The 287,041-nt window shown below is 43.4% G+C and overlaps 3 protein-coding genes and 3 long non-coding RNA genes across 9 annotated transcripts; 2 read left to right on the top strand and 4 right to left on the bottom strand.

Annotated features, from left to right (window-relative positions):
* Positions 1-2,689: 2,689 nt before the first annotated feature.
* LOC120371336 lies at positions 2,690-23,209 on the bottom strand. Of its 2 annotated transcripts, XR_005584286.1 has the most exons (3): positions 22,126-23,209; positions 9,357-9,662; positions 2,690-2,870 (listed from the first exon to the last, which is right to left on the bottom strand). It is a non-coding gene; the product is annotated as an uncharacterized LOC120371336 (long non-coding RNA). The 2 variants fall into 2 exon arrangements; XR_005584287.1 differs by lacking the exon at positions 2,690-2,870 and having other exon boundaries at positions 9,353-9,662; positions 22,126-22,758.
* A 26,538-nt stretch (positions 23,210-49,747) lies between these two features.
* On the bottom strand, positions 49,748-168,062 carry LOC120371338. Of its 2 annotated transcripts, none has more exons than XR_005584290.1 (6): positions 167,826-168,062; positions 160,882-160,979; positions 81,615-81,735; positions 71,320-71,556; positions 68,309-68,470; positions 49,748-49,832 (listed from the first exon to the last, which is right to left on the bottom strand). It is a non-coding gene; the product is annotated as an uncharacterized LOC120371338 (long non-coding RNA). The 2 variants fall into 2 exon arrangements; XR_005584291.1 differs by lacking the exon at positions 167,826-168,062 and adding an exon at positions 161,785-162,053.
* A 26,799-nt stretch (positions 168,063-194,861) lies between these two features.
* Positions 194,862-233,578, top strand: TSC22D2 (TSC22 domain family member 2). The gene is made up of 3 exons (XM_039486957.1): positions 194,862-197,850; positions 230,613-230,664; positions 231,881-233,578. Exons 1-3 carry the CDS (start codon positions 195,893-195,895, stop codon positions 232,139-232,141), a joined length of 2,271 nt encoding a protein of 756 aa, XP_039342891.1. The 5' UTR covers positions 194,862-195,892; the 3' UTR covers positions 232,142-233,578.
* Positions 233,579-243,867: 10,289 nt separating this feature from the next.
* LOC120371585 lies at positions 243,868-244,666 on the bottom strand. Its single transcript, XR_005584452.1, has 3 exons — positions 244,378-244,666; positions 244,160-244,238; positions 243,868-243,950 (listed from the first exon to the last, which is right to left on the bottom strand). It is a non-coding gene; the product is annotated as an uncharacterized LOC120371585 (long non-coding RNA).
* A 13,276-nt stretch (positions 244,667-257,942) lies between these two features.
* SERP1 (stress associated endoplasmic reticulum protein 1) lies at positions 257,943-260,446 on the bottom strand. The gene is made up of 3 exons (XM_039488441.1): positions 260,088-260,446; positions 259,788-259,863; positions 257,943-258,485 (listed from the first exon to the last, which is right to left on the bottom strand). Exons 1-3 carry the CDS (start codon positions 260,169-260,171, stop codon positions 258,445-258,447), a joined length of 201 nt encoding a protein of 66 aa, XP_039344375.1. The 5' UTR covers positions 260,172-260,446; the 3' UTR covers positions 257,943-258,444.
* A 45-nt stretch (positions 260,447-260,491) lies between these two features.
* EIF2A (eukaryotic translation initiation factor 2A) lies at positions 260,492-286,405 on the top strand. 2 transcript variants are annotated; one of them, XM_039488439.1, is made up of 14 exons: positions 260,492-260,668; positions 266,664-266,733; positions 267,147-267,221; positions 268,715-268,833; positions 271,186-271,285; positions 271,667-271,749; positions 273,997-274,070; positions 274,203-274,347; positions 276,181-276,297; positions 279,048-279,619; positions 281,205-281,321; positions 281,915-282,043; positions 284,172-284,237; positions 285,892-286,405. In XM_039488439.1, exons 1-14 carry the CDS (start codon positions 260,641-260,643, stop codon positions 285,955-285,957), a joined length of 1,761 nt encoding a protein of 586 aa, XP_039344373.1. In that variant the 5' UTR covers positions 260,492-260,640; the 3' UTR covers positions 285,958-286,405. The 2 variants fall into 2 exon arrangements, with proteins under 2 accessions (XP_039344373.1, XP_039344374.1); XM_039488440.1 differs by lacking the exon at positions 260,492-260,668 and adding an exon at positions 260,672-260,692.
* Positions 286,406-287,041: the final 636 nt, after the last annotated feature.

Genomic DNA, 287,041 nt, shown 5'->3' with positions numbered 1-287,041 from the left:
GGAGCCACACCGACTCACTACACACACACTTAAATGTAAGTATAAAATTTATATTCCAATTGATTTTATAATTACCGTATATACTCGTTCATCAGACGAATTTCTTTAGTAAAAAAGGGAAGCACCAGAGAAAGGGGATTGGTTTATGAACGGGTATGGAGAGGGAGAGGTGGGACACAGCTCCCCCCCCCCCCAAACAGAGGGAGCAAGGAGAGGCAGCAGAGCCAGAAGGGAAGAGGTGGGGCCAGAGTCTCTCCACTTCTGGCCACGCTGCCCTCCCCGCAGCCTCCGAAGCAGCTGCAGCTCTGGGGCTGGCAGGCTGCAGCCATGCTGCCCGGCCCAGCCCGCTGGGACATGCTGTGACCGCGCCGCCTGGTCTTGCCTGCCGGAGCAGGCTGTGGCCACGCTGCCCAGCCTGCCCAAGCGGCTCCAGCCAGGCCAGAGACATTCTCCCCTGGCCCTCCCCAGATAAGGTGGGGAGGGATGGGATCATAGAATCATAGAATCTCAGGGTTGGAAGGGACCTCAGGAGGTCATCTAGTCCAACCCCCTGCTCAAAGCAGGATCAAACCCAACTAAATCATCCCAGCCAGGGCTTTGTCAAGCCTGACCTTAAAAACCTCTAAGGAAGGAGATTCCACCACCTCCCTAGGTAACCCATTCCAGTGCTTCACCACTCTCTGAGTGAAAAAGTTTTTCCTAATATCCAACCTAAACCTCCCCCACTGCAACTTGAGACCATTGCTCCTTGTTCTGTCATCTGCTACCACTGAAAACAGTCTAGATCCATCCTCTTTGGAACCCCCTTTCAGGTAGTTGAAAGCAGCTATCAAATCCCCCCTCATTCTTCAATTCTGCAGGCTAAACAATCTCAGTTCCCTCAGCCTCTCCTCGTAAGTCATGTGCTCCAGCCCCCTAATCAATTTTGTTGCCCTCTGCTGGACTCTCTCCAATTTATCCACATCCTTCTTGTAGTGTGAGGCCCAAAACTGGACACAGTACTCCAAATGAGGCCTCACCAGTGCTGAATAGAGGGGAATGATCACATCCCTCGATCTGCTGGAAATGCCCCTACTTATACAACCCAAAATGCCATTAGCCTTCTTGGCAACAAGGGCACACTGTTGACTCATATTCAGCTTTTCGTCCACTGTAACCCCTAGGTCCCTTTCTGCAGAACTGCTGCCCAGCCATTCGGTCCCTAGTCTATAGCAGTGCATGGGATTCTTCCATCCTAAATGCAGGACTCTGCACTTGTCCTTGTTGAACCTCATCATATTTCTTTTGGCCCAATCCTCTAATTTGTCTAGGTCCCTCTGTATCCTATCCCTACCCTCCAGCATATCAACCACTCCTCCCAGTTTAGTGTCATCTGCAAACTTGCTAAGGGTGCAGTCCACACCATCCTCCAGATCGTTAATGAAGATATTGAATAAAACCGGCCCCAGCACCGACCCTTGGGGCACTCCACTTGATACCGGCTGCCAACTAGACATGGAACCATTGATCACTACCCGTTGGGGAGAGTGTGGGAGTCCCAGGCTAGGGGTGCGGTCATGTCTGGGGGTGGTCACAGGGGTTACTCCCCTGACTCCTAGCTTCTCCCCCAACAAAAAAATTTCCCCACCAGTTGCTGTCCCGGCCCATCAGGGTAAGCAGCTGGCGCGCTGGGACACTTTGTTTACTTAGTTTATCTCCGTGCCTGCGGACACTCCAGGTAAACAAACCATCTCGGCCCCCCAGCAGCATATCCTCATGGCCTGGAAGCCAAAGTTTGCTGACCCCTGAATTGTAGGGTTGTAAAAATTTTCCATTTTTACTTATCCATCTTGTGGGGGTCAGCTTATAAACGAACCGGTTTATGATCTAGTATATACAGTATATGGTAAAAATGAGAAAGTAAGCAATTTTTCAGTAATAATGTGCAGTGACACTTTTTGGTATTTTTATGTCTGATTTTGTAAGCAAGTAGTTTTTAAGTGAGGTGAAACTTGAGGGTACACAAGACAAATCAGACCCCTGAAAGGGGCACAGTAGTCTGGAAAGATGTTGAGGGCCACTGATCTAGCCCAATATCCTGTCTTCCAACAGTCGCCAATGCCAGATGCTTCTGAGGGCATGAACAGAGCAGGACAATTTTGAGTGATCGTGTCACCCCATCCCAACTTCTGGCAGTTGGAGGCTTAGGGACATAGGGAGTATGAGTTTCATCTTTGGTATGTTTTAAAAAACCTATTAAATATTTATGTTGCTGGATGATATTAATCATAATACTCTTCACCAGAACATCTCTTTTCCTCTGTAGGTCTCAAATGCCAAGGTTTTCCAAAATCTCTAGCAATTTGGGGCCTGATTTTTGAAGGGTGGGTGCTTAGAACTTTTTGAAAATCAGGCCCCTTTAATGTATCTGAAATTGGACACCCAGAAATTGAGACACCCAAAATTACTAGTCACTCAGGTAAATCTTGACTAACATATTTTTAAAGAACAGGTGTCCATTACTACCCCCAGTTTACAGATGGAGTAAGTGAGGCACAGAGAGACCAAGTGACTTGCCCAAGTTCACACAGCAAGTTAGTGGCAGATTTGAGAACATAAACTAGTTCTCCTTACTCTGCACTTGGCCACTATATCTTATCTAAAGTGCTTTAAAGCAGACATTTGCATGCATAAGGTCCCATTCACCTGTGATACACTTTTAATCCTTTAAGCACTGAGGAGTCTTGGGTGTGGTTACTTGAGAGACCACCATTCACCCCGGTATCTTGTCGCAGCAGTTGGGAGTGGCTGGGACGCTCTCTGTTCTTAGGACTGAACATTCCATGACTGGCAACAGATCATTCTCATTTAAGGGTCTCCACCTTTGAGATCTGCAGGAGATGATGTCAGACCCATTAATTTTGTGTAGTATTTGAATGACTGTCATTGTTTTGTTTAAAATTTGACTGTTTGAGTGCTATATGTAATTTGTTTTAAATTTTTTAAATTTTTGCAATTGAGGTGCTATCCAAATTAATAAAAAATACACAAATTCCATACTGTAATTAAACAGATTCTGAGTCAATATTTTACTCTAATTAGCAAGTAGGATAAGAAGGATAATGGGTTACAAAATGTTCTCACTTCACTGATTTTGACACTTGCAGGTTAGTTTTAATTATTTATAATTAATAATGTTCTGGTTAATTTACTATAACATACTTCCGTAAAAATAATGAAGTTTTAATGACAAAAGATTTTACCATAGCATCTGCTATTAAATCTTTGCTGAGTAGTATGCATAATAGTGAATTGCAGATTAGGGAGGTTCTAATATATTTAAAGGGTCAGCTTGAGAGTTTGTTCTTTTAATGGCCCAGGTGTTTGGTTTATTTTAAATTTAATGTTATAACTGAGGCCTGATGCTGCAAACATTTATTCCCATGAAATCACTCATACGAGAAAAATTATGCCTGTGTATAAGTGTTTGCAGAATCAGGGCTTAAGCAGCAAATTTTAAAGAATATGTCCTGAATTTGTTTCATTGAAAAAATTTCTTTAAACATTTTCTGCTTGCCTGTTTGTTAAAGGGTCTTTTACGCAGGCCTGAGAATAACAATAGTACGTGCAACATTTCCAGATGTAAATGTGACAGATGCCGTCTTTTTATTCTGCTAGCAGCACTGAAGTTCCTCAGCTATGATATCACATCTGTCAACAATGCGTATCCTAGAGTGTAACTCATCTACACTTACCTAATGAGAAAACTGGTTGTAACTCTTTGTTTTACATCAGCTGAAGCAATGACCATGACACACCCAGGAATAAAAAACATACACATCTTTGAACATACCGAACCATATTTTCAAAGCAGAATTCTTTACATTCTCCAGGCTGCCACAGATTAGACTAGCTGGTGGCAATATCTTTTAAATATCAAATTAAACAAATGAGGCTATTCTTTCCGTCAAGGGCTCTACCTCCCAATTTTATTTCTTTTAGCTCCAGGCTAATGATATTGCTTCTGAATCAACTATGAGTCATGTCTCTTCAGCAGCCTGTATCCTAGGTTTGTTTTTTTTAAATAACCTATTCACCCTCTTTGTTACATTGGCTTGAGATTAGAAATAATCAATCCCTCTACTTCCATCTCTTTCACATTTTCAGGACTTCTCAAAGCTGTTACCCTTTGAATAATAAAGATCTGGAATTTTGTACTTTAAAATCTAGTATCAGTGAATAGCTCAACTGGAATATCAACCCACATTTTCTTTCGCCAAGAATCCTCTGAAATGTGGGCACTTTTTTTTTTCTTTTTGTTGCGCTGAGTCTTCTAGAAGTGGAGGAGTACAGATATATTTATGGACTAGTGGTTGTGTAAGCATTCCTAAGAACGCTGCACTGGAGGCAGCTGGGAGCACTGTCAGAAGCTGTGTGCATAAGCTTCCAGAGGGTGGGGAATACCTCACACATTATTTGAGTGACCACCAATCCTCCTGCTAATTCATGGAGCAGCAATGATGACCTTTAGAGGGAGCAGTGTCCAGGCTTCCTAGGATCAAGGGGAGAGTCATGCTGGCACAGAAATTAAGTAGAAATGGGAGAACTGTAGAGAACACTATCTCTTCCTGCCCTCTAAAGAGAGAGATTGAGACTGAAAACTCCTGCATAAAATCAGACCTGACATTTACATAAGTGGTTATTTGGAGGATGTCTTTGAGCACTCACTAGAGCAAGGATGGGGAACCTTTTTTCTATCAGGGGCCATTGACCCACAGAAAAAAATCAGGTGGGCCACACACAGCCCTGCGGATGGGCGAGCTGGCGCTCGGAGCTCTAACTCTGCAGGGGTGCAGAGGCTCTGGGCTTCTGCTAGGCTCCAGGGTGGGGCCAGAAATGAGGGGTTCAGGGAGTGGGAGGAGGCTCCAAGCTGGGGCAGGAGGTTGGAGTGTAGGAGGGGGTGAGGGCTCCAGTTGGGCGTGCAGGCTCTGGGGTGGGGTTGAGGGGTTTGAGATGCAGGAAGGGGCTCAGGGCTGGGTAGGGGGTTGGAGTACAAGATCTGGGAAGGAGTTAGGGTATAGGAGGGGGTTCCGACCTGGGGCGGGGGTTCAGGGTGCAGGCTCCAGGGCTAAGGCAGACTCCCTGTCTGCCCTGGCTCAGCACTGCTCCCAAAAACGGCCAGCATGTCCAGCTCCTAGGCAGAGGAGGCCAGGGGCTCACTGGCAGCCAGCTCCCCCACATCCCCCCAGAACCTCCCATCTGCTGGCGGCCCTGCCGATCAACTCCTCCCGCTCCCTCCCACCGCCTTCCATCCACCGCAATCAGCTATTCCGTGGTGTGCAGGAGGAGCTGGGGAGGGGGCAGAGCAGGGACAGGGCGTGCTCGGGGGAGGGGCAGAATTGGGCGAGAAGAGGTGGGGGAGGGCTTGGGAGATGGGGGTTGGGCAGAGTGGTGGGTTGAACACTCCAGGGCCCAGAGAAAGCTGGTGTCTGCCTGTGCCATCTTGCACTGCTCACAATCTTCTTTTAAATGCGAAATGGAAAAATGCAGGAGGGACCCTAAGGGATGAAGGGAAACTCTACAAATCCTAAGCCAGACAAACAGCGCATAAGCCTGTAAGTCCCTCAGTGGAGGGAGTGAGGGAGATATACCACATCCTACTGCCCGGAGGCCCCACACCTTACCCCTCTTTACCTATCCAGTGTAAAGAGAGTGTGAGATAACCCCAAAGATGCCAGAGAGGTGAACAAGCCTGCTATGACTCTCTGAAGAACTGGGTGAGAGGATGCCTGATTTGCAGGCCACTGGGCCTCCTTTTAATTTCCGGTGATGATGTATAATTTTTTTTTTTTGAGGAGAGATGGTGGCCTCCATGGACTCTGGCTGCTTAGCTGAACTTCCAATGTTATGAAACCTTGCAAAGGAATTGAGATATTCAGAGTAACAATCACCTAAAACTCCCTAATATGCACACATGACATCCCACTCCCTGGGGAGCCCCAAAACCATGGCTTCTTCTCTGAATTATCCCAATAACATTTTGGTATATGTTGGCAACCGTGAAATGAGTCACTTGAAATCACTCTACTGAGAGGACAGTCTGCCTTACTGGAGAAGTCACATGCCTTGACTGGAATGAGACTACAACTATCATTTCACCTCTCCTCCTTCACAGCATGTTCTTTTGTGAAAACAGAGGTTCAGTGCCTCAGGATGTAACACTTCATGTCAGAGCAGTTTAATCCTATGAGGTAGGGAAGGAAACTCTTCTGGGGCTATGGTTATTGTTTTCTTTTTCAACTCCCATTTAGTGTTACTGAAAACTGATGATCTATTTGATCTTGTGATAGGAACAACAAAGGCCCCTTTAAAAGAAGACCAGCCCTAAGGCAGCAGTGGTCGCCTCTTCAGTGAGAATTGCTGAGCCCCATATGCAAAGAATATGGAAAGCACAAGCAAGAACGGTCCACATTCCTCACCCCTTAGTTGCAGGGGATGAGAGACATGACAGGGGCTCTGACAACGAAATGACAGAAGGGGACACATTCTGAATTTGGCCCATGAAGTTCCCACTTACACTGGACACGTGCCAAGAGCTTCCTTCATTTTTATGCCTGATGCTGCTGGTGAAAACTTTGTTAAAAGTTATTTCTGAATATTTAATAAATATTTCAATATTGTGAATCATTAGAATGAATGGTTTGTGCTATGTGCTGTCACAATGTGTTCCTCCTTTATGCACATGTGCCAAGTCTGCAGATTAATAGATGTGGCTAGGTGAAGGAGGAGGAATGTGCTTCTCATTCTGCTGACAAAATGCTCCTTTGGATGAGAATTTAATTTGGATGAGACATAAAACTGGCTTCCTTTCTGCCCATCACTGACGACTGTCTGGGTGCCAGTTAAAGACCCCTTACTACTGTTCTAACAAAGCTACAAGCCTATTTATAGAGGCATATGCTTTACTCATATTACCAAATGCTTGAAAAATGAGGAAGTGGAGAGACTGTAAACCTGATTGCTGGTCAAGTGCTTTACATTTCAAAAATTTGCTTTGAAAGAAAAATAATCTTTATTGTTTATTAAAATCAAAGGTGGGCTAATGCACCCCTGAATTTAGGGGATAGCTCTGAATCCAAACTTAGGGATAGTTCTTCTCTATAATGGACCTGAATGAAAACTCTAGATCCAAAACCCCTAAACTTTGGGAGAGTTCAGATTTGGTTCCAAACTTTGAAGTCATCTGTCTTAAAATAAGAGGCATGTAGTGCATTTATTTGGCAGAAGGGAAATCAGGTTTGGAAAAAAGGACAATGGGCAATTCTCTCTGGGTCACCTGTTCTTTTCTTTTGATTTGTCCTTCAGCTACTGTATGAATTTGTCCTCCAAGCAGTATGTAAACTCTAATGGAGTCCGTGAGTATCATTTCCTCTTCCTCCCCCCCCACCAGAAACTGGAAGACACTGAAAATTTTTTCCACACTTCAGATCACAATCGTAGTAGTAATGGACAACTAGGGGGCATTTATAGGAATTTTAAGCCTGAAACTGGGGAAGGGGGAAACCGTGTCAGGCCCCCATGTTCTTTAGCATGAAGGGAACTAGTGACGGAAGAGGCTATTTAAAGTCAATTCCATGATCAAGGAGTTAAGGTTTTCACAACCAAATATGCAGTATTTAATGTCTTTTCCTACTGTGAAAGCCCTACCGCATGCTGGCTTCGTCTACTGCCCTTGTTTACAGTGCCCCAGTTTTTGCTCACATTTTGTGCATTCAAATATTCATATTTGCAGAAGCAATAGTTTGTGCAAGCAAAGCAGAATTTGGAGGCACACAAGAATTTGGGTGACCAAAGCCAAGAGGAAACTCAGAGTCCCATATGAAAAATGTGATCCATACTGTTAAATGCAGTTGAGCTGTGAATGGTCATTATTGTAGGTAGAGTAGCATGTTAGCACTCATGTGGCAGTCTAGTGCAGTGGTTCCCAAACTTGTTCCACCGCTTGTGCAGGGAAAGCTCCTGGCGGGCCGGGCCGGTTTGTGTACCTGCTGCGTCCGCAGGTTCGGCCGATCGCAGCTCCCAGTGGCCACAGTTTGCTGCGCCAGGCCAATGGGAGCTGCTGGAAGTGGCGTGGGCCAAGCCACCACGTGTGCCATAGGTTGCCTACCCCTGTTCTAACACACTCATTCTGTGATTTTTTTTTCCTCACAGTCATTTCTGCTATTAAGTATCAGGGGGTAGCCGGGTTAGTCTGTATCCACAAAAAGAACAAGGAGTCCAGTGGCACCTTAAAGACTAACAGATTTATTTGGGCCTAAGCTTTCGTGAGTAAAAAACCCATGAAAGCTTATGCCCAAATATTTCTGCTATTGTATCTTAGCAATTTCATTAAGTCATTGCTGTATATTTGTCCCCAAGAAGCCAGTACAGTAGAACCTCAGAGTTACAAACACCTTCAGAATGGAGGTTGTTCGTAACTCTGGGCTTGGCTACACTTGTGAGTTGCAGTGCATTAAAGGAGCCCCGGGCGCACTAGCTCACTACCCATCCACACTGGCAAGGCACGTAGCGCACTCTGACTCCACGGCTAGAGCGCTGCTGGTACTCCACCTCGGCGAGTAGAATAACGGAATAATGTTTGATGTGCCCCCACTGGAGCGCCCCAGCATCAGTGTGAACAAGGTGTTGCATTACTACGCTCTGATCAGCCTCCGGAAACGTCCCATAATCCCCTTAAGTCAAGTTGCCTCTCTTGTCATTATTCTGGATATGCCCTTTGAAAGCTCTGTTTGAGAGCCGGCATCCTTATCTGCTCCGAGACAAAACAACCATTACTGTGGAATGCTGTGTGTGTGTGAGAGAGAGAGAGACGGGGGAGGGGGGAAAGTCTACTGCTGTCTGAACTTACAAGACAGCATGCTGACATGCTCTCAGCCCCCCAAAAACCCACTCTCTCTCCCCCCACATACACACAACACACTCCCTGTCACACTCCACCCCACTCCCCCCCATTTGAAAAGCACGTTGCAGCCACTTGCATGCCGGCATAGCTACCACAATGCAGTGCTCTCTATGGCCGTTGCAAGAGCTGGTAATGTGGCCACGCCAGTGGTCTGTCAGCCGTCAGCGTGGCCAGACTACAGCGCTTTCCCTACTGCGCTCTACGAAGGCTGGTTTAACTCCAAGTGCTCTACATATGCAAGTGTAGCCATGCCCTCTGAAATGTTCGTAGCTCTGAATAAAACGTTACAATTCTTTCAAAAGTTTACAACTGAATCTTGACTTAATACAGCATTGAAACTTCACTATGCAGAAGAAAAATGCTGCTTTTAACCATCTTAATTTAAATGAAACAAGAACAGAAACAGTTTCCTTACCTTGTCCAATCTTTTTTTAAACTTTCCCTTTATTTTTTTAGTAGTTTATGTTGAACACAGTAACGTACTGTATTTTGCTTTTTTGGGGGGGGGTCTCTGTTGTTGCCTGCTTGCGTACTTCTGGTTCCAAATGTGAGGTGTGTAGTTGACTAGTCAGTTCATAATTCTGGTGTTTGTAACTCTGAGGTTCTACTGTATACGATATGCCTGTCATTTCAGCAGGTTTGATAATATTATTGTAAGGGCAGGAAAAACCATCAAAAGTAATGTCCTAAAACATTAACCAGGCTTCTCAAGGGTTTGAGCCTGAAACAAGAAAAAAAATTGGTTTTGTTTTAACAAATTACTGTCTTGCCTTAAAAAAAATAAAATAAAAAAGGTTAAAAAGGTTGTGTAGAGGTGACCATTAAAATGATAGTAAATGGCTGTGTCATGACACCAAAAGAAGCTGGCATGTGATGTGCCTTTTACTTCAGTATGGGGCACCTCACAGATACTAGAAAATAGCTACACTACCTGCTCTTTCCCCCCTAAACGCTGGATCTATTCCTAGTTTTTGTAGCATAAAGGAACTGTTATCTTTTTGCCAGGCAACTAATAACAAAAGTTCTGAAGTAGACGCAAAACACAAAGGGCTAATATTCCTAAAGGAGAAATACGTTAATGTCTTAGTCATCATTCATTATTATACTTTTTAATTACTCTGCTGGTTACAACAGTTGCTGCAGACACTGTATATAAAACCAGCTCAGGTGTTACTAGTTGCAGAGAAATTACCATATTCCCTATTTGTACCAGAAAAGATGCCAGTGACAATTTCAATTAGAATGGTAGGCTCAGTGGAAAATGTGTACACTAGAGCAGCAAATCTTTAAAAAATTTTCTGCAATATGGAATTTATGATTCTCATGTTTATTGTCAGTTCAACTTGGTATTAGAGAGGAATGAGAGCATCCTACTGTGTAATGGATAAAATTCACATAAATGTGACAAATATTCTTGTGCATACAGTATGTTCCTTTGTAGTTTATCAGTGTTTATAAAGGTACTTACTTATAAAAATTGTTTTAAAGAAATTTTAAAGACAAAAGTAAAAGAGGTAGGGAATCTTTCCAGGTTACTGAAAGATCAAATATGAAAATGGCCTACGTGGGGGGTAAGTGGAATTCAAAGATGATAGCTGAGATTCTGCACTCCGGTCTTTCATTCAAGCAAATAAAGGTGATGAAGAATTAGTTTTACAAAAATAAAGATACCACAGAACATACAACCAACTGCAAAAATCTTTACAAACTCGACCTAGGCAAGAGTTCTGAGGATCCCCATTGCACTGAGGCGGCAATTGAGACAAAAAGGTCAAGGTTGGGATTTTCAAGTGGGCCAAAGAGAATTATACACCCCGTTCCCACTGAGTTTCAATAGGATTAGGGTGCCTAACACCTTTTGAAAATTTCAGCCTCTGTGATTTATGCAAGCTCAGAGGGAGTCAGTGTCCAGGTTAGATAATATTAGCACTCAGGAGCTTGGTTCTCTGCTCTTTGCATCTTGGGTATGTATTTACACCTGTACAAAATGAATATAAAATGCTACTATTCTGATCTGGTAACATTTTACACCCATGTCACACTCACTGTGTGCACATTTGCATGACTGTGGAAGACAATGGAGCAACAAGTGTAAAGAGTACCTGGTTATTTGTCCTATGCTCAGGTCACTAGACTATACCTCTCCTCTCTTTTTCACTATCTCTTGCCTTGTCTACACACAATGTTACGTTGTTTAAAAGAGATATGTGGTTTTAAAATGATTTAATTAAACTGGTGCAACTGTGTGGGCACTCTTAAGTCTGTTTAAATCTGACTTGATTTAAAATTGACTTTGTGCAACTGCTATTTAAACCCCCTGTATGGGCACACTTTTATCAATAAGACTGATTGTATCAGTTTAGCTTGTGTGCTAAACCGATACAATCAGTCTTATTGATAAAAGTGTGCCCATACAGGGGGTTTAAATAGCAGTTGCACAAAGTCAAATTTAAATCATTTTGAGTTAAACTATGCTGCTTCTGAGTGTAAAGAAGTCCTTCAATATCTTTCCTAATTTTGAGTTAGTACTTATGGACTATCAGGAGGTCATCTAGTCCAACCCCCTGCTCAACACAGGACTGATCCCCAACTAAATCCCCAAATGGCCCCCTCAAGGGTTGAGCTCACAATCCTGGGTTTAGCAGGAGGCCAATGCTCAAACCACTGAGCTATCCCTCCCCCCTCTTTCTTTAGCAATAGCTAAAGAAAATAAGAACAGACCACAACCTGTTGGAAAATGTTTGCAAGAAAAACTTGAGAATTACTCCTGATTAAACTGATGTAAGTGAGATCAGTGAGAGGCAAATATAGGGCCAGATTCACGAGTACACTTCAGCTGCTTTGTGAATCTCTGACAATGGACCAAATTCTGCTACCAGATTTGTGTATGGGGCTATTGATGTCAGTGGGAGATGGACATATGTATCCTAGGGCAGAATTTGGCCCACTGACTTTAATGGGTCAATTCAGCAACAGAAACACAATCACAATTTGAAACTGGTTCTTATTTCTTATACCACGACACAGAGAAGGAAATTGCCAAATGAAAAAGGTACTAAAGGACAATTAATTCTTTTTACTTCTCATTTCCGAGCTAAGGCTCTGGTTGAAGGAAAACACAAGCATTGAAAAAGGTAAAGGAAATACCCTTAGGAGCAATACTTGTGTACATCTGCACCCAATAACTGTGCACACCTGTACCCAATCCTTGCGTACACATCTACACTCTCTACCTGCCTACAAAAGTACAAAATACACATACACCACAGCCTGAATTTGACAACTTTCCGGACACTATACAAGATGTCATGACACACCAGGCTATGAAAGGAGCAGAGGTGCCTAGAGTGTGCTAGGATGGGAAGCATTGTTGAGAGTTGGGGTGTGAAGCAGAACCCTTTCTGTACTTACAGTCAGTAGTGGGAGTGTTGTGGTGGGACAGGAATGTCCGTTTGTGGTCTTTTGACCTTCTGAGCGGTGCTGATATTCATTTTATTCATATAGCACCCAGAACTCTGGTTAGATGCTTTATAAATATTCATTTTTAAAGGTTCCACAAACCCAAGAATCCCTGGTCTCTAGGGCACAGTGCTGCTGAATTCTGTAGCAAATTGTAAGCTTTGCAGCAGTATGAGATACAGCAAGAAACACTGTGAAAATCAGGGTTATTTAAAACTAAATGATTGATTGACACAGCTTGATCAGCTGTGTCAATATTTAATTTAATAAAAGCCTCTGTGACTGATTGCTGTCATATTTCCAGGTTGCTGCAGAAACTAGTATTGATTTCCATCCCTCCTCCTCCTGGCTGCTGGGAGGATGTTGCGGGAATGGGCTTTAACTCCTGACTTCTGGGATTCTGGGAAGGAGGGAAGAAGACAGGACACTGATCTGGAATAACTAGGAAGACAGCAGTGGATGGGGTGGGATAGGAGATCTGACACAGGGCAGCTGTGGAGGGTTTTAGAGGGAGTGAACGCTGCTTGGAGATATTCACTCACGAGTTATGTGGTGTCCTGACCTGAGGGCAGTAGGCTGTGGAATGCAGCTGCTCTCCTTTCACTCCCTTCCATCCCTAGGCCCATCCTCAAATTTCTGCACAATCTACACAACTCATACAGAGGATTTTCCATCGGATCCTAGGGTCTGAGGAACAAACAGGGCTGTGAAGCCAGCACACCAACGTGTTCTATCAGCTTTAGCTGCCCTCCAGTAGTAGCACTAAGGGATGATACTCTTGTTGTTTCATAAAACACTCAATAGTCTTGACCTTTTTACTGATTTTAGGTGCTGTGGCTGCTTAAGTTCAAGGCATTTCCTTCATCAGGGTTTAGCTACAAAGCTTCTTGAAGTCAAGTTAAAATGCATTTAACTTAGTACAGTACTTATCTTGTGGTCTCACTCTAGCCATGCCTCTAATTATATCATAGGCTAAGTCATTTGCTTGCTACTGCCTTAAAATTAGGCTTTTCAATCTATGAAAAGGTCTTTTCTTGCATATTTGGGAAGCAGAACAATTTTCTCTGCATCTTAGTCATTCCTTTTCAATTCTGCCAAATATTTATCACCCTGAATGCCCTCAGATAAAAAAAGCAACAATGTCAAATAGCCAGTGAAGACTTTTGGTGTTTGTTTCATTATATAAATAAAACAGGACAAAGAAAAATTATTCAAGACACCAGGCTGGTCCATTTACAAAATAAGGTAAATGGCGATGACAAACCAAAGTTTCACTTTATCTTGATATTATTCTTAAGGAAGGAATTTGCACAGCACTGTTAGCAGACTTGTATACAGTAGCAGAGTTGGTATGAAAAGCTACTGCTATTATTAGATATATACATGCCTAACTCACACAAAGTTATGTTAAAAAAATGTTGAAGTCAAGCACTCAAAAGTGAAGAAATGTCAGAATGAAGGCTACCTTAATGTAGGCCCTTTGTGTATAAGCACTGTGACCACATACTATTTTTCCCCTGCCTCGTTCAGGATTGATAGTACTCAGTGAACGAACAGCTATTCAGTATTTTGTTTTAGCCTCATTGGTCAATGTGTGGCTCCAGGCCTTATTTACCTCACACTATTCAAACTCTGGTCTGAAGACAATCATTAAATTTTCTCCTGGGCATTTCTACGGCACTTATCACTATAGTATCTGAGTGCTTCACAAATATTAATTTATCTTCACAAAACCCCTATGAGGTGAGGGGATGGTATTATCTCCACTTTATAGATAGGTAGCTGAGAAGGCAGAGAAATTAAGGCCAAGAGTATCCACTAATTTTGGGTGCTTGATTTGAGACCCCGAGGACCTTATTTTTCAGAATATTGAGCTTTATACACTCTACCTCGATATACCGCTGTCCTCGGGAGCCAAAAAAATCTTACTGCGTTATAGGTGAAACCGCGTTATATCAAACTTGCTTTGATCCACCGGCGTGCACAGCCCTGCCCCACCCCGCGGAGCACTGCTTTACCACGTTATATCCCAATTCGTGTTATATCGGGTCGCATTATATCGGGGTAGAGGTGTACATTCAAGTACAGCTCTCATTGACTTCAGCTGGAGACGTGAGTACTCAGCACTTCTGCAAATCAGACCCCATAGTTGGGAATCCAGAAAATGAGGAACACACAATTAGTGGCCACCTCTGAAAAGTTTGGTTTAAGTGACCTTCCCAGTATCACATAGGAACTCTGTGGAAAAAGCAGACATAGAATCCAATTCTCCAGGACAGGATTCAACTGCCTTAACAATGAGACTATCCTTTCTCTTCCTGCAATCCTCTGCCTCATTTGCTACACATCATCCAACCTCTATGATACATGAGGCATATATTCTGGGAAAGGATCACATGAGATATGTAGTATTAATGGCACAGTGCTTAACCTGGATGTAAACACACCTAAAATATTGCAGTATTGGTTCCACAATTTAGGAAGAACATAATAAAAAATACAAATAGCAACAAGAAATAGTGGTTACAATGGGCCCAATCTGAGATCCCAAAAACTAAGCAACTCTGCCATTTGAGGTATTCAAAATATGACAGTGAATCTTGGATGATTTATGTTTTTACAAAATAATCATGACTAAGGCTGCGAGTTTGTCATGGAGGTCATGGAAGACATGGATTCCGCGACTTTCCATGGCTTCCATGACTTCTGCAGCAGCCGGTGCAGCTGGCCTGGGGACAGCTCAGGCAGCCCCTGCACCAGTCTTGGGCCACCGCGCCCCTCTCCCTCAGCAGCAGCAGGAGTTTGAGTGTGGGAGGGGGCAGGGGGTTGGAGCAGGGATGGGGTGAGGCGGGCTCTAGGCGGTGCTTACCTCTTGGGGCTCCCCGGACGAGGCAACATGCCCCTCGCTCAGCTCTGTGTGCTGCCTCTGCCTGCAGTTCCCATTGGCCACGGTTCCCGGGCAATGGGAGCTGCGAAGCCAGCACTTGGGGTGGGGGTAGCGCACAGAGCTGCCTGGCTACACCTTGGCCTAGGAGCTGAGTGAGAGGGATGTCCCTGCTTCCGGGGAGGCGCGGAGCCAGGTAGGGAGCCTGGTGGCCCTGCTGCCCTCTCCCCCCAAGCACCAGAGGGGGTTCTGGGCCACGTGACTGCCACCTGCGCCCCTCCCCGGCATCAGCAGAGGTCCTGGGCCACCCTCCCCCCAATACCCATGGCACCCCGGGGCCAGCTGCCCTTTCCTCCCACCCCAAGATTTAATCAGGGATATATAGAAGTCATGGACAGGTCACGGTTCCACAGACAGGTCTAAATACTAAAAATACCCATGACTAAAGTGTAGCCTTAATCATGACAAATTTGTTGTTTTGCATGAATCTGACATTAAACCAGATGAAACTCAGACCAAGTGTTGCTTTAAGCTTTGAGTTCATTTGAACCTGTGCCTTAAAGCACAAGTCAAGGATTGTGAAACCGCACAGATCAAAACTGAAGAAAACATTTGCACAAACCCATGCAAAGTGAAACCACTTTGTTTCACACCGCTATAATGGGTTACAGACCACCAGAACTTAATTTATTTAAAAGTGAATCCCACTCAGTTTCTTTGTTCATATACTGTAGGATGAACCTCGGTTGTGACACACAGACAGATGCAAAATAACAAAAATGTAGGACAATATTCAGACCCGGAGTAAGTAGATACAACTTTATGAACATCAGTGGGGTTCCACTGGCTTACTCCAAGTCTCAATTTTGGCCCATAATGCACAACTGAGCCAGATCACATTGCTCTTCATTTCTGCAACCAAGCAAGAGCACATCAAGGCTCCCAAACCACATTCTTGCAAGGTGTCATGCATGAACCATGTTGTACATCCCACCAATTTCTGATTCACTAAACTAAGCCTGAAAAGATTCTGGGGTGTAGGGCACTGATAAAGAGAAATTAGTGCTCTCGACCCAGATTAATGAAAACAGCCTACCTTTCATATGAGGAAAAACAAACAAAACCAATTAAATACGATTTCATTTTCCTCTACTAACTAGTTCTTAGTCTTGTTAGAATGGCAAAGCCATGTCTTGAAATCAGGATTTCTAACATCACTCAATCTGATGCAACATTCAATAGTTATTTTACTCTATTTCATTCATCACTGTCATTGGGGACAATATGTTAGTTGCCAATAGCTTTGTGTGAGAATCTATATATTAACATACCATGAGCCATTCTGCGGTCACTCCGTACATAAATGCATATCAACAACAAAAAAGTGACATACTATAAAATCTACTGCCATATTTTATATTACCCTCTAGGGCAAGTCACACTAGGATTAAGATTTGCAGACATAGGCTGGACAATTTTCTCCATATGTCACATTCCAGTCTCGTAGATAAAAGGACATATAGAATATTCTGACCCCACACTCGTAAGATGTATATGTAATGTAGCATGAATAAACATGACAGGAGGCTTCTTTTTCTACCCATTTAACTTACTAAGGATATTTTTGTATAGTTCTTATGTCCAAAATGACAGGACTTGCATTAATGACATTACAGCCAATCTTATTGCTCAATCTAGCCCTTATATGCATTCCCCCTCTCCCCTTTTTGTTTAAACAGGCAACAGGCCTGATTCTTATTTACACTGAGGCCCCTTAACACCACTCTGGTAGTGTAAAGGTAAGTGTCATTTATGCCCAGTTTGAAGCCCCTCTGCACTGCTGGGGACCTTAGTGTAAATGAAAATCAGGCTCAACATGAAACCAAGTTGTTCCTAAAAACAAAGTACAATATGTAACCCTACATTTTTATAAGTAACAAAGCTTCAGTTTCTCTCTAGCATTGCACTGGATATTACTCTGATGACCACTGATATTTTTCTGAGAAACCTTGTGCTCATAAAAGGGGCCCCACCTGACAGCCCTGGAGCATGAAGTTCTCTGTCCTACTACTGATTCATCAAAGTGCCTTAACCCCCATTCAGAGGGACAAACTCTAAAGGCCAGAAGACAGTTCAATCTCCTAGTCCATTTAGGAACTGATCCAAAGTCCACTGAAATGAACAGAAAGACTCCCATTGCTTTCAGTGGGCTTTGGATCAAGCATTTAATCCTTTGCCTCTACGCTGAGCCTGCCAATAAGATTGCCAGTTATTACTAATTACAATTATTATTATTAGCACCATAGCATCTAGGAGCCCTAGTCATGGACCCGGACCTCATTGTGCTAGGCGCATACAAACACAGAAGAAAAAATGGTCCCTGCCCCAGAGAACTTACAATCTAAGTATAAGACAAGACACAACAGATGGATACAGAGAGACCAATGGAGGAAAATGATTGTGTATATAATGTGGGTGCCTGTTGAGTGAGAATTGAACTGAGACCACCATCATCATCTCACATAGGCCACCAAGAAGCTTTCACATGGTCATCCCTTTCTGTCCTTTCCAACCTGGGCTGGAGTTTTCCAATAACCTAGAGTTGAAACAGGCTATATCCCATTTCCAGTCCCTAAGCAGGTTAGTCTCCCAGAATAGATATCAATAGAAGCCAGTTTCTGATTTATACCCATGGGTTTATTTGTTTTTAAAATCTTACACAAATGGATCTTTAATAAACTAGAGATGCACAGTCTCTTGATTTCAACTAAATTTCTCTTCTACAGCTGCTGCCTTATGGTACCCCAAAATGTATGCACAGAGGGGCCGGGTCATATCAATTTACTTAAAGAATAAGAAGTGACAGACCAGTTCCTAATCGATTTAAGGTAAACCAAAATAAGCCTGGTTTCATCTGAAATAAGGGCATCCACACAGCCTTTTGCACCAGTTTTAACTAAATCTGTTCTTAATTGGACCTTAAGTCAGGGGTTCTCAACCTTTTTCTTTCTGAGTCTCTCCCCTCCACCCCAACATGCTATAAAAACTCCACGGCCTGCCCAACTGTGCTACAACTGTTATTCTGCATATAAAAGCCAGCACTGGCACTAGCGGGTTGCAAGCAGGGCAGTTGCCCGGGGCCTCATGTCACGGGGGGCCCTGCGAAGCTCAGTTGCTCTGGCTTTGGCTTCAGCCCCAGGTGGTGGGGATTGGGGCAGCAGGGCTTTGGCTTTCTGCCCAGGCCTTAGTGAGTCCAGTGCTGGCCCTGCTTGCCACCCCCCAGAGGCCTCAGACCTAGAGTTGCCAACTTTCTAACAGCACAAAACCAAACACCCTTGCCCCGCCCCTACGCTCCTGGAAGCAACCGGGTTGTCCAGCTCCAAGGTGGAGGGGCCAGGGGGATCTGCGCATTGCCTGTGCCTGCAGGCACTGCCACCACAGCTCCCATTGGCTGCAGCTCCTGGCCAATGGGAGCTGTGGAGCCGGTGCTTGGGCAGCACATGGAGCCCCCATGGCTGGAAATGCTGGCTGCTTCCGGGAGCTGCACAGAGCCAGGGCAGTCAGGGAGCCTGCCTTAGCCCTGCTGACCCGACTGTTAGCAGCCTGGTCAGCAGTGCTAACCGGAGATACCAGGGTCCCTTTTTGACCGAACGTTCTGCTCAAAAAACGGACGCCTGGCAACCTTACTCAGACCTCTGGTTGAGAACTGCTGCCTTAAATTAAACCGATGCAACTCCTCTCTTTCCTTCTACCTGTGCATGCCCACTGCTCCATATCTGTACTCTAATAACAAATAGTCTTATTTTTCAATTGCTCTTCACTTGCAACACTGATCGCAGCTTTAAGTTTGATTAAATAAAGTCAAGGGAAGTTTGGCCTGTGTCAGGGCTGCAGGAGCAGGCCCTTAACTGAAAGCTCTGATACCCTCCTGAGTAAAGTCTACTCTTCGTTTTGAGCTCTGCTACTAAGGAGACTGATCAGAAACCCTCATGAAGTGATCTGCAGTACACCTACTCCAGCACCAAATCTGTGGGATGCTGAGTGTGACTGTTATGTACCCATAACCATAATGCTCAGTCAGTGGAGTGCCTGTAATAAACCTGCTAGTGTGTCTGTATATCACTGCCCTCTACTGGATAGAATGGCAGACCAGCTCAACTGTTTGATTATGGCTGAACTGCACAGAAAATAAAAGCCCTAATACCGTTCTGTCTACTACAGTACAGATTCCTCTCTAGCATAGAGCCCTGTGTTTGGCAGAAAAAGTTTGTGAGTTCTTTCCTTGATGCTGCATATGTGTGGTTATGGTGATGCCTGTAATATCTGTAGATAAGATGTCATGGAGTTGTGTCTGATGGCAGCATTTAACCACGTGAGAAACCCAAGCTTTCTTAGATTTTAGATTTTGCAAACCCTGAGGTTAGCCTGACTGTGGGGGAGTACCAGTATGTGTTGCCCTGGCTAGTGTGTACCACCACCCTCTCCTAGAGATAACATCTAGTCAGCTACAGTTCAGCTCAGTGTAGGAGAAGGATTGTACAGAGAGATTTGTGGGCAATATGGGGAGAACAGTCATTTGTAGCAGGTTAGCACTCTCCAATAGTTACAATGGCAAAGTGCACTATCTTCTGAAATAAGGAATGGGGCGGAAGGTTCAGATTAAGGGAGAACAAGCTGAAGACCTCAAAGGATATTACAATTTTAACTAAATTGTAGAGCAAATAGTTTGGAAATCTGGAAGAAGGATGGGTGTACTCAGGTCCCCTAGAACAGCTAGCCTGGGCATGACCACAACCTCCATACAGAGCATCTGCCCTCCAAACGTTAAACTAGCACAAAGACTGAGCAAGCTATTAGATTAATCCTTGCTTGAAACCAAGGCAACAATACTAGCAAGTACTGCCTTCCTCCACATCTGGTTTGCCAAGTGCGTACACTCAATCCTCTTAGATGAGGACCATGCTCCATACAGAACACTCATCACCTCACAGTTTGAGATCTGTGAATGATCAGCTCTGTTGCAATCCTAGGTATTGTTATCAAGTATCTGCAAGGTCATGATTCACACTCTAAATGTAGAAAGTTTCCAGGTGCAGTGACACATGCTGTACTAGATTTATGTGCACAACTGCCATTGATAGCTGTGAGAGATGCACATAGCCAAAATTGGTGTATGGCTCTTAGAGCTTTTAATTTCACTCATATACATCACTTTAAACTCTCTTGTATCTATGTGTTTTAGTATGTGTTTTCACTATATTAACAAGTTTCTATCTGATCACTATTGTCTCAGGAATTTAAAAATCAGTAAGACAAAATAATGGTGACAATATATTCAGGGCAATTGCTGTTTGATGTTAGTGTATAGCCCTGGCAAAAAGTATGCCCAAGAAGCACTGAGGAAAAAGGAGGAGATATAATTGATAAAGTGATATAACATTTGTGTAGATTAAGTTTAAATGTTCCTGGGAAAGCAATTTCATTAATAATGATGATCTAAAACATCTCAGAACTCTGAATTTTTAATCTACATAATTCACAGTAATTGATGTCTCAGTGAATGGCTATATAGTAGATCTTATCTTCTTCACATAAAGGGAAAATAAGTCGCAATGTCATTGTGACAAAAATATTTTAAATTGATGTACAACAGTAAAATGTAGTATTCAGAAACATTTTATCATTTGGTAAGACATGTTGCTTTGTATTTCCAATCTTGTTTCTTATAATACAGTGTTTTGAAACCATATCATATAACTTCCCATGTAATCCAGCTGGCTAGATTAGGATGTTCAAACATTTGCTCTTTTGAGAATTTGGCTTGTACATCTTCACTTATATGGCATCTGTGTCAGTAATCAACTCCCTTTCTGGATTTCCCACGTATTGGGACAACAGGCAATATTTAGGAACTTATTAGGAACTCTAAGAGTTGTTCTGTCATGGTGGGCCCAGAGGTTTGTTTTCTATTAATCAACTAGGAAGCTGATTCTAGCTGCCAGAGTACAAGTTCATGATCTTCAAACATGAATTGAAGATGTGGCAAAGGGAAGTTTCTATACACTCCTTTTGGGAGAGAAACAGATTTAATAGATTTTAAGCCCAGAAGGGACCATTGTGATCATATAGGCTAACCTCCTGCCATAGACTTTCACCCAGAAATTCCTGCATGTAGCCCAATAACTTTTTGGAACTAGAGCAACCCATTTAGAAAGACTTGATTTAAAGACTCCAAACGATGTAAAATTTACCAAACCCTGTAGTGATCTGTTCCGTTGGTTAATTTTCTTCATTGTTAAACTGCATCTGATTTAAAAATTTTGCTACATTCAACATGTGCTACTCTAAAAGTGCGTAATGAAAGGTATCAGACATCTCCTCCCTATGTAAGTACTTATAGGCTAAGACCAAGTCACCTCTTAACACTCTCTGATAAACTAAATAAATTGTGCTCAATTTCTTACTATAAGGTGTTTTCCAGATCACAAATCATTTTTGTAGCTCTTCTCTGCACTTTCTCCAGTTTTCCCAACACTTTAAAAAATGTGGATACTGGAATTGGAGTCAGTACTCCAATAGCAGGCTCATCAGTGCTGTATGCAGAGATAATACCTCCTCCCTGCTCCTTGATATTCCCCAGGTTAATAAGTCCAATTCGCTTGTTAGTCCTTTTTGCCTTAGCATCACACTGGGAACTCACGTTCAATTAGTTTACCTATGATCACTTGCAGAATCACTTCTCAGAATCACTGCAGAATACAGGCCCCCATCCTATAAATATAGCTGACATTCTTTGTTCTTAAATGACTGAATTTTCATTTAGTGGTATTAAAATACGTACTTTGCACCCAGCTCACCGAGTGATCCTTTAGGTCCATGATATCTTTATGGCCACCAAAATGTTCTACAGAATAAAGCTTTTCCAGGTGGTTAGCAGCAGAAAATGTGAAACATGACTTTCCACTGCTCAAAATCAACCTGCTTGGTCTTTACTGCAAGATGCAAAGCAGCTAGTTTGATGTCAGGAATGAGGTCACAGTGGGTAATAGTCAGTGGCTATTTCTCTCTTCTTTCGATCCCTTTTGGGTATCTGTCATCTTGGATTGTTGAATGTTGAAGGCAACTCAGAATGATTATATCCTCCGATTCAGACAAAACTCCACCTTCCCTCTTCAGGAACCTTTCACAAGATTCTTCTGTAAGTCCCCTCCATGGTGCTTTGCATTCACATCACTAGTGGAGGGCTGGACCACTGACTTCCATGGGACTTTGCTTGAGTAATCTGACCAAAGATTTCAGGTCTGAGCCCTGTGAGAATTCCAGTCAGAACTGGCACACCTCTTGCAGGTTGGAGTGGTGTTGCAGGAAAGCCCTTACTTGATTTTTGCCTCACCCACAGAATCAATGAGTCCGCTCAGACCGCTGGATGCTAAAGAGCACCCTCCTGTGGATGATCGCAATTATTAACAGAAAAGCTAACGCAGAACATAAACAAAACTGTTACCCCAACATTTCAGCTGGGTGACCAGGTCATTCTTAGTTCATCTGTCCCCTGAATCCAGTTCTTGCCTCTTCCCACACTCTTCCCCAGGGGGTATCTTGGTTCTAGTCTCTGCCCCTACTTTAGGCCTCTTGGTCCTACTAGAGTAATATCCTTCTCTGGAGTTAGGGTTCCAGGGAGATCCATCTATTGCAATTCTTCACCTGGGACAGTATGTGATCCTTATTGTCTGGGAGACCCCTGGATGAGATCAGGCCCTATTGGATGCCTGCCAACTGCAGCCTTCCATCTAGGGGGGCTCTCTTCTCTCGGAACACCTCTTACAGGCTTTCCATTCTGGTGGGTTCCCCAGAGAACTCATCCTGTCTGTTCCCTGCTCAGCCCACTGGCTGAGGCCTCTCCTAAGAGCTCATCTCTACAGGAGCTTCCTGTCTCCTTTGGGAGTTCTCCTCTAACTGAGCTTGGGTAACCTTTATTAGGTCCAGATGCTCATTTACTAATCAGCCACCTGGGGCAGTCAATGACCTCCAGGTGGGGCCTTCATAGGTCAGTCATGGGCAGATCATGCCCTAACTCCCATAAAGGGTAACTGCCCCATGAAAGGTCCACAGACTGAAATTTCTAATCAGTGAGGTTGCATATGGTGTAATTCAGAAGTCAGTGTGCCCAAACATGAGAATTGGCTAAGCTCTCCTGCATGCTACCATTGGCTGGGCAGCTCCAGAAAGCAGCAGCGTTCTGCCAATATCCATTACCCATGACCCAGCCCCTACTCTGCCAAGGGGCTGTGGGGTAGGGCTGGCTACGCCACCCAAGGATTCCCTACTACCAAATAAATCCTTAGTTGCCCAGTTAGAGAAGCTTTATCATCCTTTTGCAGAGCCAGAGTGGCATAAACGGGTTGTTAGGGGGTGGGATCCAGACCAACGTAATTGAAGGTAGTAACCTATGAACCACTGTACCATTATTCAACACTAGGTACAGGAACCTGAGATACCATCAACACTGTGACATCATCGTGCTGCATTCAGGGACATGTGTCAGGCATGTCAGTGAATTGTCCACTGGTACCCTTTATTGGACATGTATGCAACCAGAGCTTTGCTCTTCACGTAGTGTTTGACGATACTGCCTGGGAACATAGCACTACTTTGTTTACAAAACGTGTGATATGTTTTGCCCTTTTGCTGTGATTCTACAACTGTTTTAGCAGAGACTCGTTTCATTGTTAGTGCTGCCTAGTTTTGGACCTAAATTGCTGGTGTCAATGATCTAAACTTGACAAAGAGCCCTGTGCTCGTCTTGTACAACATTTGACTATACTGGAATATAATTAAATTGAGCTTCCCATTCAAGTAGGTGATCCATCATGAAAATATATATTGAACTTGCCCTTTTGATGCTGTTTTTCTTAACCACACTCGTACCTTGCCACAGAGTCTGTTTGTGCCAGGTGGGATGATAATATGTATATAATCAGGTGTCCAGTGATAGGGGGAGAGGCAAACTAAAGAAAAAGGTCTGTGTTGTCAGGTGGAACACACACATAATCTAACTCCAATATCTGAGACTTTGGTTGAACATTGACCAGCTGCAGTGGGAATGTCAATTTGGTAAACTTCCCCACAACCTGATCTGCAACAGCACATGGCAGGCAGAGGAAGATTCACCTCCCCCCTTTCCGCCCCTCCACTGCCCCAGTGGTGTTCACTTTTGAGAAATCACATAGGAAGATATAGGCCTAAATGTTTAAAAATAAACAAAACAGCCATCATCATAAAAACACATCAAATAACCCCATACACTTGAACACAATATAATAAAGCCACTTTTTGCACATGCTGGTTGTAACTGAATTAGCTGCTGATGGCTGTTGGTTGCATAACAGGACTTTCCGCTTTCCTTTTATTTCTCAGGACAGCTCTGAAACAAAATGAAATCTACCAGTGAAATTGGAGTATAGTTTCCAATGAGGCACATTACTCTTTTGACCCAGTTCCAGAGCATTTCAAAGCCTACAGTTACTATAAACAAGAACACAGAGAACTGGACTGGAAGGGGGTGAGGGTAACAAGGATTTAAAAGGGCATGTGATTCCAGATGCCTTTTCAATGGTGTAAAGCTAGAACAAATGAAATCTTCATGTCTGGCTGTGCTAGGTGTGGTGCAAGACCTGAGACGCATGGCACTAAGGAGCCAGGCCAGGGACTCTTCCCTAGTCTCTTCCATATTCTGAAGAAAGTTTAAACGGTTCTCTTCTTTCTCCTAAGTCAGCGGTTCTCAAGCTTTTGTACTGGTGCCCCTTTCACGCAGCAAGTCTCAGAGTGTGATCCCGTCCTTATAAATTAAAAAACACTTTTATATATTTACCACCATTACAAATGCTGGAGGCAAAGTGGAGTTTGGGGTGGAGGCTAACAGCTCGCAACCCCCCCATGTAATAACCTCAAGACCCCCTGAAGGGTCCCGACCCCCAGTTTGAGAACCCCTGTCCTAAGTCTTGTCTCCTCCTCCCCCACTGTAACTATCATACAAGAAGTCCAAGAGTTTCTCATCTGGACAATACTCTGAAGAGATCAAATATTGCAATCACAGCAATGTTTTTGCTAATGAAACAATGCTCTATTTATACAGAAACTGTTTTGGGCTTTCTCTGCCCTTCCACAGCATCTTTAATAATTTTCAAGCCTTACCATATTGAATAAGTCCATTTATCTTATTTTCTAAGCCTTTAATGGCACCATAAATAACATTTATGGAATCTAAAGAACACCATCAGAAAGTTACTTAAAGTGCAGTTCTACTTTGAGAAGTGGTTTACAAGCAACAAGATTTATTTTCTGTCAGCTCTACAAACTCAGCCAGGACTCAGATTCAAGCTAGGTTCATTCCAACTCTCATACATCAGCAGCAGCAGTAAGGGCTCTGCAGGCCAAATTAGTCTATTGGAGCAAACCCACTGCCTTCAAAGTAAGCCCTCAGTGTCACCTACAGAACGGACTGGGGCTTAGCAAACACTTCTGTTGATGAGCCACAAGATGGAATAGAATTTGCACCTCAGTCTCCCAAAGCTGTGCTGACTCTGCAGGGCTAATGGGAGTAAGAGGTAGTAAAGACATTTTTTTCACAAAGGTAACCATGTATGACTCTGAACGCACAAAAGGAGCACATCTGTTGAGTAAGAACATGCCATTTTACATACTCATTTTTCTGGGTTAAACTGCACCCTCGCTCATTTTTCTCATCTGTCAAATGGGGATAACATTTGCTTAGACATGTTGTCATAGTGATTAGTTAGTTAATGGTTGCCTTTGAAGATGGTAAAGAGCTAGTGATGGTTATCACAGAAGTTACTACAGCTGTCATAATCTGAAGTGAATTTGTGCCATTCCTTCCCTAGGATTGCAACATTTCCTTTTAGTGAAGAAATAGGCAATCTTGAAGGAAAGGAGTTAATTGGGACAATAACAGAGTGAGGCTGGTGGTTTGCGCAAAAAGGAAACAACTAGTCTTTCAATATGCCACATATCCAGTAAATCATGAGAATGGTATGTAAAGATGGGGTTCAGAAGTGATTTTGTGAGACAGAGTCTGGGATCTGGCAATGCTTTAAAAAGCAGATGCTGTGTCTATGTGGAAGATAACATTTTTTGCTGCCACAGCTGCCTGTATTTTTGATCTAGTTTTCAGCTCAGAGATCTCTGTTCTGTGGCAATCTGTTCCCCTATGTATATGAAAAGACCTTAGGAAATAGGCTTTGAGCTGATCTAAGTCACAGGAAGGCTCCCACTGACTGCAGTGGTCACCAGATCAGGCCCCTGCTTAGCCAGGGTTTAAAGTGGTCTGAAAAAGTGGGGAGGGTCTATCAACCCCCTTCCTCCCCAACACACAGCAACCCATCCCCCTGCCTAGCAATTAATTTTGCCCCCAAATCAATCTTCTGTCCCTCATCAGTTCTGCCTCCTCGAGCCTCTCCCCACCCTCAATTCTGTCCCCACATCAGTTCTCCCCTCACAGCCTCACCTCTGTTCTTCCTGGGGAGCTGACATTCTTCATCCTTCATTCCAGGTTGTGGGGGTGAGTGGGGGTGGGAGGGGCTGCAGCAGGATCTCCTTTCCCCCTTCCAGACCACCTACTGCAGAAAGGGAAGGGGAAGAGCAGAAGAGCCAGCACATTGCTCAGAAGAGGGGAGGCAGGAGAAGGGAAGGAATTGACCTGCTGAGCTCCTTTTGCTCCCTCCCCGCTTTCATGAGAATGGAGTCAGATCCTGAGAGGAGGGGGAGAGCTCGGCCTGCTTCCTGCAGCAGCCTTGGTTAGCTGCTCTTCCCTAGGAGGGAGACAAAGGGGGAAAGTAGCCAATCAGAAAGGGTTTCCCCATAGCCCCATCAGCAACCATCTGGCTTTTTGTATCTTTTCTTTGGGCCTGCAACCTAGTACACTTTGCACACTGTACGTAGCAGAAATTTAGTTTCCACGAGTGTCAGCCACAGGATTCCTCTGAGCCTAATACTGATTCAAGGATGGTGGAGAGGAATCTTTCCCTAGACTGTGGATCACTTAATTCTGCTCTCCCACTCCCCCCTGACACACACATACACACATTTACTTACTTTACCATGGAACTTTCTCTCACAGATTTGAACACCCCAACATTGGAGGCATTCAGGTTCCAAATTCTTTGGGTACGTCATCTCTCTCTGGACCTTCTCCTCCTCACACAAACCATACTATAGTCTTATCCCAGCTTCCCCATCTCTATGAAACCTCCAATAGGACATCCTGTGTCCCTCCTATTTCACACTCCACAGTTTCGTTTCCTTCCCTCCTGTTGTGCTAATAGTCTCATGAATCCCTGCCCCTCTTTCAAACCATCCAATAGTCCAGTGGTTCCCAAACCATGGTATGCGGGTGGCTAGTAGCCTGCAGAGCACTTACTGGTCTTCCATGGAAGGCTGGTTGGGTAAAGAACAAACATTTGTAACCTGAATCAAATAGGTGGGAAGTGACCACAAAAATAATATGCTTCTGAATCAGGTGTGAGGTGAGTTGTGCTGCTGGCAAGGGGACACTACAGATGTATATTTTAAAATAAGCTGTTCATCCACTAACATTTTGTTATGAACAAATGAAATTCCATCATAGGGCAATGACAAAACCAGCACTCCTATGAAACCACTTTAAAACCAGATTTCTGCTTTAAGTTTCAAGGGGGACCTCCAAGATCCACTGTAACTGGGCAGGAGTTGGGGCAGTGTGTCATGATTTGTATCTATGTAGTACTGCACTCGACTGGAATTGAAGGGACCTGATCATATATAACATTTCCTCTACTACTGTACTTGAAAGATGAAACTGCTGCTTTAGTTTCCCACTAAAGACTTGTACTTTGAAACCAAAGGTCATTAGTTCACACACCTAATGCCTCTTCTGAGGTTGGTGCATGTATCTGGCACAGATTATTACAACATGGTGTGAAATATCAAATGACATTCCAGTGAGGAGGGTATGAGATACAGTTTCACTGAAACTTATGTTCATGCGACATTTCAACTGACATATCCTGTAGGACTTTCAGATGTATATGTAGCTCAACTACTGTGACACTAAAAACAATACAGTATATGAAGCATTGTCAATAGACTCAATATAATGTTAGTAGGAGTGTTTGGATTTTTTAACTCCACCAGGTTTGTCTCCAATATCATTATCATGTTAATGGAGCACTTTTTAAAAACATTTTTTTTTTTGACAAATAGAACTGGCATCATTAGACTCTTTCCAGTGATCACAAAGGGCGATATGAATGTATTAATCGTGGTGAAAGCTAGGTGTTTGTCTATAGACTACATACATTATACATGGAGCTAATCTTGATTTTTTTAAATTGCATTTGATACATTGATTTGAGATGTTTTGATTACAGGTGACGTTCCCTTTCGGCTTTATTAACACTCAGCTCAGCACGTTTCTGAGTCATACTTAAGTTTGCCCTTTCATGAGCAAACATGTTAGAAGTGAAGTGAGACAGTTCCACTGGCAGCAGCTCAGGACTTTTAGTTGTTCAGCTTGTGTTACTTATCCTATTTTAAGGTATGACTGAATAAGGATGGATTCTGTAATCACAATGCTTAGGTATACTTGTTTGGCCTTGTAAACCATGACTTAAAATGGGATTTTTTTAAAAGGTAATCCTCATCCCCAAATTAACTTTTAAACAACAGATTTTAAAATGTTCATCAACCTTCATCTTTGTCAATTATGAGCAAGATCTTGCAATCTTTACTCAAGCAAATAATCCTTAACTCAGGGAAGTAGTTCCATTGATTCCAATGGGCCTACTTGTCTAAAGGAGCGTGTGATAGAAGGCAGATCTGTATTCAGCCCCTACACCAGGGGTCGGCAACCTTTCAGAAGTGGTGTGCCGAATCTTCATTTATTCACTCTAATTTAAGGTTTCGCGTGCCACTAATACATTTTAATGTTTTTAGAAGGTCTCTCTCTGTAAGTCTATAATATATAACTAAACTGTTGTTGTATGTAAAGTAAATAAGGTTTTTAAAATGTTTAAGAAGCATCATTTAAAATTAAATTAAAACGCAGAGCCCCCCGGACCAGTGACCAGGACCCAGGCAGTGTGAGTGCCACTGAAAATCAGCTCGCGTGCCGCCTTCGACACTGGTGCCAGAGGTTGCCTACCCCTGCCCTACACACTATTGTAATAAACTTTGTACGAATAGGTATCATTGAAAGCTAATCACTTGCTGGTCAATCATTAAACCCTAATCACTTGCTGGTCAATAACATCATGGTGAAATGTATGTAAAATTATATGTAAAGTTATGACCATAACATGAAATCATGACTGAAGTGTGTTTACCAGACAAGTATGGGAAGTGGGTAAAGCTGTTTCTCAGAGACAAAGAACAAGCTGATGCTTCTAGCCAGGTGTCAAAGCTGATGGGCCATCACTAAGGCTAAGTTTTTGTCACGAATATTTTAAGTAAAAGTCATGGACAGGTCACGGGCAACAAACAAAAATTCACAGAAGCCGTGACCTGTCCTTGACTTTCACCAAAAAGATCCCTGAAAAAAAGGATAGGTGGATTCAGCACCCACTGCTGCTGGGGCTCCCGGTCCTGCACCGCTGCAATGCATGGCAGCTCCGGGGTCCTCCTGCCAGTGGGGCTGGGCTGCTGCGGGGTCCCCTCACCCCCGGAGGCAGTTGGGGTCACAGAGGTCAATGGAAGTCATGGATTCCGTGACATAATCGTTGCCTTAGCCATCACCTGTCAAGTGGCCATTCTTTGGCATGGAAGGCAAGAGACTCAGATCGGTATCTTAGACCTGGTCTGCACTATGGGGTTAGGTTGAATTGAGCTGTGTTAGGTCAATTTTAATATGAATGCGTCCACCCAACCAACCCCATTCTGTTGACTTAAAGGGCTCCTAAAATCAACTTCTGTACTCCTCCCCGGCGAGGGGGGTAGCGCTAAAATCAACCTTGCTGGGTCGAATTTGGGGTAGTGTGGGTGCAAATCGATGGTATTGGCCTCCAGGAGCTATCCCAGAGTGCTTCATTGTTACCACTCTGGACAGCACTTTGAACTCCGATGCACTAACCAGGTACACAGGAAAAGCCCTGGGAACTTTTTAATTTCATTTCCTGTTTGGTCAGCATGACGAACTCAGCAGCACAGGTGACCATGCAGTCCCCCCAGAATTGTAGCGCGTAGAATGTTTCTACGCTCCCCCTATCATCTCTGTCCCTGAGGTTATCACAAATTAGAAGGTGAGAAAAACGCACTCGTGATGACATGTTTTCCAAGCTCATGCAGTCCTCCCGTACTGATAGGAAACGGCTTAATGCATAGAGGCATTTAGTGGCAGAGGCCAGGAAAGAATTGAGTGTGAAGAGCAGAGGCAGGACATGATGCTGAGGCTAATGGAGGAGCAAACGGACATAATGAAGCATCTGTTGGAGCTGCAGGAAATCCAACAAGAGCACAGACCCCCACTGCATCCACTGTATAACCGCCTTCCCTCCTCCCCAAGTTCAATAGCCTCCTCACCCAGATGCCCAAGAATGGGGGGCGGGGAACGCTCTGGGCACCCAGCCACTCCACTCCAGAGGATGGCCCAAGCAACAGAAGGCTGTCATTCAAACATTTGATTTTTAGTTTGGGTACAATAAGAAATGTGGCCTTGTCCTTCCTCCTCCCCCACCCCACCCAGGCTACCTTGTCCGTTATCTCATTTTTTTTAATTAATAAAGAAAGAATGCATGGTTTCAAAATAATAGTTACTTTATTTTGAAGGGGGGAGGGTGGTTGGCTTACAGGGAATTAAAATCAACAAAGGGGGTGGTTTTGCATCAAAGAGAAAACTGTCACACTGAAGCCAGGCCAGTCATGAAACTGGTTTTCAAAGCTTCTCTGATGTGCAGCGTGCCCTTCTGTGCTCCTCTAATCGCCCTGGTGTCTGGCTGCTCAAAATCGGATGCCAGGCAATTTGCCTCAACCTCCCACCACACCATAAATGTCTCCCTCTTATTCTCACAGATATTATGGAGCACACAGCAAGCAGCAATAACAATGGGAATGTTGGTTGCGCTAAGGTCTGACCTAGTCAATAAACAGCGCCAGTGAGCTTTTAAACGTCCAAAGGCACATTCTAACACCATTCTGCACTTGCTCAGCCTATAGTTGAATTGCTCCTTACTACTGTCCAGGCTTCATGAGCCATGGGAGCAAGCGGTAGGCTGGGGTAGGTGCAACTGTGCGGTGCTGCCGGCTGGGAGAGCAGCCTGAGGCAGAAGCCTCCAGCTCGAATGATATTCCAGGCAGGACTGAATCTCCATGAGACGAAACTTAAAGAAGAGAATGACCTGGAGTCTCTGGCTCCCATTCGGTGCTCTAGGAGGAGGATGGCCATGTCTGATTGACCTCACTAAGGTCTGCCAAGAGCACCCAGGAGACATACAAGGGCTATCAGTCCTACTGCACTGTCTGCCACGAAGGCAAGGAGCTGCTGCTGTGTAGCAATGCTGTATGGCATCTGCCAGCAGCACCCAGGAGATGTATGGTGACGGTGAGCTGAGCGGGCTCCATGCTTGCCGTGGTATGGCAACTGCATGGGTAACCCAGGAAAAAAGGCGCAAAACAATTGTATGCCTTTGCTTTCTCGGAGGGAGGGAGGGGGGCCTGATGACATGTACCCAAAACCACCTGTGACAATGTTTTTGTCCCATCAGGCATTGGGAGCTTAACCCAGAATTCCAATGGGCAGAGGAGACTGCAGGAACTGAGGGATAGCTACCCACAGTGCACTGCTCTGTAAGTCGATGCTAACCACGGTAGTGAGGACGCACTCCACCAACTTAATGCGCTTAGTGTGGACATACACAATCGACTGTATAAAATCGGTTTCTAAAAAATCGACTTCTATAAAATTGACCTAATTTCGTAGTGTAGACATACCCTTAGCAAGCAGAGGTGAAAAGCAACAGCATAACACTTCTTCCCCACCAGACTCTGTCTCCTTGCTCTCAGCTGGATATAACTTGATCTAGGAAAATGCAATTCAAAGTGACACTGAACTATAAAAGTGAGGGGCAAAAACACCCCCAAGTTCTCTCTGCCTGTACATCTCTCTTTCACCCAAGAGGTAAACCAGCCAGAAAACAGCCAGTGGACCTTGGGAGCAGATCCTGGTGTGAGAGTTCGGTCAGCAATGTTACTGGAACATGTGGTATGGGACTTCATCTTGAACCAAGTCTAGTTTGCCAAATTAGAAAGTGTTTTCTCTTTATTTTTCTTGTAACCATTTCTGACTTTAATGCCTCATTACTTGGGTTCACTTAAAATCTCTTTGTAGTTAAATAGACTTGTTTTATTCTTTAATCAAAACTAATCCAGCACTGTGAGGAGAGGGCTGGACAGTGCAGACAATGTATTTTGGGGGAAAATCTGGGACCAGGAGTGTGTTGGGGTCACCCTGCATATAGTGACCAAGGCTGCTGGGAGTCAGAGAATGACTGGTGTTTGTTGACAGGCTGCTGGGGTCAGAACTGCTGGACAGGGCTGCGGCTTTACACAGATACTCAGATTGTAACCTGCATGCTGCATGCTGCAGGCTGATTGTGAGCAACCAAAGTTGGAAGATACAACAGCGAAGCACTGTGAGGCACTCAAGGTTGCAGGGCCAGGGTGACAGCTGCTCACTGATCTGGACTACACCCTGGAATATCATAGAGGGCTACTGGATCAGACTCATAATGAGCTACCTGGCACCACATGAATCTCATAAGAGCTGTCAAATTTCTCCTGCATCATGCACCTCAGCTAAATAAAAGTCTCAAACTGCTCCAGGATCAAGTTCTGGTACAGTGCTTCCTAAACAGGGATATTTGCTTCCTGTTGTGGTATGGGGACATGGGGGTATTTACACTGAAGAGAACACTTATTTCCCTACATCCACAATTGAATTACCACTGATAGGAATGAGAAATTAATTCAGATTTCAAGACCATGATAAGCCATACCAACCAGGATGTTTTCAGTTGGATTTTCTCTGCCATTGTTACTCTTTTGTGCAACAGCTTTACCCAGATGGACTGGCTAGTGTAAGGGAGAGGTGGTAGACTACATAAAGCCTTTCAGGTGTAGGGTCCCCAGGATGACTCCATCCCACACTGGCAGTGACCAAGAGACCATTAGTATTGGATGGTTGCTCAGTAACCTATGTAAAATGTGTTACTGGTCTCAATTTAACATGTAAAATATTCCATCATTGTAGCTTTGAGTTTTACTCACAGAATGGGTACTTCTGAAAACTGCACATGCTGTTTGCACGGCTCCTTTCAATATTTTTAGTGATGTAGCTTATTTTCATGTCCTTTGTTTTATTATTGCACTGGGCACAGCAGGAGAAACAGTGCCTCCCTGTAAATGTATGGTAAGTGTTTGGCAGCTCAAAGGAAAAACTGCAAAAATCAGGATTGATAGCAGGTAGCCAGGAAAGGGAAGGGCTGAACCTAGAGAGGACAAAGTTTGAAGTGGAGAAAGGAAGGGGCAGAAGGCAAGAGTTCTACAGTAGTTGCCTTACAGTAAGTACCTCCCATCTTTTTAGATTAAATACTATAAAAACCTCAATGAAGTAAGTTACACTCATTCTTTGCAACCTAGTCATAATTTTGATTGTAAAGTGCCTCCTGAGACATCCCAGCTACTACTGAATACAGACCTGAATGACTATTGCCTTAGCAAGCATTATTCAGTTCCCACACATACCATTGTTAAAGAAATGAATGGATTAAATCATTCAAGAAACCATGAATCTAAGATACTCATTTAGCAGGAATAAAATAAATTCTGATTTTTTTTTCCTTTTCAGGGCCAGATTTTCTTGTAGCCCGAAATCAGACTTTTGATTGTATACCACAAAAACTACATATACATACACCTGTATTTGTGCATGGTACCACACTGAAAAATTAGAAGTACCACAAGGACTTTGTTACAATGCTGCCCTCACTGATATAGGAATACGAGAAAATGAAGCCAGTGATAATGTATAAATGTGGTATTTGCAAAACTTGCAGTCGCTAATTTAGCCTACTTGACTTGATGGTTCTAGCACAGTGGAAAACACTAGGAGAGATTTTTGACATTTCTCAGCACTGGTGTGTGGTAGGTGGAGACATTTTCTTGTAGTTTGGCATGAGACATGGCATTATATCACCTGATGGCCACATGCTGTTTCAAGATACAAAGTAAACTTTAAGATATATTTAAGCACACACATAGAAAGTTTATTATAATAAAGGGAGCTGATCTTGAAGAATGTATTTGGTTGACATGGACTGGTTGAAAGAATCTCCTTTGGAAGGGCTTAAACCACAAGTGACTGTTTAGCACAAATATGTTTCAAAGATGCCATATAGGTACTTTCAAACAAAGAATCTCTATAGACAACTCAGGGGATGAAGTCACCTCTTCCCCCATCCCACACTCTAGTGTAGAACTATCACTGGTTACGGTCTGTAAGTGGCAGGAAGAAGTCTAAAGTAAAACAAGTCTCCACGTTTCTAGTAATCTCCCACTAAAATTCTGCAATAGAAGATAGGGTGTTCTGTTGTAATAGTTTTTATGTGGGAGAGATTCAAAGGGGGTCCCCCTCCCCTACCAGCTGAAGCTGTGGTTTCTAAAAACCATCTGTCACAGGCCAAGAGATTAGGTCATTTATGATGTAGCAGTCAGTTTGATCAAATTTAGGGCCTGTGCTGGCAAACTCTTGCTCACATGATTCGTCCTCTTGACATCTCACCTGGGACTATAGGATTAGATCTGTATTTTAAAGGCAAAAATTTCCCCCTCCACCAGAGAAACTTTCACTCTGCAGAAGGATGCGATAATTTGGGGAGGCTGTATAGGGAATGGAAAACTAGATCTCCAAATGTTTCTTGCATGGCCATCCATGGAACTGGCTGAGGTAGGACACAGGGATCGGCTACTGGGTGGAAGATTGGATCCTTCCATCCTCAGGGAGAGGAGGGGGGACTACTAAGGGGTCAGAGGCCAAACCAAGCAAAGGCCACTCCAGTGCTGCTCCCTATGGTTTGGAGAGAACTTTCTCTTCTTCATCCCCATGGATCTGCTCTTGGTAGGAAGAATGTGCTTTATAGCAGGGATCAGCAACCTTTGGCACGCGGCCCATCAGGGAAATCCGCTGGGGGGCCGGGACGGCTTGTTTACCTGCAGCATCCACAGGTTCGGCCGATTGCAGCTCCCGCTGGCCATGGTTTGCCGTTCCAGACTAATGGGGGCTGCGGGAAGCAGCAGGGGACAAGGGATGTGCTGGCTGCCGCTTCCCGCAGCCCCCATTGTCCTGGAATGGCAAACCATTGCCAGTGGGAGCTGCAATTGGCCGAACCTGCGGACGCTGCAGGTAAACAAATGGTCCCGGCCACCAGCGGATTTCCCGCGGGCCAAAGGTTGCCAATCCCTGCTTTATAGCTTGAAACCTGACCTTCAGGCCTAAGGTATGTGAAGTCTGCAAAATCAGGACCTTACTTTCAATATTGCAAACTTTCAAGGTTCATATTTAAATCAAGCCAAGAGCTGACTGCTATTAAGGCACATTAGCTAAAATGACACATCAAAAACAGAGTTAAAAGAGAACCCTATAATGGCTCTGTAGGTATACAAAGTAATAGTTTGCTAGCACACACATTCCAGCACCATGTGCCTTTGAAATTAACTCAGCTGTATTTATGAAATCTGTCCTTGGGCCAGAAGCTTAGTTTTCAAAGAAGTCAGAAAGTAGCAGAAGAAAGATTTCCTGCTAATATGCCTGCACTCTAACTCTTGCACGTTAAAAAAAAACAAACCTCTCTCTGTAACAACTGTTTTGGAACTTGACCCAGCATTCTTTCCATTAGAGTCAACAGGAATTTTGGTTGCACAAGCAAAGTTGGGCCCTTAATTTTCATTCTTGCTTTTAAAATAAAAACACAAAGTGAAATGTAGTGCTAGCTAGCTATATATGTAGTGCTAGCGCTATATATATAGCTAGCTAGCACTACATAGAGAGAGAGAGAGAGAGTAAAACAGAGGGATCTTAAAGCACAAAAATATTTAAGACAAGGCTATTTGTTCTAATAGCATATAATCTAGATAAAGTTTTAACTTTGTGGGCTTTATCCTTTGTGGAGGAGGGATAGCTCAGTGGTTTGAGCATTAGCCTGCTAAACCCAACGTTGTAAGCTCAATCCTGGAGGGGACCATTTAAGGGTCTGGGGATTGGTCCTGTTTTGAGCAGGGGGTTAGACTAGATGACCTCCTTCCAATCCTGATATTCTATGATCCTGCTCCTACTGAATGGGATTTTTGCTATTGTCTTCAAAGAGAAGTAGTAGTACATGGCACTGTGTGAATATTGGGAGGATTCTAGATGATAGCTGTTAGAAGTCCATTTTGTTGTTGTTTTCAAAGTCCTGGTGTTTTTTATGGCAAGGGTGATTACTGGAAGCTACCGGATTTCAAGTAAGATATACCGTAAGTCCCTGAGCTGTCCTTGTGATTGCTAGGAGGCCTTCTCTAAGGAGAAAGCTATTGTGGAAGAAGATTTTCAAATCATAAGATAGTTTGGTAATATCTTAAACAGCACAAGAATTTCTATGTAAAGGTTCCCCTTCAAATGATGTTAAAACAATTACCTCAAATTTAGGTGTTTGTTTTTTTAAAATAACCTTTTACAAAAAACTTGCAAGTGGTAGTTTTAGATAAACATAAAACTATTCCCTTGCAGTATCTACAGCCTGGGCATTGCAGTATTGTGCCAGTGCATGAAACCCTGAAAATGAAACCGACAACACAAAAATGAGAGACAAGGTAAATAAGGCAATATCATTTACTGAACTAATTTCTGTTGGTGGAAAAGACAAGCTTTTGAGCTTCACAGACCTTCTTTGACCTGACAAAGGGATCTGTGAAGTGCGAAAGCTTGTCCCCTCCACCAACAAAAGTTGGTCCAATAAAAGACCTCATTTATCTTGTCTCATAAATGAGGATCAACCTGGCTACGCCACTGAAAACAAAATATGAAAGTGACTAGTCTCTTCTTGTTATCCAAACTGAGAGAGGTATAAAGTAAACAAACAGCCAAAATGGAACAAAGTAAATTCACTGTTTAGAATTATTTCCCTAACACTAATCTATTAGGATAAAAGGACTTTTTTTTTTTACTACATGCTTTAACCTGGCATTGCCCCTTTAAAAGCAAATATGCTTAGGTTTGAGTTTTCAGAAGTGCAGGTCTTTATGTTTTCTGTCTTGCTACTCATTTGACTCTCAAATTAATCAGCACAGGACAGTCTAATGTACTAAATTAGAGGCAAGATTCTTCTCAATATTTTACAAGCCAAACAAGTAACTCTAAAAATCAAGCATCTGTTTTCAAACAGGCTTATAATAATCCATCAGGAAATATTTTACACACTCTTCAAGGAGTTGCTTTCAGAGTAATCTCTTCTTGTGTGCAATTAACATTTCCTTTCATTCTTTCTCTCATGCAACAGTAGTTTAAGACAATGCTGTGTATTTATCATGGAAAGCCACTTATTCCCTCCATCTTCATGCCTCTTTGCTGCACTGTTAATGGATTCAGATTGAAAACCGAGGAGTATAACTAACAACTGCTCTTGGCTCTGTCACATGACAATAGCTTACACCGGCACATGAACTTCTGTATTCTTGACAGAATTCTCCACAACCTTGTAGTCATGTGTAACTGAGCAGCTGACTGTTGGGTGACTAGTTGTCTTTGTTTAGACAATTGGTGCATCATTTTCAGACAATCGCTTGGGTAATGGAGAAGCTGAAATCTTTGGAGAGTAAGACAATAGGGCAAAATTGGATTTTTCTTGCATTTATAAATGTCTCCATAGGAATCAAAGTCTGAAATAACAGTAGGTTCTATCTCCAGGCATGTGCATTATTTCCATTCCCAGTCTCTTGCATACCTTTGGGGAATTATTATTTTCTTTTGTTGTTGTTTTAATGGCTGAGTCCTGACCAACACTGAAGAAACTCATCCTGGATATATCTGTACTAGCCAACTACAGCCTAGTATCGAACCTTCCATTCCTGAGCAAGGTCAGATAAGCTATCCAAAGGCCACTTCAATCTCATCTGTTTGAAGCTAATATCCTAAACCACCTGGCACAGATTGCAAGGACATCGGACAGAAACCACTAAGTGCCACTAATGGATGATCTCCTGCAGTCAATGCAGAGGGCAGGCATCCATTCTTAACCTCCTCAACACCTCTGCAGCATTTGCAAGTGGCAACCATAACATATTGCTGTCTAGCCTGAGAAAGATGGTAGAGGTTCAGGGTAACGCACAAGTAGTGATGGGAAGCTGTACTTCCACTACTAGATCCCTCACTTGTGAAGTCCAACAAGGATAAATTCTCTCTCTGATCCTAGTCGACATCTACATGCAGTCGCTAGGTGAACTGGTAAATTGACATGGACTCAAGTGCCAGCAATATACAGATGACACACAAGGGTACCCATCCTTCACTAACTATGACCATACCACTACCGTCCACATGGCATGGTGCTTGGAAGAGATTCGATATGGATGAAGAATAGCTAGTTGAAAATTAACCTGAGCAAGACAGAGGTGATGCTGGTGAAGAGAGGAAAGAATTTTGATGAGTTTGTAGCCATGGTGCAATCTCCTCTGGTTGAAGCTACACACCCACACTTGGTCAATTCAGTATGTATCTTCAATTCATATCTTAGGTGTGCTTCTGGGTTATGCATGGATGGTAAACTCTCCCACAGCAGCCATCACTGACACTAGCAACTCCTCTGCCTGTCCACACACTAAGACTGCTGTGAGGGGAATCCAAGCCTCTCAGCTCTGGATTCCCAAGGGTGTCTCAAACTCCTGGAACCTGAATGGAGTCCATTCACTGCTCCAATCTTTTGGTCACTAGGCACACTCTGGGTGGATACTTACCACATGGCATCCCTGCCCCAGTGTTGGAACCACTGTCCAGCTGCCTAGCCCCTGGGTGCAGCACTGACCCTTCAGACTCCCCAGTACTCAAAATACTTCTCTCCCATAACACCACCCCAAAGGTGTGAAGCTTCTGATTTACAGTTTAACCCCTCCATGGACATTCAGTAGTTGTGAAGCAGAATCTCTCATGCACACACCTCTATGTTCTTTATATTTAATCATGTAAAGCTCAGGAGAGTTCAGATCATGCAAAACAGAGCATCTCAAAACACAGTGTCCTTCATTAGCTCACCTTCCCTTGGGAAATCTGTGTTCTGTCAGGCAGGCAGGATCCTCCACACCATTGCCAACACTGGCCCTGCAATAGCCTCCCTCATCTGGTGCAAGATGGCCATCTCCCTCAGTTCCTCCTGCTGGAGTCACCTGCTTCTTTTATCTGCCTTTTGCTAGTTTTCCATTACTCCCAACCCCCCAGACAAGAGAAGGAAGTGTCTTCTCTCAGATTGGGGAAATCTACTGTCCCAAGGTGTTTTAGTGCCGCTCATTCACCATCTCTGGCCCAGCAGAGACATGACAACCCTGTTAACTCGTGGGGGATTCACACATATTCCTATATTATATATACACATATGCATCATACACACCTTCCACAACAGTAATTTCATTATACGATTTCATGAAATCATTCAAAATTCAGAATGTTACAGACTGAACACCTAATTTGCCACAGCAGCATCCATGAGTTACACTTTACACCAACTCTGGTTGGTTAGGAGACTCTGTCCCACCCTAGAGAATGATGACCTGCCCCCAGTTATTCATGCATTTGTCACATCTGAGCTATACTGCAGCCATGAAATACAACTGACCATGAAGCCTTCAGCTTTTAGTCAACTCCACCTGGTACAGAACACTGCACTGTATCTCCTCAGCAACCCAGGCTACCATGGAAACACGGGTTTCTTGCTCCCTACAGATTATCAAATCAAGTTCAGAGTTTCAGTCTTTGACGTGCTCAATAACCTGGGCACAACATGTCTAAGAGATCAACTGAAGCTCCAGGATGAAGACTGATTAACAACTTGGCTCCTCTGGCACAGTGGAACTTTCTACAATAAGAATAAAACTCATCTGTGCAGGAGCTCTCTTGGGACCGGCCCAAGACTGTGGAATGAACTCCCTCAGGGACTAATGACCATCACAGACCTCACCATCTTCCACTCTAAGTGTGAGGTGCATTTTCTTGACCTTGTCTTCTCTAACATTATACATATATTTGTAAAAAATTCCAAAACCAAAACATTCCACTGCACATACACATGACTCTCTGGGGAGAGGATGAGAAAACAAACACGTGACACATGTTAGTCATGTCATTTAATGCACTAGTGAAAGGTGCTCAGGTGGTCCAGTGATAAATGTGGTAAAAGAACCTATATAGAAGAGGGTGCTCTAGTAGTTAGGGCACTTGCTTGGAACGTGGGAGATCTGGCTTCAATTTTCTGCTCCTCCAGAGACTTCCTGTGTGTCCTCAGAGAAGTCACTGTGTGCCTCAGTAAACCTTCTGTAAAATGGGACAGTAGTACTTCCCCACTTCTCAGGGAAGTTTGAGAAGATAAATACATTAAGGCACTCAGAGACCTGTAGCCCCTCACCCCAAGGGGTGAGTCAAGCCTCCTCCCTGGTGCTTGCTACTTGGGAGTGGCTTCTGCTATCTCCTCACAGAAGTTGGGTCATGGGTTCTTTTTCTAACACCTGATATCTCCATCAAAGGTAACTCTTCACTGTGACTGAGATACAAGGTATCCTGTCCCTTGGAAAATTATGTTACAAATGGGCAAGCACCATAAGACCCAGTAACAGTAAGTACATCAATATAAGTTTTTGGGTGCATCAAGGTACAACAATATAACAAAGAGGAGCTTTACTAGGAGCAAGAAAATAGGATCTGGTAGAGGAAAGGTTTAGGAGTAGCTAATAAGTCAACCAATTCCTCACATCACAACACTCACAAATCTTTCCACCTCCAGATTGCTCCCTGGCACCTTCCCCAGGCAGAGGGCACTGCTCAGAAGGAGTTTGGAGAGGAGTGTGGCTGTGCTGTGAATGTTGGCTGGCTGGTTTAAAAAAAAAAAAAAGGTCCTCTTGCTGTGTCTTTGCCTCTGGAACAAGACCTGTCTTTCCAAGACTGAGGATGAGGCCAAAGAACTGGGATGCTTCATAAAACTCTATCAACGATGACCTGAAGGTTGTCATGTCTATGGGCCATCAAGGTGCAGTCATCTCTCAAAAGTGCCTTGACAAGAAGTCTCTCCAGTGTCTTGGTCTTAGCATTGAGTCTTTGAAGACCAAAGAGGGAGCCAACAAGTCGGTAGCAGATGTATATCCCCTGATCCAAGTCCCTTGTGGTATGGCTGAGGCCACAGGGAAAGAACAAGTTGAACAGCACTGGAGCAAGTACGCTGCCTTGCTTCACTCCATTCAAGATTTTGAATACATCAGAAAAGTCACCGTTGGCGAGCACTTGCTCTGTCATGTGGTCATGACAGACGGATGATTTGTATGAACCTCCTTGAGCAGCCCAGTTTATGCAGAATAGCCCATAGACCCTCTCTGATGACCATATCAAAAGCTTTGGTCAGCCACTCCACTCCAGAGGATGGCCCAAGCAACAGAAGGCTGTCATTCAAACAGTTTGGTTTTTAGTGTGGCTACAATAAGCCATGTGACCTTGTCCTTCCCTCCTCCCCCACCTCACCTGGGCTACCTTGTCCGTTATCTCATTTTTTTTAATTAATAAAGAAAGAATGCATGGTTTCAAAATAATAGTTACTTTATTTCGAAGGGGGGAGGGTGGTTGGCTTACAGGGAATTAAAATCAACAAAAGGGGTGGGTTTGCATCAAGGAGAAACACACACAATTGTCACACCGAAGCCTGGCCAGTCATGAAACTGGTTTTCAAAGCCTATCTGATGCGCAGTGCACCTTGTTGTGCTCTTCTAATCACCCTGGTGTCTGGCACAAAACGATTGTCTGCCGTTGCTTTCATGGAGGGAGAGATGACTGATGAAATGTACCCCAAACCACCCGCGACAATGTTTTTTGTCCTATCAGACATTGGGAACTTAACCCAGAATTCCAATGGGCGGCAGAGACTGCGGGAACTGTGGGATAGCTACCGACAGTGCACCGCTCCGTAAGTCCATGCTAAGAGTGGGAGTGAGGACGCACTCCGCCGACTTAATGCTCTGAGTGTGGATATACACAATTGACTGTATAAAATCAATTTCTAAAAATCGACTTCTATAAAATCAACCTAATTTCATAGTGTAGACATACCCTAAGTTCAGACTCAGACTTGCTCTGTAGGTATGTCGCTCCTGCCTCTGCTAGGTCCACAAAGTCACTCTGAGACCCTGCAGTTAGTTACCACTGGTGCAGTTTATTCAGAGGCTTGTTCCCACCACCGTTTCACCATGTACAGTTGGTCCTTCACCATCTGCAGGAGGGAGGAGAGAGCAGCCTCCCTGCTTCCACTCCCTACCTTTTCCCTTTCTTTCTGCTCCACCTCCTCTTGGTTTCCTTCCCCTAAGGCTTTTATACAGCCCCAGGCTAATTAGGCAGCAGCTGTCTCTGCTTCCTCAATTAGGTCCAGGTTATCTCTAGCCAGCTCTCATTTATTCCCTTAAATGGGAGCTGGCATAACAGGCCTGAATCAGCAAGTCTTTGCCCAGCACCCTGTCACACACCTTCCCCACCTTCTCCAACCACTGGGTTTGCCCCTCCGCATCCTCTCCTTCCTCTACCGTGGGTGGGGGGGAAGGACTCTATGGGGGAGTCTTTTCCCCTCTTTCGGATCAGTCCCACTGTTTGCCGTGTGGGGTTCCTTAATTCCCCACCCACAGAAACAACATTGTGTGATGGGTGGACAGCCCCACCGCTCCATTGCAACCCACAGGTGCTCACATCATTCACAGCCCCCTGGGTGTTTCCCTGTTTTTCCTCCCTTACTTTCCTTCAGGGGTTCAGGGTTGGTTCCGGCCCTCTCCTGGACACTCAGGGCCTCCTGTCCCCAAGTTCTTCCAACAGGGCCTGGGTCTTTTCCTCTGGAGGTCCACTAATAAGGGAATCCACTGGGCCTTGCACTCCCATCAAGGACCCTGGGGTGGACATATCACCCATAACTTCCCTCTCCCTTCTTGGGCTCTGTTGTCTAGGGCTTCTCTGCTCAGGGTTCTGTACCCCCATCCTCAGGGAATGTCCCTTTTTCTTATCTTGGGCTTTCTCCCTCTGCCCACCTTCCCTCCTAGGAAGAGGTCCCAGTCCGTACCCACCACCACTGAATAAGGCAGGCCCTTTACTACCCCAACCCATTGCCACTTAAACCTGCCCTGAATCTTGAAGGGCATCTGGGCCATAGGGTATTGACTCCTATCCCCGTGGATGCATTCTATGTCCATCTTTGCACTGGGAATCCACCTGTGCAGCCGCACCAACTTCCTTTGTACTAGAGAGCAGGCGGAGGCAACCAGCCTTGCTGGTGTTTCCTCCCCACCATTACTGGAATGGTGGACAGCTTCCACCCCTTCCCCTGCCCTCCAGCATTTGCCCAACCACAAAACTCTGCCCACCCACAATCCATGTGTGGGCAGTGCCTCTTCTTGTGTCCCAGTTGTCCGCACTACTAGCACACAACCGGTCTGGACCCCATGGGAACCCTTTGGATGTCCTCCCATTTGTTCTCCGGGCCCTTCCTGGGTGGAGGTTCCCTCAGCCTTCTCCCAGTCTTCACTTCCTTTCTCGGCTGTCCCTCCTTCCTGGGGAAATCTGCCTCCATGTACTCCTCCGTAAGCATTACAGCCACCTCAACTGTATTCGGTTGGTGCCTCCTCACCCACACCTTTATGTTCTCAAGGACTGCTCTAGGAGAAGCACATCCATGATCTCTCCCACTGTTTGTGTGTCTGGCCTCAGCCAGCGGGTGGCCCAGTCTATTAGCTTTGGGGTGAATGCCCGGGGCTGCAACCCCCTCATCCACCTCACCTACCAGAACTTCTGACGGTACTTCTCCATGGACAGCCCCACCCGATCCAGCACGGCTGCCTTTACCACTTCATAATTCCTGGCCTGCTCTTCACTTAAGGCCATGTAGGCCGCTTGGGTTTCGCCAGCTAGGTAGGGAGCCAGCAGCAGGGCTCAGTTTGCCCTGTCCCATCCAGCCCCCTCGGCTAGCTGTTCAAACGTGCCTAGGAAAGTGTCAGAGTCATCTGTTGGGCCCATTTTACACAGTCCTAAGCCTGGCACCCGAATGCCATCCCCTCCTGTGGGACTCACCACTTTCTGAGGAGCTGCTGTTGGATGCCGGCCTGCTCCCAAATGAAATCCTGCAGGCTTTTGTGCTGTTCTGCCTGCCAGGTGAGTAAGGCCTGTCTCTCCAGCTCGTGGGCTTGCTGAAAACTCTGCATTGCCTTCTGCATCTCTTCCTGCTGCTTGACCAGCCATTGCAGGGTCTCCTCCATCTACAGGCTGCCAAACACTTGCTTTGGATCCTGGACAAGCCCCATGTGTAGCAAAGCATGGCAGGGCCCCCTCGGCTCCTACTTCTGCTAGGTCCACAAAGTCACTCTAAGACCCTGGGGTTAGTAACCACTGGTGCAGTTTATTCAAAGGCTTGTTCCCACCTCCATTTCAACTTGTGCAATTGGCCCTTCACTGTCTGCAGGCTAGGAGCTACCTCCCTGTTTCCCATCCCTACCTTTTCCCCTTCTTTCTGCCCCCTCCCTTGGTTTCTTTCCCCTGAGGCTTTTATACAGCCCCAGGCTAATTAGGCAGCAGCTGTCTCTGCTTCCCCAATTAGGTCCAGGTTATTCCCAGCCAGCTCTAATTTATTCCCCTAAATGGGAGCTGGCATGACAGAGGCCTGAATCAGCAACCCTTTGCCAAGCACCCTATCACAAGGTACTTAAACCTATCTTTCTTTGAGATGGAAGTGAATTCATTCTGCCATTTAGCAAATGCTTTCTGCTTGTCACTTAGGAGTTTGGAAATGTCCTTGTTGTTCTCATGGAACCAATCCTGGTGCGCCCTTTTCTTTGGCCCCAGCACTGATTTAGCTGTGTCAATAATCACGTTTGAACTGCTTCCATTTTTCTGTTGGGTTGCCAGTGACTGGCGGGCATGAAAAAAGCTTGTCATCAAGTGACTGCTGAAACTGCACCTGATAGTTGGTGTGCTTGAGCTTTGCTATGTTGAATGCTGTTCTACTGAGTTTGGGGCACTTGCGCTGTGAAGGGACTATATGTAGGTTGAGCACTGCTCTTACCAACCTGTGGGCTGTCCAGCACTCTGCACCACGCATGGCTCTGGTAATTCTGACATCACAGATGTCTCGTTGGCGGGTGATAATATAGTCGATCAGGTGCCATTGTCTGGACCATGGGTGCATCCATGTCATTTTATATTTATCATTTTGCCTAAAGATCAGGCTCTAGGTTTTTTGCCGTCCCAAGCAAAAACAAAAAAACAAAAAACCCTCAGAGAGCACAACTGCTGAGGGGGGGGAAAAAAAACCACAACCTCTGAGAGTGCCACTGCCGAAGCCAACCCCCCCCCCCCACCTCACTGGAATGCCGCCCCTAAAATTGTGCCGCCCCAAGCATGTGCTTGATTTGCTGGTGCCTAGAGCCGGTCCTGCTAAAGATGGTGTTAGTGATGAGCAGAGCATGTACCCAAGAAAAGGAGTCCACCGTTGTTCATCCTTCCCACTCCATGTCGTCCAATCACATCTCTCCAGCCACTGCTGTCATAGAATCATAGAATATCAGGGTTGGAAGGGACCTCAGGAGGTCATCTAGTCCAACCACCTGCTCAAAGCAGGACCAATTCCCATCTAAATCATCCCAGCCAGGGCTTTGTCAACCCTGACCTTAAAAACCTCTAAGGAAGGAGATTCCACCACCTCCCTAGGTAACCCATTCCAGTGCTTCACCAACCTCCTAGTGAAAAAGTTTTTCCTAATATCCAACCTAAACCTCCCCCACTGCAACTTGAGACCATTACTCCTTGTTCTGTCATCAGGTACCACTGAGAACAGTTTAGATCCATCCTCTTTGGAACCTCTTTTCAGGTAGTTGAAAGCAGCTATCAAATCCCCCCTCATTCTTCTCTTCTGCAGACCAAACAATCCCAGTTCCCTCAGCCTCTCCTCATAAGTCATGTGCTCCAGCCCCCTAATCATTTTTGTTGCCCTCCACTGGACTCGCTCCAATTTTTCCTTCTTGTAGTGTGAGGCCCAAAACTGGACACAGTACTCCAGATGAGGCCTCACCAATGTTGAATAGAGGGGAATTATCACATCCCTCAATCTGTCTCTACCAACCCTAGTATTAAAGTCTCCCAGCAGGATGAGCTTGTCATATGCAGGGATTGATCAACAATGGAGTGCATAACTGTGATAAGGCATATGCAATTGTGCACTGAAAGTTTAGCCCTGATTCTGTCCCATATACTCTTCTGCCATAGGTAGAAGGTGACATTGTTTAAGACTGTGAAATCTCCTGGATCACTAACTTAGGGCACCTTCTTTTAGGACTTTTGCCAGTCATGTAGGTTTTCTCCATTCAAAGATCTGTGTACATTTGTTTAGTTTTGTTACTGAGTCTGTTTCCAGGATACAATTAATTATGCTTAGGAGACAGAGGTGGTTACTCATGAAATACTTCCTTATTATGTCTCTGGAAGTTTCTTTTTTCATTCCCTAGAGAGCAATGTTGCTGCTTTCATAATCAAATTGTGGAAATGAATATGTATTGATGTGCACATTTGGAAAATCTGAAGATGTTGCTGTAGCAACATATTGACATGGCTATTGCTCACAGGACTAGTTTCTAAGAATAGATATTCATTGTGTTTTCACCTTAAAAGCGTTGTGGTGGCCTGGATGGTACAAGAGGATTTGAGAGGCTCCAGAAGCCCTTAAAGAGTCCAATCTAATGTCCACTAAAGTCAATGGCAAGATTCCTTTTGATTTCAGTGGGATTGGGCCAATGATTTTATGGGAGACAGCCAGGCCTGGCTTTGAACTTATCAGCACTGAGCAGTCCTGGGGGCCACATATACAAGTTACAGTTGACTCCTTGGCAATGAGTAGCAGGTTTGACGTAAGAGTGCATGTTTATTGTATGGTGAGGCTGTTCTTGGTAGGAACCCTGTGTGAATATTAGATTTGTACTGTGGAAATGCTCGCCATGCACCAAACACTGTCCATAGATGCACAGGAGTATGTACTGGCCTTACCCTGAAGAGCTGGTTGTTCTGTTACATGTTTTAATAGGCACAGTGGGCACAGAAATGGAAGAACATGTAGTCAAAGTTCTTTCACTGAATCTTACCTCTGAAGGGTGGGAGGTGAAAAACATCATGTCAAAGATTATATCAACAAATGGGTCATACTGTCCCTTCTGTGAGAGTTACCCAAATATTGGATTAGAACTCCAGGCCTGAACCTGCATCATTTAAGTCAATAGGAGCTTTACAACTGACCCCAATGGATACAGAATCAGACTCTCTGTGAGGTTTTGTATGCATTCTTCCCAAGCATAATTCCTTTAGGGGTAATGGAGGGAGGAAACAGGACTTGTCTTTCACCTGTCCCCAGAAATAACAGGATCATCTGTTCCCCCAAAAAGTCAGCAGGTCCCCAAGATCAGCAGAGGTGCTCTGCTTCCGCACAGGCTCCCTACCCCCTGTGACCCTCATCCAGACTCTTCAGAGATATGGAACCAAGGACTTCATGAGTTGGTGCCTTTGGAGGGCCCCCCTAAAGTATGTGGGTCAGACGTGTTGGAGAGAAAAATAATGAAGTTAATGCTGATTCAGCAGCATTAATTTGTCCATGCCTCTTTTAGAGTTTTCCTGGCTGTGTGCAACCACACACCTTTGCAGATCTGCCTCCTTCTCTTTAGCACTTTATCTCTTTTCTGCATGTTATCTCTAGTCAGTCAACTATCTATATTACAGAGTCAAGGACACTGCTAAGGAGGAGTGCTGTGAACTACCCTTAAAGTTTGTCATCTCCAAGTGGGGGTGGACAACTAGGGATCACATGAATATATGTTTTTCTCCCTGCAGTTGTGAGATAAGTATATGATCTCACTTCTGGATACTGTAGCTCTCTCTCGAAAATGTACTTGGTACAGTATATAATGATTTTATCATCTGTGATGTTGCCCTTGCTTTCCCTGGTTTGATTGCTTTTCATGGGCACCTGACGCTAAGCTGATCCAGATGACATCTCTCCCTCTGCCCACTGGCATGACTCACTTTTATCTATCTCCTCCCTCTCATTTGATAGAAAAGTGAATATCTTATTCCAGAGATATCAGGGTGATCAATAGCAACCTGTTAATCATTTTCTTCTTTGTTAATGGCTTTGGTTTGCTCATACTTACAGGATGGGCCTGATTCTCCACTCTGTCTCCATTAGTTTTACACAAGTGTGATTCCACTGAAAACAATGAAGTTACACTGTTGTATGACTGGAGTAAAGCTGTGGAGAATCAGGCCCCATATTTTCCAGTTACTTTTCCTACTCTTTGTTACGGCTAGACACCATTTGGGTAACTGAGGGAGGGCTAGGGAAAGAGAAATCAGGTATCTAGGAATGTGGATGCAAGGGAGACAAGAATCATTCATTCTTCTGGCTCTGGTACCATAATTCTTCATTTCTATGTGTGATGTGCCTGAGAATACTCTTTCCTCAGGGGCTGTATGGATCAGTCTGGCCCTAAGCTTTGATTTTTTTATCCCCATACTGCTGGTATATTTATGAGTTAGTTATGCCACATCTGAAAGGGTCTGACCATCTAGTAGTAGCTAGGTGATAGGACTCAGGTCCAAGTCATATATCATTTGTTACTATGATAGCATTTAAGGTACAGGTTCTCAACTTGGAGGTCAGGAGTATTAAAAAGATGAACAGCTGAGAAAAAGGTAGTAAAATACATACACACTTCACTAATATGAATGATCTTTCTCTAGGGTCTCTCAGCTGCTGGCAACCCTTATTTTATAAGCACCGAGGCAGCTTTCCATATAGGATTACATCTGTGACCAAAGAACTGTTAATTTTCACTTGTCAGACGTATTTAATTTCTTCAGTGTTTGCTCATCTTCATTACAGGTTGAATCCTGGAGTCCTTACTCAGCCCTTAATTCAACCTGAATCAAAGCTCTGATCCCACAACTGGACCCAAGTGGAGAAGACCCCTGTGCCTGCACAGAACCAGTTGCAGGATTGGGTCCCACATTCAGAATACTGAACACACTATAAAGCTAATACACAGAACACAATTAATACAACAATTGGAAAAAATAACATTTTGAAAGCATCCTCTTTCTTTACTGTTTTCTAGGAGTAGAGAGGTTATTTTACCTTTATATTTTGCACTGGTACAACCACTTCTGCTACACTGTGTCCAATTCTGGTACCCACAATTCAGGACGGATGTTGATAACTGGAAATAGAGAAGAGTCACAAGAATTATTAAAGAATTAGAAAACATGCCTTGAAGCGATTGAGCACTTTGAAACTATCTATTTGGATTAACAAAGAGAAGGGTAACTTGATTACAATCTGTGAGTAGCTACATGGGGCACAAATATTTAATAATGGGCTCTTCAACCTACTAGAGAAAAGCATAATATGATCCACTGGCTGGAAGCAGAAGTTAGACAAATTCAGATTGGGAATAGGGCATAAACGTTTAATGGTTAAAGTAATTAACCACTGGAACAATTTATCAAGGGGTCATGGTGGATTATCCATCACTGACAGTTTTTAAAATCAAGATTGGATGTTTTTCTAAAAGATCTGCCCTAGGAATTATTTGGGCAAAGTTCTATGGTCCGTGTTATACAGGAGGTCAGACTAGATGATCACAATGGCCCCTTCTGGCCTTGGAATCTATGCTGCTTTCAACATTTATTCTTGGGGAAAAGATCATTTCTACAAAATGTACCAAAATATTCTTGTTGCATTTCCATGTTTAACCCGTATAATGGTAATAAGGCAAAACAAGCACTTGTCAGTATATTCCTAGAGATTCTGCACTTCTTGGGTGGCTGAAGGCACCTCGTATTGTGAAATAATCGCTTAGCAATTCACTGCCTGTGGCCTCTGATTGTTTAATTATTGAACATTGGAAGAGAAATGGGTTGAGTTACCTTACTTGTTGGCAAATATAACCACCTGCCCAGTATTTCATGTAAAGTGTACAATACCGTTGACTTTCATGCTTGCATGCTACCAAGTTTTGTTTAAAAAAAAATGAAACTAATGTAAAGACGTTTTAATGATTATATAGCACCACATATAGCCCCAATTCAGCAAATTACTTAAATACATGCCTAATTTAAGCACAGGACCTCTCCCATTGAAGTCAATGGGACTAGGCTACATGTTTAAAGTCAGGGATGTGTTTAAGAGCCTTGCTGAACAGAGGCCTGTGTGCATGATGTCACTTTACAAAACAAGTAAAGATCAGGGGCAGGACGACGGATTCTTCCCTCCGTGGCCCTGCCCCTGCCCCTCCTCTTCCCTCCACGGCCCCACCCCTTGGCCAAGCCAGAAACTGGAGCCTGGCTGGGGGGTCCGGGCCCCTCCTTCTGCTGGGGGATAGAGGGGGCGAGAGAAGCCCCAGCCCATGTCCCCTCTAAGTCCTCCACCCCGGGCAGGTGGAGGGTCCGCGGCTCCCCTCAGCTACTCACATGGCTCTTACCCTGACCCAGCTCTGGCTTCCGGCTTGGCCTGGGGGTGAGGCCGGAGAGCCGCAGCTGGCCCATGGTAAGAGCCACCCAGGCAGCTGTGGGGAGCCATGGACCTGCCACCTGCCCTGGGTGGGGGATCCGGGGAAATGGGAGTGAAAGCTCACTGGAATTCCTTTTGGAGTCCTGCTAAGACAAAGTGTTTGCTATTCTCCACCTCCTAGTCCTACCTTTCAGCTGAGCAAAGCAAGCCCTATAATAGACCCACACCCTCATCACTGCTGTCAAGCCACATTGCTTCCCTGCATATGGAGCTGTCCTGGCTGCTTGGAGGAGAGAAGAGAGTTATCCACCCTCTCGCCTGTTCTCCAGGTGTGACTGCTAAGGGGATTTCCATTCACATCTTCCCACATCCCAAGTACTGGAAACGAGATATCCCACATGTGTGTGTAGGGGGGAGAGCTCTTCATCCTCAGCTATTGAGGGAGACTGTGTGTGTGTCTCTCTCTCACTCCCCACTGCACACCAAACCTAGGATCTCTAACAGACAAGGTCTCTTTTTCCTGCTGTGAGGAGGTGTCCCTCCTCTCTGCTTCCAGCTGTGGGGGCTCCTCAGTCTCCTGGCTTACACTACGCATTTATACCAAATTTAACAGCGTTAAACCGAATTAACCCTGCACCCATCCACATAACGAAGCCCTTTATTTTGATATAAAGGGCTCATAATATCGATATCTGTACTCCTCCCCAATGAGGGGAGTAGCGCTCAAATCAGTATAGCCATTTCGAATTAGGGTTAGTTTGGCCACAATTTGATGGTACTGGCCTCCGGGAGCTATCCCACAGTGCACCATTGTGACCGCTCTGAACAGCCATCTGAATTCGGATGCACTGGCCAGGTAGACAGGAAGAACCCCCTCGAACTTTTGAATTTTATTTCCTGTTTGCCCGGCGTGGAGCACTGATCAGCACGGGTGGCCATGCAGTCCCAAATCCAAAAAGAGCTCCAGCATGGACTGTACAGGAGATACTGGATCTGATCGCTGTATAGGGAGACAAATCTGTTCTATCAGAGCTCCGTTCCAGAAGACGAAATGCCAAAGCATTTGAAAAAATCTCCAGGCTATGATAGACAGAGGCCACAGCAGGGACTCAACACAGTGCTGCGTGACAAGCATAATGGAAAGCCAAAGAATCAAATGGACGCTCATGGAGGGACGGGGGACTGAGGACTCGAGCTATCCCACAGTTCCTGCAGTCTCCGAAAAGCATTTGCATTCTTGGCTGAGCTCCCAATGCCTGAAGGGTCAAAAACATTGTCGCCAGTGGTTCAGGGTATATGTCATCAATTTATCCCCTTCCCCCCGTCAAAGAAAAGGGAAAAAAATCATTTCTCGCCTCTTTTCAATGTCACCGTATGTCTACTGGATGTTGCTGGTAGACAGGGTGCTGCAGTGCTAAACAGCAGCATCCCCTCCTGGGGGGAGGGATAGCTCAGTGGTTTAAGCATTAGCCTGTTAAACCCAAGGTTGTGAGTTCAATCCTTGAGGGGGCCATTTAGGGAACAGGGTAAAAATCTGCCTAGGGATTGGCCCTGCTTTGAGCAGGGGGTTGGACTAGATGATCTCCTAAGGTCCCTTCCAATCCTGATAGTCTGGGAACTCCCCTCCCCAATGGCAGACAGTGCAATGTGACTGACAGCCATCATCATCCCATGAGTGCTCCTGGCTGGCCTTGGTGAGGTCAGCCTGGGGAAAAATGGGAATGACTCCTGGTCATTCCCTTTTTTAAGCTTTGTCTCCTGGAGATTCAGTCCTGGCAGACAGTACAATAGGGCTGGTAACCATCCTCATCATAGCTGCTGGAGGCTGAGCTCCTCTCCCCCCACTTTCATGTCTAATGGAGATTCTGGACTATCATAGCAGCGGGAAGCTGTGCTCCTCTCCTCCCGACCCTTTAATGAGTAATGGAGATTCTGTCCTGCCTGGAATATCATAGCAGTTGGAGGTTGCCTTCCCCTCATTTTATCTCATTAAAAAGTCAGTGTTTCTTATTCCTGCATTCTTTATTACTTCATCACACAAATCGGGGGATAACTGCCACAGTAGCCCAGGAGGGGTGTGTGAGGAGGGAAGCAATGGGCGGGGTTGTTGCAGGTGCACCCCCTAGAATGGCATGCAGCTCATCATTTCTGCGGGATATCTGGGGTTCTGACCCGCAGCGGCTGTGCTCTCTGGTTATCTAGTACACTTGCCCCATATTCTAGGCAGGACTGACTCTATTTTTAGACAAAACATAAAGAAGGGAATGACCTGGGAAGTCATTCCCATTTTTGTCCATGCACCCGCGGCCGACCTCAGCGAGGCCAGCCAGGAGCACCCATGACAGCAGCAGACAGTACAATAGGGCTGGTAACCGTCTCTGCTACCTTGCAAAGACAAATGAATGCTGCTGTGTAGCACTGCAGTACCGCGTCTGTCAGCAGCATCCAGTACACATACAGTGACAGTGAAAAAAGGCTAAACGGGCTCCATGGTTGCCAGGCTATGGCGTCTGCCAGGGCAATACAGGGAAAAAGAGCGCAAAATGATTATCTGCCGTTGCTTTCACAGAGGAAGGATTGAGTGACAACATTTACCCAGAATCACCCGCGACACTGTTTTTGCCCCATCATGCATTGGGATCTCAACCCAGAATTCCAATGGGAGGGGGAGACTGCGGGAACTATGGGATAGCTATGGGATAGCTACCCACAGTGCAATGCTCAGGAAATCGACGCTAACCTTGGTACATGGACGCACACCACCGAATTAATGTGCTTAGTGTGGCCGCGTGCACTCAACTTTATACAATCTGTTTTAAAAAACCGGTTTCTGTAAAATCGGAATAATCCCGTAGTGCAAACATGCCCTCTGAAGCAGAGGGAGGTTGAGGGTTTCTCCTGTGTTGGAATCTGACAGTTTCTTTCCCCAAAGGGATTCCTGGCTTTTGCTTCTCTCTCTGAGGCCACGTCTATACTTACCGTCGGAGTTAACTATCGCGTCTGATCTAGACGCGATAGTTCAGGAGGAGTTGCCGAGTCGACCTTGGAGCCGCGGAGTTCTCGTTATTTGAACCTGTGTGTAGACCAGGGCTCAGAGCGTAGAGCCTAGTGATGCCTACTCTTCCTGATTTAGCAGGAAATAGATATTATACCCATTTTGCAGATAGTTTTAGGTGCACTGACTTTAAGGGTAACATTTTCTAATGTAGGTGCCTAAAGTTACTTACCTAAACCCATAAGGAGACACCTACACAAGTAGCCTGATTTTCAGAGGAACTGAGATTCAGTTGGATTTCTAGGTACTCAGCATCTCTGAAAGATCAGGCCATGCTTAGGTGACTGGCTTTGGATAAACATTCTTACACATGGGTGCCTGAAGTGACCAGGGATTTAAAATGAGTTAGTAACATCCCCAGCAACAGAACCTAGGGGATGAAACTCTGAGTTGCCACAAACAGATGGAGTCATGGTCCTTGCTCTGCAGGGTGTCCAGTCTAAGGCTCTGATCCTGCCATTGATAGAACATGAGCTGACTATTATGACCACATAAAGGCCCCCTGAGGAGTTGCAGAATCAGAGCCCCAGTAACACATGAAGGGTGGAGGAGTGAGAGAAACAAACATTCAGTTACTTTATATTCCTCCTGTTTACATAGGGATGTAAATAAGTCTCAGGCTGAGAGGGAAGGAGGGAAAGCTCAGTATCATGCACAGACTGATTTTATGGCTGTGATCAACACTCAGCATTTCATATATGAAAGCATTTTCCAAATGTTAAACCTCAGAGCACCCTTATGATATAGTTACCTCATTTTACAGGTGGGGAAACTGAGGTACAGAAGAGTTAAGATGACTTTACCAAGGTCACACAGGAAGTCTGTGGCAGGGCCGACCAGGAGCTGGTTCTCAGCTGGTGTAAGATGACATCAGTGGAGCTATGCTGACTTACGCCAACTGAGATTTGGGGCCAGATCTCTTGACTTTCAATTCTGTGCCTTACCCACAAACCCGTCAAAATCTTCTTGATAATACCTGCTTCATGCTCCACTGAAAGTAGACAATTTCTTTTCAGATTTGGCAAGGGACTTTTGATCCTTGTGTTGCCACAAAAATAAAACCATGCTTAGAAAAAAACAAGAGAAATTGTCATTGGATTCCCTCTAACCCTTGTTGGAAGTTAAAAATACATCAAAAAGCAAGAAGATTGCACAATAGTTACTAGAAGGGAAGGGAAAGGTGAAGCGGTTCTGGATCAATTTCCACCCCCCCACACAAGTTTTAGTGCTGTGGAATGATATCAAACTGGCAAGATACAGTACATGGAGCAGCAGTAGCAGGTGCTGACAGAGTAATTACAACAGTAGAATTTATAAGAGTACTGCCGTTAAAGCCCACATGAATAGATGAAGAGAGAGCTCCATCTGCTGTCATATATTATGTAGGTAAAAATAAACAATATGACCATATTTATTGGCCTATAGCAAAATTACCAGTTATCACTTACTCCAGTGTAGGGTGATCAGATGTTAAGGAGAAAATATCGGGAGTGCCGCGGGGGGGAGGGGCTTTTTTTGGTTTTGTTTTGGTTTTTTACACTCACCCATCTAGGAGTTCGGTGGCAATTCGGCAGAGAGCCCTTCAGTCGCGGACAGCCTTCGGTGGTATTTCAGCGGGGGGATAATAAACCTTGCCACCAAAGACAGAAGCGCCTGCCGCTGAAATACCACCAAAGACCATCCGCGACTGAAGGACACTCCGCCGAATTGCCGCCGAAGACCAGGAAACAAAATATCGGGACAAATGGCGTCCCGACCGTACTCTGGTCAGGACACGGGACAAACTCCTCAAAATCGGGACAATCCCGATTTCATCGGGATGTCTGGTCACCCTACTCCAGTGAGGAGAAAAGAAACGATTAACTAAAGACTAAAACATGCACAGGAAGAGTCCGTCCCTGTCCAATAAGCCTACATTCTAAACAGACAAGACAGACAAAAGAGTGGGACAGGGAAGTATTGTACTATTATCCCCATTTTACAGATGTGAAATTGAAGCACCGAGATTAACTGACTTGCTCAAGACCACACAGGGAGTCAGTGGCAGAGCCAATAATTTAATCCAGAATCCCTTCCTCACAAGAGGATTCTTCCTCCACATACTCCTGATTCCAGAGATCTCATGTAGATTCTAGGTAGGAATTTGCTCAGAAACTATTGCAGCAGGAAAAAGCCCTGGACAGATACAGAGTTGAGTTCTTCTGTTTCACTGGTCACTCCCTGGATGAATTCACAAGTGATGTTTACAACCTATTCTTTAAAAGAGTTTTGTCTGAAAAATACTGATTTCTTCCACTTCGCAATCCTCTTCCCTTTTATTTATGTTTCTTGATGGTTCTAGATAAAGATCTGGTTGGTCATAAAAAGGGAAGTAAAAGTGTCATCTCTGCATAAAGAGATGGATTCAAACCTTAAACGATTAAGCATTTGCTATATCACTACAAGAAAAGTGCAGAATTACTATCCTCATACTAGCTTAGATAGCTAGAGAAATTTTTCTGAATAAGACTGCAGAAACATTTAAACTAAAGATGGGCCTTAAACAAAACTCAGATCCAAACTCACCTAATCTTTGGGATTGAATGGGGAGTAGATTTCTGAACCCAAATCCAGATCTGAATTTCTCTTTAACATAGAGAACTGAAACCCCAGACCTGAATGTTCCCCACCATACTTTTGGTGGTAGTAGGTGGTCAAAAAATCTAAATGGGACCCAGACTTTCAACTGGCACTTATCTCTATAATGAGGTGAACCAAAACCCAGGATCCAGTCATCCCTGAATTTTGACCTTTAATCCACTTCTACTTGAAACATCAGTTTTCATAAATACCTATATCTTACAAAAGATGAGATAAACTACCCATATACATATACCTATTGTACTACACAGGAGTGTCAGACATGTGCCGTCTGCAACACTGCTCCCCATATTCTTCATAGTGATATTATGATATGATTATGGTATAATTCAGATGTATTTTATGCAAGATAGGTCATGTGAGATATCAGTGAAAACTTTATGCTTTACTGAATATGATTATCCTATTTGTATGCATGTATCATTTTTTGTATCTGAAGTTAGGAATATTGACTATGTATCTATATTACAAATGTGTTTACACCTGGGGAACACCCACTAGACAAGATGCTTTCATTCTGAAAGGTTGGGTGGGGAATGGCTATTAGAGAAAACAATAGGCCTTAGAAAAAGCTTATTTCCCACCTGGGCAGCTGTCCTGAAGAAGCTGCAGACAACCTCTGAGTAATGGCTGCTGTGACACTACAGGGACATGTGACCAGGTCACCTGGTGCTGGACTCCATCATAGGATATCAGTATTTTTCCACTGGCTGGCGTGGGAATCAAGCTTTGAAACAAAGTGTTCCCACCATACACAAAAGCTGTATAAGGCAGGGGAATGATATCATCATGGTTCTTCACTGACTCCCCACCCAAAGAGACTCCTGGAAACACCTGAGGAACAAAGATGAACTGGGGGAAGTGCTGGACCCAGGCTAATGGTATTTTTAGCCTGTGAATGAAACACCTGGGGATTCCAAGCTGTAAGCAAGTGCAGCTTGCCCCTTAGGAATCTGCAGCCTGCTGGTACCATCACTTAGGGTGAGGATCTGCTATTCATATCCGATCCCTTTGGTATATTAAGCTTAGTTTGTGTTTTTGTTTATTTGCTAGGTAATCTGCTTTGATCTGTTTGCTATCCCTTATAATCACTTAAAATCTATCTTTTGTAGTTATAGACTCATAGACTTTAAGGTCAGAAGGGACCATTATGATCATCTAGTCTGACCTCCTGCACAATGCAGGCCACAGAATCTCACCCACCCACTTCTATAACAAACCCCTAACCTATGTCTGAGTTACTGAAGTCCTCAAATTGTGGTTTGAAGACCTCAAGCTGCAGAGAATCCTCCAGCAAGTGACCCGTGCCCCATGCTGCAGAGGAAGGCAAAAAACCTCCAGGGCCTCTGCCAATCCGCCCCAAATATGGCGATCAGTTAAACCCTGAGCATGTGGGCAAGACTCACCAGCCAGCACGCAGGAAAGAATTCTCTGTAGTAACTCAGATCTCAACCCATCTAACATCCCATCACAGACCACTGGGCATACTTACCTGTTGAGTTAATAAACTTGTTTTTGCTTTGTTTACAACCAGTGTGTGGGAGTCATAACTCAGGGCAGAAAGCTGTTGTGTATTTCTCCATATTGAGGGAGGGGGGAAATTTCATGAGCTTACGCTGTACAGTTCCCCATGCAGTGCAAGACGGTATATTTTTGGGTTTACATTCCAGCGGGGGTGCATGCCTGAGTAGCTGGGAAGTTCTCTAGTTGGAGCCTTCCCGTGTAGGGCTGGTTACAGCATCTGCGTGTAACTGCAGCTGGGTGTGTATGTGTGCTGGAGTGGGCTTGGCAGCTTGTCACAGCAATACAGGATAAAGGGAGCCTAGATTGGTAGTTCAGGGGGGTTCAGTGGTACCCCAGTTCCAGATGGCACCCCGGGGGGAATCCGTCACACCATCCACTCTATACTATACATCCTCAGTAGGAATTCAGCACAGAGCAGGCTTATCAGATCAGAGCTGTGTGCCTGGCAGATGTGAGAGAAGAGTTTTCTCCTTAGAGCTTTACCGAATGCAAGCTTTACTACACAGACCACTAGCAGAACCAGCTAGCCCCTGGCCCCTCCTCTTCTGCCTCAGGCTCCACCCCTTGCCCTCCCCTTCTGCCCTCCCTCTCCCGTAGGAGCCCAGAGCACCCCCCACAATTCCCTTGCCCCAGTCCCAGACCACCTGAGCGCCCCAGCTCTGGGTGGGCCACCAACCCCAGCCCCGGAATTCTGGGTGGCATGGCCACAGAGCCCCCAGCCCCAGAACTTAGGGCTGCTGGGCAGCGTGGCCACAGAGCCCCCAGTCCCAGCGCCCTGAGCTCGGCCCCAACCCCAGCCGCCCCGAGTTCCTGTGGCACCGGCCTGCTGGCCCATCCCAGCCCTAGCCAGCCTGGACTATGGAAGAGGGGGAACTGGGAAGGAACTGCAGGAAGGGGCCTAGGGGCGTAGCCTCCCCTGGTCTATGATACCCACCGCTACCTGGACACAGTGTTGGGCACTGGTCTTTTGTTCTACCTCTCTGGTATAAAGAATGTATTCAACATAGTGATTTTTGGTCACATAAAAAGTAGGAATGATTTTGGGTGGCTGAATTTTTTGTTACCACCTATGACAGAGATATTTTCTAAAAAAGCAAAGAAAAGAACGAACTGCTTCTGTTTAGCCAGGTATTTATGTGCCCGCCACTGAAGCATCAAGTAAAATGCTTGACTAGAGGGTGTGCTTGCAATGCTGAACAGCTCAAGAAACACAGAAGACAACAGCCTTTTGCCAACACTGCACTGTCTTGTGCTGTATGTATGCAGGGTGTCAGTCTCATTCGTATAGAGTGAGATTCACACACACACACACCGCCCTCCCCGCCCAAAGACAGCCCAAGTAATTGAATCATCTGACTGTGTGGGACAAGTAGGCAGAAACACCACCACTAACTATTGTCCTCTCTGGATCAGTTTATTACAATAAATACCTCTACATACACATTTGTATGGAATTATTGGACCAATAATCTGCATAATTTTTCTGCATTTACAGACCTTTATGTCTGCCTGTTTTAATGGCTATTTACCTATGAATAGCATAAAAACAACAATTTTTAAAAAACATTTAAACAATCAGAAAGCTCTACTTCCTTGTATGTGTGACACAGCCAAGTAGTTCTTAATGTAGCAATTCCACATACTCAGCAAGAGGAACAACAAAGGAATCATAAAATACTTTTCATGACAGCTGTCAACAATTAAATTGTATGGGGACTTTGCTACTAGAGACCATGACGAAACTCATGGAAATGTGAAACAGATTTGGAAAGTGAGCACTGAAAGTATGTGCCAGAAACTATAGAATCGATTGAAGACAGCAAGTGTGTCTCAAAAACTGTCAAGGAATGATTTAGTTTGACAAATGGTTGTGACCTACCATAAAGCTGTTTAAAAACAGTCCATAATGAAAGTCCCCAACCATTTCTCTCCCAAGTGAGAGCAGCCCTTAAGATCACTGTTGTTTCATCCTACAAGGCCCCACATATCACACACCAGTGCCTTCAACCACTCCTGAACTCCCAGTCCTTTTTAACAGGACCAGCCACCCCATCCCTTCCAAACGGAGTGCAACCCCACTCTTCCCAGCAGGAACCCCCACAACCACTCTATTGGGGAGCCTACTTGGCAGGTGAGCATCCCTCACTCCCCTGATCCTCTCATAGTTCCTCTAGGCCCAGCTCTCTGACCCTGGAGACATCAATGGTTAGGCTCCTCCCCTGCCTTCAGGGCTCTTCAGCCCTTGGCTCCAGCTCAGAGCCAGCAGGCATCTCCCTCCTCTGCTGCAGCCACTGCCCTGGCCCTCAGCCCTCTCCAGACCAGTCTCTCTGGCTTAGGAACATCATCCAGCAAACCTCTTATTAGTTTCTTTGTCTTCTCCCAGATCCCAAACATACAGTTTCTGATGGTTCTTACCTACCCCTGACTCCCGGTGAACATCTCCATCTCTCTCTCTCTCTCTCTCTCCTAGTTCTGATTCACAAGTCTAGCCCTCTTCCTGGGTCTCCCTCTCATCCTTTATAGCCCCCAAGTGCTGCCCCACCCTCTGTAAACTGTAAATCACAGTTCTCTAGATCTAGAGGGTTAATTGAACTTCCAGTCTTTGGAATTAGTACAATTGATAACTTCATACATGTGGAGACAGTCTGTACAAATAGCATTTACTAAGAGAAGATTAAAAATCACTTGAAGATGAAAGAAAAAGGTTTTGATTATGTTTAATGCTAGGGGCAGTGATTGTTTGCAACACAGCCCAAAAACAAGTGGAGCTACTTTTGGACTGCTTAACAAAATGGGAAATGATCCAGGAACAATGAGCTTAATCCAGCCAGAAGCCTGACATTTTTGATTAAATATTAACCAATGAGGTCTACTTTTTGCAACTTGATTTAAATGGGGCCACACTGGACCCTAAAATGTTTTGTGCTCTCATCCCCAAACCATGCTAGCAGATCAATTCAGAGAATGGATCTGACTGCCCAAATTTCAAATGCAAGACTGAGTGCTGTGAGAATTGCAGGGTCTGAAGCTGTTTTGTACTCTACGCCAACAGTGAAATGTCAGTCCTCTCAATGATATCAATATCGAGAAGACTTATTTGATTCATGGTTCTCAGACTGATAGAATTGCTTACATGAGGGAATTTATGTAAGCAATTCTCTTACATAAATTCCCTCAGATATTTAATAAACACAAATAACCCTCCATAATTTCTAATAATACACACATGGACATTTTCTAGGGACAATTCAGAAGACACTAATCATAGATTCAAACACTGGTAAGCATGGTAGAATAGGTTAGCAAATAGACTACTATATAATAAGACATTTCTATCCTCAGCAAACAAAGAATTCTAACACCAATGGAAGTGTAGACAGTTTTTCTTGAAAAGAGTTAATTATGTCATTCAACCAAAACCATAGATTTGACCTCTAAGCAGCTGATATTAAACCTTCTAAAATCTGACACCTACTTATCTTGATAGTTTAGCAGCAGCGTGTCTTACTACCATTCTGGATGGATTTCTTCATTCCTCTGAATAGCAATGGAAAGAAGAAGTACATATCCAATGGGATGCTCCATTGAGTGACTCTTGTTAGCTTTCCTTGGGTTAGATTCGGCCACCCTTACTCGTGTTATGGTAAGGTACTACTTACTCCAGAAACAGGTGCCACTGAAATCAATGGGACTAATTGCTGAATATGTGCCGCTCAACTTTTACATAAGGATGACAAATAGCACCCTTCATCCTAAGGGATCCCAAAAGCACATAGAACCACTGAAATGTATGGGAAAGAGGGCAGCAGACAGATGTACATACAGTCTGCAGGGCACAGCTAGAGGAGAAGGGGAACATTTTGTGAATGCACTGGGGTAAACCTTCTGTCAAAAAATGACATAGTGGGCTTGATTCTTATCTTGCACTAGTATCACAGAAGAATAACTCCAGAGGCTTCAGTAGTGTTCCTCCACACTGATGCACATAATAACAGAACCAGGCCCAGAATCAATGATGCCTATACACAGCAGACAGAACCAAGCTTGACTCAGTCACAGACAAGGTGAAAAATTACTCACATCATTCTCATTCCTTCCAAATGAGTCATAGCATTTAGAGAGACAAGGGGGGTGAGGTAATATCGTTTGTTGGACCAACTTCTGCTGGTGAGAGAGACAAGCTTTCGATCTTACACAGTGTCTTTTATCATTTTCCTGTGTGAGTTCATTGGAGAGCATAGTGATTGTCTGGTTTCACTAACATGGTTGTTATTGAGGCATTCAGTGCACTCAATGAGGTATACCACATGTTGTAATAGACACGTGTAGTAGCCATGAATCTTGAAAGGTGTGTTGTGGTGGGAGGTGTTGATCATTGTAGTAGTTGTGAGATGTCTGCAGGTTTTGTATCTGTTGTTCTGGCAGGGTTTGGTGCTGCTTTGAGTTGGTGTGTCCTGGTCTGTGGGGAGCTTGCTTCTGATGATGAGCTTGAAGAGGTTGGGAAGTTGTTTGAAGTTCAGAAGAGGGGGATCAGGAAAGGTTTATTTCAGGATGGAGTCCCCACGAGTGTGGGTTGTAGTTGTTTGATGATATTCACACAGGAAAATGATAAAAGACAAAAACACCACATCACCTGTGGGTGAACACTTTTCACAAAGTGATCACTCTATATCTGACCTATCAGTTCTCATGGATACCTGCACAAAACTTTCAAAAGATGAGCCTGGGCGCTTAAATTCTTAACTTTACTAGACACTAAAAATCATGGGCTGAATAGAGACACGGGTTTATGGCTTATTACAACAATCTGTAACCAACTAACCCCCACAGCTGCTTTCTTCCCCCTCCTCCTTTCCTTCCTATGAGTGGAGGGGTGTTAATGGGCCACTTCACCCTGAATGGTTCCTTGAAATATGTGTTAACTACTTATGCTAAACAATCTATTCCACCTTGTATTTAGCTGTGACACTCTGAGAAAGGTCTGGTCTACACTACAGACCAGGGATGGGCAAACTACAGCCTGCAGGCTGGATCCGGCCCATGGGATTGCCCCCTGTGGTGCCGCGGGCCCGGCGCCGCTCTCAGAAGCAGCCAGCACCGCAGCCCCCAGGTGGGAGGGCAGAGGACTCCATGCATTGCCCTTGCCTCCAGGCACCGCCCCCCACAGCTCCCATTGGCCGGGATCGGGGAATCGCGGCCAGTGGGAGCTTCAGGCGAGTTACCTGGAGGCGCGGCAAGGGCAGCGCATGTGGAGCCCTCTGTCCCCCCTTCCCCAGGGGCCACAGCACTTCCTGGAGTGACATGGCATGGGACCTGGCAAGGCTCCCTGCCCGCCTTCCCTGGCCCCAGTGCGCGCCACTGCCACCCCAGAGCCACTTTAGGTAAGTGGCGCCGGGCTGGTGCCCGAACCCCTCCTGCACCCCGCCCCCCAACTCCCTGCCCTAATCCCCCTGCCTGCACCTCGCACCCTCCTGCACCCCAACTCCCTGCCCTGAGCAGCAGCGGCTCCAGGCACCAGTGCACCAAGCGCGTGCTTGGGGCGGCAAGCCATGGAGGGTGCCCCGCCGGTCGCTGTGAGGGCGGTAGTCAGGCTGCCTTCGGCAGCTTGCCTGTGGGAGGACCGCCGGTCCCGCGGATTCGGTGGCAATTCAGCCGCGGGTACCTTCCTGCAGGTGCACCAACGAAGGCAGCCTGCCTGCCATGCCTGGGGCGGCAAAAAGCTATAGCTGCCCCTGGCTCTGAGCCCCCTCATACAACCTGCACTCCTCCTGCACCCCACACCCCAACTTCCTGCCCTAAGCCCCCTGCCTCCACCCCTCATGCAGCCCAACTCCCTTCCCTGAGCCCCCTCGTATACCCTGCACCCCTCCTCTGCCCCAATCCCTTGCCCTGAGCCCCTTCCTGCATACCACATCCCCTCCCACACCCCGCACTCCTTCCTGCACCCCAACCCCCTGCCCCGGCCCTGCATACAATTTCCTCACCCAGATGTGGCCCTGCCTCAGACCAAAAAGTTTGCCCACCCCTGCTACAGACCTATATCAGTATAACTACATTACTCCGGGGGGTGAAAAATCCACACTCCTGAGTGAGGTAGTTATACCAACCTAATCCCCATGTAGAAAGCTCTAAGACAGTGGGAGAGCTGCTTCCGCTGACGTAGCTTTTGCCTCTCGGAGAGGTGGATTAACTAAACAAGTGGGAGAGCTCTGTCCGGTGGCATAGAGCATTTTCATTAAAGCACTACAGCAGCGTTTTAAGTGTAAATATGTCCTTAGTTTCCCAGACCTGAAGAAAAGCTCTGTTCAAGATCGAAAACGTGTCTCTCATCTCACCGCAACAAAAGGTGATCCAATAAAAGATACGACCTCACCCACTTGTCTCTCTAATATCCTGGGGCTGACACAGCTACATTACATCATAGCATTTAGTCATATAAATATATAAGGGCCTGAAACCTTGGGAAGCTGCAGCAGCATTATGAAACCAAGATCAGGCAATACAAATCAAATTGCTGGTCAGATTGAAAACAAGAAGGATGTTTAAACAACAGCATGAGAGAAAAAGGCTAAGAAGCTACACATGAGCAATAGTTGACTGATTCCAAGGTGTAGAAGAGCTGAGGCCAGGGCCGGCTTTAGGAACTGTGGGGCCTGATTCCAATACCCGGCGGCGGTCTGAGTCTTTGGCGGCACTTTGGCGGCGGGGGGTCCTTCACTCGCTCCGGGTCTTCTGTGGCAATGAAGGACCCCCCCCGCCCCCACCGCCGAAAGACCCGGAGCAAGTGAAGGATCCCCCTGCTGCTGAAATTCTGCCAAAAACCCGGATCGCCGCCAGGTGAGTAAAAATTTAAAAAAGGCGCCTAAGGCGCAGGGCCCGATTCTGGGGAATCGGCCTAAAGCCGGCCCTGGCTGAGGCTTTACTGAATGTACCAACACAAAGAGACACATTTATGGATCAGAAACTGCTAATTCTATACAGTGCCATTTGCTAAAAATAAAACTGTAGCAATCTCACAGAAATTGCAGGCAATCACACCACAGGCAGAGCGGTCTTGTATACAGTACTTCTATTGAAAACCTGCAAGAACCTGCAGGTTGCCATAGACTTCACTGCAGGGCTTTAGCAAATTTTCTCTCTGAGATAGAACCAAAGTAATTGTTTACTTCTTCATTGTCACTACTTTGCAGCTGTAATGGCAAGAAGTTAAGAATTACCAGTGCCTCATTCTGCATCCCCAAGGCTTTGAAATAATGTATAGGATTGAATGGAATGTGTGTCCCTCTGTCTTAAAGAGTCTGAGCTAAAGCTTATTGAAGCCAGTGGAAAGACTCCCATTCATTCAATGGGCTTTAGATGAGGCTCTATAACAAGGCTTCCTGATTCATTTACAAGGCAGGCATTCATTCAGACCCTTGTCTACTTTATGCTGCAGTATCGTGGTCTTGTGGTTAGCAAGAAATGTTTTCATTTCCTTAACAGTTTATCTTGACATACCACCATTTTGTTAGAATTAGAAAAGCAACCTCTGCATCAGATCCAAACACATTTGCACATACGATCAATCGACAGTGCACAATTGTGCCACATAAACTGATTCATGCTGCACTCTAATCTCCAGCAGCTGTGGACACTGCTTGAGAAAGTGGTGACAAAGAGAAACAGGAAACTTGTCTATATACATGCAGCACCTGCTTCGTGGGAAGGAAAGAGACTTGACAATAGCATTAGTGTAAATCTATATTAAGCTGAATTATATAGCTCTGTAATCCCTGGGTCAGTGGACGGTTTGACAATTCATATCCACTATCTTTCCTGACTGAAAGTAGATTACATTATTTAGGAAAAGGTTGTCATATTCCACTCACTAGGTTCCTTGAGCCTTCCAAGAGTGACTCGGGTGTTATTTAAATCCTGGTGTAAATTCCTGCCACACATTCACAAGCTGCTCCCTGAAAAAGCAGCTGATATCTCATCAAACATATTGATGGACATTCTAGTTAGTTCTGCTTCTAGGTCACATTGTCTCTGGAGAGTTTCTTGTCTTTTTTATTTGTTTTTAATTTGATTATAAAGGGGTGAATGTTTGTTTTAAGAATTATAGTTATTTATTATTTGTGTTCATCTGTTTCTGCTGCTTGTTCATACTTGAATTTGTGACCCTCTGTTATGACATCAATATCATTTCTCAGCAGTGTTGCAAACCAAGGGTAATGGCTTTGAGTGGGTAATGCAAATCAACTCTTAATAATACAGATCCCATTTTATTTATGTAAATGTTTTTTAAAAGGGCATTTTGGCTCTGATGATAATTCAATAATTAATTATCACAAGCTGGGCCCAATAAACAGACCTCCTCACCATCTGCCAAAGCATTTCTATTCATCTATGAAGAAGGGTAGATGAAAACAGGGGAAGTTACATAAATAAACCTGACCTAAAACAGAAATAAACTAACACAAATAGGATGGATTAATGAGATTTTAAAACAGCCATGCACTGTGATATCCAATAGATGTCCCCTGGCTGTACCACTGAGAAGTCCAGTTCTAGCGAGCTCCTGATTGAACCTCAAGGAGGCAAGAAAGGACAACCTGGCTGATCAAAATTTATTTGGTGGGACACAGAACAAAAGATGACCCTACAAATGCCTTAATCTGAGAGTCCTAAGGATTTATCAGCACAGACAGGTCCCCACCTGGAAAAGCTTACAGTCTAACTTTAGGCACCCGCTCTTGCTAAATCTGTAGGCATCAGCTGAGCCCCTGCTCTGCCCCAGCCCCGCCCCCACTCCCCTGAGCTCTGCAGCATGGCCCGGTCTGCACTTACTGGCAGCAGGTAGTGCAGCCCCAGCCACGCCGCCGGTGAGTACTGGGGGGTGGTTCCCCCTCCTCCCCAAGCCAGCCTCCCTCCCATGGAGGCCTGGGGACAGCCCTCCCACTCTCCCCCATGAAGGTCTGGGGACCCCCCGCCCCCACAGGGGGGATGTGTAGGGCCCCAGAATAGCTAGGGACTGCCCTGCCTACAGTGATAGTGTTCACAGGCAACTGGGACGTCCATGGGGCAGAATGGAGAAGATGGAAGTGCTGGAAGGGAGATCGGCAGGGAGAGGGCAGAGGGAAGCCAGCCCTAATTCTTAACAATCCAGTAATGACTTTTCTGTCCTGAATTGGTTCTGTTTTTGGAAGAGGAACAAGACAAGAGTCTGTTCCTGCCCCTTCTGCCCCCTCTTCCTCTCCTTACTTAGCCTTCCCTTTCTCTTGTGGTCTCTCCTTATCCCCACTCCTCCACTCGCTTTGCTCCCTCATGGTTACTCCTGTCCTCCCACAGCTCAATAAAACAGGCACTCTCTGAAGTTGACTTTTATCACTGGAATTTGCAGTGTTCTTGTAGCCATATTGGTCCCAGGATATTAGAGAGACAAGGTGGATGAGGTAATATCTTTTATTGGGCCAACTTCTGTTGGTGAGAGAGACAAACTTTTGAGTTTACCCAGCTCTTCTTCAGGCCTGGGGCAGATACTCAGGGTGTCAGAGTGTCACAGCTAAATACAAGGAAAATACATTGGAGACAGTAACCTGCTGCTTCTTGGTTCATCAGTTCCCTCTTGTGGTTTTCATGATCTACTGCACTTAAACTATTTAACTATTCAAAGATAGCTACAGTTCCCTTTTCTCTTGCCCTCTGTATCTCCCACTCCCTCTATTTTCTGCCCTACCTTTTTTGATCCGTCTCCCTCTGTCCCTGTTCTTCTTTCTTCCCTTTAGCTCTCTCTCAATAGCACATTCTCTACTTTCCAGCCCTCTCTGTGTTCTCTGTGCCACAACTTTGTTTTATTTCCTCTCTCACCTACTGACTTCATATAGGAAGGCCTTTGTGCACCAGGTCCCAATCCTCTGATCCACCCAGAAGGAAAGGCTTTACATCCTCTCTCTAGTCTGGGGGATGAGATCCAAAGCACATACCTTCCGGAAGATCCTTACGGCTGGCAACAGGGGAAATGGCTGGCTGGACTTCTCTTCCTATTCCAGCTTGGGATGGGATGTTCAGAACAGCTGTACTAAGATATTTAATGGCAGACCAAATGGGAAGTGTTCAGATGTGTTTTCAGCAGCACCAGATGCCTCCTGAAATGAAAACACACTGATGAATTTTTATTGTCTTTCCAGACCATGTAGTAATAGTAATTAAATCTTTGTTTACCACATTAAGAGCTAATTGCTTGGAAGAACCCAGGTGGAATTATTCAAGACTACAAAAATCTGAGGTCAAGCACTTTCATTTTTCCAACTTTAATAAAATTCAAGAGTAGAGCCACATTTTTTTAAAAAAATTTCATGGGGATAAAAATCACTGCTGATATTGTGTGAGCCAACTTACAACTTACGAAAGAATTTGTAGCACTGAGTTGTACGCCCCTAAAAACAGGGGTTTACAGTGGGGAATGCTATCTCAACCTGAACATCAGAGGAACTAACAAGGTGCTGCTAATTTACACACATATATATATATATATATATATATATATATATATATATATATAGTGGATGTGTACAGTAACACAGTATGGCCTCACTAATTCACCTTAAAGAGCCAGAGACCCACAGTGCATTATTGAATTTCTTTGAAATGGCAAGTAAATGCACAAATATTTTATCCACCTATCAAGCTATGGGGCAAGTTTATCACTAAATTACACTCCTTTAAGCCCCACCCAATCAATGGGGTTCTATGTACAGTATAACTGAGAGCAGAACTTTTTTTCTCTTTCTCTTTACCATCCTCTGCGTCTCCTCACCCATCCTCCCCAGGAGCTATCTTCCTACTAATGTATTTTAATAAACTCAGGAATGCATGTAGTTTAGCTTTAATGACTATAGATAATGTTTCACAGTGGTCTAGTAAATATACTTAAACATTTTTGTGAAAACAACAAAATCTTGCTAACGTGAGACCTCATTACAGCACAGTGTCTGCTATTAAATCTGCTAACAAGTGGGGAGAGAGTTGCCAGCTTTTGCACACGAAGTGTGTTTGCATTCATGAGGTTCTGCTGTGCGTGCAATGCACAGCTTAAAACTCAGGGGCACATGAGTTGCTCTTGAAAGATGAGAAGAAAACAGTGAATGGAAACTGACAGGATTTTTTTTAAAAGTATTTCAGTCAAGAAAGATCTGGGATATGAATTGCTCAACTGTCTTCAGTTTCAGTGATCGCAGAGCTGTATTATGCAGCTAATTTTAGTTTCACACTAATGCTATTGTCAAATCTATTTCCTTTCTGTGAAGCAGGTGATGCCTGGGTTTAGATACAATTTGTAGATGATACTGCACAGCTGCTAGGGGTGGATGAGCTGTTTCTTATATTCTAACACCTGACATGAGTATCAACCCAAAGTTTTGGATTATTTCAGTTAAAGACAAGGCTTCAGCTCTGTGTACTCCACAGGAAGCTGGAGCTCCACTCTGCTGCAGCCGGTTGGAACGTCTGCTTCATTCATATTAAAAAATGGAGGGTTTAAGCAATGAAATATGAAGATAAGCAATACATTCTGTACAATTGCCCTTATGATTTTTTATAAGTTCAATGTATTTTATTCTGACCCCACATTTGCACAGATTTTTATGCTGACAATGCATAAGTGCGCTGTAGAAATTGACAGGAAGTTATGGCAGCTGAGTACGGGACAATTGGGGCTTGCAGCCTTTACAAAAGCATAAGAGGTGGTTTGGAATAGTGGGATAAATACACTAGCAGGATCTCTCTGCTAAAAATGAAACAGCAATGCTGGCATTCAAATGTTCATCTTTAGGTTTCTGAGCTAACAACCTCTGGAGCTGAATGGAGCAGCTCACATCTCTTCAACCTATTGTTTCAGACTGTTTGCAGACTCAGGAAAGTGTCACTACATCTGTTTATACTTGGCTCACATTTTCAAGGCTCTCCTTACTACTATAAGGGCAAGAAACATAATTTTTTTAAAATAAAAGCTTAGATTCTGGGACACAGTTCTGTGACAAGGGATGGAGTCCATGGCCAGAGAATACTTGGTTACAGAAACAAACTCCATAGTGCTCTTTGTCTTATTCTGGTATGGGTTTAGCGGCTAACTATTATTTTATTTTCTGTCATTTGTGTTAGGAGCACTTCTTTTTATATTTGTATAAATCTAAATAACTGACTAAATACCTCAATCTCTGACTATTCTACATCTCCTGGCAGGCTCCTCTACCTTTGAAAATTCAGTGCAGTCTACAGTTGTCTCTCTTCTGAGTCTCAGGCATTCTGACTTTGAAATCTGGTGTTCACAGTATAGGGTAAGGACGTATCTAACTGGGGAAGCATCAGAGCCTATGAGATTTGACAGCATTGGATTTGCAGAAGAAAGGCAGGTGAGGTGAGGACCAGATATTCAAAGGCAGTAGCAGCCTAAGAAAAAAGCTGTGAAGGTCTGATAGGGACTGTGATGTGCTCAGAATTAGGTTTTTGCATAATCTTATAACACACTTTTCCTTTGTTTAAAATTACTGTGAAACTCTGAAATGCCTAATGGTCTGACTTGTTTATTTCCATGAGGGAGAGTACTGCTGATATTCAACTAGAAATTTTAAAGACACTTTTAAACCTTCAGTAGTAGCCACCATTTGAATTTGTTCCTTCAAAGATAAAACTCCTGTCTTCATGCAGACATTTAAAGGGTCACTGTCAAGATTAAATCGTTTGTTTAAAAATATGTTGCCTGTGTTTCTATTAATGCCTGAGAGTAATAACTAAAAGAATTTTAGAGAGAGAAGGTGGATGAGGTAATATATTTTATTGGGCCAGTTTTATTGGTGAGAGAGACAAGCTTTTGAGCTACTCAATGTCACAGCTGTGACCCACCTTGTCTCTCTAATATACTAGGACCAACATGGTTAACACAACACTGCATAAAATAATTTTAACACTCTAAGGTCCCATTTCTACAAACACTTACTTCCAAGCTCAGTGCTACTCACTCTCAGTGGTTAGCAGCAAGGCCGACAGTAACTGTTTGTGGGACTGGACTTGTTCCATTTTACATGGTTCCACTTTACGTAGTTGTTCACTTTGTGCATGTCACCCAGTTCAGATAATGAAACTGGGCAGGTCATCTTCACTTTCTGTGTAAAGTCAGCTTTCTTTTCCAGTTCTGATGCATTAATCCAGATGTAACGTATTTGAGTTTCCAACACTATAAGAAAATGTTTAAATGATCAACAAAGCTAAACTGTTTTCACTGAAACTGACACCAATGTCTGTAGTCTCTGGAGATATAGAGATGGCACCAAATCAGAACCGATTATCTACATATGCCTGACTCCAAATTCTGACAGTCCAAACTGCTCCTTTGGCTTTGGAAAACCAAAATGAGACTGACAAGGTTTTGCACTTCAAAACAGAAACTACCCCAGAAGCTCTGAGCTCTCTGTAAAAACCCTTTTTCTCTCTCCCTGTTTTTATTAAGTTGCATGTCTAAACTAATTGACATTGTCCCTTTAAAAGTTTTCACTGATTGAAAAAACATTATATGCCTGATCCTGAACAACTGGCTTTGACTGGTGTGGGACTAGGCCAGTTGAAGCAATAGCTCTTGTCGCCAGCCCAGTAAAGTAGCCTGTCTAAATGCACACTTTGGACTAAATTCAGCCATGCCATGAAGAGGGTGTGCTTCAATTGAAGAAGTTTCTGGAGCTGCCTCCTCTCATGCCACACCTGAATCAGGCCCTTAACGAGTAACCAGCAGTTTCAAATATTCAGCCCATAAACTCTCTTCTGTGGACCTGGATGGGTTGTGGTTTTTATACACGCTGTATTTGTTTTTATGATCAGGCTTTACTTTGGATCACATGCTCTAAAATCTTTAACACGATTCTGGTTTCATATTTACAGCTTTGGAGTGCAATCTGAAGTGCCTCATGCAGGGAACTGAACACCCACATTGGAGATGATGGGAGATGAGGGGACACAGTCCTGCCCAGAAAGCACTCTGCTCCTCACAAGATCTTCCCCTTAGTGTGACAAATATATGCAAAACATCAAGGGTTGCTTAAACATAAATGCAATTACACAAGACAAAGTTAGCTTAACCCCAAATCTTAGGCATATATGCTTACAATTTCTAGGCATGAAAACTGTACTGCACTCAGTCCCAGTTTTTAATTCCTGACTAAGAACAAACAGGCCCCTCAGACACTGAACATCTGATGGATTTTTTTTCCCCCTGTGGCTGTGGAGCCACATAACCACAGTCCCCTTAGAAGTGTTTTAGTAGTGAGGGTTCTAAGACAAAGGACTGGAGCCATGTAAATTCTATCAAAACTGTGACCAATGGCTATTTCCAAACAGTTGTACTGACACAGTCTTCGTATAGTCTGGTGCTCCTTTGTGAGTAAAGATTTGTGTTTCAAAAACATCCATGTTGTAGACCAGTGGTTTTCAAAGTCAGTCCGCCGCTTGTTCAGGGAAAGCTCCTGGCAGGCCGTTCTGGTTTGTTTACCTGCCCCGTCCGAAGGTTCAGCTGATCGCGGCTCCCACTGGCCACGGTTCGCTGCTCCAGGCCAACGGGGGCTGCAGGAAGCAGCGCGGGCCAAGGGATGTGCTGGCCGCCCTTCCTGCAGCCCCCATTGGCCTAGAGCAGCGAACCGCGGCCAGTGGGAGCTGTGATCGGCTGAACCTGCGGACGCGGCAGGTAAACAAACCAGACTGGCCCACCAGCGGCTTTCTCTGAACAAGCGATGGACCAACTTTGAGAACCACTGTTGTAGACTACGGCCCACTCCTAACAGGATCCTAACATAGTCTGTTAATATGTTAATAAAGGTGCTATGTGTGGGTGCAAACTGAGCTTCTGTTGTAACTGCTGAAAATGTCGAACCCACTTACAAGTATTAAGGATGAATTCTCCATTATCTTCAACAATGTCTTTAATGGAGTTACATCAACCTAAAATAGGGGTAGCACTGTTGCATGAAAAGATCAGCCCTCAGAGAGGACAGGGTTGGAATGAAGATACTGAAACACAGGTAGTTCGGTGCCTTGTGCGGGGATCTTAACACCCATACTGGAGTTGGTGGGAGATGAGAACACAAAGTCCATTTGAGGAAGGCCTCAGCACCTCACAAGATCAGGCCCTTAGTGTAACAAATACTTGCAAAAAATAAAGGGTATGGAAACATAACTTTTAATGTCAATGGGCTGGATCCACAGCATAACTCTTTTGACTTCAATAATTGACTTAAATGGAATTGTGCTGATTTCCAGAAACTGAACTTTATTTATAGATAAATATCCTTTCCCATGAATATGCAGTTAGACAGCTAATAATTGCAGTATCCCTTTAAAGTTTAATCTCCATTTCTCCCTCCTCAGTATGTACCCAGCCACCTTGGAAGATGCCACACACAGGCTGGGATATGACAGCAATGCTCAAATAGGATTTCTCAAGAGAAAACAAAACTTTCTGAGCCTCGAAATGGCCCCAGGGTCTTACTGTGTTTGAGGAACAAATCCAAGATGGTGACAACATAAGAGTCCCCATAGCTTCTTCTGAAGGTTTCAAAGCTTGGTTTTCTATAAGAAAAGCCTATCTGAGCATTGTTTGTGCTGGACTGAACTTCAAAGAGAATTGCTGCTAGGAACTGACAGCAGACTGTGTATGACAGCCAGTGATATGTAGCATAGTCTTGTCAAGAGAACAGATAATCCCCAGTCCTTAAATATGCATTCTCTTTATGTTGGCAATGTCTGGTTTTGCAGGGATCTTACCAGCTATCATGGACACAAAACTTACAAAGCACGAGTGAGAAATGGCAACATGAATACATTTAGTTTCAAAACTTGTTAACTAACTAATAGGGGTGGGCAAAGATAGTAACACATATTGGGGTTTAAAGTGCAAAAATGTTCAAAAGGTGAAAGGAACTTTTCAGAAAACATATGTTATTTATTACCACTCAGATATAGGAGTTCCAACAACTGAGACGGTAAATTAATTCCTGCTGAAGTTTATTTCTATTTTTCACATAGAATTTCAAGGTACCAAACAAAAACTTTTCTTCAGACTCACTAAAATGGACTGGTTTGGTGGTTTAGTCCATCAACAATCACCCTTTTGGACACAGTCGGGAGTTGTGCCTTGATTCTCAAATGAATGTGAGCATTAAATGTAATATACGTTTGCTGTTGTTAATAATAACACAATTACTACTTATACAGCACCAAGCAGAAGGTGTGCATGGTGTTTTGCCAACATACTGGACAACAAAATTCCTGCCCCAATGAGCTTCCAGTCTTGCTTGTCTATTAGAGCAATTAGTCTGGCAAGCTGGCGTACAAATCTAGCACACTAGCCTGCTGTCGACAGTGGACTAACTGTTTGTGCGAACCCTGCTGTTTCAAGGAGGACTAGATAAAAGTGCATTAAAAAACTGTTGATCCATGTCAGCAGTGTCCACACAGTAAGTCCGCAGACAGATAGTCACAGCAGGCTTGTGTGAGATGGATGCATACCCCAATTTACTGCAGACTAAATGTCTGTATAGATAAGCTTTATTTACAAGGCCTTCATGTATGGAACACCCAAATATTTCAAAAGGAGTTTTTGTCCAAGGTGGGCTTGCAGTAGAGGACACTGAGTTTGATAAATAGACAGACATATAGTGTAACATGATGCACTTCACAAATAGTAACATTTTCCATCTGTTAGACAATGGTATGTCATGTACTGTAGCACTTTACTTGCTAAATATATAGCACTTTGACAATGACCTGATTGTATTACCATGTCATATTTTGGCCTTGTCTACATTAGTGCCACAGCTGTGTGGGCAAGGATCATGTTAACATGGCTCTTGTCAGCAGGGTGCTAATATGGTTTGGCTAATCACTGTAGGCAGGGGTATGAATTTTCTTTTATCATTAAGATAAATAGGATTGCTGCTCTGTCCTCCTGCATACAGAACAGCCTGCTTTTACAGGATCTCTTTTGTAGCATGAGGCATCCTCTATTCAAATTGCTATGGCTAGGAATGTTCAGCCAATGGAGTGATCTCACTGGCTGAATATCCCTAAAAGCTTTCAAATAAGGCTTACAAAGGTTCATAAAAGTTTGCATCAGTGTCACTTTATTTACACATTCCTTAGATTCGGCCTGAAGCTCTTTTAGTTCTAGAACTACTAACCAAATATGCTAAAGAGCTGCATCTGTATAAACACTAAGCAGTGAAGTGTCAGATTTCCTTCTCTTCTTCACAGTTGTTTGAAGCCAAAAGTTAATGGTATTAGTGGGATCAGATGTCTTGTGTGGTTGGGGAAGGCATGATTACATTAAATCTGTAACTTTGCCATATATTCTTTTAAATACATTTCTTCTCCCTTTGTGTTTTCTCAGAACCTCTCTGAAATAAAATTAGAGCTGAATGAAATTTGGAATTGCCATTCTATGGGAAAATCCAACATTTCAACTTTTATTTTCATCCCAAAGTGGAACAAAAAGTTGAATTTTTAAAAAAAGTTGCAAAACAGAAATTCTGAAAAACTTACATTCCGAAATGATGAAATAATAGAAATGTAGAGCTGAAAGGGACCTCGAGAGGCCAGTGTTTCTGAGCCTTTTTGATACCAGGGACCAGCTTACTGCAGTCCCTAAACTGTGTCAGGGAGATTTCAGGGATCACCGCCGGTCCACCGACTGCTTGTTGAGAACCACTGATTAGTCCATTCATCTGCGCTAAGGCAGAACATAGTATACCTAGACCACCCTGACAGGTCTTTGTCTAACTTATTCTTAAAAATCTCCAATGACAATGTGATAGATATGGCAATTTCCTGCAATATCTTTGGGAGATCTTACTATATTAAATGTATATATCACTGTGGGCCAGGGATTGTATGTAATTCCATGGGGTAGGGTCACCACAGCTCTGCCAGGAACTAGGAAGACTGTGGGGGAAGGGGGAGAGAGAAGGCAAATTCGCTCAGGTTGTAACACCTCCAGAGAGGTACCATCACTTGGAGACACTTGCATATACAGTCCAAACTGGATTCTCAAGAGGCCAATAGACAAACAAAGGACTTTTGGATAAAAAGCCTTAGTTAAAACACTCTGGGCTTTTTTTCTCATCCATCAAAGGGAGAGGTCTTCTGTCCGAAGGGAGGGCACTCTCTCTCCCCTGCAATCCTTAAGAACGTTTTGGAAGAACTATCACCAACCAGAGCCCTTGTGGAGTTTACTACCTTGTGCATAGGTTCTTTTATTGTTGTTAATGTTTTCTTTCTAATGCTTTTATCTTAAGAATAAATGTGCTTGCTTAGAAAAAGCTGAGTGGTAATTTAAACGTGGTCAGTTATGCTGTTGATAGCCTCTGAGGAGAAGGCAAAGTTGGCCTGCTGAGGCGGTCTGACTTGCGGGGGAATTCATAGTGTAGACAGGGAACTGTGCAGCCTGGTAATACCCTTGGGAGAGGGATGTATGTCTCTGTCCAAGAGAGGCAGTGTCTGGGGAGCCAGAAGCCTGAGAGTGGGTGGCTTTGTTGGACCAAGAGGAGAATGCAGGTGCAAACTTCCCTTGGAAGCCTATTCGAGTGCTTAACTATCTTTATAGTTAGAAACTTCTTCCTGATATCTAACCTAAATCTCTCTTTCTGCAGATTAAACCTATTACTTCTTGTTCTACCTTCAAAGGACCTGAAGAGCACTGTTTCATTTCAACATTTTTGATCAAAACAAAACATTTCAACATTCCCAAAACTGAAAAGCCTCATTTCAGTTTGTTGAAATACTTCAAAACACTTTGAGTCAGTTCTGCATTAAACTGCATTTTTCCATTATGGTGCATTGCCTCCTGGGACTTATAGTTTGGTAGCCCTATTTTCCTTTATGGGTCAGACTCCCTAGAGAGGCAACATCTCCCATTATGTACCATGCAGCTTCTCCAGAGAGAAATCCATATTGTATTATGGGAGATGTAGTCTTCTATGGAGCCCAGCCACAGGGAAGAATAGGGACCGAAACTACAACTCTCATAAGGCAACGCGCTGGTAGAGAAATACAGTTTAATCTTTTGTTGAACTGATTCAAAATAAAACATTTTGGGTTAGTTCCGTGAAATAAAACATTCTGATTCAGGTCAAACTGATCTAAAATGAAATATTTCATTCTGATTTCCTCCAATGGAAAATTGAACGTTATCAGCAAAATGACATTAAAAGAAAAATATCCAGTATTACTTCTAGGTATAAATCTAGTCCCAGTTAGTAGTGACCCATTATCATCACAATCAGATAGTGTCAAAATGGCCTGTGTGAAATGGTCAGTGGGTCACAGTCTTGGTCCCACACAGGTGGGATAGACACGAACACCCCAAGAAACCTTTTGCTGGCAGACAAGCAAAGTTCACAAAGAATGAATGGGCCTGGGAAGTATAGCACTATGTCACTTCCAGTGTTCAGCAGAGAGCTTCACCTGGACAGCAGTGTGGGGAAGCTTGCCTGGCTAATGTTTATGTTGTAACTGTTCTGTGGATGAACTTCCAGACTGTCATGCACCAACTTTCACGAGCAGCAAATTTAGTAACGGTGAACTGTGCCCCAGCTCTGAAGGCCAGCACAAGTCCTATGTGCTACTTATATCCAAACTTGCTCTTTTGAAGGGTTAAATGTGACTTAGAGGCTGCATGGCCTTGTACTGACCATCTGCACAGGGATGAATTTTACCCTAAAATGTTAAAACAGAAAGAAGGCCAGATCATGGGCAGTGGGTGAACCACCGGCTCGGGGAGGTTAGCCCCGGGCCTACCCTTCCGCCTAAGGCCTTGTCCCTCCTTCCTCTTGCCCCCCCAAGCCCAGATACCACCCCCCTCCCCTGCAGCCAGGAGCCCCCCCGACCCCAGAGCACCGAGTGGGCGGCGCACAGCCCCCTGCAGCCCTAGAGCACTGTGCATCCAGGTGGCATGTGGCCTCTGCCCTGGAGCATGCAGTGTGCGGTCCCTGCCCCAAAGCACCAGGCGGGTAGGCGGCGCTTCCCCCCAGCTCCAGAGCACCAGGCAGCGCATGGCCCAGCCCCGCAGAGCACTGGGTGGGAGGGTGGCATGCGGCCCCCTGGAGCACCAGGTGGGCAGGCTCCCCCCCAGCCCTGGAGCACCAGGTGGGCAGGCTCCCCCCCAGCCCTGGAGCACCAGGTGGGCAGGCTCCCCCCCCAGCCTCGGAGCACCAGACAGCACATGGCCCCCAACCCCAGATGGGTGGGGCGTGAACCCCCTCAGCCCTGGAGCATTGGGCAGCACGGCCCCAGTGCCAGGCCCCTCCCACCCCCAGCACTGGGCAGCCCCGGCTACCACAAGTCCCAGCCACCCTAGCCCCAACCCCAGCCCCAGCATGTTTCCCTTCCTGGAAGAGGAGCAGCCTTCCTGGGCTGGGGCCAACCAGCAGCAAGAGGGGAGGAGGTCCCTGCACAGAGTGTGGGTGGAGCCACGCAGGGCTGTTTGGGCAGGCTCAGCCTTCCCCTGCCTATCAGACATGCCCCCACGGGCCAGCTCCTGCACCCACTGAAGTCAGTATACATTTTGTCTTTGATGTCACTAGGAGCAGGATTGGGCCCAAAATAAACATTTTTTTTTTAAAACCTGTTTGAGATTCCGGATAATTTAAAAATAAATGTATAGACTTAAGAATTACACCTAACCACATCATAAAAGGGAAATGGAACACATCTTCCAACATCTAAATCCAGGCCTTTTGGCTTCTCCTACAAAAAATGAAGACCCCCCCCAAAGGACTGATCCACAGCCCATTTAAGTGATTGGGAGGCTTTCCATTGACTCCAGTTGGCATTGGTTCAGACTCTAACGGTATGTCTAACTGCAACTAAAAACCCACAGTTGGCCTGTGCAGGCTGACTCTGGCTCAGGCTAAGGAGCTGTTTAATTATGATGAAGACATGTGGGCTCAGGCTGCAGCTCGAGCTTTGGGACCCTCCCACCCAGGGCCGGCTTTAGGCCGATTCGCCCAATTGGCTGGAATCAGGCCACGCGTCTAAGAGGGCCCCACACCTTACGTGGCTTTTTATTTTTTTTACTCACCGGGTGGCGGTCTGCTCCGGGTCTTCGGCAGCATTTCGGTAGTGGGGGGTCCGCTCTGGGGATCTTCAGTGGCATTTTGGCGGTGGGGGGTCCTTCAGTGCCACGGAAGACCCAGAGCGGACCCCCCACTGCCGAAGTGCTGCCAAAGCCCTGGACCGCCGCTGGGTATTCGAATCGGGCCCCGCAGTTCATAAAGCCGGCCCTGCTCCCACCTGGCAGAGTCCTAGAGCCCAGGCTGCAGCCTGAGCCCACATGTCTAAGGCCTTGGCTACACTTGAGAGTTACAGCGCTGGTGGTGGCTTTATAGCGCTATAACTCACTCCCCGTCCACACTGGCAAGGCACATACAGCACTGTATCTCCATGGCTACAGCGCTGCTTGTACTCCACCTCCACGAGAGGCATAAAGAGTATAGCGCTGCTCCTGCAGCGCTGGGGCGCCAGTGTAAACAGGGAATAATCTTAGTACGCTGTGACTGACCTCCGGAAGCTTCCCATAATCCTTTTAAGTGCCGATTACTCTCTTTGTTTTGTTGTGATGCCTCTGTTTGTTCTGTTGTGAACTCCGGGCTCCCGGAGCTGCTTATCAAAAAAACAAACACAGCCACTGTTTGCTGTGAATGAGCAGAGGCGGGGGGCTCCCTTTGGAACGCCCATAGCTAGTGTTTGCTTGAAGAGAGGGGAAGGGAGGGGGCCTGAGGACAGAAGCAGCGCGGCGGGCGGGAGGAGATGGGGGGGTCCGTTTTGGGGAGGCTGCTTATCTGGTCTGTGAGGAAAAAAAAAACAGCTGCTGTTTGCTTTCAGTGAGTGAGAGAGGGTGGGGGAGGCGGTCGGAACTTGCAAGGCAGGGAGCTGACAGTGTCAGCTCCAAAAATCCATGCTCTCTCTCCCCCACTCTCCCTGTCACACTCCACCCCCCCCCCCCATTTTGAAAAGCACGTTGCAGCCACTTGAACGCTGGGATAGCTGCCTATAATGCACCGCTCTCAATGCCACTGCAGATGCTGCAAATGTGGCCATGACAGTGCGCTGGTAGCTGTCAGTGTGGACAGACTGCAGCACTTTCCCTACTCAGCTGTACGAAGATAGGTTTAACTCCCAGCACTGTACAGCTGCAAGTGTAGCCGTACCCTCAATCACAATTAAACAGCCTCTTAGCCTCAGCCCCATGAGCCCGAATCAGCTGCCATTGGCCAGCCATGGGTCTTTAACTGCAGTGTAGACATCCAATCTAATTGGAGACAGTCAGTTAAGGCACTTTGATCCCATATCAACAAGAACTAGATAAAAGAGCACTAAAAAACTGTTAATGCATGTCAGCAGGGTCCACACTGTTAGTCTGCAGACAGATATTCTGTAGCAGGCTTGTGTGGGGTACATTTACACTCCAGCTTGCTGCAGACTAACTGTCTGTACAGACGCTCCCCGACTTACACAAGTGTTCCATTCTAGAACGTCTTGCGTAACTTGAATTTTGCATAAGTCGGAAATGTATACCCGACCATTACACACACAAAAACAACCAAAAAACACCCCCACCTCCTATTTCTAGCTTACAGAACGTTTTCCTTAAGTGCGGATTTGCGTAAGTCGTGTTTGCGAAACCCAGGGGGCATCTGTATACATAAGCTTGATTTACAAGGACTTCAAGTATGGAATGCCCAGACATTTCAATGGGAGTTCTGCCCAAGGAGGGCTCTCAGTATAGGACACTGAGTTTGATGGACAGCCATAACGGAAAATAGGGCTCCCAAACTGTAACTCCCATGAGGCAACGCACCATAATGGAAAAATGCACTTTATTGCAGAACTGACTCAGAATGAAGCATTTTGAATGTGTATTAGGATATATAAATATACCCTAATATAAAATAATGTAAGGGCCTGCTGCTCTGTGCTTTTTTAGGTGTTAGTGATGACGACAGAAACATAGAAATTCAAATTCAGATCTTGCTAGGTACATAAATGTGGAGGGAATTCTTTTTTATATATATTTATTTATAATTTAAAATCTATTTGTTACTGATTGTGGATTTTAAATAGTATTTTTTAAAGTATTTCAGTTCATATTTAATTTTTACAAGGCAACAAACACTTACATATGCAGAAGCCTGTGCAATGATGTCAGGCAGATTTACTCATATTTTCAACTGATTGAATGTCTGACTAACCAACCTTTTCTAAGATGGCTTCACTTGGTCCTCTTAAAATGTTAAATGATTTGGACAGTTCAGTAATACAACTCCCAGGCTGAGTCACTAATCACAAGACGTGCCTTGTAGATGTTAACCGGAACCTGCAACAGGAGAAAAAATTGGGCTTATGCCTTTTTTGTCAGTTTCTTTCTTTGTGATGGATAGAGAAGGCCAGAAAGATATTTAGTTTTTCAAAACAAAAAAATTCTGCTTCTTATATTACATTAGAAATTCTGGTCCTCTCTAAACTGGAAAACTCTGCTGACAGAGGAAGTTTTGAAATAGTGACATCACAAGACAGTGGAAGTAGAGCAACTGAACAGGTATTTTTAGTTAAGTTGTTTAAAATGTTTTGTTCTTGTTAGCATATATTAATTCCAATGACTAATTAGCATCTTGGATAAAGTAAACTTTTGTTAAAGATTCAACACCTTTGCCCCCATCAATTTTGGGGTGAGAACTCACAATAAACATCCTTGAGACCTCCCAAAGATTCTTCAGCAAAATCAGGGTAGACTTAACATTGCTCATACTTCTAATAAGTTTAAAAAAACAAAAGGGAAACTTTTCAGACCTTCTATGCACTTCATAAACAAACAAAACAGGACATCAGCCCAATTTGTGATCCTTTTACAGTAATTTTAAAATATGTTTTCCAAAGGGCTGATTGTTACTGGCCATTGCACTTACGTAGAATGAAGGATGGGTGCAAGGAGCCCCTCTCCCACACACCCCATCCGTAACCCCAACCAGGTCGTGTGACCCACATAATGGCAATGCACAGCTGTAGTCCTGAGACCAGATTCTAAACTGTGACTCAGATTCACAGAGTAAGAGAGTGTGTGGGGAACTGCTTATGGCTCCCTGATTCTAAGGACTGGTCTGAGTCTGCACTAGTGCTGGCCCAAAGAAGTTTTAGAGCAGATGAGAGGCTGATCTAAGTTACATCCCTGCTGCAGGCTCCTTAATGGATCCATCCCTTTTAAAACATTTATTAAAATATGGTACTTTATGCAACAGACTTCAGGGAGATATACTGCACTTAAAATGATATGGAAAGGCAATTCACATTAGGGGGCTATGTTAACTCTTTTCTTCTGTCTTTAAATCTGTCCAAGCATTCAAACTGAATTAGTTTAATTGGAGACGGATCACTGCACTCAGCATGAAACAGAGAGCAAAAATAACAAATCCAATGGTGCTCTAGGCTTTGTCAGTAAACACTGACAGCATTTTTAATATATACAGTATTTTGGTGGTAAATGCTTAAAATTCTTCTTGTATTTGCTGTCCTCAGCTCTGGTGTGGTTAGCAGCTCTTGCCTTGGAATGGGGGACGTGCAGAGATCTAAGACATCATGATAAGCTGAGCCTGGGCTGGTCTAAAGCCTGCTTTGTGCAAAATTATAGAGATTTTCTGACAAATCTACAGAGAGTTTTCTATCTTCTTGCCCTTCCTTATGCAGCTCTGTTTACATGCTACAAACAGAAGTTGAGGAACACAATCAACAATGAACTAAGTGTAATAAAGTGCAACAGACCAAAAATGTCCACCTGAGTGTATCCTGAAGTGGCCCTGACTGTTTGTTGTAGCCTCTCAATGCAGATAGTTCATTTCATATAGAAAGAGGTGACATAGTGTTTTCATTCTGATTTATGAAGATTCAGAGAGACTGGACTTTCACCTAATTGGGATATTCCACTCCAGAATTACATACTGCCCTAGAGTCCATTTTTACCACTCATCAAATACATGTTCCCACTTAAAAGCCAGTTTTAATGTTACAAAACCACAGAAGAAAATTAAGATTAAAAATAAAATGTAAGGATTCATTTCTATATGAGAAAACAACTATGCCATTGTCTTGAGGTAAGAGTACTAATATGTGTATCTTTAAATGGCCAAGACATTGAAGCAGTTTCTTGAGAAAGTTTGAGTTCATCTCCTTGATGGAACTGAAGTGAACAGGTGATTATGCCACACTCTGGCTTTTCACTGCAGTTGGTGTGAAAAAAATAAGGGAAAAGCTGGTGCATCACTTACCGCCCACCCCTCATTCGGAGCATTGCTTACAATTGTTCACATTCAGTGAGGACACTGTGAAAAAGAAACTCACTACAGCATGTCAGAATGACCACAGTATAGTCAAAATTTATATGAGACCTATGCAAAAATAAAGGGTTTGATTCAGGGAAATGACTTCATTGGTGGTTGAGGGCATACAGCACTTCCCGAGAAATGCTAGCCATCTTTTCCATAGGGCTCAAAGTGACCCATTTAAGGCTTTGCAGCAGCTGTTAACTGCCAAATTCAATGCTCAAAATTGTGCTGACTTCATTTGTGATATGAAAAAATGTATCCTTTGTGCTGTGATCCCATTACCATTCCCAAGTTAAGCAGTGTAGGGCTGGTGGAATACTTGAAAAGGAAACTTAGATACTACAGAAAGTGGTATTTGTAATTCCATAAGTAACATCCTTTGCTTTGAGTCTGTATTCAGCCAGTTGTCTCAGTATGAAACTGGGTAACATAGTGATGCAGAAAGCCTTGGTTCTGGGGATACTGAGTAACACTGAAGCCTCAACTTCCTATCGTTATTAAAAATCCCATGGTACAACAGCTAATTGCTCATATGCTTTTGGAGATTATCTAGAAATAAAAATGTGCAGGATTCACACTCATAAATAAATACAAAACATATTTCACAGACAATTTTTGAAAACGTCACCTTATTTTGCTTTTGGGAAATATGCCTACTGAAATTGCTAATTCCAAAGAGAAGTATACTCAAAGTTGTAATTGCAATAACCAGAAAATAGAACTATGATTGGTTATTGAAAGAAAAACCTACCATAATGATACAATTGAAAAGGTAGAAGAGCTTAAAGAAATGGTGTTCATTATAGACAAAATGAGACAAATCTCAAACATATCATATCACATTGGTATTTCTGGAAGAGATGGGCTTAAATAATTACTGGTTTACAGAAATGAGCCAAAGAAAGTTTGTATCAATGAAACTGTAGCCTAAGTTATTTGTATAAGATGAGATAAGCATCTCTTTTTCGTATTTCACAGATATGAGATACGATAAATGTGGCATAGCAGTAATGATATCCTACACAACGTGTCCTTTGTCTCTTGGTCCTTCTCTAGAGAACATAATGTGCTGAGAGAGAGATTAAGACAACAGTTTCCTTTATTAAGAAAGAAAAAGATATGTTCAAATTACTGTACTAAATAAGGCCCTCAGATCATTGTAATATACCTAATGACCTGCACTTTTCAGTTAATATTGGAAAACTTCTATACTGAAATCCAAAGGTTTCTACTTTTTCATACTATATGAAGGAAATATTAAACAAATTATCCAGCCAAACCACCAATCCTATGGCACTCTTCCTAAAGAAAGAACATTCCCTCTGTGTCCTGGCCCAATTTCTACTCAATCAGCAACTGGAATTTTGCTTTTCTAAGTTCTCCAAATAGGCACAATATCCCTCATTTGTTCTAAAGTGTCAGGTAGCACTGCTACTGGGTACAGCTGAACAAATGCCATATTTCATCCCAGCAGTGGCAGCATTTCAGTGGTGGATGAAACTATTCCTGGTAAATTTGGCAATTGCTTTGGGTTCTCTGAAGATGAACAGTGCCATATAAAAACAAGATATTACAAAATGAAACAATACAACTATAGCAGTCTCATCCTACTCTACAAAACAGAGCCAAACCATTCTATCCTCCTCCTCAGGAGGATCCAGACAGAGGTAGTGGAAGGGGGAAATGATGCCTGTATGGCACTTTCATTCCTCCCATTCTTCAGAACCCCTTTATGGTGCTCTGTGGGGAACAATAGCCTCACGCATGGGACCTTATCCAAAACCCATTGAAGTCAGTGGAGTCTTTCCACTGACTTCAATGGGCTTTGGATCAAGCCCACAAGAATGGGCTGGGTGTGAGACTGCCACTTCACAGCACTATTTCATTATCTACCTCACAGAATATCAGAGATTAAATTACTACTGACTCTGTGAGCACTACTTTACCTAGATTCTCTATGATGAACATTTTGAACTTCAGCATTTGGCGGTAGCAGCCGCTGAGGAATCTATGGGGCTAGAGGGACTAGGGTAGGGAGACCAAGAGGCAGAATGGAGACACATAGCCATTATCCTACAAACTACCTTTGAGGCTTTCCCCAAGATCTGTGCATATCTTGAGAGATCCATAGATTCTCTAGGCCAGAGATTTGGGTGTTCTTTGTGTCTCTGGAGGAGACACACCCCATACTCTTTATGGAACAACAGAGAGGAAATCCACTAGTATGAGGTCCTGGGGCTCGATCCCCTTTGCTCTGGCCATTTTTACTGCTGAGGCAGTACCAAGAAGCCACAATGCTACCCTAAAAAGCAAGCCAAGGATTCCCCCATCCTCAGGTGGCACAAGGTCAGCATTGTTGCTTCTGTACCTCCAACTCCCTTTGTGTAAGCGTTGTGATGGGTGCAGAAAGCGGACGTGTCAGGAAGGAAGGGGGTGAGGCAGAACACATGACACTCTATGAGACCCCTGGCCATTTAGGCTGCTGGTTACACACAATGTAACTCAGAGAAGCCCTTAACATGCGCTAAGTTATAAAAAGGGCTGATACAGCTCCAGCTATTAGTATCAGGGGAACACAAAGATGCCAATTTCCCCTCACCCCCTGAGAAGTTATGGTCTTGATGCATAAATCACTGTTTTAAATTATCTGACCTGTGTATGTAGGAGGTCAGACAAAATGATCTGGCCCTTCTGGACTTCCAAATCTATGAATCACTGTAACCAGTCAAATGAGATAGGTGGTAAACAAATTATCTCAGAGCATATTAAACAGTGGAGAGCAAAGAAAATAAAAAGCTTTCTAAACTAGCATTACACTGATTTAAAAAATAGTTTCTTGACAGCCATAAACACCACTGAATAATCCTTCGCAAGCTAAATAATCAGTCTGTAAAATTCCAGTGAAAAGAAGGAAAGCAACTAAATGTTAAAACGCTCCAGGTGGACCATTTTTCATTTCCCTTACAGAACCAACCAGGAACATACAACCAGGAACATTTCCCTAGGAGACAACCCTAGGGGAAAAAACCTACTTGTCAAGTTGTCACACTATTTTAAATTCAGCCCCAGTTGTATCACTTTAACATAACTTCCCTGCCACACTGTTTTTCATTCTATCACATAGTGGTTAGTTCATATTCACAGTGTCTCCCTTCTTATCAGCTTGGCAGCCTTGATGCATGTTTTTCAGTCTTCATTGATGACAGAATTTATATGTGCACTCCAACATATCCAGAAAAATATAGCCAACAATGAGGCCCTGAACTGGGTAAAAGCCAACATTCGCATGGCATGAAAGATGAGAAAATTTTGAATGATGGAAATAATGTTAATCAAAAAGACCTCTATTGTCGGGATATAACATGAAAATAGTACAGAAATCTGTGTTGTTGTTTTTTTGTTTTGGTTTGGGTTTTTTTTATGATTTTGGTGGTCCGATAACGTCAATGGAAAAACAAACAAAAAAATTTCACAAAATTTGTTAATGAATTAATTGTATTTTAAATTTTCTTACAAAGCTCTTGGTAAAGTTGTACCAGTTTAATTTTTGTGTGATTTAAAATTGATTCAGTTAAACCAGTGCAAAAGCCTGTGTGGACCCTTGACCTTACATTGATAAAACCCTGGTTTATTCTAATTTAGCTTATGCTAATTAGGAACAAGTTTAAACTAAAATGAAATGAGACTTGTTTAAACTTGTCTAAACAGGGTTTTGCACCAGTTTAACTAAACTGGTTTAAAAGCTCTGATATAACTGATGTAACTTCTGTATGTCAATAAGGGGTATGATGTGCAGACACACAAAGGGAGAGAGTGCTAGAGAGCGAATGAGAGACATGATGGTCTGATCTGGTGAGGTGTGACTGTTTCATTGCATGAGTTTGGGATGACTACATTACTCAGGAGTGAGGAATCCCCCAGTGAGCTAGGCAGGACATTTCAAGTGAGTTCCAATAAAAACTTTATACCAAAGTATCTGTCTAGCTTTGTCTATCTAGGTTTTTATAATGTCTTGTGGTATGTGTCTGGTTTTTCATCAGCAGTTAAAATATCCTCTTTCTTTCAGAGAAGGGCCAAACTCAGAAACACAAATCTGGACTGTTTCCTGAACGGCACTGGAAGCCAGTTCCAGGAAGGTGACAGCCAATCCCCAACCCTGAGTCCTTTACCACGCTTCCACTTCCTCCTCCCAACTCCACTGCTGCTACTTTCGCCAGACCCTGGCCCCACAAAGGCTTCTCTGGCTGAGCTCCACCCTGGCACCCTGCACCTTTTCCATATTGGCTAAAGTCACCCTGACATGCATGGGTCTGATGTATAGCAGGGAGGTCAATTATCAACTGCCTCTGTTCTAGTCTCAGCAGGCACAATGACCTAATTTCTCATTACTGCTGCCATTAAGGGGTACCGCTGAACTTTCCTTTCTCCCTGATTCCATCCTGTCTAATCAGCTGATCTGTCCCACTGTGTGTGCACACCTCATCAGGCATTCAGTGGTGACAACAGATATAGGGAAAACAATGAATAAACAAAGAAAGAACCTCTCTTTGCCAACATTTGTATTATTTCCATACTGGGTCTCCTTTTCAAATGAACAGAGACCAACATTTTAAAGGCCTTGCAAAGGGATGAACGAACACCATGCTGATAAAGTGACAAGCCAAGGTTCAGAAGGAGGGCTTATTTTTTTTAGATTAATGACGATTGCTGTTATTATGACATAGTTTGAAGGTTATTCCTAGCAAAGGGCTCTCAAGTGACTGGCAAGGCTGATGCAAGAAGGACAGATGAGATCCAGTGAACATTGCTTTGAATGTTGAATCCTTCTTGATACTGTTTGATATAGAGCTGGAGGAACAAGGGAGCAGCTTCTGTCAAACTGATTAGATGTCCTGGTGTGCTGCTGCCCTTCATTTAGCTCTGTTCTGCCAGCATGTTCCCAGGATGATGTGGATATGAAGGAAGGGTCAGTTTTCAAGACAAGTACAAAGCATCCCAAAGCTTGTACCATCTGTCTTAGAGATTGGGGAAGGTTTTCTGTGCCTGGGGTGTTGGGACATACCAGAGGTGGGATGAAGTTGTGCCATTTAGATGTAGAACTGGATCCAAATCTGAACTTTCCCAAAGTTTGGGGGTGTTTGGAATTGGTATTTCATTTTGGCCCATTATAGCAATAGGCCTAGTTCAGACAGTTTGGCTCTAACGTCTCCAAAGGATTTTTTGGGTGCGGTAAACAGAGGTTAAGTTGTACCAGCTGTTTGGGTCTGGTACAACTCTAGCATATACAGTAATATGTTACCAACAGTGAAGTAACAGAAAAATGAAATATTCACCAGCTATCTCTTTTGCTATTAGAGGAAGGATGGTTTTATGGTTGAAATCACTGGATTGGGATCCAGGAAACCTGGGTTCAACTCCTAGCTCGGCCATAGATTTGTGTGTGTGTGACTTTGAACAAGTCACTGAATCTTTCTGTGACCCAGGTCTCCATCTGTATAATAAAATTCCTTTTGCCTACCCTTTGACTGTCTTGCCTACTTGGATTGAAAGGATTTTGGAACAAGGATTGTCTTCTACTGTGTGTGTACCATGCCTAGCACCAGGAGTCCCTGATCTCAGCTTAGTCCTGTAGGTGCTAATGTAACACAAACAATAATAATATTATCCAACTACAGCTACATGATCAGACTAGGTAAGACCAACAGAACTACAAGCTAAAGGCAGAAAATTATTGCCTTGCCTAACATTGCCTTGGTTTTGAGAGATTCTGATCAGCCCTACAGAGAACACTCTCGCAAGCCAAAGAGAACCCCCACAAAGTACCTATTAACAAAATTAAGCATCATCAGTTATTTTATTTTTGTTGTTGTTCTTTTTCCTTCATGCCGCTTCTCCTGGTGGGGTTTGTGGTGGCAGCATGGAGAGTAGGGAGGTCCAGACCTCCTTTTCCTCCGCAACAGGTTCCAGCTCCTCCTGGGGGATTCCCCAGCGTTCCCAGGCCAGCCAAGAGATATAACCCCTCTAGTGTGTACTGGGTCAGCCTCGGGCCTCCGCCCAGTGGGATGTGCCCAGTAGAGTTTCAACGGAAGCTTCTCAGGGTGCATCCTTATCAGGTGCCTGAACCACCTCAACTGGCTCCTCTTGATCCGGAGGAATAGTGGCTCTACTCCAATACCCTCCTGAGTAGCCGAGCTGCTCACCCTATCTCAGAGAGTAAGCCCAGCCACCCTGTGGAGAAACCTCATTTCCACCGCTTGTACCTGCGATCTTGTCCTTTCAGTCATTACCCACAGTTCATGACCATAGGTGAGGATCCCCTCCGAGGATTGTTACCTTCTTGCGGTGGAGGGGCTTGCATGTTCTGACGAACCCCAGGACTATGTCATCTGCATCCTAGAGCTCCTGGGAGGATGACCCTAGGCAAACAGAGCATGGCAGAGGTTCCAGACTAAAAACGATTCACATCAAGACCCTCATGAAAGCCCAAAAATGACCACATGATCCTTGCCTGGACTAGGGATCCCGGGACCTACCCCTGGGTGTGGTGTCACGTGAGAGTCTCGTGGCTGGGTGGTGGGCCAAGTCCGAAAAGGCAACGTGGACCTGTCTCATGGGCTCACCACCCGCAAGGTGAAGGGTGAGGGTTGGGTGCAATGCCAGAATGGGAACAGGAAGGACGGACCATAACAGACTGGCCCTCCACAGTGGAAAGTGGAAATTTTATATTTGTATTTTAAAAATATCAATATTAAAGATGCTTAACATAGAATTTAATAAAAAATAATAAAATGTCTCTTTCTGGACCATCCTATAGAATTTAATAGAAAATTATATCCCTGCTGTAGAATTCTATTAGATGGATAGAAAAATGATAGAAAGACTACATAATTTTCTATTAAGTTCAATAGATTTTTAGAAGACTTTCTGTAGAATCCTATTACATTTCTATAAATTCAGTCCCTATTAAATTCTATAGGACTTTTCCCTAAAGCGTACCTGTTTTTCATATTTAAAGTCTTTTGCCCACCAGCAGAAGGGGCTATTAGATGGTCCATCACATGGTGCTGGGGCATGAGAGCAAATTCTTTTGTAAAAAGAGGTATCAGATTGTTTAGCCAATTGAAGCAATCATTTGACAGAAGATAAACTTAATTCAATAAGCAGAATTTAAAATCTTCATGGTTCTTTGTTTAAAAAGCCAGATTCTGCAAAAATGAGCTCCAGTTCTGAAATAATCTCTGTCCTCACTCACCCTATGTTGTTATTCTCCTGTCTTTCTGCATGTCATTACCTCTTCTTACTGCATTATTCCAAAGACTATTTCTGATTTACACTGGAGCCATTCTATGGAGACTCACACTGTAGAATCTTAGAGCCTGGTTCTACACTGTCTTGTACTTTGTCTAGTCATTCACACCTCTGTGAGGTGAGTGCCAGGTGGCTGTACAATAATTGCAAATCAGAATGGTAGAGTTGGCCACTCGGCACAGAGGTGTAAAATCACAGCAGTTTAAGGCAAGGAAGAGTTGAGCCCTAATGCTGATGTAACTGAGAAAAGAATAAGGCCTCCTAAGGTTCTAACCCCAATGCATTTTGTGTTTTAACATCAAAGAAAAAGGGAAGTTAAAAAATTTCTCAGTTCTGATTTAATACATTTTTCATGAGAAATAGGATTTTATTATCATTTTGCTCCTGCAAGGTACTGAGCATTGCTCTCCACAGAATCCAGTGGGAGTCAAAGGCACTCTCCTAGGACCAGCCCTATGGGAAGGTTGATTTAACCTGCTGTTCCCTTCACAGGCTGTGTTATCCTTCCCTCCCTTTCTTATCAGCCTCTCTTTCATCTCAGTTCCCTCCCCCATTCTATTGTACTTCTCCATCTCCCTAGCCTTTCTTTTCCCTTCTCCAGTGTAAATTTTCTACTTATCTCAGTATTATCTTATCTTTCTTATATTCCAATACTTGCTGAATTGAGGAGAGATGAGGTGTGAACGTGAGGCATTTCCTCACTTCTGGTGGAATTGGACCCGCACCCATTCTGTGAATCACCCATCAGGAATGGTTCTCTCTGGTTCAGAGACACTTGAAGAGCAGCCCTATTTGTTTATGCAATAGACCAGCTTGCATGGCATGCATTTCCAAGTGCCAACACCCCTGGGCCTGGATCTTTTGCAAGGGCTTTCTTCCTTCCCCTCTAGCTTGGAAAAAAATACTCAGCCTGAACACTGATTATTTTATCTCTCCTTATTAAGAGTATATCACTGAAATATGTGTATTATTCTAAACTTCAAACATTTTCTATAATGCATCCTGTCCAGAGGCAGGAGCCTGGAGACAACAGATTACAGCTGTCAAGGCATGAGGATCTTGGAGATACACAGGGAAGACCCACTCCCCCAGGCCCAGATCGGTGCTGCATTGCTCTGCTGGTCTTCCTCTTCTGAGGTACATCTCCCAATAGAAACGATTTGATGGGTGGCCTAGGGGGAGTTAATGCTGCTTCACTTGAATCTCTCTGCAAGGTTACCAGGGGACAGTGCCAGGCCAGTCCCCAACTTCAGGCTTTCCCACCTAACCTCCTTCCAGAGACCTTTTCACACAAAGTGCTGGTGGGGACAGGCAGCTGAGCTGTTCAAGGGGATGGAGGAACAGTGCTCAGAAGGCAGCAACCCCCCATTTCTGTACTGGCTGGGGGAGGACCCCCTCTGAGTCTGTGTGCTGATACAGACAGACTTTTTCCTCCCATTAATTTACTTCTAATTTACTTTAATTTACTTCAAAATGAAAAAAGAAGAGAATCCAGGATAAATAAACAGGAATCTTTTAGTAAGGAGTTCCCAGTAGTCCCTGCCCACTCCAGGCAAGTAAGCAAAGAAACCTATATAGGAGTCTCATTCATGTTTAAACAGACAAGGCTCACAAGCCTAAAAGACAGAAGAAATAGAAAGATTTACTGCCTGTATCAGATTAAAGTGAACTGTTTAAGGAAAGATGAAGCAGGTGAGATGAACTGATCAAAAACAAATAATTGCTGTAACTAGTATAACAACGTGTATGTTACTGTAACACGCTGCTTACACTTCCTCCACTCTGCTGTATTCTTTTTCCTAGCACACTTGATAGCCTCTTACTTCTTATGCAAGGAAATGAGTTGGACCTGATCCTTCATGGTGCCTAACTTCCGTTGAAATCAATGGGAGTTAGGTGCTGAGGATCTTGGCCCAAGTACTTTGACAGAGGCGCTCAACACCTCACAGGATCAGGCCAGTGTACTGCCAATCATTCTGTTTAGCTTGATTGAAAAGAGGCATTAAAGGAAAATGTCACCCCAAGTAAGTGACCCATTTTGATCAAAATTGGAAGATGTGATCTGATATTTAGAAATAGTTCTTGCTTACAAATGAGAAACATACTACTGCCTTATTAATGTACAGGCAAATCCAGACATTCTTATTTATAGTGAGTACTGTAGTAACTTAGTTCATGAGTCGTCCCATTGATCTCAGGAGAAATCACTTAATGTGAGTAAGAGCAGCAGAATGTGGCTCACAGAAAATTTAAATATACAGGAAGCATTTCTAATGCCTCACTGCCCGGTGATTATGCTGTTGTGATATGGATCTGTTATCCACAAATCCTTTCCATTGTTTTTCAAATTTGCCTTCATAATTTTAAATAAGCCTGGCTCCTACTGACATTCAAAGTAAAGTTGCAGTTGCATGAGAAACCTGACCCTTTTGTTTTTTATTTGATATTTGATTTTAAATGTCTGTTTCTGCTCTTTTTGGTTGACGTATTTTTGTAGTCTGTATTTGAGAAAGCATCTATATCAAGAAAGAGTGGAAGGAAATAACTGGAAAACAACAAAATAAAACTGCAAGCTTATCCACCAAATCTCTTCCTGAGCCATGGATGGCTTCTATCATTCAACTGTTCAGAACTGCTACAGAATTAAAAACAAAAACCGCACAAAGAGTGGCAAAATGAGCATTAAAAGAAAGAGAGAGAAAGGATTAGTATGGGGAACTTGGTGACCTAAAAATAGCTGATCCCACCCCTCTCCAGTGACCTAAAAATAATAGGTCTCATCTCTTGGCAATTATCTAAAAATAATAGAGAATACCCTTCTCACAAAGTAGTTTGGCCGTCACCCAAGACATAACACAGAAATGGGACATGGGATTTCTACAACTACGAAATGTGGTATTCTATTTGGCATAACTGTCATATTATACTAAGCCAGTTACTTTCTTTTTTAATCCTAATTAATACTCGTATTCTCCACTTCCTCTTGGTGTTAGAAATGTAAAGCAGCACTATTTTCTACTGTAAACCAGTTTCTCTGGTCAATTATAACTTCAAAGGGTCTGGCTCTTCTCTGCTGATAGGAGCCATCTGTTTTCAGGCAATTGATTGATTACTTTATGACTGTCCTATGAATTATCAGATGATTTCATGAATGGAACATTAGAGATATTAAGGAAACTGCTGGCATCAACCCGAAGAGAAGGAATCAATTTACTGGTCATTAAAAATACCAATAGATTAAAGCCTTCTACTCACCCACAGACTATGCAGAGTCCAGGCAGTGGCAGTACAATTTTGCCAACAATGCCATGCCCAGTGCCTACCATTCAGAGTGAAAGGGATGTGTCCGTGCCTATGGTAACTTTACTTCTCTCCTGACAATGCCAAAAAGTTTCCCAATCAGTTTTTTGACGTGGACACTTCCCCATAGGGAATTGATCTTATTGTTCCAAACAAACAACCATCAGGTAGTAATATTTTAGTCCCAATAAGCCTGAGCTGGGTTTTGACTCTGGGCTATATAGTATGCATAAGGAATGAATCTTTTGATTAAAAAAATCCACGTTGAAATCTCATAAATCTTATATCCAGATAAAAGGACCCTTTTGTCAGATTTAATCCTCTCATAAATTATTGTATGCCTCATTTGCATTTTGTAACTGAGTTATTTGGTTTGAGAGCTATACAGAGTGAATGCAAACTATTACATGCTATCTACTGTAGGAGATACAGTTAGCATTTAGGATAGTTATTTTAAAGACAATTTCTATATGTTTTATAGACTTAGAAAGCTATTAACGGTGGCAAAACATGTTTATAATGTGAGACTACTGAAACAGTTTGGGCCCCCTGTGACTTTCTTTCTACTTATAGAATTTCATCTTTACTCAAAATAGATCTCAATGTGCATGCTTTAAGTATTATATTCCAAACACAAGTACAACATCAATGCAGTTGAAATGGATCTTTGTGTTACATCAAGAAGTAAAACATGGACAAGGGACTAGAGTACAGTAGGTCAAACAGCAATCTCTTAAAGATACAAATAGTATGAATAAAATAGGGTTCATTTGTACACAGAGAAAGAAAATGCAACATCTCAGGTTCATGATGTTGAACAGTATTAAACATGAAATCAAGAAATAATGCTGATTCTAATTAAGAAACAACAGGAATTATAACTTACCTTACACAGTGTTCTATAGTACAAGGCTGGGTGATTTTAACCACTCACAAAAGGGCAACAAAGAGTCCTGTGGCATCTTATAGACTAACAGATGTATTAGAGCATAAGCTTTCGTATTTGCCCACGAAAGCTTATGCTCCAATACATCTGTTAGTCTATAAGGTGCCACAGGACTCTTTGTTGCTGTTTACAGGTCCAGACTAACACGGCTACCCCTCTGATACTTCACAAAAGGGCAACATTCACCAGGCTAACAAGCCATGCTGAGCTATAGACAGGAGCTGTAGCTGCTCCTGCAGCCACTAGATGCTGCTGTGGAGCCTGGCTTCAGGAGGCATGTGTGGCCTGCCTGCCTCCTCGCTGGTTGTGCCCCCTGGCAGAGAAGGAAAGGAGCTGAGACAGCATCAGCAGCCAGAGGAGGGGAGTCAGAGGTGGAGCTGATGTGGCAGCAGCACATAACAAGTTGGATGGCAGGGAGAAAAGGTGCTCAAGAGTACCCTAAGCTACCCTCTAGCACTCACCAACTCAGACACCCCAGCATCTACCTACTGAGCCTAGCAGTCCCAGACAATCTCCAACCCATCGCAGCATCCCTAGACAACCTCCAATCTGTACATACATGCTCCAGGCTTCTTGTTGCCAAGTTTCGTGCAGCCTGGGCCATGTCTTACTAGGCACTATTTGGGGAAGGGTGGCCATAAGCTGAAATTTGTGGTGATGTGCAAATTATATGTAATTATGAAAGTTAGCTCTTTAAATACGTTCTTAATAACTTAGAAATCTCAGATTCATTAGGGCCCTTTATCAAACATACTTTGGATTTACATGGTGCAAGTAAGAGGAGCATCTTGCCTAGTACCTTTGATAAGGGGCCCTAATGAGTCTCAGTTTTCTAAGTTTTATTTATATAGTATTTGTGATAGGCCATAAGACTGATAACTGGGGACAATAAAACTCTGAACTCCATGAAAGAAGCAATATCTTGACAATAGATTCAAGGTGACAATGGACAATCTTTGGTCAAATGAGTGTATAGTAAATATGAGTCATCTAGCGCACACACAAATAGTGTGACGCGTCATGGGAATGCAACAAATATATCTTGTTGTTCAAAGTCCACTGAGGCATCAATAACATTCCATAATAAATAACCCAATTATAAAATCCATAATGTAATTGTCAGGAAGTGCTATGATCCAATCAAAGAATGGACTTTAGCAATTACCTAAACCTGTTGTTTCATTTCTTCTTTCTCACACTACAAGTGACATTTTCTAAAGCTTTCTGTTTTGGCCATGCCACATTTGACTAGGGATTCTCCCAAATAAGGTATTCACTAGCATTGTACTCAGAGGCATACACCTACAGGTATTTGATCATTCTGTGATCTCTATCAGTCCTCTGCTAGAAAACTGCATTCTTTTCAGACAAAGCTCAAGATTCTTCTTTTACAAGCTATCAACAAAAGTAAACACAGCCTGAGGGTGAAGAGCCCAGCATCATTTAGTTTAATCCAAAACACAGTTGGATTTGATGCAATGATTACTTTGCTTTTTTTTTTTCTTTCTAGGAACATCTTTAGGTTGATTAAAGTTTTCTTCCCATTTATTCTTTTGCAGGGCTCTATTTTTGTTTTGTTTTGTTTTTTAGTTTTGTTTGGTTTTTTGCTTACAGGATATCTTTTAAAACGTAGAGCAGTTGTTATTGCACCTTTGGTGGGGCACAAGAAAAGACCAGGGTGCTGTGCATTATGAATGTATTGCTAATATTGTCTGGCTAGAACCAGCCACAAGGCTTGGGATAAACAGGTCTGAAGAGTTAACTGTAAAATAAGGTATTTTCTGCAGGAAGGCTCAGGGCCTGCTATGGCAGCAACATGGCTGGAACAAGTATTCCCCTAGATCAGTGGTTTTCAACCTGTGGTTTGCGGACCCCTGGGATTTGCAGACTATGTCTAAGGGGTCTGTGAAAGAACAGTGGTTTTCAAGTGGGGTCCCCAGATTATGTCTAAGATCTCCAGAGTGGCCCACACATGACAAACGATTGAAAACCACTCCCCCTAGAGAGTGAGGTAACATCACATGGTTGCCTGCTCTACTCTTGTATTGGGACTGATGGGAGGAGGAGCCAAAGAGAAGGTTGCGCTTGTGTCACACCCAGAGTCTGTGCCTAATAAGGATGAGGTAAATGAAAAGAACAAGGTAGGTCAGTTACACTGATGCATGCCACTAGAGAGTGAAGCTCCAAGGTACTGTAGGCTAGAATCTGAGCTGGTGTGAATCCATGTAGCTCCATTTAAGTTCAGTTGAGCTCTCCTCATTTACATCTCTAGAGAACCTGTTCTATAGGACTTCCCACAGGATGGGAATAACTGTATCTATCATTTGTAAGGGTTTTTCAGGGTTCACATTTGTCATATTAATTTTTAAATGGGCCCATTTCAGCACAGATAAAAAAATCCATTTTTAGTCCATGACTTTAATGACAATTTAGCCTAAAAAAGGACAAAGGCACAGAGCCTGTGAACACTTATGCATGAGTAATTTTACATGAGAGTAGTCTCATGTAATGCATGCATATATATGTTTGCAGGCTCAGGGTCTACAGCAGGGGTCGGCAACCTCTGGCATACGCTCACTAGGGTAAGCACCCTGGCGGGCCGGGCCAGTTTGTTTACCTGCTGCCTCGGCAGGTTCGGCACACCATGGCTCCCACTGGCTGTGGTTCGCCATCCCAGGCCAATGGGGGTGGCAGGAAGCCGCGGCTGGTCCGTCCCTCAGCCCGCGGCGCTTCCCACCGCCCCCATTGGCCTGGGTCGGTGAACTGCGGCCAGTGGGAGCTGCGGTACGGCGAACCTGTCAACACGGCAGGTAAACAAACTGGCCCGGCCCACCAGGGTGCTTACCCTGGTGAGCCGCATGCCAGAGGTTGCCAACCCCTGGTCTACAGTAAAGATTTTGGGATTTGCTCTTCAGGATTAATGCACTGTTATTATTTATTAGTATTGCAGTAGCACCTAGGAGCCACATTCATGGACCCCCATTGTGCTAGGACCTGTACAAACTCAGAACAAAAAGATGGTCCCTGGCCCAAACAGCTTACAGTCTAAGCAGCATTGTTTGTGTGCTTTGAACTGCAAGTTGTTCTTTGGAAAAACCTGAACGAAACTAGGCTCAAGTTCCCTACAAGATAGTTTAAATATTCTCTAGCAAGGTCCCCTGTGCTTCTTGTCCATAGTAATGTATATTTCTTTGTTTCTGTAGTTTGATTAGCCCATTTAAAAGAGTAGCGCTTTAATCATGCAGATATTCGGTAGGATTTTGAAAACCACCTCAGTGACTTAGCGCTGACGCAGCAGCAGCGGAGTGTGCAGGGCTGTCTTGCAGCTCGGCTGCTTGTGTGTTAGTGTGTGCACACAGCGCCACCAGCAGCAGCGCTCAGCGCTGCTGTGTGAGCGGCCCACTGCACACAGCATTGTGGCGCACCGACCAGCTCAGCGCTTTGTGGCCGTGCCGCCGCTTCCTGTGCCGGTTGGCGCTGAAGTTGCCAGCATCCATTGTTCTCGGTGCCATCCCGCGTCCTGGGCGCCGCCATTCGCGGTGCATCGCCATTTCCCAGCATTCTTCAGGCCTCTTCTGGGCGCTACTCTGAGGATTCTGTCGTTTCATCTCTGACCTCTCTGATCTGCTGCAGCGGCGAGCTTCTCTGCTGACCAGACGCTGCTGATGAGTTCCTTCCAGTCAGGAGATTTGGCATGGTGCGATTCGGACGCTATTTGCTGATGAGATAGTCCGACGATGATATATGGATATGTCTGTCTGTCATTCAAACAGTGCGTGTGTGCTTCGTGCCGCATGTCGCGGAATCGGATCACTGCTTGGTGGAATGGCGGGCTGCAATGGAAATGGAATGCTGGTGATGGAAATTCAGATGACTCGTGCTGAGGAGCGAGCAGTTCATGCAGAACAAGAGCTGCCCTGAATGCTGTCTGGACTGAAGAAAAGCGGCTTGAGAGTGCGACTGACGGTGAAAAGCTGGAGCTAGGCTGCTGGGTGTGGAAAAGCGGGTGGGCTGGGAACTGGAAAATCCACAGCTTGCAGGAGGTGTCGGACCGTTGGCTGGGCTGGAAAGTTGGGAAAGAAATGATCCAGCTTTTGATTGATGTTTGCACAAATGATCGACTTGAAACTGTGGAGACCGCAGGAGGATGGATTGCAATAACTGTGGAAAATTATGCATGGGCTGCTAAGGGGGACTGTTGTGGACGGCTTATGGGCTATTCTGGCCTTGGTTTCGCATAAGAGCACTGGGCGCTCAGGAAGGGTATTTCTAAGGGGGGCTCTCTGGGTTCTGGCCCGCACCTGCTGGCCTTCTGTTTTCATTGACACAGGCCAGGCACTGGAACATGCAGTGCTGCATCATGACAGCAGGCAGTTCTTTCACAAGAGGCAGGACAGAAGCCCAAGATGATGGGATGAGGGAGAGGTGGAGACCCCAGGAAATGCAGACTGTGACCCCTTGAACCCAGCAGACCACTACTCATGAAATGATACAGAGAAGCTTCACAGGAGCAAGGACAGGAGCCGCCGAGGCTGAGGCCTACAGGGAATGACTGTGGAGTGCTTTGAGGGAGATGCCTGCTTTGTATGTAAAGTGAGGCTTGAATGGGGACTTGGGAAAGCATAAGCGGGAAGTTATTCTAAGCAATGGCCCAATGGAGATGAAGGTGACATTCAGTGTGGTAGATGGACCAGAGAGGCATTCAGTCCTGAGGCTGGAATATGACAGGGCTTCAAGCAGGAGGATAGAGAGACAGAGGCAAGAGGAGAGGCTTAGGGAGGATGGGGAGGAGGGCTTCAAGGATTAGGGAGCTGAAAGCCAACAGTAATGTTGCACAGGCTGTGAGGATGTTTGCTGCCTAACTGCCTCTATTATCCATAATATAATAATTCTATTATCTGCTCTCCACTTTCTGGGCTATTGCCTCTTTCTTTTCTTTATGCCAGAAAATTTAAAGAAATTTCTCAAAGAAAGACTGTTTTCAGAAAAACAAAAAAACAGAAACACAGAAGACAAAGATGACAGACACACAACAACACAACAAGGCAGGGGTACAAACAGGGGCTGTACAGTCACAAGGTTGCATGATGTGTGCATTGTTTGCATATGGGAATCCTGCATCAGCAGGTGCAGGGTGCTGTGTGGGGGGGGGGTTGAATGGGGGGGTAGGGTGGTGGTAGGTATCAGGGGTGGTGGTGCTGGGTGGCAGGGCTGGGAGGCAGGTGGGTGGTGGTGTGGTGCTGCTGGAAAGGTTGGGGGGGGCTGGCACAAGGTGAAGGCACAAAGGGGGGGGGGTGGGGGGAGGGGGGATAGCGGGTGCTGGGGCTGCGGTGCAGCTCTGCTTGGCTCGCGACTCCCTCCAGCGCTCCGCGCAGCTAGCCTCTCTGCTTAGCTTTCTTGGGCTTTGCATTCCTCTCTTTGCATCTCTTTCTCTCTCTCTTCTTGCTTTCCTTCTTTTTCTCTCTCTAGCTTTGCTCTGCTGACATTTTTTCTTTTCTCCTCTTTGCTCTTTTCGGATTTTTTTTTTTTTAATTTTTCTCTCTTCTGTTGAACATCTGCAGTGGCAGTTTGGTCAAGGTCACACACACATGACACACAACACAACACGGGCAGCAGCATCCACACATACACTTCATGAATTGTTCTTGCAATCACTCACACTCACTTGCAATCACTCACTTGCATTCCTTGCAAAAAAAAAAAAACAGAAAACGAAATGGTGGGAGAGGAGGAGGAGGAGGCTTGAAATGGAGAGAGCTGGTTGCTCTGAATCTGGAGGGAGGGAGGTTGAGATGCAGTGAAGATGATCTCTTCATCTCCCTCTCTTCTCTTCTATTCAGTCTCCCAACATCTTTTTTTTGTTTACCCAACAAGGATCTTTCACCTAGAGTCACTAGGGAACCGGGGGGGCTCTTTTGCTTTGTGGCTTCGTCCGTGACCCTATGCCTGTGGCGCCTGTGTTCAGAAATGGTCCAGAAATGCCGAAGTGGCGCGGTGGCGCGCCACTGGGACAGGACTGGGACACACAGTGGTTTATAAACCCGCGCAGGCAAGGCCTGCGCGCTATTGATGAACGCTCTGAGAGAGCTGATCTAGAGAGAGATAGAACACGATAACGCACATCAACGGGCTATTCCACATCTAGACATCCACATGCATCCCCTGCCATCTTCTCCTCCATTTCTTCCTCCCAAAAAAAAAAAAAACCCCGCAAAAACCGCCCTCTGCTCCCCTGTCCTTCTGCTGCTGCTCTGCTGCTGCTGCGCTGCTCCTGGCTTGGCTCTCTCCTCCTGCTGAGAAGAGCTCCTGGCTGCATGCCTCCGCCCCTCCCCCTCCCTTCCCCCCCATCTCTCTCCCCCTCGCCCTCCTCTCCTCCTCTCTCCTCCTCCTCCTCCCCAGAAGTGTCCATCCAGCCTGTGATTGGTTGCAGTGGGCCCCCCCCAAGTAATGTGTCCATCCCCACCAAAAGGTCGCGGTCGTGGGGCGGGCGGATCCGATCGGATCCGGATCTCGGGGCTTTGTCTCCTGCATTCAGCTCTTTTTCTCTTTGCCCTAACTTGCGAGTGCGTCCCCCTGATGGCCCCTATCCCAGCATGTCCCTGATATCTGCCTCAAAGATATCAATTCCGCTAGAGCGCAGCGCCTGCTGTGACCGAACACTGACACCCCCCACACACTGATGAGTCCACACCATGCTGGTGCTGCTGGCTGGGCTGGAGGCATGACAGATGGTAACCTGTAACCTGTAACTAACTGACTGACTGACTGCACTCCACACCACACTGGAGCAAATTTTAAATTTTTTTTTTTTAAAATTTCCGGTCAGGGGAGGTAGAACACCTGAGAGCAGAGAGCAGAAGTGCAGAGTGATGTAGAATTCCTGGGGAGCTCCTTATTCCTCCCTTATCCTGGGGAGGACAGGAGGTGAGCTGGTGAGTGTCCTGCTGAGCAGCGCTGCTGTCAGCAGCAGCGCACTACTACCCAACCCAACGGATGGATGCAGCCAGCCAGCAACCAGGGAGTTGCGCTGGCGCTGTGCCCTGCAAGTGTGGACGGGGTGTTAATTGCAGCGCTGGAAAGCCTCCACCAGCGCTGCAACTTGTAAGTGTAGCCAAGCCCCTAAGAGCACAAGTCCCATTTAAAGGTGCTTTTGAAAATCCGATCCAGTATTATTGTAAGATCAACCACACACAGATTTATATAAAAATTCTATTTGGATAAAGAAATTGAATTACAAGGTGAATTTTGAACCTGGAAGTCTCTTCACCACTCAGCAAATGCACTGCCAAGAAGTCACACATGATCACCACACAAACAAGTGACAATGTATGAGGAGTGTGAGGCCATCTCTATGCCCACAATGCTGGCATCTATCTCAAGGTGCACTTGTCCACCTGTTCACACACAGAGATATTTGACTTTAGCAGTTTAGAGCTATTTAGCCATGGGCATGTGCATATAAAAGACTATGACTAAGGAAAATTTACCAACAAGACTATCAGAGGGGGCAAGGAGAAAATAAAGCAGTGAGCATTCTGATCTGGCAATCTCGTGGCCCTTTATTGTGCGCAGTCACTCACACAGGTGATCTGAGTTTATTCCCTCCCACCCAAGGCCAGCAAGGACTGGATTCATTGAGTAAGCATAGCACGTTGTCCCTGAAGACAAAGGAGTGTTTGCACTGTTTGCAAGAAACACTCTGCAACTGCCCTAAGATTGGTGGAATCAGGCTCCAGAGGAGTGAAAGGGAAATTCAGCCCAATAAAATAACTTTTGGGAAGGGAGAGAATGAAAGGGGAAAATCTCCCAAGAATGTGGGAAGTATACTGGGCAATATATAAATGGAGCAGGGCTCCTCTCAAATTGGTCTCTCTCTTTGCCCATTTCAATGGGTTTTAGTTAAGATCTACAGAGTGGAAAAGCGGCTGGAAAGATTACCCACAAATATATAACCTACCAACAAGCCTTCCAGGCATAATTACCTGATGTTTGCTGAGCGGGTTGAGCCTATTTCCATTCTAAATGATTTTCCAAGTTCACCCATGTGTGAAAAGGGTACTGATTTAGAGGGCAAATGAGAGGAGAAACATCAGTAAGGAGAGAGAAATAGTGCAGAGACTTCTTTGAATTATGTTTGTTTCAAGGGAAACCAAGGACAAACATATGCACTCACGCTGAAGTAGAACTTTTGAATGTGAAAAGAAGGCAATAGAAAGGTCCCGAAGGATCAATGTCAAAAGAAGTTGATATAAGCTATTTCACAGAGTTAAGGAGGAATTGTAAAATAAAAGTTATTGACCTGAGATGGATTCGAAATTCATTTTTCTGAGTGAATCCAAAGTTTATTTCATTTTTTTAAAAGATCTTCAAACTGCACCTAATTGTTCAGACATCTAGGGTCAAATTACATTATTTGGATTAGATTCTGAACTCAAAGAAGAGGAGTACTTGTGGCACCTTAGAGACTAACAAATTTATTTGAGCATAAGCTTTCATGCTCAAATACATTTGTTAGTCTCTAAGGTGCCACAAGTACTCCTCTTCTTTTTGCTGATACAGACTAACATGGCTGCTACTCTGAAACCTGTCATTCTGAACTCAGTTACACATTGGTGTAAAGCTGGAATAACTGTCCACTGACTTCAACTGGGTTTGATTTCAGAGAGTTATTCTAGATTTACTCTGGAGTGACTGAGATTGGACTATAGTCATTGGTAACAGGATGTAGGCTCACTCAGCCAGTTTATGCCCTGGACCAATCAACATGTTTGGTGAATCCCTCAAGAAATTCTAATAGATTGGTGACATACGATTTCTCTTTACAAAAGCCGTGTTCACTCTTTCTCAAGATATCATGTTCATCTATGTGCTTGATAATTCTGTTCTTTATTATACTTTCCGCCAATTTGCCTGGTATTGAAGTTAGGCTTACTGGCCTGTATTTCCCAAGATTGCCTCTGTAGCTTTTTAAAAAAATAGGTGTTACATTAACTACACTCCTGCCCCTACAGAGGCGGATTTAAGCAATAGGTTTGTCACGAAGTGTGGGGGAGTCGGGGCCCTGCACCCCCCACTTCCTGCAATTCACCGTGACTCTCAGCCAGCCAGTAAAACAGAGGGTTTATTAGACGACAGGACTACAGTCCAAAACAGAGCTTATAGGTACAGGAAACAGGACCCCTCAGTCAGGTCCATCTTGGGGGGCAAGGAGCCCAGACCCCAGTTCTGGGCCTCTCTCCGTTTCCCTAGCCAGCTCCAAACTGAAACCCCCTCCAGCAGTCTCACCCAGCCACACCCCCATGCCCCCGGCTCCTCCTCCAGCCTTTGTCCAGTTTCCCGGGAAGAACGTGTCACCTGGCTCCAACCCCCTCCTGGGCTCAGGTTACATGCTCATGTATCATCCCTCAAGTGAAGTCATACCCGGATATCCCACCACCATCCAGCACAAATGCAGACAGTACCAGTAAAACTCCCATGCAACATTCCCAGGTCAAAACGCCTCACACCCTACTCCGTCACAAGGTTATATACCATAGTTAGTAGTTCTGCAATTTCATATTTCAGTTCCTTCAGAACTCTTGGGTGAATACCATCCAAGTCCTGGTGACGTATGACTATTTAATTTATACATTTGTTCCAAAACCTCCTCTACTGACAAAGAATGGCTCGGGTATGGGGATCTCCCACATAGCCTCTGCAGTGAAGACCAATGCAAAGAATTCATTTAGTTTCTATGCATTTTTGCGAAGTTCTCCTTTTTGAAGTTAAATACTACTGTGCTGGGCTTTTTGGCAATTTTTCTCCCTACAAGGAAGTTAAATTTAATTACATTATGGTCGCTATTACTGAGTGGTTCAGCTACATTCACCTCTTGGACCAGATCCTGTGCTTCACTAAGGACTAAATTTCCTCTGCTCTTCTGGGTTCCAAGACAAGCTGCTCCAAGAAGCTGTCATGTATGGTGTCTAGTAATTTTATCTCCATCCCTTCCTGAGATTGCCTTTTCTGCCATTGTAGCCTCTGTAATCTCCCTGAGCATTTCACAGTCACTGTCCCTATCCTGGTGAGGTGGTCAGAAGTATATTCATACTCCTATACTCCTATTGTTCAAGCATGGAATTTCTATCCATGAATGGGCGACTTCACACCACTCTGAGCCTCCTCTGCTTTCAGGATTATCTTGTACTGAGGATCTGCACATAGCAAAGCACTTGCTAACGATTAATTTAATAAATATTATAGTAGAGCAGCAGATTTTTCTGTTTATAGGACGATTCTTCAAAATTGTTCGCAGAGTTGTTGTAGCCATGTTGGTCCCAGGATACGAGAGAAACAAGTAAGTGAGATAATATTTTTTATTGGACCAACAAGCTTTCGAGCTTCACAGAGCTCTTGTTCAGGTCTACAGAACGCTACCAGAGTGTCTAAGCTAAATATAAATCGGGACAGATTGTTAAGCACTTTTCACAGAGTGATTGCTCCATATCTGACCTCTCAGTCCTCACCCTCAAAGGAAAAGGTGAGCCTGAGAACTTAAATTCATAACTCTTTTAGGCACTACAAATCATGGACTTAATAGAGACACTGGTTTTATGGCTCATTACAACAATTTGTCACCGTACTAATTACTAACTGTAACGGGGTGGTTACCCGCTTTTGCCCTGCGGGGTTTAAAAACAGCCCAGGAGAGGGCTGTGGCTGGGGCAAGAAGCCTGGGCTGATTGGGGAAAGTAGGCTCAGCTGTGGCCAAGCCCCAAGCAGGCCCAGCTGGCCCCTATAAGAGGCAATGAGTCAGGACCCACTCACTCTCCCTCTGCCTGTAGAGGGAGAAGGACCTGGCTGCAGGGAGCTAGAGTCAGGGTACCTGAGTGGAGCAGGGCTGGGGAAAGGCTGGGGAGCTCCAGCCTGGAAAGCCCCAGGCTGTGGCCTAGATAAGGCCAACAGGTACTGGGGGTTGCAGAGGGCAGCCCAGGGGTAGGCAAAGGCAGCAGGTCCAAACCCCTTTGCCTGTGATGAGTGGCTTATACTGCAGTCTGCCCCAGTGAACAGGGGCTAGATGGAGACTGGGCAGTAGCCAAGACTGAGGTGAAGTGGGGATAGTGGGTGGGGGTTCCCTGGAGAGGGGAGACCCTGAGAGAAAGGGGCTACTGCCAGGGGGCAGCATCCCAAATAAAGGGGCACCGGGTCCAGGGAGGGACACGGGGCCAAGCGGTAAGGTGGATCACCAGCCTGCAGAGGGTGCTCCGGGCTGGAAAATGGGCTAATTCCCAAGAATGACCAACAGGAGGTGCTGCAGGGGTGAGTCCGCACCCTTACACTAACCCATAATTGCCCACTTCATTTTAAGTGCTCTCTTATAGCATATGTGAACCCCTTACGCTTAAAAATCTGTCCCAATGTGTATTTAGCTTAGATATTCTGGTTACCTTTCCCAGCCCTGAGGAAGAGCTCTGTGAAGCTCGAAAACTTACTCCTCCGACCAACAAAAGTCGGTCCAATAAAAGATATTACCTCACCTACCTTGATTCTTAGGTTCCCTGAAAAAACAGCTTCTCTTAAAGTTCACAGATTCTACCAATTTTTTTGTGCCCACCTGGCTTCTTAGATGCTTAATGGCTTAATGGGCCAGGAAGCAGGGGGTGAGCTGGACATGGTTGCAGGGGTGCTATATGTCATAGGGAATAGTGAGGGAAGCAGGCATGAGGAAGACACTAGTCTTCTTTCACATACGTAAAGTTACTGTTATCACTATATAATAAAACTGTCAAGTTATTGTGACATAGATCATGTCTAAGATTTCTCTCAGCAGCTCTTTTAGCAACTACACACTCCAGACATTTCAAAGCACAGCCAGTACCTCTATTCTATTATCACAAAGTATATTGGGTGCAGGGGCACTTAGGAATCACCTATCAACCTTGTGACCTAGGGGAGAGAACAGTGGACTGGAACTCAGAAAACCTGGATGACTTTGACCTGCTGGGTGACTTTGGTCATGTCACTTCATCTCTCTATCCCTCAGTTTCCCCATCTGTACATGGGATCAATGATGTTTTCCTCCTTGAGATCTACAGATGAAAAGTGCTATGTAAGAACTAGGTATCATCATTACCTGCCCACAGAAGTGTCTGAACTGCAACCTACATGATAATTACAGGTCCTAATTGACCACTAAGGCCTATCAACATTTCTCTTTCTGTTAAAAAAAACAACAACAAGAAAGTTAAATAACAAAAAGCTTTGTTAACCCAGAGTTAAGGTTGATCAGTAATAGCTCAGGCCATTCCAGAACATGGAGTTCAGCAAAACAAGAAATACAGAGTTGAAATGCATGCCCACTCAACCTTAACTCTGCCCTCTTTGACCGATGTCCTCATATGCCCATAAAACTTACACATACTCTGCCTTTGCCCTGTACTGAATGGGGACAACCTCCACCTGCCCTGCACTCATACACTTAAGCCTACTCTACAAAAAGAACATCACGTCTGCTAAATATTACAACTCCTCCTTCAACCCCTTTTACAACCCCCTCACCCTTATGTAATTGATGCCATCTAACACTATACTTTCACTTACCCTTCATTAAGCTCTCAGACCACACTCATTTTCCGACTAACTACTGATAACCCCTATGGCAAGAAGACCCCTCACTATTAACTGAGTTTATACAACACAGCGCTGAAATGAAGCACACTGGATCTCTCAAAGTACACATGCACCTCTTTCCTTTTATCACACATACAGAGGTCACCTCATACCACAGTCACAGCTCTTCTAAGCTGTTTCAACTAATTCCTCCATCATTCAGTACAGTTACCTCTAACACAGGAAATGCAGCTGGAGTGCATACAGATAATTCCCAGTGGCTATTGCCAGCTCTAGCAGGGCGGAGTTAAGATTACGTGGGCACACACCTTAATTCTATATTTCCTGGTTTTCACAGGTTTGAGTACTTGACATTCTGGAGGGGCCTAAGATATCACCAGGCTAACTTAACTGTGGGTTCATAATTTTTTTTGCCATTTAATAGGTTATGTTTTCCATCATACAGGAGATACTCAGCACCTTACAAGATAGTGAACTGTTGTGCCTGGAGAGTTTAGTCCACATAAAAAGCTAGTGCAGTGGAGATCAGATAGCTCTGAGAACTGATAACTGAATTCATAACCTTCTACCTCAAACTCATTTCACATGTTCAAATTGAGTCCTGGATGGGATTCATGGAAGGTAACTACAGCCTGATGGCACTTTGATGGCCTATGTGAAGTATGCTGGTCTGGCTCTAACTTTTACTACAAAGATGTCATATCACAAAAGCCAGCATCATGGTGATCAAAAGCCACCATCAGCATGATGCCAGTTAACAGCAAAGAAGCCAAGAAATGAATCGGCATGGAAAATGAATTACCCTTTCAACACTAGAGGTGGAACACTTTGGGGGAAGCGTGTCCTGCTACTGCCCACCTGGATTCCAGAACAGTCAATTGGGCATATTTTACCAATACTAAAATATATTTAAAAGCAGTGCAAGTCTTATGTTTTTGACAGGCAGAGTTACAGATAGCAGGGACTGTGTTAAAGGAAAAGGAGGTCATCATAGTACACCTGTCTTTAAACAATGAAACTACTGCATCTTCCTTTGTTAATGTGTTACAAAGAATTTCCACCTAATTCTGGAGATGTGTCAAGTTGCAAAGTTCAGATTTGGGTCTGGACCTGTGGATTCAAGTTTCCCCAAGTCATAGGACCTTTGGATTTGTTATTCCAGTTCAGGCTTACAGTCAATCTATAATTTTCTTTCAGAAAAAAAAGGTAAAAGATAATCACTGCTCATATGTGTTATGAAGACTGTGGCTCTCTACAAACTATAGTCTCCCAGCACCATTTACATTAAGCTCACACTGACTTCAGCTGGAGTTCTATGCACCAATCAGTGGCACAATTGAGCTCAATGTAGGAATGCAAAAAGTGCATCACAATGTATAAAAAAAATAAAATCCAGAATGGCAAGACCTAGTTCTAATGAGTTGTATCCTTTATTTTCCCAAGCTCTGTGCTTCAGACATTCAGATCAGAAATAAACAATAACAATAAAGGCACCACTTCAGCAAAGCACTTAAGCAGCTGGTTAACTTTAAACTTTAACTTTAAGCTTATAGTTAAGCAGGTGCTTAAGTGTTTTGTTGAACTGGGATCTGAGTGAGCAGTTTGCAAATGTAACTTTTACACCTGCAGGAGTTCACATTGGTGCTTGTCTGTACAAAATTCACCAAGCTCTGCCAATCTCACAGCAGTTAGTTATGTGGTACAGACAGATACTTCAACTTTCTGGATAAAATGCTTTCATGCAGGCTATCTTCTTTTAATGCATGCTGTCTTTTTAACAGGTATCCTGAAAAGTAGCTGACATAAGGACATAAAAAAATCTAACTCTACAGTAATGTGCTCTTTGCATTTCTGACTAAAAAGAGCATGTGCTGACTAGTTAAATTATAAAAGCGAGATTGAAATTATTGGAAGGTTTATACCAGAGTTTGTTCTTATTTTGGTCCTGCTTGAAAAAGGAACACAGTCAATATATGTTTTAACTTTGAATTTGTACTTCTTCAATCCGGAATGAAGAATGGCAGATATGTTATGACAGCAAATTCCACGTATGTTTTATGCCATCTGCTAATAGCATGTGTTGGCAACTATGTTACCAGAAACGATGAAGAACAAAGAGAGTGTCATTCTGCAGAAAATGACACAGCTCTGAGAATGAGAGTCTCTTGTTACAGAGAATATGATAACTCAGCTATCATTGTATGGGTCAAATTCTGCGTAAATCCAGGGTATCATCATTCACATCAGTGTGTATGAGAACAGAATTTGGCTCTGGTCTTAGCTTACAAGTTCCATGGCTGTCACTGCTGAACATAAAGTAGTACAAGCATAGCTGAGTTAATGCCAGTTTCTTTAGTAAGATGGCCTTGTCAGAATTCCAAAAATGAAATTCATTCAAGAAAAAAGGACACAAACAGAATAGCTTCTCCATTTGAAAATCACTTCAGATCATACATGCAATGTGCAATAAAATAAGTATGGAACACTGTAGGGGAAACAGATAAAAGTTAACTTCATTATTTGTTCTTAAAAACCTCTACTACAGTAATTGCCTTGTGGCCTTTACAAGCACACTCATGGTCTAGGAATTCACAATCATCACTAAAGCAGAAGCCCCTACTATTAGAAATAAAGGAGAATCTCCATTAGCAATACTTGGCCTATGGCCTACAGCTGAGCAGTTCTGATTTCATGCAGTAGGAGTGGCCAAACTTACTGACCCTCTGAGCCACATATGACAATTTTCAGAAGTTCGAGAGCCAGGGCACAGATGCTGGGGCTCAGGACTTCAGCCCTGCAGGAGGCACCTGCTAGGGCTCAGGGCTTCCGCACCGCTCCTGCGGAAGCCCTGAGCCCTGGCAGGCGTGCATCACAGGGCTGAAGCCCTGAGACCTCCCCCCGGGGCAGAAGTCCCTACCCCACCACCCCACTGCAAGGCAGAGGTCCCAAGCTCCCCCCTGCCCAGTTGAGTACATGGATAATGGGGGCGGGGGGGGGGCTCTGCGAGCCACCCTTTAACTGTAAAAGAGCTACATATGGCTCATGGGCCATGGTTTGGCCACCGCTGGCATCATTGTACAATTACACTCTAACTATTTACCATTGTGGGCTTAATATGCAGCTCTCTATGTGTTATGTGGGCTACATCCACACAATATATATACTACCTGTATGGCCCTGAGAATGTCACATGGGCCACAGCTGTGTGCTGATTGGGCAGCAAGTGGCTTACAGGCCGTGGGTTGAGAACCACTGCTCTCTAATTAGTACACTTTAATGCCAAAAACATCAAGAGAAATTCCATGAGAAACTCTGATCTGTAAATGTCTGTGTTATATGTTTAGTTACAATGATTTGATAATGTATGGAACTGGTTATCAGTAAAGGAGAAAAGTGAAATGCAGTTGTGCTATTCTCCTGGGGAAATAAACAATAAGGAACAGACTATGTTGGACAGAGAACACCTGAAATCTACTATGGAAGTTTGATCTTCTAGATTTTAAAATGGTGTATCTCAGTGACTACACTGAGCCATATTCAATTCTTCTATAAATGGAAGCAATTCCATTTAAGTCAATCAAGTCACATCTCCTTACAACAAGGCTGGATTTGGCCCGTTACATTTAATAAAAATATCATTTGTATGTCAGAGAATTATAATTTCATAGGGGGCTGGTACAAGAAAACCTGACAGTTCTCACAGGAAACAGAACAAAGAACCTTATAATCATGCTAATACACATACACACAAAAAGAAAAGAAAAAAAAAAGCTAGATTTTGCCTGAGCAGGCTGGAGTTCATATTCACACTGTTATTCTTGGAGAAGGAGGAGAAGGGGAAAAACTTGAGACACAGGGAGGAATTCCGTGTAACTCACACTTTTTCATGGCCCTTTATTTTAGCTTAGAAATGTTCCTTTATTTCTCCTCAGGACTTGTGAACTGAGCACCAATATCTAGAATGCTGGAAACTAGCACATATCATCCTGGTTATACTATTACATAATTCATGATATTTTTAGGAGGAAGGAGGCGGTAAATAAAATGGTTTTCTGAATCTTTCAGGTCTCTCACTTGGTCATAACTTCTGCAGTAATTTCATTTATTGCAACAGTTGATGAAGAAAAGGAAACAAAACAATCCAGGATAATATAGTCAATGCAGGTATTGAAAATGACATACCACAATGTAATACAATACATTTGCCCAGATCCTGCATTCCATGCATGCCCAGATCTCCCACTGACTTCACTGGAAATTATGGGTGTGCAAGGAATGCAAGATCAGGCCAAACGTTCAACTCTTACATCACGCTCACTTAAGATCAGTTACATTTCAACTAAAACCTCAGCAGCACTTGCAGCCAAATTCCAATGCCCTTATTTATACTGAGTAACACTTCACAAGTGGTCCCATTGATTCAGTGTAAATAAGGATATCAGAATCTGATCTTTAAGTACGAAAGTGATATAAATAATTTAATAGATAAACAGCATTACGAGTTAATGAAAAATAATGCAAATAAATGCATATGAAATTAAATGGATCCTATTAAATTAAACTACACTAAAACAAACTATGACTTCCAGGATTCTCTCTGCTCCATGGCATTTGTATGTGTAATGTACTACATTTCATCCCAAATCAATGTGTTGATGTCTATTCCCTGTATTCTGTCAAAATATATAACGTTCTTGTTTTAGGAATAGCAGGGTAATGGTCTCTCCTATGTAGTTCATACAATCCATATTAAAAAGTGATATAATAACTGTAGTAGAGAGAAACAATCAGACCTGAAAGAGGGACAACCTAAGAAAGTTATAATTCAAAACTAAAGATACAGGATTCAAGCAATTCCTTCTTGTTTTTCTTTCTCTTTTTCTCTGTGTACTGCTGGAGCGCCCATCACTGCAGCACCTAGGAACTGATTTATTTTAAAGTATGTCTAGTGTATTCTCACAGCTGTCAAAAAGCAAAAGTCAGAGATGAAAGGATTGGAATAAATCTCTTCTAGGATTGCCTCCTATAACACTCCTTTGTGTGTTTTATCTGCTCTACTCATAAACATCTCTAGTGATGATGCCTCAGTGGCCTCCATCAGCCAATTATTCTATTGTTTAGCCAACCTTACTCTAAGAATTTTTCCTCATATCTAACCTAATTTTTCTGAGTTTCAAGCCCTTACTTTTTGTTAAGTCTGCCCTTAACTACTTCAAATGATTCCCTCCCCTCTTTTATGCATACTTCCACCTTTTCATGTTCTCTGTATGTATAAATATCTCCTGTCTGTGTGTTCCATTCTATGCATCCGAAGAAGTGAGCTGTAGCTCACGAAAGCTCATGCTAAAATAAATTTGTTAGTCTTTAAGGTGCCACAAGTACTCCTGTTCTTTTTGCGGATACAGACTAACACGGCTGCTACTCTGAAACCTACCTCAAGTGTTGGCATTTTCTCCTTTAAGTGACACGAATTCCCTAACCTCTTTTCATATATTATGCCCCCTCAGTCCTCTGTCATTTTAGTCACCCACTTTAATTTATCCAGGATTTTTTTAAATCCAGAAAATGCATAATACTCTGAAAAGTGATCTTACAAAGCTGGAAGGGAGGAGTTAGCTCTCCGGTCCTACATGGGGAGAGGGGTAAGGCACTCTGACCCTGTGCAGTCACTTTGCATCACTGGAGTACAACCTTAAACCAGCCCTAATTTGGTTGTTGGGAATACTCAACAGGTGTACCTGGCTTTCTGCTCCCCATTCCCTCCTCCTCTGTCATAAGAGGCATGTTGGAGATGGGAATGGGTAAGAAGGGGCATTCCTGAGGCAGGAGGCTGAAGGGATGGAACACTTAGGCTGTTCTAAATCATGAGGGCTGTTTCAAACCCTGGCAGCCCAAAGTTTGGAGAAATAGAAAGTTCACCTTCCCTTGCTTTCTCAGAATATGCAGGTGAGGATCTGGCCTGAGTATACATCCCACTGTTACGTATCTACCTACATCCAGAAACATCCAGCCAATATGCTCATGCAGTTTGGTTAGACATCAAAGAGAATGGAAGGACATACAGGTCATTTTGTCCATCCCTAGGACCACTTCAGGATTGTTTCCTATACGTCCTTTTCTAGCGTTGGGTCCAATCCAGCTTTATATATCCCTGCAAGTGGGACTGCCATCATGTCCACTGAAAGACAATTTCAATCTCCACCCCAGACCCTCTCACCAACAGGAAGTTTATCTTGAACTTCGCCAACCTAAATAGCCTAGTTATCCCTCAGGACTCTAAGTGAGCCAGCAGCAGATGGGGCAAGTGAGAGTGCAGTTATCAAGGGGGTGAGAAAGAGGGTGTAGCAGGAACTGATAGAGGGAGCAGCAGCCACCAACAGTAAGAGCAGGGAGGATAGTGTGAACTTCCAGAGGAGAGAAAGGAAAATAGGCAGCAGTAGCCACCAAAGGAGAGGGGAGAGGCGGGGAGCAAAGGTGTGGGACCTCTAGGAAGAAGGGGAAAGGGAGCAGCAGACTCCACGGGAAGGTCGAAAAGAGCACTGCAGCCAGTGGAGGGGGCAGAGCTGTCAGAGGAGGGGACATGATGAATTACCCCACCTTCTCCTCCATTCATGGAGTGCAGTATTTCAAGCTACTACACTCAACTTTGTGCCAACACTTTCCCATTCCTCCCCCTGAGCAGTTATTCCAAATCCTCCTTCTATGCATGTTTAATGGGACTAAGAGGATCTGCTATGTCACCGATAAAAAATGAATATACTGATGATTCTGGTGTTTTGCCTGCCCATTTAGCCTGCCCCCTCCTCTGTTCAATGGAGGCAGCAATGTAAGGGATATTAACAAGTGCCAAAGTGCTGAGTGCATCTGATAGTTCCAAAACTAATCTGAAGGTAAATTATATTAGGCTTGCAGCTCCTCAAAAGTAAATATATCTTTAGAGCAATGATCATAAATGTCTTTAAGGAATTCAATACCCAGCTGCCTCTAGTTCTTCAACCTCAGTATCTCCAGGAGTTTATTGCTCAGTAACGGAATGTATGGTGTTTTGTACAAATCTACAGAGGCAATTATGAGCAGCTACTCAAATAGCCCTGATTATGTTTAGAGAAGGCTGTTCCCTCAAAGTGGCTAGGATCCCAGAATAAACATATTGCCACAGATGACCAGCTGATATATGCTTATGGACCTAGGACTGTTTGTCCTCCAGCCAACCAGGATCTAAAAAAAGGCAGTTTGCTAAGTTTAAATACCCCCAAAATAAAGCTGAGCATGCAGGAGACCCAAATAGCCACCAGTACTCCAGCACACTACTCAGCAGAAGCTATAAAAAGAAGCATTTAAAGGGGCTTTACTGCAAAACAGGGTACAGCTAAGTTTCCTGTGGTATCACAGATCAGCCACATAACAGTTAGTTGGTCCAAAGTGCACACCTGGGGAGACAGAGAGGGCTTAAATATAGGCATTTAAATACCACATTGAAAAAGAAAGAAAAGCCAAGGTTTGGGCCCTATGAAGGGAGGAATAGAACTCATAGGAGACACCCAGCAGGTTTTCTTTATCATCTTTGCACTGCTAAAATAAAGGAGGAATTCATTTACATTTGATGTAGAACTTTATCTAGAATTGTAAAGCCCTGCTTAGCTTATCAGGGTACACTGTTGACTGACACATGGGAAACCAGCTGCCTATTCCCCTTCCCCTCAGCTTCACAGTGTTGATTTTACGCCCTTCTGGTCCCCTGAAGTAATCCCCTAATAACTGCATTCACTATTAGGAATGTTTAAATAATTTGGGGAGAGGTTATAAGCACTTACTGGATCAAATTCTCCTCTATGATCAGCAGGATCTAATGGACTCTATCTGTCCACCTCACATAGCATACCCAGGACTCAAGAACATAGTTCTGGTGACTGTGACGTTCCCCGGGTGTTATCCGGACCCGTGATCTGCTAGGTCACTCCAATACTTGACTCTGGAAGCCAGCCTTACCCTGCACTGCTGTGAGAACCCCCACTCCTGGGCTATTCATGCACAGCCACTGGCATATAAGCTGCTCCTTGGATTGTGCTACCAAATGACACTAGCCAATATCTCTGGTCCCAGCACAATCCCAGGAACCTCCATCTTGCAGTGTCCAATTATGCCCGCTGGACACTGCTAGCTTATATGAGTTCATCAATTTAACAAATAAATTGATATGTACCGGGTTTGTTATCTCAAGGGAAGTCTCTGACACGCTTCAAACCAAACGCACTGCTTCAGTAGAATAAACAAACAGATTTATTAACTATAAAGATAGATTTTATGTGATTATAAATCAAAGCAGAACAAGTCAGATTTGGTCAAATGAAATAAAAGCAAAATGCATTCTAAGCTGATCTTAACATTTTCAATGTCCTTACAAACTTAGATGCTTCTCACCACAGGCTGGCTGGTTGCCCTGGTTGCCAGGCTCTCCCCTTTGAGTCGCTTGGTGTGGTGTCTGTAAATGTAGGTGGAAGAGAGCAGAAGAGCATGGCAAATGTCTCTCCCTTTTATCATGTTCTTTCTTCCCTCTTGGCTTTGTCCCCATCCCCACTTCAGAGTCAGGTGAGCATTACCTCATCACTGTTCCAAACTGACCAAAGGAATGAGGGTGACTCCCTCGAGAGACTGACTACGATTCTTTTGTTGCTGCCGAGGCCAGCGTCCTTTGTTCCTGTGAGGCTGGGCTGGGTTTGTCCCATACCTGCCCTGATGAGGTGTGAACTGCCTCTCTGTTCTTGGAGAGTTTTTGCCTGGACTTGCTTTAAGCCATGAGGATATGTTTTCAGCCTCATAATTATATACATGAAATTATAACCTACAACATTACTGTAACAATTACTATAACATCACTATAACAACCATGCTGAGTGCATCATGAGCCTTCCGAAGATACCCAACATGACAAACTTTGCATTGGATACCACACAATCATTTTACAAGAATGAACATGGGGGTGCTGGGTGTTCCCCTGAGGTACACAGCATCAAAGTGACCCTAAGCTATTTGTATTTGTTGTTATTCTACTTATTTTGCATATGAACACTGAGAAGTTACAGAACAAGATTGAGATGGTCACTAGTGACTGAAACAGCACGTGTCATGAATAGGACCCTACCAAATTCACAACCATAAAAATGCATCACAGACCAGGAAATCTGGTCTCCCCCCAGATTTCACAGGGGAGACCAGCGTTTCTCAAACTGGGGGTCCCAACCCAAAAGAGGGATGTGTGGGGTCACAAGGCTATTGTAGAGGGTTTGCAGTATTGCCACATTTACTTCTATGCTGCCTGCAGAGCTGGGAAGCGGTGGATGCTGATGGACACCCAGCTCTGAAAGCAGTGCCGCAGCAAGCAGCAGCAGCACAGGTGTAAAGGTGGAATATCATATCATGACACCCTTATTTCTGCACTGCTGCTTGTAGCAGTGCTGCCTTGAGAGCTGGACTCCCAGCCAGCAGCGAAAGAGCTTCCTGTAGTTGAGGGAGGTTCCTGGAGGTGGGTCTGACCCAGCCCCTGTGAGTCCTTTGCAGGGTAAGAGGAAGTCCCTCACCAGCCCAACCAGGATCAGCAGCTGGAGCCCAACGTATGGTAAGAGCCCTCAGCCAGGATTCCCCCAGCCTTCCCCCTCCCTGGCTCTGGATCAAGTCCCCTTGCGCTCAGGAGTTAAAGTGGCCTTGCGCTATCTGGGGCGTGTGTGTGTGTGGAGGGGGTGACCACGGAAAACCACCCTGCCACCCAGGGCGCCCTAGGCAGTTGCCCATGTCACCCACTCATAAGGCCATTATGACCCCCGCAAGTGAGGACCGCTCCATACCATGCCACTCTTAGCTCTGTGCTGCTGTTGGCAGCAATGCTACCTTCAGAGCTGGGCACCCAGCCAGCATCCCCTACTCTCCCACTGCCCAGCTCTGAAGGCAGTGCCACTGCCAGCAATGGCACAGAAGTGATGGTGACAATACTGCAATCCCCCTACAATAGCCTTGCAACCCCTCCTCATAACCCCTTTTTGGGTTGGGACCCCCACAGTTACAACACCATTGTGATGTTGCACTCCATATGTTTTTAAAGACACCATAATAGAGGCCCAACTTAAATGTATACCCCAAATTAAGAAACATAGTAAAAGAATTAAAAAAGAGACACCATGGCTTAACAACCATGTAAAAGAAGCAGTGAGAGATAAAAAGGCATCTTTTAAAAAGTGGAAGTCAAATCCTAGTAAGGTAAATAGAAAGGAGCATAAACACTGCCAAATTAAGTGTAAAAATTTAATAAGAAAAGCCAAAGAGGAGTTTGAAGAATGGCTAACTCAAAAGGTAATAAACTCAAAAGGTAATAACAAAATGTTTTTTAAGTAAATAAGAAGCAGAAAGTCTCCTAAACAACCAGTGGGGCCCCTTGGTGATCGAGATACAGAAGGAGTACTTAAAGACAATAAAGTCATTGCGGAGAAACTAAGGGCTACTTAACACTGGGACTATTGTTCGACTACTTAAGTTTCAATTTGTTATTCAACCTTAATAACACAATAATTGACTTATCCCACAAATTCACACCCATTTACTCGACTTTGGGGCGTTCACTCCTCCCCCCGACTCCCTGTTCTTCTATGGAACCCCTTCCCCCAATTGTGGGATTTCCCCTTTTCCCGGAAAATTTCCCCATGTCCTGCTCAACTCGGGAAAATCCTCCCCGAAAATTCAACGCGCCTCCGAAATCCATTCCTGGCCTCCTCGAAATCTGTTCGCTTATGGCGTGGTCCCTTCACAGCTCGAGCATGCGCCACATCGCTGCGAGCAGCAGCGCACAGCTGGCATCGCTCAGGGCCTCCACTGTTCGCACACCTCTTCCACAGTCAGATGAGGTCGCAGGGAGGGAGAGTGGGCAAGGGGTGTGGAGAGGGGTGAGGCACGGCGAGAGCAGAGATGAGCCCGGCAGTGGAGTGGGTGGTGGCAAGCAGTGCGTGGGCTGGTGTGGGCGTGGATTCTGGGCCGGTGGAAGGGGAGGCTGGAGCGCTGGGTGTGACATGCTGCGTGATGACACAGTCCTGCTGCTGAGTCAGGATGACACTTGAACTGGAGTCCCTGCTCCTTGAACTGCGTGAGTCTGGAGCCCCTGCCGCCACCTGCAGAGTGCACTGGGCCTGCCTGACTGAGCGACAGGGCCTGGAAGTAGCTAGCAGCTGTTGCCAAGTGCTCAGCTCAGCCGCGCAGCAGAACAGCTTGGCGACAACAGCTCACCACAGGGGCTGCAATTCACTTTGGCGCTGAGATGGCTTCGCAGACGGGTCTCTCAAAGGTAGTGCGGTGATGGAATGAAACTGCCGGATCTCATAGCCTATAGCGCGCCTATTCTGGCCAGGCCCTGGGGCTATGCTGGGGGCTTCCCTCCTTTTCCCAGGCACCCAGCCACCAGGCCAGGACTACGGCATCTCAAGGGTTACAGGCTACTGCAAGCTTTGGTGGACCAACAACCAAGGGGCGTTTTACCAACAGAACTGGTGGGGGGGAGGGCCTTGGGGTGGCTCTACCAACATCAACCAGCGGTGGGCGGTTAGGCGACTCCCAGGCAGCATGCCTCTCCCGAACCACCCCTACGGTGGGCACCCACCTACAGCCTCGGACAACAGCCCGGCTGGCTTCACAGGCCCTCATGAGGAGTGCTGCCGGCTGAGCCTGTGGCACCCAGAATGTGCTGAAGACTCTTCAACTACGTGTGCTGAGACTGGAAAGGAGCTGCTTCGGAAGTGTTTGGGGCGCCTGGGAGATGCCCGGGGGTACTGCCTTAGTTATTGCTGCTTGCTGAGACCTCCACAATCTGCTGGGAGATTGCTTTGTGCTCCTTGCTGCTGGCTTGCTTGCTGCTTGCCCTCTGGCGCCTGGCTCAGGAGGAGGTTGAGGCAAAGGAGCTGGCTGCTGGAGGTTGGCAGCCAGAAGGAGGCGCTGAAAGCGTATTCATCAGGGAGAGCAGAGTAGAGAGTGGGGTAACCTGTGATAACCCCCACTTCTGCACTGAATTCAGACAGAGCCTGATTATAGGGATTGTAAAACTATGTTTTTTTTTGACTAGTTTATTTTTAAAAAACTAAATGTTTGTTTTAGTAATTTTTAATTTTTGCTTTTTAATTTTCATTTTGTGTTGGTTAAGGTGGTTTGCAGGTTCTTCTGTTTTGTTGAAGGGGTGGGGAGGTGGTGGGGGTTTGGAGGGGGGGGTGGGTGTGCTGGGGATAGGGGGGTGGGGTGAGGGGTGGGGGAGAGGGCATGGGGGCTGTGGAGGGGGGGGTTTGGGGATGGTGAGTAGGGTGGGGGGGGGTGAGTTGAGGGGGGCCGGGGAGGTCTAGGGGTCCATCGGAGGTATTGGGAAGGAAGGACCCACCCGGTGCATGGGCACCAGGCACCACCTGCTGCGACTGGTCAGCCCTGAGGAAAGTGACTGCAGCTGACATGTGCCACCCTGGTGACCCTGCCCCTGCCACCTGTGTGCTGGCAGCATGCAGTGACTGCAGCTGGTGCCCTGTTACTGCAGACTGCAGTCTGCAGACACCAGAAACGCACTGAACAACACAACAGAGTCTTCTGACACCCAGAAAGTAACACAAAACAGTCAGTAACACCACAACAGCTTTTAATAATGTGCTACAGTGGGATGACTTAATGTAGAAATTACTAGTGTAAAGTTTTTAATCTAACATTACTGCTTTGTACAATCGTGCAGGGACAGTTCACACGTGCTGCCCGCCCCTCTCGGGCTTGTCCGCGGGAGTCACTTTGTTCTGTCTCTTCTGGACTAGGTGGTGAGGTGGGTGAGGGGACAGGGTTCAGGACCTCCTGACTGCACTGCATCTCTCTCCTCCTGCTCTCTGCTCTGCCTCTCCTCCGCTGCTCGGGCGGAGACGCCGCGCTTGTTTGTGCGGGCTGGTTCCCTGCCGCCTGCCGTCCTCCCGTTCCAGGTGTGTGAGCTGCTGCTCCTCCAGCACCTCTCCTCCTGTTCTCTGCTGCTGCCTGCTGCTCTCCTGCTGGCTCTGCTCTCCCGTGCCTTGTCGTCTCTTTCTTTTCTTTGTCCGAGCTAGCCTTTTTCTGCTCTCTCTCTTTCGTCCGGGGGGGAGAGGGCAAGAGCTGCAATGGATGGCGGTGTGAAAAGGTGTGACATTGATTTGAACACACACATGAAAACACACAGTCAGTTGTTACACACAGTAAACATACAGACCAGTAACAGTAAAAGAGAACTAGTTCTCAGACCGAGAGAACCAAGTCTCAAGATCTCAGAAGACGTCTCAGACTGCGGCGAGATTTGAGGAAAGCTGCATTGATGCTGCAAGCTGCTTCCGAAAAAAAGCTGCATCTGCTTTACAGCACAGAGTGTACAGCTTGCAGTGCTTAGCTGTGCTCTGCTGTGCTGCTGTGCAAATGTGAAAGTGCTGGCTCCGCTGAGCATGAGAAAGATGCAAAGCGGAGCGCTGGCGGCTGACGGTTCCTCTGATGCCTGCCACCTTTGGCCCTGTTTCCTTCAACAAGTTGCTGGTGGTAAGTTAGCGAGTGCGAGTCTTAACTGCTGCAAATGCAAAGTAAATCTTATGCAAAGTAATCAAAAGTAAAAAAAGGTCATTCGAAAAATAAGTAAAAAAGTAACTCAAGCACAATTAAAGTAGTACATGCAGTCCACTAAAACAGTAACAATACTATAACACCACTATAATTCCACAATTAGATGCAGCACTTCCACACGACATCCACAGCAGCGTCAACAGAAGCCACAGAGACCAGGACAGAAGCTGCACCCTGACAGACCAGGACATGATGGTGAGTATGCCGTGATGGATGGGCGCGGATGCCTGTGGGGGGCATGGCGCGGCAGAGTGCCACCCAGCCACACCTCTGCCAAGACCTCTCCAGCTCTTCTCTGAGAGCTTGCTCTTCAGCTGCTCTCTGAGCTTTCCATTCCTATAGATGTAGACCTGCTGTTACTCCTATTTGTATGTATTTATTTTTATATTTTTTTATTATTTATTATTTTATTTTTATTTTTTATATATTTATATAAAAAAAATGTTTAAAAAAATTTCTGTTTCCTGTTTTATCACTGATCCTTCCTGATTCCTTCTCCGGCAGGGGCGGGGGTTTGGGGGGGATCGTTGTGAGGGGTGTGAGAGGGAGAGATCCTGTCAGTGGGGGGAGAGGGGAGAGAAGTCGCCTGTCGCCGCGCAAAGACTCCTCCTCATCTTCCAACCCTTCCCATGGAGGAGGAGGAGGGAGGAACTGTCGAACTGTCCTATTCCGTCACCTCCAGTGTCAGTCCACTGGCCACTGCACACTGTCCAGCGGCATGCATGGGCTGCCCATGTCAGTGCCTCGTAGAGGGGGAGGGCGGGCCATGTCTGGCCGCTCGCTCTTTTTTTTGATACCTTTGTCTTTCTTCCTTTCGGCACTGCTCACTTCCCCGCGCGGCATCTTCTCTCTTTCTCTTTCATCTCTTCTCCTTCTTCTTCTCCGCTTGTTCCGCTCAGCTTGCTCGAGCGCAGCTACGCACCCACACTCACACACACACAGCGATCACTCCTCGGACTCCCGTCCAGTCATTCTGGGTTTCTGCTGGGGGGGGATGGATCTCCTCCTCTGCTGGACTCTCCTGCTCAGGTGCTGCTTGCAGGTGCTGCACAGGCAAACCAGAACGTGCAACCAGCAGACCAGCAAGAAAAAAAATTCAAAAAAATTTCGTTCATTTCCTGTGTGTGGCTGGCAGAGAATCCAAGCTCAGACTGCTCCAGAGCGTCAACAGCGTGGTGCACTGTGTGATAGCTCCCCCGCTGCTGCTAAGTTTAAGCAGCCACACCACCAAGCACCGAGCAGCAAGTGCGCATGCGTTACACACTCCCACCTGGTGGAGGGACCAAATTCGAACTAAGAGCCCTCCTAGTTTTAATTAAATGGCTCTTCCTGTGGACGGTTGCGGTGTTAGGTTCGATTAACGCTGATAAATTCGAATTAAAGTCCTAGTGTAGACCAGGCCTAAATGGATTCTTCGCTTCAGTCTTCACGGCTGAGGATGTTAGGGAGATTCCCAAACCTGAGCCAGTTTTTGTAGGTGACAAATCTGAGGAACTGTCACAGATTGAAGTGTCACTAGAGGAGGTTTTGGAATTAATTGATAGACTTAACATTAACAAGTCACCAGGACCAGATGGCATTCACCCAAGAGTTCTGAAAGAACTCAAATGTGAAGTTGAGGAACTATTAACCTGTCCTTTAAATTGGCTTCTGTACCCAATGACTGGAAGATAGTTAATGTAACACCGATATTTAAAAAGGGCTCTAGAGGTGATCCTGGCAATTATAGATCGGTAAGTCTAACGTCGGTACCGGGCAAATTAGTTGAAACAATAGTAAAGAATAAAATTGTCAGACACACAGAAAAACATAAACTGTTGAGCAATAGTCAGCATGGTTTCTGTAAAGGGAAATTGTGTTTTACTAATCTATTAGAGTTCTTTGAAGGGGTCAACAAACATGTGGACAAGGGGGATCCAGTGGACATAGTATAGTTAGATTTCCAGAAAGCCTTTGACAAGGTCCCTCACCAAAGGCTCTTACATAAATTAAGTTGTCATGGGATAAAAGGGAAGGTCCTTTCATGGACTGAAAACTGGTTAAAAGACAGGGAACAAAGGGTAGAAATAAATGGTAAATTCTCAGAATGGAGAGGGGTAACTAGTGGTGTTCCCCAAGGGTCAGTCCTAGGACCAATCCTATTCAACTTATTCATAAATGATCTGGAGAAAGGGGTAAAAAGTGAGGTGGCAAAGTTTGCAGACGATACTAAACTGGCTCAAGATAGTTAAGACCAAAGCAGACTGCGAAGAACTTCAAAAAGATCTCACAAAACTAAGTGATTGGGCAACAAAATGGCAAATGAAATTTAAGGTGGATAAATGTAAAGTAATGCGCATTGGAAAAAATAACCCCAACGATACATACAATATGATGGGGGCTAATTTAGCTACATCAAATCAGGAAAAAAATCTTGGAATCATCGTGGATAATTCTCTGAAGATGTCCATGCAGTGTGCAGAGGCAGTCAAAAAAGCAAAAAGAATGTTAGAAATCATTAAAGAGGGGACAGAGAATAAGACGGAGAATATATTATTGCCCTTATATAAATCGATGGTACCCCCATATCTTGAATAATGCCTACAGATGTGGTCTCCTCATCTCAAAAAAGATATACTGGCACTAGAAAAGGTTCAGAGAAGGGCAACTAAAATGATTAGGGGTTTGGAACGGGTCCCATATGAGGAGAGATTAAATAAGCTAGGACTTTTCAGCTTGGAAAAGAGGAGACTAAGGGGGGATATGATAGAGGTATATAAAATCATGAGTGATGTGGAGAAAGTAGATAAGGAAAAGTTATTTACTTATTCCCATAATACAAGAACTAGGGGACATCAAATGAAATTAATGGACAGTAGGTTTAAAACAAATAAAAGGAAGTTCTTCTTCACACAGCGCACAGTCAACTTGTGGAACTCCTTGCCTCTGGGGCACCTGGCATTGGCCACTGTCGGTAGACAGGATATTGGGCTAGATAGACCTTTGGTCTGACCCAATACAGACGTTCTTATGGGAATATGCTTATGAGTGTAAATATAATGTAACTGGAATATGCTTTATGCAAAAGGTCTCTTGTAACGTCTCATTACAAAGCTTATAATCTACTGAATGTGTTCATCCTATTTGTATGAATGTAGCATTCTTGTATCTGAAGCTAGAAATATGAAGTATTACTCTGAAGTTCTATTGTAACTATGCAAAGTGTGGGCCATTACTGGTGGTTTGGAATCTTGATGGCTCCCATTAACCAGGACAATTGGTTGTGAATGGCTCTGTTTACTCACAAACCTTCCTGGGTATGTGCAGGCCAGCCCTGAAAGAATGGAGAATGAGGTCTTACAGTGATATGTGGTTTTGTCACCTGGTACTGGAATCCATCTTAAACCTGGTGCTTTTTCATTGAGAAGGAGGGGTGGAACAGAACAAAGGGGGCTGCCAGTCATGAGAAATCCCTTACTTACCACCTGAGCTGGAACTAACAAGAACTGTATTGGGGGGAAAGGGTTGGGCCCAGACTAAGAAGGAGTCTAGTCTGTGAAAGAAGCTTATTGGAACATCTCCGAGGGTGAGATTTACCTGTATTTAGTTTCTTAAATGTATTAGGCTTAGACTTGCGTGTTTTGTTTTATTTTGCTTGGTAACTTACTTTGTTTTGTCTGTTATTACTTGAAACCACTTAAATTCTACCTTTTATACTTAATAAAATCACTTTTGTTTATTAATTAACCCAGGGTAAGTGATTAATACCTGGGGGAGCAAACAGCTGGGCATCTCTCTCTATCAGTGTTATAGAGGGTGGACAATTTATGAGTTTACCCTGTATAAGCTTTATACAGAATAAAACGGATTTATTTAGGGTTTGGATCCCATTGGGAACTGGGTGTCTGTTTGCTGGAGATAAGTGACTTGATGAGCAGTTTTTGGTTAAAATCTGAAGCTCTGGGGGCATGGACCAGACCTGGGTCTGTGTTGCAGAAGACTAGCGTGTCTGGCTCAACAAGGCAGGGTTCTGGAGTCCCAAGCTGACAGGGAAAATCAGGTAACAGTCCCAAGGGGATCTCTGTGACCGAACCCATCACAACCATGACATTTCAGATTTAAGTATTTGAAACTGTGAAATAAACTATTTAAAAAATCCTATGACCAAGAAATTGATTAAAGCCCACCGTGAATTTGGTAAGGCCCTAGTCATGAAGTAGACTGTATAGCCATTCAGCAGCGCAGCAAACTATTGTTATCTGTTGGTTATATCCATAAGTAGAGACTGACTAAAACCAAAGACTTGTATTCATCTGCCTCCCAAAACTTTGATGAGTTAGATAAAATGGAACCCCAAACTCAAATGAGGTGGGAGAGAATCCCAGACTGAACTTACTCCTGGAAATCATCTGAATATCTGAAAATCCTAACCACATTCAGAGAAAAATGTAGACCATGCTTCTTCTTCCTAGCTCTCCTGTAATAACCACGTTCAACAAACAAAAAAATCCCTCTACCTGGTGGACAAAAAGAGCGGGGGAAATGAGTTCCCTTGTGTTTATTTTAAATTGTATAGGGTGATGAGATACTACATTGCTGAGCACAGTGTAGACAGACAAATAGATTGATCCAACTGACTATCCATCTTGTCACCTTGTTGACAAGATTTTGAAAAAACAAAACTAAAACTCTTCCGGTTTTCCCATTACAGAGATGGGACAAACCCAAAACAATTTATCTGACCCCTTCAACTTCCACAAACAATGGTAGATCAGATAAAATGGGACCTGGATCCAAACCATTCCCAAATTTTTGGTTTTGCAAAACAAAAACCAAGCTTCCTCGACCTACCTCTAATTCTAAGCAGCATATCAAAGTAAAGTAACGTGGATGTATGTGTTCATTATTTGTTGCTTTATTATGATTTTAATACTATGAAAGCTATGGCAGATTGGCAGCTCAGCCTGCTTAATTTATTTATATGCAGTGTTGTTGTTGTAAATGTGTTGGTCCCAGGATATTGGAGAGACAAGGTGAGTGAAATAATATCTTTTACTGAACCAATCTGTTGGTAAGGGAGACAAGCTTTCGAGCTTACCCTGTGTAAACTCAAAAACTTGTCTCTCTCACCAACTGAAGTTGGTCCTATAAAAGATACTACCTCACCCACCTTGTCGCTCTAATTTATTTATAGTCACTAAGCTATGGCACTCATCATTAATTTAATCTCACAAGCCTTGTCACCCGTTCCCCCCATCCAATGTGGTTCTTTTAGCATCATTATCCCTACTTTACAGATGAAGACATAAAAGAGTTAAATGACTTGCCTATAGCCACACAAGAAGTCTGTGGTAGGCCAGGATTAGAACCCAGACCTTCTGATTCTAGTCCCACACTTTCTAACTACAAAACTGGCCTGTCTTTCTACTAGCCACATGAGAAAATCAGGTCCTAGTTTCTCAGTTCCTGTGCTAACCTGGGTTCTGAAGAGTGTACAGAGGCAGTGTGAGGGCAGAGATTGTAGCACAACAGTAACTTTTCTGGACACTTAAGAAGCAACACTGATAGGCTTTCAAGAAGTTATTTGAATTCCCCTAGTAAACCTGAGGCTAACAGAATGCTGCAGTACTGCCTCCTCAGTCAGTGCTGATATCATCACCATCCTCCCTTGTTACCCAGGCTTGTAACTAGGGGAGTCGTATTTGAATCTTCACTCATCTCCCTCCTCTAGGCTGGGTCCAAATCTTGCCCCTTCTTCCTTCATAACATTTCTAAGTTCTGTTCTGTCTCTCTGTCAGCACAATTAATGCTCTTGGCCAGACCCTCAGCGCTTACTGTCAAGATTAAAACAACCACAGCCTCTCTGACATACACCACCAGCTTTTCTCTTTTCCACTACATCTTGTTTGCACCTTCAAGACCCTTCACAACTCTGTTTTTCCCTGCTTATGTGCTCTTGGTCTCTAAATGTATCATGCCTCATCACTCTGCTCCAACATCATCATAATGAAGTGTTAATTCTCAAGCCTAACAACAATTTAAATTTCAATATTATTAACTATTTTAATGCTGATCATTTTGTGCAGAAGTAGTCAGTTAATGATTTTAATAGGGTGAAAGTTGCTGGATGCTGCACAGAAATGCATGCAGAACTAGGAGTTTGCTACAGGGGAGATCCTTCAGGGAAACCGGACAAACTGCCAAGGTTGGGGAGGAAAGCTCAGTGTGAGGTTGATATTTTGTCACTGTTATCTGAGCTACAAATGAAGCCAACCTAAAGGAGGGAGACAACTGGACTACAATACAATCTTAGAGTTACGAACACAGCAGGAATGGAGTTGGTTTGTATTTCTGAAATGTTCATAACTCTGAACAAAACATTATGGCTGTTCTTTCAAAAGTTTACAACTGAACATTGACTTAAAACAGCTTTGAAACTTTACTATGCAGAAGAAAAATGCTGCTTTCCCTTTATTTTTAGTAGTTAACGTTTAACACAGTACTGTAATGTATTTGCTGGGGTTTTTTTGGGGGGGGAGGGGGGGGTTTGGTCTCCTCTGCTGCCTGATTGTACTTCCGGTTCCAAATAAGGTGTGTGGTTGACTGGTCAGTTCATAACTCTGCTGTTCGTGACTGAGGTTCTACTGTATATACAGTGTGAGTGTATGCACAGGAGCTCCACCTGCTTTACAATGCGTTTGTCCAGTACTGTTGGACTCAAGTTAGAAATTGCCACAGAAAGGTGCTAAGAGGTCTGTGATATACAATCTGCAGCCACCAATTTTCCCCTCCCAGATCTCCTAATTTCAAGTCCCATATTCTAATCCCAGAGTCAAACAATTGTGTGTGGGCAAATATGGGCGTATTTAGACTGTAGAGGCACATGGATAAGTAATGGAGTTTTCATTTACTTATCCAGTCTCTGATAGAGTGACCAGATGTTAAGGGGAAAATATTGGGACCGCCGCGGGTGGGGATTGTTTTTTTTTACACTCACCCGTCCGGGAGTTCAGTGGCAATTTGGCGGAGAGTCCTTCAGTCGCAGATGGTCTTCGGCGGTATTTTAGCAGCGGGTAATAACCTTGCCGCCAAAGACAGAAGCACCCGCCGCTGAAATACCGCCGAAGACCATCCGTGACTGAAGGATTCTCTGCCGAATTGCCGCCGAAGACCAGGAAACAAAATATTGGGACAAATGGTTTCCCGACCATACTCTGGTTGGGACGTGGGACAAACTCCTTAAAATCAGGACAGTCCTGATTTTATCGGGACGTCTGGTCACTCTAGTCTCTGAGCCTGTGAGCCTTACCACTTAATTCATGGTATGGTGCAATTCCCTGCCAAATCACTAGGTGTCATGTGACTGTGAGGGTACGACTACACTACGGGATTATTCCAATTTTACATAAACCGTTTTTGTAAAACAGATTGTATAAAGTCGAGTGCAAGCGGCCACACTAAGCACATTAATTCGGCGGTGTGCGTCCATGGTCCGAGGCTAGCATCGATTTCTGGAGCATTGCACTGTGGGTAGCTATTCCGTAGCTATCCCATAGTTCCCGCAGTCCCCCCCCCTTGGAATTCTGGGTTGAGATCCCAGTGCCTGATGGGGCAAAAATCATTGTCGCGGGTGGTTCTGGGTAAATGTCGTCAGTCATTCCTTCCTCCAGGAAAGCAACGGCAGACAATCATTTCACGCCCTTTTTCCCTGGATTGCCCTGGCAGACGCCATAGCATGGCAACCATGGAGTCTGTTTTGCCTTTTGTCACTGTCACCGTATGTGTACTGGATGCCGCTGACAGAGGCGATACAGCAGCGCTACACAGCAGCATTCATTTGCTTTTGCATGATAGCAGAGACGGTTATCAGTCGTTCTGTACCGTCTGCTGCCATTGTAAATTGGCAATGAGATGACGGTTATCTGTCGTTCTGTACTGTCTGCTGCTGTCATGGGTGCCCCTGAATGAGGTTGGCCGGGGGCACAAAGACAAAAACGGGAATGACTCCCCGAGTCAATCCCTCCTTTATGGTATCTAAAAATAGAATCAGTCCTGCCTAGAATATGGGGCTAGTGTACTAGAGAACCAGAGAGCACAGCTGCTCCGTGTCAGACCCCTCAGAAATGATGAGCTGCATGCCATTCACGGGGGGTGCCCCTGCAACAACCCCACACGTTGCTTCCCTCCTTCCCCAACCTACCGTGGCAGTGTCCCCCCCATTTGTGTCATGAAGTAATAAAGAATGCAGAAATAAGAAACAGTGACTTGTTAGTGAGATAAAATGAGGGGAAGGCAGCCTCCAGCTGCTATGATAGTCCAGGCAGGACATTAAGCAGTGTGGGGGAGAGGAGCCCAGCATCCCGCTGCTATGATAGTCCAGGCAGTACAGAAGCTTTTTTTTACACATGAAAGGGAGGGGGCTGATGAAGCTCAGCCCCCAGTTGCTATGATGAGGACGGTTATCAGCCGTTCTGTACCATCTACTGGGAATGACGCCCCCCCAGGCGCCCCCAGCCAGCCTCACCTGAGGTCAGCCAGGAGCATTCACGTGCTGATGACGAGAACGGATACCAGTCCTACTGTACTGTACCGTCTGCCACCGGGGAGAGGGGAGAGGATGCTGCTGTTTAGCTCTCCAGCACCCCGTCTACCAGCAGCATGCAGTAGACATAGGGTGACATTGAAAAAAGGCGAGAAACAATTTTTTTCCCTTTTCTTTCGGGGGACGGGGGGTGAAGGGTGTAAATTGACGACATACACCCTGAAACACCCGGGAAAATGTTTTTGACCCTTCAGGCACTTGGAGCACAGCCAAGAATGCAAATGCTTTTCGGAGACTGCGGGGACTGTGGGATAGCTGGAGTCCTCAGTACCCCCTCCCTCCCTCCATGAGCATCCATTTGATTCTTTGGCTTTCCGTTACGTTTGTCATACAGCACTGTGCTGAGTCCCTGCTGTGGCCTCTGGAGATTTTTTCAAGTGCTCTGTCATTTCCTCTTCTGTAACGGAGCTGTGATAGAACAGATTTGCCTCCCCATACAGTGATCAGGATCCAGTATCTCCCGTACGGTCCATGCTGGAGCTCTTTTTGGATTTGGGACTGCATCGCCACCTGCGCTGATCAGAGCTCCACGCTGGGCAAACAGGAAATGAAATTCAAAAGTTTGCGGGGCTTTTCCTGTCTACCTGGCCAGTGCATCCAAGTTCAGATTGCTGTCCAGAGCGGTCACAATGGTGCACTGTGGGATACCGCCCGGAGGCCAATACCGTCGATTTGCTTAATCCGATATGGTAATACCGATTTCAGCGCTACTCCTCTCGTCAGGGAGGAGTACAGAAACCGGTTTAAAGAGTCCTTTATATCGATATAAAGGGCCTCGTTGTGTGGACGGGTGCAGCGTTAAATCGGTTTAACGCTGCTAAAATCGGTTTAAACGCGTAGTGTAGACCAGGCCTGATTTGTAGGAAAATTAAGTTGGGGAAGTTCTAGTTAAAGTAAAGCCAATATTGCTGCATTGCATTAAAGAGTTAAATATTAGTTTCTTAGGGTCCACTTAGCTGAAAAAATGGCCCAAGAGACTTCTCAACCCCATCCATGCCTCTTCACACATACCCTGTTTCATTTCTCCATAGGGCCCCTCCTCGTGTCTCTTACCTTCCCCCCACACTCAACTACTTCACCTCTCCTTGACCCCCTACCACTCCTCCTGTGTCTCTGCATAGCTGGCATAAACCAATCGAATTCTCTCCCAACTACTCTAGTGAATGCAGTCTCTTTGCAGTGCATCCTATTTCTATGGGTAACCCAGGGTAGGAGGGGTGGCATATCACTACAGAAGCTGCTGCAAAAGTCTTATTGGTATGTATGAGCCATTTGGGGATAGAAAGCCTCATTCCAACCATCATAAAAATGGCCAAAACTTTTGCTGTTTTCAATGATACACTAGAACCCCAAATGTAAATACAAAATAATTCAAAGCAGAGCCAATTCAAACATAGTAAACAAACCAAACCAAGCTGGTGATGACCCTACTATCCCATTGACAGCTATATTTATTTTGCTAACCTACTTGCAAAATAAACCACAGCCTATTCGCAAAATATCATAGCTACTTTCCTCAATATCCTCTGAACAGAATACATTTAGCAGTGGAACACAGTGAGCTGGGATTCAAACAAGAGAATTTGGGAAATATGTTTTATAGAGTTTGGCAATATATTTCAAATAATTGATCTGAGGAATTTAGGGTGGTTTTTTTTCTGTTCGTAAATTATCTGGAAGAGACTGATTTTGATGTGTATGTTTATTTGACATTAATTGATGAACTCTTAATGGGCCTGTTTTTCAGAGGTGTTGAGTATCAGCAGCTCCATTTGTCTTATGAGTGCTTAGCACCTCTGAAAATCAGATCCTAGAACTTTCAGCCTATGGCTTGATTGTGAACAGTTGTCTTTCGAGTATTTGCATTACATTACTTGTTATTTGCAGTACATGACTGGTCACCTAAGTCATGTGATAGTGTTTCTGGTCCCTGACTGGTTGCTTGAAGGAGGGAAATGAAAGCGGTTTCAAGAGGTACATGCCCTTCCATCATGAATCTTTACAAAAATGTATATTCACCATGACTTTTGCTTTACATGTACATTCTTACAAACAAGAAAATTACTAGTATATTCATGAAACATTGAATAAAAAAAGGCAGTGAATGCTCTCAAAACAACTTTATGGTTTTACTCAGAAGAATGCTTAGAAATAGGATTCTGCATCATTTACTGAGCTCAAACTGAAAATTAGAGATGGTTCTAAGCCACAAAGTTCTGATCTGGATCCAAACTACTCCAAATTTTGGGTGGGGTAAGGGGAGGAATTCTGGTTAGAGATTTGGTTTAGCTCTTTATAGAAATAAGGGCTAGCTGTGTTGTGCAGAGCTAGACCTGAACTTCCCCAAAATTCAGCCTATACAAGTTTATTATAGTCCTGTACATAGAAAAGTGGGGAACCTGTCAACCCTCAGACATTTTTCTTTGGCAAAAGGAGTCTTTGGTTAACATCACAGCTTTAAATAAGTTATAGACAAAAGTATTTTGTAGGAAAGTTTTCAAGGAATTTTCAAAGGTGTCTGTTGAGCAAATAAGGGGCCACAATAGAAATAACTCAAGGCAGAAAATATAGATTGAAGACAGAAAACGTAGTGTTGAGGTCAAATAAGAGGAAGATAAAATTATGCAAAATAAAGGTATGAAAACAAAAGGGAGTTTAAAAGAGGTGAAGAGTGGGAAGCAATGCAATTCAAAGAGGCGAAGAAAGGGGCAAAGAGACAGGACTGTAAAAGAATGAAAAAGATGTCAGAAGAAGTAACAGAAGAGCTTAAAAGACAGGGCAGAAGCGCAGGTATGCTATATGGGAAGACACAGAAATAAATCTTTAATTTAAGATTATGTCATGTGATGAAACCTCCAGGAATACATCCAACCAAAATTGGCAACCTACTAACAAGCCTTCTCATATCTGGCTGCTTGTGGCCTGCTGAGAAGCCACGGTGTATGTTTACACTGCAGCGGGGCAGACAGACTTGTGCTAGCAGCTGCAGGGCTCGAGCTAGCATGCTAAAAATAGCAGTGTGGATGCTGCAGCTTGGACAACAGATGCCCTCGGTCTGAGCTCAGGTGACTACTCCAAGTCTCCACTGGAACCACAACATCCACACTGCTATTTCCAGCATGCTTGCGTGAGCCCCACAAATCTGTCTATTCTGGCTGGGAGACTCACTCCAGCTTCAGTGAGGCCATACTTCAGTGTGACCTCATGTCAGTGGACAAAGCATAAAGTGGAAAGGATGACTCATATCTAGAAAGCAAGGATTTATCAAATAACTTTTAAAGCAAACAATTATGTGTCTTAATAGCAATTAGTGGATTTACATTAATGAATATGAAAGCTGAGGAAATTGTTTGCACCTAATTTAATCAGCACACATTATTTCCTCAATGCTTGTTTCCTCCATGTACTACTGAATTCACCAGAACTTTGTGTAGAGCTGCACAGTATGAAACAACAATTATGGACTTTTAACAGGTGCTAAAATCTGTAACATTAGAGAATAATTTCTACTCTAATTATAACGCCATGAAACTAACATCACACGTATACAGAACACAAAGACAAGATAGCCAATAAACAAATATATACTGACCAAACTCAGGGGCCAGGGTGAAACACAGTCACTTACTGCTTAACACGAGAATGTTGTTCAGCAAAACATTTTCAAAAGGGCTTCCTTCTGATATTACCAGGTTGCTGGAGCTTGTATAGAAATGTAAAAGAGAAGACCAAGTGAATATATGCCCTCGGGAAGATTTAGGAATTTGTGCTGAAAACCAAAAAAACATTCTATACTCACGTACACACTTCTGAAGTTGGATGCAGAAATTGGACTCAGGCCTTTTGCTGTTAAGTCACAGGGCCACTAACACAATGTAACATCTCTGGGGCAGTTTCTTGAGCAAGGTTCAGAGATTGTGGAAGCAGATTTTCAATACCTCCTTTGCTGCTGCTTCGAAGCAGTAAAACAGGTCTGAATTTACAGTAAACATTTTCAAAGCTGGATGCCTAAAGTTAGGTGCCTGAGTCATTACTTAGCACCTAAATATAAGTATCCTGATTTGCAGAGTTCCCATTAAAGTCTATGTTAGCTGTGGGTGTTTATCTAAAGACCACACTACTTCTATGTATAGTTTCCTAAATCTAGTCATTCTTTATGAATATCACAGGATTGAAGTATATATTTGGAGGTGATATATATGTTAGTTATGCTAATATATGTAAGCAAAGTAAATATAGATAGTAAAAAATAACATACTGAGGAGAATGGCAGGCAAGTGGAGGGTAGACAGAGAGTGCAAGGAAGAAATTAGGGGGAAGATGAACTGGAGATTCTCAGTGATAGATAGACTGGAAAACATGTCTGAGGTGGACGTGTGATAAGAATGGGAGAAGACTGAACATCAAAGAAAACATGGGAGAAAGAGGACAGCAAGAAAGGACATAGAAGACCAAGGATACAATTATAAGACTCCGTCAAGAGAAGTGTGAAGAGAAAAAGACTGGAACTCCAAGACCTAAGAACCCATGCAGGGGCGGCTCTAGGCATTTTGCCGCCCCAAGCATGATAGGTAGGCTGTCTTCGGCAGCTTGCTTGCGGAAGGTCCGCCAAAGCCGCGGGACCAGTGGACCCTCCGCAGGCAAGCTGCCGAAGGCAGCCTGCCTGCCGCCCTCACGGCGCCAGCAGAGCGCCCCCCCCTCCCCCCCCCGCGGCTTGCCGCCCCAACCATGCGCTTGGCGTGCTGGGGCCTGGAGCCGCCCCTGGTCACTGTGCAATCGGTGAGCTATATGGCTGCATAAAGATATATTTCTTTCACCTACAAGTGTCTTTGACCAAGAGTGTCAAGTAGTTGTGCTCTTTTTAAATTCAGCCTTCCCATCACCTCCTTGTTTGTAGTTTTGGTTTTCCATCTAATTTTTAACATTTTTCTAATGCTAAATAATACCAAAACACAAATCCTCTAAGTAATCTCCTTTTTAAGTGTCCAGCTTTCACATCCATATAGAAGGGCTGACCATATGTAGCACTTCAGCAATCTAGTGTAGAGGTGTAGTTTCACCTCTAATATTTCAGTATTATGGTGAAAAGGCTTTTGGTGGGCAGATGGGTGGGGATTGGGTGGTTTCCACTTTACAAGTATTCACTCAGAAAGTGTCAGGCCTCAATCCTTGCTGTCTCACTATCAGCTGAAATATACATAGAATCACAACCTTTCTTAAATAGAAGGCAACTATGAATCAATACAATTACACTCCAGCCACTCTCCCCCCACCCCACAGAGTTTTCTACACAGCTTGAATGCCAGCTTTGTCTCCTTTGTTTACCAGTAACCCCTGACTGTCTGGAACTTTATATCACAGATAGACATCTACTGGCTAAATTACATACTGCAAGTAATAATATCATTACATAAACCTTGTACATCTACAGACATCCCAGTGACATGGTCCCCAAATTATCATGTCACAAATTCCCATGTAGCCCATTCTGTAATGGACAAGTATAAAGGGTGCCTCTTATTCATATACAGCAGCATGGCCTACCCATGAGGTGTGGCTTTTTTGGGCTCCTCAGTTTCTAAACCTGATCTCAAATTTTGGTACAATATGTGAGGTAAGCACTGTGTTCGATTGTGCAATTGTTCATCCCTCAGCGACAGCTTGAGATGACTTATCCCTCAGGCATGCTGTGGCAGCCAATCCATGAGTAAGGAATTGGTCAGATGACCCTCAGACAGCTATTAAATCCCACAGGAAGAGCTGCAAGCCAATCTGTTCAGTGTCCCCACTCGGCTGGGAATTCTCCCTCTGCTTTGCTATATTACAGACTGCCTAGTCTTCCAGCATGCCTCTACTCTTGCCTCAGGAACCATGCCTGTCCTGGTTCCTGCCACAGGTACACAGTCTGCTCTCACCAGCTGGCCCTACACCATTATCTACCTGCATGCACTGAATCCACTCTTGCCTTGTGGAGTCATCCACTGACATCCTGATAGTTTGCACAGATTGCTACGCCAAGTGCTGAGTCCCTGGTGGAGCTTCTGGGCACTTCAGCTCAAGAGACAGCTCCCTTGCTCCAGAGACACCAGACTCAAGTTGCCCAGCTGAGCAGGAAAATGCATCTCTCTCCTTGCAGGTCCTGACCATTCTGTACTCTCTGGGACTGGCTGCAGTGGCAACCCCAGAGCATGGTCTGAAATTCCTTCTGCTAGAGCAGTTTGATCATGACTGTCAGAGGTTTTGAGGATTCATTAAACAGTGCTACTTGCTTTTCATAATGCAGCCATCCATGCAGGGCTGGCTCCAGGGGTTTTGCCGCCCCAAGCAGCCAAAAAAAAAAGCAAAAAAAAAAGCTGTGATTGTGATCTGCAGCAATTCAGCGGGAGGTCCTTTGCTCCGAGCGGGAGTGAGGGACCCTCTGCCAAATTGCCGCCGAATATCTGAAAGTGCTGCCCCGCTCCGGAGTTGCCACCCCAAGCACCTGCTTGATAAGCTGGTGCCTGGAGTCGGCCCTGAACCCATGCCAGGGACTGGAAAGAGTAGTGAAGAATCATGGGCACCTCTGACCCTAGTGTCAACAGAAAAGGAGTCAAGAAGTGAAGTGATATACATTAGTTATACATTTAGCTATGCAGAAACGAAATAAACCTTTACAAAAGAAATAGCAAATAATAAAGACTATATTTTTGTCATGAGAGGTTGAAAAGGTCAAAAAGACTCAAAAAAACTGGAGAGATGTGTTGACTTTACAAAGGTGAGCTCTGGTATGGCAACTCCTATGCTGAAAATTGTTACTGTTATCACAGCATATGCACTATTCTTTTATGTTTGCACTATATATTAAAATAAAGGTAGTCTGAGGTGCAAGACAAAGACTGACATGTTGGAGGGCTTTTTTAAAACTTAGGCAGTGTGATCAAATGGTTAGGAAAAGGGATATGGAGTCAGGACACTTGGGTTCTATTCTGACTCTACCATTGAATCACTGTATGATGTTGGCTGTTTCCCCTTACTCATCCATGCCCCAGGGCTTGTCTACACAGGAGGTTAAATCTGCAGCTTTTTGCAGCACATCAGGTAACATTCAGTACACATGCCACAATATTAGTGTGCACATCGGACAGAGTGCCTTCTGTCAGTGTGCAGCACTGTGTACACACAGTGGCAATTTGCTGCGAATTGAGGGCATGACATTCTCTGAGGGTATCCTGTGCTCCTTTCCTTCGTTGCTTGGCAGCATGCATTCTGGGATTTTTCTTGCTTTGCATTTTGGGATGCATAGCAGAAGCTAGGCTAGTTCAAAAAAAAATTTAAAACCCCATTATTCAGCTGTCTCTCCCCATACTTCCTTTATGGACAGGCTAGCACCATTTTTGAATGGCTGTTGGTCAGCATGGATCTCTTTAAAACAGTTGCTTCATAATAGCTTCATCCCACCTGGATCGGACAATTACACACATACAGGTATGTGCTTCAGTTGACAATTCTGCTTTTCATATTGACTACTGTAGAGTCTGAGACATTGTTCTATGGTTCAGTGACTTGATATACTTGACATGTTGCACACTGTTGGGTTGATAAGTGTGCAACACATGTGCAGTAATTCCACAAACTATACTAAAAATCCATATATTTGCAATGGATAAAGGTCACTGTTCATACCTAGTAACCAGTTTTAAACTATTCTACTTAATCAATATTTTTTCCAAAGAAGCAAGAATGATTGTAACATGTCTACGAATCATAGATATTTCCATACTCACATTCTTCTGAAAACTTAGCTACATCAGTAAACTTAACTTTGAATTGGTGAAAATTAGATTGTTAGATTGCTTCATTCTCACAACATAAACTGCTTCAATGCATATCATGCAGCGCTGCGTTTTTGCTACAGTAAGAGCCTTTCACCACTTCTGAAGAAAAAGGACTAGAAGTGGCATCTTGGAAAAAACATGGTGAGTTAGAGTCCTAAGCTACATGAAGGTACTTGACAGAGTGGTTAGACAGAGAGTGAGGAGCTAGAAGACTTGGGTTCTCTTTCTGGATCTGCCCCAGAATTCTTGTGTGACCCCGGGCAAGTCACTCGTGCTCCCTGTGCCTCAGTGTCCCCATTGAGAGGAGGCTGTGATGTTCCAGTGATTCATATTTAATGGATTTTTTTCTCTTTCTTCTGTAATCAATTTAGCTGACTATTTTTGTTCTTCTCTTCCAGTAATTAGATTTTAATATAGTGAGCCAACCTCGAAGAAATTACTTCAGTGCAGGATGCACTAGGTTGCACCCGGAAAAATACTGAAACTTGCATAATGTTTAATCATTAGAATTTAATTATAGTACTGCATAATTTTACATACATGAGAAGGACAGCTGCACTCTTTCAAATAGACACAAATCATACCAGTTCAGAAATGTTGGGAAGACAATGAATAGCCTCTGAAACTACTACCAGTGTCACTCTTTAGACTAAATATTAAGGACTTCTGTAGAGCAGTGACTGGCACACCATCCCTCCACTGCTTCAACTTTGCCCAGTTTCAACCAATACAAACAGTTGAAATCATGAAGCAATTCAGCAAGTATCTCTAGACCACTCACTTAGTCCCAAGTGACTTTATTACTAACATGTACGGTAGGGATAAGAAAAACATAGTTACTGGGTTGCTTCTTTGTACATCATTTACTGGTCTTGTATTAATTGCTGATGGTTGTTTTGAAAGCTTGTTTGTTCCGACGAAGTGGGCATTCACCCACGAAAGCTCATGCTGCAAAACGTCTGTTAGTCTATAAGGTGCCACAGGATTCTTTGCTGCTTTTACAGAACCAGACTAACACGGCTACCTCTCTGATACTTGAAAGCTAGGCAACACCATGCTGTCCACTATAAGAGGACATCTCTGAATCATATCTATCAGTTTACTGAAGCTGTCATGTTTTAGAATGATAGTTATAATGCTATAGTGCTTTTCATCTGAGGAGCATGGAGCCCTTCTGTTGCAGTAGCCCAACACAGACTGAGTGCAGTGCATTCTGGATACACCTCCTCCCTTTCCTGACATGCCCCTTCCCCAGCCATGCCTCTGGTATGCTCCTACGCTGGGGGCTGTGAGGGAGGTGGCATAGAGCCATTCTGCTGATCCTGTGCTGCTCAGGGAATTCCCAGGTGGCCATTTTCACTGGTTTTATGGCCCCTGTAGGCCAGCAGAGTTGGCATTATGGCATAGAGGGCCACACAAACCCAAGAGTCAGAACCCAGGTTCACAGACTGTCTCCCAGCCCCCTGTTCTAACCATGAGGCGATGCTGCCTTCTGTACTTGTATTTGACTGCAAATTTTCTGTTCTTCAAGGACTAAGAATCCTGTTATGAAATAAACAGCTGAAGTTTTTGTACACATTGTTAACCTCTTCTGATGTCTTTAAGAAAATACATTACTATAACAAGATCACCTAGTCAGTCCTTTGGGATGGGGATCATGAAAACGTACATGAGACTGACTTATGTCTCCGATCTGGAATACTTCAGAGTATTTGTCAGTAGCATGTGTAATCATGTACTACTTGTTAGGCAACCAAGACAAATCAATAAACACTTGCCAGCTGCATGATTCCCATCCCGCCCTCCTTGCCAAGGGAATAGCAGGTGACAGCTTGACTAGCTCAGTGTCAGACATTAGCAAACAAACATACACTCATATTTTGCTGATTTCTTAGCTAAAGCATGCTTTCTTGTCCAGGTAGAGAGTATTGATTATGGCCACGATGTTCATCATAGCTTTATGAATTAATTCTTCAAAAATGTAGTGTTTTTTCTGACGACAATTCAGTACAACAGAGAGAAATAACAAGACAATGGAACTAAACCAGGACTACCAGTACATGAAGCAGGATATTAAATTTTCTTTAAGGAAGCTACTTTGTTCTCATATTCACTGATGATACCTCAGTATTGTTCTTTGAAACTAGGCAGTATGAGCAAGTAAAGCAATCTTTTATACAGATGGTAAACAATTTTTTCATATCCCAATATAAGTGTAAGTGAAATAAGTAAGGAAGGGAAGTCTTGTGGCTAAGTCACAGGACTGGAAACCCAGAAAGCTAGATTCAATTCCTGAGTCTGTCACAGACTTTCCATGTGACCTGCAACAAGCCACTTATAACTTAATTTTCCGATGTGCAAAGCATACCCACTAGAGCTGGTTCTGAAATTATTCAGTGAAAAAGAGACAAATTTATGACATTTTTCACCAAAATTTTTCATATTTCTCAAGGAGAAAAAATTCCCATTAAAATCAACTGTATCTCTGAAAATCGAGTCTCTCTTTGCTGTTCCCCACTAGTAAAATGAGGACAATGATATGTCTTCTCAGAGGAGCAGTAGAGGTTATATCATTCATATTTGTAAAGTGTTCTGAGATCCTCAAGTGAAAGACACTATGGGAGTGCAATGTAGGACGAAATATATGGAAATTAGGATCACAAAAAGGCAGGCTCATATTTCAGCATATAACAGAAAATATTCTTTACATTAACACATGGGATTCAATATCTGTACTAAAAATACAACTACACACACAGAGCTTATGGAGTGTCCAGCCCCTACTTGGACTGCACCTCCATGATGTCTAGCTGCTATGAGTAGCAGATAAGTAATATTGATGCTGCAATTTGTTTGGAAGCAAGGATCTTGCACCAGTTCTTTGGCTCTGTTCCCTTCATATTACAGATGTTTCTCCAACATAGTCATTAAACAGCCCACATATATCTCTATCCTTGCCAAACCTTCCAGCATGCTAATCTGCATTCCTCATGCCTCTCAGTAATATGCTTTTTCTCGTGTATTTATGTTGTCAGAGCTTACACTCACTTTCTTGTTTATGCACATAGGACCAAATTGACTTTATGGAGTTCAATGGAGTTACAGCAGAGATATATAACAGCCAAGTAATCCTGTCTCCACCATAGCAGATCCACAGCAGTTTAGCACAACATAAATCATGTAGCCTAATCATTAAACAGTACAAACATTTTATACCTTGCTCAAAAGAGTCTGTCCGCATCAGTAGCTACAAACCTTTGATCTCTCTGAAGTGTCATGGAGATCTCATCCACTTCCTTAAGTAAAGATCTCCATGAGTCTCTTTTCTCTGTGGTCTCCTTTCCACTCCAGAACTTCTCCAGGGCCACTTCAGCCTATCAGGCCTCTCTCTGCTATTTCCTTCATTCCTTAGTAAACTTTATTTCCTCCGAAAATGCTCATGATCTTTCAACCCCCCTTCCCCTCAGCCTTTCCCAACCAACCACAACACCAAGAATCTCCTTCTAACCAACAGAGTATTTACTAGCACTGAGCCAAACCAAAACCCCACATCAGAACATCTCAGAAGTTCAAGGATGTTTGGAATCTGTATCTGGATATGGACCAAATTTGGCAGCTAACCTCTTTTTCTAGGGCGGATCAAATAAAAATTCTGATCTGAACACCCCTTATCTTTGGTTCATTTGAGATCTGAATTTTTTTCAACCCCGCTTTGCATGGAGAAGACTGGAGGTAGGGTGGTCAGCAACATTCTGAGACTTGGCCCTAGTCTATCCTACAAACTTATGTCAGTATAACGACATTGCTCAGGGGTGTGGGAAGTCCTGACCAAACTCCCAGTGTTAACAGCACTACGTCAAATGGAGAGCTTCTCCTATCAACATAACTACCACCTCTCTTCACTAAGCACTACAGCAGCGCAGCTGCAGTGGTGCAGCCTTGCTGCTGCAGCGCTGTAAGGACAAAGGAAGTTGTTAATCCATCACTACTTCAAAACACAAATCTCACTGTTTGCTACCATATCCCACAATAAAAAGATTTTCTAAAATCTTGACTGTTACTCAAACACTAGGTCTCGTCTGCACACATTTCTCCTTTCACCCTCTGCTGTTTCTGTTTTACTCATAATTTTTGTATCTATTTTTATATGCTTGATTCTAACTTGTCTGTTGCTAAATTAAGCTTGTTATTTATTTATATGGTTTAGCTGGCAACTCCTCTCAGACCCAGTTTGTTTTTCATATTAATTATACTAATTAATAGCAAGCTTAATACATTACTTACTGTACTTACTTAAGAGTGCAAAAGCAAACAAGCCTCAAAACCTCTGTAAAATATTTCATCCAAGAAAGGAAACACTGAGAAGAGAAGGGAGAAATTCCAGTGGTGGAGGAGAAAGTGCACCCATCAATGCTCTTGGTGGGAAAAATATTCCACTGAATTTTCTTCCAGTCACCTTCCTATATGTGCACCTCACTAGTTACAATCTAATCCTGCAGAGTTCTTTCAATGGGAGGTGTGGGCATTCAGTACCATACAAGATGAGGGTCTATACTTTGAAGACAAAGTGAGAAATGTCCTGCTGTTAGGGAAAAAATCATAATGAACAACAAAACTTGCCAGGGCAGTTTAAAGCGTTGTCATGCATTGAAACGGAATGACCAGTTGGAATGTTTTGACAGCTCTGCGATGGAGTGCAAATCCTACACTGGACCAGGGCAGGAAGCTATTTATGGTCTGACCTATAGACAGTGACTGCAATCAGCTCCACCCTGCAACACCTACCAGAAATATTCCATCTAGAAGAAATGATCAGGAAGGGGACTGGAAATAAAAAGGAGAAAGCAGGAATCAATGGCTGGTTGGGCTGGTAGAGTGAGAATCTCATGCTGTCATGCCTAGAAAGAACTGGGTCCCAAGGGTCTAAGAATTAAAGCCTGCCTGGAAGATAGGGTAGGAGCAATGGGGTTTATATGACATAAGGGAAAGCCTGGAGATTTGCTCACTGGATTTTTCCCTTTGGTTTCGTATATACAAACAGTTTGCAACTCTGATGAATGGGAGACACTCTCCAGACCTTCCTGAGGTAAAGGGAAGGACTAAGGAATGGACTAGAGAAGTGGAAGTAATTTTTGTCTCTTTGGAACTGAACCTAGCCTATGCCTGCTTTAGGGTGTGAAGCTTGTGTTGATCTTTTACAGTATTATTTTGATTAAGAAGGGCTTTTTCACTATGAGATATGTTTTCTTTCTGCTTCCTGCTGTGGCCAGAGGGACCTCTACATCATGACTGGCACCTGCCTAAGCCTTTCTACTCATCTATTTTCACTGTAAAGTTTATTTCACACAGCACCAGTCAGAGCTGTTTTATTATATTAAGCTCTGCAAATCTGTGCCTGTGTTGTATTGGAAGTGACCTATCTATTTTCATATAAAAGGACTCGTTTCTGATATTTTTGCTACTATCGATACCCAGAATGCAATTCCTACCATTGTGAACGTGTCCCCAGAAATATGCCAGATGCTAAAATGTTGCTTGCTTTTCCTTTGTCTTCCTGAAAACAAAGTCTAGGTTATTCACTCAGTTCCCTATGAGTCATTCCACACCCTTGACTCGTTTCTCACAGATGTGAAATCATTTTGCTGAGTTACTACTCTGGAGAGCTCTTTTGCATGACCGGTTTATCAGTGAATGCTAGCAGGCTCAAGAGTTACAATGCTTCATTATTAAGGCATGTGAAATATTAAACATGGTGACTAGACCAACCAGACCCACGCACCCATTATACTTCTGTGGGCCCCCATCCTAAGGGCCTTGTGAAGCAAGCAATACCAGGCTCATGTACAATGGAAATATGCTTGTACTGAGTATGGGAGTGGGGCATGCAGTGGCACTCTATACTGCTCTGTGGACCTTGGTACTGCCATGAGGAGGGAGGAACTGGTAGTTCTGTTGGAGATATGGCCAGTGAGTTTGCACACAGTGAAACAGTGGGATCCAGATGCCATGCAGGAGGAACGCAGTGGCCCATTTTTGCTAATCTCCGGCTTTGTCTTCACTGCAAAAAACCAACAACATGGGTTAGCTATCCCGCTATAAAAACATAGTGCAGACAAGGCACATTCATTTCAACACAAGATAGACCAGGCAAGGTCACCATTATTCCTTCTGCCCATGGTTGACATTGCCTAATTTATCTCACGGTAATACTAAAGTGTGTTGTCTCCACTATGATTTTACAGCAGGATAGATAAGGTGCACTAGTTACCCTAGGGTAAGAACATGCCTTTTCTTAGCAATGAAGGCAAATATCCCACAGTTGCCAAATATGGGCCATTTCCCTCGGTTTGAATGCTCTGCAGCATTTTTTGTTGTAGAGGATTCCTTGCTCAGCCCTGGTGGGCTTCAGAGTACCTCCCTCAGAGCATCCCCCTTTGAGGGTTTGATCTTCCAAGGTGCTGAAAACTCCTGCAAGGTGCTGAAAGCCCTAAGCACCTCTGCTGAATTCAGTGGGTGCCAACGGCTCACAGCATCTCACAGGATTGGGCTATTATGCTCCATTATGCACAACTTGGCCCATAGTATGAAAATATGTATACTAATTCAACTGTTAGCATTGAATCAATTCTAATATTAATACCAAGCAGTTTAATGTTGACATGGTTAGATGTTATAATTATCCTGTATGCTCTGTGATATATGTCTCATAATAAGTGTTGTGCTTTCTTATTAAAGGACAGCTCTGTTGAATAGCCATACCTTAAATAGCTGCATGAATATTCACTTTAAAAAAATAACTTTTAAAAATATCTGAGAGTGTTTCATTAACTGTAGTCAGTGAATGGGACTGATGTGCCTCAGTGGGAGACAGGTATCATTTTAATGATGCTACCCAGCAGTAGCCAGATCTGGTGTAATGTGGGATTGAATGAATCCGCACTACCATTTGAAAACTTGAGGAATCAGCATTTAAAATCTGTTCTAGGAAAGGCTCTATGATTTAAAAACAAGAAAAACACCCCAAACTCTGGTTATTTTAAGAGTAAATTTAATTTTGGTTAATTCATCTATTTTTAAAAAAACGTAATAGAATATAAAACTGTGAATCTTTGACTTCTAATGATCAAGCTGATTTTTTCCTTCTCTTCATCTACAGACAGTCAAGGTATGGAGATATACCTATCTCATAGAACTGGAAGGGACCTTGAAAGGTCATCAAGTCCAGCCCCCTGATTTCACAAGCAGGACCAAGTACCATCCCTGGTGGATTTTTGCCCCAGATCCCTAAATGGCCTGCTCAAGGATTGAACTCACAACCCTGATGACACCTTACTGTCTGATTGATAATCATTCCTTTATATTATATTTAATTTAGGGATGTATTATGTACTGTTTTAGAGATTTACTCTTCTTTGTAATTAGATGTAGTGAATGGACTAGTTCTTATATTGTATTTATGACGTATCTCTTAAAGGAGGTTGTAACTCAGACATGTCACGTGCTTAGATGCAGAGAACTAAAAATAGGAGTACTTCTGGCACCTCAGAGACTTTCATGCGGACATCTAAATATGTATATTTTTTATATTTCTAACCTGTGGGAATCTACATGAGACAACAGCAGGAATTGATCTGTCCCTCTCTACACTTATTAGCTCCACTGGATTCAGAGAGCTGAATAGAGTATATTAATTAAAGTGTTAATTTTTGTCATATTTCCTAGTTAATTCTGTTTTATACATTTCAAGTTACTTCAGTGTAAACAGGGCCAGAACTCTTATTTTTCCTTCTAGGTCTCCCTTTTTAAGAGAGAGGCGCTTACACATATTTCCAGGGGTACTAACCCTTCAAATTTTGGGGGTTCAGAATAATTACAGTATTAAATCTGGAAACTTCTTGGTTTGCTCTCACTCCTTGGGATAGCAGCACAGGGCAGCATGAGCCAGCTAACAGCTGTGCAAGCACTCCTGTAGGAATAGTCAGGTATTGGAATCACCAACTAGCAAAGTTACAGAGGGTAAAGCCACATGTTCTGAAGAAATAAAGAGCCTTTATGCTTGCCCCACCCAGAAGGAGCTTTGCTATAAGAAGCAAACAAAACTTGGACCTGATTCCACAACTCCTGATTCCCGTAGGTATCATCACAGAAAACAATAAATTACTGATGTGAATGTGGGAAATGAGATCATGCACTGTGCTCTTCATTCTTAAGGCAGAACTACTATTTTTGCATGTAACTATCATTTTATTTATGCATTGTACTATATATATATGCATTTTGGTGCATACAGTAGAAATGTATGTTACTAATTATCAGACCTAGCTAAAACACTTAGAAAATGCAGAGTTTATTTATTTCAAATGTTTAGAATTTTCTCAAGCTGTGTTATCTTTAGTGATTTTTCCACAGTAGCTTGCAAGCTAACTTTATTTGTCTCAATATTGGACATCAGCCGACAGGCACTTAAAAATGTCAAATACAAAAGCTACAAATATTTTTTTCTCACATTACAGCTGCTGATGATTACAGATTTGGACCGTGAATCCCATTAAAACTTCTGACATCAAATTAAAGCTAATTATATCCTGTAAATACATGAAAGCACCTTTCAAGACATTGGGGTGTGCAATAGGGCAGACCCAATAATGCTTTCTTACAATATTCTCAGTATATTTTGCAATTGCCTTAAAGATACCTGGAAAATAAAATGGCTTAGATTTAGGATGAGATAATATACTGTATTCCTGATGGAGCAAACTTTTACCAAGATACCTACTGCACTGTCCTTCTTGGTGTTTTTTCTTATACATGGAAATTTCATGTTTCAAATAGGGCCTGGTCCCTATGTTACTGAAGTCAATGGGATACATATGAAGCTCATAGATTGGTCCTTATGGAAATATGGTAGCTTTATTACAATAACAGAAAGAACTCCTCCCTTCCTCCCAGTGCAGCTGCATCCTACATACTGTATAAAATAATTATTTTCATTACAGCTGGAATAACACTAATAAATTATTACAATTTAGCAATGATTGTACATGCACTGTACTTTCAGTTATTTATTTGCCAGCAAAGGTTTGCATTCAAACCCACCAGAGGAAGGAAGTTATTATTTAAAGAAAATTTAAATTAAGATATTGTTTCAACTGGAAAAAAATGTTCAATGGGATCATATCATCAAGCTTGGACAAGACCCATTAGGGCAGATTCTCCATTCCAACCAAGCTCTGGTCCAGCACAATGGAGAATAGGGGCTGCCAGGAATCCAGTTGCAGCTTCTTGGTCCTAAGCTATCCAGCCTTGGCACAAGTTAGAGCTGCAAGGGAGAAGCTCTGACTTACGACACTGGTGTTACACCAATGGAGGAAAGGGTGTAGAGGAATTCTGTTACTACCGAACCCCGTCCCTTCCTCCATCCTGTCACTGGAGAACCCCAATATACTCCTCCATCCCTATACTCCTATGCTGGGCATGAGGGTGAGGCTGGGCAGGAGACAGCAGAGCCACCTCTGGCAAATTTCTGCAGGCAGAGAATTCCCTACTTAGGAAGAATTCATCATCAGGTATCTCAAAACACTTCAAGTCTATATTTGTGAGTAAGAACAAGGCTATGAGACTGCAGATTAGTACCAAGATCTCAGTGCTGTTGTGTGTTGCTGTAACTAAACAGTGTGGATAGATTATCCCCTTCATGTATTGGACATACAGATCCTCTGCAGGTGGATATTCCTCAGCCCATATAGAAAGAGGGGATGGTGCTCTTAAGACACTATCCTTATTTCCCTTGAGATGCCACAAATGTCTCTTTGGGACTGGGAGTATACAGAATCAGAGTTTGGGGGGTGGAGCTGTGGTGGGAGAAGACAGAGCATGCAATTACAAACACACGGCACTATTCCCTGCAGACCTGCCAGATTACTATGTGGAAATAACATCAGGGATTAATGCTGTTTAGAGCAGAGTAAACTCATTCTGTGGCTGATACAGAACAGTCAACTCAGCAATAGCTGTATGGCTCCTACGGGAATGGTGGTGCAACAGGAGAAGGGGCATCCATTAGAGCCATATAGAGAACAACCATCCATGCAGGTTTCAGAGTAGCAGCCGTGTTAGTCTGTATCCGCAAAAAAAAAACAGGAGTACTTGTGGCACCTTAAAGACTAACAAATTTATTTAAGCATGAGCTTTCGTGAGCTAAAGCTCACTTCTTCGGATGCATAGAATGGAACACACAGACAGGAGATATTTATACATACAGAGAACATGAAAAGGTGGAAGTATGCATACCAACAGGCAGAGTCTAATCAATTGAGATGAGCTATCGTTAGCAGGAGGAAAAAAACTTTTAGAAGTGATAATTAAGATGGCCCATAGAAGGTGTGAGGAGAACTTAACATAGGGAAATAGATTCAATTGGTGTAATGACCCAACCATTCCCAGTCTTTGTTTAAACCACAGTTAATTGTATCTAGTTTGCATATTAATTCAAGTTCAGCAGTCTCTCTTTGGAGTCTGTTTTTGAAGTTTTTTTGTTGCAAAATTGCCACCTTCAAGTCTGTCACTGAGTGGTTAGAAAGGTTGAAGTGTTCTCCCACTGGTTTTTGAATGTTATGATTCCTGATGTCAGATTTGTGTCCATTTATTCTTTTGCGTAGAGACTGTCCGGTTTGGCCAATGTACATGGCAGAGGGGCATTGCTGGCACATGATGGCATATATCACGTTGGTAGATGTGCAGGTGTACGAGCCCCTGATGGTGTGTCTGATGTGATTAGGTCCTGTGATGGTGTCACTTGAATGGATATGTGGACAGAGCTGGCATCGGGCTTTATTGCAAGGATAGGTTCCTGGGTTAGTGTTTATGTTGTATGGTGTGCGGTTGCTGGTGAGTATTTGCTTCAGGTTGGGAGGCTGTCTATAAGCAAGGACTGGCCTGTCTCCCAAGATCTGTGAGAGTGAGGGATCATCTTTAAGGATAGGTTGTAAATCTTTGATGATGCGCTGGAGAGGTTTTAGTTGGGGGCTGTAGGTAATGGCTAGTGGTGTTCTGTTATTTTCTTTTTTAGGCCTGTCCTGTAGTAGGTGGCTTCTGGGTACTCTTCTGGCTCTGTCAATCTGTTTTTTCACTTCAGCAGGTGGGTATTGTAGGTTTAAGAATGCTTGATAGAGATCTTGTAGGTGTTTATCTCTGTCCAAGGGATTGGAGCAAATACGGTTGTATCTTAGAGCTTGGCTGTAGACAATGGATCGTGTGGTGTGTCCAGGATGGAAGCTGGAGGCATGTAAGTAAGTATAGCGGTCAGTGGGTTTCCGGTATAGGGTGGTATTTATGTGACCATCGTTTATTAGCACAGTAGTGTCTAGGAAATGGACCGCTTGTGTGGATTGGTCTAGGCTGAGGTTGATGGTGGGATGGAAATTGTTAAAATCTCGGTGGAATTCCTCGAGGGCTTCTTTTCCATGAGTCCAGATGATGAAGATGTCATCAATGTAGCGCAAGTAGAGTAGGGGTGTTAGGGAACGAGAGTTAAGGAAGCGTTGTTCTAAGTCAGCCATAAAGATGTTGGCATACTGAGGGGCCATGCGGGTACCCATAGCAGTGCCACTGACTTGAAGATATATATTGTCCCCAAATGTGAAATAGTTGTGGGTGAGGACAAAGTCACAAAGTTCAGCCACCAGGTTAGCCGTGATATTATCGGGATACTGTTCCTGATGGCTTGTAGTCCATCTTCGTGTGGAATGTTAGTGTAGAGGGCTTCCACATCCATAGTGGCCAGAATGGTGTTTTCTGGAAGATCACTGATGGATTGTAGTTTCCTCAGGAAGTCAGTGGTGTCTCGAAGATAGCTGGGAGTGCTGGTGGCATAGGGCCTGAGGAGAGAGTCCACATAGCCAGACAATCCTGCTGTTAAAGTACCAATGCTTGAGATGATGGGCGTCCAGGATTTCCAGGTTTATGGATCTTGGGTAGCAAATAGAATACACCTGGTCGGGGTTCCAGGCATGTGTCTGTATAGATCTGTTCCTGTGCTTTCTCAGGGAGTTTTTTGAGCAGATGGTGTAGTTTCTTTTGGTAATCATCAGTGGGATCAGAGGGTAATGGCTTGTAGAATGTGGAGTTAGAGAGTTGCCTGGCAGCCTCTTGTTCATATTCCGACCTATTCATGATGACGACAGCACCTCCTTTGTCAGCCTGTTTGATTATGATGTCAGAGTTGTTCTTGAGGCTGTTGATGGCATTGTGTTCAGCACGGCTTAGGTTATGGGGCAAGTGATGTTGTTTTTCCACAATTTCAGCCCGTGCACGGTGACGGAAGCAATCTATGTAGAAGTCTAGTCTGTTGTTTCGACCCTCTGGAGGAGTCCATGCAGAATCCTTTTTATTATAGCGGTGGTAGGAAGGATTCTGTGGGTTAGTATGTAGTTCAGAGGTGTGTTGGAAGTATTCTTTGAGTCGGAGACGGCGAAAGTATGATTCTAGGTCACCGCAAAACTGTATCATATTCGTGGATCTGGAAGGACAAAAGGAGAGTCCCCGAGATAGGATAGATTCTTCTGCTGGGCTAAGAGAATAGCTGGAAAGATTAACAATATTGTTGGGTGGGTTAAGGGAGCTATTGTTGTGGCTCCTTGTGCCATGTAGCAGTAGCTATTCTTTCAGGGACCTAAGAGAATGTTCCCTGTAAATCCCCTGGGGATCCATGAGTTTGTAAGGCATCACTCCCTCCATGACCCACAATGCCTTTCCATCCAGGGGATCCTTTGAAGAAAACTCTATGAGGTTCCTAAATTTCTGGCCCCCTCCAGTTGGTTTGTCTATGAGAGGGGGTGATCTGGTCCACTGTTGGGAGACTTCTTTAGTGTCAGGATTACTCTAATCCAAGATCTTCTCTTCTTTTATTTTTAATGCTGCAGTAGCATTTTGCAGCAACACTTGCTGCTAATTCCTGTACAGGAAAATTTCGGTGGCTGCATTTAGCCAAATAATCTAAAGATTTCATTTTGTACAAAATAAAAATTCATTCAGTTTCCCACTTGTAATTATTATCCCTATTTTACTCACTTTGCTAAACTACACTGAGCTCTCCAAATGAAAAGCATAATATACTGTAAATGCTAAATAGAATGTATTATTCCAAAATCATCTGAATAACAGATTATCTGCCAATTTACCCATATGTACGGGGTCAGTGAGTTCACATTCCTTCAGATCAGAAGACAGAATGTGGAGACAGCGTCTCCACATTTCAAAGCCACCACATAATGTGGCAAAATTATTAGTCTCTTCTTAAGTGAGGACTGAATAGCAGAGTTTAGTGGACCAAATTTCAACGTTGTCTGTCTGCATGGGAACACAGGATTGCTATTATGGATCAGAACAGTAGTCCATCAAACTCAGTATCCTGTGGCCAGTACTAGCTACATCAAATGAAGGTGCAAGAAATCCTGCAGAAGGCAGCTACGCAATAACCTGCACACAAGAAATGCTTCTTCCTGACCCCTGTTAGCTTTCGTCCTGAAACATTTGACCCTCTTCCAAAATTCTGAGTTATTTTTATAAATCCTTACTGTTGTAACTGAATATTCTTATCTATGTAAATGTCCAGTCCATGTAAATATCCATCTTCAAATCCTGGACATCTATATTAATAATAAGAATACGCGCTGTGGCTGTATCAAATCAGTGCAATAAATTCACCAGCAAAATTGAAAACAAAATAAAGATTTGAATGAAGATTATAAAGTGCAAAATCTGTCCTGGTACAGGGAATATGTACATCAGGTACTTTACAAAATGGGACATGTCTAAGAAACTAGAACTATTTTGAAGGGACAATTACACTTTCATAAGCAAAACTAGGCAATTTTTGGAAGTGTTTATTTCTACCCAGTACACTGTAACAATTGTAAAAGAACAATCCTGGTCTGTTAAACAAATACTGTATGTATTTTAAGTCTGTGTTTACACAAAGAATATGAATTACTCCTAAAAAGTTGTCATGGACAAATTATATTGTTTCCTCTCAGATGCAGAGCTTGTCAGGCTGTGGCTACACTTAGCACTTCAAAGCGCTGCCGCGGTAGCGCTGCTGCGGCAGCACTTTGAAGCGCTAAGTGTAGTCAAAGCACCAGCGCTGGGAGAGTTCTCTCCCAGCGCTGTCCGGACTCCACCTCCCTGTGGGGAATAACGGACAGCGCTGGGAGCCGCGCTCCCAGCGCTGGGGCTTTGACCACACTGGCGCTTTGCAGCACCGCAATTTGCAGCGCTGGAGAGGGTGTGTTTTCACACCCTGCTGCAGCGCTGCAAATTTGTAAGTGTAGCCAAGCCCTCAGGGTCATCCAGTAAGCTAGCTTGCTGCAACACACTTCACTTCGGGCTAAACATTGAGGTCCATACAGAAACTTTGGCTAGGGGATGGCCCACTTTCTGAGTGGGGGCAGATCACTGAGAGCCTACTAGCACAGAATCTGTTCCCCACTGCAGCCCTTATGCTCCACTCTGGAAGCATATACAGCTGTCAATCAGGTCCGCCGGGGGAGGGAGGGAAGTGGGGCAATTTGCTCCAGGTCCCAGGCTCCGCAGAGGCCCCCATAAGAATGTCCGAGGCTCCCTCTCCGGCCCCAGCCGGACCCGACCCCACCTCTGCCCCTCTCCCGGAGCCTCAGCGCATCCAGGAGCATCCCTGGACAGCACTGCACCGTGGCTCCAGTGGGGCCCCTGAACTCCACCCCGCTCAGAGCCGCGTGGTGAGGGGGCAGGGCTGCGAGCTCCAGCAGGGCCTGAGCTCAGCTCCCTCCGCTCGGCGTGGAGCTCGCAGCCCCGCCCCCTCACCACGCAGCTCTGAGCGGGGAGGGGCTCCGGCCCCGCCGGAGACACGCTGCAGCTGTCGAAGGATGCTTCTGTATGTGCTGAGGCTCCAGGTGAGAGGGAAACTGGGGGTAAGGGGCCAGGGCCGGGGGGGAGGGGGTTGGCTAAGGGGCAGGAAGTCCCAGGGACAGTCAGGGCACAGGGAGGGGCCAAAGGTTGGGGGGGTGGTCAGGGAATCAGGGGGTTGGATCGTGGGCATTCCAGGGGTCTGTCAGGACTCGGGGGGGGGGTAGATAGGGGACAGGGAGCAGGGATGGGGTCCCGGGGTGGTGGTCGTGGGGTCTCTGGGGACGGTGAGGGGACAAGGAGCAGGATGGGTCGGGGATTCTGAGGGGGGCAGGCAGCCGGGGGGCAGGAAGTGGGTGGGGGTCGGATAGGGGGCAGGGCCAGGCCGTTTGGGAGGCACAGCCTTCCCTACCCTAAAGCTCATTCAGCAGTTTGAGGCTTGCAGAAGAGCCAAGCTGTTAGCTTTTCCATTAGGGCTACCATCCCTTTCACTTCTCAAATGCCAAATTATAGTCTACATTTAATTTCAGTGCCATAGGGAGATTCATGTCAGGGGAGGGTAGCTTCATTTAAAATTAGCCACTGGGGGAGGGATCACATGAGAAGAGCAATGTCCTTCCCAACCCTAGCAAGGGAGACCCCCCTCCCCTACATTCCCTGAGGCTCCAGAGGGGTTAATTCAGTGGTTCTCAAACTTTTATACTGGTGACCCCTTTCACATAGCAAACCTCTGAGTGCGACACTCCCCCCCCTTATAAATTAAAAACACGTTTTTATATATTTAACACTATTATAAATGCTGGAGGCAAAGCGGGGTTTGAGGTGGAGACTGACAGCTCACGACCCCCAGTAATAACCTTGTGACCCCCTGAGGGGTCCCAACCCCCAGTTTGAGAACCCCTGGATGAATTTAATTTTAGCACCCTGTGTCCATTCACATGCATGTGCTATTTCAAGCATTTCAGTTTTCACAACATAGGCTCATCCCAGATTCTGGAACAAGCTCAAATGCTCAGTTTGTGGAGTATGTACATAGTCTATACTAAAGTGGGGCAATTTGCGCCGGGCCCTGCAGTGGCCCCCACAAGAATATAGTATTCTATAGTATTGCAATTTTTTTTATGGAAGAGGCCTCTGAAATTGCTTTGCCCCAGGCCCCCTGAATCCTCTGGGCAGCCCTGCTGTCAATATGCTGCAGTGGGCTGAGGGAGAATTCCTCTGACGCAAACACAGTTTAGAGCTACCATAACTAACCCCATGCCTCCCTCTTCACAAGTCCCAGTGGAGGGGTTTGCTGGGGAGAGGACTTGCAACAGGTAGGGGCATAGCTGTAGTACTGAGCACTACAGAGATTTTGGGTGCACTGCAACCCTTAGGCAGCCTAGGATAGGCTGCTGCAAGTCAGAGCAGACAGGAGCTGCTCTAGCTTATGACTAGGGCTATTTTTGCCCTTAGCAGCTCAGAATCCAAAGGGTGATGTAAAGTCACCTTTGCCCCCACCACTTGGGCTGTGCCTTCTGTGCTTCGCCTCCCAGAGGTGCATCACAGAATCTGACTCATTACACCTTTTGATTCATACCCTCTACTGGCTGCTCCTCCATTTCCAAGTGAAATTCAAAGCACTGGTCAATGTTTACAAAGCTTTGAATGGCCTTGACCCGAGTTTATGTAAAAGACAGGAAATGTATATAATGTACCTCTCTCGCTCTGAGCTACTAAATCAACTGCTAAGTATCAGAGGGGTAGCCATGTTAGTCTGGATTTGTAAAAAGCGACAAAGAGTCCTGTGGCACCTTATAGACTAACAGAAGTATTGGAGCATAATATTCCCCCAGCAATACTTCCAAGTATTATGCTCCGGATTAGAACTCATCTCCTGATTCTCAGCCCCATGCTTCACCCACTAGACCCCTTTGCCAAAGAAATAGTCTCAGGAATTTTTCAGAGATTATTTGTATAATAATAAAGTTATAATGCTTCATGGTATAGTTATAATGCCACCATAACCAGAGATTCAGTAGCCATTCAGTTGCAAAACTTCTGTTTAGAAAAAGTGATGTCTTATATCTGTCTTTTATTTTGAACATCACGTAAAACAAATAATAAATAAGTCAGCCTGGTACTGGCTGCTGTCAAGCCGTACCACCATTTGAACTCCAAGTGGTTGGGGGAAATCTTTTAAAGAGAGCATATTTCACTGTTGTGCCTTTAGCTAGAAATGCCAATTTGGTTGTTTCTCTTTCCAAGACTCATTTTCACATAAAGAGTCAGTGATTGCCAGAAAACCTCCTTGTCTGAGGAACAAGCACCAGCAGAAAATGTGCTCCAACCACATTCCCGTAAGGTCTGCAAATGTCAGGTACTTCAGACACGTGAGTGTGTGTCACATTTATATCCTTGCTGCAACAGCTTCTGCTGCTTTACCTTAGCGTTGATCACCCAGATTTTGTACTGATCTAACTATATCACTTCAGAAACCAATGTTGTTAAATCAGTGTAATCCCTTATTGTGTATGCAGATACACTGGAAGAAGGGTGCTTATACTGGTATAGATTATTTCAATAAATTTACAGAAATAAGCTACACTGATACAAGCACCCACTTTACACTGGTATATATTCTGTATAACTGGGATATAGTTATACTGGTACAACAATTGTGCGTAGACCAGTTCTTAGATTTGTCTGAATAACAAATTTTTTCTTTCACTTCTTGCTAACCGTCTTTCTAACATAAGAGTTCTAAATGCCTAGTAACTTTTATTTTTTGTCAGGAGTGGGGTGTGAACACAGGAAATGCAATACTGGATCAGACCATCATTCCATCCAGTTCAATATCTAGTCTCTGACATTAGTCAGCTCTGGATGTTTGACTGAAAGGCATTAGAAAACCCTTTAACGCATCTAACTGTGTAAGAGAAATTCCTTCTGACCCTAGCTCAGAGGTGGGCAAACTATGGCCCGTGGGATCCTCCTGCCCTGAGCTCCTGCCCCAGGAGGCTAGCCTCTGCCCCCGCCCCTGCTGTTCCCCCTCTCCTGCAGCCTCAGCTCGCCCTGCCATTGGCGCAGCACTCTGGCTGGTGGGGCTGCGAGCTCCTGGGGCAGCGCAGCTGCAGAGACCGTCCTGTCCTGCTGCTCTTGGCAATGTGGCTGTAGCACCGCCAGCCACCTGTGCTTCAGGCAGTGGGTGGGGATTGGGGGTGTGGATAGAAGGCAAGGGAGTTATGGTCAGGTGGTGGTCAGGTGGTGAGGGTGTGGATAGGGGTTGGGGCAGTCAGAGGGCGGGGAATAGGGGGGTTGAATGGGGGAAAGGGTCCCGGGGGGTAGTCAGGAAGGAGGGGGGGTTGGATGGGGCAGTGGGGGGCAGTCAAGGGTTCCAGGGGTGGTCAGGGGACAATGAGAAGGGGTGGTTGGATGAGGCAGGAGTCCGGAGGGTGGCAGTCGGGAATGAGAAGAGGGGTTGGATGGGGTGATGGGGGACAGTCAGGGTCGCAGGTTCCGGGGGTGGTCAGGGGACAGGGAGAAGGGGAGGTGGAGGGGGAAGGGTTCCAGAGGGAGAGGGGGCTGTCAGGGAACAGGAGAGTTGGATGGGGCAGGAGTCCCGGGGTGGGTGTCAAGGGGCGAGAAACAGGGAGAGATAGGGGATAGGGGCCGGGCCACGCCTGGCTGTTTGGGGAGGCACAGCCTTCCCTAACCGGCCCTCCATACACTTTCCAAAACCCGATGTGGCCCTCAGGCCAAAAAGTTTGCCGGCCCCTCCCCTAGCTGATGATCAGTTGATGCGCTGAAGTAAGTGGATTGATAGCTTTATAATGTTATCCTTCCTGATGTAAATACTGCAGACCTTATTCATAATGGGGGCAAATTCTGACGTCTTTATTCAGAGAAATTCCCAGTGGCTTCAATGGAAGTTTTGTCTAAGTAAGGCCTTCAGGATTTGGGTCACTGAGTCTAACCAATTTTTAATTTTTTCTAATTTTAATAATCTCAGTCTCTGCTTTGAAAGGCAATGTGGTGTAGTGGCTAATGTGCTATACTGATTAAGCATTTATTTACAAGTAGTCCCACTGAAGTCAATGGGGATAGCATGAATGAGAACCCAGGATTGGGTAAAGTATCAGAGGGGTAGCCGTGTTAGTCTGGATCTGTAAAAGCAGCAAAGAATCCTGTGGCACCTTATAGACTAACAGAGGTTTTGCAGCATGAGCTTTCGTGGGTAAATACCCACTTCTTCGGATTCGCCCACGAAAGCTCATGCTGCAAAACGTCTGTTAGTCTATAAGGTTTTATTTTAAAAAATTTACAAGTCTCTTTTTTAAACCTCAAACATCCATAGCTGAATTATTCACATCTTCCATTAGATGTGGCTTATTGCTTCAGCCCCTCTCAGCAAAGTGCCACATGACTAAAGAGTTCCCTCTCCACAAAAATGTATCCACCACTTTACAAAGCTCTTGTGCAGACTTGCCACAGGATTCTTTGCTGCTTTTACAGGATTGGGTACTAAGTCCTCCTTATCCTTACCTATCTTTTGATTGTAAGCTGATGAAGTTAACATCCCAAAGAAGGGAGAATTCAGCAACTGTAGATAAATGACTATGATGTGGAGCCTCTTCTTAACATCCCAGAAAGTTGCATGGGAGTGAAGTTCTCTGAGTATATGTAAATATGCATTTAATTAAAGCTGTTCTTTTATTTCCCTACAGGTGCATGCACAGTGGGAGCAAGGAGTGGCTAGGATTATTTAGCCCTTTTTCTGATTCATACCACAAGGGCACAGAAAATTAAAAACTTCTGTTTGATTCCAGTGGTACAAAACATGAGTATCATCTGAGATGTACAAACAAGAAGGCTGACATTATTTGCAGCAAATGAGAGGATAATTAGACACCTACCAATGCGACAGTCACATTTCCTGTCACATGGAGAGGATGACACACCAAGAACGGATTTGGAAAAACTGTGCTGACAGTGAAAGTGGAAAAAATGTAGAACGAACCTTCCTTAATAAAAACATACTACAGCATTCAGCAAAATGGTCCAAAACATTATTGCTTACAATAGCATTACAGCAGGTACAAATCCTGGGTCTTTTTTCAATGGAAGCTTTGCCTAAATAAGGACTATCAGACTTGGCCTACACTCCCTTACAGTGTTTTCAGACTTTATTAGGGCTGTGAATTCAGATTCAGAAGCATGACTAAAGCCAAAAATAGCAGTATAGTACTTGGGTAAAGCTAAGTATGTCGGTATATGGTTTATTTTTTGGCAGTCCTTTTTAAAAGTGTCAGGCAGCCACTGATAAGGACAAAACATGAGTTTTGGTAGTACTGAGGGTATTTTCATAATATTTTCTTTGATGTTGAAAAGATCAGTGACTAGATTTTCAGCTGATGTAAGTCAGTGTAGCTTCATTGGCTTCAATGGAGCTATGCTGATCTGCATTTGATGAGGATATGGCTTCAAATCTCATTACATTTACTGGGATGTAGTAAAAAAAACAAGTGGAAAAATGTAAATACAAAAAAAACCCCAAACAGTAGGTATGCAAATCAAATAGTCCTCAATGGTGTATATGAGGGCTTCTAGTAATTTCCTAAAGTCTACTCTTGTAGCAATTAATTATATTTTGTTACACAGATGTAAATCAGCATAAACTCTCTGAAGACAGTATAGCTGCTCCAGATTATGCCCGTGTAACTAAGAACAGAATTTGAGCTGTATTATATTTATGAACTTGGAACCAAACTCTTGTTTCTGGAAAAAACTATAGCTGGTTTTTTTTAAAAGAGGGCTGTACAATCTACCGATACTAATCATTTAAAACAAAACAGAGAACAATCACAAAGTAGATGGAGAGAAAAATATTATTTGGTTCCTTTTTTCCAGTTTAACATCAGTGAAAATTAGTATCTGAAAAACTGTTTTACCTGCCTTTAAACTCAGTGGCCTCAAGGGTGTTACTGAAGCTCTTTCCCTCAAGGATAAAAGGGAGGGGGACAAAGACAAGTTATTTCAAGATTACTCATTTGTCAGAGCTGTGATACCTGAGCTTGTAAAACAGGATCTCTCTCACCTGTGGAGAAATGACACAAGATTTTTCAAGCTATTATCACTGTCCCCTATACCTGCCCATATGTGGAGTCAAATCCTGCTCTCCTTAATCATGGGAGTATTCCTAATGATGCTCATAGGATTAACTGCAGGAGTAAAGCAAGCACAATTTGGCCTGCAATCAGGATCCCACCATCAAATGCTTTGTCACAGGGTTTTTTTAGTTTATAAATCAATGGACTAGTGCCAGTAACTATTGCAGAGTGGAACTAATCCAATTGGGGCTACGGTCAATATTAATTATGGGTTGTGCTGGTGTGATTTTCATTTCAATATTTCCTTTAACAAAGACAAATCTGAAAGGTATTAAGTCTGACATTTTAAAAAAGCAAAAACAGTTATAGGGTTCTCATCTATTTGTAACTCCATATAAATTATGGAAGGAACTACTTCAAACAGGGCTGTGCATTCTATGAGGTAAAGGATCATATATACCCATCCCTTTGAATTTTTCAGAAGACATTATAAGCCACATTCCTACAGGTTCCTATGTTGCTTAGCTAATTTTCATTGCACTCAGCTTGGCTTTGTGAATATTAGCAAAAGTAAAACCCCAGATCCAAATAATGCTTTCAGTAACACCAATACAACCCCACTGACTTCTTTGGAGTTGCAGCAGTGTAAGTGAGAGCAGAGTTTGGCCTAACCTTTGAAGTCCTCTGCACAAGAGGCTAAGTCCAGCTCTTCAGCTGGTGTAAAATGGTGTAGCTCCACTGAAGTCAATGGTGAAACATTGATCATAGAGTTGCCAACTTTCTGACTGCAGAAAACCGAACACCCTTGCCCTGCCCTGAGGCCCCACCCCTTCTCTGAGGCCCCCTCCCTCCATCGCTCACTCTTCCACACCCTTGGCTCACTCACTTATTTTCACAGGGCTGGAGCAGTGGGTTGGAGTGTGGGAGGGGGTGAGGGCTTATGCTGGGGGTGTGGGCTCTAGGGTGGGGCCAGGGATGAGAGGTTTGGGGTGCAGGAGGGGGCTCTAGGCTGTGGCCAAGGGGTTCAGAATGTGGGAGGGGGGCTCTGAGCTGGGGCAGGGGGTTGTGGTGTGGGAAGGGGTGAGGGCTCTGCTGCAAAGCAAAGGTGAAGTGGAAAGGTATGATACAAGGAGAGGTCCAGGAGGAAATTAGAACAAGGAGGGAAGCATCTCCCCTTTCTTTGTGGGAGGTCATTACTCCTCCCCCACCTTCTGTTCCTTCCATGATCTCTCTGACAAACTCTCAAGACCCTTTTAGTAACTCTGTGCCAAAAGTCTCCTTTTACCCATATCCTGTACTGTATGGAAGTGCCTGCACACTTTATATATGCCTTTTGACAGACGCATTAAATTTGGCCAGCATGCATTATATAACCCACATATACTGTACATGCTATATGTACTTATGTCATATACATTACAAAATGCATTATCTAGTGGTTAGAGTACCAGACAGGGGACCAGGAATTCCGATGTTCTAACTCTGGGTATGTTTACACTTAAAACACTGCAGTGGTGTAACACTGCACTGCTGTAATGCTTCAGTGTAGATTCTACCTAAGCCAACGGGTGGGGTTCTCCTGTTGGCATAGATAACCCACCTCCCCCAGAGGTGGTAGCAAGGTTGATGGGAGAATTTTTCCATCCACCTAGCGCTAGGGTTGCCAGCTTTGGTTGGACGAATTCCTGGAGATTTCATCACATGACATAATCCTTAATTAAAGATTAATCTTTAATTCCTAGAGACTCCAGGTTGTCCTGGCAACCCTACCTAGCGCTGGCGTACACCGAGGGTTAGGTTGGTATAGGTACGTCTCTCAGGGGTGTGGATTTTTCACACCCATGGGAGACACAGCTATACCAAAATAAATTCCTAGTGTAGACCAGGCCTTTGTTTTAGCCAGTGATTTGCTGTGTGACTTTGAGCAAATAATTTGAAATTTGTGTGTCTGTTTTCACATTTGTAAAATTTAAATATTCACTTACCAGCATTGCAGCCCAGCAGATATTCCAGTAGGCTCCATTAGAATCCTTCAGCTAGATACGGAGGCTAGCTATTCCACAGCTTGATGGTTCCAAATCATCTGAAAAGTTTTATTAAACAAATCAGGTATTCCGGATTCTTATAAAACTTAGTCACCATTGGCAGACTGACTTCCTGTAGATGTCACAGCAGAAACGTCTCAAATGTCATTCACACTTTCACTCATGAAGGCCCTTATGATTGTAACAACTTCCCACTTAGGACCAGATTTTGGCACTTAATTATTGTCTCATCCTAGGAACAGTGCAGAGTTGTACCAGCAGGATCTCTGGAAAGCAGGATGATTTGGTAAGGCATGATATCACCTTCAGCTCTCTAGTATGGATGGGGAGTATGTCCAATATGCCACCCCTTAGAGGAAAATTCATGCTGTATCTTCTGCAGCTAGTGAGGTTAGCAAGACCATGGCCCCCTCATCTTCTTGGCTAGCACCCTAGGATGAAGGCAGAACAGGGATTGCAAATGTATCCCCTATACATTGCAGCTGCAAAAGGGCCATCCACATTCTGACTACTGATGTCCTCTAAAGAACCTTCACCCATTCCTTCAGAAAAAAACAGCTATGACCACACTTCATTCTGAATTTGTTTTGTAATGTTTTGCACTACATTGTATCCACATGTATCTTTAGACTGTAAGATCTGTGGGCTAGAGGATGCTATCTCTTGTTGGACAAAGTCTCAAAGTTCAGAACAGGATCCAAACTTTACCAGAGTTTAATGGTGTTCAGGCCTGGGGATTTGTTCAGGCCCACATTCAGTTACTTTGTTTGATCCATTTTACAGGGCTGTACAAATTTACAATGCTGCATAAATAATGGATAACAATATCATTCAACTAATCACCTCTGTCTTTAACTACTGCCACGATGTCATAAGAAAAAATTCAGCCATGAACGAATTAGATGGCTAAACATCCTAAATAATTAAAGTGGTCAGAGCACCTTTGATCTAGACAGTGTCTGACTCATACTCAGATGTCTTGAGATCCTCATTGCCAGACCAAGAGAAAAAAATCAACAGAAATTGTATTGCTTTTCTACAGTCGTAATAATTCAAGTAGTAAGTTCCAATGCTGAAAGAACAGGCAGTTCAGGAAATACTTCTTTTTCTTATTTCAGCCAATCTCCTCTTAGTATGATTATGTCATCTAAAAGTTATGCAATATGACAATGTTGAAAACAAGCCAAAATTCCTGTCCCAGTGAGATCACAATGAAACTGCTTATGAACTAAATTAGTCATAATGTACATTACAGATAAGTCACTTTAACAGTGTATATTAGTGTATGAGTAACTGCCAATAAAGATAAATACCATTGTCTGAGTAGGGAACTCCACAACACTCAGACTTTTAAATAATTAAACCCAGTCTACTCACTACCTGAATAATGTAGAAGATATGGTTTTTTCAATTTGCAAATATTATATAAAAAGTGAAAAAGAAAACCAATAAAAAAATAGAGACCACATCTGTGCTGACCAATAATAGGTTCATACAAGGCATACATCTGCACAAAAAGTACTTTGTATGCATTTTCAGGAGAATTTATTCTGAAACTTTCTTTTTCTTTACAATGTTTTAACTTATGTGATTTAAATTTTGTACCGAATATTAAAAAGGTGAAAAGAGGGAAGACAAAAAATGGAGAGGAATAAACAGCTGTGAGATACAATCATCCAGAGAGAAATAATCCACATATACAGACAGCAAGTTTTCCTCATGTTTAGCGCGACATGTCAAGAAAGTGAAGATGGTTTTAAAATCCCTAACTTTATCGATAATACAGTAACTGACCCACTCAAAATTTGCAGGACCTTCCAAACTAGTGTACCCTAGCTTTAAGGATCTGACACATTCACTACAACTGGAATATGGACCTAAATTTTTCCTGGCATTTCCCCAACAGTTAGCCTTCAATCATGTAGCAATCCTTACTAGATTTTAATATGAACATTTCCTGTGCTTTGTCTAATATCAGGAAGACTATTCAAATCACAACTATTTTGAGTCCACAACCTAAGTCAGTGTTCAGAATGATATTTAATCTCTGTATCATCTCCTTCCAAAAAGAAAACACAACAGGACAATGCCATAGTATGCAGTATGCAACAAGTATCCATTGTCTTAATTGAAATTCCAACATCTGTTACTACACATTATGTTTAAGTATTTTGGCAGGGGTCCAGTTTGTTCTAAACAGGATTTTCATTGATGTATTTGTCTCAATTTGAGAGTAAATGAAAAATCTCTTAATATTTCCACACGTTCTAATCAAGACTTGTCAGAGAATCACATTTAAATCAAATCCTCAACAGATCCTACACTTGAACCTATACTTTATGGACACAAGACACTGTAAAACAATTGTAGAGGGATATGAATGTATGTTATTTGGGGGAAGGGCGGCAGGAAGGGCCAAAAACTGCTTGCAATCTCTCATTTTCAGAACAGATTTATGTGGGAGTTTTGCCTGAGTAAGGACTTCAGGATTGGGTCTTCTAATTGCACTGACACCTTTTAGTAGCTATTTAAATGGTTCCCAACTGTTCTATACAGTTTTAGTGAGGCTAATACAGGGTTGAGGCTTAAATTTATAAGGTTTTTAAGATTATTCAGTATCTTTATTAACATGTGTTGCTTCTGATTCCCTGACTGACCATGTAAAGATTGCACTTTCTTATTCAGCAGATCTGCACCGTGTGTGTATTCAGAATTATACCTGTTTTTCTAACTAAGTTGGGCTTTATTTAAAAATTGCCTTTTATGTCTTTTGTCATTCTAATTCAATACAGAACTGTTAAAGTGCACAGGATTATTTTCTGACTCATTCATCACAAACAGAATTGTTAATAATAATGTGATGTATAAACTTTTATTATTGGTTATTAGAGTGGCACAAACAGTGAAAAAATATATTCACAAAGATTTGACAAATTAAAAGATAAATCTTGAATTGCTGTGTTCCCAACACATTTCTACATGCTTTTCGCAAACATTCATGAAAGATATGTTCATGTAACTGTTAGTGGAAAATGAATTTCACACTGTACCTGAAATTATTTCATGAGGAAACAAAACTCCTTTCAAGCAGAAGGGGAAGCGGTAGATTTCTTGCTTTTCCTACTCAATTTGTCCAAGAAAGACTGCTGTTTCTTTGCAATAGCATAATGTGGTCTGCCACTGCAGAGGGGTAGGTTCTGAAGATGAAGCCATGCTATGTCGATTGTATCTATGTTATGACTATTCTCATGTATGGGACCCAAATGTGTATTTTTGGCAGATCATTTCTCCCTCCAGTGCTACCACTCTTGTTCAGTGTGTGTGTGTTGATGACCAGTAAAGACAATTTCAAACTGAATAATTCTTCATAGTGAAATTGAGGTACAGACTTGCTGAAATACTCCTCAGAGCCCTGTTTAATTAATGTGACTGATGGCTTTGGTGTGAATTAATTGGCTTTGGTGTGAATTAATTGGCAATGTCTGCTGGTGATGATGCACAAGTGCCCTTTTTACTTGTGAACTGATCAGATTGGGTCTGAAATCATTGAGAAACAATAAACCTGGACCCCCACAATGCCATTCTTGATCGAAAGCCCACTGAAGTGAATAGAAAGGCTCCCATTGACTTCAGAGGGCTTTGGATCAAACCCGTCAAGAGTCACCTTGTAATGTACAGAATTTCACCTTAAGAATTCTGTTGTGGTATCAAAGGCATTTCTCACAAGATGAAGAGGGTTAGGATCACTAGCAGTGGCAGCAGCAGGGGTGTACTATCATGAAAGAAGAGAAAAGACATTTGTCCCCAAAAGTGCAAATTATCTGGCCCTATAAGTGCAAGAAGCCTTGCCCACTGGCCATAGCATCATATCCTCAGAGTTGGCACCAACCCAAACTTGTGCTTCTGATGCAGCTGTTGCTCTTTGCTTTCTGCTGTCTTCACTGACAGTATGATGCCATTTGGTCCAGTTGTAGCATGGGGAGATGAGACATGCCCATCTACCGTCCTGTAACTGTGCATTGCACAGATCAGATTCGCTAAGGACATTACAGTGGCGTCCTCCTTCAGGACGAAGCTGAGGGTCTAACTATGATGCTTTTGTATCTGCAGCTGTGTATATTTTCACATCTACACTACACTCACTTTCTTGATTCTGCTCCTGCTGGTGTTTGGTGCAAAGTGATACTGTTATTCTGTATCCTATCTGCTAGTCTGGTGCAGATTTAATCAGATTCATACCGAACACCAGGAGAGGAAGACTGAGGTACTTCTGTCTGAAATAAAATTGGTATCTCTTTGTAGGAGAGGGAGTGTTATGACCTCTCTTTACGATTGTCTTCTGCCTAATGGGGCCCCAGCTCCTCTTCTGGATGACAGCTCTGTGTATGTGACCTCCGATTATTTTCAAAAGCTTAGGGACTGAAAAAGAATATCTTTATGCTATAAACTCACAAAACTCATGGAGCTAGTACTTAACCATAAAGGACTTGTTTATAATTGAGAAAATCATTAGCCACTTACACATTAAAATGTTGCTTGATATGCCATCACCTTTGTAAAGTATACCTACTGGCTTTTCAACATCATTTAAGAACTTTAAGACAATCTCATTAACTAAACATCCAGTTTCTCTGCTGAGTGTTAGAAGTTTGGAGGCCCATGGGTATGCTTGCCTTGAGATAGGTATTCTGGAAATATCAGTAGTGGTCTTAAAAATGTTGTGATATTCTTCATTTCATCCAGAACTAAATTTCCAACAGTTTCATCAGTTTGCTCTGAGAAGCAAGATCATTTCCACTGTTTATCTCTGCATTCTTACAAGTATTAAATACCTCAAACTGCTACACCCTAGCTTAGATAAAGGTAACCTTGACCAGATAGCCCTCTGAAATCACTGGTCCAGCTCACAATTTGCTCTGGCACAGAAACCTGAACTATGCATCCACAGATTTATAGCTTGATTGGCTTAGAATATATCTATACTGAAATTAGATTTTAAAATGTTTTTGTAAATCCTATCTTAATAGTGCTGGTGGCCTGCAAATCTTACCCATCCTTTGAAAAATGTCTTTTTGAAAAATGACCATTATTTTTACTTACAAACTCTGAGGAATGAAAGTAATCAAATCAACTTGTGGAAAATATGAATAATAACTGATAACAATTCATAGAACAGAATGAAGTTAATACTTATGGTGCAAAGAAATTAAAAGAATAATTAGCATCAGGGAGTAACACACAGAATCAGAAATTATCCTGCAGTGAATCGGTGAGATCGTCCATCATAACACATTGCTCCCAAACTGAGGAATTCGTAAAATCTATAAAATCTACCAGAAAGAATTGATTTTCTTAGCTCGTAAGTATAGCTTCAATATACTTTAAATCAATATTAACTTGGAATATTTACATGTGAAAATGAACATGTTACTGATCTCTATGAAAAATATCTGAAACTGTTCGTATTGTTCTTTTAACACCAGTTAAACGAAATCTGATCTGGATTCCATTTGATCACAAGACTGGAATGCCAAATATGCTGTAAGCTGAGATATTTATTCATCAAAATGAAAAAACCCTTATAATTCATTAATCTTTAGCTGTGTCCTTAAAATTTTACTGCTTTCCAATTTTTTAAATAAATATTCTGATCTTAAAAGCTGTTAGATGTTCTGACAAACAGACCCAACAGAAAAGACAGGTAACACTGTTTTATTTGCTGATGTTTAAATACTTTAGACTGAAACGAACTCTATTCCACGAATAACATTCAAAATTAAATTTGAAGACTCAAGTAGGAACTCCACTGTGGGCATCAGTACACACAGTAGCAGAAATGTGAGATTTTGATGCAATGTGACCAAGAGACCCCATGTTGGTATAACTTAATCTGGTTAATCAGAACAGATTCCCAAATTCCAAGACAGATTTTGAAGTTTACAACCCCTGCACCCACAGAATGCTGTGCTAGAATGGCTGCGCTAGTGGAGCCATTCACCTCAGGGATAGGTATAGTACCACTGTCCCCCTTCCCAGGAGGATCTAGTAGGGAAGCACAGTTCTAGTTCACTTCCAGACTTTAAATCTGAAGCAGAGGCTTCTTAGAGATGTGCTGAGACAATAAATCTCCTGGTCACCTGATATAGTATATACAGGTAGCTAATTAACAAAGGATCTTATCCTGCTCCCGCTGGAATCAACTGGAATTTTGCCACTGACCTCAATTGGAGCCAGGGTACAGTATTATGGGAATTATTAGATGATGTATTCCCAAAACTTGTTGCTCCTGCAACAATGGTTCATTTTGTAATTCTAAATATAGTAGCTGCCTTATAATCTCCTCCTAAGTAAAAATCTGCCCAGCATCAATAACATAAGGCAAAATCATACTGGACTTACTGCTCAGATTTGACTTTTCTTCTGTACTAATTTAGGTTCTTCTGCCTCTAAAATTGCATATGGTTCAAGATGAAGTGGAAAACAAAACATTTATTCACATTGTCTGAATTCTGGCAGACTCTGAAGTGTACGCCCTAATGAGACAATTATGTAAATGAGAGCAGCCAAACCAAACATAAAAAACAGACGGGCTCGTACAGCCCCAAAATAATTAAAAATTACTAGGCTATTACAAAACATACTGCTGAAACATCAGTATTTATGAAATTGGTACACATCTTGCTACTATTTGTCTTAATAATTTATATAGTGCCTTAGATGCGTACAATGCTTTCCAACAGAGTGTGCTGAACAGAGAAAAAAATCCTGCCCCAGAGAGCTTACAGTCAAACAGCTGGAACAGAAGCAGCACAAAATAATATGGGATAAGTACAAATAAACAAGCACACAGAAGAGCATATTAAACTAAAGACTTGTTCACTTACCTGTACAAATGTTCCATGATAGAGGTTGACATGCCTTGTTTGAGAAAAACACTGCTCCCATTGAAATTTAATGAGTTTTGCTACTGACTTTAGTTGAGTCAGAATCAGAACAGTAGATGAGACTTCATAACATTTACTCTTTCCCATTTGCACTTTAAGTATACGTTTCCGTATGCATGAATGTTTCCATCTGTTGTTTTCAGTTGTTGAGCATAATTCTTTTCACACTGTTTGGGAGTTTCTTTATGTAATGCCTATTTCTACAAAGAAAACAAGAACATCACAAAGACAATTAGAACAAATTTTCAGGGTCATGAAAAGGGAAAGCGTCATGCTTAAGTCCCACGAGACTTTCAGCAAAACCTGAAAATCAACACACCAGTTGCTATTGGCTGGTTCTCTTTATACTAGTGTGGTCTTTATAAATGCAAAAATCCAAACTAGCCATTCAAGTAACTAATTCCATTTTTTTAAATTGCTTTGTTCTGCTTTGCCCCCACCTCTAAGCAATCTTTAGCCTGCAATTCATTTTCTTCTCCTACATATTCTAGTCCATTATTTTGCTGTTTAAAATTCAAGCTGACTCGTATAATATGATATTTAGACCACCACAGCATCTCATCCTTGTGTGAACTTTTACTCAAACTCTAAATTACAGGCTCTACAATAAATACCTGTTGCATTGTCAATCATGGAAAATACAACAGGTATTTGGCAAGAATTTTCACATTTCTTGCACCCTTAATTTAATAAATTGGAAGATGCATATTTGTCCATTGGAAGGAGAGACATTCTGCTATAGCTGTTTGATTTTAATTTTCAGCTCTTTGCTTAAGATCTTGATACAGAACTCATCTGCAAGAAAGGACACCATCAAAATATCACAGTGATATAGCTAAATTCATATATATGGAAGCTGTCTTTTAGTAACTCCCAACAGTATGCTCAAATGTAATAAAAATAAGTTGCTTATCAATTTTCTGTTATTTTGCCCAACTGAAATTGCAGGTCCATTGTTCTAGCCTGTTCAAACAAGTAGTAAAAGATAGTCCTTGCCCTGAAGAGTTACTGTCTGAAGAGACCAGACAAATGGTGGGAAGAGTAAGAGAGACATATAGGGGGAAGTGATTTGTCCAAGGTCACACTGCCAATTAATAGCACAGCTGGGCCTAGAAACCAAAGGTGAAATCCTACTCCCACTGATTCTCAGTCCAGTAGCCTACAGACCATGCTGCCTTCCCACACTATTGATCTTCCTTAATTATCATCCTAAAGCAGTGATGAGCTGCCAAAATCTTAACAACCGGTTCCCTATAAAAAGTTCTGATTTAAGGGGGGAGGGAGCGGGGGAGGGGCTGGGGCAGGGGGAGACATACTCGTGGGGCTGGGGGCCCCTGCAGCTGGGGGGAAGCAGGGGAGGGGCCCGGGGAGCCTCAGCCTCCCCAGCTGGGAATCCTGGGAACAACAGGATGATTCAGCCTACGGACTGGAGTTCTTTGCCCACCTCCTGGCCCTTTAACAACCGGTTCTCCACAGAGGTCTAATTTTAGTAACCGGTTCTTGAGAACCTGTGGGAACCGGCTCCAGCTCACCACTGTCCTAAAGCCTCAAAAATGAACCCTGCAGTCCTATGTATCATTGCATTTTGGGGAAAAAATGTGACAGCCTGATTCCCTTTGATATGTTGTAAAACACTGTCTTGAAAACCACTAGCTAGTCATAAATGTTACTATTAGGCATCTTAGTATTAATTAGTATTAACATATTAGTAAACAAACAATATTTTAGCACTATAAATTAACTGAAACAACGTTTACTAGTCCTCAACAGAGGGAAGCAGGCTGTCTTTATGGTATATTACTGGTGAATTGCTTCACTGTAGTCTTGCTACACAGATGGTGGCACTTTTGCTATCTCAGCCTCCTCAGTTGTTAGATATACTTGTCTGCATGAGAGCTATGAATGAGATCTGCATATGTTAAAATACAGAAAAGTACTTTCAGTACTCAAGAGGAAGAAGTACTGGTGCCGAAAGTCACTAATAATTCACTGATACTGAAGCCTTGTAGAGGGATTCCACAAAAACATACCTGAGCATATGCAGCATAGGCAGAGGGTTCTGTACTACATCGATATGTTGGGTACACATAAGAACTCAAACATGAGTTATGTGGGATGTTCTTTTCACTGACCCTGGCAGATATTTTTGTTCAAAACAAAAAAGGAATACATATTTGCTTGACATTGAATAAAAGTACCAGTATGCTTGTGCCCAATATACTAGAACATTGTTCAGTAATAGTTCAACCTTGCAAAAATATTATCCCTGTAACACTGCCAAGGCCATTGTATGGGTTATTTGTGTATGTTTCAGCCAACCTACCCTGGGGCTGAAGCAATTTTTATACTTGACTTTTTAGAAACCTTTCTGTTTTGTTAATGAATCAGTGTGTCTTGTTCATTCTGGTTCCTCATCCTTCCCCTATTTTTCCATCCCTTATCAAGTTCCCCTCCCCCTCCCTTGGGCCACACAAAATTTCAGTCAAATAACCCATGCTGATGAACACTTATTAACTATAGCTTGCTTGAAAGTGGCTCATTACAGGGTAGTTTCAAGTTACATCAAAATCCCTGTGTAAACACTGTTCATGAATGGAGTGGTTAGTGATTAACTCTTTCAATCCAGGATTTGGGATTTCCTAACACTAAATGCCAATATATTTTACGCAGTGCCAGTGGGAAATGAGTTGGATGTTCTGGTGTGTATTATTGGGTACAAAAGCAGGAATACATCTTTGATACTTTAAATTTCAAGCCTATATAAACCAAAAGCCAGCTCTACTCTGCAAACAAGTACTCACATATGTTAAACTATGCTCTATATCAGTGTTATAATAATGACATCAAAATTACAAGAAAGAAAAAAAGAATTTTCTATTCTGAAATAATGTATTGAGGGAAAAAAATCTGTTCTCCCAATCTGGAAGCCTACTGTGCAATAGTTAATGTTGAACAATGCTGTCCCATATGTTAACAGTGAACTCCAACTAACTTATAAATGTATGGATTCCTTTTCTCCTTCCAATCATTTCTAAGAGCCTGCCTATTCATTAGACTCATCAGCATTAATTTCCACACCACACTTTCCTAGCTATAACTGTATCCATTTGTGCCTTTAGATTGTTAGCTTTTGGGGGCAGGACTTTGGTTTTTTGTTTAGCATGTTATTATCTGTGAAGTAACAGGTACAAATACCATATTATGTAAATAATGATAATAATGAACAAATGTAGTTAACTGAGAAATTTTATACTGTTTTAGAATAGAGACAACTTCAAAGATACCAATTTTGATAGATTTAAATAACTTATTTAAAACCAGGTTATGCCATCCTGACCCATGATGAATATAGAACCTTACTCTGCAAGTAGGTGGCATGGATCAGAGTTCACTTTGCACTCCTGATTAGTACTGGTCCAAGCCAGGGAAGCTAATGATCCAACCAGCAGACCAAATTTGGTGATGCATCCTGGTCACCTGCCACCTGCATACGCTAAGGAAAAGACACTGCAAGCAGTCTAACTGATTTCAGAGCATCTGTTATATTATCTCATTCTTGTGTTCTGGTATCCATTTGTAAATGTAATACTTATCTGTCTTGTGGATGAGGACGTAGTTCTTATGAGCACTATTACCCCATAAGATTTATTGCTAACCAGAAACATTTTACCATAACTGGCCAGGGTTATATATGAGAAAAATGCTCAAATGCCTGCAATCTGAATATTTTTTAAATGTGCCGCAGTGTACCAAAGTGATTTCAGATCTGTACAACTACCTATCCTTGATCACTGACATACTGGCCACTACATGCCCCCTACCTGAAACTTCCTTCAAAGGTCGCCATCGTTCAAAGATATCCTGTGCCAGATAAAGTAGAGGGACAGGAAAACAGACCAGTTGGCACAAGCCACACTCAAAGCCCAACTAACAGTGACATAAGAAGCTCTGTGAGCCTATTTCACTTCTATGACTAAAAGGCTTTTACTCTGCCTTAGGATCTGCTAAATAAAGATGTGAAGAACTATTCCAAACTGTAAACTATTCCAAACAGCTCATTACCCTGACTGCCTATAAACAACCTCAAACCCTAATACCTTTCATTGAGGAGAGCTCTCAAGCTACCTGAAAAAAAATCAACAGATTTCCTGCTGACCTCCCTGGTATCCATGTTATAAACTGCAGAGCCATATGATAAATAACATTATCAAACATGTTTAGCCACGTGACTTTCCCTCTGCTTTCTAATCCACCACTGTTGTGACTACGTCTAATATTCAAAACATCCAAGTAGTTTCAAATAGCTGCCATTAAAAAAAAACCACCACCTAACTTGTCAAATAAATGTTCCCTTCTTCACCCATTCCCCATCAAATAAGGAATTTCATCCTCCTCCTCACAATTTGGACCCACAATCAACTGGCTTTACAGGTAAAGCAATACGAAAAAGTAGCATCAATTAATTTTTTAACACTCAAATATTTTTATGCATAATATTTGGCATATACAAAATCCATGATGGAGTGCTGCAGTATAAATGGTTTTTTTATAATTTATTCTACCTAATTTACTCATCACTTTGCTACTTCTAAAGCGAACTTCAAACATATGCCAATAAAACCTTGTAGCACACTACCGTGTATTCCATCTATGTAAATTTACCTCACTGCCATGAAAAGCAGTACATCCCATTCCTACAGCTTTTCTACTCATTAAGGGCTTGGCTACACTTACAAATTTGCAGCGCTGCAGCAGGGTGTGAAAACACACCCTCTGCAGCGCTGCAAATTGCGGCGCTACAAAGCGCCAGTGTAGTCAAAGCCCCAGCGCTGGGAGCCGCGCTCCCAGCGCTGTCCGTTATTCCCCACAGGGATGTGGAGTACGGACAGCGCTGGGAGAGTTTTCTCCCAGCGCTGGCGCTTTGACTACACTTAGCGCTTCAAAGCGCTGCCGCGGTGCTGCAGCGCTTTGAAATGCAAGTGTAGCCACAGCCTAAGATATTCAGGAATAGTTATTCTGCTTTAAATTCACACTCTACCCTACCAGAATAACATTCATATGTAGTCAGGCCTAGTATTTAGGTTGCAAAGTTTCGAGTAATTAACGCCTTGTCTACATTGCCACTTCACAGCGCTGCAACTTTCTCGCTCAGGGGTGTGAAAAAACACCTCATGGTGCTGCACCTACACAGCCATGTCCTTGGCAGTGCTTTAATGTTGCTAGTGAAGACCCTAAATCTTTACCTTCAGAGGGATTCCTTGAGAACAGTTCTTTTAATCAATTAGGAGTGCTGGCCACACCCAAACTCTCTTTTCCAAATGTTATGGAACATTTTGATTCTACCAGTTCAAACCTTGTCCTGCTAATGGAGCATCACCTAAACTATTCTGCTCACTTTCTGAATGGTAGTAGAGAGAAGAAGAATATCACCCCATCATGTTGCTTTTGACTTATGAAGCCCCAAATGACCTGTAACCTGCCTAGGAAACTGCCTCTCTTCACATGCCACTGTACTGCAATTGAGATCTGCAATGTGATCAAGCTGGTTCTCCCTCAGATGAAAATGGAAACTTTTTTTGGATTGATGACCCCTTTTCCTTGGATTACTCTCCCCAGCTCAAATTTGTTGATGGGCATGTTGCAAAGCCCATTTATTCGAAGGGCCGAGACATCGTAAGTTCTGACTGACCAGAAAATGTGGTACACATGATCATTAGTCATTCTGGTCTGCTGGACAGTGATTAGGTGAAATTTGACTGGGTGGGGGAAAGCAGAAGTGCTGATGCCTTAATCTGTCTAGATATTGTAAAATCCTATTATATATGAGGCTTTTAAACAGATGTCAAGGGCCCCCAGAGCCATGGATGGGAGCCCTTTGGTGTGTTTCTGACAGGGGGGATTTGATTTAAATCAAATTGATTTAAATCACTAGTCAGGAAGACTCAATTTAATCAGGGATTTCTACATAAAAGTGCATTCTTGTTGGTTGTTATAACCTTAATACATATTCTTAACAAGTCAGAGAAAGATGTAGGCTTCATTTTTAGAAGGTACACACTATACATTTTAAAAGTGATTTATTTTGAAAACTTTTCAGATTAGCTTTACAGCTATATCAGAAAATGAATGATTGTTTGGTTATTTCATTTACCAAAGGTAACTGAAGCAGATATTTATTGAAGTCATTGGGAGGTGAACTATCTCCAATTCAACAGGTTAATCAATACTATTTGGAGGATTTTCTTACCATGCTGTATTAGGAGGAGAACATCACCAGACAGACATTTAAATTGTTTTATTTAACTAAAACAACAATGTATTCTGGATTTTTTTCTTTAACAGCAAATATAGAATATTTTAAGAAATCAAGCATATGAATTTTTTAATTTAGTTAAACATTCAAGTTTTTAAAATCAGGTTTGTTTTTGTTAAAAATTTTAAACTAAAATAGTTAAATGAAATATTTAAAAAAAACAACAAAAATTAAATCGACTACGTCAGACAAGTCAACATGAGAAACTTAAAATATTGGCTTCTGCAGCTAACTCAGTCATCTTAAACTTCATTTTCCAGTTTGTTCATAATCTGGAAAAGAAAAACAAGCTTTCCTACTTTTTCAGGTCCCAAACGATTTCTCAATTTGGAATGAATTAGTCCAAAGGAAGAAAATATTATTTCTACACTGGGAGAAGAAGCTACTGCTGTTAAAAGTGAGACTATCACTTCAACAGTCTCTGAATCCAAGTGCCTAAGTGACTTCCACCAGTTCACTGGTGTGACTTTCTTTAAAACATCATCAGCAAACATATATTTCTTGAATGGTTCACCTATAGCTCTGAAAGTTTATTATAGTTGGCATTATGGAAGGATGATTGATGGATGTTCATGTCATAGCCAACTCCTCTTTTTCAGCAGTTAAGGTTTGAGCCTGGTACCGAGTATTGAGAATATTTGCAAGAAAATGAGCTGGAGATAGTGCTTGTACCATTTGTTTTTTTTAATGCTTGTAATTTAACTCTTTCATTGCATACTTCTCTTTTTAAGATCTCACTCAGGGTATGTCTACACTACGAGACTATTTCGAATCAACTTAAGTTGAATTTGTGGAATCGACCTTATGAAGTCGAATTTGTGTATCCACACTAAATACACTAATTCGACTGTGTGAGTCCACAGTAACGGGGCCAGCGTTGAATTTGGAAGCGGTGCACTGTGGGAAGCTATCCCACAGTTCCCGCACTCCCCGCTGCCCATTGGAATTCTGGGATTTCCCCCCAATGCATGCTGGGGGAAAAAATGTGTCGAGGGTGGTTTTGGGTAACTGTCATCATAGAACCGTCAATCACGCCCTCCCTCCCTCCCTCCCCGAAAGCGCCTGCGGGCAATCTGTTCGTGCACTTTTCTGCTCAGTGACAGCGCGGGCGCCACAGCACTGCGAGCATGGAGCCCGCTGCCGTTATGGCCGTTGTCAACTCCTCGCACCTTATCGTCCACCTCTTCCACAGTCAGCTGCTGAGAAATCGGGCTACTTTTCAATGGTGCTGCGAGCACTGGTGGACCATGGGGGACATTTTACCAACATCAACGTCGGGTGGCCGGGCAAGGTTCATGACGCGCGTGTTTTCAGGAACTCTGGTCTGTTTAGACGCCTGCAGGAAGGTAGTTTCTTCCCGGACCACAAAATAACTCTTGGGGATGTGCAGATGCCTATAGTGATCCTCGGGGACCCAGCCTACCCGCTAATGCCCTGGCTCGTGAAGCTCTGTGCAGGTGCCTTGCACAGCGACAAGGAACTCTTCAAGTACCAGCGAGCAGTGAGCAGCGTGACCTGTGACTGTTCAGTTTCTTTACAGAGAAGCTGAACCTGCCCCTGTTTCTTTACCAAGTTACTGTTGACTAGCATCTGCAGTTACATACCCCGTCCACCCCGCTTCCCCCACTTCCAACACCCGTTTAAAAATAAAACACATGTTCCACTGTGACTTTACAAAGGTTTCTTTATTGATGACTTTGCGTTAAAGGGTTGAAACTGGAACGCAGACTGTGCTGGGTAGGGTGTGCGGTGATGTAAAGACCGCCTTTAAACTCGAGGAATGACAGGCTCCTGCTCCCAGAGCGGTCCGCAGTGCCGGACTGGTTGTTTCAACAGAGCCTGCCATCCCTCCTTTTTGGGACTCTGTGTGCGGGGGCTATGTGGCCTTGCGGCGGGGGAGGACGGATACAGATTCCTCTGCTGCGTGGCTCTGTGGTCCAGGACAGGGACCGTTGCATGAGATCTGTAACCCCCCTCCCCCGCTACAAAGTCACGTACCCCCCCCACCCACACAGAACCTGCAAACCACCTCCCATACCGACCAGGGTGCCTACTGACTGCACTGTGTGTGTGACCTGCTGCTGATCCTGCCCCCGTCTCTGTACCCTGCTAAAGGTGACTGTCCTATGCAATACCCTACCCCCTTCCCCACCCACCCACCCACCCCTTCAAACACAGCGTTGTGTAAAAAGGCATGACAGAAACAGTAATTAACAGCAAAGTATTTTTAATAATTAACCAGTCAGGGGATGAAACTGGGATTGGGGCCTGGGTGAGTCAGGAAGGGAAGGAATTCTCAAAAATTAGGGTATGAGAGCTTTTGGGTACTTGAGCACTCTGCTGGGGTGCAGTGACAGTTTTCACGGCCCCTGGCCCCACTCCTTCTGGTTACTTTGGGTGACAGGAGGTATGGGACTTTGTGGCGGGGGAGGGCGGTTGCAGATACACTGCGGGGGGGGGGGGGGGGCTCTGTCCGCCTGCCTGCGGTCCTGCAGAACATCCACAAGGCGCCGGAGCGTGTCTGTTTGCTCCCTCATTAGTCCAAGCAGCGTTTGAGTCGCCTGCTTGTCTTCCTCACGCCACCTCTCCTCCCGTTCGTTGTGTGAGGGCTGGTACAGAGAGAGGGTCTCCCTCCACTGGCTCTGCTGGTCCGCCTCGGCTCGGGAGCACCCCATAACTTCAGCGATCATCTCGTCCCATGTCTTTTTCTTTCGCCGCCTAATCTTTGCCAGCCTCTGTGAGGGGGATGCTGTGGCATGTCTGGAGACAGTCGAAGTTGTGTGATGGGAGAAAGGGAGTGAATTCCTTGCAAAGATACATTTTTGCGAACAATGAACACAGTCTAGTCTGTGTCTGTGAACAACACCATGCACAGCACCTATCTCGTCCGCACTCCTGCAGCAGGCAATCCTGAAAGCATAAACTCTGCCCCTGTTCCACCCCATCGCAGTGTCCCCCGACCCTTGCACTTCTGGGTTGAGATCCCAGTGCCTGATGGTGCAAATTTCATTGTCACGGGTGGTTCTGGGTAAATGTAGTCAGTCATTCCTTCCTCCGGGAAAGCAACGCCAGACAATCATTTCGAGCCCGTTTTCCCTGGATTGCCCTGGCATACGCCATAGCGTGGCAACCATGGAGCATGTTTTGCCTTTTGTCACTGTCACCGTATGTGTACTAGATGCTGGGACCAGGCGTAACATTACAGTAATTCCCCTAATTAGATGCAGGAGTCTCCGAGCGAGATCACCCTGAGGACGGTCACTGAAGGAGATAGAGAGCGCATGCTGTGTGAAAGCCAGCACAAACCAGGGCCCTATGCAGCCGTGCTCGGGGAGGCAATGCTCCCTGAGTACCTCATGAAAGCCTGGCGCGGAAAAGTGTGCTACCACGGAGCACCCAATAAGGCAGCTCTCCCCAGGAACCTCCTGTGGAGGCTTTTTGATTACCTCCAGGAGAGCTTTGTGAAGATCTCCCAGGAGGATTTCTGTTCTATCCCCATATATATAGAGACCTCCTTTTCACATACTTCAGATTCCTGTTATATTAAGAATAAAAGTTTACATGTTTAAAGCACTTACCGACTGCTCCTTCCCCTGATTCAGGGTCCGGGTTAACGGCCGGGGAGAGTTGGTAGGGGATCTCTGTGACGGTGATGAAGAGATCCTGGCTGTCGGGGAAACCAGCGTTGTAAGCGCTGTCGCCTGCCTCGTCCTCCACAAACCCTTCCTCATCTTCCCCATCCGTGAACATCGCCGAGGAACTGTCCGTCGACACTGTCCCATCGTCAGAGTCCATGGTCACTGATGGGGCAGTGGTGGCAGGCTCCGTAGCGTCCGTTTGCCGCTTTGATTTTTTGGTAGCCTTGTCTGGGGTCCTTGATTTTCACGCGGCGCTGCGTTGCATCCCGCCTGTATCCTCTGTCTCTCATGGCTTTGGAGACCTTCTCGCAGGTCTTTGCATTCCGTTTTTTGGAGCGCAGCTCCGAAAGCACAGACTCATCGCCCCACACACCGATCAGATCCAAGACTTCCCGGTCAATCTATGCTGGGTCCCTCTTTCTATTCAGAGATTACATGAACTCCTCTGCTGGAGAGCTCTGCATTGCTGCCAGTGCTGCTGAGCTCGCCCTGATGTCCAACCACGAAATGAGATTCAAACTGTCCAGACAGGAAAAGGAATTCAAATTTTCCCGGGGCTTTTCCTGTGGGCCTGGTCAGAACATCGAAGCTCGGACTGCTGTCCAGAGCGTCAACAGAGTGGTGCACTGTGGGATAGCTCCCAGAGCTACTAAGTTCAATTTGCATCCACACCTAGCCTAATTCGACATAGCCATGTCAAATTTAGCGCTACTCCCCTCGTCAGGGAGGAGTACAGAATTCGAACTAAAGAGCCCTCTATGTCGAATTAAATGGCTTCCTGGTGTGGACGGGTGCACGGTTAATTCGAATTAACGCTGCTAAATTCGAATTAAAGTCCTAGTGTAGACCAGGCCTCAGTTCCTTCCAAATTTCAACAGCATCAGCAATAAAACAGCTATTTCCCTGCATTTTGTTCAAGGCTACAGAAATAGGCTTCAGGGTACTCAGCATGAGTTCAACATTTCTCTTAAGAGCAATGTTGAGAACTTTGGCTGTGACAGTGCCATCTATTTTTTCATGATTTTGTTCACAAACTGTCATCAGATTAGGCCAGTTCTTGAAATAGTACTCAAAACAATCCACTACTGAGTTCCATTGTCTTGTGGGAGAGTTAGCTTGGTTCCTCCCAATTTTTTCACAGCAGCTGCTGCAAAGTGGTTATTACAGAAGTATTTTGCAATTTCAACATTAGCCTATTTTTTGGAACACTGAAGTCTTTGGCTAGGAGGTGCATCAAATGAGCACTGCAACCATATGTTATTAGCTTGGGACTCTCTTCACTCTCATCTAAATAATTTCTTCTCATCTTGGATACATTTGCAGCATTGTGTGTGACCAAGCTGCATACCAGACATTTGAATATTTTTTCCACAGTCTGTTGTAGCTTTTACTGCTACTTCTTGTAAGTATTCTGCTGTGTGCACATTTCCTGATGTATCAATTGTTTCTGTAAGGAAGACATTCCCTTCTTCTGTTGTCACACAAGCACATACAACAGGATCATTGTGGACACTACTGCACCCATCAAGACTCAGGTTAAAAATTTCACCCTCTAGACCTTTTGCACACTGCTCAATTTCTCTTTCATACACTTTATCCAGCAATTTGCCTGTGACGTCTGCTCTCTTGGGTGGACTGTATCATGGTCTTAATGACTGAACCATGTTAATGAAGTGTGGGTTCTCAATCATACAGAAATGACAGTTTGTTGCATAAACAAACCGGGCAATTTTTTCATCAATTACCTCTTTTTGAGGGTTCAGCAATAGGTCAACAGCGGTTAGAGGAAAGAATGGGAGAATATTGATAGAAGAGAAAGAACAAATCAATCGATGGGCAGAGCATTTTAGAGAGACTTTAAATAGATCAAATCCTGAAGAGGTAGTTGAAATAGAGGAAATGAGTTTTCAGATGGAGGTAGAATGTGGGCCTATCATAGAGCGAGAGATAGAAGAGGCTATTAGACAGACAAAAGCAAACAGGGCACCAGGTAAAGATAGAATAACCGCAGAAATGCTAAAAGCCGACCTGAATATGAGTGCCGGGATTCTAAAGGAGCTATTCAACAAGGTGTGGGAAGAAGAGAAGGTACCTGAAGCATGGAAGAAAGGTATCATCGTGAAATTACCAAAGAAGGGTGATTTGTCTTTGTGTGGTAATTGGAGAGGTATAAACTTGTTATCAGTGCTCGGGAAGGTTTTCTACAGAGTTCTGTTACAGAGAATAAGACAAGCAGTAGAAGAGATCCTGAGGGAAGAACAAACAGGATTTAGGAGTGGGAGAGGATGCGTTGATCAGATATTTGTACTACGTACAATAATGGAACAATCTCTTGAATGGAACTCGCCACTGTTCATTAATTATCTTGATTTCGAGAAGGCATTTGATAGTGTCCACCATCCATCTCTCTGGAATATCTTAAAAATATATGGATTCCCTTCGAAAGTGATTAACATCTTCAAAGATATGTATGCCGGCAATAAGTGTTGTGTTCGCCATGAAGGACAGCAGAGCGAGTGGTTCCATGTGAGAACGGGAGTTAGACAAGGGTGTGTTATTTCGCCCATTCTATTTCTTGTGGTCACAGATTGGGTGATGCGGAAAGCCACTGAAGATAGGCCAAGAGGGATCACATGGGGACCCTCTGGTCATATTGAAGACTGTGACTCTGCGGATGACATCACCCTGATTTCAAGCTCTCAGACGGACCTCCAAGAGAAGACTGATAGAGTAGGTAGAGTAGCAAGGTGCGTAGGACTTAATATCCATGCCGGTAAGAGCAAAATAATGAAAGTAAAAACAGCCAGCTCGACGAAGACAGTGTTATGTGACATAGAATTGGAGGTGAATGACTTCAAATATCTTGGTAGTTACATATCGGCTGATGGCAATATTCAGAAGGAGATATCTACCACAATCGATCTTGCAGCAAATGCATTCTATAGACTTCAGAATATTTGGAGGTCAACCATCTTGCAAATGAAAACCAAGGTAGAGATCTACAGGTCGAACGTCCGCTCTGTGTTGCTCTATGCAGCGGAAACATGGAGGACTGTAAACGGGTCGACTCACCCCTGCGGCGCCTCCTGCTGGTTACTCTGGGAATTAGCTTTGTTCAGCACCGGAGCGCCCTCTGCAGGCTGGTGATCCACCTGTTCTCAGGCCCCCGTGTCCCTCCCTGGACCCGGTGCCCCTTTTCTCCGGGGTGCTGCCCCCTGCCAGTAACCCCTTTTCGCTCTGGGCTTCCCCTTTTGTCTCAGGGAACCCCCACTCTCTATCCCTACCTTGCCTCAGTATGTGGCTACTGTCAGTCATTGTCTAGCCCCACACCCTGGGACAGACTGCAGTATTAGCCTATTCATCATTGGCAGGGTTGGGTTTGGACTGCTGCCTTGGCCTATCCCTGGGCTGCCCTCTGCAACCCCCAGTACCCGTTGGCCTTGTGCTAGGCCGCAGCCTGGGGCTTTCCAGGCTGGAGCTCCCCAGCTCCTCAGCCTTTCCCTAGCCCTGCTTCACCCTAGGTACTTATCTCAGCTCCTAAGCAGCCAGGCCCATCTCCCTCTGTAGGCAGAGAGAGACTGTTTGCCTTTGGCTCCCTGGCCTTTTATAGGGGCCAGCTGTGGTTCAGTTTGGGGCGTGGCCTCACCTGCAGCCACTTCCTCCATTAGCCCAGTCTTGAGAACCGCCGCTCTCAAGCCCTGACAGGCCACTTTTAAACCCCTCTGGGCTGAAGCAGGGGGTCACCCTGGTACAAGGACCAACAAGAAGATAGAAAGTCAGCTTCGGGGCTTTGAAGGAAGGTGTCTTAGGCGAATTCTTAACATACATTGGCCGCAGCGTATCACCAATGTTGAAGTGAGCCGATTAACAGGCATCAACAATATAGTGGATGAAGCCAAACAACGAAGATGGAGGTGGCTGGGGCATGTGTTGAGAATGGATGCTGACAGACACCCTCGTATTGCCCTACGATGGACACCACAAGGAAGAAGGAGGAGAGGTAGACCATTGGGGATGTGGCGAAGGACCATTGAAGAGGAAATGAAAGGTATGGGAATGAAGTGGGATGAAATCTGCTGTCTTGCTCAAGAACAAAATGAATGGAGGAGAGTGGTTGGCGCCTTATGCTCCACAGGGAGTGAATAATAATAATAAGAAGACCTCTTTTTGTAATCTGCTGGTTCTTATCACAATTTATCTCTGGTTGTTTCTGGATGATGAAGATTTTTTTTTCTTTTTGCTACAGGTGATATACTGTGGTTATGTGAAATACATGATGTGACTGAAACACTATCATTGGTGGATAACTATGAAACTATAGAAAATGATGGTGATCTTGAAGGTGCATAGTCTTCAGAATCCTGTATGTTGAGGATGGATTCTCCTAAACAAAATAAGTCAATGCAGTTATTTAATTATTATTACTATACTGCTCATTTAGTATTATTCATTGCATTCACTGACACTCAGTACTACTTTAAAGGTGAAATTATAAAAGGAAGATCTGCCTATTTCAGCTATTTATTTTTATCACAACTGTATCTCAAATTATAGTACCATAGAATAACAACTATATTTTTTGCTCAAACATGAGAATTCAATAATAGTCCAGAAGGAAGACAGGCAGTCCTTAAGACAGAAGTATGAAATAAAAAAGTTTACCAACCTGCATGCTCAAACATGTTCCTTTCATATCACTTCTCATGATGTAGTTTCATTCGGCCAACCAGACCTTGAATTTCTTTGTTGCACTGTTTGCATTTTGCACGCATGCCTGTCTTATCCACAGGTAGAGGAACGTCATTAAAATATTCCCAAACTGGGTCTCTTTTACGACCTGCTGCCATTATAGATTTTCCCATCTAGTAAGAGAATAGTATGGTAGATCTCAAATCAATGTAGGCTACACGCAGAAAGACCTCAAGACTTCTGAAATATGCTGCTCAAACAGTTTCACTTTTGTTTCTGCTGCCTGTCCCTCCCTTCTCACATTTATCTCCAGACTTCTTCTCCTTGTCCAGCTCTATGCCACCCCCAACAATCTTCTATTTATTGAACTTTTTGAAACTTTGCACTTTTAGAGAGAGGTAAGGGAATGACTCTGTGTACACAAATTTGTAGCGGGACAATAGGGTTGAGGTCTGTTATTTCTCCCCTCTATATATTATATTATTTATTTATTTAAAAACATTTTTGCTGTTAATAAGCATATTATCTCTGGTGACACAAATTCACAGTCTGAGAACTGCAAAACTAAGCATCTCTGATGGTATCTTCTAGACTGAATCCCCTGGGGTTGATGTTGGGTAGAAAGATTAACCTAAATCAGTGGATCTCAAAGCCAGTCCACCGCTTGTTCAGGGAAAGCCCCTGCCAGGCCGGGCCTGGCTGGTTTGTTTACCTGCTGCATCCGCAGGTCGGCCGATCGCAGCTCCCACTGGCCGCAGTTTGCCGCTCCAGGCACATAGGGGCTGCAGGAAGCGGCACAGGCCAAGGAACATGCTGGCCACCCTTCCCGCAGCCCCCACTGGCCTGGTGTGGCGAACCGTGGCCAGTAGGAGCCATGATCAGCTGAACCTGTGGACGCAGCAGGTAAACAAACCGGCCCGGCCCGGCAGGAGCTTTCCCTGAACAAGCGGTGGACCGGCTTTGAGAACCACTGACCTGAATAATCTATAAAGAAGCTGATAGAACCCCATAAAATTGGGTCCCCTAATCCATGAACTATTGGAATTTATTTACAAAACTTTTCTTAAACATTACATGAATATATTGTCTCATACTATAGAATTAGAATTTATAATTCCTATTCCATGATGAGATATCTTTGAGCTATAATGTATCTTAATTTAAAATGTATCTTAATTAAAAAGAAAAAGAAAAGGTTCAGAGAAGGGCAACTAAAATGATTAGAGGTTTGGAACGGGTCCCATATGAGGAGAGATTAAAGAGGCTAGGACTTTTCAGCTTGGAAAAGAGGAGACTAAGGGGGGACATGATAGAGGTATATAAAATCATGAGTGATGTGGAGAAAGTAGATAAGGAAAAGTTATTTACTTGTTCCCATAATATAAAAATTAGGGGCCACCAAATGAAATTAATGGGCAGCAGGTTTAAATAAAAACAAATAAAAGGAAGTTCTTCTTCACACAGCGCACAGTCAACCTGTGGAATTCCTTGCCTGAGGAGGTTGTGAAGGCTAGGACTATAACAGGGTTTAAAAGAGAACTGGATAAATTCATGGAGGTTAAGTCCATTAATGGCTATTAGCCAGGATGGGTAAGGAATGGTGTCCCTTGCCTCTGTTTGTCAGAGGGTGGTGATGGACAGCAAGAGAGAGATCACTTGATCATTACCTGTTAGGTTCACTCCCTCTGGGGCACCTGGCATTGGCCACTGTCGGTAGACAGGATACTGGGCTGGATGGACCTTTGCTCTGACCCAGTATGGCCATTCTTAAGTTCTTATTAAAAAAAATCCAATTTTTTTTATTTTATTTTTTTAAATCATTGATTTTTATCCACCCTGGTTTCTGACACCAAAATATAAGTAAATATATAAATAAATCTGTACTACCTTTTCTACTCCAAGGCCCCAGTACCGCCATGGCATGAGATCGCACTTTTGGCAGCATCTCACTCCTGATTCTACAAATGTAGTGAAAACACTGGTGGTCAGTCACTGGACGAGGCCAGCCACTGTGAGCTGGAATTCTGTCCCAATTGGCGGCCCTCTGAAGCAATGCCATGCCTACAGAAGGAGGAAAGCCCTGGCTGCGTCCAATAGTGGAGCATTTCAGTAAGTTATGCAGACCAATATTAAGCCAATTTGAGAGTGACAGACATCAGTTCAGATAACATAAGTGACTACTTAAGCAGGGTAGATAAAAATAAATAATTTTAGATAAAAATAATTAGATTGTAATTAAATATTTAATTAAATATTAAGCAATAATTTAATTTAATTAGCATATTTTTACATTAAATTAATTAAATGTATTTTTTAGAGATAAACGTACTTAAAATTGTCAATCTATGTTTAGGCCTAAATTTATTATAATCTATTAAATCTTTTAAATTAAATACAACAAAACTAATATTAAAGAAGTTCATGTTTGCTACCAAGTTTTAAAGAAAGGCAAACTACAGAACTGGTAGAAATGACTGGCTAAGCGCCTAGAACCAGGGTTTGGGAAAGTGCTAAACCTGCTTCTGATGCCAGTAACCTTTCTTCTGCAGGTGTAGAAAGAATATTCTCTTAATTTCAGTTTATTCAACTAGTTTAATTCAATGCCTAGTTCATTCAAAGCTAAGAAACCAATTGGGAGTTGAAAAAACAGGAGAGCTTGTTTTCCTCTTCCAATCTAAGAATAAAATATAGACATAAGAGGGTGAAATCTGATAGTTCTAAAATCTTGAAGGATACGGTGAATAGAAAGAATCAATTCAATTTATTAACTACAGATACTAATTCCTTTAATAAATCAGTTAACTTTAAATGCAAAACATGTTTTGATAAACTTTTTTTATTTATCCATCACATTTAAGGCAGTTTTATTTAATAAAAAAATAGCATGCTGTTTTGTACATTTTGCATTGAATTCGAATTGCATCAAAATAGAGTTCACAAGTAAATCACAAGTAAAAAAAAAGTCATCATCTAGAAATACGTTATTCATAGTTTTCTAACATAATAAAAAATGTAAAAACATAAGAATTAAGAAACATAACTTACGCTACAGTAGAACCTCAGAGTTACTAACACCAGAGTTATGAACTGACCAGTGAACCACACACCTCATTTGGAGCTGGAAGAACGCAATCATGCAGCAGCAGAGAGACACAAAAAAAGGCAAATACGGTACAGTACCGTGTTAAATGTAAACTACTAAAAAAATAAATGGAAAGCAGCATTTTTCTTCTGCATAGTAAAGTTTCAAAGCTACATTAAGTCAATGTTCAGCTGCCCACTTTTGAAAGAACAACCATAATGGTTTGTTCAGAGTTGCGAACAACCTCCATTCCCAAGGTATTCGTAACTCTGAGGTTCTACTGTATATAATTTCTCAAATAACTGTTTTTGATTTACTGTATCCTAGTTATCAAAAAGAAGTACCAGACAGTGCAGAATTGCAAATCCAAACATTGTAATTGTTACTAAATACCAAAATCAAAGCTTTTTTTAGAAAAAGAACTAAAAACTCCAAATGCAAAACATGATTAAAATTGATTATTTAAATCAAGGTTTCTTGCTTGCTTTTTTAAATCATGATTAAAATTGATTATGTAAATCACTTTCATTTAAATCAGTCTACCCTATACTTAAACCTTTGTAAAAAAAATTCAAACTTTTAACATTTTCAGAAAAGTTCAGCTAAATATTTTGTTTTCTGTGGTTTCCTTTGTACTTCTTGATTTAATCTTGAAGCAAGAGGACCGAAATAGCACAAATGCTCCAGCTGTAGGAATTATGACACCTATGCACAGATTTCACAATGCATGACAGAAAGGCGCCAGGACCAGGACACACTGCAGGGTCAAAGTGAAGGAGTTGCAGAATGCCTACCACAAGGCGCAGGAGGCAAACCACCACTCCGGTGCTGCGCCCTAGAGCTGCCGGTTTTACAAAGAGCTGGACTTGATACTTGGTGGCAACCCCACCTCCACTGCGAAGACCACTGTGGATACTTCGGTGGCTCGCGTGCTAGTCGAAAGTGGACCGAGCCAGGAGGAGGAAATCTTGGACGAGGATGTGGAGTGGGAGGGGAACCCAGAGGCAGAGGATGACTTGGAGGCCAGAGATGCATGCAGCCAGGAGCTCTTTTCTACCCCGGAGGAGGCTTGCCAGTCACAACTGTCAGATCTTGGTGAAGCACAAACAGGAGAGGAGGCACTGGTAAGTGGCTTTGATTCTGGGAATTGCTGAAGTGAGTTGCTGGGGGCAGGAGGGTTGCAGATTTGTCTCGCAGCACATGCCTAGTCTGAGCGGCGGAACAGGCTGTTGATTGACTCCCTCTCCAGGAAACTCTTGTGGAATCACTGGGCAATCCACTGCTGCAGTTTCTTCAGTAGAGCTGCTTTGTTTCTTGCCCCATTAATGGTAACTTTCCCACGCCACTGTGCTGTCATGCTGGAGGGACGACCATTGCTGCACACAGGCGAGCCACATAGGGGCCAGGGCGGAAGACACAGGCTTGGAGAAGAACTTCCCTTGATTCCCTGCTCACCCTCAGCAGCGAGATAGCTTCCATAATGATCACATCCTGTGGAAAGTGTGGGGACAGGAATGATTATCAGGCCCACCCTACCGTGCTGGCTCTCTCCAAAAGCCACGTGCCCAATGTATAGCAGAGTCCAGTAAGAGTGATTTACCCTGCCCCTGTGGCTACTCACCATTTTGGGGGTCTTGCAGCTCATGTGTGCTTGCTTGGGGTCAGCCAGTTAGTGTCAGGTGTGTGAGTACTGGCTGTGTTTTAATTCACTGAATCAGTGTTCACTGTGTTGCAAACAATCCTGCTTCTGTAAAATGTTGCATTTAAACTTCACAGAGATGACCTTGGGAGCCCAGCCTCCCTCTTTGTTATCAGCACCTGAATGGCTGTGCAGAATTAGAAAGCGGCGAAGAACTAAAGAGGACTTCCTGTGTGATGTTATGATGCACTCCGCCGCTGAGAAACAGAAATTGAAGGAGTGGCAGGACAGCAAGAAGAGGGAGCGAAAGGAGAACGAGGTACGCCAGAATGAATCCACAGAGTGGCTCTTAAAGGTTATGGAGTGCCAAGCAGATACGCCCCAAGCGATACTAGCTCTTCAAACCGAGCAGCTCCAAGCCCATCCTTTCCTGCAGCCGCTGTCGCAAAACTCTTTCCCATGCACCCCAACACACTCTTATGAACCTCCTGGCTCCAGTCTATATCCGTGGCATTCCACTCCTCCCCTCTCACGGTCCAGCACTGTAGACTCCCACTACATTCAACACCCATCCCTCTGCAGTTTGGCCCTGCTGAAATACCACACCTGCTGCATTGTACTCCAAAGGAGAAGGTTGGATATGATCCCTGGACATACACAAATCTTTAGCCATCCTGGGACCCCTCCTCCTCCTGGGACCTTCCCTTCCCCCACCCCCTCACAGCTGATGTGTTATTGTTTTTTTGACTCTCTCCTTTGGCTGTTGTCTTTTAATAAAATAATTGTGTTTGAAAGCAATCTTTATTCTATTAATTGAAAGCAAAAAGAGCACTGCAAAGCAACATAGAATTATGTTAAACCCACATATTGCATCATCGGCACCCATCACCTCCTAGCATTACAAGCACTGCACTCCCGAGCATATCTACAAATATTAGTGGCTTTCAGCTTCAAATTGCTGCCTCAAGGCATCCCTGATCCTTATGGCCCCACGCTGTGCCCCGCTGAGAGCCCTGGTCTCTGACTGTTCGAACTCAGCCTCCAGGCGCTGAGCCTCTGTGGTCCAGCCCTGAGTGAAGCTTTCACCCTTCCCTTCACAAATATTATGGAGTGTATATCATGCCGCTATAAGCATAGGAATATTGTCATTGGCCAGGTCCAGCTTCCCATAGAGGCAGCATCAGCAGGCTTTTAAATGGCCAAAAACACACTCAACAGTCATTCTGCACTTGCTCAGCCTATTGTTGAAGCGCTCCTTGCTGCTGTCAAGTTGCCCCATGTATGGCTTCAGAAGTCACAGCATTAAGGGGTAGGCAGGGTCTCCCAGGATCACAATGGGCATTTCAACTTCCCCTACGATAATCTTCTAGTCCGGAAAGAAAGTCCCTGCTTGCAGCTTCCTGAATGGTCCAGTGTTCCGAAAGATGCGTATGTCATACACCTTTCCAGACCAGCCTGCGTTAATGTCTGTAAAATGCCCACGGTGATCCACAAGCGCCTGGAGAACCATTGAGAAATATTTCTTGCGATTAATGTACTCAGTGGCTAGGTGATCTGGTGCCAGAACTGGAATATGCATGCCATCTATCACCCCTCCGCAGTTAGGGAAGCCCATTTCTGCAGAGCCATCTACAATGTCATGCACGTTACCCCGAGTCATGGTCTTTCGGAGCAGGATACCATTAATGGCCCTGCACACTTCCGTCAACACAAGTCCAACAGTAGACTTTCCCACTCCGAACTGTTTAGCAACCCATCGGTAGCAGTATGGAGTAGTCAGCTTCCACAGTGCAATGGCCACGTGCGTCTCCACATGCAGGTCAGTTCTCATTCTCATGTCCTTGCATCACAAGGCTGAGGCAAGCTCAGTCCCATGAATGTAGCTTTCCTCAACAGAAAGCTCTGCAGCCAGGGCTTGTTTCCCAAGCCCAAAAGCAGCATTCCACTGTGGTCAGCACTTCCATGAATGCCACAAGCAATCTCGTGTCACAGTTACTATGCGTCGTGAGATCAATGTCAGACTCCTCTTGCCTTTGTAGTTTAAGGAATAATGCCACTGCCACTCGTGACTTGTTGGTCAGAGTGAGCAGCATACTGGTCAACAGTTCGGGATTCATTCCTGCAGCCCAAAGAGGCTGGGGCCACAAACTGTGGCGCCAAATGCGGACAGAAGCACAGGGATTTCTGGGATGCGAAACAATGCATCATGGGTCATTGGAACAAGACCCAGGATGCCCTGCAACCCTCTATGCCTTCCCACATGTCTTCGCAGCAGAAGAGAAAGAGGTGTTCTATGAGATAGCTGCCCAGAGTGCACCGCTCCGAATACCACTGCAAGTGCCACAAGTGTGAACACGCTATTGTGCAGGCAGCTGACAGTGTGAACACACAACAGAGGTTTCCCTTCAGCACTCTCTGAGCGGCGCTGTAACTGCTGGCATTGTAACTCTGCCAGTGCACCACTTAGCGTCTCAGAAGGACTGCAGATTTCTAGCATTCAACTCCAGCCGAGCTGCTAGTCAGTATGAAGCACTGCATGTTGTGACTTGTAGTTTCTTCAGGCTGCATTTCTGTATTAAGGATCCAGCCCCAGAAATTTACTTAATTAATTAATCTCATGAAAGACCCCCCCAACTGTCAAAACTTATACACAATTTTGAAACCATAAAAACAGAGTTCGGAGTTCTAAATCTAAGTGGCTGAGGTTCAGCCCTTACATCCATATTTACGCACCCAAACATAAGTGACCTGATTTGTAAAAGTGCTGAGAACATGGAGCTTCCATGGACTTCTACAGAATTTGTGGGTACTCTGAAGTCAACACTTCAAAAAATAATTCTGCTTATCTTCAGGTGCCTAAATATGGTGCCTATGAAGGGGGGCATATCCCTGTATTGATCATGAAGGAGTAGATGGGGGGGGGGCACATCTGCTTATTGAACTGGGGGTTGCTATGGGGGCACACATCCCAATATTCAACACAAGGACCTGCCAGGAGTAGTGGATGTCTCCCTAGATTGTACACAGGGCCCTGTGGGAGGCAGACCATATCCCTCACCTTTACATGGGGTAATGGGGGGACAGAGTCCCACATTGAACGGGAGGTCTTGCAGAATGGGGGTATCCCCGTACTGAACATGGGGCCCTGCGGAGAAAGGGAGCATACCCCCATGCTAAATGCAGCAGGGCCGCCCAGAGGGGGGGCTTGGCTTGTGGGCGTTCCGCTAGGGGTTGGGGCAGACAGGGAGCAGGGGTGGGGTCCCAGGGTGGTGGGGGTCTCTGGGGGATGGTGAGGGGACAAGGAGCAGGATGGGTCGGGAATTCTGAGGGGGGCAGTTGGGGGGCAGGAAGTGGGTGGGGGTCGGATAGGGGGCAGGGCCAGGCTGTTTGGGAGGCACAGCCCTCCCTACCCTAAAGCTCATTCAGCAGTTTGAGGCTTGCAGAAGAGCCAAGCTGTTAGCTTTTCCATTAGGGCTCCCATCCCTTTCACTTCTCAAATGCCAAATTATAGTCTACATTGAATTCAGTGCCATAGGGAGATTCATGTCAGGGGAGGGTAGCTTCATTTAAAATTAGCCACTGGGGGGAAGGATCACATAAGAAGAGCAATGTCCTTCCCAACCCTACCAAGGGAGACGCCCCTCCCTCCCCCACATTCCCTGAGGCTTCAGAGGGGTTAATTCAGTGGTTCTCAAACTTTTGTCCTGGTGACCCTTTCACATAGCAAACCTCTGACGCGCCCCCCCCCTTTATAAATTGAAAACACTTTTTTATATATTTAACACTATTATAAAATGCTGGAGGCAAAGCGGGGTTTGAGGTGGAGGCTGACAGCTCACGAACCCCAGTAATAACCTCGTGACCCCCTGAAGGGTCCTGACCTCCAGTTTGAGAACTCCTGGATGAATTTAATTTTAGCACCCTGTGTCCATTCACATGCATGTGCTATTTTGAGCATTTCAGTTTTGACAACATAGGCTCATCCCAGATTCTGGAACAAGCTCAAATGCTCAGTTTGTGGAGTATGTACATAAGCTATACTAAAGACAAACCCATAGTAACCGTCTCCAGTTTGTGAGGGACCACATGGAGCCAGTCTCTAGGAAACAGATAAATGCATGGGGATTAAGTCCATTAATGGCTATTAGCCAGGATGGGTAAGGAATGGTGTCCCTAGCCTGTTTCTCAGAGAGTGGAGATAGATGGCAGGAGCGAGATCACTTGATCATTACCTGATAGGTTCACTCCCTCTGGGGCATGTGGCATTGGCCATTGTCAGTAGACAGGATACTGGGCAGGATGGCCTTTGGTTTGACCCAGGATGGCTGTTCTTATGTTCTAACCTAAATGAACCCAAAGTTATGGAGACAGATATGAGGCAAGGAAGCCAGCAGAGTATCAGAAACCTGGAAAAATCTCTGCCTGGATGGGCTCAGGTGTTTGGTTACAAGCTTAGGTGGTTCAAAAGTTTTGGATTTTTTTTTAAGCAGAATTTTTTTATTGTTTCTTTAAACAATCAAATACAGCAAGCAGCAAATATTTGGCCACACACTTCTGAAACCCCAAACCATATTCAGGTTTTGGCAAACTAATTTCAGCTTTTCAATTAAAAAAACCACAACAAATTTTGAAGGAAAGCAGACATTGTCCGTGATTTTTTTCTGCTGTTTAAAAACCCCTAGTTTTCAATCCAGAAAAAGTTTTGATGGAAAATATTTGTCCAACCCTTTTAATGAGCTTTAGTGCCTTTTAGCACTAGCTGATGCTGAGAACCAGTGATACCTTGTAAAGAAGTTTTCTCCAAACTGGGTTTGTGCCAGAATGCGGAAGGTTTATTTTTCCCAGGGCCGCCCGTGGGTGCGGAGCAAGTGGAGCAATTTGCCATGAGCCCCGCAAGGGCCCCCAGGAGAATATAGTATTGCAATTTTTTTTATAGAAGGGGCCCCCAAAATTTCTTTGCCCCAGGCCCCCTGAATTCTCTGGGCGGCCCTGAAATGCAGGGTTCCTAGCACCATAATGAAATGGGGGGGGGAGGGCTGTGAGCAGGAGGAGAGGGCAGTGTCTCCGCCTACTGCCCCGTGGTGGGAAGTGGCGTATCTCCATACTCAACCCAGCGTAGCGGGGGGCGCGTATCCCCGTACCGCTCCAGAGGCCCTGTATGGGGAGAGGGAAGGCGGCGGCGTAACTCCATACCGCTCCCTGCCGAGGCCCGGGGTGGGGGTGGGGAGAAAGGGAGAAAAGGGGCGTGTCGCCGAACTGCACCCGGGACCTCGTGGGGGAAGGGGGCGTATCCCCATACGTCTGCCCAGGTCTCGTAGGGGGAGGGGGAGTATCCGCTGTACCGCTCCTGAGGCCCGTATCTCCCTACTGAACACAGGGACCGGGGGGGGGGCGCGTAGCCCCGTACTGAACACTGGTTCCCGTGGGGGCTAGCCCGTACTGAACACTGGGACCCGTGGGGAAGGGGCGCAGCCTGCACTGAACACTGGGCCCGGTGGGCCGAGGAAGCGTAGCCCCGGAGTGAACCCCGAGCCCCGGAGTGAACACAGGGCCCCGTGGGGGAGCCCGTACTGAACACTGGGCCCCGGGGAAGGGGGCGAGCCCCGCACTGAACACTGGGCCGGGGGACGTAGCCCCGTACTGAACACTGGGCCCCCTGGGGGGGGCAGCCCTGTACTGAACACAGGGCCCCGTGGAGGGGACGTAGCCCCATACTGAACACTGGGCCCCGAGGGGGAGGGGCGAGCCCCGTACTGAACACTGGGCCCCAGGGGAGGAAGGGGCGTAGCCCCATACTGAACACTGGGCCCTGGGGGCAAAGGGGCGAGCCCGTACTGAACACTGGGCCCCGGGAGGAAGGGGCGCAGCCCCGTACTGAACACTGGGCCCGGTGGGACGAGGAAGCGTAGCCCCGTAGTGAACACAGAGCCCCGTAGTGAACACAGGGCCCCGTGGGGGGGGGGAGCCCCGTAGTGAACACAGGGCCCCGTGGGGGCAGCACCGTACTGAACACTGGGCCCCGGGGGGGGGGGGGACGGGGCCCCGTACTGAACACTGGGCCCCCTGGGGGGGGGCAGACCTGTGCTGAACACTGGGCCCCGGGGGGGGGGGGGGGCGTAGCCCCATACTGAACACTGGGCCCCGAGGGGGGGGGAAGGGGGCGTAGCCCCGTACTGAACACTGGGCCCCGGGGGGGGGGGAGGAAGGGGGCGTAGCCCCGTACTGAACACTGGGCCCTTGGGGGGCAAAGGGGGCGTAGCCCTGTACTGAACACTGGGCCCCGGGGGGGGGGGGGAGGAAGGGGGCGCAGCCCCGTACTGAACACTGGGCCCCGTGGGACGAGGAAGCGTAGCCCCGTAGTGAACACAGGGCCCCGTGGGGGAGCCCCGTAGTGAACACAGGGCCCCGTGGGGGGGCAGCACCGTACTGAACACTGGGCCCCGGGGGGGGGAAGGGGGCGTAGCCCCGTACTGAACACTGGGCCCCCTGGGGGGGGGCAGACCTGTACTGAACACTGGGCCCCGGGGAGGGGCGTAGCCCCATACTGAACACTGGGCCCCGAGGGGGAGGGGCGTAGCCCGTACTGAACACTGGGCCCCGAGGGGGAAGGGCGTAGCCCCGTACTGAACACTGGGCCTGGGAGGAAGGGGCGTAGCCCCGTACTGAACACTGGGCCCTTGGGGGGCAAAGGGGGCGTAGCCCCGTACTGAACACTGGGCCCCGTGGGAGGGGCGTGGCCCCGTAGTGAACACTGGGCCCCGGGGAGGGGCGTGGCCCCGTAGTGAACACTGGGCCCCGGGGAAGGGGCGTAGCCCCGTACTGAACACTGGGCCCCGGGAGGGGCGTAGCCCCGTACTGAACACTGGGCGGGGGAAGGGGCGTAGCCCCGGACTGAACACTGGGCCCTGGGGGAGGGGCGTAGCCCTGTACTGAACACTGGGCCCCGGGAGGAAGGGCGTAGCCCCGTACTGAACACTGGGCCCCGTGGGGAGGGGGCGTGGCCCCGTACTGAGCACTGGGCCCCGTGGGGAGGGGGGCGTGGCCCCGTAGTGAGCACTGGGACCCGGGGGGGGGCAGCCCCGTACTGAACACTGGGCCCCGTGGGGGGGGGCAGCCCCGTACTGAGCACTAGGCCCTGTGGGGGGAGGGGGCGTGGCCCCGTACTGAACACTGGGTCCCGTGGGGGGGTGGGGGGCGGGACCCCGTAGTGAACACTGGGACCCGGGGGGAGGGGGCGTGGCCCCGTACTGAACACTGGGACCCGTGGGGGGGAGGGGGCGGGACCCCGTAGTGAACACTGGGACCCGGGGGGGGCAGCCCCGTACTGAACACTGGGCCCCGTGGGGGGGGGGCGTGGCCCCGTAGTGAACACTGGGACCCGGGGGGGAGGGGGCGTGGCCCCGTAGTGAACACTGGGACCCGGGCGGGGGCAGATCCCCTGTACTGAACCCGGGCCCGTTTGGGGATGGGGAAGGGACGTCACCCCCCCGAACACACAACCCTGAACATGCAGGCGGGCGCTCACCCCTTTCACCTCAGGGCGATACCACACCCGGGCGGGCGGGGGACGCCAGCCGATGGAACATTCCAAACGGTTAATACGAAGCTCTGGGAGGAGTTTTCACCCCTACGTGGTGCGGTAGCCCAACCCAGCCCAGGCTCCACCCAGCGCTCAGCCTGGGAACGAATGTCCGTCAGTGCGTGGGCAGGGGGCGGGTCTAACGTGTCGATGTCAGCGCGGTGCTGGACTGGGAAAGGGGAGTGAGTGTCGTCGCTCTTCCCACAATGCATTGCGTACAATTTGAGCCCCATCTTGAGAGAGGGGAGTGAGCAGTTTGAATTTGAGCTCCCTCGGTGCCTGAGTGCGGAGCGCACCGAGCGGGGGCTGGGCCCAACGCTGCTCGATACCCCGCCCCGCCTGTGGGCCGGGGGTTGCTCCCTTGCCGCTTTGCGGAGCCTCGGAGGGGGTGTCTCGGCTGTCGCCTCTGGGACTATCGGGGGTCGCTGCGAGCGGGCTCGTTCCCACCAAGATGCGCCTGGTGCTGATCTCCAGGTAGAGACTACAAGAGACGGGGCGGGCGGGAGAGCCAGGGGGCCTGGCCTCACCCGGCCGCCACTGCCGTGGTTCCTCTTTGCTCGGGGACTGACTGGCTCTCACACGAGCGGCCTGCTCGCCCGCCCAGGAGCCCCGGGGCTGCCGGACGCCGCCCCCCCCCGGCCGCGCTGCGAGGAGCAGGAAGCCTGCTGAAGAGCTTCACCTGGTACTGCCGCTGCGGCCGCAGTGCGAGGCCCAGGAGGCCGCTTGGCTTCAGGAGGGAAAGAGAAGGCCCGGAGCCCGGCAACCACAATCCTCTGTCCGGCGAGAGGGAGGAGGCTTGCTGAGGGGCCCGGAGCTCTGCTGAAGGGGGAGGAAGAGGAGGAGCCCAGCCGACCACCAGCCCGGTGTGGTGCCCGACGAGCTTGGGGCTCCGTGGCTGATCCAGACGCTTGAGGAGGAAGCCAGAGGATGTATAATAGCGTCCGGGTCTCGGCTAATTGATCGTGACAACCTTCGCCTCTCCCTCGGACGGGCTCGGACTCTGCCTTCTCCCCGGGGTGCAGACAGCTTCACCCTTGCTGGCAGAACTCCCTCCCCAAGGAGGCACCATGTCCAAGATGCCGGCCAAGAAGAAGAGCTGCTTCCAGATCACCAGCGTGACCACGGCCCAGGTGGCCAGCAGCATCACCGAGGACACTGAGAGCCTAGACGACCCAGACGAGTCCCGCACCGAGGATGTCTCCTCCGAGATCTTCGATGTGTCACGGGCCACGGACTACGGCCCGGAGGATGTCTGCGAAAGGAGTTCCTCCGAGGAGACTCTCAACAACGTTGGTGACGCCGAAACTCCCGGTGCTGTCTCCCCTAACCTTCTCCTGGATGGGCAGCTGGCGGCTGCGGCAGCGGGGGCCGCTGCTGCGTCTCCGCCGGCTGCAGCTAACGGGGGGGCCATGCCCAAAAGCACCGCGGTGCCCCAAGTAACTGCTGCCCAAATCCCCTCCGCGGCGGCAGGAGGCAGCAGTGCGCAGGCTTCCGCTCCCGGGACCATGTCTCAGACGACTGCGGCCGCATGCAGTTCACGCTTCAGGGTGATCAAGCTGGACCACGGTACGGGGGAGCCCTATAGGCGGGGACGATGGACGTGTATGGAATTTTACGACCGGGACTCGGACAGTAGTGGCGTCCTGGCCAGGACTGGGGATTGCATTAGACATACCAGCACCTTTGAGCAGGCTGCTCAGGAAAGAGACAGTGGCTTGGGTGCCACGGGGGGCTCCATGGTAATGTCGGCGGTGCCAGCATCGGCACAGGGCCCAGAGTCCCTAGCTGACAGCTCCCTTACTGCTGTGTCACAGCTGCTCCAGACGGAGAAAATGAACCAGCCCTCTTTACAGCAACCTAATTTTGTCATTGGGCAGCAGCTGCAGCAGCCCATAGGCGGGGCCATTCCTCAAAGTACTGCTCAGCCAATGTATTCTGGGGCTACAGTAACGAGTCAGCAGACTGTGGTGCTGCCGCAGCAAACCCAGTCACAGGTAAATGCACAAGGTGTTGTACAGGGGGCACCTAATGGGAAGGGTATGCCACCTCCGAATGTAACAGTAGCCCAACCGAGCATGCCCATGTCACAGCAGCAGGTACAGCAAGCAAATGTACCAGTGACTCAACCTCAGCAATTTGCTTATTCTCAGCCCCAAATTCCACCAGTGCATCTACTGCCAACACAAGCTTCTAGCCAGACAGAATACATGCAACACATGACAGTTATGCAGAGTCAAGGAACTATTCAACAACCTACTACAAGCTCTGTTCCAAGTACTGGGGCTTCCAGCCTTTCTGTGGGCCAGGTGGCTGGCCAGAATCCTTCACCTGTTGGAGCACCAATGATGGGAGTTTCACCACAGCCTAGTGAAGCAGTGGGACAGGGATCAGGATTGATGCAGAGTGGCCAGACTCCACCTAGTCAGTCTGTCATACCGCAACCGGGAGGTGTGGTGCAGCAAAGCATTGGACATACAGGGGTTGTGCAACAGAAATCCATTACTCAGCATCAAATGGGTGGAAGTAGTCAAGTGTCTGGAATGCCTAGTGCTCCTCATGCTATAGTCTCTGGAGTTCAGAATGTGCCTGCAGTTGTGCCCGGTACAAGTGTGCCTAGTGTGTCTACCACTTCTGTTACTATGCCAAATGTCCCTGTTACTTTAGTTCAGTCACAGATGACCAGCCATACATCTGTCAGTAGGAGTACCAGTGTTGTACAACAACATGTTGGACTTTCTCTAATGCAAGGCACAACTAATGTAGTTACAAGTCTGCCACAATCCAACCTTGGACAGTTTCAGAGTCAGACTCAAACTTTAGTAGGCCAGATTGATGATACTAGAAGAAAATCAGAACCCCTACCTCAGCCACCACTTTCTCTCATTGCTGAAAGTAAGCCTCTTGTGAAGCCTCCCATTCCAGACACTCTAACAAATCCTCTTCATTTACCTGCAACTACTCCTATGAACAGTCTTGCCAGCTCTGTATTTGGCATATCTATTCCTGTTGATGGTGATGAAGACAGGTATGAACCATTCTATTATAACTGTTTAAAAATTCATGTAATTACTTGCTCTCCTACATGTAGTTAGCAGGTAACAAATACATATAATATGAGAAAATAGTCTTCCCTTCTGCCCCCTGCCCATCTCTTTCTGAATGCATTTCAAAGCTGTCAACTGCTAATAGGTTGCTATATTGTAGTAGTTTAAAAAAAAAAAAAGTGCTCCAGAGACCAACCAATGTGTGTTGTCTTGGTTAATTTGAAGAGAACTAGCATTAACCAAATTCCTTGATTGCAAAGATCATAAAAATCAAGTTCAATAGCAGTATAAATTAGGAAAATACTTGCATGTATTCGCATAATTTAAGCTTTTTGAATTTATTTTATATAGTGGTCCAGTGAGTTGAACCAAAGTGACCCTCCCTCTACTTTTAGCATAGCCATTCTTAGGGAATATCTGATCCTCTCAATACACATATAAGTTCATTATTAATGGAGAATCATTTTGTTAGGCAATATTGACTGGAACTGTCAGATTTTATCAACTTTAGTAAAGGGTACAGTCAGTGCATACTATCAATTGATTTGTATGAGTTGCTGCAAAGTGGCTTTTTTGCCTTATTTTTCCTCTGATGTAGATGGATTCCTTAAAGTATACATATTTTAAAAAAACAAACATGTATCCTGTAGGTTTTGCTGGATGGGTAAAGTTCTGTGGCCTAAGTTAATCAAATATGCCTTAATTTGAAGGAGGCTTTCAGGGAAAGGAGTGTGTTAAGGGTTGAAAATGATCTTGGTGGGGCAACCTTGTGTTGTAAGGGGAGCTAAATACATTGTTACAGTTCAGATTATTATGAACAAGATGACAAAAATGTGTGGTGAAATGTGCCTATCATTCTTCAGGGAACCAGAATAACCTTTTCAAAATGAAAAATATTCTCATTCAAAGACATATCATGTAACAGTTCACACATCTAGAAAGAAGTACCAAGCTTTGAAATGTAAAAATTTGGCTTGTGCATAGTAGTAGTAAAAACTTGCTCTCGTATGGGGGAAGGTAAAGCATAATTTCAGTAGCTCTCTTACAAGGTGTAACTTTAAAACCCAGAAGAGCTTAATCCAAAACAATGATTTCCAGTTGTTTTTTTTAAAGGGGAGGCGATTCAGTGAAATATTCTGGTACAAAATAGTTATTAAATCTCCATGTGCACAATCTGATATACTGTGTAAATCACAGTATAATGAGATTGGAGGTTTGGTGGCAAGTAAACAAATTCTTATAGTCATTATCAAAACTATAAACTGCTGTTTGTTTATAAGCACTAAAATGTATCAGATCTTTGGGAGTCTGTTACCTTAAAAGATTAACTTTATTATAGGTCACTGCAGTGACTGTCATAAAACTCAAAATAGTTTCCAGACTTCCAAAAGACATCACATTTGTTGTGGATATTCCCTTAGCACTCTTGCTATAGTGAAATCTTAGAGGATGCCTTTTCTGCTTCATCAGCCTTCTTGCCCTCATGTCCTAACTTCTTTGGGAATGTCAGTAGGAATGCTTGACTGTCTTCATTGCAATAGTACCATCTTGTTATCAGTACCTTTTTCAAAAGGTTTTGTTTTTAAGGGAGAAATGTGTTGTTAGTTTCTATGCTGAGTACCCCAATTTGTATGTTTCTCTTAAGGTACCTATACTTCTCAGTCATGTATTTCTGCTTGGTGTGACATGAAAGTGTAGTCAGTGTCCATGACATTGCACTAACCAAAGAAACCTATAGAACATGAGGCTAGCTTTTAGTGAGGGTAAAGTACTGGATGTACTTCATTGCGTGGGTGTTTAAAGCTCTAAGCCTTTTTGAACCTTATAAACAAAGACCCCATTCCTTCAAGCTGTTATACACAGGTGGAGATTTCAGTGGGGCTCTGTTCAGGAGTCAATCCATATGGGACAGTTTGCATGATTTGAGGCTTAAGAAATTAAATAACTTGCAGAATCTTGTACAGTTCACTGCAGAAAGCACCTAAAGATACATAGTCAACTTAGATCACATTTGTCTTTGTGTGCAAAGAACATAACTGAAAATGACTTGTTTGCTCTTTGTTTCACAGCAGTCTTTGTACAGATAATGTTACTGTTTCTCCTGTGTATATGCTTTCCCTGTTTGTTTGGGTCTTTCATGCAGCAACACAGAAGAGAGATTTTTTTTTAAACTAGGAAAATATTAATGGGAGGAGGGAAGGAAGAAGTTGCTGAGGGAGTTGGGGGTGGAAGTTGCATATAATACCTGGAATTACTTCCATTTTTGTAGTTGAGAAGATTTGAAGTTGACAGGGTGCCTTTAACTGAATACAGTTCACTCTTGTCCCAAGTAGGCCAGTTCCATGCTTCAGTGGGCTTCCATGAATGTACATTCACAAGCATTGTGTATGTTGGGGGAATATTAACAGGAGAAGACTGAATTCAGGGGACCTAAAAGAGGTAAACTATATCTTGAATGCCTTTATCCTTGCCATTGAAGCATTCCTTGTGACTTTTAACCCTATTTGCAGGTCACCTAGAACAGTCAGCAATCTAGATACAGATGGACCCCCTTTTTTTTTTCCTAGCAGCCTTTTTGTAACAACTCAGATTTTTTTGAATGTAAAGTTTAAATCTTGGAGGGCCAAAATCTGCCTTCAGTTAGCGATGTATAGTACAATGGACTACAGCGGAGACTGCATAGCAGAGAGAATTAGGCTTGGGGTGATATAGTCTAACGCTGGTGTCATTCAGTGGAGGGGGCCAAATTTCCATTTAAATCATGGTACATGGGCTAGACTATAAATTTAGGATAGCCTGCTTCCCTCACACTACAGAAAAAGTCCAGGGGAAAATATGAATGGCCCTTGTGTATAAACCAATGCTTAGCTATTTGTTCAGTATCTTATTGTTGCATTCATTATCACTTGGTAGGAAAACCATGTTCACTTTCAGGACCACTACTATTTTTCTTCTTCCTTTCTGTTTCCTTCCAGTTTTACTGTTTTCCTCCATGTTCGTGGTTCAGTTTTTCCTTTTCAACAACTTAAATTCCAACCTCCTGTGGGCTCACTTGCACCCATTTTACTGCTAAAACAATCAGCAGTGAAATAGTTTGACCTTGAAATGTCATCACTGGGCTTAGAGTTGACTGTGTGATTGAAATTAATAGAGATTTTAGAATTTACACCCTGAATCATTCTTTTAGGCTGCCTGCGGACTCAGGAAGCTAACACTGTTAGTTTACATTTGGCACTTATTTGAAGGATTTTTCTTTGCAACCATAAGGGCTAGAAGGGTCTAAAAATGAACATTTAATTTTCATATCTGATTATTATGGTTCATGTAAATACATCAAATGGTTGGATGTTTGATACCTCTGATTAAATTACAGCACTTATAGTTTGACAAAAGAATGAACTCATTATATAGGTAACTTTTTAAAAAGAATCTCAAATGTTGGTCTTTCAATGGTTCATACGTAGCTCTGCATATACAAGGTTTCTATTTATTTTGTAAGCTGTTACATATTTAAATGTAGTAACTGTTTTTAAAGTTAAAGTAGGAAGGCTAGGATTCATACAAACTTCAATTTGCATAAGATGTATGCAGAGTTAGGTAGCATCTGTGCAGACAGTATGAAACTTTTGTGTTAAGGTGTATTGTGTATATAGTTCATCAATACCAGGTCTAAAATGTTTCTTGTAAGGTGGCAAGCAGACTGTAGTTTGGATTTGATTTTTAGTAACCCTTACTTAAATTCTCTTCTTTACAAGATTTTGAATAAAACTATTGTATCTAGTCCTATTGTTGACCCAGTGAATAATGAGGAAATGATTAGTCAGTAAATCTCAAATGTCAGGAGCGAGGGATAGAGAAATGTTGGTATGCAACAGAGATTTAAAAAAAAAGAACTTACTGTACTGATTATAGCAGATGCTTTTACAAAGAGGGGAAAATGCTTTAGACTGCAGATACTTCTTATAACTTGCATAACAAACAGTTTTGGTTCCCTTCTCCAAATTAAGTCAGTGAACTGAATAAAATGCAACAATATTTGAGGATCAAGGATATAGTACATTTAATCAGTAGGATAGATCTAAGTGTTGAAATTACCACATTTTGGGGAAATGAAGAAAAATGGTAAATGTCAAACTAAGAAAATTCTATCTGGTCTTTCCTGCTTAATTTTTTAAAATAATACAAATTAAAGTTCTTGGTGAAATGGAGTTGCAGATCTTAATAAAATCTAATTAAATTGGAGTATTTCACTACACTTCTGAAATATACGGTCTTGTTTTTGTAGAGGTGTGCAAAGGTGGATACTCAAATAGTGAAACTATCTGTTGGGTCCAAACATACATGCTAGCTTAGGACTGTGTTTTGGCACTTGAAAAAATATGTTGCCACTCTTAAAAGAATACATTACTGAGAAAGCTTGTTCAAACCACCTACATGTTTGGCAGACTTCTGGGGCAAAATATTACCAGGCATGTTGGAAAAGGAGCAGAGTACAGATCATTTTCCAGAGATAGCTGACCAATGTGAACTGCACAGGCTATATTCCAGGAACTCTAATGAATGGCTGCAATTGTGAACTGTCAGCTACAGCAGCTAGACTGTTGAAAACCTGACTGTAAGGACCTCTTCATGGAGTATCTCTCTCTATTTAGTTAAATGGCTTATTTGTATAGTGTGCTAATTGTTGCTAATAAAGTATTATAATTAGTAAAACTGAGCTCTTAAAGCCTCATTCATAATTAAAAAACAAAACCTTGCATGGGCATTAACATAACTTTGATACGGGTCTCTTTATGTATTACTCAGGGTGCATATTATTTTTCTTTTGGAATAGAGCATATAAAGGATTATGCAAATAGATATGAATGACAGTGCTTGAATTGTGCTGTTGTTGAATACTATCCCTCTTTTCATTTTGTTCTTAAGTCTACTAGGTCTTTAACTCCTCCACAGCTGCAGAGCTTAATGTTTTCAGTCTCTCAAATCAGAAGATCTCACCTAAGTAGAGCTGAAGGAATATCTGTAGGTGTACGCAAAAACCAAATATGGGCAAATCCTGTTTCAAGCCATGAGTGTCTTCAAGTAGATCAGTGTTCCTTCTTCTGTCTCCATGATGAAAACATATTTTGAAAAGCACAGTTAAAATAGAACTAAAACTTGGTGAACAAAAATCAGCCATACCAAATGGCATACAGATGCTAACACAGCTTTATTTTAAATTGTATGAGGTCAGCAGCAATGAATAAATTGATTTTTTTTAAAAATAAAATAAGATTATACAACCAATTAAAAGTAACTTTCATTAACATTTCCTTCAAAGATGAGATGCAGTCATAATTTACAAATATTTTTAAAAGGAAATTGTGGACCTGAATACTTTCTAAAATTGGCTAATGTTAAGTCTGTTTTCCAGGGCATAGTGTTTGAAGTGTCCTGAAAACTCTTTAAAATTCATGTACACTTTATAATGAGTCTCTTTGCTCCCTTGTTTTATGAGGGTCTCTTGAGCAGTGGGGAAAGTGGACAAAGGTGCTGTCAAATTAATAAACAATTAAATCCTATTTTAAACTTCTTTTGCTGAAGTGTTTTAGCTATAACAGACAGAAAAATAAAAAGTTGTTATTGGTGTCCCTAAAAGATGCTCTTTTTGTTTCTGGCTTTCCCTTCTAGATTCTTCTGATCAAATATGGTAGGTTTATCAAGCCTCTTTCATCCCAATAGGTTCTACACTACTCCATAGATAGCTACATTAGCTATTTCTTTCCTTAGTCTCTCTAATGTGGCAACTGTTCCACATAATCTGTTTGCAGAAGTAATGCTAAAGTGTTTTTAGAAGAGGAAGTGAAGATATATAATTAAAAAAATGACTGACTGGAGAATGTAGGCAGGCAGAATCCAACTACCAGAATTGGAATTTAGCCCAGACGCTGAGTTTCATTTTTATGAAAAGTACTGTAGAATCTTTTGTGACCACAGGTGCCATTGTACTGAAGAGAAACAATTTGATGTTCCCTACTAAATTTGTGGGGTTTTTTTTTTTTTCAATCTTTCATTTATGTTCTGAATATATGTAAACTTTCAGATGGTGATTCAGATAGCAATTTCCAATCTTGGCATTCACAGAACTGAATAACTAGTTTTTGCTATTTGTCAGCATATCAGAATTGTCTGTGCTTATTGTATACGTCAGCAAGCATTAGCTGTAAGAAATTTTATGGATCTCTTCCAAATAAATAGAAAACAGTTGCGCTCACACACAAATTGCAGTAGGCATCATGCAAGCGCTATAAAGTGTGACCAGTTTGTAGTTGTGTTGGATAAATCGTGATGACAAACTTCTGCAGTTGGCACCCTAGCTGACAGTTATGAGGTAAGGTAACTTCTTTCAGTTAAGAGTGAACTGTTCTTATCCCCAGAGATGGTTCTCCCAAGTTTAGCGTGATAACTGTTGAGGTGCTGTGCAAGGCTACATTTTTCACTCCCTGTTCTATAAAAGTTCTTTGGTGTAACGAGAACTTCCACTTCTATCAAATCTGTATGCTTTATGAGCTCAGAAATAGGATAGTTTATTGAAGGAATGGTACGCTTTGCTGTGTATGTCAACTATGCCAACCTAACAGTAGGCCAATAAGCCTGGCTGTTTGCTCATCTTTCTGTTGCTGTATGAAAGACAATGTTGAGAACAGCCACCAATCTAATTGTTGTTTGTCAAGGGAATTCCATATTTTCCCCTAGTAGATGTTGGGAAGGAATTCACCACTCAAGTCTCTGAAGTTATTGTAAACTAATTGCATCCGTTCTGTCCTTGCTCCTTGGTGTGAGAACATTTTCATATTGCAAGTATACCTGAGGGGGAAATAAGAGAAATGTTAAACTGATCAATGATAGAGGATTGTAGCTCTTAGTTACTGTATATGGTGGCAGCTATCAGAGAGAAGCTCACATGCTTCACAGTAATGGCTGTGCATTGAAGCACAGCTGCAGTCCAGCAGAAACACACAAGTCCTGTCTCTCCAGCCTCAGGAAGAAGTGAGGGGAGAGGGGTGGAATGCAAAAACCGTAATCCACGATCTGATCTTTATTTGCATAAGGTACTGTGTTTTTAAGCTCTGGTTGCCTCTTAAGAGATGTGGACAACTTGACAGTAGGTGGAGCACAGTGCTACTCTTGTTACACTAGCTATGCTGATATAAGTTGAAATTTGATTTTCTCCAAATAGTCTGTTAACCCTATGAATGCCTCTGCAGGTAAATTAATTTGCTATAACTCTTGCAAAAAAAAAAAAAAAGCGAAGCTTACATTTTTTATTCATGTGCAAAACATTTGAATAAATATTCATAAATTGTTTTCACATAGCTTTGTACAAAAGCAGTTTATACAGCATTTAACTACTGCATGAGCTGTTGCATGCTTCTGCACAAGCAAGATGGTAAACAAAATGGAAGCTCCAGAAGTCCTGATGTTGTTGTTCTTCCCACTTTTAATGTTAACTGAGGACTGAATTAGTAGAGCAAAAAGAGGAATAACAAATTAAATCTGAGTATTTTCCTGTTGCCTTAATATGAACTTCAGCAGAAAACTAACAGCTCAACTTCTTTCAGTGAGAATTAAAAAGAATAAGGCCAAATCTGGATTTATAGGCTATTTGGATTGTCCAGCAAATTTCCCTCACTCCTGTAATTGAAAAATGATTCCCTTTCAATAGATTAGTTAATTTAAATTGCTTTCCATAACTTGCACAATGCACTTATAAATACCTTTTAATGCCAGCTCTTCATACCTTGTGTTAATATAAGGTTTTGACTGCAGCAGCCATAATGGTAGAGTATCCTTTTAGTATAGGTCAGTGGGTTTGAAGTCCTAAATCCCACATTACTGAAACAAAAATTAAATATTCTAAGAATTGTAGTAACCAATTTTCAAGTTTTTTTTGTACCTCCTGTTACTGATGTAACCTTGGGCTATACTTACTACCCTCTGTTTACAAATGAGTGCTCCTTTTTCATATATTGACATGAGACGACATTGAACCACCAGATGTAGATATTTACAGCAAAATGATGTTTAAACTCTTACCCTTTCAAATTGGCAAACGGAGGTAGCTAGCCAACTGTTGGCTTAAGTAAACCATTTCAAAATGCCTGTCCCTTGTGTTTGATTCTTGGTTGGTTTTAAGGTGCCACAGGATTCTTTGTTGCTTTTACAGATCCAGACTAACACGGCTACCCCTCTGATACTTGGTTGGTTTTTGTTTTCCTTCGGATATAAAATCAAATACTTTGCACTACTTACTATCTGCACAATGTTTGACAGGATTCTAAGAGGCAGAAGTGAGAACTCCAGTTAAGGATGGTTACAAATGGCACTTTGTGAAGTGACAAGACTTCTTGTTCAGGGTTTTCAGACACTTAATAGAATTCAACTAATAACAAATTTGCCTGGTTTTAAAAAATATTCTTTCTACAGCCAATTGATAGTCTGAAACCTACATCTATACATTGTAGCCATAGGAATAAAAGGCAATGAATTTTAACTTTGCTCTTAGTAGATACTATTTCAATCCAGCTCTATCAATCTAGTGATGGCAGGAATTAGCAGAGGTATGTACTGGGACAGTTTATCTGGTCTTGTTGACTTCCTGCATCCATTCTGTAACCAAAACAAAGCTTCAGGCTTAGATACAATTAAAACGCACATGCAAGCCAGAATATTTGTCCTACTTATCATCATTGTGTGCAGAGTTTTTGGGGGGGTGGAGGTGAAAGCAAAAGGGATAGTTGTCTCCTTTGGCATGTAATGCACATAAGCAGGATCGTTTCCCCTCCTGAAGGAGAACTTCTGAGATTCTGGTAAACACAACTCTGCTGCAGTATTTGCCACAAGTGATTTTTAACTTAATATGAGACAGATGGACTTTCCCAGCTTATTCTTCTGTAATTATATCCTTGAATGTCCTCCATCTGGAAAAGTGAGTATCTATGAAATAATAGACAAAGGCTATTATTTTTAATGGCGATTTAGCCTGTCTTGGTCTCAAAGGGTCCCTTCCCCATTTTTAGAAGCTTCTCCTTTACTCCCTCCCACATTTCTGCCATTGGAAGTTGATAAATGTTGGGAGTTGAAATAAGTGATCAACCCCAAAATAGATAAGGGAAATGGAAGAGCTGATGCCAGCATCTCAGGGCCAAACTGGAAGGCAATGAAGCTGGCTTTGACTGAACTTCCTCATACTGCATACATGAGCCAGATTGTTTGTTTGATTTTAATCCCCTCTTAGTGGCTATGTGATTCCCTTCTCAGGATGGAAACTTGCTTCTTCTCCAGCACCTTGCTTTGAGATCCAGGAGAAAGGTACAGGCTGCTGGTAGGGCTGTACAATTTCCATCAAGAACAGAATTAAATGCTACTAGGAGGTGATTAGAATTGTCTAGGTAGCTCAATTCTGATTGTGGGGTGCAATGGGAAGCAACAGGGCCAGCTTCCTACTACATTAAACACCTAGAGCGCCTAGCATCAGAGTTCATCCTGCCCCTTGCCTATTTCCTTCTCCAGTTCTCTGAATGAAGCCCATTTTATCCAGTCAAGGTGCTTCCATTTCACCTCTCTAAGACAGTTGAGAGGAGCATGCAGGCAGCCACTACTGCCCCTGATAATGGGGGAGACACTTTGTCCCTAGAAAAATTGGGGTCCTAGGAGGGGTAAGTTAACTCCTTTTTTTAAATATCAAGCTTTATTGAATTATTTTGGGGAGGGGGCGGGTTATGGTTTGATCGGTATCAGAACTATCTGAGTTTTTGTCACTAAATAAGACTTATTAAAGCAAAATATTTTTTTCCAGTTGAAACATCTACAAAAACAGTACGATCCTCTTGTATGGAGAACTTTAAGAGCTCCATTCTGCTCCCAGTAAACTCAGTTGCAAAACTCCTGCTGATCGTGGCCTAGTTTGACCAATGGTCATACTAAAATGGAACACTCATATAAGAATATGAGGTTTGCAAGACTCTCTGAACTCATGTTGGGTGTTCCAAGGCAAGTACTCTGAGCAGGATGGGATTAAGGTCCTGGTTTAATAGGATATATAACTGTGTTTTGGAACTTTATTAAATCTGTATTTGTTCCTTCAGTCCTGTTCAGCTTTCTCCTCTAGCCCCTCCCATTTACCCTCTTTGCAGTTTGTTCTACTGTTTAATAAGTTTGGCACTTTCTAAAAAGAAAGGAGGTTTCACTTTGCAGTCAGTGAACCAAATGAATAAAGAATGAAATATTGACTTGGAAAAAGAGGAATGGAAAAAACTCAGATATTAGGCTAGTAAACTTACTTCTGTCATCCCAAATTTCATTGTAATCTTAGCTGACCCATGAACAAGTGTTCGTATAATGTAATTGGTGTAGGAACTAATCCGGGGGGCCCAGTGTGCCACCTGAACACCTTATGTAACAAGGGTGGTCTTCTCAGCCCATAGCTACTCACCTGAATAATTGCAAGCTATTCTTGCTGGTGAATTCAGCTTATTGTTTAAATAATTGTCATTCCTTTAAGAAGAGGGAGATGTTGGGTGAGGTAATATCTTTTATTGAACAATCTTCTGCTGGTGAGACATGCTTTTAAGCTACACAGAGCTCTTCAACTGACCTGGGCTCTGAGACTCAGTGTTGCAGTTTTGATTGCTGTATAGATGTACCCTAAGACTCTCTCGTCTTCCAAACTTATTCCCTCCCTCATTTCAGCCTCACAAGTCCCTCCTAAATCAGCTGCAGTTCTTTTAAATAAGATCAGGATGCATACCTACCAGAGTAATGTGATCTGGGGGCTCGGTATTTCTGTTTGCAGTACATCAACCTCTGGGACTTTATATTTGCTCTTTTTGTTTGTTTTTGTTTTTACTTGGGCTGTGGTCTCTGGGATGTACTTCACACTGGACACCATCCCAGTATTGCATTTGGCCTCTAATAGGGGAAAGGTGGATTTTTAAAAGGGGGACTTGGTATTCTCCAAGTCAGATGTCTTCCTCTTTTCCACTGCCGCACCCCATAACCTCTCTCTCCTTCTCTCCCCCCCCTTCTTTTTTTATATTACACGGCTCAACAGTCTAATACACTTAGTGATAGTAGTTCAGACCTGTTCATTAAGCACACATCTTGTTACATCAGTTTGTGGGTTAGTTTTTTCCTGTGGGGTAGCTCTTCCTGTCAAGTTAGTTCTTTTCTCTTGAACAGATCAAAACTAACCTACCTCAAATATAGCAGAAAAAGACTGGAAAGTGCTTTCCAGTATTTTTGTGCAATTTGTCTAAAATGCCTTTAAAAAGCCCTGTTCTTTTATAGGTTATCAGTTTGAAAATAGATGAAGCTTGTGAAATACATGTGTTGTGGTTATAAACCATAAGTTTCATATTTAATAATAGCCGGTTTTGATATCTGCAAATATATGCATTCAGGATTGGAAGTAGGTGACTCTGTTTAAAATCACTTCCTGAGGAAGAGGGTTTTTAGCACCTTTTTAATGCACTTGAAGCTCTTTTCTATCTCCCCTATACAAACAAGACTATCTCAAAACTTAAGTTATAATAGCTCATGCTATACAAATAGTATCTAAAATTGAGAATTTTAAAATTGCATTGTTTGTATCTTTGAAGCAGCTATTTAAAACATTAAGCTACTATATCTTCCCAGTTTAGGGTGGTTTTGTCATCTCACTTGTGTGAGAAGCTTTTTAGGATGCATATGTTTGAATATGAGAACATACTTGTTGGATGAACAACTTTTCATATAGCAGCTTTCAGGCAAAATTCCACAATCCTAAGGGTAATAAATGACACATGCGGGCCAATAATGACCAGGAACTGTAGTATGTATGGGGCTTTTTTTTTTTTTAAAAAGTAAATACTCGAAGTAAATCTTCTAGGTTGCTGTAGGAATCAAATGACAGTTTTACCTTGTGTGCACAAAAGTTGATTTATTTTGCATACAATTGTGATTTGATGTCTTCCCCACTTAAGTTAAAGAAAGGTGTTGAATAAATACTTAATCTGTTCTCACGTGGAATCCTGTAGAGACTTTTAGTATGGTAGGTTCAGGAGGAAAGGCTATATACCAGGGTAGATTAATTTTTTACAATGTCCTCTGAATTACTTTAGAAGAGCTTTCGTGCAATATACGTTTAGGGAAAGGCTAAGTAAAATTCCCCATCTCCATGGCAAGTGCATTGTAGCATCAGTAGAACGTTTTCAATGCAGTTGCCTGTAACAACTGGTTTACAGAAGGGGTTATGTTTCAGTGGTGTTCTGCAGCCTAATATTGACTTCTTATTGGTGAACCTGTTTGTATAGGTTCCTGGTACCTAAAGAATCTAGACCAGGGGTCGGCAACCTTCAGAAGTGGTGTGCTGAGTCTTCATTTATTCACTCTAATTTAAGGTTATACATTCCAGTAATATATTTTAATGTTTTTAGAAGGTCCTTCTACAAGTCCATAATATATAACTAAACTATTGTTGTATGTAAAGTAAATAAGGTTTTTAAAATGTTTAAGAAGCTTCATTTAAAATTAAATTAAAATGCAGAGGCCCCCGGATTGGTGGCCAGGATCCGCGCAGTGTGAGTGCCACTGAAAATCAGCTCGTGTGCTGCCTTCGGCACACGTGCCATAGGTTGCCTACCGTTTATCTGTTTGTTTAGATCTAATTAAATTAATGAACTCCTTATGGAGGTTGTAGTTGTACCACAATCAGGGAGTGCTTCTATTGAATAGCTTATTTCAAGAAATCCATGGAAATTAGCTATACCAACACACAAACCTTTTATGCTGGGGATTAATAGGGATTCATATATCTGTGTAAAAAAAAAAAAATTTGGTGATTAAATGGGTAGACAAGTCTTTGGCTAGAACCCTTAAAGGGAACCTACACTGATGTTCCACCAACCCCTGCTTCCATCAGGAAGATTGTTAGAATTCCTTGGAACAGTACTCTACACCTGTAGTACAAGTTTCTACTCTATGAAGTGATACCTCTCAGTACTTTACACCTGCAAATTTGATCAGCTGGCCTGTCTCCTCCATTGACAAGATTAACTCTGGTGCTGTTTTTGAGTCCAGTGCTGTTTCTACCTCACTTGGTCATTGCAGCCTGATTCATGTCATGCTTTCCTTTTCACCTTTTGTTTCCCTCCCTCCTTGTTTTTTATGCAAGTTATGGCCCTCTTTCTTCTTTCCTTCCAGCCACCTTTTTTTCACAGGTGTTGAACCTCTCTCTGCTCTGGTTGAGCAGAGGTTCATTGATAAATGGCACCCTTCCCCGAAGATTCTAAGAGAAGCATGTTGCTGATACTTTTCAACTCTATGCAAAGCTGTCAGTGAATTGAGAGGAAGGTGGAGAGAACAGCTTCTAGGTATCATCCTCAGTGCTCCATGGTCTTGACCAGGGGTCTCAAACATGCGGCCCGCGGAGCTCTTCCCTGCGGCCCGCGGAGCTCCCCAGGGCCGCCCAGAGGGGGGGGCAAAGGGGGCAATTTGCCCCGGGCTCCGCAGGGGCCCCCAAGAGAAAAGCGGAGGCTCCCGCCTCCGCCCCTCTCCTGGAGCCTCGGCGCATAGAGCGCCGAGTCTCCGTCCAAGCGCCTGAGCCCCGCCCCGATCCGAGCCGCATGGGGAGGGGGCGGGGCTGGGAGCTCTGGGCTGAGCGCTGCGCTCCGCGTGGAGCTCACAGCCCCGCCCCCTCACCACGCGGCTCTGAGCGGGACGAAGCTCAGGCCTCGCCGGAGACGCGCTCGGGTAAGGGGGAGCGGGAGCCGCCGGCCGGGGAAGGGAAGCGGAGCCGCCGGGCCGGGGAAGGGAAGCGGAGCGCCGGGCCGGGGAAGGGAAGCGGAGCCGCCGGGCCGGGCCGGGAAGGGAAGCGGAGCCGCCGGGCCGGGCCGGGGAAGGGAAGCGGAGCCGCCGGGTGGGGAAAGAGGGACCCGCCGCCGCTGCCGAGCGCAGCCTGGTCGGCGGTGGGGCCCTTCCGTTCCGGGACCTGCCACCTAAGTGCCCCAAAGACCCGCGGGCGGGACCCCGCCGCAGGTCTTCGGGCACTTTGGCGGCGGGTCCCGAACGGAAGGGGCCCCACCGCCAAGACCCCGGGCCCCGAATCCTCTGGGCGGCCCTGGAGCTCCCCAGTTACTTCCTGTCACCGCCAAACTCCTCACCCCGCCTCCCGAGTTATTTTCTGTGCCTAAGCTCCCGCGCTGCTCCCCAATGTTTGGGGCCGGGTCTCTCCTGGCCCCACCTGCCACCCCACGCACCTCCCCAGTGTCTCCCGGCCCCACTTGCTGCCCCCTCACCGCCCGGGAGCTCACGCTGACTCCACTCCTCTGCTATGCCAGCTTCCGGCATCACCTGCTGCCGCAGGGTCCTAGAGCCCCCCTTCACTAGGGCCAGGGCAGGCTGCCCTTCCCCTGCCTTTCTGCCCTAGTCCTGAGACAGAGACAGGGCAGGGGCGGGGCCTCATGGAAGGGGTGGATTGGGGTGGGGCCAGGGGCAGCAAGGGGGCGTGTCAGTGATGCGGCCCTCGAGCCAATGCACTAGTCCTCATGCGGCCCTCGGGGTCATTTGAGTTTGAGACCCCTGGTCTTGACCATAGCTATCAGGTGTTGACTAGAAGCAGCTTCCCTGTAGCGTAGGCTTTGTCTACACTTTGCAACTTACAGTGGCACAGTTGTGCCACTACAGAAGAGCCACTGTAAGGTACGCAGTGTAGCCACTTGCTTTGTGACCAATGAACGCTGTTCATACCAGTGGTGTGTGTGGTTTTTTTTTTTTAGTAAAACTTGTCGCTCGGGCCGGGGGAGGGAAGGTGTTTGACACATCTCTAACTGACAAAAGTGCAGTATAGGCTTTCAGACACAGCGACCTTAGCCAGTGCCTTAATAAATTTTGCTGCTGAACTGCAACAGAGCATGCTACTAAATCCTCTCTGCCTCTGGTTCCCCACTACCATAGGAGAAACTCCCTGACTTGGTTTTATGTTTGGCATGTGATTTTTTTAAAAACCTCTGATTCAGTCAGACTCCTCAGGAGCTGTAGAAATTTACTTAGGTACTCTTCTTTTCTCCAGTCACTGACACTTGGATCTCTGACTAGATATTCACTGATAATGAATGGAGAAGCCAGGATGTCGTGTTTAATTAAAAACCTGTTTTAGTCGCTAGATAGTTTGTCTTGTCCCTTCACTTTCTTAGCTTAATTGTTTGCCCCACCCCGGTTCCAATGCCCAGTTTTCCCCACCAATCTCATCTGACGTTCTGTACAATGCTCTTAATGTCTGGCCTGCTACAGTAGTCCCCTTCTTGCTTCTTGGTGGCTTCTGCAAAACCATGCAGCCCAAAATGTCTCCATATCTAAGGTGACTTTTTTTAAGACACTTTTATGTCAACATTTTTAGGGTCTCAAAATATTCTGTATCTCTGATTCCTGTTTTCATCTGCTCTACTTAGCTTAGAAAAGCTCCTTATGGAAGATATCTGAGAGGCTGAAGTCTTTCTCTCTTCTGCCTGTGCCTCAGAAGAGGGACTAGCTGGCTGCCAGGAGCTATTGTGATGCTGGGCACTAAAACTTGAAAGCAGGGGTACTCTGTATCCCTAGTGCTAGTGCCAAGGCAGCATGGAGGAGGAAATGGCATGACATGCTTAAATGTGCAGAAGGACTAGGGCAGGGGGTGAGGGGATAGGAGCAGGGCAACAGGGACAGTCTCTGGAATATGCAGTTGGGGGAGGATATGAAGCAACAGCTGGTAGGGATGTGCTAGAGGAAGGGGCAGGCTAAGGAAGATGAAGTGGCAGGGTCTAACTGCTAGAGCAGGGGTCTCAAACATGCATGCGGCCCATGAGGTCCACACAGCCCCCCCCCCCCCCGGCCCTCCCCCAGCGTTTACCTAGAGCAGCTCCAGTATGACACGCACCGGGCCAGGCAGGCTCCTTGCCTGCCCTGCCCTGCCCCTGCACTGCTCCGGGAAGTGGAAAGAACATGGGAGAGGAGAGGCGCAGGGGTGTGTGTTGATGTTGCCTCAGGCACCGCCCCCAGCAGCTCCCATTGGCCGCGGTTCCCTGTTCCCGGCCAATGGGAGATGCTGGGCGCGGTGCCTGAAGCAACAGCAAGACACACCCCTGTGTCCTTGCTCCCCCACATTCCAGCCGCTTCCCAGAGCGAAGTGGCACGGGGGCAAGGCAGGCAGATGGGGAGCCTGCCCTGCCCCCGGTGTGCACCGGGCCGGAGCCTGCCCTGCCCCCGGTGTGCACCGGGCCAGAGCCTGCCCCCCAAACCCCTCCTGCACCCCAACCCGCTGCCCTGAGACCCCTGCCGCACCCTGCACCCCAACCCGCTGCCCTGAGCCCCCGCCGCACCCTGTTCCCCTCCTGCACCCCAACCCACTGAGCTCCCTGCTTCACCCCTCCTGCATCCTGACTCCCTTCCCTGACACTCTGCCACACATCTCCTGCACCCCCAACTCTGAAATCCACTGGCAAAGGATGTCTCATTCCCCTTTAGAGGTTGTCTGCACAGGATAGCACCTTACTATTGTTGTTAACTGGCAGAGCTCTGTGCTGTGGGTCTTAAGGTTTTCGTGGGGGGGTGTCAATCTGGTTCCACGTAGTGGAGCTTCTTGGTTTTTAGTTGTTTAAAAGCTTAGGAAATGGCATCCAAAAATCTACATTAAAAGGGTATTAAGGCTGCCAAATCAAGCACTCAAAAGTTAGGAAATGCCAGAATTAAGGGTTCCAGTACTCCTTCCTCTCATTTTGCATATGAATTATGATCTTCAGTTACGTGACCACATACTATTTTTATATTTTTTTCACAGGCCCCCTGCCTCATTCAGTGCACAGGACAGGCAGTGCTCAGGGAATGAATCAGGGTTGTGTTCTGAATGATGCTGTTCCCTGTAAGACTCCTTCCTCACTTGCTGCAGAATATGGAAAGTGTGTAGTCAGTGAGGCAGGGGACAGCAGGAGGAGAGAGGCTGTTTCTCATGGTCCGTTGAATGCCACTCTGGAACATTGGATTCTAGCCCTGCCTCTCCCACAGTGCTGCTATATGATGTTGGGCAAGTCACTTAAACCAGGCTTTTCCCAAGTAGCCACTAACTTTCTTTTTTCTTCATATTCTGGGTGCTCAGTTGAAAATCTTGGAGTCCAATTTGTAGTAGAGCTAAGCACTCAGAAATGCAGCTGAAGTCGATCGGACCTGTGCACTGAACATATACAATTCAAAATACTCTGAAAAAAATCATGCCCTGGACATCTTCAACTGAGCATTCAGAATGAATAGACACTCCCAACTTTGGCCTTAATATTTGTGCCTCTTCCCATCTGTTCAAAAACCCCACAATTTTACCTGATAGAGGCTTTGTAAAGATGCATTGATTAACGTTAGTGAAGTACTTGGATACTATGGTGATGAGCATGAGAGAAGCCCATAAGAATGCTAATTATATATTCAGTGCAGGTTTTTAAATGGTGTGCTGTAAAGTGAGGTTTGGAGTCATTAAGGATTAAAAATATATATATATTAGTTACCCATTCAGTGATCACCATCCATTCTGCTCACTGAGTCATGAGTCTTGTGAGGGGAAGGGAGAATATATGATTTTAAAGACTATGTTGTACATATTCACAAGAGGGCTAAATTAAGGTTGCACAGGCAACCTGAATTTTTGAGTGCTTGTTATGTGACTTCAAAATTCTTAACATAGTTCTTTGGTATCTGATACTAATGTTAGATTTATATACTGATACAGCCCTTGCTAACTGAGGCAATTTTTCCCTTTCTGACTGTTTAGATGTGGAATCTAATTCCTTCTGTCACCCTGAAATCTGCAATTAGAATGGTGTGGCATGCGAAGATGTGGAGATACTGTGTTTTTTTTGTTTGCTTTTTTAATAAAGACTGAATGTGAGAGGGTTTGTTGGATTTGCTGATGATAAAATTTAAGGAACCAGATGTGAAGTCTTTACTCTTCAACTTACCCTTTTCAGCCTATATATTGCGGCATACTTTAGCCTACAGTTCAGAGGTCGATGTAAAATCCTTGAGTTTAAGGTGAAGTAGCACTTCTATGGAGGGGATTGGGGAGTAGGGATTTTGAATGTTTTAGTGTACTTCAGCTTTTGTAAATATGCACATCTTTGGCTATAGGTATTCAAAATTATACATATACAAAACCACCATATTGTTGTGCTATTATCACCATAACATGGGATCTATTTCATGAATGGATTTTTATTGCACCATATATGCTCTGGCAGCAGCAATTCAGAATAGTCTCGATTATATGTTGAGAAACGAAGATTAGTTCTGAATCTGCATATCCTTCATGGTGTATTGCACTTGACCACTGGGACAAGATAGTGTTTCTTAATGATTGAACTATGATCGTGAGGTTTAGCGAATGAAACTCAAACGTCACACCTTGGACACTTAATAAGCTATGCCCAGAGGGATGTATTTTAAACTTTGCTCTGTTTAGCATCCAGAACAAGAAAATAAGATGCAAGAGTATGAAAAGCTGAAAATTCTTCATATCTGTCTGAGTTGCTATGTATCTGTTCTCTGTCCTTTCCATTTGATTCTTGAGTATCATAGGAATCCTTCAACTGCTTTCTACCAAGCATTCCGTTTGAACAAGTTATGTGAATCGAACTGAAGTATTGAATGTATACATGCATGAACAGCTTTGCACCATGCAGTATCTCATCATTTACATAATGTGTTCATTTTCTTCATTTAGTGCCTTTGAAATCAAGATACTTTCTGGATAGACTAGTACATCAAAGAAATCCAAAGGCAGTTCAGTCTCTCAGATGTTAATCTTAAACTTTACAGAATTGAAAACATACGAGGTTTTTTTTCCTCTTCTCCTGTGCATATCTGAAATAAACTACCTAAATTGAAAGGTTTTAAATGCAGAGCAATTGCTAGTAGCTCATCCATATTAAAAGAACAATATGGATGTTTAAATCTAGTGCAAATACCTAAAATTCCTTTTGTTTTTTAAAGGATGAGATTTTGGCAATGACATTTTAAAGGCCCTAATTTTTTGGTAAGATTATAAAAATGTCCTATTTAAACATATGCACTTACACTGAGGGGAAAATGTAAAGATTTTATTTATGGGCAGTTAAAAACAAATGAATCAAGCCAAGTATTTGTTTCACTTGTTCAATTCAAGTTAAGTCACCCTGATGGGGAAACAAACTTCATTCCTATAAATGAAGAGAGATGTTGTACTTGGTCCTCTTTTGTATCCAGTCACTGTTGAACCCATGGTGAGAAATTGCAGTAAACTCAAATTTGTTTTATGGATATGGCTTGTCAAAGATGTATTACCCCAGTTCATTAACAGCAGCAAACAGATTTGTTTTCTCACATTAAGGTTTTGTAGACATTAGATTGAAGTCCTGGTAGGAGAGATTGGTAGATGTTAGTTATATATATAATTTAAGACTTGTGGTGCATTAGCCTGTGCCGGGATCTCTGCTTCACCAGGTCTGTGGAGTATAAATTGTGTTCACTTGTTGAATGTTAATGAGCAGTTCATCATTCTGTCTTGTTTGCAGTTGACTTATTGAAACAATCTCTTCAAAACTTGCACAAAGCTTCATTGGATTCTTTAAAGTTTGCTTGGCAACACATTTGTACACTATAGAACATAGCACTGAATAACACCAATGCACTCATTGCTCTGTTTTCACACAGAGAAACAGTGAAGGTACTACTGCATGCTGTAAAAAGAGAGCAGAAAATATACTACTGTGATATCGCTTAGTAAATATGAAATGGCACTTAACTCGTGTCATATTGATGAGGGCTTTGAAGTTAGGACTGACTAGTGTGCAGTCTGGCCACACTAAGTGTGTGTGTGTGGCTTCTAGAGCTAAAATCACATTGGCCAAAATGCTTGTTACTATTATGTCATTACATAATTTTATGAACATTAATAGTCTTATTTCAAACTTCAGTAATTCTTCTGTATCTTTGTATTTTTATTTGATGTGACACTTTTAGGTACAAATCCCTTTTTTTGCATTTGTGAGAAAGTGGCAGTGTTTAGGTCCAAAATACTTCCTTTATTTAAACATATGGAAAAAAAAGGTTTTGGGGCCTGAAAAGGTTATCCTCTCACATACATATTGTGTACAGACCATTAGTCCAGTTGAAATATTTTTTTCTAGCTTTCAGTTACTTTATTTGTAATACTTATGAGGAGATATATATTTAAAAAATAAATATTGGTAGATTTATAAATTTATAATCTTCTAGTTTTGGATTTCATATTTAGTCATTAAGCTAAGTAGTAGGGGTATTGCAAATGTCAATGAGCAGAGTCTTCCATGGATGTTCAAAACCTGCATCCTGGAAACATAAATGGACTATACCAAGAAAAGGTAAAACTATACTGTTACTACTACTTTAATGCTGAGAAAAATGTAAATGGTTTCCTTTATAAATTCCTGTTTTCAGTCCTGAAGAGACAGCCGTGCAAAATTTTTTTTTGCAAGGATGTCTTCACTGATTTTGTGTTTTGCTATTTTCTAGTACAAGCTAACAATTTTTAAAATGAAATGTAGCAGGCATTTTATTTTGATTTGTTACTTTGGTGTGTAGGTTTTATGTAGGTTAGATTTTAATACCACTGCTGAAAGTAATGGCAAGATCACATGCACAGTAGCAGTTTGCCAACCCTGAATGCAAAAAGTCACTAACCTGTCAGAAGTTCAACTTCCAAACTTATTGGCTTGAATCTCCACTGATTTCCTTTCCTTTCCTCCCCTCCCCTTCCCTACCCTTTAAGGGTCATGTTCTTAGATTTGCTTAACGTGCAATGTGGTTGGATTCTGACCTTAGGTTGGCACCAAAGAATTCCCTTAGTGGATGGAGAACTTAGTGCTTGTGTGAAGCCAGTGGTGACAACTCTTGTGCCCTGTGTTCTCACTGGTGTAATGTCCCTTAAGCATGTTGTGTTGGAGAGATAAGTTATTACTCCTGGGGGACTTCGGCACCACTGCGCACAAGCAGAATTCATGTCTGGTGCAGAATATTCCGTCTCTTTGCGCCTTCCCCCGCAGAGAATACTTTCTGCCCAAGAAGTGCTGCAGTTCTACCTTTCGCCCACCAGAGGCTACTGTGACACCAGAACAGCCGGCTGACAGGCAATAACAGCTAGTAGCCTGCTGTTCATCAGGAGCCAGGTTTGGAGGCAGAGTGGGGCACACGAGGCAGCTGGGGCTGTGTGTCAGACTGGGTTTAGAAGGGTTAGTGGAGGCAGGGGACAGACAGGCACATACTCAGGAGCTAGTGGGGTGACAGCATTGAGCCAGGGCCATATGGGGGGAGGGAAGCTCCAGGGCCATATGTGGGAGGGGGCAGATATGCCTGATTGAATGGGAGAGGCTTGGGATCAGCCATGGTCTGCATGGGGGAGGCTCACCAACTCTCTAACAGTTCCCCCCCAACCCCGGAGAAACTATTCCATACTTCTCCCACTCACACCCAGCAAACATCCAGCTTCACTCCCAGGCTCTTTCCTGCTCCCTCAGCTCTTCCATTATCCCTGACTCCCCCAAGCCTTTGCACTGCTTCTTTGGGGTACAGGAAATACATTTCTGTATTGTAGTTGAAATGAATTACTCAAAAGTTCTGTATTAATATGCCTAGTAAAGAATCTGTTTGTCCCCTCCCCAAAAAAATCCTGAACTTTTTTTTTGAGGGTGGGGGAAGCAAGCGGTGTCTGTATTGTTACAGACATACTTGCTGGCAATAGCAGGTGTTTTGAAATGAATTACCAAAATGAAACTTATGTGATTATGTGTTTTTGAAAATATGTAGAATTTTGCAGATTTTTAAAATATTGTTCACAGAATTTTTAATTGTTTTGGTCCAAAATTCTCCCAGGAGTAAATTATGCTGGGTCTGGCGGGCATAGAATCAGGGAGCCCTAATCAGCTCCCTGATGGCCCATCTCCCTTATATAAAGTGGAGCTCTGATGTGGGGGAAATTCAAGTCCTAAATATTTAACTTTATCAGACTTCAATGATCTGATCACTGTACAAAAAAATTAAACGTTTCTTGTCCTTTTAAGAAACTTAATTTGTGGAAGAAGAAATCAATTTTTCTACCTTGGTCTAGTCATGATAGGGAACCACCTGTGGCTTTCTTAACTCTATCTTTAATGTGAGAATTTCTTCAGTGTTGTCAGAACACTGTTTAATCTTGCCTTACAACTCTCTCTACCCCCCCTCCCACACACTAATTAATAGGATTAATATTCTCCTGTAGCTAACCATCTTTTGGGAATATTTTGAGTCAACAAAGCTGAACATAAATTGCTGCAAGAGCTAACAAAATACAGTGAGGTGATATTCAAATGTAAAGACACTAAAATAAAAGATTAGAAGAAACCTAGACTTTCATCACAACCTAACCTTGCATGGCAGGAGGCTATCAGTGACTTTTTTTGTACTTGGTTGCTTGAAAGCTATGAGTCATTATTGAGGCTTCCCTGGGGAAGTCTGCAAATGTTGTTTTTCCTGCTTACCATTCAAACAGGTGTTGCTAGGTGCACTGCTGGCCCCATGAGTTTTTCCTCTTTAACACAAGATTTCTTTAAAAGACGTTGAGAAGGGGAACAAATGCCTCTGACTTGGATGGTGGCTTTTCTTTAAGTATTAATGGTGATAGTGTCATAAGATCCTAGTTGGATTTATTGCTCTGAAACAGTTACTGTTTACATTGTTGCTACCCTGGCTGAAAACTAGCCAGGTTCCCATGTGCATCCTCACCTCCCTTTGTGCCCCACACATGTAGTGCACAGTAGGGCGATATGATGTGACTTCTTCAAATTAAATGCTTCACTAAAACAGAGAGTTGTGTATATGTCCAAAGCGTCCTGTTAGCTCCTAGAGAGTGCAAAAAATAAAAATTCAGTAAGCCTTAAAATAAACTGTAGGCCACAAATAACCCACACTTTTCTTTTGCGTACAACCCTAGCGCAACATAAAACCACGCTTTGGAGGTCCTTCTAAAATAGCTTATAAGCCTTTAAAGAATGTGTAGACTATTACTCTTGTGGCTGAATATCTTGTTCTCCTCCTTCAGGTCCTTTCTTAAATTCTCTTTTGCCATGATATCAATTTTAAAAAACAAACTTGGCAACTGGTAGGCAGCTGGTGTGCTGAGACCACTGTGTCTCATGCTGATCAATATCATGTCACTGTTACCTTGTGCTCTCCCTTTTCTGCCTGTATTCCCTTGTTGTCCTGTCCTATACTTTGATTGTCCCTCCCACAAAGAGCTTACAATCTTTGTTCACGGTTGTACAGCATCTAGCACAAGTGGCTCTTAGGCAATACCATAAAACAGATAAATAATTGGATGCAAATATTCCATACTTTCACTTGATGTTGTTAATGTAGTGATTGGAGCAGCAAATACCCATTTTGTCCAAATTCACTTTGATTCTAACTGGGTCTTATTCTTAGAAACAATATACTGGTCTGGTAATTTGAGCATTACAATGGGAGTCAGGAACTTGGTGTTAAATCTGAGCTCCGCTGTTGATTTACAGTGTGGCCTCCCTTTCAGGGGCCAAGTCTCAACCTCTTTCTTAGCTTCCCCATCTATAAAATGAAGAGAAGAAATCTCTTCATGTCCTGAGTTTATAGTGACAGTCCTGATTTTTGGGTCTTTTTCTTGTATAGGCTGCTATACATGCTCCCATGACTATTGTGAGAATTGCTAGTATGGGGCTTTGAAAATCAGCATTTTCAAACTGCTTTATGTGGACTAGCTATGACTATGTGAAAGAGGTGGGGAAACTGAAGAAAAGACTCATGTATCTTCCTGTTGAGCAGGTTGCCCCCACTTCCTGTAACACAGGCTCCTCCTCTGGTGTAATAGAAAGGAGAGCATCTGCATACTAAATAGCAGTTGCCTATTGGGGAAGGTGAGCCTGACATATTGTAAATGATCTTAGAACAAATCAAGGGATTTTTTTTGTTTAAGCTGTCTCAGGTACTTGTATGGCTGCTTCCATTGCATACTTCCAAAGGTTAAAAAGTATTTATCCTAACAACTCCTCTGAGATGAAGTACTGTTATCCCCATTTCACAGATGGGAAACTGAGGCACAAAATTCACAAAATGTCTTAGGCCCCCTAACTGCCACTTTAGAAGCCTAAATTCCAGAATCAGACTCTGCTTAGTCATAAAGCCACTGCTCACCCCCCACCAGCTTCTTGCTAAAACAGCTTAGGTGTCTATGCCAGAACTGAGAATCCCAAACAGAGAGAGGTACCTCCCTGCAGCCCAGACTTAAGCACGTAAAATAGAACCTCAGAGTTATGAACTGACCAGTCAACCGCACACCTCATTTAGAACCAGAAATATGCAATCAGGAAGCAGAAGAGACTGGGTGGGGGTTGAGCAAATACAGTATGGTACAGTGTTAAACAAACTTTTTAAAAAAGGGAATGCAGAAGAAAAATGCTGCTTAGTAAAGTTTCAAAGCTGTATTAAGTCAATGTTCAGTTGTAAACTTCTGAAGAAAATAACGTTTTGTTCAGAGATACGAACAACCTCCATTCCTGAGGTGTTCATAACTCCGAGGTTCTACTGTATCTCTGAGAGTGAGAGAGACAGGGCTTAGCACACAGGCCTCAGTTTAGCATCTTCCATTGACTAGCTTAGGCAAGGACTGGTCATGTGTGCTGGCTTTTGTGAATCCCATTCTGATGTGCCCCTTTACCCCACTTATAGTATAGGGAGTTTAGGTACCTAATTCTGGCTTTGTGAATTCCAATAATTTTCTAGGCACCTAAAAGTTCAGCATGGTGATGCTCAGCATTACCATGCCCAAGTTTCTTTGTGAATCTAAGAACATACTGGCCGTACTGGGTCAGACCAGAGGTCCATCTAGCCCACAATCCTGTCTTCCCACAATGGCCAATGCCAGGGGCCCCAGAGGGAATGAATAGAATAGGTAATCAAGTGATCCATTCCCTGTCACTCATTCACAGCCTCTGGCAAACAGAAGCTAGGGACACCATCCCTGCCCATCCTGGTTATTAGTCATTGATCAACCTATACTCCATGAATTTATCTAATTCTTTTTTTAACCCTGTTATGGACTTGGCCTTCACAACATCCTCTGGCAAGGAGTTCCACTGATTCAGTGTGTTGTGTGAAGAAATACTTCCTTTCGTTTTAAACCTGCTGCCTATTAGTTTCATTTGGTGACCCCTAGTTCTTGTGTTATGAGAAGGAGTAACTAACACTTCCTTATTTACTTTTTCCATACCAATCATGATTTTATAGACCTCAATCATATCCCCCTTAGTTGTCTCTTTTCCAAGCTGAAAATTCCCAGTCTTATTAATCTCTCCTCATACCAAAGCCATGCCATACCCTTAGTCATTTTTGTTCTTTTTCTGAATCTTTTCCAATTCCTATATATTTGAAATGGAGTGACCACATCTACACGCAGTATTCAAGATGTGGGCGTACCATGGATTTATATAGAGGCAATTCATTTTCTGTCTTATCGATCTCTTTCTTAATGATTCCCAACAATTCTGTTCGCTTCTTTGATTGCCACTGCACATTGAGTGGATGTTTTCAGAGAACTATCCACAATGACTCCAAGATTTTTCTTGAGTGGTAACTGCTAATTTAGTCCCCCTCCTTTTATATGTATAGTTGGGATTGTTTTCCAGTGTGCATTACTTTTCATTTATCAACACTGAATTTCATCTACCATTTTGTTGCTCAAAGAGACTAATGGACAGATTTCCATTCACTTATTCTCAATGGGATTAATGGGTGCTAAATTCTTCTAAATCTTCCCCTAAGTGTCTTGCCCTAGGTTACACTGAAAGTCTATGGCAGAAAAGGGAATTGAACCTGTCTCTTGAGTCCCAGGCTAATACCCTAACCACTGGATCATCCTTCCTCTTATGTTTACCAGAAGGTTCCCAAAACATAAACATAATTGATTTTTCAATGGCTCTAACTGAAACTTACTATTTCCTAGTGAGCTATCAGTACATCTTGTTAGTTTAGCTATTAAGATAATTTAAGTATGCTGCTCCTTCAAAACCATAACTTTTTGTATTGGGTCTACTGTTGTTGTGGAGTGTTACCCCAATAGAAACTTATGTTGATTTCTATGATTAAATGGCACCACTGAAGTGTCCTTAGTGACTAAGGACTTGTCTTCATGGGAAACTGATCGCAATAGCTATAGTGGAATAATTATTCCACTGTGGCTATGCCAGTCAATTTTCCTGTGTATACAAGACCTTAAATTCAGGATCAGATCTAGAATCTATTGTGGATCCCAAAGAAAAGTGGTAACTTTACAGGAGTAGTAAGTACAATGCTAGACCTATCTGTGTGAACTGTAATCAAAACAGTGATTTGACTTCAGAAGAGCTGAATAATGTAAGATTTCTTTTTTTATTAGGATCTCTCCATGTCACGCAATGTTGCACAGTTGCCTAAATGCCCTGTGTGCTTGGGTGAGGTCAGAGTGGTTTATCTACACTGTTTTGGTGACAGGTCTCCACCTTCCTCTGGAGAGATGCTGGCACCTTGACACTGGTTCTAAAGGAACCATTCATTACAGTAAATCCAACAATATTCGCTACTAACCTCAGAGCAGCTTTTCTGATACCCTCTGGTGGGAGGGTTAACAAGCCCAAAGACGTGTGTATGTTGTTCTCACTTTTGCAGATGTTATTTCACAAGAAATACCAAGAAAGGGGTAAGAAAATACTTAAATCCATATGGCAGGGTTTTTTTCCCCTTTGACTTCTGATTTGCAGTAGTCATGTAGTTCTTGAGGAAATAGACCATACAGCTAATCAATACCTCTTATGTAGGGCATGTCTTCTGTAACTTACTTTAAAAAGTGAAGCTTGAATTTGGTTTACTTCATCAGATCACTGAGATTTGCAGCCTTATTTAAATGTGAAAGAACTTTGATATATAGCAATATGGTTGAGATTTAAATTCATGGAAGTGAAGCAGTTCATAACTTTCAACTTGGCATAGTATGTGTACTTTATTGAGCACTATGTAACCTTTTAAAACTAAACACTACTTTATGAACACTAAACTGAATTTCTTAAACCATGAACCATTTTTATGTCCAAACTTCAAAATACTGATTGCTAACAAACTTTCCCAGAGTATCACTTTTTACTGAGAACAATAATCATAAAAAAATTCAATCCAGAGGGTAACAAGTTTGGAATGTTTGATATTTTTAGTAACAGTTCATTTAGTATTAATTGGTACTTTCATTATGGTGGTGATTTAATCCACTTTGACAAGGTTAAATTTAAATAAGCAGGAAGTCTCAGATTATAATGGATACCTAAACATCTTTCAGGATTCTGCTGAAGGTAGAATGCCTTTAACCATCCACTCCAATTCCATTCTCTCAACGCCTGCTTTTTTGGTTTTCTTACTTGCTTATCATCTTTGCTTCAACTTCTTATTCATTTGAATATCTTTTTTAATTATTTAATCTCTAGTAAGAGATGCTATTTCATTAACTGTAAACGTGCACTTAAAGAACTTTACTATAGATAACACTTGCTGGTCATTGTTATGCTCTCAAAGATGCTAGTTCTGTGACTTTCCTTTCCAAATAAAAGCATAGCATGCATTGGGTATAGTACTACTTTGTCCACCAGAGAGGACCTTTTTACAATATTGTAGAAGCTTGTTGATATTTTATGCTGTATATTAACTTATCTGTGTCATACTTCCATCTAGCCCTCCATACTTTTTTAAAACACAGAAAACAAATAATTGCAGCAATGAAACTAGGATTTTTCTAAATGTATCAATGATGCATTGTAATGTGGATGGGGTTTGTGGTTACTAAGGCATTTAAGTGTGAACTCTTCCCGAGGGGAAAAAGATCTAAATAGTATTTAGTTTAATAGATTGGGCAGAGGTACAACTACAGCTTGTGCAGTGTTTGCACACGAACATACAGTCTTGTGTCTGCTTAAGAGCTTGGAAACTTCATTTCTGTACATCCTCCAGTCCCCAGGAAAAAATATAAAAATAAAATATTTACTCTTTGCTATTTTATTTAGCAAAACACTGTAGCGCATGCATACCGTACAATTGGAATTCAGATAAGGAAGACACCTCTCAAAGAACTTTCCATTATGGAAGGTTAGGTGGCCTTTCTTTTTGCCACATCTTATCTCACACAGTGACACAAACACATTTATATATCATCTACATAGCAGCTAACAACATAACTCTCTTTAGTATTCAGAGAACATTTGTATTTCCTAGTACTATCTACTTGTCTTTTGAAGCTAATTTTGAAGTACAAGATTATTTACTGGACTCTGGTATTAAATGAGTCTTGCTAATATTATGGTTGTTAGTGAAACACTAAAACCAGCTTTTGACTCCTGTGTTCAGCATAAAACTTACTTTTCGAGCTATATACAGGTTATGCCAGTATGATAGCTTGTAGCATTACATTTTTTTTAGATACATAAACTTCAAAACAGTATATAAATTTAGATGACCGTGGTTGTAGGTGCAAGCAGGCCTTGAAACATTTGACACCTGCAATCCAGAGAACTAATCCTGCTAGCCCAGAAGTTAATTTAAAAAAAAAAAAAAAGTTGGAGGGGGAACCTCCACCAGCCAAGTCCTTATTTGGAGGGGTGGGGTAGGGAATGCCCTGATGTAAGAAGCCCAGCTCCTCTACAGCTGCTGGAAGGTAGAAAGATACTGAACTTGCTATAGGATGCTATCTGTTGATCTGATTTGGGTACTTAATGCACTTAGTGGTGACATACGCAATTGATTTCTAAAAATCGACTTCTATAAAATCGACCTTATTTTGTAGTGTAGACATACCCTAAGGCTTTGTCTACACTGGACTTTTGTCAGTAAAACTTTTGTTGTACGGGAGTGTGGAAAAAAACACACACCCCAAATGACAAGTTTTTACCAATGAAAATCGTTGGTATAAACCGTGCTTTGTCGGCAGAAGAGCTCTCTCCTACCAACAAACAGCAGCTACACTGCGCACCTTTTTAGTGGCATGGCTGTAGCGGCACAGCTGTCTCACTAAAAGGCACATAGTGTAGACAGCCTAAGAATAACTTGAGTGGGGGAGGAGTGTTGCATTATAATTCTCCCTGTAAATTGACATTAGAAAAATAAGCCAACTTCAGTTACCTTTTTTAAAAATTCCTCTTATCTGTAATGTGATTCACTTCTGGCTTGTGCTTTAACAGCATCACAAATGACTGTTAGAATCGCTGTAACTCCCAGCCTCTAAAGGATTCTCAGTTTAGTGAGGGGAGGGATAGCTCAGTGGTTTGAGCATTGGCCTGCTAAATGCAGAGTTGTGAGTTGAGTCCTTGAAGGGGCCACTTATGGATCTGGGGCAACATCAGTACTTGGTCCTGCTGGTGAAGGCAGGGGGTTGGACTCAATGATCTTTCAGGGTCTTTTCCAGTTCTATGAGGATAGGTATCTCCATATATTTATTTTTTTCCTTTTTCTAGTAACTGACTAAAAATGAGAGGGAACTAAATGTATAGAAGTGCCTGTCTTGCTGTGGCTTTTTAGAGGGAAGAATGGAGTCCCAGCTAACTGACTCAAACTGGAAGCCTTGACATTTTGAAGGGTGGCGCAACAAGGGAGAGTGGAAATATAGGGAAGGAGGTTGTGGGTTGTCAGATGGCCCTAAAGCATTGGGGAGCCAATCTTGATTCTGTTGAAGTCCAGTGGGAATTTTCGTATTGGATTCAGTAAGAGCTGGATCAGGTGTCTTTAGTTGTAAAGAATCTACCTGTCTTTTAAAATAAATCTTTTAATTACAGCTTAGACTTGATATATTTTTATCAGAATTCTGTTAGCCTCTAAGACAGCTTTCTAACTTTTTTTTAAAGGGACAAAAGAAATATTGCTAAGCTTGAACCATTACACTCGGTGCTGGAGTCCTGTCTAAAGTTTGTTTTCTGTAATCTTCTAACCCTGACATTCTTCTGTCCTGCACACTCCCCTCTGAAATAAAAACTCTTTGCTAATCTGATTTGTCACTTCTAAAAACTTTAGGCAATGAAATTACATTTAACTGTGTTGCTCAAGTGAGTTCAGTGTTCACATACCTTCATTCACAGAATCTTCTAACCAGAATATTGATGTAATTAAAAAAGCAGGCAGATCTACTCATTCTAAATGGTAAACTGCCCAGAGATAGTCTCCAAAATTAATATATTAAATACTGATAGAAGTCAATGTGACAACAGAAAAGGTGGTGCTCTAGTCATCCTTGTCACTTATACTCAGTTCACGTTTGGGGTGTTTCTTCTCAGCCATAACATCTTGCAGCTTAATCTCACTTTTAAATGAAAACTGAGGTTTTCATTTCAAGATAGTTGCTTCAGAGATGTGCTGCTGTACTTTACCACACAGCATACTAGTTCAGTCATAGTCCTGGCTGTTAAGGTTAAATTCTAATTTCAAGGGTCCTAATTCTGCAAATGACTACACAGGCAGACCCTGCACCCTGATAGTTAAAGCTGTTTTTAACTGAAACAGATTAATGCTACAGGACCATTTAAACTTCAAATCCAAAATGAAGATTTCATTCTTAATATTAAATGTTAATTCTAAACAGTATGTTCAAAATGCATATAATCATGCCATAAACAGTTTCCTCTGTGAAAGCAAAACACACACCCAAAAAAAAAACCTGTTTACTCTCTGCTTCTACCTACCTTCCCCAAAACCCACCTTTTGAAAATAAATTCATTGGTTATGGTTTTCTTCTCCTTAAGAAGTTGCACTTTGGATGTGTACTAGTTGATTTGAGATTAATGATGACACTTGAAGGGCTGTTTTTGTTTTTGTTTTTGTTTTTTAAATTGATTTTTGTGGAAGGCTAACATGTTATATATCCCTATTCTGTAACTAGCTAAGATAGGCTATCTGATTCGTAATGCTAGAAGAAAAAGGAAGCTAGCTTTGGTGACCATTTTGAGGAAGGACATCTACAGTACCCTTGTAACTTGGGGAAGCTTGAAAGTTAGCAAGATACTGAAACAGTTTTGTTTTGTTAAATTCGTATTAAAATGGATTGTTTTTTACTTAGACTGTCTGAAAGCATAAATATTGTCATCTTAAAAGTCTGCAAAACTCTGTTCCTAAAATACGTTGAGGCATTTTGCCAACTTGTGCTGATAGTCTGAAACCTGATTTGCTAAAACACTCTGTATTAGCACATGGCATGGGAAAAACGTGTCCCATACCAGTAAACACCTAAATAGGACTTAATTTAATGGCTTACAATAGGATTCTAGTTACCTTCTTGGATGGGGCATCCAGAGTTTCCTGGGAGCAAATGAATACAGCTGTGGGATTTCAGAATTTTGAGTATTGATTACTGGTGCACTACTGTAAAGCCATTAGAACGCTCCTGATTATATAGCTCCTCTACTGGCAGCTAATTAGTAAGTAAATGCTGAGGATAAATACTACTACAGGGTGGTTGTTTGGTTGGGGGGGGGGGGCGGGTGTGTCTCAAAACACTTCATATTGGCATATGATGTAGCAAGTTTGCATATTTGCTAATTCACTTAGAGAAACAAAAGGTTTTGTAGTGTGATTGTGGATAATGAGAAAGGGAAATTAAACAATAACTGAACTAGATTAAGATATATAATGGCTGGTAATTTTAGGTGTCCATAGACGTGGATTACGGGGGTTATGTTTTATACAGTAAAAACTTTATCTGGCATATTGGGGGTATGCCAGTAAATGAAAAATTCCAGTTAACTAAGAGGAGGCGTATGTGGGGCACAGGCTCTGGGAAGGAGTTTTGGGTGCAGGAGGGGGTTGGGTGAGGGAGGGGTTTTGAGGTGCTGGATCCACTCACCTCGGGCAGCTCCCCACAAGCAGCGACCTGTCCCTGCTGTTCCCAGGCGGAGGTGCGACTAGGCGACTCTGCATACTGCTCCTGCCCCACCCCAAGCGCTGGCTCCACAGCTCCCATTGGCCATGGTTCCCAGCCAATGGGAGCTGTGGGGGAAGCACCTGCAGGTGGAGGCAGCATGTAGAGCAACCTAGCCACGCCTCCGCCTAGGAACAGCAGGGACAGGCTGCTGCTTGCGGGGAGCTGCCCGAGGTGAGCACCGTCCAGATCTGGCACTCCAAACCCCCTCCCAAGCCCCTGCCCACACCCTGTCCCGCACGCCAAACCCCTTGTGGCAATTCCTCCACCTAGAAGCAGCAGGGACATGTCACCGCTTCCAGGGAGCCACGCAGAGCCAGGTTGGGAGCCTGTCGGCCCCGTGCCAACCAGATTATAAACTGGACTTTCTGCAAAGATTAGAAATGCCAGTTTATAGAGCTTTCAGGTTGGTACAGGGCCGGTTAACATAGCCATTACTGTAGTTGGTAAACTGAAGAAGCTTGAATGGGGAGTGGCAATATATATTTTCAGAGCTCTAATTGTCCCAGACAGTTAAGGAGAACTTCCACAGAGGTTGTAATGTGTTATGGAATTCTTAAAGCCTCCTAAGAGTTAGTTTCTCAGCAAAGGCACATATGTTATAAGACAGACCTTTAACAATCTATTACTTGCAAGATTTGTATGTACAAATGGGTTCAACGTTTAGTCAAGTAAGAGTAATCTAATATCCACTGAATTTTATTTTTTTTACAGTGCGTCTGGTGCAAGTGTTGTAGCCATTGACAACAAAATAGAACAGGCAATGGTAAGTAGAAAACAAAGATGATTATTTCTAATAGGACAAGCAGTTAATCAATTAGATGAAATCTTTCAAGCTATGTTCATTTTTTATTCAAACATGCTGTCTTCAGGATAATGCAGATTCCTAGAATAAAACTGAGTATCATTAGCCAGAATTGCTGATGTAATGTCTGTTCCCCTCCCCTCAATTAGTTCTGATTCTTCCATTCCATCATATGAAGAGTGGATTTTCCTAGATTATGGAATGGCAACAGATCGGGATTAGTTTTATGTTAGATCCAAAGAGCTTCCTACCCATGGTGTTGGTACACAGGTTTTTTTAAACATTTTGAAAGGATTTAATATAAAAACTTGGAATATATAGCACACTTTTTTTTTAAAAAAAATTTCTTTGGTTACTTAATATTTAATGAAACAAAATTAAAATCCAACTCTGCCACCTCCTCCCAGTTTGTTTTTTCTGGTTCTTGTATGCTGCGCTGCAGGATCCCATCATCCACTCCCAGAACACCATTTTTCATTTATTTTCTAATCACATTGTCCCCCTTTTACGTATTCCTAGAAATAAGGCCAGTTGTCTCATCACTGGACTACTTGGCTCCCCAGTACATGCCATCCTGCAAAACTAAATGCATGTGTATTTACAGTATTCATGTTCAGACTTTTAAGTTGAAAACAATCTACAAGATGCTAGTTGCAAAAAGCTATATTCTCTGCAGTTAATGTATGCCTCTCATGAGGCCAAAACCTAGAACACAGCCTGCTGCCTGTTTTTTATTATGAAGTGTTTTTCAGCATTAAAATACATATGATGTAACTAGAAGGCCATTCAAAAAGCTCCATTTTTATATTCAGATTTCTGTAAAACTTTCTTAATTCCTGTGGAGTAGAAAAGATCTTACAGTTTTAATGCAAATGGAAGTGCCTATGCCTACTCCATTGTGCAGTAGAAACCAGTTAACATGCAGTGTTTTAGGGCCTTTCAGATTGGAGACATTTTGCAGCAACTTCCTGAGGTGCTAGATTATTTGCTCTTAAATATTAACTTGTTCATGTGACTTTTTTTTTAAGTGATAAATATTTGTCTAGTGTTACTGGACATCAGTTTTACTTTAATGGAATAAGTGAAATCATACTAACATTTTAAGACCAACCAGGATGCAGTTGTATTGTAAACTCTGCTGTTTCAGTTTGTGTAACTACTGACTTACTGTTCACAGGATCTGGTGAAAAGCCATTTGATGTACGCAGTCAGAGAAGAAGTGGAAGTCCTGAAGGAACAAATAAAAGAATTAATCGAAAGAAACTCTTTACTTGAACGAGAAAATGCACTGTTAAAATCTCTTTCAAACAATGATCAGTTATCCCAGCTCTCAACTCAGCAGGCCAATCCTAGTAGCACTTCACAACTGCAAACAGTGATAGCACAGCCTCCTCAGCCAACGCAACCTCCACAGCAGCCGAATGTTTCCTCAGCGTAAAGCTTTTCTTTCCTCATTAAGAAAAAACTGAAAGCAATCTGTCCTTGTGTGCCACTGGTGTTCTTTCCACTTTATATGAAAGCAAGTAGCCATGCTTCAGTTGTGTGTTTTGGCCTTTTCAGTATTAGACAATCATTCTACAAGAGCTTTCCCTCACTTTGAGATGTCATACAGCGCAGTTGGTGTCCAGTTATGTCATCAGTGCACAAGGGAAATGGTAGAAGGAGTTAATGCAAAGCGTATGCATTTATTTGGTGCGCATGAGTGGGGTCTTTAAGAGCTTTGATGGCTCTCCAAGGTTTCCATTACCCATGGATTACTTTGAGCCTTGCTATCTCATGTAAGAAGTAACAATTCATCTTAAGAGCCACTGTTCTTTCAGTATAAGTAACATTTGCCTATATTAGTTTCATTTATTTGTTTTATTTATTACAGGGCTGCTATTTTCATAATGTACATGAACAATGTCACAGAACTTTTTTTAATTTTTTTTAATAAATGTAAGTATCAGTAAAAATTGATAGATGGGATTGCGTTTAATAGATAAAATGTTTAGGCAATAATTGAACAAAAGAATCCTGGCATATTTCTAACACTAATGGCAATTTACTTTTGGTATTTATTGATGGTAGTCAAGACCCAGCTTGAATGTACATTTTGTATAGAGTGTAAGTATGAAGACCATAGTGCATCTGTACAGGTAGTCACCAGTTATTGTGATATAATAAATAATTGATGGGCTATTTTGATGAAGAAAACTTTGCTCATTTCTGTTTCTACTTTCTAATAGAGAGAAATTGCCATGATTCCTCTGCTTTTTGACATTTCGTATGATTTTTTTTTTTGGGGTGGGAATAAAAAGCTGTGAAATTGTTCAACCTACTTTGTAACCAAAGAAGCAAAGCTGTGTAATTGAGTTTTTTTATTTTATAATGCACATTCTTTATGTATTTTTATTTAGTGTTTTTCTCATTCACAATTTTCTTTGCTGTCTAGCATGATCTGCATGACCTATAATCTTTGAACCACTTTCGTACCTCATGTTTTTATCCAGCACTCTTATTGTAATATGTAATAGTCTGTGAACAATGTCAAATAAAAGAACGAACAGCTGGTGTTGGTGGAGCTGCGCTAGTGTACTATGCACTAGTTGTTTAAAAAAAATGAAGTGAGCCATCTTTTGTTCATTTAAAATGGTGTTTTGAATTTCGTATGAGAAAACGTTTTGTTACATTGCAGATTTTAATGTATTTAATAAATGCAACATGCAGATTAAGTGCAGTGTATATTGAGTATTTAAATTAAAAAAATGTACATTTCATAAATAGTTTCAAGAGAGACCATCATTTGTGTATACTAACACATAGTGTCAGAAATTGATGTATAAATATATATATTTTAACACATTTTCTGAAATTAAACTGCAGTTTTGTTGAACTATTTGACTCTAGATGTGTTCAAAATGTAATCTTAGATTGAATGTTTTTTCTTAACATAAAGTTATGCCTTGTTAGTGATCAATAACTAGTAGTAGACTTAGATGCTATTCTTACTAATTAAATTAAAATAGAAACTTAATATTTGCCCTAAAACTTGATTAACACAGTTACAGTTAACAGAGTCTTGTATCTTTCCAGAAGGTTGAGTGCACCTATAATTAAACCTTGGTAAATAAGGAAATAGTTATGGTATATGCCAGCCCTGCCTCACAATCTTAATTTGGCCCTCTTTGAGTGATGCCTCCTTCTGACATCTTAGCACTCTGTCCTTTCAGATTAGTTGGGGGGAGGGATAGCTCAGTGGTTTGAGCATTGGCCTGCTAAACCTAGGGTTGTGAGTTCAATCCTTGAGGGGACCACTTAGGGATCTGGGGCAAAAATTGGTCCTGCTAGTGAAGACAGGGGGCTGGACTCAATGACCTTTCAAGGTCCCTTCCAGTTCTAGGAGATTGGTATATCTCCAATTATTATATGGAATATGTATTTTTTTTTTTGAGAGAGAGAGAGGGGTAAGGGGCAGCTGTATCTGAGGAACACCTTGACCAAAATGACCCCAACTTGTATCATTAACTCTACCCCAGCCCATATGTGGCACAGCAATGTTACAATGAGGTAGTAGTGCCACCATGATTAAAGTTACACCAGGATTTCCATTTTAACAGGGATGAGAGTGTTCTTAATTATGTTTTCAGTGCTTGATTCCCTTCTGTAACCATTTCGGGGAGGAATATCACTGAGGTTTGCAACTTTTAAAAAGGACCATCTGACTAATAATTTTCTGTTGTGTGACACTTCATTTGGACTCCCTTTTCACAGAAGCTTTAGCACTCTGAGAGGTGAAACTAAGTGTACACAGGATGAATTGTAGAAAGTGTCTTTTCATTACAAACAAGTTACTGTATACTGGCACAATATATACCTCTACCTCGATATAACACTTGGGAGTCAAGGTTATAGGTGAAACCGTGTTATATCAAACTTGATTTGATCTGCCAGAGCGTGCAGCCATCCCCGGAGCTTTACCTCGTTATATCTGAACTTGTGTTATATCGGGTGGCATTATAACAGGGTAGAGGTGTATGGTCAATGTGGGCCTTAAGCCAGTCCTTAGAATAGGGCTCTCTGTGATGAGTGTATTTTGATGCTCAGCAACCCTTTTTTGATCATGCTGCTGGTGAGAGTTGCAGCAGTTGGCCTTTTTTATTGTGCTCATTAAGGAAAAAAGGTGAGGAGCATGCCACATGATTAAAACTAAACACATTGCATGCTGCTTACTTGGAGTCTTTCATATTCCCTCTATTTAATGCACTTTCCTTGACAGTACTTCATTAAAATAAAATGTGAGTATGCATGTGAATTTTAGAGCACTTTGAAATGTCAACTCTTAAACCAGAAGCTTCCTTGAGGACAAAACTTTCAGGAGCCCCTGAGAATGCCCACGCAGAGCAACTCCTGTGCACAAAATAAATTTCTTCAGTTGCCAAGGGCAGGGAGGGACTCCTAATTCACAGTATCTAGGTGCAATTCAGATTCAATAACCACTTGTTATTTTAAGCCACCCACTTGGGCTGCCTGAAAATTTTCCGGCTAGAAAGAGACCCAGTCCTTCTGCGCATGTGCCAAATACCTTTCTCTTTGGCTTAACAAGGTGGGTGAGGTAATACCTTTAACCAACAGAAGTCGGCTCAATAAGAGAGACATGCTTTTGAGACACACATAACTGGCTTATGCTATATGGTAGATCCACCTCCAATAATATTTTTAATGGTTTCCCCAAATTGCTGTGGGTGTCAGACACTGGCTGAGACCAATCCCCCGTGGGAGATATCTGTTTGACTTGGCTCCTCATAGTTTGAGCCCCAGGTATGTGCATAAAATAGCCATAAAATGTTATGAAACTTTTCTGTTTGAATATGGGAGTCCCCTCCAAGTGTCCTTACATTTTGAGCACTAACTCCACCTTGATCCCCTTGAGATACAGCAATTTTCAACACAATTCAAGTGAACTCATGGTTTTTAGGGCACTTATACTCTTTCACACATGAATTTCTTACTAGTCTTAACCTTAAATATGTATTGGTGCTACTGTAATGCTGACAGATTCTGGTCGTCATTGGCCAGGATCAGACCTCAGACTTCTGGAGCTTAATGCACAAGCTGCTACTGCATGAGCTAAAAGACACATCTGTCTTAACCAAAGCTGTAGCAGGCTCAACAATCTCTTGCTTGCCTAGCCACCACTATAGGGGACAAAGTGCTGCACCAAACAGGCCTGGGTTACGCTACGACTGTACACAAACATTGATTTATTTTATTACTTTTACCCAGAGTAACAACTTTGTTCATTTTCTAATCCAAACTATAATGTGATGACAATCTTCTCTACGAAATGTAATTATATTCTGATAGGGTAAGGCAACATTTCCTGTCCATCTATTCAATCTTTCCATTTCCATTGAGTGACTAGATTGAGCTTTTTAAAGTTTATTGAATGGATGCCCTTACTACTTCTACATATTGATTTGTATATGAAAGCAATTCTGAGAAGGGAGAATAAGTCAGGTCCTGCAGCCTTCAGGGGATGGGTTTTTTTCCTCCACCTCCTGGAGGATTTTTTGTTTTTGTTTTTTTTTAATGCTCTCAATGTTGGGTTGGCCTCTTCACCAACATTAGCACTTCCTTGAGCTAGCAGGAGCCCAAGAAGTTAGTGAAACAGGAAGACCAAGTCAATTTTCCAAATTTCTGCTGCTTCCTTGAGGCACTACACTATGTGGTCACAAACATGGTCCTCTGCTGATGCTGAAGACAGTCATGGGGGATAGAAGGAAACAGACAATGAGAGAGAGAATAGGCATGAAACTCTCCCAAGGATGATACCTCAACCTGAAAAATCCACAGATGGTTTTTAAAGATGATTTGATTGGGGGCCTTTTTAAAATAAAGCGAGCTCTACTGGTGGATTAACTGATCTTGTCACTGTCAGGTTGTATCTGGGGCTGCTGTTCTTGATGTATTCACTGTCAGCCAGCTCCCCACTGTTCTAAAGCCTCCTTGTTTTATATGCAAAAGCACCAGTTAAGTCAATCAACTACTGCAGACTGTTTGTATCACATTATAGTGTAAAACAAAGAAAACAAAACCCCTAGAACATCAGGGGTCTGGCTGACACTGTAAATACGCACAGGACAGTACTGCCAGCTGCTCCCTGCTAGTGGCTAGGTCAGCCAATTTGGTTTTTGACACTGTGTTCAAGAAAAGGGCCAACTCATGGCAGAAAGCACAAGGCTGAACTTTGAGATGAGATTAGAAAAACATGGGAATTGTAAATGGACCCTTTATGTGCTGGTCATTATTTGTTTTCTGTCAGCTGAAGTCTTCCAATGATTCTTTTATACAAATAAAATTTTTCCATACCAGCATTTTTTTCCCCAAGAAAAAAAGACTGCTTATAATAAAAAGAGAAACATCTTGGCTATACAGATGTATGTGCTTTGGGGTTGGATTTAAATTATATGAGAAAATAAATAGCAAAATATACTGATGGTGAGGATTGAATCTTAGTGCTATACAAAATGTTTGGACATTGGTGAATAAGGAAAAAAAGATCTTTAAGTAGTTGTCCTTGTCTTTTGTTCTGGTCAGTGTGCTGAAGAACACTTCTGGTACAACAAAATTTTCAAAACCTTCCATGGTCTGAAATTGTGCTAATCCTTGAGTCTAGCAAAAAACAAGCAAACAGTTCTTTGAATTTTACTTTGAGCAGGTTTCATTTGCATGTGTCAAATATTTCATCTAAATAGTGAGACATCTGGATCACCAAGTAGGTACAAGCCATGGAGATTGTAAAATCCCAGTGTGCATTGCTCCAACTTGGCCCAAGCAAAGCTACCTCGATCAAAACGAAATATTGTGTGTTGAGGGCAGTAGTCTTCAAAATACAGATTTGGATGAAAGTGGACTTGCTTTGGCTTAATCTGGTGTAGTGGGTGGTTGGCAGATGCTGGCTACTGTTTTGACTGAGAGGGTGTACTCACCCTTTTCCAGTGAAGCTAGCAGTTTATGGATGTCACAGGGTGTAGCTGCCCTATATCATCCTCTTCTGGCCAAGTGTGTCACTGTAGGTGCTTCCTGCCTCCGTTTGGGTGGTCCCTGTCTTTAAAAACATACCTTCCAGGTCCCTTGCTCTGGTGAGCTCTCCTGGGGCCTTATCTCCGGAGTTTCCTGTCTCTATGAACCACTCCGCTGTGCCAGGCTTATTAGCTAATCAGAAGCTAACTAGCCAGCAAGAGATTTAATTACTTCCAAATGGGTCTGAGTTGGCTTGGTCTCCCTTAAAGGAGCACAGCATAGGTAGTCTGCTGCCTGACTCCCCTGAAAGGGCCAGCCCCCAGGACAATGTGTTTTGGGGGATTCCTGATTGGTCTTGGAGACTCAGTTGGGTCAATAGCCAAAAGTGCCTTTTTCCATTGGTTCTTGGCATAATAGTGACCATATCTCTGGGATCCAGAACTCCCTGCAGTTATTTCTGTATCTGAGGCCTCCAGGTTGGATTACTCTAATATATTCAACACTTGAAGACAGCTTGGAAGATTCAGCTGCTGTGGGTAGAGATGGCCCCATCTTAGTAGATTTAGTCACAGAGAGCAGGCCCTCTTAGAGGACCAGAGAGGCCCAGGCCACTTCCAGCTTTTGAGGCCCATAGCCATAATAAAAATAAAAAAATGACAGCACATGAAAACAAAATGAGGCACTAAAACGTAACAATTCTCTACCTTTCACCACACACTTGATCCAGCCCCAGCCACTAGTCGTGGTTTGTTTTATAATCAGCTGATCTGAGAGGACACATTCATCATGGTCTAACCTTGTGCCATCAGAACCGATATATTTTTATTAATGTTTAGGAACATTTTTAACTCTTTAATATGACAAAATCTATATCAGTTAACAAAAAAATTATGCCTTTTACCAAATCACATCTCTTATTTGCTTAAATTTGCAGCTCTAAGCTGAGAGTGTGTGTGTCACATTTTGGTCCAATAGGGATGTGCATAAAAACAAGTTGTGAAACTTATCAAATGCCAACAAATTAACAAGTGTCTAAATTTGAGGCCCCCTTTGAGCTTGAGGCCCAGGCCAAATGGCCCTCCTGCCCCATCGATTGGCCCTGTCAGGGAGCACGTTACACTAGTGGCTCCATAGAATAAGTGACTTTCATTTGTTTCAGGGTGCAATGAAAGGCATTCATACTGATCTTTGAAGTCCTATGTGGTTTGGGTCCTAGCTGCCTGAGCTCTCTTTAAGTCAGTATTGTGTCAGTGCAGGTCCACTGATACACTCTAGCTCATAGTCCTAAGATTTGAATGTCTGGGCATCTTGAATGGAAGGCTTTGGACTGTAGAACTCATTTCCCACTAATCCAACTAAGCCCAAATTTGTCAGCCGTCCAGGAATAATGCAGAGCTCATCTATTTTTGTTCGTTTGTTTTGTTTTTGTTTAGGAGTATAGGGCAATGTAGTTGTACTCTGACCCACTGTATGAGGAGTCTACTTTGTAGTTAATATTTGCTATACTAATTTTGTACTAAACAAATTAAAATGGTAAAGTGTGGATCTTTTCTGACAATTTATTATAAAAATGGCATTATGGAAGCCTATATTTATTGTATTTCAGTAGCTTTGAGTAGTTTTCTAATAAAAACATAGGGTGTTTTGTATTTTGTCCCGTAATTGCCAGCCCTGCAATTGGGATCTGAAAGTAAAACAGGGAACTTTCTGGTTCAGGCATCATCACCTGTAAGAAAGATTCTATATGCCAAAGTCAATGGGGTTGCACAGGTGTCACTGAGGGCAGCATTTGGCCCTGCAATTGGAACTTTGTTAACAATTTTGTTGATGATGCAAGAGCTGGATTAGCTTCTGTTTCTCTGTCTCAGCTGTATTGATTCTGCTGGGCTAACAGGAGTAGAAAGCTGTGAAAACTTGTTAGTCATTAAAGCCATCAGACCTGACCTTGAAAACACACACAGGAAGCAGATCTGTTCAATAAGAAAGCACCATTTTTGCACAGTTGCTTCTCTGTTTAGAACTGTTATTTAAAATAATGTTAATTTAGTCAGCTTCTCAGTTGTGTTTCTTATGCAGGGGGTAGGGGGGATTCCTTATTCTGTGTATGGATAACAAGAAGGCTTTGAAGAGTTTTCTGGTCTGTAATTCCTCCTTTTGGCCATCAGCCCAGCCATTTTTGTTGGCAGACCCATGAGTTAAGCCTGAGTGTTTCAAAGTGATTACTCAGAAAATAATGTTCTAGCTAACGTCCTTGAAGCAAGAGAGACTAGATGGTTCAGGCAAATGCTACTAGGAAAGGGAACCTTACAACACTGGGTCATCCGGCCTAGGTTAGGAGTGACTAAATGCTGTTACTAGTAGTTAGTATTGACCGATACCAACTTATTCTGGTGGATTTAGTCCAACGTTAGAAAGCTGAAAATAATTGGCAAGCTTCTTGGCAGTGTCAGATGAAAAACCATGTATTTAATGGTCCTGGACACGAGACTATCCTAATCAGTGATAGGGTTGCCAACTTTCTAATCACACAAAACCAAACACCCCTGCCCCGCCCCTTCTCTGAGGCCCTACCCCCTCTCACTCCATCACCTCTCCCTCCCTCACTTTCACCGGACTGGGGCAAAGGGTTGGGGTGTGGGAGGGGGCTGTGAGGGGATGAGGGCTCTGGGGTAGGGCAGGGGATGAGGGGGTTGGGGTTTGAGAGAGGGCTCTGGGCTGGGGCTGAGGGGTTCAGAGTGCACGAGGGTGCGTGGGCTCCAGTGAGGGTGTGGGCTCAGGGGTGGGGCTGGGGATGAGGGGTTTGTGGTGCAGGAGGGAGCTGTAGGCTGGGGCAGGGGTTGAGGTGTGGGGGGGACATGAGGGCCCCGACTGGGGGTGTGGGCTCTGGGATGGGGCCGGGGATAAAGGGTTTGGAGTGAAAGGAGAGGAGTTCAGAGTGCAGGAGGGGGTGTGGGCTCCAACTGGGGGTGTTGGCTCTGGGGTGGGGCTGGGGATGAGGGATTTGGGGTGAAGGAGGGGCCTTCAGGCTGGGGGTTGGAGTGCAGGCTCCGGCGGGGGGTGCAGGCGGGGGGGTGGGGCCGGGGCTGAGGGGTTTGGGGTGAAGGAGGGGCCTCCTGGCTGGGGGTTAGGGGAGGGGGGCTGGGAGTGAGGGTTCTGGGGTGGAGCTGGGGATGAGGGGTTTGGGGTGAAGGAGGGAGCTTAGGGCTGGGGCAGGGTATTAGGGGGGTGTGGGCTCTGTGAGGGAGTTTGGGTGCAGGAGGGGACTCCAGGCAGAGGGGAGGGATAGCTCAGTGGTTTGAGCATTGGCTTGCTAAACCCAGGGTTGTGAGTTCAATCCTTGAGGGGGCCATTTAGGGATCTGGGGCAAAAATTGGTCCTGCTAGTGAAGGTAGGGGGCTGGACTCAATGACCTTTCAAGGTCCCTTCCAGTTCTAGGAGATTGGTATATCTCCAATTATTACCTTTTTTATTATTACCTTAGGGCAAGGGGTTGGGATGTGGGAGGGGGTTTGGGGTCCTAGAAGTGCTTACTGCAGTTCCTGGGAGGTGGCTGCCAGGTCCCTGCAGCCCCTAGGTGCATGGGCAGCCAGGGAGGCTCCGCATGCAGCCCTCATGGCTGCAGGTGCCGCCCCCACAACTCCCAGTTCCCGGCCAATGGGAGCTGCGGAACCAGCACTAGGGGCAGGCGCAGTGGGCGGAGCCTCCCTGGCCACCAATGCACCTACAGGCCACAAGGACCTGGCAGCTGCTTCTGAGAGTCGTGTGGAGCTAGGGCAGGCAGGGAGCCTGCCTTAGCGCCAGGCCCCTGCTGCGCCACCAATCGCACTTTTAATGACCCAGTCGGCAGTGCTGACTGGAGCCTCCAGGGTCCCTTTTTGACCGGGTGTTCCAATTGAAAACCGGATGTGTGGCAACCCTAATCAGTGAGTGCTTTGATTCAATTATCCGCAAGATTCCTCTGCTTCTTGGATACTATTCATAAATATGAGCATGTTTATGCGTATAGCACCCTAACTTTTCACAACTAGGAAATGTATTTTTTTGTGGTTTGTCTCACACACACATATTTGTGGGTAATGCAGAAGCTGAGGTATCTGGTGCTCATTTCAAATAAGGTGTTCCGTGATTGTTATTGTCAAAGAGGATATATAATTGAAGCACTGAAACAGAAAGAATACATCAGATAACACAGAGCAAAGTTAGACATGCACAAGTGCATACATGCACATACAGAACTAAATTTTGTGAAGTCACCTGATGTGTGTCTGAAAATCTGTTTATACATACACACACACACGGAGGCACCTAAATAGCCATGTGCATGTCACAATGACACATTAGGTATTTGTTCAAATCTGCCTAGCAAACACAAATGTGTGCAGGAAATTTTATTAGTCATAGACGGATAGAACTGAAGGCCAGAAGAGCCCATTGTGAACATCTCGTCTGATCACCTGCATAATACAGGCTATAGGACTTTCCTGTATTAATTTCTGCTTCAAGTTCAATAGTTAGGCTTAAATTAGAGAATAGCTTGTAGAAAAATATCCAATCTTGATTTTAAAATTTCTAGTGATGGAGAATCCACCACAACTCTTGGTAGATTGTTCTAATTATCCTCACTGTTAAAATTTTTCACCTGATTTTTAGTCTCAATTTGTCCAACTTCAACTTCTGGATCTTGTTATATCTTTGCCTGCTGTATTGAAAATACCTGTATTATCAAATTTTGGTTCCCCATTGAGGTACTTATAATCTGTGATCAAGTCACCCCTTAAGCTTCTTTTTGGTAAGTAAATAGTTTGACTGGTTTCAGCGGGGTAGCCATGTTAGTCTGTATCAGCAAAAAGAACGAGGAGTCCTTGTGGCACATCAGGCTCCCTCCTTATGACCCTTTGACCTCACTCCTGTCCCTGTTCTTTTATTAGTTGTCCCCCGCACTTAGTGGGTTTCCGTGGCCCTGTGGATCCTCCCCTTAGGCTGGGGGGGGATCCGTTAGCATGGGGCTAACGCCCGCCCCCTCTCCCGGATAACCCAATAGTACCTTAGAGACAAACATAGCCATCTCCAATTTTTTAACATTCTTCTTGAAGGTGAACAGGAATTGATGGTTCCAACACTTTTGGGAGCAATTTAATCATTTATCCCAGAGGTGGTTACCACATCTTCACCATCTCTGCCTGTTGGCCATCCAGATACAACTCGAAGAAGATCAGGAGCTTTAACATCTTGCAACCCTTGGGTCCCAGGTGAGTGGCCCTCCTGATCAATGAATCTATTGTGAATCCTGCTACACAGCCAGGCACACTCCTGCTTCTTGTGCCCCCATCACAAACAGGGCTGAGAAGTGCTAGATTGTTCCATCTAAAGGAGCAGAGTTTCTATTCTCTGACCCACCACCCAACTCTCTGGTGGATCAAGCAGCCACTGAAAGTACTTCCGTCTTCACTACCCCAAAACTACATCCTCAGACAAGGGTGCCAAACAGCTCAACCTCCTATGGAAGAAGGTCTTCCACCGCGTCTGTTTACTGATGCCACATGATCCTGCCCTTCAGTTTTTTGAAGGTTGCTTTGCCACCACTGGAGAGCTTTAACAACAGACAAATAGGGACTGAAAATTATTCCTTATATCTATCTGATTTAGTTTCTGTCAATCCCTACTCACAAACCCCCATTCTCACTTCCTCTTCAGGGACCAATCTCACAAGGAAATTCTGCATCAAAAAGTGGATTTCCTTCTCCACCACAGAGCCATAGAAAGAGTTCCACAATGGCACCTTCAGGCACCCCAACCTGGGACCACTGCAACTCAAAGCCTGGTGTTTTGGTGGGCATCAGGAGTAGAGCATTTATGTTCCAGGGTGGTTCAATCTATTCTTAACCGAAATAGGAAGGATTCTCCTAAGATATGCTATTCAGCCAAGTAGAAGTGTTTCTCCTCTTGGGCATGGCACCGCCAGAGTTCTAGAATATCTAGTTACCCTTAAAACATCTGGTCTCTCTGTTAGTTCCCTATAGATTCACTTAGCAGCAATCAGCATTTTTCATCTCCCTATCGACAACCACACTACCTTCATTTATCCCACAACTGAATTCCCACCCAGAATTCATCCCAAAAGTAATTTCAGAGTTTCACCTGAGTCAAACCATTCACTTACCAATATTTTTCCAAAACCACATGCTTCTGATAAGGAGAGAAGTCTTCATTCTCTAGACGTCCGAAGAGCTCTGGACTTTTATCTGCAAAGAACAAAAGCAATTAGCAAGACACCTAGACTTTTTGCTACCATAGCAGAGAGATCAAGCTGCATCTGAGCAGAGACTTTCTAAATGGGTCGCTGGCTGCATTATCCTTTGTTATCAAATAGCTCACATCCTTTCCACAGAGGGGATGAAGGCCCATTCCACCAGAGTGCAAGCAACCTCTGCTGCATCTCTGTGAGACGTACCTCTACTGGAGATATGTAGGGCAGCTGCCTGGAGCTCCTTATACACCTTCTTTGGTCCAGTCTTCTACTACTGATACACCTGTGGAACAGCAGTATTACACACAGCCATCACTTCTGCATCCTTCCACCACCCTCTTGTTTGACTACTGCTTGCTAATCTCCCATGTATGGAATACACATAAGGACCATCACTCAAAGAAGAAATGGAAGTTACTTACCTGTAGCTGGAGGTTCTTTGAGATGTGTGGTCTCTTTCTGTATTCTACAACCTGCCCTCTGTCTCCTCTGCTGCTGATCATAACTGGATTTGTGGCAGGAGAAGTAACTGGGGAAATGCTGGTCTGAGCCGCCCTTTATACCTTCGGTTCAGACCATGAGAACAACTGCAGATGTGCAGACAAATGGACGCTGCTTACTAAAAATGTCCAGACTCAGGCACATAGTGCCAGTACTGGATTTACAGCGCCATGGCACCAGGACCACGGTCCAAAGGGGCCCCAGACCAGTTCGTTCTTCTCTGCCCCCCACCCACCTCTCTCTTCTGCAGGGGCAGTGGGCAGAAACTTGGTCCTGCAGGCTCCTGCTGCAGCAGGGCAGGCTCTGCCAGCAGCCAAGCTCCCCTCTCCCCCGCCTCTTCCCCCTTCCTGCCCCTCCCCCTCCCAGGCTTCCCCAGCTGCCCAACGGCTGTTCCTCCACACGAGGGAGTGGGAGGAGCGGAGCTGCAGTGTGCTCACCGCTTGGGGCAGGAGGTGGAGAAGAGATGGGGCAGGGCCTTGGGGAAGGGGGTGGAATCAGGGCATGCCCCCTCCAGCCCCCTACTGTGAGCTGCTCAGGGCAGGGGACTGGGAGCACCCCCAAAACCCCAGCCCACACCCCCAGCCCCTGCCCTGACTCCTGCACCCTCCCACACCCCAGTCCCCTACACCCTCCACATCTCCCCATGACCCCAGCCCTGACTCCTGCAGCCCCCACATCCCCACCCCCACCCTGAGCACCAAAAAGGAGCTCCTGAACCCCCCCCATTCCCAACTGCACCCCTCACACCAAACAGGAGCTACCCCAGGTAAGTGCTCCACACCCCAACCTCCTGACCCAACCCTCAGCCCCCTCCCTCACTCTAGGTCCTGGCCAGACGACCCTGCATCCCAACTCCCAGCCTGCTCCTGCACCCTAATTCCCTCCCAGACCCTGCACCCCCAGCCCTGTGCTCAGTGCACCCCCACCCTCAGCTCAGTGCAGAGAGAGACGAAGACAGTGGTGAGCTGGAGCAGGTTCCCACAGGTTCCCAAGAACCGGTTGCTAAAATTAGACCTCTGTGGAGAACCGGTTGTTAAAGGGCCAGGGGGTGGGCAAAGAACTCCGGTCCGTGGGCCGGACCATCCTGTTGCTCCCAGGATTCCCAGCTGGGGAGACTGAGGCTCCCCCGGCCCTTCCCCCGCTTCCCCCCAGCTGCAGCGTGAGCAGCTCAGCTGAGCTCCGAAGTTGCTTTGAGCTGCCAGCAAGGTAAGGGGGGAGGGAGCTGCAAGCTCTAGGGCTGCTGAGGGGGAAAGTGGGGCAATTTGCCCCAGGCCCTGCAGGGGCCTCCGGCCCCACAAGTATGTCTCCGCCTGCCCCGGCCCCTCCTCCGCTCCCCCCCCCCCTTAAATCAGAACTTTTTATAGGGAACCGTTTGTTAAAATTTTGGCAGCTCATCACTGGATGAAGATAATGGGCTAGAACCAGGGAGAAGATAGGTACCCACTCTATGTGGGCAGGGGCGGGGGGGATCCTGTTTACCCCCTCCCCAGCCCTGCTGCGCTTGCAGTTTACCCCTGGTCTCTCCCTTGCTTCAGGGACCAACCCTAGCTCTGCTTTTGCCTCCGGCCCCTGCCTTGCTCCAGTCAGCAGGGACTAATCCTCCCCCCATTCCTCACTGTGCTCATCTTGCCCCTAGCCCCTGCTTCACTCCAGCTGGGGACCAATCCTTCCCCCCACACCATGCCCCACTATCAGGGTGGATAAAAATCGATGACTTAAAAACAATCAAAAAATCAGATTTTTGAGGAAAAAGACAGTTTCAATTAAGATACATTATATCTCATCATGGAATAGGGATTATAAATTCTAATTCTATAGTATGAGACAATATATTCACGTAATGTTTAAGAAAAGTTTTGTAAATGAGTTCTAATAGTTCATAGATTAGGGACCCAATCTTATGGGGTTCCACAGGCTTCTGTATAGATGATTTAGGTCAGGGGTAGGCAACCTATGGCACGTGTGCCAAAGGTGGCACACAAGCTGATTTTCAGTGGCATTCACACTGCCTGGGTCCTGGCCACCGGTCTGGGGGGCTCTGCATTTTAATTTAATTTTAAATGAAGTTTCTTAAACATTTTTTAAACTTTATTTACTTTACATACAACATTAGTTTAGTTATATATTATAGACCTATAGAAAGAGAACTTCTAAAAATATTAAAATGTATTAAATTAGAGTGAATAAATGAAGACTTGGCACACCACTTCTGAAAGGTTACTGACCCCTGATTTAGGTTACTCTTTCTATCTACCCAATGGGACTCAGTGCTCAGTCTAGAGGATACCATCAGAGATGCTTAGTTTTGCAGTTCTCAAACTGTGGATTTGTGTCTCCAGAGGTAACATACTTGTTAACAGCAAAAATATTTTGAAATAAATAAATAAATAATATAGAGAGGTGAGAAATAACAGACATCATCTCTATCGTCCCTCTGTAAATTTGTGTACACAGTCAATCCCTCACCTCTCTTTAAAAGTGCAAAGTTTCAAAAAGTTCAATGAATAGAAGATTGTTGGGGGGGGGGGGTGGAATAGATCTGGACAAGGTGAAGAAGTCTGGAGATAAATGTGAGATGCGAAGGATATATGCTTTTTTGTTAAAATATTATGTTTGCTGTCAAAGAAAAAAATCCAGAATACTTAACGTTGTTGTTTTAGTTAAATAAAACAATTTAAATGTCTTGCCTAATACAGCCTGGCAAGAAAATCCTCCAAATATTAATGATCAACCTGTTGAATTGGAGATAGTTCACCTCCCAATGACTTCATAAATATCTGCTTCAATTATCTTTGGTAAATGAAATAACCGAACAATCATTCATTTTCTGATATTGCTGTAAAACTCATCTGAAAAGTTTTCAAAATAAATCACTCTTTAAAAATATGTAGTGTGTACCTTCTAAAAATGAAACCTACATCTATCTCTGAGTTGTGAAGAATATGTATTAAGGTTATAACAACCAACAAGAATGCACTCTTATGTAGAAATCCATGATTAAATCGACTCTTCCTGACTAGTGATTTAAATCAAATCCACCCTGCCCGCTGTGCTCTTGCCCCTGGCCCCTTCATTCCCCAGGGAGCCCCACAAGTTAATCCAGCCCTGCATAGTGCACATGTGCACCAACATGTGGAACACAGATAGAGATCATACATCTTGAAGAACCTCCAGTTACAAGTAAGTAACCTCCATTTCCCTAGAAACTAGAAAATTTGATGAGCATTCTGGTAACTGTAGTACTTAAGTAGAACATTTAAAGCATTAACTACTTCCAAAGTTGGTCAGTATTATTATCCCCAGTGTATAGCTGTAAGGACTTTGCTATGCCATTTTCCTGGTCTGGACGATGCTCAGATATCACAGTGAAGAGAACCAGTACAGAACCCCTAGATCAGACAGATATGTAAACTGAAAGGTTAAGAATAAATGATGCAAAGTTGGATGTATAAAACTGGGTATCATGAGGCCCTGGTCCATGACTAGGTCTCCTAGGTGTTATGATAATACACATTACGAATAAATCCATTTTGAGGGATCTAGATAAAATGGCCTGCTTTTCAGAGAAACTGTCTATGACTAGTACCTCTGGATTAAGGGCTATATAATTTTAGATGCTCCTGATTTTAAAAATTGTCTGTGTGACTCAACAATGGGACTAGAGGAAGTCCACATCTGAACTGGGTTAGACAGTCCCTTTCTGAATCCCTTTCCTTTCTCACAGAGATATACTATTTAGTGAAGACTTTTGCTGATAGGGAGAGGAAGTGACTTGTTAATAATTTGTCTCCACCTGCTGGCAGAAAGCTTAAAACTGAATGCATCAGATTAGCCTAGGACATTTAAGAAACTGCATGTACACAACTAAAACAAAATTAGAATCATAGAATATCAGGGTTGGAAGGGACCTCAGGAGGTCATCTAGTCCAACCCTCTGCTCAAAGCAGGACCAGTCCCCAGTCAGATTTTTGCCCCAGATCCCTAAATGGGGCCCCTCAAGGATTGAGCTCACAACCCTGGGTTTAGTACGCGATGCTCAAACCACTTCACAACTTAGAATTTACATTACCCCCCCCCTTGCTTTGACTCTAGCCATCTCTCTTTGTAACTATCCCCACTTGCTCCCATTTACACCTTTTCTGTCATTTTCTGTTCATCCAACCTTCCTGTTTCTTTCTGCTCCCTTCTCTGGTTCAGACACTGTAACTTGTTTTAGCTGCACACGCACTCATCAATTAAATCCATCTTTGAACGTGCCCATCAGTCTGTTGTTTTGTCCACCAGGATCTTCAAGGAAAGTTGGTTGTTGCTGCTGCTGCTTTGGACATCGCTAATGAATTGTGCATTCTGCAGCAGGTGGCAGCCTTTCCCACAGCTGCCTACAGTGCAAAAGAGAAGCTGGCTCACTTCCCTCTCCTCTCCCAACCCAAGTTTGTTGCTATCTTCTGAGGGAAAAAATTGACTTAAAAAGATTTTTTTTGTAATTCAGTAAAATTCATTCCCCCCTCCTTTAAATGAACATGGGCAATGGTTGAGCGCAAGAACTCTCATCTTTTCAGGGACTTCACTACACCTGAGCTAGGCCACATAATATTTCTGCAAGCAGCACTGCTGTCAGCACAATCTTTTCTTCAAGGGCTGCTTTCTGTGGAAAACTCAAATGTGGGTGCTTAACCCTGAGATTTCCTGGGGGGAGGGGGAGTAAATGTCCCCTCCCCTGTAACCTGCCGGGGGAACTTCTTAGTGGAAATAGGGAAATCTGAGAGTAAATAACTACTGGTTGGGATGAGACTAAGAGAAAGTGAGACAGAAATAAGAGTGGGGAGAGCATGGAAGGAATTAAGTTTTCCTGTGCATATGATTATTCCATTTAGTATGTAGAATTTGAGTCAGTAAAATTACGTAGACGAGTGCTTTACCTTAAGGATATTCAGCCTTTAACAGCTGTGGAGCCATTTTGCCAATGGAGTTGCAGAGTCACAACATTATCATGTCCTGAAGCTGGGTTGTGATAGTTGTATCCTGATGTTTGGCAATGCAAGTCAGCATGGTTACATGTTTAAGGACAGTCAGAGTCTGAATTTGATGGTATCTTCCCAGCCCTTTATTACTCTCCAGGAACTCGTTGGCCTAATGCACAAGCTGCTGTCCTGACTTCTTTCTTTCATCCCCTTTTATTGAGGATTCCATCAAGAGCAGCTCTGACTAACCTACTGAATGGGCTAAGTTACAGCTCTTGGCCTTGGGCCATGTCAGAAGTTATTCTAAGGGCATGGCTACACTTGCAGATGAAGAGCCCGCTGTGAGTTAAACCAGCCCTCGGAGACCACAGCAGGGAAAGCGCTAAAGTGTGTTCACACTGTCAGCTGCAAGCGCACTGGCGTGGCCACATTTGCGGCACTTGCAGTGGCATTGGGAGTGGTGTATTATGGGCAGCTATCCCACAGAGCACCTATTCCCATTCTGGCACTGTGGCTTGTGGGAAGGGGGTGGGGGGCGTGGGGCATTCTGGGGCCTGTCCCAATGCCCTGTGATGCATTGCTTTGCATCCCAGCAATCTCTATGCTTCCGTCCACATTTGGTGCCATCTTTCAATGTTTTTTGTACTGCATGCTCTGTCTTCCCTTTTGGTCTGCGGGAATGGATCCCAAAATGCTGAGGAATATGCTGATGGGTCTCGGCAGCACGTCACAAATTTCAGTCAAGTTACTCCTTAAGCTACAATCTGACAATGAGGAGTCCGACGATGATGTTGACTCGCATAACGCATATGACACGACATTGCTTGTGGCATTCATGGATATGCTCACCACAGTGGAATGCTGCTTTTGGGATCGGGAAACAAGCACTGAGTGGTGGGATCACATCGTCATGCAAGTCTGGGATGACGAGCAGCGGCTGCAGAACTTTTGGATGAGAAAAGCCATTTTCATGGAACTGTGTGCTGAGCTTGCCCCTACCCTGCAGCGCAAGGACATGAGATTGAGAGCTTCCCTGCTGGTGGAGAAATGGGTGGCTATTGCAATCTGGAAGTTGGCAACTCCAGACAGCTACCAATCAGTTGCTAACCAGTTTGGAGGGGAAAGTCGACCATTGGAATCATGTTTGATGCAAGTTTGCAGGGCCATTAATCACATCCTGCTCAGAAGAACTGTGAATACTTTCCTAATCTTGTTTTTCCACCTAAGCAATTGGTGTAATTGTCACAGGGAAGTTATCTGATCATGACTGGATTTGCAAGTGATTTTCACAATCTGGAATGGAAGGCATGATAGTGCATGAGACAACTTCTTTATTATTTTTTATTATTAATACATAGCTCTTACAGACCACTTTTCATCAGAAGATCTCAAAATGGCGATTCAAACTAGGGAAAAGATTTGGGAAACCCTGATTTAAAAAAAAAAAAAAAGCTAAAATCTAAGGCAAGAGACTTTCATGTTGGCATTCCTTTCTCCTGCTGGTGGTAATAGTGATTGTTGTATTCATGTAAATACCTTACTATTACATTTTGGCTTTTAAATTTTTTTTTAAAAGGTAATAAAGGAAAAAAGCAATTAGTTTTTGTTTCATCATACGTGGTTTTCTCTCTGGATGTTCTTGGATAATCTTGCTGCTCTTGCTCTGCCATCAAAAGCTGAGTGTGTGTCCATTTAGAGTTGTAGATAATATTGCACAGAGATGCCAATCAGGGATAATTTGTCATAGAAAGATGACTACCCAAATTGCTGAAGACTTCTTCTGTGTGATTAACTGATCTGCCCACTGGGTGCCACTGTTGATACTGTACAATTGTTAAAGTGATCTACATTATTTTCCCATGGAAGTGGTATTATAGCGTATGGTGGAAGAAGGGCTGGAGTCAGGAATTGCAGGACCTAGAAAAGGCTACTCCTGCCCACTTCTTGTCAGTTCTTAAGAGGGACCAGAGGAGGCATTTGTTACAGGAGTGGGTGGGTGAGATTCTGTGGCCTGCGTTGTGCAGGTCAGACTAGATGACCATAATGGTCCCTTCTGACCTTAAGTCTATGAATCTCTATATACTCTACTTTGGAAAACTGCTTTACTTCCCACTTGTCCATACCTGTCAAGGCCCCTCCTGTGTATCTCTCTCTCTCCCCTTACATGAGTGTAAGTCCTATTTCTCCTATGAATTGAGGTCCAACTCCTCCTCCCAGCGCAACCCACAGGTACTATCCCATACCATATCCTCCATGTGACTGTATAACAGTACTCTCTGCTGGTTAGAGCAGGGGACTGAGCCAAAAGAACAGAGTTTATTGCTTACTTTGATTGCTATGTCATCTTGAGCAAGTCACCACCTTTCTCAGCCAGTTTCCCAGACTATAAAATGAGGATAACTCTCTCACTCACCAAACAACAAAGGTTAGTTGGATCCAGTACAACATTCAGGGTTGTTCCCCTCTGACAAGAGGCCTGTTCATATAAATTATCAGGAGCCTTGGTGCATGTCAGTGGTTTTCTTCCAGCGATACAAAGATTTCTGAATTTTTGTGTGTGTGATATCACAACCTATTAGGACTTTAAATATAGTAAATTTACAGCACAATAAATTGCTGAGCCAGGCAATCAAATTACGGAAGTCTTGTTCTTTTAAAAGCAGCTGGGTGTGGTATTTACCCTAACTCAGTTGTGCTGCATTTCAGGAAAGCCCTACAAGACACAAAGAGGAAAATATACAGCTACAAGGCAGAAGAGAAACTGCAAGCTACACCATGCAGCTACAATTGTTTTATTTAAGAATGATGCAATGCTTGTTTCTTTTTGCATTATATGCATTCAGATTTTGAAATGAGTGTTGTTTTATCAAAGATAAGTCCACCAAATCAACAAAAAATGTGAGATTCTATTCATCAAAGCATGTGGCTTTACTGCAATTTAGCTTTGTATAAAAGCTATTAGCAAATATAACAATAGTGTACATTAACAAAGATCTTCTGTAAAGTATGGAATACTATAATCAAGTGAACAAAGAAGTTAGACTACTTTTGCATATCATTAGCTCTGCAAATTGTGTATGCAAACTATACTTTAATAGTTTATTTTGACAACTGTTTCATTTTTCTTATAATAAACTCTTAGTAATAGGAGACCTCACTACAGCACACTCAATTAAATCTTTGTTGTGAGTTTTTAATGCCAATTACCAAGAGTGAAGATATGTAAAATGCAATTAGCAAGGGGGAAACTCTTGCTGGTAAATACTTTCCCATAGGGTTTTGACCAGTTATGCTTTCAGAACAAAAGTATCCCTGCCTGCTTAGGATTGATGTGTGTGTGGTTAGTACAATTAAAAAAACCTATTGACAGGAAAGGGAAAGTCATCTTTGTATTTTATAAAGATTGGTTGCTGGCTGAGTGCAGATTGGATTCCTGATAAATAGTAAAGTTATGGTCAGATGACATAAGAATCTGAATTTAACAGACAAATGCAAAGAAATTATTATCAAGGATAAAATGTTATCCTGATTGTGCCTAGGCAAAACAAATTCCTGTAGGAATCAATCTTGCAGTCCTTAATGAGGCAAATCTTCCATTTAAATGAGAGGGGCAGGTGTTTCTGACCATCCTGTGTTAAAAGCCCTGTGTAATAACTGAGCAGGATGCAGTATTCGCCCTGTCTCAATTTCATTGCTTGGCGGAGGAAGGGCTTTTAAAATAACTTACCCACAGCTCTGTGGTTCAACTTCCTTTTCTTAATGGAAGCACTTAACAGGTTTGTATGATGTTTTTTGTTTAAGGAAGGTGTTATGTAGTTCTGAAGTAGCACAGAAAACAGTACATTATACCTCATGACACAGGGCTTATGGTAAGTGCATTCTTTTTATTACTGAACTTAACAGCAGACTAGTCACATTTATGCTGCTCATCATACTGAGCTTTCTGTCAATCAGAAGTGTACTGGGTAGGTCAATGCATAGTTTCATTCTTATGAAACAACTTCATTTTTTTAACTAAGCTAACTTTTTTGTATAATATTTAATCGTTAGAAAGTAGGCAAGATTAAAAGTTGAGCGTGGCATGTCTGTGGTTTTAAAAGTTTAGCACTGTAGAAGCCCAGACAAGCAATACCTGAACAGCAACAAATTACACCCCTAAATTACAAATACATTATTTTAAAATGCTCATGTGCTTTGGCTTCATGGATACATTAATTAACCCATAAATCTGGCTAGTCCTTTTTTTTAAAATGCAAAATTATTGATAGATACCATCATGCAAATAGGGGAGACTCCCTCTGTGAGACGGAGCTCCTCCCAATCGCATTCAGCTATATCAATATGGTAAAGAGGGAGTTTCCCTAAACCCCAAGATAAGTGCTGAAATCCATCCTCAGCACTTCATTCCCTTGGCTATTCCAATTCAGTGTTCTGGGGACATGAGACAGTTACAGTAAGGAACTCAGAAGATTTGAAAGTAACTTTTTAGATACCCACACATTTTATTCCTGGCAAAAGCAGAAGATTTATCAATCCGTACAAAAACAAAACCTGCATGTAAAAACTCATCCTCCAGCATCCTCACCATTCAGAGTCCTTTGGGTTTTGGTCAGGATCCCCTGACTCCTCCTCTTTCTGCTCCTGCAACAAGCTCATTCTAGTTTGTTTTGGTCCATTGATCACATAGTCCCCAAAGCGCATGTGGTTTTTAACAGCATTTTCTAATACCTCTTCCTTTTTCTGCTGGGGAATTTCTATTGCACCAACCTCTCTCCGTGGAATAACTAGTTTATTTTATTAAGGAGTTTGGCCAAGCTATGTTCATTGTTCTACTAAGGCACAGTCATTCTGTGTTAATGACTTCTTTGATTGGGTAGCTGCTTCCAGACAATGTGTAATACCTAACCTGGTCTGTCAGCCAACAGCTGATTTGATAAATATTGAGGGTTAGTTATACATAATTCATAAAAATCAGAATTTGTAAATTCTACAAAGGTTTTCCCTAACAATCTAACTGAAATAATTCTATTCATTTAATCACTTCAGGAGGTTTCATAGTTCCCCAGGCATTATGGAAAAACTCACTGACAGTCTATTGCAGCAGCAGATTCTGTATCATAAGGAAAATATTGGCAGTGTAATGCTAAATGTTGAATTAAAATGTATCCTTGGCACTGGTCCAGTAGGTATGGTGATAGCTTGGTTTAGGGACACACTTATAGGTAATGTAATGACTGCAATTTAATTCTATTTCATACAGCAGTCACGCTGAAGTTAATTCAGGAAACTGGCTTGTGATGCAAAATAAGATCAAATCCTGCCTTACTCACTAATGATCCCACTGATATCCTCAAGACCACTCATAAGGCAAAGAGGACTTTGTCATGTTATATTAACTGCTTTAGAGGCGAAGGAAAACAATCTGTTTAGTTGACTTGCATTAACAGAATAGTACATGGTTAAAAAAAATCATGTAAAGTACTTAACTGTGCTACCTTAGATTACACCAGGGGTAGGCAACCTATGGCACGGGTGCTGAAGGCAGCATGCGAGCTGATTTTCAGTGGCACTCACACTGCCTGGGTCCTGGCCACTGGTCTGGAGGGCTCTGCATTTTATTTAATTTTAAATTAAGCTTCTTAAATATTTTAAAAACCTTATTTACCTTACATACAACAATAGTTTAGTTATATATTATAGACTTATAGAAAGAGACCTTCTAAGAATGTTAAAATGTATTACTGGCACATGAAACCTTAAATTAGAGAGAGTGAATGAAGACTAGGCACAGCACTGCTGAAAGGTTGCCGACCCCTGGATTACACTAACAATATACTATGTCATAAGATTTGATAAACTTTGTATTTTTAAATAACACTGAGACTTCCCTACATCATCTGTTTGCAAAGAAAACTAAAACCAAGTTTGAAAGCGGTGCTTAGGTTTTAAGTGGAATCAAGCCTGACTCTTTGACATTAGCTAATGCAGTCAATGGGTATTTGCCAATAAATATTACCTACCACTAACAAAATGGTTAAGATTTGGAGACTAATTTTTCAAGGTTCTATAACGAGAGACAGCTTAAGTCCCATTTTTTTTACATATTTGGATAAAAAGACATGGTGCAAAGATGAAATTAACAGCCATATACATAAACATAATTGGAGATGCTCCAGTATTATGGGAAACATTTTGTTGCTAACCAAATAGGGTCCCTACCACGGGCTAGGTCTTTATCTGACAAATCTGCATAGTAGTACCATATGCCACTTCGCACCAGCTAAGGAGCTGGCCTTATACATAATGTTAGTGGCTCTATTGATGAATTTAGTTTCTAATGATCAGACCTGTTTCTCATTTAAGTATAAGGTTTAATACTTAGTGAGATGGAAACTGTATTAAGTTGGCTTGTTCATGCCCCTACCAATGCAAAATTAGGCCCTAGACCTAGAGTACAATTCCTAGTGCTTTATTAAATCTAACCCTGGTTAGTTTTAAGAGTGCTTTTTATTAATTCTGAGGGTACGTCTATACTACCGCTGGATCGGCAGGTAGTGTTTAATGTATCGGGGCTCAATTTATCACGTCTCATATAGATGTGATAAATCGATCCCTGAATCGACACCTGTACTCCTCCTAAACAGGAGGAGTAAGCGGAGTCAACGGGGGAGCTGCAGCAGTTGACTCGCTGCCGTGAGGACGGCCAGGTAAGTCGAACTAAAATACTTCAACTTCAGCTATGTGAACAGCGTAGCTGAAGTTGCATATCTTAGTTTGACCCCCTTCCCTCCGCAGTGTAGCTCAGGCCTAAAATTTCATAGCAATGGCCTTTCTGGGTTAATGACCAAATTGTTGCTGTACATGCCTTGTATAACAACTTCACATTAGTAACTCTACAGCCAAAACTAGGTATTAGTAGGGAATGAATCTATCGTTTCAATCCATTTGATTAAAGAAAAACTAGAATACTTAGCCTTATAGAAACTAGAAACTACCATTTTCCTAGTGTAATAATGTGTTAAGTACATTTGTGATAGTTGTGTTAAGTACATTTGTGATAGTCAAAGCTAGAAAGTCACTTCTCTCTCATTCAAGCTATGTGGCTCTCACTACAACCACACAAGGCTCAGTAACATCAGGATTATTATCCACATCTGACTAAAAATAAGCAATTACTCCATGTTTTCTCTAAGCTCTGTCATGGTGATTGTTATACCATGCTGGAGGCAGCCAACTCAGCTGCTAAACAGAAGCGTATAAAAAAAATTATTCACACTGAACTGAAATAAACTTAACATCTCATTTAATCAAGCTTGCATAGGTATTGCCTATCTTGTTTTTACTAGTGCTATGTTAGTCATCTGTACACCCATTTAAAAGTTCTATTAGTCAAAGCTCTTAGTAGAGACAACTATAACTGACAAAAGTTAGGAGCTAATTTTCCCATTAAACCAGAAGATTTAGTTAGGAATGGTCAGCACCTACAAGTTTAAAAGGGAGACAATTCACATTTTAAAAGTAATTTATTTAAAATAGTACTGCAATTGTACACAAACTTTTTCATTTACAAATTATACCAATTTCCAAGGACAGAGAACGTAACTTGTCTGGCTAAACTATGGGGCAGATCCTCAGCTGTATAAACTGTCAGAAGCCCACTAATTTCACATGGACTTATGCAGGTGAGGATCTGCCGCTAGGTGGTTAGCAACACATCCCTATAAAAGAAGCATAGCTTATTTTTCTAGTTAATTCTTAATGCAATCAAATTAGAGGAATACCTCCTTCCTCTACCCAAAAAACATGCTGGAAAAGCAGACTTATTTTACCAAAGGAAGTGCACAATGGAAGACTGACTCCACCTTTAAGTTAGACTTGGCTATTACAACAGGTAGTTTGACAGCCTACACTTTTGAGACACTTCCGCAATAAACTAGGTATGATACATTACATCACCAAGATAATTTCAGTCTTATACACAAGGAAGTCAAATCAGACTTGTGGGGTTATTTGAATGCAGCTGGGATGTTTGATGGGGAAATATTTAAGTGCTAGAGACAAAGGCAGGTTTGGACCCAGTAGTTTGGTTCACATGAAAACATGTTACTTCTCTTTGGAGGTATTGTGTGCGCATTTAAATGGCATGTGTATGATGGTTGTGTGCATGCATAAAAAATATAACCATATAGTATCATTAACTGAAAGTGGTTCAAGAAGTATTTACAGCCAAGTTATACACTGCTGCCAACAAAAGTTTAACACTGAGAGTCTTAATAGCAGCATTTATCATAGCTGCGATGCCTTAACTTGTTAGTACAAAAGCATTCCCGAAGCAGTTGTTGCCTTGTCACGTTTGGTCAGCCTGATCAAGTAAAACCTACTGATTTTACATTAACAAATACTTTTTTTATGAGGATAGTCTTGCAAGGGGCATGGAATAAGGTGTTCCACCATTATAAGTATTGAGCGTCAATGCATTGCCACATGCTATAGTAAAACTAGGCTACAGCTACACATGATGTTCCATTTAAATAAGCAATGTAATGCAGCGACGCCCACTCAGCTTCACTGAGTGTGCTTTAAATTCTTAGTACAGCCACTAAAAGAATCTCTGCTTCTCAATTTTAAATAAAACCACTTCCATTTATACATAGGGTTAACAGATCTCAAGACTGGTGTTTACACAGATGGGGTAGTTCCTACGTATCTACACTGCATACAGCTTAACATATCTACACAAAAAAACAAATTTATTCTTCACTAAATAAGTAGGTCCACGATTGTAGATCAACAATAGAATTTTATTGCTTTATACATGGGGTGCTTTTCAAGGCACTGTGGTACTGACTAGAAAACTTGGAATGACTTGTGAAGGAACCTGGAATGACATATGGCCAACATGGAAAGTCGTTCTGGAGCAGGACAGTATCATGAATTAAGTTTTGAGACCAGGGTATCAAACATTAGGAATGACAGTTCATTGTAATTCACAGGAAGATGAAAACAACTTGTTTAAGGTCAGGTCCTTCACATGCCCATCCTGATACTCTGAATAATTTGGAAGATAGCTGCAAAAGAAAAGATGAATACAAGTGATGCTTACTAGACAGGTCAAACAAATCATAGGTAATACTTGGAAGAATCACATACATCAATCGCACACATTCATGAAGGCACACAAGTTTTTTTCTTAAATGACCAATTCTGAAAAAACTGCTAGAGATCCCTTTAAAGGGTATATCCTTTGTATTCTTAATGGCTTAAAAGTTAAGGCCCCCCCTTATATTTATATTATATGGATATTTATATGGATCTTTTCAGCAAAGGAGACTGATCAAAGAAACAACAAAATGTTGTCTAATGCACAATATGAAAAGAGAAGTTAAACCTCATAGATATATTACTAGGAACCCAACAGTAGGAACTAAAGATTGGTTACTGCGCTTTACCCTGTAAGTCAGGGGTTCTCAAACTGGGGACGGAATCCCTCCGGGGGTTGCGAGGTTATTACATGGGGGGGTCACGAGCTGTCAGCCTCCACCCCAACCCCCTCTTCGCCTCCAGCATTTATAAGGGTGTTAAATATATTAAAAGAGTGTTTTTAATTGATAAGGGGGGGTCGCAGAGGCTTGCTATGTGAAAGGGGTCACAAGTACAAAAGTTTGAGAACCACTGCTGTAAGTATAGTGCTAAAGCAATAAAGGATACAAGTGTAAAAACCCTATTTTAAGTGATTTGTAACTTGATAGTGGGGTCCTTTAGAGTCTGTTATATAATACAAATTGCATGGCTGAATGCCATACCTTAAGCAAGGTTAAGGTTGATAAGCTCAAAACAGGTGGACTACCAACAAGATATTCCCAATCACAGTGTACAGGTACTCACTAAAGTTAATATGATTAGCAGATACACATCTAACTTGCTGATGCTAGGTTGTTTTAAATATTTTTATAGCTTTCTCATGTATATTGTCAAGTCATTTCTGGATGACCACTGTGTTGGTTACGATCACTAAATACAAAGAAAGCCTGTAAGTCTATGTGTGGCTTTTTGCATCTTTCAAGAGTAGTAATTTAAATTAGTTTCCTCTTTAACTCCTGCCAGTGGGTGGCTGAGGAGTGACACCACCTGGGACACCCATATCACCTGCACACTAATCAGTATCTCCTTCCAGTCCTGCCCCAAGAAGAACGGTCAGGCACCTGCTGGGCTTTCTCCAGCGACCAGAGGAGGAGCGGGCAGAGCCACAGGGCTGGGAGGGCTTGTTCCAAGAGGACTCTGGCCCCGCTGCTCACAGGCAGGGAAAGGCCTGGCCTCCCTCCGGAGTATGGAGGGGGCACAGCATGAGGTGACCCCTACTCAACGCTTACCTGAGCCACAAACCACAAAGATGAACAGCGCCAACAACCAGGGCCCCACGGATGCCTTCTCCTCGGGGGCGTTTCTCTGCAGGGAGAGCAGCAGCAGCAGCATCAGGGCCAACTCCCCTCCAGCCAAGCCAACCCCCCTGGCTCTGGGGGCTCGCACTGACCCACATGCTCCGTCCCCACAGCTCCCCAGGCCCTGCCAGGTCCCCACCAGACCCCAGAGGGAATAAAGCGGTTCGCCTACAGGGTCCTGCTCCCCCGCCCCCGTGTGCCCGGGCACGGCCAGGGCCCCCCCGCCCGTACCGAGGTCTTGGCGACGTTGCCCCGCTGGGTGATGTTCTTGCTGTGCTTCTCGTTCGCCATCCGGATCCGCTGCTTCGCCACCATCTTCCCGCCGCGGCCCCGGCCCGCTCCTCCCCGCTGCGCTGTGGACTTCAGGGAAACGACGGTCCCGGCCTCGCCGCTCAACCGCCGAGTCTGTGCCGGGCTGGGGGGTCTCAGGCACTCCGCGCCGCCCGCTTCTCCCGCACCGCTGCCAGCGTAAGCACTGAGCTTACGCCCCGCCCAGCGGAAACACGCACCGCGCGGAGGAGGGGGGCGGCGGCCACCCGGAAGGGAAAATGTCTCCCCTCTCACAGATCCTCCAACCCGTTCGCTCTACGCCACTACTTCCGGGTCAATGGTGAGGGGGGGCAATCTGAGGCAGGAAGTCGCGCTTTCTCGAAGCGCATGACCACAGAAGCCCACGTAGCCAAGGAGGCGGTTCCCGCAATCGGAGACCTGGGCGACGTGTGTTTTCTACAGTCTTTGCTGGTGACCTTTGACCCGGAAAGAGAAGCTCTGCGTCCGACCCAACATGGCGCCTTCCACGCCGCTTTTGGCAGGTGGGTTCTGTGCCACTTGCTAAGGTCAGCGGCCTGGGGGCAGGTGTCGCTCGGAGGGGCAGCGTCTGCTCCGCGCCCCTTGCGGGGAGCTTCCCGGTCATGCTGCGCTGCCAAACCCTGCCCCGCCGCCCTCCCCAACCGGGGCATCATCTCCCGGCCGCTCTGGCCCCTGCCTCCCGGTTCCGCCCCTCCCCTCCCCCGGGCCTCACTTCGCTGGTTGCCACTGCCCCCTCCCCGCCCGCGTGTCCCTGCCGCCCCCGCCCGCTTTCCGAGCGCGCGCTGTGGTGGCCAGTTTGTGTTTGGCGCCGCTGAGTCTCTGCCTTGTGCCCCGTGGAGCGTCACGCTCCGTTTCAGCCTGGCACAGGGAGGGGCCGTGTCCGTGCAAGTGAGATCCCACCGCGCGGTCGCGTGGCAAGGCAGCGTCTTCGGTTCAGCGGGGCACGTGCCGCTGGCATGTGGTGCTGCGTCTGAGCAGTTTTGCTGTTTGAGGGGCTGTTTGGTGCTGCTACATGAGTATTCAGCATTATATAGACCTGGTGTTTGCCCATGTTACTTTGTTACATCTGGGATTGCTTTTGATACTATTTAACTTGAGTGTATTGCGAATGTGGCTGTAATTATTAGTGGGAGTGTAGGGAGTTCTGAAATCATAGACTCATAGACTTTAAGGTCAGAAGGGACCATTATGATCATCTAGTCACACCTCCTGCACAACGCAGGCCACAGAATCTCACCCACCCACTCCTGTATCAAACCTGGGTCTGAGCCATTGAAATCCTCAAATCATGGTTTAAAGACTTCAAGATGCAGAGACTCTTCCAGCAAGTGACCCAGGCCCCACGCTGAAGAGGAAGGTGAAAAACCCCCAGGGCTTCTGCCAATCTGCCCTGGAGGAAAGTACCTTCCTGATCTCAAATATGGTGATCAGCTAAACCCTGAGCATGTGGGAAAGACTCACCAGAAATAGCTAAATTCCTTGCAATTCTTTTTGATAGGATACAGAGTATAATACTGGGTGATTCATTATCTGTCCCCAGGCCTTCATGTATAGTGTGCCAAAGCATTCCAGTGTGTTGTCCCCATTTTCATTATATATGTGAGGCTGCTAGGGGAAATAGTGAGGAGACGTGTTGTGGTGTCTCCAGTATTTGGATGACAGCCACCTCTGTATCTGCATTTCGTTCTCTAAAACTGAGATTGTGCTGATGGAGTGGAGTACTCCGCTGGCAAAATTGATGATAATGATAGTTGTTCCTTCAGCTGGAGGAGCTTGATAAGTGCTTGTTAATCAGGTTTGTAACCTTGGAGTTCTGTGGGACTCACTGCTGCTGCTTATTGACCAGCAAGCTGCAATGTCTAGGACAGCATTTCATAATGAATTTTTAGCAAGAACATTTTGACCTTTACTTTTGAATGTAGACCTGCCCAGTGATCCATTTATTGTTACCTCAGAACTGGATGGCTGTACTATTTTCTACATCAGGCGATGTCTTAAAATTATTTGTGAACACTGGCAGGTGCAGAATATGGTACTCTGCTAGTTCAAGAATGTTTCTCAGTGGATCCCCATGTTAAGTATTAGTGTTTATAAAGAGCATGTTTAAGAGGAAAGCAGCATGGACTAGTGCTGGGGTGGCCAACCTGAGCCTGAGAAGGAGCCAGAATTTACCAGTGTACATAGCCAAAGAGCCATAGTAATGCGTTAGCAGCCTCCCCATCAGCTCCCCCACCCCACCTGCCAGCAGCCCCAGCGATCAGCACCTCCCTCTCCCGCTCCATGCCTCCCACCTGACACAATCAGCTGTTTCACAGTATGCAGGAGGCTCTTGGGGGGGAAGAGGGAGGAGCAAGGGCATTGCAGGCTCTGGGGAAGGGGCAGGAGCCTTGGGGGAAGGGGTGGAATGGGGTCAGGACCTGGGGCAGAGCCAGGGGTTGAGCAGTAAGCAACCCCCGGCAGATTGGAAAGTTGGCGCCTGTAGCTCCAGCCCTGGAGTCAGCACCTATGCAAGGAGCCACATATTAACTTCTGAAGAGCCGCACGTGGCTCTGGAGCCACAGGTTGGCCACCGCCGGTCTAGTGATTAGAATACTATGTAGGGGAGTCAGGAGACCTAGTTTCTATTCCCATTTCTGATACTGACTCTTTGTGACCATAGCCAAGCCACATAACTTCCCTATGCCTCAATTTTTCTATCTGTAAATATTTCCCTAACTCATTGAGATACAGTGAGTCTACATTTATTGTTTGTAAAGTGTTTTGAAATCGTTAAATAAAAGGTGCTGTTTTTACTGAATTTTGTGGTATGCTCAGACTCCATTTAATACCGTATGTTCTGTCTTTCTCTTTCCCTCCTTTCCAGGCTACCTGGAAAGGAAGGAATGCGTTTTTCCTTCTGTTCCTCACCTCTGGAAGTGAGGAGTCTCTTCTTGCTCCTGGCTGCTTGGATATAATGGGGATTTCAACTGTTCAAATTTTTCTTCCCCCTTGTCAGCTTTGTTTCTTGCACTGTTCACGACTGCCTGGTCTCTACACTGTCAAGTTGCACAGGAAGCACTCCTATCACAGGTGCTTCACTCTTTCTGAGAGTAAGGCCAAGGAAGTGGATTGTGCAAGTTGATAATGTACATTGGTGCATAGTAATACGTGTGGGGCTCGTGAATCACTTTTTGAATATCTACTCCTGAGGGTATTCTGCACTAAAAAATTAAAAATTCTGTGCACAATATTTAAAAATTCTGCAAATGTTGTCAAATAAAAGTGGAGGCTCCAGCATGGCATTGGGGAGCACAGGCCACTGGCTGCACAGAGGTAGGAGATCATTATGTGGCTCCCCTTCTGACTTCATTATTATTGACAATTCTACAAAATCCATCTAGTAAAGGACTAATAACATTATGTATCAGGGTTCCTTTTGTTCCGATCAACTTCCCCTTTAGAACAGGGTCAGGTTTGACTTTTTATGTTAGAATTTGATGAGAGAACCGGACATAGACAAATTATTTTTTATTCCCAACTTTTGGGAGATATTACAGTGTATATTTTTTTCAGATCCATCTGCATATAGACCTCCCATTGAAATCAGTGAGGTTTGATGGATGGAGAACTAATTGGACCTCTTATCAGATAACTTATAGTCAATTTTGTTTTGATACATTCTAAAAAGCAACACAAAACTTGTCATTTTTGTTCATTCTAAAAAGCAACACAAAACTTGTCATTTTTGTTCATTCTGTTGTAGCCAACTCATGTGAATATACTAAGGCAATATCTCTGCTTTTTGATTAATTAATCTTTAACCTTTAGAATTAAAAAAAATGTAACATTCTTATTTTCTCCTCAGAATAAATTCAATTATTATCATCAAAATAATATATAGTAATTTTTAAAAAAAGGAGTTGGGGTAATATTTGTCCTAGCTCTCTCAATCTCCACAAGAGGAAAATTGCTATTCTTTTTATTATTTTCAACTTGGAAGTTCACAAAGATACGGGGCTTGCAGTGCAGTGTAGTTCTAGGTATTTTTATGAAGGCCATGATAAGCCTTTTATACATTATAGCTCAGGCAATGATTTGATCTTGTAGTAATTTGCAAACTGTGCTAGACTATAACGTCTATTATCTGAAATAATCTATACTTGAAAAGGGACAAACCATTTGCAAGAGATAAATAATGTTTAAACAGATGAAAAGAACTTTTCAAGGGAATGTATTTAGAAGAGGTCTGGATGTGCTGTATATGTTTTAATTATTCTTTTTATATTTTTTAAGTTTATATAGTACTTGTTCATTGTAGACCAGTCCAGGTGTAATTTGCAAAGTCTAGACTAAAAGTTTTAAATTTACAGATCTAAGTTCTTTTCTAAATTATATCCCTTGCAATTCTGCTTCAGGTAAATGGTACTGCAAATAGTGTAATAGAGCAGAATTTGGTTTGAGTCTTGCTGTTTTATGAGAGGAAGATCCTAATAAAATACATTATTTAATTAACATATAGGTTTACATGATTCCTTTCATGTAAAATATGCATAGCTATGTATAGTACGATAGCTTTCCAATATATATTTAATTGCAGGGAAAGTAGCTGTGGTGTAGGGGAAGATCAGAGCCAGTGTTCTGATGATGAATGGCCAAATTCACCTAGCAAATGGACTGTCAGGTTACATTTTTTTTTTTATTATTATTTTTTTTTACTAGTGTTAGGCACTTCTAAAGGAAGCATCCATTTACATTAGCAATAGAGGGGCATAGATTTAAGTGAAAGCATTATGTGATTCAGCAAATCATCCTGTTAAATATTTGAGGAAATCTGTGGTAATCCAGTGTGCTACATTCATTAATCTGGTTTCTAGTTACATGGCAGAAGTGGATCTCGTGTGGACTGGTCCAGGCTGAGGTTGATGGTGGGGTGAAAATTGCTGAAATCCAGGTGGAATTCTTCAAGGGCCTCCTTCCCGTTGGTCCATATGATGAAGATGTCATCAATGTAGCACAAGTAGAGGAGGAATAGTAGGGGACAAGATCTGAGGAAGTGTTGTTCTAAGCCAGCCATAAAATGTCGTCATGCTGTGGGGCCATGCGGGTATCCATAGCAGTGCCGCTGACTTGAAGGTATAAGTTGTCCCCAAATCTGAAATTGTTGTGGGTGAGGACAAAGTCCCAAAGTTCAGCCATCAGGTGTGCCGTGGCCTAATCAGGGGTACTGTTCCTGACAGCTTGTAGTCCAGCCTTGTGTGGAATATTGGTGTAAAGAGCTTCTACATCCACAGTGGCCAGGATGGTGTTTTTGGGAAGATCAGCAATGCATTGTCGTTTCCTCATGAAGTGTCTTGAAGATAGTGTGGAGTGCTGGGAGTGTAGGGTCTGAGGAGAGAGTCCAAATAGCCAGATAATCCTGCGGTAAGAGTGCCAATGCCTGAGATGATGGGGCATACAGGATTTCCAGGTTTATGGATCTTGGGTAGCAGATAGAATACCCATGGTTGGGGCTCTAGGGGTGTGGCTATGTAGATTTGTTCCCTTGCTATGTATGTGCTGCTGTGAGGATGTCAGAATTCCAGGTTTGTTGCTGAAATCACAAAACAAATGTAAAGTTGCCACACTTACCAAAAACCCCTACTATCTTCTTTAATATCCTATGAAAACACATAATATTTAACTAATGCTTATGCATTGACATTTGTTTTGTGACTTCAGTAACAAATTTGGAATGATTTTGGAAAGTCAGCTAATCTGAATTTTTTTTTTCATTCACTACAAAGTCCTTCCTAATGGGATGTCTGTCCTACTTTACTAACAGGCTATAATAGCTGAAACAAGGCAGCACATTGCAGAATTCATATTCCATTTTCTATCAATGTTTATTTAATATTTGCTTTGTTTAGAGTTTAGTTTTCAAACTCAGATTTCACGGTGGACCAAATCTTGTCTCATGTCAGCCTGACTTTTTTTTGCTGACACCATCTTTATTCAGCTAATGCCCTTCATGTATTTTGTCTTTTAATCCTCTCTTTGTGGAATATTTGGACAGCATTTTCAATATCATTGTAAAGGTATGTTATTGTGATACTCTTGTGTTAATTGAGAGTCATGAACCCAGTGTTAAGTGCTTCCTGGAAGATTGATGGGAGTTGAATGCACTCAGCCCCTTGAAGGGTCAGGCCTCATGTAAGAACATTTCCCTTCTCTTGTAGATAAGAATAGTTTCCAGTTCATTTTTGTTCTGTTTCTTGTACAGAAGTAGATCTTTGGCATGCTTGATCTTTTCATTAATAAGCAAAGAGATTTTGTTGTCAAGCTTCGTTATATAATAAAAAGAAAACCATTTGACATAGAATAGTTTTACAGTATTAAGTTTCCAATATAATCCTCATTTTGGCTACTCCTCTAAGATCCATAAACAAAGGAATATCAGCCTCAACATTGATAAGTTAGCTAGCTCCAGACCTTTTTCCAATTTAAAGTGAACAATAGTTTGTTTAACTTTTTCTTTTCTAGTGCGAGGATCTGAAGGATTCTACATGGTGACTGGACCACCTAGTTTTACTGAGAATACAACATTGCAAAGGTACTTTTGTTCTAAACATTCCATCTTTTGCAGAAAATAAAACAGTTTTTCTAAATATTTAATATACATCTAGAGTTTTCATTTGGGGAAAAAAAATCATAAAGTGAGTGCCAATATCTGATGATGAATTAATTTTAATCTAAGCTAATAACTTAGAAAATTGGTGTATTTGAGGGCTTTACATTTGTATACACACCAATAATATTTGTATTTGGTAGTTGACTATAGCCCCACCTGAGCATGTAAGTATAATTACACAGACAGATTCTGTTATCTCTGTTATAACATAAATACTCTCCAGTAATTTCTATGAGCAGCATGGAAACTGGTTGTAACACTGCTTTGCATCTTGTTTTATGAGAGACCTCTTTTGTGTGATATATTTGACTGTTCATGTGTATTATGTTTTTTAGGGACTTCGGGAAAAACTGCAAAGTTTTTGCTTTCAGTAAGGATGGTACTCTCTTTGCATGGTGCAATGGAGAAAAGTCAGTGCTGCTTTTATTATGAATTATTTCCTTTAATTGATGTTATGAGATCTGGATATATATATATAGAGAGAGAGTAGAATGTGCATAAATGGTATAAATGAAAACACTATAAAGGCACTTTTGGTACTCCAGTTGCAGTGGTAGGTTTTGTTTTAAATTAGTATATTATTTATTATTGATTTCATATATGTATAGGGGCACCCATCACCATGGAATCTAGATGCCCTTTTATTAAGGGGTGATATTGTTTCTGTTCACATTGCCCAGTTAAAAAAATATCCAGTTCCCAGGACCTTCAGCATAATAGGGTTGCAGGCTAAATTTCTAGGCTAAATTCTTTCAAAACAAGAGAAGGAAATGATTGTATATGGTCTTATTATTTTGAAAATATCTGGGTGCTCAGAATGCTTGGAACTACTTGATTGACCACCAAATGTGGACTTTTTAGTACAATACGAGATAGTTTAAAAAGGAAGTTGGCACTTTAGGCCAGATGTTGTTAGGTACTGAATTCCCTAAGTTCCCAGTGAAATCAGTGGAAAATGAGGATTCTGAGCGCCTTGCAGGATCAGGCCCCCTTATTTATAGACTACACGGATTCAGGCCTTCCTGTGAAGAATCACGCCTCAGAAACATTCCTTTCTGCAATAATGGCCCGTTGATAGTGATTGGAAAGAGGAGCTAAGAACCTGTTTTGAGGTTTTAAGATTCTTAATGCTCTGTTTACTCATTACCTGGCTAGTGGAGAATACAAAATGTCTGTTAATGCTAATGAATATTTTGTTCTCGGCTCAATTTTGTTCCTCAGAATTTTGAGGTTTTTCACCACTGTGCTATGAACTTTGTTTCAGCCAGTTGGAAAGGTCCCGTCACTGGGAGGGGGGCAGTTAATGTAACCATTGGGGAGCAAGGTCCTACTCCAGTCACTGGAGTCTAGCAGTGGGTTGGATAGGGTGTGATTCTATTTGTATATTGTTCTTTGGATTCCACATGATGCAGGTCACCATCAACTTTTAGTTTCCACAAACGTACAATGTCAAGGCTGTTATCTCACCTTGTTGTAGTTATTTTTTTACTGTGATGTACATGTTCTCTGGACAAAAAAAATTGAATGAAGCATCTTACAGATTTAACTCTATTCTTCTTTGCTATTGTCTATCTGTAACTCAACTTTAACGTTACAGAAACATAGGTAAGAGGTTTTTTGTGTCAGTTTTTTTTAGCTGGAATGTAAATTTTTGCAGACCAAGTATGTAACATGTTTTTGACCTGAGATTTTTATTTACTAATTTACTTTTTGGTATGATTGGATATGTGGTCTTAAAATGTGTTTTAATCAACATTTAACAAAAGGAAAAAACCCTCCTGCATTTAGTTACATCAGCCAAATGTGGAAGATATCTAGAACAGCCAAACATATGTGAAATGACATTGGCTATTGATTAACCAGGCTAATCAAGCTTTGTTGAAATGACCTCTCTTGGTTCCAGAGTAAATATTGTGAATGTTGCCAGCACTGAATTACTGCACTCTTTTGATCTCCCAAAGGCAGTTTGCCTTGAATTCTCGCCAAAGAATAATGTCCTGGCAACGTGGCAGGCCTACACAAGTGAGTATTTTACCATCTGTAAAAATACATGAGAGAATTATGCACCAACTCAATTCAACATGAAGACTTGCCATTACTTGATTTGCTTTGATTTATATAACAATTTGCCAAAGACGACATGGGGGAAAAATGGTTTCCTCCATGTACAGGTGTATGGTCAAGTGCATAATAGAGGAAAGATGCCTTCTGAAGCATCAGGTATGGGCCACTGGACCACCAGATCTACTGAGCAAGTGCTGTGTTTTAAAAAAATTACCGCATACTACATGGAGAATATGTGTTGTCTTAGTGTATGTGCAAAGTGCATCAGGTGGCACGTGACTAGGATTCATCACTGAATTTGGTCCGCTGGTTGGGTCATTAGGTTTCCCAGCCAGGTACTGACTGGGAGTAAGACGTGAGCGCTGATCCATGCCTCCCAGAATGTGTGTGGACATACTAGAATACAGTTTAAACCAGCTTATAACCATGCAGATCAGATACTTTATGGAAACAGTTCACCATAAGCTAAAAAGAAACTGAGACTTTAACATGGGAGTTTAAAGAGTGGCTGGGTGAGGTTCTAGGTGGCAGAACAAATCAGAGTGGGTCCCAACTGTGGAGAGTCACAGGGAGGGAACAGTAAGGCCAAGGTGAATAGCCAAGTCAGTAGGTGTGATATAGATGATGAGTGAAATGAGTCCATGGAGAGTTTGCAGTTTATGGCTATGAAAGCAAAGGTGATGGATGATGGGGGTGGATGTGGTCATGTGGGAACAAATCTTAGAGGATTTGGAACATTTACTTTCAGTTGTTTGCCCACATGGTAGATTTTCCGAGCTCTTGACTTAATTTGTAAAACCTTTTTTATAAAAAAAAACCCCAACCTTTCCTAGGGTTAGTGACTCTATTCCTGTGCCCTTGTCTCATTGGGTAGGGAGGAGAAACCAGGAACTTCAGAGTTCTAGTCAGTTCGGGCTTTCCTGTTAACTTTCTGAATTGCCTTAGGGAAGTCACTTAAACCTGACTCTACTCTGAAAATGGACTCTTTAAAATGGCATTGTGAGGGTTCATGTTTATTGACCCATAATGATTTCCATATCAGACATGGTGGGGGTGGGAAACTAACCCCCAAAACTGGTCTGGAAAACTGAACTCTCAGAGACACGCTGGGTTCATGCTTTTTTGTGCATAAAGGTTGTGCAGTCCAAATTAGTCCCTTAATTACACTTATTCACCCAAATAATCTTCAAATTATGCCCTAAGTGTCACCTATGCACCTATTCTGCCAATGTGGTTAATGGACTGGAACCTAGTTATCAGTTCTGTTGATGCGTGAGCTGCAGTGGGCTCCCCTTCATTTTTTCTCAGCTATATTGGCTCTGCAGGGCTAACAGGAGTGAAAAGTTACTTTAGTTACTCAAGTCCGTGGATGGACGTCTGAGTGCACACAGGGAGCTGATCTGATTAGTGAGTAGAGGCTATTTGGTCTGTAGAGTAGTACTGTATTTTAATAGTAGCATCTCGCTACCTCCTGGATATGAAAATTAATTTGGTTAGTGTTTGAGTTGCACTGTTAACAGGTAAAGTGCAATTCAAGTGCAAAGTAGTAGTATTAATGGTCAAATCATTTACTACTATGGTAACAATTTTAGATATAAAAAAAAATCTTCATATTCTTTTACAATTGATGAACTACCTTCTGTGGGGAAACCTGCTAGAGGGTATGGTCGGGGAGACTGTTAATGTTGCTCATGGCTTCCTAGGAAGCTAAAGGAACCACAGAATGAAGCCATGGAAAAATAGTTTAGGGACTGGAAATTAGGAGGAAGAATCAGGAACCGTTGCTGATAACAGAAAGTCATCTCTGCAGTAAATACTTTTTAATGTTGTATATGGCTAATACAATAAAAATTAATTCATTCAGCAAATCTAACTCCTGGTTTGCTGATAAATGGAACGGAAGTGACATAGTCACTTGAACATCTTAGCAAATAACAAAACATGAACTTGGATAATTAACTACAAGGCACTGATCCAGAATATCACAGCATTGAGGAATGCTGGATGCTTCACTAGTGCAAGGTAAATCCAGTAAACTGGATGAGCATAGCTCCCATATTTAAAGAAAAAGTAGATATGTGGTTGCACAAAATAAGCAGCTGGTCCAGTGAAGGAGTAGGTGAAAGCCTTATACTGTCAGAATTTGCCAAATTTAGGACTTGATCTTGCAAAGTGCTTGCACATTCATAAGGGTGTTCAGCCCTTTGCAAGATTATGAAAGGCATTGTTGGGGTGGAATAGGATGGTGAGTGAAACAGACCTAAACTTATTCCTGGGGCTACCACTGCAAACCTATGTTTTTTATTACAGCTGCTAAAGATGGCACAGCAGGCATGCCCAACCTACAACTTTATGATGTAAAAACTGGGAAGTGTTTAAAGTCTTTCATCCAGAAAAAAATGCAGAATTGGTAAATAATATTTTCAAGTATTAATTATCTGCAGAGAAATGTTTTCAAAACCTAATTTTGAAAGTATGATTTTAATATTGTGTTGGTTCTCAAAATACTGTCTGTTACAAACTGAAAGTATCTATACTAGTATCTTTGTACAAATGTGTAGTCAGTTTGTAACATAGTAAATCCACTACCATTTTGTACAACTGGGGGGAAATAGTACCATTAGTAACTGGTTGTATGATACTTTTACCACTAACCTCATATAAACTTGTAATATTGTTGAAACTCTTTGTAAGCATTGGTCTAAACGTAAGTTATGAAATGTAGTTTTTAAATATTGAGATAGTAAGTGTTGCCTACTTCAGTTTTTTTTTTTTTTTTTTTAAATCTTAGGTGTCCTTGCTGGGCAGACGACGAAAGTATATCTGCTAGGATTGTAAATAATGAAGTGCATTTCTTTGAAAACAACAACTTTGGTATGCAAACATTTCTAGAATGCAATGAAGCCAAATCTTAGATCTCTCTCTTTTGCCTGTCTTCACCCTTTCCGCATTTTTCTGATTTTTTTTATGTCGTTGGCTTTATCTGAAATCTTGCTTAAATCCTCTTTTATTTTGGTACCCAAAATAAATAAGGTCTTATGAAGTCCTAGCATATTTTCAGCACGTTGACATTTTTTGTTTTCTACTTCTCAACTACCCCTCTGTACTGTGAGATAGTTCCCCATTTTAGATACAGAGGGCCAATTCAGCATTGATCTATGCCCAGTGGAGTTCAAAGGATGTGTGTCAGTATAGAATTTGACCCATGATTTCTTCTGTGGGTTGTGCTGAGCTTCTCTCTTTCGGTTTCCAAAGAGCCACGAGAAGATTGACGCTTATGGCAACACCATTACTATAGAGCTGGGATATTTTCCACAGTAGTTCAGCATTAACCAAAGGTATTTGGGAAGTAAAGAGAACAAGCTGAGGCAGAGGGAAGGAACCCAGAAGAGTTTGGAGATACAGAATGTTGAAAATGGAAGAGTACAAAAGGAACTCCAGGGAAAGAGATGAAAAGAGAACAGCGAAAGTAGAAAGGAGGAATTCAGAGAAAAAGAAAAAGCGTAGATGACACAAAAGTTGTTTGGGGGCTAATGGTGTGACACGCTGCCTTACGGGAGACATGGCTTTAGGATTCGGGAGCAGTTTCTTCTGAAACTAGTGGAATTTGGAAATATAGAGACATGGGATGTCTCTTGCTCCGTGCTTGTTGGAGGAGGAAAGTTAGGGTGAAAGTCCCTCCCCTATAATTTGGTGACTGGTTTACAGAGTAACTTTAGTGTTGTTCTGGGAGGAGGCTTTTCACCATTATTTCCACGTGGAAGAAACCTTCCATAATGCTTATCAAAGGGGAGGTGTCCAGGGGTTATGCTGGGAAAAAAATCTGTATTCTCATCAGGTGGGGTTTCCTACATTGTGCTCTTGTTCTTTCCCATTTCTGATCTGTTGTAAATGGAGAGATGAGACTGCTATGAGAGCAGACACCCTTTAAGCTTTTTATTTAACATTGATTATTATTAGTTTGTGTAAATCCTGTTGAGTTTACTTAGCAATGGTGGTTCATGAACTGAATCTTGAAGTTTGTTTGAGAGGGCTAGAAAACCTCCATTAATTAAGCCCCAGCTGCCAAGAGAGAATTCCATGATAGCGTGGCCACTTCTCCTGCTGTGCTGCCTATTGGCCACCCCCTAAGGAGGGTGCCAGGTGTTCCTTTCTCTCTCTCCCATACTCCCTCCCTCCTTCCCCCCCCCCCCACAGAGGTTTTATGGTATTGGCAATGCACTCACCCCACAAATCAGTCAGGGTGGTTCAAAGGGATGTTAGGTGCCACCTCACCCCTCCCAAAAGCTATAGTAGCAGGAACAAGGCAATGGCTTCCAGACTTAGCTTGGGCAGAAGCTCTCCATAATCCCTAGTGAGAGAGCTAAGGAACTCCCCTATCATTTGGTAGGGAAATATGAGGTGTATCTACTAAGATGCTGGGGTCATTTGTCACTTCTGCCACTAAGCTCATTCTGACAGCTGCTCAAATGAGACCCTTTTCCCTCTGCCATATTGTGCGGGAACTGGCACCGAGTGCAGGATTCACTTCCAAAGAAAACTCCTATGTGTAGGGGAGTGATCAATTCACAGCAGGCCTTTCAGAGAGCCTGCTGTGGGGAGCAATCACCTGTGTCCCATCCACAAAGATCCAAGGAGGGGAGCTTGTACAGAGGGGAGCAGGATGTGTGGGAGTGGCCACACGTCTTCTGAAGACAGCGTAGTTAAGGTGGGGGGCTCTGCCACTTGCTTTGATTGTAGAACATGAAGTATGTTCATGCAGGTTCAAAGACTTTCTTGCTGTGTGAATTTCCCCTCCAAGGTTAGTAGAATGTTTTAAACCCAAGGCTGGTTCAAGTGGGTTCAGAGTTTGATGGAGACATTTCACACCCTATAATTGTCATACCTGTGATCATAAAGAGAAATAAATCTAGCCAAAATGTCAAGTCTGAGAGAATACATAATCAAGGGTGGTTATCATGCTGCTTTTGCCAAGTAAAGAATCTTTTTATGGTTAAGTACATTGTTCCTTGTGTATTATCAATGGGGTACGCTCATAAAATGGTATAATATAAAAATACGTTAAGTAGTGTGAGTTAACAGTGTTTTGTCATTAACCTGACCGTAATTGTGATTTTGCAGATACTATTGCAAATAAACTTCATTTGCAAAAAGTTAATGATTTTGTGTTATCACCAGGACCACAGCCAAGCAAGGTACCTATAATGTTTATTCACAATTCATATATTTTGGTTTTCTTTAATTCCTATAGAAATCATTGTATTTCTCTGTCTTTTGTGCTACTAAGAACAATGCATCACTAATTTAATATAATTGGGTTGATTTAGGTTTCTGTTTATGTTCCTGGAAGCAAGGGTGCACCCTCGTTTGTAAGGTTGTATCAGTACCCTAACTTCAGTGGCCCTCAGTCTGCATTGGCCAATAAAAGTTTCTTTAAAGCTGACAAGGTGACAATGCTCTGGAATAACAAAGGTACAGCAGCTATTTAATTTAATCTCTTATATTTTATTCACTAACCTCAAGGTTTGGTTATTTTGCTTACAGTTGTTTTTGTATTCGTCAAATGCAAAGACAAAAAACTTGTGTTAATGCAACATTAATGTTATAATTTTAAACAATAAAGTTCTCATAACTTGCCCACATTGCCCTTCATGATCTCGTCCCCATCTATATCTGCTCTCATTTCCTCCTAATCATCTTGCTCCCTCAACTCCTTGCATACCTTTCTTTTCCCTGAACCCTATAATTTCTTCTTCCATTCTCATCTTTGCATGCTCTCTTTCATGCTGCCCTGTATATCTATGTAGGACTAGAAAATCTGTTATAGTTAAACTCCAGCCTCCAGAGGAAATCCCACCACACCATGTCCTAATTCTTGTTGATACAGAACATACTTTCTCCTTTTTTCATGTCCTTCTTTAAAAGCCATTTCATCCAGAAATCCTGCTTCATCATCCTTCCTGTACCTGAACTGGTGTCGTGTTCTTTAGACTGTAATCTCTGAGACAAGGAACATGCCTTACTTTCTATTGTAAAATGCCACAGACGGTTGCATTGCTACATAAAATGTGTGGTAATCACCATTCCACATACTCTTTATGGCCTAATTTTGCCCTACCTATGTCCACACAACTCCCATTGAAGTCAGTTGGAATCATCTGTGAATATCTGAGTAGAAGCTGGCCCATTGTATTCAATTGTATATTTAACATCATAACTAATAATCTGAAATATTCCATATATGTGTAATGTGAGCAAGTTCAAGTTACTACAAGAATCTGAACATGCATTTCATGACTTTTGAGTGTATACCGGGAAGCATATGTTTATTTATAATTTCCATAAATTTTATAAAGTGGGATTAAAACACGCTCATTTGTGTAGTCAAAAATCTAGAAAACTAGAGAACAGTCTGAAACAGCACAGACACACATTTACATAACTAATGAAACTTTATTAATACATACTTCCAGTCCCATGAACACAGATACCGCCTAATAATATGGAAAATTCATTTTATACATAATATGTATTGTGTGTGCCTTCGTGTGTAATGTATACAATTCCATTGTGTTTAGACACTTAGATTTGGGAAACTGCAAAATGTAATTACATAAAATTACATTTGAGATGAGCTGCATAGTCCACTTTGTGCTTTACCACTCATGAATAATGATGGTCATTTCAAAGTCATGTTGGTAAAACTTTTATACTAACCACCAATTATTACATGTGAACAGAAGGCAATGTTTATATTATATACATATATATTTACTTATATACTATTTGTGTGTGCGTAAGTGAAATAGATATACATAGAAAAGCTATTAATATGCAAAATTGCTTTGTTTTATTGGTAAACTGGCCTCGATGCTAGTTTACAGTTAGTCTTGGTCAGGTGGAAAGCTTAATATAGTTATGTTAGTGTTATGCATGTATAAAAATTCTCTTTACACCACTTAAAAAAAAAACCCCTTACCTTTGAATAATTCAAAATGAGTGAATGGGTTTTGCTCACACTTGCTGCATCCTCTTTAAATGAAAAAAGATCATCTTTGGCTTAAAAATTAAGAAAGGAAAATTTTAATTGAAAAGGAGAAGATGATAGAAAGTTCTGAGCATGTGATAAGGCATCTATAAAGAAAGTGTCCATATAATCTTAATTATAGATTTCATAACTGGCCAAACTTAAAATTCTTTGTGTATATGGTAGTTTCTGTTAATGGAGACTAAAATGTAGAGTCTCAGGATTACTAGGTGGTTTGCATGTTTAAAAGAATCTTATTATGTTTTCTACCCTAATAGCTACGGCTGTGCTAGTAATAGCTAGTACAGAAGTTGATAAAACAGGAGCTTCATATTATGGAGAACAAACCCTGCACTACATTGCAACAAATGGAGAAAGTGCTGTTGTACAACTACGTAAGTGGCTTTTGGACATTTACATAGTGTTATGTCATATGTTATATGTCATATGTTAATGGGAATTGTTTTTAATGTATGCTAAATATCTTACAGTTTCGGTGAAAACAGTGAACAGTTTGTCATTCAAATATGTTTCTGCACTAAACAGATATTAAGTTAGTGAATTTTGTTACCTCCCATGGTAGAGTTTCTATGACAGCTCCCATTTCTGTTTAATAACTCCTTGATACTTGAAAAACGTCAAAATTGCATCATGCTTGGTGGCATATGCTTTGCTATCCTAAAGTTCATTCAAAGCATGAAAGCATCCCACATGAGGAAGCCCCGCCTCTTTTTGAAGATATTCCATAATAAGCATAAGACTGTTACACTGCCCTGCCCCCCACAAAGGCACACATACAAACTAATCCTATCCCCTATGTACAGTGAAAAGATGCATTGAAAAACAAAAGGGTTTACTATTTTGGAGGAAAAATCACTAAAACTTCTGGATGAGACAGTACTGCCAGCCCCAAAAGTTCAAAAATCATGAGTCAGGCTCACCAGAAATCATGAGATTATGTAAAAATTATAGATTTGGTGTTCTTTTTATTTGCCTTCTGCTTTTTGAGCCTTTAGAGTGCACTGGGGTCACATTTTGAAACTTTCTCCACAGCCATGGGGGCTAGAAACTTACTTTTTCTTTAAGAATGAAGGCTGAAATCATCACATATCCACTTGACCCCAGGAGCGGGGGCTTTAAGAAAAACAATAATTATCATGAGACTCATGACAAGATCATGAGAGTTGGCAACATTGAGAGATTTAAAACTGTGACCCTTTTTTTGTACAAATAGGGGTGTTTAATCCCAGTGCCCGGGTTCAATACCAAAACCACTAACCTGTTTACCTAAAATTTCCTCTGCAATGGTGTTCTTCCCTTTCTTTCATTAGCTGTGGTTAGGCTTGTTTTGCACTGTTAAAGACTGTTGTGTGTCAAGAGTGTTGGGAGCCTGAAGGCCTGTCTACACTACAAACTTAAATCGAACTATGTTAGGTCAGCTTACAGCAACCACAGTAATTACTGCAGTGGTTCATGTCTACACTACCTTCCTTCTGCCAGTGGTGTACATCCTCACCAGGAGCACTTCCACCAACTTAAGAGAGGCAGTGTGGGGGGCTGAGAGCTTAGGCTCTCAGGTCCGTGCATAGCTCCCCACTGCGAACCCAGTTGCCTCCCCTCTCTCCCCCGGGCTCTTGGCTCCCTGCCAGGAGCCCAGCTGCCTGTTCCCAGGGGGGAGCTCTGCACCCAGAAGGAGCCCCCAACCTGGGGTGACAGCAGGGTGAATCAGCAGGGAACCTACCAGCCTTTCTTGTCAATTTCACCATTCCAGTTAGGGCTTGTGCGTGTGTCTCTTAATACTACCTTTGCCAACTGATATTTACATTTCAGATGCCTTAATGTGCCCCCTTATTTCAAATATTTTTTTTAAATGAAACTTTGTAGTTAATAATCCCTCATGTGGGTATTCTCTTTGGAGGGAAAAATGAAGTATGACTCGCTTTGTTTATAAAATTGGTTACTGCAACTGCAACAACTATTTCCAGTGTGCGTGCCAAAAAAAAAAAAATAGCTACAGGAATCAGTGGTTGAAGCTCTTCAGATATACTGGGTCAACATTTTATTTTAAGAGTCATTACTTTAAGCACTAGAAATGTAGTTGATGTTTTACAAGACATAAGTAAAGATGTCTATATATACCACATGGCAGTGATAACCATATGATAATTTTTACAACTATGTAATGAATCACATTTTTCATTCATCACTGAGCACCTCACTTGCACTCTGGCCACTAATCCATCTCCCCATAACTTAGTCTATTGTTCCAAATGCCTGAGCAGCTTCAGACAGCCCCCATTTTTTAATAAATATGCCTCAAAAATGTTTTCTGTTCTTCCCTTGTGATTATCAGGGTCCAGACACCCATAGGGGAGAAGAAGGGGTCTGAACCCCAAAGAATAAACAATTAAATCAACTGATAGTACATGGTATTACTGTATTGTAAAAGTATTGAGTAAGGTCTTCTATGAAAGCTGGTGATACACTGGTGATTAATATCACTGTGAAATATATGTATTAACACTATATGAGGAATTAGGGATACTACTGATATTGTGGTTTAAAGTGTGTCTCCTTTTGCTAAGGCAGAAGAGTAACGCAGTTGCTCACAGTTTTGGGTGCCCACTTACTCCATTAAAAGAATATGTCACTGGTAAGAGGTTCAGGTTGAGCAATACTCATTCCTAGTCCAGTGACAAATTAAAGTCCAGTATTTCACAACTATGTAGGTGTAGAAACAGGAGCTTTGTACAACTGTGAAAGAGGATATTTGTAGGTTTCCAGTGGGCCACTGCTGCTAGTTTTGGAAGGTTCTGAGCTATCATACTGAGACAAAAAAGGGATTTTTCCACACACAAAACTATTCTTACTATAGAAGTGGTGATGCTAACCAGAGAAGGAGAGGTAACTCAGAGTTGGTGGGGGGTTATGTGGTGCAATCTCTAAATAAAACTGAGCATAAGACATTGGTTTGCAATATTAATTTCTACCAAAACAAGTTACCAAAAGTTAGTTTTTTCTGGAATTGCGAATGATTGGATTTCAGGAAAGGTTTGTAATCATGTTTTTTGTTTTGGTTTTGTTTTTTATCCAGACAAATATAAATGATATGATTTCATAATCTTACTTATTTTTTTTTCTTTAGCAAAAAATGGTCCCATTTATGATGTTGTATGGAATCCCAATTCCACAGAGTTTTGTGCTGTGTATGGTTTTATGCCTGCAAAGGCAACTGTTTTCAATCTGAAATGTGACCCTGTGTTTGATTTTGGAACTGGCCCTCGTAATGCTGCCTACTACAGCTCTCCTGGACATATCTTAGTACTAGCAGGATTTGGAAATCTCAGAGGACAGATGGAAGTATGGGATGTAAAAAACTACAAACTTATTTCCAAGCCACTGGCATCAGATTCTACATATTTTGCTTGGTGTCCTGATGGGGAACATTTTGTAACTGCTACGTGTGCTCCAAGGCTACGAGTTGGTAATGGGTACAAGATCTGGCATTATACTGGCTCTGTTCTACACAAATGTGAAGTCCCACCGAATGCAGAAATATGGCAAGTTTCCTGGCAGCCATTTTTGGATGGAACATTTCCAGCAAAAGCAATAACTTACCAGGCAGTTCTAAGTGGACTGCCAAGTGGTGAGCTGAAGGTTGCCAAAGCTTATAGACCACCAGCTCTTAGAAACAAGCCTATAACCAGTTCCAAGCTGGTAAGTAAACTTCATCTCAATTATGTTGGCCCATCATTTCATCTGTACTTGAAATGTGATTGCAAAATACTTTATTGGTTGGGGAATGATGACCCCAATCTTGGGGGGTTTTGTTTGTTTGTTTTCTGTATTTTAAGAAATAAACATTTGCCTTTTAACAGGCTTGTTTCACTGATTGCCCCTCTGCTCCCTGTTTGCAGGAATATGTGCTAGGAGTGCTGTAATTTTATGGGGCAAATCCTCTTCCCTGCACAAAACTGTCCCTTACACCAGCAGTACAAACAGTTGCAAATGCTGCCTCCTCTTGTTGCTGTTGAACAACAAAGAGAGCCTGAGTGGGTGGGTAAACTGTCACTTCAGTTGTGGTGTGTTCAGCTGTTTTTCATGAACCAACATGCTAAAGTCAGACATAACACAGATTTGGCCAGGCTTGAGCCAGTGCTGAAGTAGTTGAGTGGTTGTTTGCCCTCCTTCAGTACACTTCGGGCATTTGTGACCCAGTGATACTATTGGCAAGTCCACTGCAGCTTAACTATTTTCCTTATGTGGATCTACTCATTTATTTAGACTTGCATTATTTTCTTTTTCAGTTTTCAGAAGTAGATTTGTGTGCGAAGATACTAACTGTAATTAACGATTACAGCCTTGATCTGTTTTTTGTTTTTATTTTATTTATTTTAGAAGCTTTGATTTTGAGGCTTCTATCTTCCAAGGAGTGATAGGCTCATCACAGGCTATCAGCAGTTAGGTATTACTAGGGTCTGACTTCACAGGTGCTACATAAGCAGAGTTAGCAAGAAAGATTCATTCTGTAACAGAATTCAGGGAACTACATTCTGCTAGCTTGTACGGAGGGGAAATCAGAGTTGTGGGTGGAAAACGAATTTAAACCTATTTGACCATTTAATGTGTCTGACCTGCTAAAACTAGTTTAGTTTTTAAGAAAATAACAGAGTATATTAATGGTTTGGTTTTGGGTTTTCTTAAGATGAACAGCACGGGGGGAAAAAAGCTTCCTATCGTGGCTTCTTGAAGATGTCAAAAGAAAATCAAATTCAGTCTGTCCTGTTTTTGCTTGAAGGATTAAAGAAATGATGTGGGAGCTTTCTTAGCCCTTAACTGGAGGGGCAGGACTGTAAAATTGTTAATGAAGTGCTTTGCTTCCAACTATCCATCAGGCATTTTAGTTAAATAGGTGTAAACAAAAAGCAACGTTTTAAACAGTCTGACTAAAAATCACCTTCCCACTCAATTGTTCAGGTTTTATATTCCTAGTACTTGCTTTAGTACTTTTCCAGCCACCTATAGATGCCTCTAGGAGAAACAGGACAGACAAGTCCTAAAAGTCTAGTGTAAAAAACAAAGGAAAATCTTTTTAGGGGTGACACTTTTTTTTTAGGCTGCCTTCAACCATCAAAAGAAGCAGAAAGGGCATAAACCCATTTTTTTGTCCTTTGCAGGTCACTTTTTAAACTGTGGTACTTTAATACATAGAAAAGTTATTTATAGAATGTTTATTCTTTTGTGGGATATTTTGAAGTATGGCACATACATTTCAGAAATGTCAATCTTATGTATCCCTTAGCATGAGGAGGAGCCACCTCAGAACATGAAACCACAACCAGGAAATAGTGATAAGCCATTATCTAAGATGGCACTTAAAAATCAAAGGAAGCACGAAGCAAAGAAAGCTGCTAAACAGGTACTGCTAGTATCAGCCCTCTTTGGGGTAACTTTACATTAGCTTTTACAAATGTGTTGACTAGTCCTGCAGTAACAAACTTTGGCAAATAAGCTTGTATTTTTGCAGCTTGCCTGTTCTATGGCTAGATGATAGATTTCAGCTTTTGATGTTATCTCTAAAACTTCCACAATTACTAAAACATCCTTCTAAAGCGTATAATACTTTTGCTTAGTAAATTAGACCTGGTTTTGGTTTTTCTGGTAGTGGGGAGGATGGACCACTAGCTATTGTAAGAAATATTTGTGGATGTATATTTGTTGTTTCATTCCTACCAATTTCATTATACTAAGCATGTTTCTTGTCTCTCTCTGGGAAGAATGAAAACACAATATATCAGAACTCTAGTATTATAGCTAACATCTTCTGGTAGGAACTCTGTCTCAAGTAACATAGCATATAATTGAAAACTGTTCACAAACGAGAGTGAGTACCGGAGGACTAATGAAAGGGAGAAATATTCAACAGCTTTTCTAGGTTTCCATGTTATAAAACAACAGAGCTGTTGTTTAAATGGTTTACAGGAACAGTAGATGAAGTGTATTAACTTACAGGAGGCCAAAACTGATGGGAGCCAGGAATCAACACCATCTCCAGCATTACAGGATGTACCACACAGTACTCTGCCTTCTGTGACATCAGGAGACCCTGAGGTAGACAAAAAAATAAAGAATTTGAAAAAGGTGAGAGATTTTTCTAATGAAGAATAGTTTCCTCTTGTAGAAAGCCTTGAAGGGCTAGTCTGATTGTGGAGATGACTAATAGCAGGGAGGCGTAGCGCATACATAGAGCATACACCTCAGGCAGTTTCTCTCCTCTGCTTTCTCATAGTGTAAAGTAGCACAACAGTAACCACTTAAAAATGGGGCTGTCAGTATAGTGTCTAAGCACGTAAAGAAAATTGGAACTTGTTCAGAACAGCAGTAGTTTTTCCACCTTCCATTCTCAAGAACTGCTGGGTATTGGACAAAGGCTCTCCTCAAAAGGGCAGATGGTATAGCTGGTCAATATTTGTGAAGGAACTAAGTGAGTTTCCTAACCTTGCTTTGCAAATCCTAGTCTCATTTAGGATCTGGGAAGGCTGTTCTGACTTAGGGTTGGGGGAAGAGAGGGTTGGTGGTGTTTATACTTCAGGACTGCCAGGAAGGTATAAAGCTTGCCCTTGATGGAGCAGTGTTGGACATGTATCTCTGTAGATCCTATCAACTGTGTGCAGAGAGAGAGTGTCACAAGAGGACAAAGGAAGTCAGTCTATCTTTCGTCTCAGTCCCCAAAACTACAAAGGGACCCAAGTGTACTGCTTGTGTAGCTCTGTCAGGCTTCAGACTTCTTTGATTTAAATCCTTTCAAACAAGGGTGGAGTTGCATTTGGCCAATACTAGAAAAGTTTTCCTATTTCTGCATTGCATAGCAGACCATCTTTTCTTTGGTTCGTAATACAGACAGATTTTCCTCTCCACGTCAAGTTAGTTTCCTCTTTCCATATTCATCTCTTTGATTAAAGCCTCAGCCATACTGAGGAAAGATGTATGGAGAACGGGGATATTTACAATGGAGGAGTTCCCTTTCTGAATCTTAGATGTAGCTTCCCCATACAAGGAATTATCCTACTGTGAAATTGTTATTGTTACTACTTTAGGGTCAGATTTTTATGCATACAATAATCTTCCAAACTCTTCAGTACTAGATGGATGTTTCCTTACTCAGGTTTATTCATGAAGAAAGTAAGAGAGATTGTTAGGTTATCTTGGATTCTGTTGATGTGACATTCTGATTTTTAGGTACACCTCTACCCCGATACAACGCGACCTGATACAAGGCGGGTTCGCATACAAGGCGGTAAAGCTCTGACATGCTGCTCTGAGCAGTGTGTTAAGGGTGCTGGGCCAGGCCGGGGACGAGGGGTTTGATAAGGGGCAGAGGGTTTCAGGGGCGGTCAGGGGCCCCCCTTCAGGGTCTGGGGGGCGGGAGCTGTGGGAGGGCACTTTTGGGGGCCCCGCAGTCCCAGAGTGGTGTGGGGGGCCGGGAGCAGCCTGCTCTACTTCCCTCACCCTGGCCTCAGCGTGTCGCTTGGGGGAGGAGGTTTAGGAGAAGGGTTCTCCTCCTCCCCCCCCCCCCCCGCCCCCCCACCAGCAGCGGCAGAAATGGAGCAGCCCAGCTCCAAGCCGCAGCGCTCCACTTCCCACCGCAGGTGAGTATGGGGGGCATCCTTTCCCTAACCTCTCTGCACTCACCTGCGGTGGGAAGCGGAGCGACGCGGCCCCAGCCCACTCCGCTTTCCTTGCCCTGGCCCCAGCCGTGTCACTGGGGGGTGGCTGGGGAAAGGTCCTGCACTCACATGCCCAGTGGGAAGTGGAGCGCCACGGCTGGGAGGTGGTGGAGTGGAGCGGGCTGGGGCTGGGCTGCTCCGCTTCCCGCCGCTGCCGGTGAGTGTCTGTCAGGGGGTGGGGGGGAGAAAGGGGTCGGAGCAGTCAGAGGACAGGGGGGTTGGGTAGGGGGTGGGGTCCTGGGGGTGATTAGGCACGGGGGTCTCTGGAGGGGGTGGTCAGGGAACAAGGAACGGGGGGGGGGGGGGGGCAAAGAAAGTTTGATATAACGCGGTCTCACCTATAATGCCGTGAGATTTTTTTGTCTCCCGAGGACCCCGTTATATCGGGGTAGAGGTGTATATAAATGAAAAGTAGATGTATTTCTATTGCTAAGTCTCCCCATCAGAGTTTCTCCTTCTCTGTTAAGCTGATCAACTGTAAACCCAGAAAACTGAAAATTTCTGTTCCTCTCTTGGCTCTCCTATTCTTCTGTTTTTCACAGAAACTGAAAGCGATTGAGCAACTGAAAGATCAAGCAGCTACTGGAAAACAGCTAGAGAAAAACCAGGTATTACTAACTGGCATGTGTTTTTATTCAGGATCATACTTCTTTTCAATGCACTTAAAGGCATGTCTATATGTACCGCGCTGCAGCTGTACCATGCAGCGCGTCTGGTGAAGATGCTCTACGCCAATGACGTAATAAAACCACCTGCATGAACAGCAGAAGCTATATCAGCGGGAGAAGCTAATCCATAGTACACTTCAAATATAATTCTGGTTAAGTGCCTAAGTATGGCTTCCCTGTCTCTCTCCCATGTCAAAATCAAATGAAGTGAAAGAACTTGCATTAAAAAAGGTAAAGCCTCTCTTCTCAAATTCACCTCTAAAGAGGCAGGGCCACTAGTGCTGAGGAACTACTAGGGAGTATGGCCAACAGAACACACAGAGGAGCAAGGGAATCGGTCACCACTGGTAGCTATATGTCCCTCCCCATCACAGCACTTTTGTTGCCACTTGTTCTCTGCAGCCATCTGTGCCGTTACCCACACTCCACTTGATTAGGTTAATGCTTGACGAAGAACACTAACTCGTGCTGCTTTTACTATCATAAGTTACACACATTTTGGATGGCAGCATGCTGTCTGTGGCTACTTCTCAACTCTGTCGCTCCTTCAGCTGGTCAGACCCTTTTTTCACATAATTCCCCCTTTAGCAGATACAAGAAGCTGCTTTTGTATCCTTTCTCCCCGGGTGGACTAGTAGGGAGCATAGAAAGCTTTACGAATATAGAGGAGAGTCTTGTGGTCAAGTGATACTTGGGACAAATTGAGTTCTACCTCTAGCTCTGCCCCAAACTTCCTGATCCTGAACAAGTATCTTAACCTGTGTCTCTGTTTCCTCATCTCTAAAATGAATATTACACTGTGTGAGGCTAAATTGAAGGGACACCTTCAACTTAAAAGTTATGTCTATTTGAAACCCTTTCCATGGTATAGCCACAAGTAACAACAGACTCTGCTAAGATTTCCATAGCAGAGAGATGACAGAAAATAGTTTTCTCTATTTTTTTAAATTTTGCATTTCATAGCACTTAGTGAAATTGACTCCGCTCAATCTCCCTTGTGTATAGTTTGTCAATTTTCCCTGTTGCTTATATGGGTCTTTAACATGGTGCTAAGGAGAGGAAAAACTGGGGGAAAAATAGGACAATCTGATTATAAAGGCAAAAAAAATTGGCAGAGAGACTTTGAGGCAAGTGTAGTACTTAAACCTACTTTAACTTGTTTTTGGAAATTCACTAGATTTCAGGTTGACAGTGGCACTTTCACACTTGTAAAACACATTGATTGTATGTCTGATATAAGGAGCTATACGCATGGAAAGAATTATTATTGTATTGTAAGGTGTGTGGAGAATGTATGTAATGGACTGATCCAAAATAGCAATAATATGAAGTCTTCTATTAAAAAATTAATATTTTTATACACTATCAATTTGCATGCATAATTTAAACATTAAAACAGAATGTGGTACTAGATCAGCCTCTGTATTTTGAGTCTTTATAATGCCTGCTGCTGTTAAATTACTGCACTCTTATTCTTTGCTATTAGAGTTACATATTAACAATGATGTACATTATTTATTGCGTTAAATATTGCTGTTTTACCTCCTGTGTAATAAGCAAAATGTATGATCTTGTGTTGTTGTTTTTTTTCTAGTTGGAGAAAATTCAGAAAGAGGATGCTCTCCTAAAGGAGCTAGAAGATTTGGAACTGGGCTTTTAAAACTTTACTGAAAAGGAATTGGATTGTTACACACAATCTGTGCAAAATGAGGTGCATTTTAACCTGAACAGAACAAAGAATATCCTTAAACTGCAATTGGCTGAGGAAGGACAAGTTTACATATTTGCTGCACATCTACATTTGTTAACCCTTTTTTCTGAAATCTGTGCATGTGCAAAATTGTAATCAAACAATGTATATTCAGTCATTCCTGCTTCCATTCAAAACCAGAAACACATTCGCTCACAGTTCTAAAAGGGTGTGGCTTAAAAATCAAAACAAGGGGGTTTTTTTTTGTTTGTTTGTTTGTTTGTTTGTTTTGTTCGTATGTGTGTGTTTGGCTTTTTGGTTGGTTTACCAATTTGATGGCCTTATTAAACCTAAGATACATGTGACCCTTATGCAATAATAGGATTGCAGACAATAATAAAGAGCATTTAACATTAAAGAATTGTTGGTTTTGTGTTACCAAGTCAGAACTTGTAAAATGTACCAACCATTTCCAAGTTACCGCAAACCATCAACTTGAAATCTAGTAAATTTCTAAAAATGAGTTTTAAGTATTTTCAGTTGCTACACCTGCCCCTGTCTTTCCCCATACCAATTTATTGTGGTTTTGCAATCACATTTTCCTCTTCTTTTTAAAAAAAAAAATCCTTTCCCCCTTTGTGGATTTTTGTACGTGACCCACACAAACAAAAAGGAAAACAGATTATACAAGGAAACCACCGAAACTGACTCTATACCCCGGTGCTATCAAATGCACAAAGTAAACTGAGAAAAAGAAAATTTTGATGATCTCTCCGTTTATAGTAATATTAGGCCCAATTCTGCAATCTGATTCATATGGGTGACCCTTAAACCAATGTAGAGTCTCAGTTAAGTCAATAGAGCTCTGCATAGAGGTAGGAGATTGCCCATATGGATGAGACTAAAAGATCGGGGTCATGGATGTTACTTGAATAGTAGGATTATTTTTAAAAATCAGATACAAGTATAGTTTTTTAAATGATGATGATGTCCCATTAAATTGATCATTGTTGTTTAGGTGGTATAACATTTTCTTTAAAAAGTAATCTTTCCT

Source organism: Mauremys reevesii, linkage group 9, assembly GCF_016161935.1.
Source record: "Mauremys reevesii isolate NIE-2019 linkage group 9, ASM1616193v1, whole genome shotgun sequence".
NCBI classification, from domain to species: Eukaryota; Metazoa; Chordata; order Testudines; family Geoemydidae; genus Mauremys; species Mauremys reevesii.
Note: the sequence above shows the minus strand (reverse complement) of the source record. Positions and strands in the feature narration are given on the sequence as shown.

What these genes read in the sequence shown, in the direction of transcription:
- TSC22D2 (XM_039486957.1), top strand. Translation starts at nt 195,893, where the DNA reads ATGTCCAAGATGCCGGCCAAGAAGAAGAGCTGCTTCCAGATCACCAGC. An exon ending in GTTGATGGTGATGAAGACAG is followed by an intron (nt 197,851 to 230,612) that starts GTATGAACCATT and finishes TTTTTTTTACAG; the next exon opens with TGCGTCTGGTGCAAGTGTTG. An exon ending in ACAAAATAGAACAGGCAATG is followed by an intron (nt 230,665 to 231,880) that starts GTAAGTAGAAAA and finishes TACTGTTCACAG; the next exon opens with GATCTGGTGAAAAGCCATTT.
- SERP1 (XM_039488441.1), bottom strand. Translation starts at nt 260,171, where the DNA reads ATGGTGGCGAAGCAGCGGATCCGGATGGCGAACGAGAAGCACAGCAAG. An exon ending in GCAACGTCGCCAAGACCTCG is followed by an intron (nt 259,864 to 260,087) that starts GTACGGGCGGGG and finishes CTCTCCCTGCAG; the next exon opens with AGAAACGCCCCCGAGGAGAA. An exon ending in CTTTGTGGTTTGTGGCTCAG is followed by an intron (nt 258,486 to 259,787) that starts GTAAGCGTTGAG and finishes TTTCTTTTGCAG; the next exon opens with CTATCTTCCAAATTATTCAG.
- EIF2A (XM_039488439.1), top strand. Translation starts at nt 260,641, where the DNA reads ATGGCGCCTTCCACGCCGCTTTTGGCAG. An exon ending in CTATAACCAGTTCCAAGCTG is followed by an intron (nt 279,620 to 281,204) that starts GTAAGTAAACTT and finishes TGTATCCCTTAG; the next exon opens with CATGAGGAGGAGCCACCTCA. An exon ending in AAATAAAGAATTTGAAAAAG is followed by an intron (nt 282,044 to 284,171) that starts GTGAGAGATTTT and finishes TGTTTTTCACAG; the next exon opens with AAACTGAAAGCGATTGAGCA.